The sequence below is a fragment of the Panthera onca genome, chromosome B4 (assembly GCF_046562875.1).
Source record: "Panthera onca isolate mPanOnc1 chromosome B4, mPanOnc1 haplotype 2, whole genome shotgun sequence".
NCBI classification, from domain to species: Eukaryota; Metazoa; Chordata; class Mammalia; order Carnivora; family Felidae; genus Panthera; species Panthera onca.
The window spans coordinates 90574544-90858317 of record NC_138345.1 but is presented as its reverse complement, the minus strand read 5'-3'; the positions used below and the strand labels follow the sequence as shown (position 1 = coordinate 90858317).

The window sequence follows — 283774 nt, the reverse complement described above, 5'->3', positions numbered from 1 at the left end:
TTATAAATAAAGTTTTATTGGAACATAACTACACACACACATTCATGATTGCCTGGGATTGTTTTGTACTATGAAGGCAGAGTTTAAGAGTTATGAATGAGACCCTCTCTTCTGGCCTGCAAAGCCTAAAATACTATCTGGCCTTTCAAGAAGTTTGCTGAATTTTGCTTTAAAATATTTCTGTATTAAGTGAAGGCTTAATTTATTCTTTATTTAGAAATTCAGGTGATTAGGATCAGTTTTAGGTCTCCCATGTCTAACTAATGAATTTAAGTCACCTTTTATATTTGCATGTTCCTGTAAATTTCTTACTTGAAGGCAATGTATCCAAAAGAAAAAGGAGAAGCTCATCCTGACTATAAAGCAAGGTGGGTCACACCAAAGGGTTGTTGTTTGTAGTGTGTTTGTGTTGAGATGTGTTTCCCGCCTTCCGCCTCTGACTGGACTCTTTATAGCCTTTGGACCAAAAAATAAATATTCCATTGAAAATATTTGAGAAATTTGACAACTAAGTTTTCTTTTATTTTTTTAATTAAACATTTTTTAAAAATGTTTATTCATTTTTGAGAGAGAGAGCATGAGCAGGGGAGGAGCAGAGAGAGAGGGAGACCCAGAATCTGAAGCAGGCTCCAGGCTACGAGCTGTCAGCACAGAGCCGGACATGGGGCTCAAATCCACGAACCGCGAGATTATGACCTGACCGAAGTTGGAGCCTTAACCGACTGAGCCTCTCAGGCGCCTCAAATAGCTAAGTTTTCTTTTAACTCTATGAATCGTTTTTGGAAATGTTAGATGCTAGCGAAAAGACTTTTAATTTAACAAAACACCTCGAATACTGACACAAAGAAAAGCACTCCAATTTAGTTTGCTGCGGTAGGTGGTCTAGTTGAGCATTTTTTTTTTTTTTCAACGTTTTTTTTTTTTTTTTTAATTTATTTTTGGGACAGAGAGAGACAGAGCATGAACGGGGGAGGGGCAGAGAGAGAGGGAGACACAGAATCGGAAGCAGGCTCCAGGCTCTGAGCCATCAGTCCAGAGCCCGACGCAGGGCTCGAACTCACGGACCGCGAGATCGTGACCTGGCTGAAGTCGGACGCTTAACCGACTACGCCACCCAGGCGCCCCTAGTTGAGCATTTTTAACACAAATACACTTACAGGTCGATTTCATTAACATGCAATTAATATGGATTAAAATAGCCATAAGGTTTAAGGCTGAAAAACATTTTAGAGATCACCTGTTTTCCGCCCTGTGCTTTTCAACAGATGAGGAAACTGAGCTCCTGATTTTCCCAAGATAGTAGGAGTTCATGACAGAGTCCAAGTCTCTTTATTCTCAGGCCAGGCTTTTTCTAAACCATAACACAGTGACAACTAGCTGCTCAAGTGTAACCTTCTGACTAATGTCAAGATTCATTCTATTCCTTTCCTTTCTCTAAAGAGAGGGGGGCTGCTAAATGAAGCTATGGTGTGTGACTGGCAGTCTTTTCTGCAGGTCCACTTCTGCAATGGTTGGTAATCAAACCTTTTCCATTGGTGGCTGGGCCTCTTTGCCTCACAGTTGGTGCAACATCTTTTAGATGAAACAGAACAAAATAATAACAAACCATCCTCTTCCCCTGTGCCTCCCCTGAAAGCCTGTATTTTGTGTGTGTGTGTGTGTCTACTCTTGTAATTCAACTTGTGTGGCTCTCAATTTTATTTTCTTTTTGTAACTTTTATTATTTTCATAACTTCTATTGTCTATTACAATTTTTATTGTTTTTTCATCTACCTGGAAGTAACATGTATATGTTGTAGAAAATTAGAAAACCCAGGAAAGTCTCAGTGAAATACAATCATTCACAGTCCAAGCACACAGAGAATATATGTCGGTGTGTATATTTTCATAATTGTCTTAACCCTACATAACTTTATATTCTGCTTTCTTAACTTCATATCATGAGGATTTTTCCCATGCCACCAAAAATTCTTGAAGTGTTGTTTGAAAAGTTCCCTCATATTCTATCTTGTGGGTAAACTGTACGTTTTCTTGTTTGCCTATGTTTAGACACTTAAATTGTTTCAGAAAATTTCTTTTGCACCCGAAATATCTCCCAGTAATATTAATGGTCTCACTAATCCTTATCTGATTATATTCTTATAGAAGAGTTCTAGAAGAGAATGAAACTTTCTTTTTCTTTTCTTTCCTTTTTTTTTTTTTTTTTAGGATGAATTTTTCTTAGTAAGACTCCCAATCCATATCACCAAACCGCTTTCCCAAAAGGCTGAAACAATTAAAAATTCTTCCAGAAGTAGTGCATCTGGCTACCTGTCTGAGGCACACTTGACGAACTCTTATTAAGCCTTTTAAAACATTCCTTTAAATATGTCACTCCCCAGTTAGGAAACTTCCCATGGCTGCAAGATCAGATCTAAACTTCTTGGTGAACACTCTTCCATTTCTTCACTTGCAACTGATTTCAACCACTGCAATCTGGCATCTGCCCCCCGCTGTCTGCCTGGAGACATCAAAGAAACAGCCCTGGACTGGACAAAGCGTCAGGAAATTAGGGTTCAAATCCCAGTGCTGCCACTTCGTAGGATGTGACCTTGGGCAAGTAACTTAATTTCTTTGAGCCCGTGTCCTCAGCTTCAAAATGGAAATAATAAAACAGACCTTGATTTGTGGGGCTCCTGTGAGATAATACAGGCAAGAAATGTTTTTAATCTGTAAATGTTAGGGGGTATATTGTTATTGAAACTACTCTTGGGGATAGTGTGGTAGTTATTAGTGCCGTTCACCAAATATTTCTGATTTCATGTAGGCTTATGGTAGAATTTCACTTCCCTGCCCTCCTTAATTTGGATGTGGCCACATGACTGACTTTTGCCAATGCAATATGAGTGGAAGTGATATATGCACTTACACTCAAAATCTTAGTGGCCCTTAGCCAGTCACTCTCCTATTCTCTCTCCCATGACAAAGGACACTTCTGGAGGTGGTTGCTCCATGAGCCTGGGTCCTCGACAGAGAACGTCAGTGTGGAGAGGAATCCCCGGCCAACCAGTGATGGACCTGTATCTTGAGCAAGAGTTAGACTTGGCTTTTCTAAAGCCTGGCATTGGGGGTTGTTTGCTATCGCGCTCTGATCTACTAGTATGAGCCCACTCTTGGTCCTTCTTCTGCTGTAGCATTTGCTATTGTTGAAGTTCTTGAAGCCCTCTTTTGTTTTACCTTGGTGCCATTAACACTCCTGGTGTTTTCCCCCATCTCTAACATTATCCTCCGTCTCCAATGTGTTCTTTTTCTTCATTTTCCACTTAAATATGGATGTTAAATGAACTTCCGACCTCATCATCTCCTTTCGGTACCTGTTTCCCCTGCCAACTTTGTTTTGCTTACAGTTTCAGTATATGTGTCTTTTAACCCTGTATGCTTGAAAAAGTTTTCCAGTTTGAGAATCACTGGCTCTACTCTTTTTTTTGGTTTGTTTGTTTATGCCTTAAGGGCTGGGATCCTAGACTGGAACCAGATGGCCAGCTGGCTCTTCTACTTATCTACCTGTGAAAGACTTAATCCCTCTGTGCCTCTGTTTCTGCATCTATCACATGGGAATAATTGTAGTTCCTACCTCATAGGTAATTTTGTGGATTAAATAAAATACATATAAAACACTTCCAGTGCTTACCTAGTATACAGGAAGCTTTTTATACATGCCGGTGGTTGTTTTATTGTTATAGATCTTACCTCCCTCCTTCACTCCTCAAGTTCTGCCTCCAGTTTCTGGCAAGACGTGCTTAGAAGTAGAAACCCTATAGCAAGTATTTGTTGTAGGTCCAACATCACATTAATGTCCAATATCCAGAGTGAAAATTTGGTACCCTTCCCCTAAAGGTATTTGCATTGCGTTTGCTTTGTGTTTTAGTTGAATTATTGCCTTTAGGCGGGTCGGGCACTTCTAGGTTCTTATAGTAATCCTTACTCCCTACTGTTTTATACACAGTTAATTGACTGACCCTGGGAGGAAATTTGCCTTCAGCAAACTTGCTTTACCAACACTCACTCATCTTTGCATGTTCCAGGCCTATCACTGCCAGGGCACGTTGGTTTCCACTGTCTTCTCTCATGACTATGTATTTAAAAAATATTTTTTATTATGGCAAATATACATAACATAAAATTTACCATTTTAACCAGTGTTAAGTATAGAATTCAGAGGCATTAAGTACATTCATAATAATGTGCAACCATCACCACTGTCGGTTTCCAGAACTTTTTCACCATCTCAAACAGAAATTTTGTCCCACTGAACTATAACTTCCCATTCCATCCTTCCTTTAGTGTCTGGTAACCATTGTTCTATTTTGGCTCCATGAATTTGCCTATTCTAAGTATACCTCATACAAGTGGAATTATACCATATTTCCCCTTCTGTGTCTGGATTCTTTCACTTAGCATAATGTTTTCAAGGTTCATACGTATTGTGACATGTGTCAGAATTTCATTCATTTTAATGGCTGAATAATATTCTCTTGTATGGATATACCACATGTTGTTTTTCCATTAAAACGTCAGTGGACACTTGAGTTATTCTACTGAGAGTATCTCGAGGCTTAATATGGTGCCAGCTCATCCAAGTTCTCCATTCTCAAACAACCTCCCCTCCTTGAAACTCCTTTGTCTGAACCCTTTGTATGCCTCATAGTCATATACTGAGTGATGAAAATATTGGGGAAGGAGATCAGGAGGGAACAGAGGGAGAGTTCAGAGGCTATCTAAATGTATTTTTTTAATGTTTATTTATTTATTTTGAGAGGGAGAGAGACAGAGAAAGAGAGAGAGAGAGAGTGAGTGAGTGAGCAGGGGAGGGTCACAGGTAGCGAAAGAATCCCAGGCAGGTTCTGAGCTGTCAGTGTGGAGCCCAACCGTGAAATCATGCCCTGAGCCGAAATCAAGAGTCGGACACTTAACTGACTGAACCACGCAGGTGCCCCAAACTATATCAATGTGATAGTGATAGATTTTTATTTCTTTTTTCAAAAAGGGTGTAATTTTAAAAACTACTGAGGTTAACACTCACAATCATGTTGTAGGTTTCATATTTTTGGTATATGATTTGATGTGTTTTTTTCCCCAATACTTTTTGGCTGCTATGAATAGCTTTTTTTTCTTGTTTGGAAAGTTGGTGGTGGGAGATACACAGAACCTCTCAATGTTGTACTTACGCTAACTTGTGACATTTATTATTTTGTTTGGTGATTTAACTTCTGAATTTGGGAGGTTGGATACCTCATGTCTTTGGCACTATGTTTCAAGTTTCTCCAGGGAGGAGACGATTCTGTAATTTGGTATATCCAGATAAAGAACATACATCTCTTAAACGACTTGATGCATATTTGGCTCTCCTTAAAACGTTTCCTTTTACTTTCTGTTTCTTCCAGAAACATCCAAAACAATAGTATGCATTTAGTAGGCATGCTATGGTATACTATTTAGCAAATTGGTTAGTCTATTGTTTCCAGCTTTTCAGAGTACCTGGTTTGTTTTTTGTTTTTTTGTTTTTTTTTTTTAATTTGACACTAGAATATTTGAAATATCCATTTTCCCTTATAAGCACTGACATTCTTATTAGGATACATTCCGTACTGATCTTGAGCTGTAATACAAAGTTATCGGTTTATATCAGCCCTACCAATAGAAAAAAAAAATTTTAGGGGCAAAGGATGAAGTTTTTCCTTGCTAAATTTTATCCTTCTCTGTGGGCCTGTGTTAGTTAGCATCCCTGGTTTATGTAGTAAAATATTTTAGTGCTTATTATAGTATCTTAACTCCCTGAGATTTACCAAGGACAAATGTGATCTTAGTATTATATTGTATTTCATTTCACAGGTTTGTTTCATAACCTCAGTAGTTATTTCTATTTGCAATTCTGTTTCCTTTCTAAATGTGCTAATAAAATGCTTGCATTAAGATTGGCTTGACTCCAGAATTTGATATGGTCATTCTTCAAGTAAGTGGTAAAACTCGTGACAATATAGCACTTGGAGATCTTTGGATGCATCCTAACTATACAAGTGGGGAAACTCTTAGTTCCTTATAGAGTTAAATTAAGGTCAGACCTGGTTTCCGACATGAAGTTCAGATGTATTGGCAGATCCCCATGCTTGCATTTATTATACTGTAATTTGGGGCTTAAAGAGTTATATCCAGTCCATCCCCAACATCTGGATAGTGTTTATAACGATCACATTTGATCCTAATGTAATTTTGTTGGGGAATTCACTAGAATTCCTCTGTTGGCTACGTTACAACTGAACATGAGATCTGCTAAAATATTACCAAAAACTAGTGAATATCCATAGAGAATACAAGAATAGATAGATTTCATCCCCCAACGCACCCCCCTGCATCATGTTCATCTATCTGGGCTTCCTTGTCTCCATTGATAAAAATAGGGGTGACACTTTAACAGCAGCCAACATTTGTCAAGGGTTTTGAACCCTGAGAAGCAGAGCAGGCACAAAAATCTTTCAAGGATGATTATTGTACACGTGCAACCACAATGGCAGCATCATAGACTCAACAGATATGGATGACATGAGCTTGATGGGGATTTTTCCTTTCATTTTCATTTTGATTTAGATGCTGTTCCTTAGGGTTAGGAAAACATCACTGGGAAAGTAGGGCCAAAAGATTGGTTTTAACCAACCCCCCCATCAATGGGAGCCCCAAAATGAATCAAGTTGGACCTTTTAAGGGCTGTAAAGGGAGCCTTTAATTATGTGAGGGAGACATGGGGGAGGGCACGTGGGAAGTTTGGCCATGCAGTTTCAAGACCTCCCAGCCCTGCCAGCAGGAAGATTATTAGCATATTTCATGTGATTTGTGCATAGCTCTGTACCCTCCCCATGAAATAATTTTAACATTAAAAAAGAGAGAGATGGGAAAAGAAAAAGACAGATAGGGAAGGACAGAAACTGTAACAGTCTTTAGAGAGGGAAAATTATTTCATTAAATCTAAGCAGCGTATGCTTTTCTGATGTATAGCATATGCAAGTCTATGCAAATTATTTAATAGCAGTGCGCTCAGAGTAATTTCCATTTCCTCCCTCGCTTGTGATGGGAATATTCCTTTTAATCAGATTAGATGACATCCTCTGCAAACTTTTGGGGGTTTCAACTTAATTTACCATGCTAAGTAGTTAGGGTAATTTGAAATAAAGCAATCAGCGGGCTGAAATGAAGCCAAACCTCATTTGTGTCTTTGAGATGAGGAGCTGACCGGCTGTGAGAGCCCCACAGGACTGCTTTCCCCTCTTCTCCTCTCCCACTCCCCAGTACGCGAGACCTCGGCAGAGTTTCCAATGGCCAGTTGCCTTGTTTTGATGGCACCTAGTCAGATCTGTTTTCCATCTGCCAAGCTTGCATGCCAATGCTGCATTCCCTTCCATGTCCCTTGGCTGTCACAACTGGCGGTGCTGCCTCAGGCAATGATGGAAGGATGAATTCACACGCCTTAAAAACTCCTTCACCTGGAGAGGTCGTGGGCTCCTGAAGGGTCTTTGAAATGGTCTGGAGGGGACCTACAGATATCCCATCCTAGAGGTTCTGGGGAAAGGGGGAAACATTGAGTCCAGTACTGTGGGTGAGCAAGGAGAGTCCTTGCAGGCACGAATTCCTGTGGGATGCACCCCTGAAGGTGACGGCTACTTATCAATGATGCCTGTGCTCCAGGAGTAGTGCCAGCCCTTGGCAAAACTGTGAAGCTTGTCTGGGGGCATTTGTTCAGATTGTGCGGGCTTTGTGTTGCGCAGTTCCAAAGAGTGCCATCCTCTGGCAGGCATGGGGGCATCTGTATAGCTGATACCTTCAGCTCTCCAGCAGATGGTGGTAAAGGGTCTTGAGGAGAAGGTTCCTTCTAAAATCTACCAAGCTGCAGTTTGGACTAGACTGGAGGCTGGTGGGCCCGGCCTTTCGTAGTCCTCTTTTACGGGTGGTGATGCATGGAGAAGGGCAAGATTTTAATTGCTTAAATGAATTCCCTGCAAAGTGTTAGTAGATGAGGTTTAAATATCGTCTATACTGAGGCCACTAGAGATTTACTGGCTACCAAGGTATAAAAGGGAGAAATTTAATGATGAAGTTTCATGTACCGAGACAAGTAGTAAAGTTTCTTTCCCTGTTTTTTCTTCAACGTCATCTTCCGCTCAAGGCAGTGGGATCTTGGTTTTGAGGCACCGAGAACTACTCCCTGTGGCAGAGCCAGGCGCTTCTTACTAAAGGTTTGTTCATGCCCTTTGGATATGACAGATGGAAAAGAACAGGCTGCAATCAATTAACTCTTTAAAAATCTTGAAGGACATCATGTAGCCAAAGCAGGCCCCTTCCAACAGGCAGAGAGGAAATCAGGGCTACTGTGTTTTTCCATTCATTGCTTTTGTTGATCCCCAAGGCCATCATTTACAGTAGTTATCATCTCCCCCATTTCATAGAGAAGAGGGCTTCAGGCAAGTTCAGAGACTGGCAGGAAGTCTCACAGTTAGCCTGTAGATTCAAATCTTTTTATTTTTTTTAATTTTAATGTTTATTTTTGAGAGAGACAGAGCACGAGACGGGGGGTGGGGGGTAGGAGGGGTGTGGGGGAGTGGGAGCAGAGAGAGAGGGAGACACAGAGTATGAAGCAGGCTTCAGGCACTGAGCTGTCAGCACAGAGCCCAACATGGGGCTCGAACTCACGGACTGCAAGATTATGACCTGAACTGAAGTCAGAGGCTTAACTGACTGAGCCACCCAGGTGCCCCACATGGATTCAAATCTTAACCTGGCTGACCCCAAAGCCCAACCTCATGCCAGTAGAACAATCTACCGCATGGCTCCTAAAAATGGGACCAAGGGGGACATTTTCTATGATTTTGCTTTTTTTGTTGAAGAGGTAAAATACTTGCATGATAAATTCAAGTACACAGTCACAAATAGGTTTCCGTCCTTCCTGCCTCCTCCCATAGCTGCACTCCCATTGGCTACCGTAGTTAAAGTTTCCTGTGTATTCTTTCAGATATATTTTGAGCTTTTATAAACATATACATATATATTCTTTCCTCCCCTTATATAAATGCTAGCACATTCTAGACACCGCTGCATCTTTTTTTCCACTTAATAATGTGTCTTGGAGGTAAGCTAAATAATTATTTTTAACAGCTACAGGGTGGCAAATACTTCCCATTGTATGTATGCACCGTAATTTTATGTAGCTGAATTGATTTATTTAACTGAATTTGATGAATCTAACAGAAATTTTACTGTCACATGACAATATTCCCATCGATGCAGCCAGCCTTTAAAAACTTCTTGATGAACAAATCAAGACATGGCTTCCCAGAGTCATTAAATAGTAAGTATGTTTTTGAAGAAAAGTTTTTTTGTGTGTTTTTTAAAAATATAGTGCTGCCTCTAGTAGGTGTGCCTACACACACACACACACACACACACACACACACACCCACTGGAAGTAGAATTAAAGATTCCCGAAGAAAGCCACTAAAGATGATCAAGAAAAGTGATCAGTGCTCTCAGGATCCTTATGCTTCTTTCAGAGTAGTTGAACAACAAAATGTAGTCTGTGGGTTGTCTAAATCTCAGCTCTTTCTCTGGGATGGGGTGAAATGGATCAGTAAGAAAACTGTAGGAATAGAGCATCCCTCCAGGAAAGAAAGAAGGAAATAACAAAAGAAGGAATTTTACAATCTCTAAAGATAAAGAGGGAAATTCCTTTCTAATCCAGTAAACCTTCAATCTCTTTGGATAGAAAAAATTCTTTTGGGGCTGATGTAAATACTGGTCTGCTTTCTATGTTGACACCTTATTAAGATGAATTACAACTTTAAAAGTCCTTGAGAGTTCCCCGAAAGGTGGAATTTATCTCTTATTAATTTTGTATGCTCTCTAGAAGTTACAGGGAACTTATTTAAAGAGAGAAACAGAGCTTAAGAGAGAGAGAGAGAGAGAGAGAGAGAAACCATACCAGTTATTTTCCTAATATCCACCTACATTTAAGGTCAGGCCCTGTCTAGGAATTTCCAGGATATAAGCGGAATATCTGTGATGATGGGACTTTCAAACATTCCATGTAGTTTCATTTTTCCTCTTAGGTTTTCTGTTCACATGGCAAATCTAGGACTCTATTAAGTGTTACTGTTGATCCAGTGTTTCTAGTATGGTCCTTTGATTTCCACATTTGTGCTCTTAAAGGAATTTTGCCCTGTTTCCAGGACCCCTTCCAGTCTATTGCAAGCAGCCATTTGATCTGAGAGTCCAGGAGTCTGGAAGCTGGTATCTATCTGGGAGATCAACTGTCTCCACGACTCCTCTCCACACCACACAGGAGCTACACCACCTGCTGCCCCATCTCTATATTCATCTCCTCCCCCATCTACAGGCTGTGATACACGACTCTGGAAGGTGGAGGCCTCTCGTATTTGCTAGTTGCAAGAGACCTCAGAAGTAATGATACTAAAGCACAGGGACGGAGAGTGACCTCCATTTGACTTAAAGCAGGAACTGCCAGAAGGAAGGAGCTACATGTGACACAGGCAAAACATAGAGTGGGTTGGATTATGTAGAATCATGATGTTTTAGATTTGGAAGAACCCTTTGGAGGTCATCTAGTCTACCGGTTTCTGAGCCCGGTCGTAAGCATCAGTGGAGAAATATTACACACACACACACACACACACACACACACACACACACACACTGGCAGGAGTGAACTTACACCACATCCTGCAGGTGCAAGAAGTGTCACATCATTTATCTAAATCAAATGAAGGTGGTTGTGACCAAGAAGGGGGAAGTCCCTTTCTCTTTGGGTTGTATAAATGTTCCTGGGGACTTTTGTGTGGTTATAATAGTCAGCGATCGCTGCAATCATGTTTGTATCACAAGCTCAGTGGCTTATAGGAATAAATTTATTTCTTATGCTCACAGGTATGCAGGTTAGATGGGGGCAGATCTGCTTAGGCTATAGGTTGGGTTCTGGTGTGTTCCATGAGTCTTTCCTTTTCCTTCAATCAGCAGCTACTTAGGACATATTCTTCTCATGGAAAATGCCAGGGATGCAAGAGATAAGACAAACCATGCAAGTCCACCTCAGGCCTCTGTTGTATTCACGCCTACCAAAGTTATTCATGTGTCCAAGCACACAGCAAGTGGGGGAACTATCCCCATCACCGTGGGAAGGCACTAGAAAGTTACATGGCAAATGGTTTGGATGCAGAGTCCCATTACAGGCAAGTGAAGAATTGGACCAGTGATTCCTGTCTTCATCTGGCATCCGAGACATTGTACTCATGTTTTTTTGTCTGCTTCACTGGTTATTCCTGCTAAATTGCTTTTGTGGATCCTTCTCTCCCCAAGCATTCAACACTGTAGATTCCCAGGGCTCATTTCTTTGCATTCTTTTCTATTTGCTTGTATTCCCTTGTTCATCACACTGTGGGTTCATGGCTATAAATACCGAGGACACATTTCCATCTCCACCAGTTCTGAGGTCCAGATGCATATATCCTTTTGGATGCCTTACAGACATCTCAAACTCAGTATGTATGTCCCACTGCTCTCCCTACAACCTTCTCTCTTTCAGTGATTGGACAATCCATCTTCCAATCATCCAACTCAGCAACCTTGGATTTATCATTGAGTCTTACCTTTCTCTCACAATGTTATCCAATGTCTAGGCCTATCCAATTGGTTTTACCTTCGAAACAGAACCAGAACCTTATTTCTTAACCACCCTCTGAGCATCCTCTTTGTCTGGGCCAGTCACTTCTCATGTGGACCACCAAGATAGCCTCCTGACCCCTCTCCCCACTTCCACTTTTGCCACGTACAGTCTATTCAGAGTAATCCTTTCAAAATGTACTTCAGGGTGAGTTACTCCTCTGCTCAAAACCCCATTTCTCCCAAACTAAAAGTCCAGATCCTTAAGACGAATGCTCTGTAATACCATACATCATCTATTCCCCACCCTTACTGCTCTGACAGTCCTCTCCAACCATTCCCCTCCTCATTTACTCTGCTGCAGCCATTCTGGCCTTCCTATTGCTCCTTGGACACACCATACTCCTGCCTTAGTGACTTGGCTCTTGCTCAAATACTCTTCCCCCAGGTATCTGCTTTTCTCAGACATCTGCCCCAGATATTTCTTTACCTCCGTGTAGTCTTTGCTTAAATGTTACCTTTCAGTGGAACCAACTCTGGTCAATATATTTAATATTGAACCTGATGCCTCTCCCCAATCCTGACTTGGTACTCCTGATTACCCTTAACTTGCTCTACTTTCTCCCTTTCCATAACACTTATCACTTTCTCAGAGTATATCGTTTATTAATTTATCATGCTTATTATTTATAGTAGAATAATTTGTCTGACAGATGGAGGTAAGATGTCTTGAGGACAGAACATCTTTTTTGTATTAACATAAGGGTTCCATTTTTGCTGGCAATAACCTTCACTTGGCACAAATTCATAAATTACTTTTCGAATCCACTTCTTTTTCTCATTAGCTCATGATAATAAAAGTCGGACTATTTGGTTTCTAAGCACCATTGTAAATTTGGGCTCTGAAATTTTGAAAACAATTGCAAATACGGACACTGTAGTCGCTCAGTTAAATATGATCATGCTGGTGAGATTATATTAATTGTTATTTTAATTTAAATGAAAACACACAAAACTTGCTTCAGAAAACTGTCTGGACCTCCAAGAATAGATCTGTGGACCCCAATTTTGGAATCACTGCCCTGTGGAATGATAGTTTCTTGGCAGATTATAAAGTCACCCAAAGGAAAACATTGAGCTTGGAGCTTCAGGGATGTTTCTTACGATGTTACTTGTTCACCTTGTGAAGCAAAGCATAGATCATATTGTTCCTTCCAACCCCTTCTCCCCACCAGTAGATCACGTTCAAAGTATTAGGTTGATTTTGGCTCAGGTTGAAAAGGAAAAGGAAACTAGGCTTTACTGGATCTCTAATAAACACCAGTGTATGTACCATCTCATTTATTTTCCCATCAAAACTACCGAATTATTTCCCTACTTTTACAGAACAAAAAACAAACTTGGAAGTTCAATGACCTGCCCGAGATCACATAGAAAGTGAAAGTTGAATTCCTTAAACAATACTGTTTATTTGACACATTAGAGATTTAAAGAAAATTTGCAAGATTAGTACCAGGAAATCTACATTCTTCACCCAGACACCCCATTTAAAATTGGTCAATTCTCCCAATTATGTCCTTTACAGCAAAGAATCCAAATCAAGGACACATGTTGCACTCAATTGTGTTTTCAGTCTTTTTATTCTGGAGCAGATCCTCAGTCTTTTCATGATCTTGGCACTTTTGAAGATTATGCACCCATCATTTGTGGAATATCCCTTAGTTTGTGTTTCTTTTTCTTTTTTTTTTTTTTTTGAGAGAGAGAGAGAATGAATGGGAGAGAGGCAGAGGGAGCAGGAGAGAGAAAATCTCAAGCAGGCTTCACACCCAGCATGGAGCCTGAGGCAGGGCTCAGTCTCATGACTGTGAGATCATGACCTGAGCCAAAATCAAGAGTTGGACATTTAACCGACCGAGCCACCCAGGCACCCCTCATAATCTTTTTTGTGACATCTTACCGAAAACCATGTGGTGTCTTTCCTGTTGCTGGCAGTATTAACTTTGACCTCTTGACTAAGACTGTGGTGTCTGCGGCGTCTCTCTACTGAAAAGTTATTTTCTCCCCTGTTATTAACAAGTATTTTGTGGGTAGATCCTTTGAGACTATAAAATCTCACTCCCTACTCCATGTTCACCTAAGACTTTTGGCATCCATCGACGTTTCTTGCAAGAGTTAATTATTACTATAGTAATTGCCACCTGGGTGGTCTTCCAATTCCATCATTTTTCCTGTATTTCTTGTCTGGCTTTCTGCTTTAAGGAAGAGGTTTCTCTTCTTTTCACTCACTCATTCATTCATTCATACATACATACATTCATTGATATCAGTGTGGGTACATGAATTGCTACTTACAAGTGGATTAAAATCTGTTACTGTCATTATTTATTTTGATGCTCAAATTGTCCCAGATTTGGACAGGGGGAGCCCCTTCAAATTGGTTTCAAATCCGTGTTTTCTAGATCTGGAATTTCTTTCATTATAGCCTTTATGTTACATTAAACAGAGATAGAGGGAAAAAATAAATGTAAAACTGGAAAAGGAATCAATAGGAATGATCCATGGCACAGGTTAAATAGTCAGGCCTGAAGTCATCAAAATCTTGGTTAAAATCCTGGTCTGGTCTTGTCTTGGTTGAATGATATTGAGCAAGTTCTTTGCCTTACCATGCTCTCATTTGCTCATTTGTAAAGTGGAGAGGATAAGAATTATGTTACTAGGTTAGTAGGTTGTAAGAACTACAAAAGATCATGTATTGTATTACGAGATGTGACACCGTGCTTAGTACACAATTGGTATACAATAAAGGGTAGTGATTGTAAATAATTACGAGCCACATTCTTCTTACCTTTAAAAACTGGATATGGACAAAAAAAAATCTATCTCACAGAATCATTCAAAAGATATGAAGCAGCATATATAAAATCATTGAGCACATGTAAGATTTTAAAAATGTAACTATTATTATTGATACTATTATTTTCTGGGCTTCCACCTCCTCACCATTAAGAGGTCAACACTATCCACGTCACAGATTTGTTGTGCGTATCAAATTAAGTTACGTACGTAACACTCTCAGCCCAGTGCTGGGTACTTAGAACACACACTGTAAATAAGAAGTGTGGTTATTGCAAAGCAGATTTAAGAACATCTGGAGAAGTTTTAGGGAAGGAAAATGCCACTTCACCTGAGGAAAATCATGCAGGCTCTTGCGTGCGTGTGTGTGTGTGTGTGTGTGTGTGTGTGAGAAAGAGAGAGAGAGAGACAGACAGACAGAGACAGAGACAGAGAGACAGAAAGGCCGACGACTACTGCTTACACTCAGAGTTTGAGTCTCTCTTTTCCTGGATCACTGCTCACTCCTCTGGATTGAAGGAGAAAGCTGACTTAAACGTAATTGGTTTGGTCAAGTGCAGTGATTTAGAGATGCACTCACATTCCCTAATCTCATTTTTATCCACTTGCGTCTAGCACAGATTCTAATCAGCCTCCCCACTGGTTCACTTCACTTCCGGCAATGAAAGAGCTCTCAGCAGTGACATGAAAGACGCGGAGGCGGTCACTGAGGGATCAGCACCTTGGCTGAAATGGATATAAAGAAGGCTGTTTTAATAGGAAAAGCAACAGATCAGCATTAATGCTTGCAAGTTAATATAAGTCATGCCTTGGTTTAAATTTTCCGTTTTCATTCAAAACAAATAGCATTCAGTAGGTCTGCAGCCAAGCAAGTCAAATGCCAAATTAAGTTTATCTTTCATAACTAAGACTGGTGACATTGGAAATTTAGATCCCCTCAAATAGGTAAGGAGTGCTTGGAAAAATCTTGCCAGGTGGTTGCCTCGGAGAGACAGCCTCGTACTATCCCTCCTCATTCATTCATAGTAAATGCCCAAGGCATTTCATAATCAAGTACTTTACACAAATGAAATGCAGTCAGTTCAAGGCTTTAAGCACAGCTGGGTGGCGCTGAAGCTCAAACAGTTTGGCAAGGAATCCCCAAATCTTTTGCGTATGGTGCGCTGGGCGCAGCAGTCAACGCATGCCACGGATTATTTTATTTAATTCTCACAACAGTGTTGGACGGTAAATACTGTACTTGTTCAACTTACGGGCTAGGACATCGAGGTAAAGAGAAGGCTTTTCTAAGGTCACAGGGCAGTGTCGGTGAGGTCTCACACGGAGGCAGCCTGACCCTGGAGTTCAAGCTCGCGTCCTCCTCTCAATACCAGAGGGATTAGAGTTTTGTTAGTACTGCTCCTTCGTTTTTGATACTTCTCTTTGCGGAGCTGTCACTTGCCCTGGGAATTCACCTTGAGCTGAGTAATGACATCAGACGACACCAAATTCTCTCTGGATGAGCCTGGATGACCCGGGGCCCGGTCCCATTTCTCAGACGAGCCCTCCCGCCACCTGCCTAAGGTTTTGTTGCGGAAGGGCTAACTGCTCCCTCGTTGTGACTTTTATTCCGACGGTGATATCTAGCTACGCGACTTCTGTTTGATTATTTCACCTTCCCGGCCTCTATTTCTGAATCTGTACTCTGAAGGGTTGGAGGAGATGTTCCATAATATTCCTTCCAGCTCAGACCTGCTGAGTTTCTAAATGGCTGGGTAACTAGTTTATTACCTCCCTTCCTCAACTTCTTCAGGAATCCAACCCCACAGGGGAGCCCTTCCTTAGCTTTTAAATCCCTCCTTGTAATTTTGTCTCCCCTTCTCTCTTTTTCCATCCTTTCTCTTGCTTTTCCCCTCTCATCACCTTTCTTATGCCCTCCTGCCCTCCCTGTCATCTTATTTCCTTCCTCCCTTCTTTGATTTCCTTTCTCTGCCCCCTTCACTCTCTTGCTCTCTCCCTGCCCATCACCTCTTGTCTCTCCTCCCTCTCTCTATTTTGTATCTCCCTTTTCTGGGAATATTCTCTTCTCTCCCTCTCTTCCTCACACTTTTCTTTTTCTTTCATTGAATTAAACCCACCTTGTTTTTCCTTTGCTGCGCTGTTTAGATACCAGTAGATCCTTGGAAATTACCAGAAGGATTGATCAAAGGAAATCCGGAATGGGTGGTACATTTCTTTCAAAAAAGAGGAACGAACACTTAAGGAAGTTGGAAGTTTGGGCACTGAAAGTATAAGAGTTTCTCTGTGCTGAATGGATAATCTCATTGGTGTCATTGCAAATATGATTGAGGTTTTAATTCAATGGAATGTTTTTTTCTTGGAAGTTCTGTGTTGTTGGTGCCTTTCTAGAATAATCTGGGTTCTTTCCTACAATAAAAATAACACCTCCAAATTGAAAGTTTTCTTTAGAAAACTTGAAACAAAGGAGTGATCCTCAAAAGACCCAAACTGAAACTTAACACTTCTGTTAGCATATCAAGTTGCAAATTCACAGATTATATCAGCTGAATAGACTCAGTCCATGATGTCAATATTTTATCTTGTATCTTTCTCTGTGCTTCACTAATCTATTTTGTATCCCTTCATTTCTAGTTAAATTATTAAGGACTTACCCTTTTCTTTTCTTTTTTTAAACATTTTATTTATTTTTGAGACAGGGAGAGATAGAGCATGAACAGGGGAGGGTCAGAGAGAGGGAGACACAGAATCCGAAACAGGCTCCAGGCTCCGAGCTGTCAGCACAGAGCCCGACGCGGGGCTTGAACTCACGGACCGCGAGATCATGGCCTGAGCCGAAGTCGGCCGCCTAACCGACTGAGCCACCCAGGTGCCCCGGGACTTACCCTTTTCTAAAAGGCTTCTTATATAGAAAAACTTCTTCTATAGAACAAAACTTCTGTTTTGTTTCTTATAATGAATCTTCTGTTTACCTACGGACACACACACATCAGTTGGATTTTAGCAGTGTCTTTAGAGTTGCACGATCTTTCAGGAAACAAGTAATTTTTTTCTAGGCCTCTTTTCTGTGCCAACTGAAGTGAAACAGGCCTTTTTAAAAAATAAAACAATGTGGGGTGGTGGGGAGGCATCTGGGTGATTCAGTTGGTTAAGCGTCAGACCCTTGATTTAGGCTCAGGTTGTAATCTCCTGGTTCATGATACGGAGCCCCGTGTCAGGCTTTGTGCTGACAGCGTGGAACCTGCTTGGGATTTGCTCTCTCCCTCTCTCTCTCTCTCTGCCACTCCCCAGGTTGTGCACACATGTGTTCTCTCTCTCTCTCTCTCTCTCTCTCTCTCAAAATAAATAAATAAACATTCAGAAAAAGTAAAATAAAACAATGGTTAATTTGTTTTTAAAATTTGATTTTAAAAATCACTCATGCTTATAGAACTTGTTTAAAATATTTGTTGTGATCTGGGACTTTATACCGTTTGCTCCTGTAAACATGTAGATGTTTTTCAATTCTTTCTTTCTTTCTTTTAACATGTATTTATTTTTGAGAGACAGAACGAGACAGAGCACGAGTGGGGGAGGGGCAGAGGTCGGGGGGCTTGGGGGACACAGCCAAAGCAGGCTTCATGCTCTGAGCTGTCAGCACAGAGCCCAACGTGGGGCTCGAACTCACGGACCGCGAGATCATGACCTGAGCTGAGGTCGGACGCTTAACCAACTGAGCCACCCAGGCGCCCCAACCATAGCATTTGAAGAGGTTAGGTTGATATTTGGTTCAAGAAGGACTCTACCCTCTTGAGTCTTGGATTCTCGCCTTGAAATATACGTCAGGTTTGGAACTTAATTTAATTCTTGGAAAATAGTTTCTTCATAGATTTTTTTTAATAAAAAAGAGACTTCAGAAGGCTGATCAGGTGGTCTCCACACAGGGGCCTACAGACCACTTTCTGATTTGTGCGTGACCTCTTGCATAAGAGGACCCTGGCTGCTCGGTCAACCGGCTTAACCAACAGCTCGGGTGGCTCTGAAGCCTTTCTGCTGTGGCTGATGTGGGCTTATGTTCTAAAGTGTCCAGGCCCGTGAGAGCTCCAAACTCAGGGTAGCTCCACGGGAGTTCAGGCAGGATAATAAATGGGCTCATTAGTGATGCGTAGAATATCCATAGAGGCCTTTTGTACCCGAGACACAGAAAATATTATAGAGGAGAACAAGCTTAGCTTCTGAGAGACAAATGGAAGGAGAAAGATGCCACAGAAAGAGCCTGCATTCAGTGGGGAGGTAATGAAGGAAGAAGACATTGGGCTGGCTCTCCAGGAATGGACCTCAAGAGAGAACCTGCTCAGAAAGTTGCTGGTGAAGGTGAGCCCTCTCCTGGAGCCTGCCATGATCTTATGACTTGTGAGGGGATACTGAGGGGGGACAGGCCTGTCAACTCCTGCCTTTACAGAGGAATGATCCTTTTAGCAGCAACACCCGATACCTCCCCCATTTTTCCACAGCTTCACCCTACTGGGCACATTCTGTGCTCCTAAGATGGTGTTTCCATGAAGACTCAGCTGGCCAAGAGTGCTCTCCCCGCCTCGTTCTGATACATAGGCACAGCAGAACATCTCACTGCAGTTGAGCTGTGGGTTCCTAGTGCACAGTGTAGCTTAGGCTTTTTATTGTCGGAAACGTTGCCGCTCAGAAATGAGACGCCTTATAATTCCGATAACGCTCAACAATTTGGATATCCTTTTATGAAAAAAGAAAGTCAACACAGTTGACATTGTCTTAAAATTGGGCTACCTTTGGAGCCGTGGTTATACGGCAACATGGAGTTTGCTTTGTGCCGAAAACACAATTTTCCAAATCCAGGTCCCCCAATCGAGTCATGTAACAAACGGCCGGTAGATGGCACCATGAGCACCTTATATCAGATCCAAGGCTGAGAACGTTTATCTTCTCAAAGCTCTTCTCAAAATATTAAGCAAAACTTTGACTGAAACGCAACCGTATTTGGACAAGCAGGTTTATTTTACTTTAGTGCTTTGTTATTAGAAACATACATATGTGTGTGTATATATTTTACTATCAAACCCTAAAGTTATGGAAAGTATCCTTGATGGTTAGGATGGACTGTAAACTTTTACAGTATTATTTGCAGGCAGATTTTTCAATTTCTTATTTAAGCTAACTTTTTCCTAATATGAGGTTTAGTGGTTATGTGTCATACCATTGCCCAGTAAAACTCAGGAGAATATTTTTTATGATCTAAGTACCCCTGTAAAAGAAACTCATTCATATAGGAAGAAGCAGAAATGCAGTATAACATATTGTGTGCTTTTGAAAAGAACAACATGAATAAATGTCTTTATTCCAATGACTGCATCTGTACCGAGATATGTACACAAACACGTAACATAAACAATAGCTCTTTGGCCAAGACGAACAAATATTAGATACAATTTAGTGTAGTACGCCATCCCTATTTTAGACTCCACTCCACTTCCAGACCTGAAGATTTATTTCCGAGTAGGAAATGACTCTTAGAATTCAGTTGTAGATACAGCCTTTGGAAGAGAAGCTATTCTTTAACTAGACAAACCATTGCCTTGGGTGGAAGTCTGAACAAAACCTTCAGCTGCCTCTTTGCAGATATTCCCCTTGCTGGATAAGCAGTCAAATGAGACTTGGTGGAGAATAAGCAAAAGTATAAGACAGATCAGAGGGTGAAAAACTGAAGTCTAATGCCCACACTGCATTTGGAATAGAAGCAAAGTCAGAGACAGTTATCAGAAGGGTGTTAATGAGAGACACTAAAGGGCCGGAGGTATATAGAAAAGGAGAAACTGTGGGAACACTCAAGACTCCAGATGAAACATGCACGCACGTGATGACTAGCACTTGTGAGCAGGAGCACAAAGGTAGCTTCCTGGGATGAACATCGTCTGCTTATAATTTCATTCCATCTGAAGGAGCAAGATCTGCCTTCAAGGAAGCCTCTTTGCCCTTCTCGATGGCACTCACCACCTCCCCTTTTTTTTTTTTTTGGTACACAGTATTTGGCAGACTTACTGACCTCTTTTTAATCCCAAATATTGACTCTATCATTAATCCTGAGGTTTTTTTTTAAATTTCTAGCTTTAACGCGGAGTTGTATCTTGTAGCAAGTAACATAATTATTCTTTGAGGTAACCTGGCATCAAAGGGGAGGAGTCTTGGGAATGTCCAGAGAGGGTGAGCTGGTGTTGGGTTTCTATGGGAATTTCAGTCATCCGGGTTGCAAGTTGGTTTGAGGAAATCCTTCAGGAAGTTGAGTGGGAGAGGAGGGTGGCAGGGACTGCAGGAAGAGAGAATTCCTGGTCAGTGGGACCCATGCCCAAGGCCTGATGTTAGCGATCATGAGGTCGTAGGTGTCCCCAGGAGCACTGATCTATTGGGGGGAAATGCTTGTGCATGTGGCATTTGGAAGCAGATTCAAACGTTTTAGGGGTCTTTGTTTCACCCTTCCTCGAGACAGGTACGTTTATGAGCTCATTGACCTTGATGCACAAAGATGAAAACAGTAAAAGGGAGGCAAGAGCAAAGCCATGTTGACTTCAGTTGAATTTGAAACATGCGGAGAAAGAAATATTAGAGTTTCCCAAATGGAAACAGAGACTAGTCTGTGGGAAAAGCCGTTTTGTTTTCAGTCTTCCAAGTAGATATTTCAAATGGCAAACCATAAAAAGTAATATGAAGATTATTGCGGAATTGCCTGAAACACACAGAAAGGGACCAGGCCATTGTTCCAACAAACAGGTAATCATAGGAGCAATATTGCTTTAGTGTCCACAGGAATGTTTCAGACTTTTAAGGGGAGAGAGCACAGAGAGCAAATATACCTAATTGCTTCTAAATGGCTAAAATAAGCTAAGTCTGATGCTTTCTACTTCCCAGGGGAGCCAGCAATATTGGCAAGTGTGGGAATTTATTCGGTTCATTCAACAAAGCAGTATTATTGCACAGTTTGTATAGTTCTAGTCTTGGTATGAGGTCTGGTTTTGAGTTGATGCTCCAACACATGGTAATGTGTGATGGTCAGCAAGTTCCTTAACTTCTCAGAGTTAAGACAATCATACCCACTTTAAAGACTAAATAAAAACATGTTCTAATGAATATAGAAATATTATCATTCATACTGATACTTACTGAATGCCTACTATAGCCTCAACCCAGATGATCAATTACACTTTTTTTTTTTCATAATTATTTATGCCCTAGATGCTGGTTTAGGACTTTGTGTCATGGGGGAGAGTTTCCCCCAAAGACTGAAAAAGCTAATGTCCAGGAGCTAATTTTGCAAGGCCCTCTGAAGACAGAACATATTCTCCCTTAGTAAAAGCATGGGAAAGGAAAGGATTATTACTATCATTTTATTTTATTTAGTATTTTAAAGTTTATTTATTTATTTTGAAAGGTGGGGGGAGAGGGGCAGTGAGAGAGGGAGAGAGAATCCCAAGGAGGCTTTGCACTGTCAGCGTGGAGCCTGACGCAGGGTTTGAACCCATGAACCGTGAGATCATGACCTGAGCTGAAATCAAGCGTCGGATGTTTAACCGACTGAGCCACCTAGGAGCCCCAAGGATTATTACTATCATTTATTTTAAAGAGAAAGAAACAATGAGATGTATTATTGGATTTCCCCAGTGCATTTTCATTGTTATTATCTGAAACCAAGAGTCAGATGCCCAACCAACTGAGCCACCCAGGCTCCCCAATAATTCCGTCTTTAAATGAGTCAAAGAGAGAGAGAGAAATTCAAACTAAAGTAAGCTAACGTGCTCCTACTCACTCAACAAAGTACATTCTGTATTTGTACATAAGCAGTTCTCTCATGAACTTGGCTGTACACCACCTGTCAGTGATAGCTAGAAGTATTCAATGAATTCTCTTAACTGCAAGAATTATTCCTGCAGAAGTTTGTTAATCTGGAGGAAGAGTAGTACCAAAATCTGTCCTGCATCTGATACAGATAGTTCCTTTGGTTTGTCTAATATCTTGATTTTGTCTATTATTCCTACTGTATTCCTAATTTATAGAATTTTTATTTGGTTCATTTTCAAATCTGCTCTGTTACTTTTTATGGTGTCCAGTTCTCCAATGAAATTTTCAGGCTTCACTTTTCTTTGTAAAATGTAGCATAATTGTTTTGTAGTCTTCATCCGTTAATTTCAATCTCTCAAATGTTTATGTGTCTGCTATCTGTTATTTCTTACAGTTGTCATTTCAAGTGTCTTGCTTTTTGGTGTGCCTGATTATTTCTGTCTATGTGTTGGACACCGCACTTAGGGCTACTTTGAGGCCTAAAAACCTATCTTCTAAAGCATATTACCTTGCTTCAACGAGGAGCCTGGGAACACTACCAATCTGGGAATATCTTAGTCTCCTTTTAAGGCTTAAAGTTTCCTGAACAACCCAGATGAAGCTAGATGTAAATCCATGTGAAGACTGGGTTATTTTCAGTTCATCCTTCTACTTCTACTTCTCTCTTAAGGGAGAGTTTACCAGAGTCTTTGCCTTTGGCAAACCCTAGGCTTTTACCTTCATCCTTTTGATCCTTTGAAGTCCCCTCAAAGTACAGTTAAGGTTCAACATTGTTTCTCACACATCAGCAAATGCTCGCAAGAGCAAAGCAACTTTGAATCCTGGGTTTACCTCTCTGGGGTCTCGTTTTCATCTGGATTTTGGCCCGGTGATTCTTCACTATTTTGTTAGCTCTTGGATCCTTTTAAGAAGATACTTCTGCTCTTTTAGTTTTCTTCGGTGGAAAGCCATTTAGTCTCAGTTCTGCCATGTTTGGAGGATTGCTAATGCTGTGGTTTATAAATAATGGAATTCTGAAATGGGGTATGAAAATGTGCTCAATTCAGAAAATGATGACTGTAAAATGAAAACTAAATACAAATGAAAAGCGATAGAAGCATCATTACAGAAGGGAGTGTGAAGCCTGATTCTTCTCCTACATATAGATTCTCAACAGCGCGGAATTTTAGATTTTGGTTTTGTTTTGTTTGTTTGTTTGTTTTAAATAGAGTTTGAAAGCACCATATTTAAAAAACCAAGAAGTTTATGATTTTACTAGGCAGTAACCAGCCACAGTATATCAAGTGGCTTACAGCGATAAGCATGCAACGCTTGCATGGGTCTATGCGTTGTCTAGCGTAAAGGTGGAATTCACATCTTATTCTATCACCCAGACAGGAAGAATGGCAGCTCTCATGGCAGATGTCAGAAGGTTCCCGAGAGATGAGGGAATATAAGGGATGACTTTTAAGGCCTCTGCTAGGAATTGTTGCTCTGTCAGTTCAGCCCACATTCCACTGACCAAAGCAAATCATATTTCCAAGCCCAACGTTGGTGAGATGAAGAGGGCATCTGAAAAACAATCTAATGTTGCATAAGTATGTGTCCCAGTGAACTTCCAGATGCTAGGAAGTATTGGTGTTTACAAATTAGCAAGTATTTGGTACAGATTTGGTGATGTGAAGTCATACTTTCAAGTACTAAAATTCGATGACCTTGTTTTTGTAAGTTTTCTTTTTTCTTTTTTTTTTAATGTTTATTTGTTTTTTAGAGAGAGTGCTAGAGTGTGAGCAGGGGAGGGACAGAGAGAGAGGGAGACACAGAACCCGAGGCAGGCTCCAGGCTCTGAGTTGTCAGCACAGAGCCTGATGCGGGGCTCGAACCCACGCACCGTGAGATCATGACCTGAGCCGAAGCTGTACACTTAACCGACTGAGCCACCCAGGTGCCCCTGTTTCTCTACGTTTTCTTAAGGCCCAATGGTAATTGGGCACTCAGAGCTTTTCCACATTTGTTCCTACTTAATAACAAGCATCTAAAAATGACTGAATAGCAATTAATAAATGTTTTCAAAGTATTTCATATCCTTTTTAAAAAATTTTATTTATTTTGAGAGAGGGAGAGAGAGAGCAGGGGAGGAGCAGAGAGAGCGGGAGAATCTCAAGTGGGCTCTTCGCTGTCAATGCAGAGCCTGACATCAGGCTTGAACTCACGAAACTGTGAGATCATGACCTGCACTGAAATCAAGAGTTGAACACTTAGCCGGCTCAGAGCCACCCAGGCACCCCAAAGTATTTTATATCCTAAAGACACAGCAAATAGTGAATATGATCTTAATAATGTTGAAACAATTTTTAAAATACAATTTGATTCTTTCCATTTTGTCTTTATTTCTGCTATTATATATTTTAATATACAAGATCTCCTTTTTAGTCTCTGAGTATTCTATATTCCTTTTTAAAAGAGTAAATTCCTATTCTTTTTTTTTTTTTTTGAGTAAATTCCTATTCTTATGTCATGAATGCTTGATCTTTCTTAGGATATCAGTGACTATCTGACATTGTTTTCTTATAGCACAGTCATTTACTCTACTATTTTTTCCTCTTCGTTGGATTGGACCCCTCTCTTTTACATAAGAAGATGTGCTCAAATGCCTGGTGATCCGTATTGTCTGCTCATATTTAATATTTGAGCTATAAAAAGATGGTTGGAACTTTGTGCATATGGGAGGGGCTTGGAGTATGTGGATTGTTAGCCGGCTGGGTGGTTTGTTTGAGGATTGTCCCCTTAGGCCAATCATATGACCTAGAGAAGACTCTTCTAAACTTCTGCCTAGATATCAGGATTCTGGAAGCACCATGGGGAAGAAGACTTAGTGGTTTCAACGTAAAGAATGTCACTTTCCACTTAATCGTTATTTTCAGCATGACACCTTTGCCTTCGACTTAGCCTGAGAGCCTCCAGTCTGAATGCCCTCCATGTCCCGCTCCGAAGAGAAGGAGTCTCCTGGCTTCTGCTGGGGTAGAAGAAGGGCAGTTGACCAACTGCATGGAGTGGGACAGAGGCATCTGGGGAGGAGTTCGCTATTTCTCAAGCAGACTTCCAACAGATCCTTCTGTTTTGAGTCCATCTTCACTCCTGCAACCAGAGATATTGTACCATAAATATTCGAACCTTTGTGAGTCCCCAGTGTAATTCAAGCTGCTTGTCAGTATTCTTAGTTGTTGGCTTCAGATGTAGCTCTTGAGTCTGCTAAATGCATTTCCATTCGCCCATTAGCCTGTTAGCTTTCAAAGTGTTGTTGTTTTCTCTCTCTTTCTCTTTATACCTGTGGGTATACACTTAAAATTTTTTTTAATGTTTATTTATTATTGACAGACAGAGAGAGACAGAGCATGAGCTTGGGAGGGGCGGAGAGGGAGGGAGACACAGAATCCGAAGCAGGCTCCAGGCTCTGAGCTGTCAGCACAGAGCCCGACGCGGGGCTCGAACTCACAAACCACAAGATCATGACCTGAGCCGAAGCTGGACACTTAACCAACTGAGCCACCCAGGCGCCCCTCCCCGCCCCTTTAAAATTTTTTCTTGGCTGTTGCTTTTATTGAGTTTGGGGAGAGAGCAGAGGCTATTGCCATCTTTAACCAGAAGCCTACTTTACTTTTCTAGATAAAGTTTATTCTGCTTCAACCCAATGGCCTGTTTAAATGGCCATGGACTTGTTCTCACTTAGGAGGGTTCTTTCATGCTATATGATCAGGACTCCTGGTTTTAGGTAAAAACCAAAGACAGGAGTTGGCAGGAGCCCGGGAGCCCTCCATCTTTACTGTCACCCACTGTGCCGCCCAGTGCCATTGTTTTGTGCTAGTCTCTGCCCTCTGTCTCTTCAGCCCAGTGCTCTGGCCAAGCTTAGAGATGCCTTTCCTAGTAATCCTCCCCGGAGCTCAGAATCAACATCTCACAGCTCTCTCTTTATATAAAGGGTTGCTCCTCCTGCTACTTTGTCCTCCATCTGTTACCCGGTCTCAGACTCCCCTAACAGTTCAACTCCGTCGCTTTCACCTCAAGGTCTACCCAGTTTTCACCTCAAGGACTATCCAGTTTAATCTTCAATGTGTGTAATCTACACAAGTTATTACTTACTCCACATCCTGAGTGAGGGCTGGTGGTAGTAATGATGGGGGGTAGATGTCGGGGTTCTAAGCCTTATTGATTAGCTCAGAAACTCAATATAAGTTTCTCTTTCTGGGCTGGTGATGGGCCAAGAAGATGCCAACGCTACGTACTTTTTCCCCCCAGTAACTCACGCTCTTGGCTTAGAAACCCTCTGCCTCCCTCTTCCCATGGGCTTCTCTTCTCCCACTTCTTGCTTATTCCACTGGGCTTTTAATTTACTGAATCCTCTCCTCTGTCTTATCTGGGCTTGCAACACTGACTCTATGTGAAGAGAGGCACTCTGAGACTGGGGCCGTCCGTGGTCCTGTGTGGTTGAAGTCCATTTCTATCACTGGGTGAGGGAAGAAATGGGAAAATCAATCAATCTGTCACCAAGTGTTAATGAGCTTTCAGTTTCCCACTGCACCACATCACCATCCTCTCCATCACTCTGGTACCTAATCACTTGCTGGTTTTCACTGCAGGTATGGGGGTAGGGAGTAGGATTAAGCCTCTGCACCGATGAGAATTAGAGCAAGTATGTTTTGAGGTTCCATTTGAGGGGAATCTGCTCTGCTCATACCCATACCTTATAGCTTGTTTCTTAGCCCTCCAGCCTTATAGATGGTGCAATCTCATCTTCACAGGTAGAAAAACAAGGCTGATGACAATTGTGGGTATTGGTATATTGAAACTTTAATGCGGTTAAATATATATATTTATTTACATTGCTGATTCTTAATTGAATGAGATAAATCACGTGAGAGATTTATTTATTTATTTATTTATTCAGACCATCTCTTTTCCAACTCTAATATAACTTCCAAGGGCTATGGTCTCCAGATGGAAAAATCTGCCATAAAAGGTCACTGTTATTGATGAAGTACATTATATCCCTCAGGTTTTTTAGGTTAGAAAAATCTTGAGAGCCACTAATTGTAAGTGACTCACTTACTGAGGTTTGAGATGATAGTGTCTTCTTAGTTGAGAACCACCCGGTTTTGAAAATACATGGAGAAAGTATACTCATTTAAGTTTTCAGAACTTCCAATTAAAATAGCCCTGTAGTACTAAATTGGTAAATTATAAAATTTACAAATATGTATTGCAAATACAATAAAGCTGAGTAAATTTCGGTGCAGATTAGTAAAATGTCTTAGGAAACTATGATACTGTATCATCAAGAAACTTAGGGCAATAATTCCGCCACTAACTATCATTTAAACAAAAATTTTTAAATGTTTATTCATTTTTTTGAGAGCCAGAGAGCCTGAGCATGAGTGGGGGAGGGGCAGAGAGAGAGGAAGACACAGAATCCGGAACAGGTTCTAGTATCTGAGCTGTCAGTACAGAGCCCCACGCGGGGCTTGAACTCACAAACCATCAGATCATGACCTGAGCCAAAGGGAGATGCTTAGTGGGCTGAGCCTCTAGGCACCCCTTAACTATCATGTTAGTGGCGTTTGCTGTGTGCCATATATTGTTTTTTTTTTTTAATTTTTTTTAACGTTTATTTATTTTTGAGACAGAGAAAGAGCATGAACGGGGGAGGGGCAGAGAGAGAGGGAGACATAGAATCGAAAGCAGGCTCCAGGCTCTGAGCTGTCAGCACAGCTCGAACCCACGGACTGTGAGATCGTGACCTGAGCCGAAGTTGTACACTTAACCGACTGAGCCACCCAGGCGCCCTATGTGCCATATATTGTGCTAAATATTTTATGTAAATTATTCCATATGATCCTCTCAACATCCTTAAAACACTAGGTATCTTCATGCCTATTTAACAGGTAAGAAAGGGAAATCCAGAAAGGCTGAGTCGCGTGTCTCAGATCACATACTAAGTGATCGAGCTGGGATTTGAACTCCGGGATCCCTGACTTCAAATCCCATGTTTTTAACCCTCTTTGCATATTTAATCTTTCTGTCACGGTAATGTTACTCTAGGAAGTATCACCTAAGGATGCAGTTCTTAAAAAAACAAAGAAAAAGTGGCACCTGGGTGGCTCAGTCGGTTAAGCGTCCGACTTTGGCTCAGGTCATGATCTCACGGTTTGTGGGTTCCAGCCCCGCATCGGACTCTGTGCTGACAGCTCGGAGCCTGGAGCCTGCTTCGGGTTCTGTGTCTCCCTCTCTCTTTGCCCCTCCCCTGCTCGTGTTCTGTCTCTCTCTCTCAAAAATAAACATTAGAACAAGAAACAAAAACAAGAAATTAAAAACAAGAAACAAAAAAAAAAAAACAACCAAAAAGCCCCACTACCTAGACACAGATAGATGTGTATTGCAGTGGATTGTATTTAGCAAAAATTGGAAACTACCTACATCTGTCATAATAAGAGAGTGGCTGAGGAAACCATAAGAGATTTGCTCCATGCAATATCATGCAATCACTGAACCAGATTATTAGGTTATTTTGAAAATACATAGGAAATACTTATAATTATATAACTTTAAAAAGACTGAATGCAAAATGTTTACCATCAAGATTTCGACCACGATAATATATGCATACAAGCAAAGACCTAAGGTTACAAAACAAGAAAACAGTTTTCAGGCATGGGATTAGGTTTATCCCCCCCCCCCCCCCAAATAAGACAATTTCTTGTTATTGAATTAGCTATGAACCAGTTTTAGTTTTTCTGCCTCAACCAGCAGAAATGCATAAAAATGGCAGTGACATAAAATAAATTCTTGTTCATAATTATTGCACAGATGTATTTCTTTGGGAAATATAAGAACTCCAAGATTTCACAAGTTTGGTATTTGTGTATTCATCTGTATAGCTCGCTCACAAGATTTTGGCTTTGGGAGCAAGGGGAGTCCGATCTCTGTAGCGGACTTCTGTTTCAGTTTCCCACACTCAACATGTATCCCCCCTTTTCTTCATAACAAGAACCTCCATTCTTATGCCAGGTAGGTGGTGGGGAACTGGTTTCAGGGACGGGCAAGTCGTCCAGACCCAACCAATCAGAACACGGCATCACTTCCGTCATTGTGAATACCGCAACTGGGGATGTGGAACCCAATCAGACCTGTAAGCCTCAATTTCAGAATTTTAACCAAAGCAGCTTTAAGAGAAAAATCTCCCGTTCTGCTGGGGTGGTAGAAAAGATGGAGATGTAAGCTTGGAGTGCCGGCAGCTGTCTTGCCACCAAGAGGGAATAATTTGCACAAGAATAGAGATAACTCTGAGGAAAACAGAGTCAAAAGATAGAACAAATCCTAATGATACCATCAGAGTTTCTGGACTCCTGTGTGTCTGATAATTGAAGGCTCTTCACTTGTATACGCCAGTTGAATGGCTTTTCTTTTTCTTAAACTGATTTGAGTTTCTGTCTTTTGCACCTCAGAGATTATACAATATCATTCATCACATTTCCTTTCAGGGAAAAAGGGGAGAGTGCAAGATGGGGAAATGTGGAGCAGAGGCTTGAGGCTAGGGTGTAATCATGACGTTGGAAAGGTGTATTGGGGCCACATTCTGGAATGGTTTGAAGGTCAAGCTATGGCTAGGGTATCTAGCATCAAAGGGCCAATGCGATGTCTCAGAGGCTTAGCCTTTCAATCAGGTTCACCGCAAAGAACCCCTGGGAAACCAGTGACCTGCGGCTATTAACCTAAGAGAGCTTTCTCAGAACCAAAGTTTACCAGGTTGCCAATAGTTTTGGTTCTTTTGGAACTTGCCCTACATTTGAATTAAATGGTAAATCAAGTAACCACTAATATGCTGAATTGAAGGTCATCCTTCTAAAGATCTTAGCTTAATAGGTCTTGGGCAGACAGTAAAAGAATGGCAGTCCATTACAACCCAACCTCAGCGGAAGCAAAGGAGGGGCATCCATGTGGCAAAAGCAGGAGTGGAAGACAATTCCTCAAGGCAGGGAAATCGGAAGTGAAAACTTTCCCACCTGGGGTACGCTGTGTTACACCATTTACTCAACATTTAGAGAAATTCAGTTTCTTTTTCTCGAAGGCAGATTAGTTTTGTCCTTCTACACTATGGCTTTTGTCTTTTTTGTTTTCCCTTTCAAATTTTTGTTTAAATTGTAGTTAGTTGACATACGGTGCCATACTGGCTTCGGGTAATTTTGTCTTTTTTGGATGCAGTGACTGGATACTACTGGCAAGAGGGGTACTTAATTAAAAATAGCTCAAATATCTTAGAAAGAATGTCAACGCATTCACCATTAAAATAATTTTTTTTAATGTTTATTTATTATTGAGAAAGAGAGACAGAGCATGAGCACGGGATGGGGAGAGAGAGAAGGGGAGACACAGAATCCGAAGCAGGCTCCAGGCTCTGAGCTGTCAGCACAGAGCCCCACATGGGGCTCAGACCCACGAACCACAAGGTCATGACCTGAGCTGAAGTTGGACGCTCAACCAACTGAGCCACCCAGGCGCCCCACACCATTTAAATTTAAACCCAAGAGGTATTCAATATTTGCTTCAACTCATCAGTAAGGCATTTTCTCCCTTTGCTCTAACCCCCCAAGTCGTATTTCCTCTGATTCCTCTGTGAGCGTATCTACAGAGTAAATACGCTGTAAGTAAATACGCTGGAAGTGAAATTGTTGTGTCTGAAAACAGTCATGGCAGTTCCAACAGTAATGTTTTATTTTTACTTTGTCCTTTAGAAACCATCTGTGTGATTGGGTGAGTTAATTAAATAATCTGAATTTGACTTTCTCTGTCAGAAACCCTCTGACTTTTTCTAAGAAAGATCCAAGGCAGTAATAATAATAGTGAGAGTACAAACTTTGAAATCCATTTTTTTTTCTAGAGGACAAATTAGAAACATTATGAAAGTATTTCTGATATTTAAAAAATATATATCACTTAAGGACAGTTGATTGGGATTTCAGTGAAATAAATCAGAAAGAATTCTGTAACCATATGTTAGCTGGGGAAGAAAGAGGTCATGAGGTGAGACCTTCCTGGTTTATGCCTCCTCTCTCCAATGCCAGGACCATGTGGGAGGATCGTGTTGATATTAATGGCCGGATATATGTTTGTGTGGGAAGAAAGAAATGCTTGGAGCATTATTATCAGTTTCAGAAGTTTTGTGTTGTTCTCCTTTGCAACTAGCATCGATACATGTAGATCCCATAATAAAATTTTCCTTTTTTTTTTTTTTTTTTTTTTTGATGCAAAGGCTAACTAATGATTTGCATTACTAGATGGAAACATAACCTTAATGCCAGGATCGTGTTTCTAGTTAGGGAGGCAGGGGCTCCTAAATCTTTGTTTATTTCAGATCTCAATTATGAGGTTAAATTGCAAGTTTGATAGTGTCTAATCCATAATTAGTACTCACGAAGTATTTGTTAAAAGAATGAATGGGTGTATTAATTACAGAGTGCATTGCAATGTATCTTTTCATTAAAAACAATTTGTATCACTTTGAAGAAAATATTCCTTGTCATTGCCTTTGTGTTCTCAATTAGAAAGATAACCTCCATGATCAAGTAGGAAAATTTATAGAATTTCTGGGTTCAACTTCTTTTTCAAAAATAGCAGAAGATACCTCAGCTGTTTTTTGAATGAAATATTATTATACCTCCATTTTCAAGGAGAACAAAGTATCTTTGGCATGGCCAAGTAAGGGAAGGAAGAGCCTTGATCTAGCAGGGGAAGGTGGAATTGGATGGAGTCCCCTCTGTCCACCTTTCCCTCATCCATGGATCTGATTTGTGGGTCACTTTGGAGAATGGTTTTGTGGTACCAAGATGGGAAGAGATGAGAAGAATTAGAATTAATAGCCACTTGATAAGGCATGTGAAGACCTTCACATGGTTCAAGATGTGAGCCTTTTTCTTTCTTTCTTTCTTTCTTTCTTTCTTTCTTTCTTTCTCTCTTTTTCTTTCTTTCTTTCCTTCTTTCTTTCTCTCTTTTTCTTTCTTTCTTTTCTTTCTTTCTTTTCTTTCTTTCTCTTTCTCTTTCTTTCTTTCTTTCTTTCCTTTCTTTCTCTCTCTTTTTCTTTCTTTCTTTCTCTTTCCTTTCTTTTTTTCTTTTTTTCTTTCTTTCTCTCTTTCTTCTTTTTTTCTTTCTCTTTCTTTCCTTCCTTCCTTTCTTTCTTTCTTTCGTTCCTTCTTTCTTTCTCTCTTTTTCTTTTCTTTCTTTCCTTCTTTCTTTCTTTCTCTCTTTTTCTTTCTTTCTTTTCTTTCTTTCTTTCTTTTCTTTCTTTCTCTCTCTCTTTCCCTTTCTTTCTTTCTTTCTTTTCTTTCTTTCTCTCTCTTTCTTTCTTTCTTTCTTTCTCTTTCTCTTTCTTTCCTTTCTTTTTCTTTCTTTCTTTCTCTCTCTCTTTTTCTTTCTTCTTTCTTTCCTTTTTCTTTCTTTCTTTCTTTCTTTCTTTCTTTCTTTCTTGCCATTTCTGAAGTAGAAGTACAAATGGAATTCTAACATGTAAATGCAGAAATCCACACAGGGGGGAAAAATGTGTTGTGACTGAATGACAGAACAACAACAGCAACAACCAGGCTTGGAAGTCACATATGTGTGAGCTTCACATTTTACAAGTTGTGTGACTTTAGGCAAACAGGTTTCCTCATCTTTGCAACAAGGCAATGCTAAGAGACTGAAGTAAGATAAGACAGCTTGCAAATCCTAATATCTTCTTTCCACTAGCATTGAATACTTTCCCGTGTTCAAGGATCCAGGAAAGGAATGGGTTTTTAAAAATTTTTTTTTAATGTTTATTTATTTTTGAGACAGAGAGAGACAGAGTATGAACGAGGGAGGGTCAGAGAGAGAGGGAGACACAGAATCTGAAACAGGCTCCAGGCTCTGAGCTGTCAGCACAGAGCCCGACACGGGGCTCAAACTCACGGACCATGAGATCATGACCTGAGCAGAAGTTGGACACTTAACTGACTGAGCCATCCAGGTGCCCCAGGAATGAATTTTTATGTAGTGGTGCCTCTTGTGTTAGAATTTGTAGTTTGTCGATCAACAAAATGTAGATTCAGGGAACCAATCCTTAGGACTATAGAGGTTGTCTATACATTTATTTATAGACTAATTTATTTCTTAAAATGGGACTTAAGAAAACTTCTCGCTTAGTTTTAATGTTTCTCACCTGTAAAGTGAAGGTGTTGGTATGATGGGAACTTCCAGCTTGCCTTTGACTCTCTAAGAGGAAGCTGACAGCTGGTCCCATTTGAATGCTGGTACAAGACAGATTACAACTTTGGGTTATTTTTTCTCCTGGTCTTGAGCCCTCTTTGAAGGACCCCTATTCTGTGTCCCCACTCTCTCTTCCCTCGGTAAGACATTTACTCCTAGTGTATCTTTGGACTATCTGCAAACTCCTGAAAACACGGGAGCTGCAGAAACATAGCTCTAGGATTTAGAAACAATAAGTTGCCACATCATTGGGGGAAGTCACAACTTAAGTCAAAAAAGTAGAAAAACTTGTTGATTTCATTAAATGTAAACAAATATTTTATTTTTATTTATTTATTTTTTTGCCTTGGTGTTGGAAATGAAATCTAAAGAAAGACTGCAAGGCTGGTAAAATGTTAGGATTTTTTTTTTTAATATTTTTTAACGTTTATTTATTTTTGAGACAGAGAGAGACACAGCATGAACGGGGGAGGGGCAGAGAGAGAGGGAGACACAGAATCGGAAGCAGGCTCCAGGCTCTGAGCCATCAGCCCAGAGCCCGACGCGGGGCTCGAACTCGCGGACCGCGAGATCGTGACCTGAGCTGAAGTCGGACGCTTAACCGACTGAGCCACCCAGGCGCCTCAGGATTTTTTTTTTAATGTTTATTTATTCTTGAGAGAGAGAGAGAGAGTGGGGGAGGGGCAGAGAGAGAGAGGGAGAAGGGGGGAGACACAGAATCCGAAGCAGGCTCCAGGCTCAGAGCTGTCAGCACAGAGCCCCACGCAGAGTCCGACGCAGGGCCCAACGCAGGGCTCGAACGCAGGGCTCGAACTCACAAACCGTGAGATCATGACCTGAGCGGAAGTCAGACACTTAACCAACTGAGCCACCTAGGCGTCCCTGTTGGGACTTATTTTTAAGGCAAAATATACTGTGGTCTCCTTAAAGTGCAGCAAAGAGCTACATTCCTACCCACCGGATGTAGAGACAGCACTGTTGGCAAAGGGAAAGTCAAGTCTCTGGGCCCAAGAGAACCACAAAATGCAGGGACTGGGATTCCCCACCCTGCACTGATTTCCTCCTTCTTCTCTATTCTTAGGCTGTAACTGTCTCTAACCGGCTGGCTACTTATGTTCTTTCTTCACCAAATTCCCTGAGGAAATGGTCCTGTGGAATGACTTGTAGCTAAGGTGTTCCACGGAGAAAAGAGTAATCTTGGAGGCAGGCCCAGCAGCTCAAGAGTGAATCCACTTCCCTCAGCACACACACCTCATCCCTCTTTGGATACGGTCCCTCAACTATTAATCTGAGCTTCTGCCGTGGGTTCTAGGGACAGAGAGATAAAGTGCTGGAAAATTCACCACGGCTTGGTAGGGTTGAGACTCATGACCCTTAACTGTCCCCCTGAGTGTAACCACACAGTTGTCCTGTGGAGGAGAAAGTAATCCGGGCAAGCCTCTCACAGAAGGTCAGGATGGTGACACCGTGGGAAAGGGATACACTAGAAAGCTGCAGATTGGCGTAGGTTAAAGCGAACATGGCAACGTGGGGAAATCCATTTATGGGGTGCTTACCTTGAGCCGAGGGCATGGATTATTTTATTTAATTCTCGTAACAACCCTGTGGGGTAGGTTGCCACTCCCATTTTACAGAATAGGAAACTGAGGCTTAGAGGTTGAGGATGACCTTGCTAGTAGGTGGTGGAGTCTGGGTCTGATCATCAGACCCTTACCTCATCATCAATGTGAATGTTTCCCATCTGCCCACTTTGAACAGTCCCTCAGAGATACACTCCCTCCGTTTCCATCCCCTTCACACCTCCCCATGGTGCTGGGCAGCTGTCTGTGTCCCTACCACTCCCTCCTTCTTATTTCTACTTAACCTGACCATGTGGCCAGGTTCACCACCAGCCTCATTAGATTCCATCTGAGGGACTCAATTTCCCGTTGCCCTTGCCATTGACCTGTACTCCCTGGCTCCACAACCATCAAATCCCCACCCAGATCAACCTTCACGTACTGTCTTCTCAGTGCACCTGTTAAGAAAAACCACAAGCCAGTGTTTGTACAGTATTTTTTGGTCACTCATGATTATTCAACATTACCAAACCCATCTATTGTCGATTCTGGTTTTTATCATATGCTTCACGGAAGCTTTTCTAAGTCGCCTGGAACTCAAATATTTATTGTATTCATTCCCATTCCTACTTTCCTCTGAGATGTACGGAATCCTTGAAGGTTACCAATGACCTTCTTCTAATAATCAAGTCATGTGCCATTTTCTCATGTCTGGCCTCTACAGCCGACGGTCTGGCAGACCACCTCTCCTTTTTGAGAATTTTAGTTTTGTAAACACTCTATACCTTGTCAATGGAGGCAATACATCTACCGCTGTGTATTTTTTCCTGGGAAGCAGTATTCCGTTTCCAACTGCATGCTAGAAGTCTTCACCTGGATTCAGCACAAGCCCCTGAACTTAACATATAAAAAGCAAAACTAATCATTTCCCCACTGAAAACAAAGATAAAATCTTTCAGGGGCACCTGGGTGGCTAGGTCGGTTAAGTGTCTGACGTTTGGTTCGGCTCAGGTCCTTATCTTACGGTTCGTGCGTTTGAGTCCCATATCGGGCTCTACGCTGCCAGTGTGGAGCCTTCTTGGGATTCTGTCTGGCTCCCCCTCCACTCCTGCTCTCTCTCTTTCTCTCTCAAAATAAGTAAATAAACTTAAAACGTTTAAGAAAAGGTTTGAAAAAATCTTTCACTGCCAGCTGTTAATTGCTGGAGTAAGGACTATTATCTCAGGGTCCTCCAAAATAGATTTCCAAGTGGCCTTTTCTTGCATTTCCTGCTCTTCCCTTATTCCTCTACTTCAAGAAACGTCTTTACATAGCTCCAGGAAATTACTTTATGTTTTCCCACTTGTGAGGCTTTGCTTTTAAGGTTCCTTCCCTGTAAAATGTCTCCCATTGACACTCTGACCTATGGAAAGGCATTCTTTCTTTAAGGACGACCACAGGTACCATTTCTTCACGAAAATCTTTCCGGAACCTTCCAATTGGATGGGGTTCTTTTTTCCTCTTACGTATTTATTTTAAAAATAATTTATGGCATATAGTGGGAGGTCACCCTTGAGGGTAAGTTTGTCCTTTTTCATTTTTGTTTTTTTGAGGGTAAGTTTGTCTTTGTACATCTTTGTACAAAGTTCATCTTTGTACACTTAGCACATATGTGATGGTCTGCTAATGAATAGCTCTCGTGAAGAACTGAGTTCAATGTGCTTTGCTTACCGCTACCGCAGATACGGGGAGATATGATGCATGGCTCCTCCTCTGATGAAGCTTAGAGACATATCGATGAGAACAGATATGCAGAATTAATGAGTTATCTGTGGAGAGCTTTTGATTAGCGCTACCGACAGTAAGTACCGAGTGAGTTGGACATGAGATAAGTTCTTGGTGGAATGCGCTTTGTCTGGCAATAGACTCGAATTTAGTCTTCAAGAAAGGCTAAAAGTCGAATTGATGCCCCGGGGGTGGTGGGTAAAGATATTCTAGTCTGGGCCTGGGAGGGAGAGCTTTATTCTGCCGCTCTGTCATCTCAACCCACTGGTCCTGGTTCTGTTCTGTGAGGCTCCTAAGTCTGCTCTTCAAATTTCAGTTCTTCCTTTCTCTCCTTCCCTCCCTCCCTCCCTCCCTTCCTGCAACCCCACACCTACCTCCTGTTCTTCTCCTCTTCCCTCCCTCCCTCCCTCCCTTCCCACAACCCCACACCTACCTCCTGTTCTTCTTCTCTTCCCTCCCTCCCTTCCTTTCTTTCCTTTTGGTTAAACATCCCCAGTTCCTTTAGGCCTGTCCCTCATATGACAGCATTTCTAGACCCTTCATCCTTTCTGGTGGTCTCTTCAGACCTACTGCACTTAGATGAGGCTCCTCGTTTAAATGCAGCTCCAGAACTGGATACACTACATCACAGACGGCATTTCCAGGTCAGAGAGCGGTGGGATTCTAATTCTACCTCTCTGTCCTGAGTTTGTACTTCCATTAGAGCAGTCTAATAGCACATCGACCGCTGGCTCTTAGGGACAAATGAACACGTGAACATTCCTGCCCCTTCGCATACCTCGAACACTTTTAAACGGAGGTTCTCCACATGCTTTTACGAGCACTAATTAATTAAGCATCGCCACACCTCGGTGAGGACTAGGGACTCACTGCTTTCAGTGCGGAACTGTGGGCTCCGTCTACGTGGAATGCTAACCGCTATGCCCAGCAATGCTGTGAGATGGAGGGCCGAGACCATTGCAGTCAATGGAAACTGCAGGGGGAATTTTAGGGAGGCAGAATGTAATTACTTTAGTTGGACTCGGGCCAGGATTCTGGAGTTAACACAACTGCTCTTAGAAAGTCTGCCATAAGATCTCTGGTGACCACAAATGGCTAGGTCTGTGGTTTTAGGTTTCATCCAAAAGGTAAACAGCTCAGTGCACAGTGCCCCCAACACCACGCAGGGCATCGATTCACACGGACCCGGAGAGGAGAGGCCACCTACTGAAAGAGAAACACCATTTCCTGAAGTACCTACTTGTTCCTGGGAGGTCTCTGATCCTCGCCCCAAAGCAGACCAGCCCTTACTCAGCTAGTAAGAACTGACAGGCTCACCAGCACAAAGTGGTGGGGCTGCCGGACTAAATGATGTGCTTGTCATTTTCCCCCGTGTTGTCCAAGATTCCAGCAACAAAACAGTAGGGAACTCCCCATACACATTTTTGCTCAAAACACATTCGTTTCTCCTCTCTGTAAAGTGCCTGGATCCCACAGTCCAAGTTAAACACAACTGGAATTTCCCTATAAGTCAAAAACAATATTAATTCTGAGCCCACATATTTTTCTTCTTGTAGGGTATGTACACATTTACACACAGCACATGTTGCAATCTGCAAATGGTAGAAAGCTCTGGAGGAAAAAACAAAAAGGGAGAAATGCAAGGGAACATATTTTTAACAAGAGAGCAGAGGAGATTTGGTGGGGTGTCTGACCCGGCAATGAGAATTTTCCTCTGTGGTCTGTCGCAGGAAGAGCAGAGTCTGGCATCCTGCCGTGGGCAGACGGTTGGAGGTTTCTCTACCGCACAAATCTTCAATGAGGGTTGCTTCTCGGTGGGAAGCAAAGAGATTCTTGTAGAATATGAGCGCGGCACACAGCTGAACTCATGTGTCCCTGACTCAGGCTGTACAGGAGACACCGAAGTCTCAAGTCTCAAGATTACCATAGTCATCTTTTTCAAATTAAAATGGCAATGTAAAGTTTTGTAAATGTTAGTTCTTCTAATTGACAGTGGCTTGTGTCATGAAAATAAAGGCACTAATATTTTCTCTTGGTTTCTTTTCTATCACTGAAAGTTCATTTTTCACTAACTCAGACGAGGTCTTCATTTTTATGAAGACCCATGCTGACCCCTAAAAATCTGATTTTTTTTTTCAGTTAATGTTTGTGCCCATCTGGTTTGAATTTAGCATTCTTATGAGTCATTTCACTGTGATAGGAACACTCTGCTATAGAAAACTTCTGTTAATATTTTAACATTTTAAATCAAACACCACAGAGAACATTACCTAAGCCTCCATGCAATTATGGAAAACCGTGCCCTCTATTTGTTCATGGTTCCTGCCTTCACGTTTATTTTCTTTAAATTGAACATCGTACATGGTAAATAAGTGCCTACCCCATATGTGCGTTCAAATACTTCACCAGCTTGGGCCAACATATCCCCTTGCAGCTCAAGAGCCTTTCGGAGGCAGCGTTTGCCCGAGGAAGGATGAATAATTCTCTAGGAAGTCCAATGGTCTTCTCAGGGCTGACGCTTAACCTGTTTAAAAGAGCTTGGTTTATTTTCCGATCAACATTGACTTTATAACTTACATTTTTACTACCCAAATTTCCTGATTTTGAAGCTTGAACTCATTTTCCTTTTACCGCTGGGCAACATTTCTCAAGGTAGTCTTTAAGGCGAAGCGAAGGAGGAAAAAAAATGCCAGGAATCTCTTTAAGAAAATACAGCAGTGTCTCCTCTACCTTCTCCGGCAAATGGATGGTTCCCAGGGAAGCTAGATTTGGTTGTGTACTTAGTCAGAAAATTGAATCTGCACATGGGGTGGACATAATTTAACTTAAAAAAATAAAAAGAGGATTTTGAAGTATTATTTGTCTATATTAAAAGTGAAGTGAGCACGCCTTAACAAGCCAACCCATTTTGTCCTTTATTTGTTGTATTTAAAATATTTCATCTTGATTTGGGAAGAAAAAAAAAACAGCAGTGGTTTAAATCAAGTGTTTCAGTAAGGAGCAGGCCGTTTTTAAGGTATGTATGAGTTCCACACTTCAACAAAGATACAAATGAACTCCAGCCCTGAATGAATAATAGGGTTTCACTCCCCTGTTCCCCCATTAACGTTTCTTGAGTTTATTTCCTAATCTGCAGGACTAAAGCTTAACAAAACAAAGCGCCTTACCTGGGCTCTGGGCACCAATTTCTTAAGATAACTTCATCCTAATTCTCATTACATTTTAGTTCACTGATGGCGCTTGGAGAGGCTTAAATCAAAATGGGAAAAATAATAACCGTTGACTCACAGAGGTGGGGCCCAGTTACTTAGTCTTTGTTCAGGCAAAACATGTGTTGGAGGCTACGAAAGCTTTGCAAAATCCAAAAATGGGGATTTTAGCTGCCACATGCCCTAACTGCAGATCCCAGGCTAGGCATGACGAATACGTTTGTACTTCCCATTAGCCATATTGTTGTGACTGAATAAAAAATGTAGTCTTTTTCACACAATTTAATTAGAAGTACCAGATGTGGTGTTGTATGACTGATGTCAAAATACGACACTTTTATGTAAACACTTTAACTTAATCAATCAAGTAAATAGCGCTCACTATTTTAAGGCATTTCAAATCTGCTTGGTACAAATACATTATTTTTGTGTTATGCTAAAGAGATCACGGCCAGCTGCAGCATCATTAAGAGATTAGGGGAATAAAGTTAGATTTTACTATATTATTTTTCAAGGGCCGGCCTTTACAATTTCCTCCTCTGGGAAAGACGGGAAGAAGACAGGGTTAGAAAATCCTTTAATTTCGTGGTGCCAAACAAAGTTCTCCTTGAAGAAAAGCGCGTGTTCCACCCCCAACAAATATTATTAAATGTATCTTCGCATTTCCAACGCTTCCGGCGGGGGTGGGGGGATGGGGGTGGGAGGTGGAGCGTTTCTCTGGGGTTCTGCATGGGAGCACAGCCATTAGTTCCCGAGCACCTTTCCCTGGCCTGCCTGGGTTGAATCCTTGGTGAAGTTCAGGTTGCCCTGGATCACAAAGGTCAATGGAACTTCATCAGTAAACGTCGTGCCTCTGCCCAGAGATGTTCCCCTTTGAAGAGCAAAAGCTTCGGGGAAATCTCAAACTAAGTGATGCGAGAAGCTCAGGGTCTCAACTTCGAAGTGAGCTACGGTCGGCCGGTGGAAAAGACTGCGTTTTTTTTTTTTTAATTTTTTTATCGTTTATTTATTTTTGAGACAGAGAGAGAGCATGAACGGCGGAGGGTCAGAGAGAGGGGGACAGAATCCGAAACAGGCTCCAGGCTCTGAGCTGTCAGCACAGAGCCCGACGCGGGGCTCGAACTCACAAACCCCGAGATCATGACCCGAGCCGAAGTTGGCCGCCCAACCGACTGAGCCACCCAGGCGCCCCAAAGACTGCATTTTTAAGAAGATACAGAGAAGGAATGGATTTTAGGCTTCCTTGGGGCAAGAGCGGCTCAGCAGGGTGACTGAATGCGCATTTCTCATAAACTGGGTTCTCCCTCAGCCCTGCTTCCCCAGTCCTCTTTTTCTTCCCTTCCAACAGGACGTTTGTGACAAAAAGAGGCATCATTCTGGAGAGAGAGTGGTTGGGAGAAGCAGTGTGTAAAGGGAGAAGCCGATGGACATCTCGCTAATGTTCTAGAATATTCTGGGAATGGAATATTCTGCGGAACAGTTCTTCCACGTTGGGCCACTCACACTACGGTTTACGAAAATTGGGTGCTTCCTGAAGTGGGGCGACTTGGTAGCTTGGCTTCATGTCTCGTGGAAACTGAGGGAGGCTGAATGAAAGAAAATGAGACAGTCACCCAGCAGCCTCTAACTTTTCCCGCTTTGTGAACTATGGACGGAGAAGAATTCTGCCAAAGGGAGAACTTGATCTGTCTTTGTAATTTATATATATTTATATATTTAAAATGTGTCATTTATACGTATGATATCTTTTTTTTTTTTTTTTTTTCTTTCAGGTAACATTTATTTAGTTTGCTCGCATCAAAACGTGTGTTGTTTGGTTCGGACAAGGAGATGGCTTTAAAACTCAAAACGGAACGAAAGATGAGCTTTACCAGCACCTAGGTTGTCAGAATTCACTTTTAAAAGCGAGTCAAGAACCGTGAATGGTTCTGCGCAGAGAGGTGGGCAAGATTAAATTCCTGTCTGGCCTCTTGAAAAAGGTTTGAGATTGTTGAAAAGCTTGTGTGTGCCGGGAGGCACTTACACCGTTTCCGTGCCAAATCGGAACTGGTTTAGTCGGAGTGGTCTCCAGGGATTCAAAATTGGGAAAATGCTGAGGAACCGGTGACTGAGTTTTCTATGAACTTCTAAGAATGCCCTTAGCAACTCTTAGCTCTCTGCTGCGCCACCCGTATCATGAGAGCACATGGATGCGTCTGCTCAGACTTTTCCTTGGGTCCCAGGATAGTGGAGGCTCTCCTGCCCCCCCTTGGCCCTCCTGCTACCCTCCCCCTCCCATCCAGGTTTCCTGTACTTTATCAAGGGCGACTTACTTTACTGATCTTACTTAGGTTGCAGGCATTACCTGGGAGAAAACAATAAGTGAGGAAACCGAATGAACTTGCAAAGAAGAGGTGTGGGCTTTGTCCTCCTACTGGATTGATTTTCTGGACCACACAGCATGAATGCAATCAGTTGGTGGGTCTGCTTTTTATGCCACTTAAGCTGGGTGAGCGGGTTGTTGTGTACTTTGAAAAGCTACAGGAGTCCGGCCGGCACACGGATAGTTTTGCTGTACGAATCCCAAAGTGCCAGAAGCCCTGAAGGGATTTATTTTCTTCGTTCTCTCCATTTCCCTCTTCATATTCTTTTTTCTTTCTTTCTTTCTTTCTAAGGCATCTCTGTTTACTTTGGCAGATGTTTAAGTCTAAGTTAAAGGTGGGTGGAGGCATTCAGGGAAGGAAGTGTGTGGGGGGAAGAAAATGGAAATGCGGTGGGGCCGGCTGCCACCCTGTTTTGCTTTGCTGGAAGACCTGAATAAGCATCAGACCAGTGTTTTGGAAGAAGTTCTTCTGCAGGAATCTCGTTCTGTCTCTCTCGTGCTGATTGTGCATGGTGGGAGAGGGGGCAGACGGGCCTGAGATCTTCTGGTTCACTCATGAACACTTCAGAGGTTGCTCCCAGAGCAAACGGTTCCAAAGAATCTCCTACACCAAGGCCAGTGGGCCGGCTGTTTAGGGTTGGAATACTTTCCTTGGTCTGTCTTGTAGTGTCCTATTTTCTAGTGCTCAGCTTACATGGCAGTTTCTAGAAACTACTGCTCTGTTGCCAACCAATGAAGTGTTAATTATTGAATAATTAAAATCAATATCCATACTGCATCCAGCTCCTTCCTGCCTCAGGGTCTTTACACATGCTGTCCTAGGCTGTCCCAGGATGTTCTCCCTGCTTGGGACATTCTTACCTGTTACTCACCCCCAGCAAACTTCCATTCATTTTACACGTTTTCTATTCGGGTCTCAGCTTAAAAACGTCATTAGTGACATCTTCGTTGTCCCCTTGCGGGCTGGGCAAGTACCACGGCTCCATCCCTCACAGATGATGCATCTGTCCCTCATAGCGTGTATCTTGATGGTGATGGTAATTTGCTAGCTATTTGGGCAATTATTTGTTTCACATTAGGCTTCGATGCTGGACTATGAGATCCTGGGAGCAAGACTGTGTCTGGCTCACCACCGTATCCCCAGAGCCCGCCCTGTGATAGATGCTCCATGCTTATTTGTAGAATGAATGAACCAGCAGGTGAAGGTTGCTGCTCACTGCTGCTGCTGGAGGAGGGAGGCAGTTGCTACCATTTATCGGAGACCAGTAAACTATTAGCTCCAAACAAAACAGCAGCAATAATGATCGTAGTTATTCAGAACAGTTAAAAGCCAGTTTCAGCATATTCACGGGAAATCTGATTTCAAACAAAGATAACGAGGAGGAGGGTGTGTGGTGATCGCTGTGTTTCTCTGCAGTATGCAGTAATGCTTCTTCCCAATTGCGTTTGGCAATCTTCGTAATTTTCCAAGTTTCTCACCCATTGTCTTGGTGTCCTTTCCCTTCAGTCCTGGTAATATGTGCACGTTTAGTGAATTTGCATGCTGGGAAAGTAGACTCCTACTTTGAAATGCTTTCACTTCACTTTTTTCCTTCAAGTACGTATTGGGTCTTGATTACAGAAGTCACAGTTGCCAGCAGGCGACATCGGGTAAAATGCTTCACCTCTGTGCCTCAGGTCGCTTAAATGTAGCAGAGGGTTCTTGGGATTAAATGAGATGATACTTGTAGGAAAGCGTTGAGCACAGTGCCTGGCTGTGAGTTTTTGATTGATGTTAGCGATTATCACTAACAATGTTAGTGATTGTCATTATTTTTCTATGTCAGGAACCGTGCGACACAGGTCGTCCGAGCTTAAAAAGAGGTGATTTTCTCTCTCGTGAGTTCATGGCTTGTGAATAACTGGCACAGACATGCTTGAGAGTACATTTCCCTTTCTACAACCAGCCAAGTTGACAAAATGGCCGTCAATGAGAGTTTCTCCCTGCACTCACTGGGCGTGATGGCCCACAGCTCTTCAAGTGTTCTGGCAAAGCTGAAGGATGTTAATGGTGCCCCACTTCCGGGGGCATTCCCACACCCTTCACCCTCCAGGCCACCCCCCCCCCCCCCGCCCCCAGTCCCCCGCCACGCAATGGGCTAGTGTCCCGTGGAGTCCACAGAGTCCTCTACTCCATACCCCCAGGGCATTTGAAGGGCAGGGCATGGTGGTAGTGTGTTGGCCATCGGCTGTCGTGCTTGGATTATATTGAGCCTGGGTGCTGCTTGATACGTGGTTGAGGGTTCAGAGAAAATTGTTCACAATCTGTGAAGCATGTGAATTATATTCCTGTGACATTTAAAAATTCTTGGCAGAGGGAGAAGTGTTGAGTGAAAGGTAATAATCCACTGTTACCTTCCCCTTTATTTGACTGCTGTAATAGCTGTTGGAAAGGCCTTTGAGAAATCTGTTGAATGAGACTCGTCATTGTGCTTCCCATTCGTTAGATAAGCCTCCTTATTCTTCGTACCGTTTCCCGCTGGTGGTGTGCAATTAAAAATACCTTTTACATCGACATGCGATTGATGTTCAGTCCCCAAGAGATTCACTTCTTAACACAATGGGTTCTAAGTGAAATTGAGGACAAGCTTTGGCCATTACTTTTGTAGGTGAAAATGTTTCACAAGTGACTGCTGTTTCTTTAAAAATGCTATCTCAGCCTTGTGGGAAACTGGCGTTTGTTTTTGGCAAAGTTTGGATGATAATATAGAAGCCTCCAGTCCTATTTCCTGGAGATTTTCGCCCGGATGTAAGAGAAAAGAAAATTCCAAAACTGCGTAACTTAGCACCATGAGTGCATTTGCATATAATTTCTAATTTTTCTGAAACAATGTTGACAATACAGTTTGGCAGTTCTTGTGTTTTCTCTTAAGATTTTATTTTTAAGTTATCTCTATACCTAATGTGGGGCTAGAACTCACAATCCTGAGATCAACAGCCACATACTCCACCTACTGAGCCAACCGGGCACCCTAATTTTTCTTCCTGGTTGATTTCTCTCTCATTCGTAGCTTCGCACTGACTGTATTTGTGAATATAGTTAATACAGACAATTTACTCTGTACTGAGTATTGCTCTAAGAACTTTACATGGATTAGCTTTATCTATGCCTTACAACAATCTTAGGATGGAGTAGCAGTATTGTGCTCCTCTAGAGGGAAGGAAACAGAAGCAGAAAAGAACTAAAAGGAGTCAGCTAAGGTACGCTAGTAAGTAGGGGAGCTGGGATTTGAACCCAAGCAGTCTGGCCACGGTGATGCTCCATTGCCATTTAAGTCTTAGTCTGTGCAAAGTGAACCACGGGGAGGGCCTATATAGCTCAAACCCGATGACTGTGGAAGTTATGGAAGAAACTTGCAAGGCAACCAGTAGCCTCTGGGTCTCGATGCTGGAGAACAATGTGCACGTGGGCCCTTCACTGGAGGACATTCATTACTTTCCTTCTTAAAGTATGGAACCCCTAAGGATCAATTCAGTCTTTATGATCAAAAGGTTGTTTACAGAATAAAATAATAAGAAAACTTTCTTTTCAGTGATGATTCCATTGAAGAAAATTATCCCTTGGTTGTATTTAAAACATATAGTCTCTTTTTGGGCTTACAGATACGGACCCTATAAATAATACCAGACAGTTGCATGCTTCTTTCTCCTTTGTTCTGCTTGGCATGATTTTAAAATATGATGTGTCTGAAACTTTGTTTTCAGTATGAAATACTGCCTCTAAGAGGACACATAAGAATAAAGGCGATTTCTGTGATGAGTCCACTCAGGCTGAGCCTGGAATTAGCCCGTTCTATCATTCGTCTTTCCCTGTTTGTTTGCCTTCTCATGTTTGTTTTAATGAATTCAATTTCGTATACTCCTCTTTGGTCCAGTGGGATCAAGTGTTAGACATAGACTGAGTTTATTGACTTCAACATCTGTTTTCAGAAATCTCAGCACTTCTCACCTTAAGTTGGAAGCTGCTGAGTTCTACCCCAAGAACGAGGTACACTTTGAGCAGTTAGGGTGAAGAGTTTACCAGGCCCTCTTAAACGTTCATACCTTTTATGCCTTCCTGAACAGAGCTCTAGGGATGGAGCAATGTGGTCTCGGCTATTAAAGATAGTGGCCAGGAACACCTGGTCACAATAAATATAGGCTCCTTCTTTCAGCCTTCTCTGTGGTCTTAAAATGAATCTACAAATTTTAAAATTTGTCATTTCCAGGATTATGATAATCCTAGGTAATGAGACATTTTCACAAGTCCCACATTGTAAATCCGATGCTTGCCTATTTAAAAGGCCATCTCCAAAGGAGATGGAATTTTGTTAATTGCGGTTTCCTGGATTCGGCTTGTACCAACACCAGATAGACTTAAAAATCAAGAATATTCACAAGGTATCTAATTATAAAATCATTAAAGCAAATGAATTCCTGGAGTGCTATTTTAAGAAATTGTCCACCACACTGAAAGTAGTTGAGCAAATTCCTGTAGTGTAGAAATAAATTTGGGCAAAGCCTAAATATTTGCGGGCTTCAGTGAGTCTAAAATCTTTTTTCAAATAATAACATTTATTGGTATGTTTCTAATTATGAAAGTTATTCATGCTTATTTTAGAAAACTTGAAGGGAAAAAAGAAGAAAACAAAACCATCTTCGATCTCACTCATGCCTGAAATCTTGACATCCAAGAAAAAAACAATTGTATATTCCACTGAGGATCCTCTTTCAAAGCAACTATATTTTGATTTTAATATGCACTTGAATTTAAAATACAAACAAGAAGATATCTGGTAACAGCACCAATTACAATGACTCTGTACCCTGTTTTCTAATGGTAGGGCACCCCAATTTAAGATACACTTTTCCTCACTCTTTTTCTTAGTTACCTCATTCAATGATGAAAGTAACATTTAATTACGGGAAATTTGGAGGACATAAAAAAAAATCACTCTCAATTAGCCCTACTTCTCCTGTAGATATGCACCGATATTGATATATTTTCACTCAGTCCTAAAGCTTTTCTTTCTCAGCTCAGCAGGTGCTTTCTTAGGGATGGATTGGCATAGGTTTGCTTAGAAAGGCAGGCAAATTTGACAATGTCAGGCCATGAACCAGGGTCAAGAACTGTGTAAGGGAGGAGTTTCCGATAACTGTGCTCTCCGGGTAGAAATCTGTGGGTCGGGTGTCTAGGAAGGGAAATGAAAATGATCTGTTCCATAAAAGCAAATTCAAATGTATTGGGTGCCGAATGATCTGTCAATCCACAGCTCAGATTTGCTAACAGCGATTCTTTGATAGGGAAAAGTGGCGCTAGGTCCTTATTCCAACGTGTGCTCCACCACGATGTGGTTTTTATTTCCCTATCAACTTGGGAGAATAACCAACCCAGCAAATAGAATTGAGCACGTAGTAGGTCCTGGATAAATGCTTATTGAGCACAACTGAAGAGATAAAACTTACCATCTGGAATGCAACCTCACTTAAGAATACCAAATTGTTTTTGTGAACGACCTATACCTGAACTTCGTAAAAGGATATATCTAGTAAGTGAATGTGGACATAACTTAATATGCACTGAATGGGGTGGCGATAACAGTTGAAAAAGAGGAAATATGAAGACCGGGAAGAATTATTCATTCAACAAACCATTATTCTTACCTCAGTAAATATCTGTAAGTATATATCTCTAAGTGCATAGGTACAAATAAAATTTTCTACCAAAATGTCATGGGCTGTGGTGCCGATGGTCCTATTTTTAGAAAAAAATAAGAGGAGCTGAAAATGTGAAAAAATAGACAATGTCAGAGACCAAGAAATAGGCACAAGAAATAGAAAAACAGCGGCGCCTGCGTGGTTCGGTGGGTTAAGCATCTGACTTCGGCTCAGGTCACGATCTCATGGTTTGTGGACTCAAGCCCTGTGTCAGGCTCTGTGCTGACAGCTCAGAGCCTGGAGCTTGCTTAAGATTCTTTGTCTTCCTTCTCTCTCTGCCCCTCCCTTGCTTGTGCTCTGTCTCTCTCTGTCCCTCAAGAGTAAATAAATGTTAAAAACAAAAAAGAAATCGAAAACCATAATGAGAAAAATGTTACATTTGTACATTAGCAGGAATCTTATTTTTGCTTTCACGACTTTTACAGTTGCATTGATTTGACTCAACCAATTTCATTAGCGTCTCATTTTGGCTTAGGACTGTAAACGATATGCAAATAACCTATCTAAAATAAGGGCCAGTAACCCACATGTTTGGAGAATTTTTTTTTTTTTATTCCTTGGAAAATTCCTTTAATGTTTGGAAAGTGTCAGTTGTGGATACTGTCTACTCAGCAGAGAAAATAGAATCAGTGAACGTTCCTCTGCTTTCACAGATGCTCATCACAATCTCTGAGGTTCTGAGACTCAGAGGGTCCGTATTTCTGGAAGGGTGGCCCATACACCACCTCTGGCAGAATCACCTAGGGGATGATTAACATGCGGATTCCTGGGTCCCAATCCCGATCTCGTGGAAGAGAATATTTACGTATGGGGCCCCAGAAATCCAGGTGACATTTATGTACACCAGCGTTTGGAAACCTGGGGTAGGGTAAATGGTTGGAGGTTTTTGTTTCAAGATGTAGGTCAGCCCAGAAGAGAAGGGACGAACTTCATCGGTTCTCTCACCAATAGGGGTCACTCACTCTTTAGTCTTAAACTTGGTTCTAACTGGCTAAGAGACAGATAACAAAATCCACATGAGTAGGGTGAACTGGTATTCGACAGAGGAGAAAACTAGAGGTCTCTTCTCCAATGGAGAAATCAATTTTGGGGGCATCATAGTAATGATAGTAATGATAAATGCCATCTTTTGATTACTTCTTTCTGGTTCAGCACTTTTCACGTGCAGCTGTTAAGGGCTCCCATTCGATCGTCCCAGTAACTTCATGAGATTGACACATCTTTGCTTTGTTGATGAGGTCTCTGAGGCTCAGAGGTTACATTTCCTGGACCGGGCCTTCTTTCTAGTAAGTTATGGAGATTTCTGATTCAGAAACTGGGGCTTAGCCTCCCAAACCACAGTATTTCCACAACTTTCATAAGCCTCAGCTTTGAGGGCAACTCCCACAGAAAGCTTTAATGGAAGCAGTTTCCCCCTCTCTTATGCCTTCCTTGGATCCAGCTTGAGCAGTTGGGGTCACACATGCCATGTTGGGACCCAGGAGCCCTGTCAAAAGCTACAAGCAGAGAGAACTCAACACAATTATCATTCCCTATTGCTTTCCAGATTCGGAGGTTTGCTATTCTTGCTCAAATCATGACATGGAGTGAGATCTAAATGCCCACCGTTGGTGAAGATACATTGCTAAGTTAAAAATTTGTAGGGGCGCCTGGGTGGTTCAGTCAGTTAAGCGTCCGACTTCGGCTCTGGTCATGATCTTGATGCTTGTGGGTTTGAGCCCCACGTCGGGCTCTGTGCCGACAGTTCAGAGCCTGGAGTCGGCTTCGGATTCTGTGTCTCCCTCTCTCTCTGCCCCACCCCTGCTCATGCTCTGTCTCTGGCTCTCTCTGAATAAATAAATAAATATTTTTTAAAAAAGAAAAAATTTTGTTAAGAGTGCTAAGAATTTTCTGCTTCTTGATCTGGGCACTTGTTCAATGATTAAATCCAACCGGTGAAAATTCAGCAAACTGTACACTCATGAACTACGCCCTTTCCTATTTGTACATTACACATCGTTAACAAAAAATAAAGCTGTAGTCTTACTTTGAATTATGTAACTTACCTGCTGAAACTCACCTCCTCTCTGCCATCTTCCCTTGGTCCCTACTCCCCCTTTCACTTCCAAGTCAACACGCAGTTTCTGGTGAGAAAATGGTAAGGCAATTGCTCCGACAACTGCATGTAGAATTATTTGTCAGACCAAAGATTCAGAGCAGGAGTTAACCCTGGTGGAGGAAATGGTCTGTTTCCTTGTTGAATCCTTTTCATCTCTCGGTTGCAGTAATCTTAAAAGTTTAGCCCATTTTCCTATTATGTTAACACATTGTGTACTGATCAGGCAGACCCAAAGCATCTTGAATGTGCTTTAAAATTTTTGCTTAAGTAACCTCGCAAGACTCCCACATTCTTCACTTCTGCCTGTATTGAGAATCAGCGGTTACTTTTAAGTTTTAATAAGTTTCATATGTCTTGTAGTGAAACTGTGTTTGGTTAATTCCAGCCTTTAATTAGTAGCCTCTGGATTGGTGTATACCAGACACGGGGATGTTATTAGCATGAACTGAAAGCTATGTGTGTTACTCTATAACAGATCAAAACAAACCTTGTGTGCTCTGACAGCATTAAACCCCACTGAGGCCTGACCAGGATATGGTTTTCAGTTGTAAAAGAAAATTGTAATTCACAAGTCCTTGCCAGATGTCGTACCCCAATACCTTAGCTTCATTACATCTACCCAGAGTAGGTGGTCATAGGAGGTTCAGCCAAAGGGACTTGGTTTTTTAATCACTTAAAAGTTAGATTTAGTCAAAATAGTTAAATAGGCATATTGGTGCATCTTGGGGTTTTTATTTTTGAGCTTTTTAGTTTTTAAAAAAAACATTTGGGATGTAAATAATACTTTCCAATTTAGGGGGCAGCTCCTAAACCCTCACATGTAACAGAAGGCCTGGCTCTTGACAATGTTAAATCAAGAAGAAAACCTTCCTCTGTGAAATGTAAATGAAGCAAAACAAGACAAACAAACAAGCAAAAAAACGCTATTTTAAGATAAAATAACTGGAAATGAGCACACCCGGATGAAAACACAGATTTAGCAGCTGGTGTCTGTTTTAACGAGGAAACAAATGAGTTCTAAGATATTCCTTATCACAAAGCCTTCCAGCACTGTGGATGTCACCAAGGGCAAAACCACAAAAAAAACTTTCAGTAGGTTGACCGAGAAAAAGAAAAAAAGAGCCAGTGTATTTTTGAAAACTAGTTTGATTGGCAGTGGCCTCTGAAGTGTTGAAAGGTATTAGATAAAGTTCCAACGCTAATGCAAGGGTGTATTTACAAGTGACTCACGTGGTGATGCCAGGACAGAGATTTTTCTCATGTCACAGTCCAACACAGGACTCTGAACTCCTGGACTTCTGGGCAATTTGCACACTCTTTTCCTAACCATTGTGTTATATGACTTTAGCAAAATACACATTTTGTAACTTACATTTCTCATATCCTTTTTTAAACTGTTAGATTTGTGAGTGTTTTCTTTGGGTAGATAATTGGTCTTATTCTAACTTGTTTCAATATAACTTCAATATAATTTCACAGTAATATCTAATGCAGATGGTAGGGTATAGTAGTAGCTTTCACCTTACAAGCAAATCATATTTTATCTGGCTATAACTATAAAAAATTATTCTCGAGGGAATGTTGCAGCAAGATTTTTTTTCCAAATGAGATTTTACTGTAGTAAAGGTCACTGCTAAGTTCCAATGGTTTAAAAAGTAAATTATTTTATATATATATATATATATACACACACATATACATATGTGTGTGTATATATATACACACACATATACATATGTGTGTGTATATATATACACACACATATACATATGTGTGTGTATATATATATATATATATATACATATAAATAAATTTTTTTTCCTATAAAGGAATAACTATAGAAAGCAACTCCAAGGTATTCTGGTTATATACATAATTTGACACTAAGTTCCCTGTTGACTAATTTGAAAGATACCATTATGTTTCTTTGCTTTTAGAAGCCCCCGATTGCCTATCATTGACGAAGGAGCAACATTTTAAAACGTGGTAGAAGGAAGTTCTTTTAAAGAGATCCCCCTCTCTCTTTTCACACATCTTGAACTTGTGAGGAACCAAATAATCACATTTTTGAGAAAGAGTGTTTTCTTTCATCAACACCAGGAGCAAAAGATTTTTTTTTTTTTTAAGCTGGCTTTTAGGATCTCCAGTGCTAATTTGTGTGTGTGAACTAAGCAATAAAACCACACAGGCAAACCTGAACTAGGCTCTGAGGTTGGAGAATAAATTTGAACCTTCTTTGGAATTTTTCTTTTTTGGCTTGTTTTCCTCTCCAGATACAAACCACAGAAGCGGAATCTGTTGCTCTTCATGCTGTGTATAAATTGTTGTTGGCACCGGCTTTTTGAATGATATTATCCTCTAAGCATCCTTCGGAGGGCTAAAGTTTTACTCTTTTCTCTCCATTTTCAATGTAAAAATTTCAAGAACCAACAAGAGCCAAAGGTATTTTAAATCATCATCTTTTCCGAATTTTCATTAACAATTCATTTTGGAAAAATTTTCCCTTTTTTTGCGTTAAAACAGGTAGATAGGGAGTTAGTTCTCTCTCTCTCTTTCTCTCTTTTGCCTACAGTGAGAAGGACTTAAAATCATTGTCTATGATTAAACATTTTTTTAATTGTTTATTTTTTTAAATGTTTATTTATTTTTGAGAGAGAGAGAGCGTGTGAGAGAGCGCGCACGAAGGGGCAGAGAGAGAGGGGAGAGAGAGAATCCAAAGCAGGCTCCATGTGCAAAGCGCTATGTGGGGCTTGAACCCACGAACTGAGATCATGACCTGATCCAAAGTCGGCCGCTCAACCAACTGAGCCACCCAGGGGCCCTTTTATTGTTTATTTTTTGATATATATAGAGAGAGAGACAAAATGTAAACAGGGGAGGGGCAGAGAGAGAGGGAGACGCAGAATCCAAAGCAGGCTCCAGGCTCTGAGCTGTCAGCATAGAGTCCGACGTGGGGCTTGAACTCACAAACTGAGAGATCATGACCTGAGCTGAAGTCAGATGTTCAACCGCCTGAGTCATCCAGGCGCCTCTTATTGTCTATAATTGTAATAGGTCTCCATCTTTGAAAGGTTATTAATTAAACAATCTAAGAAAAAGTAAAATATTTTATAATTAGTAAAATCTTATTTCATAAGGATTGAAAAATACCTGATTCTCGACCTTTATTGTTAGGATTGTTAGAAGTTTTAATTGCCACTAAGTTTTTGTAAAAAAATAAAAATTGATGTGTTGTATTTTGAATTATCATTTTATTCATACAAAAAGATATAGGAATGCCTCCTAATTTGTTGAGTGTGTGTGTATACATGGGTAGAACAAACTTTCTATTACTTCACTTTCTACCTATTTGGAATAAAAATGGCAATAATAATTATAGCAGAGGGTTTAAAGTGGAAAGACCTGTTTTCAGTCTTCATTCTGCCTCATGACTTTAGGTAAGTTCTTTAATTTCTTTGAGCCTCATGTACTCAGCTCTAAAAAGGAGGAATTAATAATACCAACCTCAAAGATTATTGTTAGAGAATATTACCATAGATAAGTATCTTTATAAGTTGCTCTCCTAAGACATTGGTGGTAAGTAAATTGCCTAAAACGATGAAAAGATAGTGGTTAAGAGACAAATTTTTGGAATTAGTTTCAGAGTTCAAAACTTAGCTCTGTGTGTTATTATTAGCTTTGACAAACTTTGACCAGTTTCTTTATTTTTCTGATTCAGATTCCTCATCTATAAAAAAGGGGATAACAAACTTACCTCAAGGGGTCACCAACAGGATTAAACGAGGTAATATATACATTGAGTGCTTAGCATAGTCCCTTGTACTTAGTAATCACTCAATTGCAGAGTAATGCAATATTATTAGGTTTTTGTCTTTGCCAGTGGTAATCACTGTCGGTTCTTCTTGGATAATCATAATCATGACTTCTTTTAAAGATGGCATGTCAAGCATTTATATCTGAAAGCATCTACACAAATGAAGTAACTCAGTTGAGTGGATATACATAACCTTCGCCAATACAGAATTTTAAAAGCGTACTTTGTATTACTAGCAAATGCTCGGTCTTTCAAAAATATTTTCATAGGACAGTTATCAATCAAGGCCTATCTACATAAGCTTCCAATTATTATGTCACCGTGAAACTTCAAACAAAGATACCTGTAACTGTTCTTTGTTCAAGGACTTGAGCTTAAGATGCTTTGGCCACAACATAATTATCTTTCTACAGTGTTTTCCCTTGCTATTGATGTCAAAACCCAATGCTTGCTGTAGGGACTTCTTTTAGGACTCAAGAAATTCAGCAGGAGTCCAGCTGTCCGCCAACTTCAGAGACCAGCTAAAAATGCTGTTCGCTGAAAAACACTGTGAAAGAACATTTTGACAGTCATGTTAATTTTCCACACACATGCGCACGCACGCGGCACACCCACACACAATCTCGATGTTCTGGGGAATAGATCGAACTGGAAAACAGTCCACGAAACATTCCCCGAATCTAATCGCCCTCGTCTGTTTTCTTTTGTCGCCACAAGAAGTAACAGTAGCTGAGAATAGACTTCACTGCAACCAATTGTGTGCATAAGTGCCAACAGTGAGATCGCCCAAGGGTAAACAACAGAAGAGGTCTTGGAGACGCGGCTCATGCTATGCCTCGGAATTTTCACTATAGGATACAGTTGGAGGGAGCTCTTGCATGAGCCTGACAAAGACGAGGACAGCACCACCCAAGGCCTATTGCAGCTTCTCCGGGATGCTCACTGGCGGAGCTCGAGGTCTTTTTTCACGTGCTTGAGAAGTCAGATTTGGACCCTACCTTTGTGCGACAAAAGAAGGGGAGCTGGGAGAGCAGTTAGGGGTGCCTCGGAGACGGTGGGTACGGGGGTGGGGGAGCAGACGCTGGCGGCAGATTTCATCAGCAGAAGCGGTCTGGTGTCTGACTCAGCTCGCCGTGCAAAGCCCCCTGCCGACGCCGCCCCACCTCTCAACCTTCCCAGGAGGTGTTCTTTTGATCGGGAGACCCCCAGGGACTCCCAAATCATGCCATTTTGCCTTTGCACATGCTTCTCCTTTGGCCTGGAAAAGTCCTCATCCTCCTCTTGGGGGACCTGCTGTTTCAGAATTGCTCGAACATCGCTTCCTCCATAAAGCAAGCCTGCCTCCGCTCGCCCCCCGCCCCCCGCCCCCCTGCACCGCACGTGGTATGGGCCGCTCTCTGCTCGCTGCTCCTCGTACATCGCAGCTAAGTCAACCCGCCCTCACCTTACTGGACTGCAGTCACCGCTTTATGTCTCTCTCCCATTGTACCCTTGAGTCAGGCTCCTGTTGGATTCCTTTCTGCTCAGCGCACAGCGCAGCACCTGGCAGGAGGGAGTCCTCCTCCTCCGTTTAACCTGAAATAAGGGAATGTAAACGTGACTGAAGCAACCTTTGTTTGCATTTTAATTCCGTGATTGCTTTTACAAGGGAGCTTAAATGCGATGACCTCTTAGGAAGTTTTTCATCCTGAATATTGATTGGGAGGTGAATAAATTAATTTTCAGGTGTGAAGAACTGATTATAGTGGTATCACTGGGTGCTTTTTGGAAGAAAAAAAGTTTTTCAGGATTCAACAAGTTAAAGAAATGGGGGATTCAGCCAAATTTAGAATAACATACGTAAAATTCCAGGTTTCATCAGAACCTAGCGTATTGTGTTTTGTTGCCTTGCCTACATTTTAAATTCCTTAGGGGAGGAGGGAATGTTTTGATTCTGTTTCCCAACAAGTAAGCACAATGCTTGCTAGGTAGTTAATGCTCAGTAAATGCCTAGTTGACACGACCCACACGCGCAGTCCACATCGTGAAAACCGGTGGAAAGCCCGGTACGGTGTTTGGTTAAGACACATGTAAAAAAGACATCAGCTTTTCACTGAATGCCCTAAAATACATAGTTAATTCATGAATACTAGAATAGGTGGTGTAATCCGTGCATGACTTGGGGTCCTCCCAAATCCCTGGTCGCCCAGTGACTACAACGAAAGAAACGCAGCCTCAAGGGCATTTTTCCAATGTGGAGCTTACTTACATTTATGTGTATTGTGTATTTTAGAAATTCTGTATCCGCTACTGTACCCAAAAGCTGGCGTGATGTGAATGTGCCTCTAGTTGCACGAAAGATTCCAGCCGTGAGAACTTCCCCGGACAACCTGTTTTCTCTATTTGCGTGAGGGAGAGAGAGCAAATACAAGAATTTCTCCCGTGCGGTACTGACTTCCTTTGAGGCCCCAGAGAAGCCATTTGAACACTCTTCCTTAGTTCCTCCAGCTGTAAAATGGAACTAATAGTGACTAATAATGTATTTCACAAGGTAACTGTGCACATGAAGTAGTCATTGTCTCGCAGTGGTACACCCTGAGTATGAAATTCTGGTGACCCTGTTTTTTTCCTGCCTGAACATTAATGTTTTCGATCGCCTTGGTTTTGCAAATCCCCAAAGTTCATTTAAATACCCAAATCCAGTAACTTGCCAGAGTGAGGGTTTAGTTCTATATTAAGAACTCCATTTCCGGGCAGAGGCCTTTCTAGAGAACAACGGCACTTACCATTGAGGTAAACAATGTGAATTCCTCGCCCAGCTATATTGCAAGCGTGGGCAGGTCCCTAAATGTCTTGGCTCCTCTGCTTTTTTTCAGGTCCTAAAGCAAAGCATCTGGGCCCCCACTTACAGGATTGCGAGAGGAAAGGGGTGACACACGGGCGAGGTGTTTCCAGCTCTGTGGTACAGGTCCCAGAGAGCGCTATTTCACAGATGCAAACGCTGAGTCTCCAGAGAAGCAAACAGGCTTGCCTTAAATCATGTGACAAGTGTCGTCAGGAATAATACTCCATGCATGCCCTGGATCGCAACCGGGCATTTTGGCCTTATCGCTCTCTGAGGAATCAAGTGCCTACAGAGGGAGAGTTTTCTCTCAGAGAAACCATCCTTCCCACTTTGATGGGAGTCGACTTTCTTTCACCTGTTAAGCTAGTTTTAGCCTCCTGCTAAAAACGAAGCACATTTCTTTTGCCGGTCGTTTCTCTTCCGCCGCAGGAGAGGAGAGGAGGCGAGGCTGCTAGAGCTTGAGGCTGAGCAAAAGAGCCTCATTAGAACATCCCATTGAAGACTTACTGACTGCAGACAACACTGTTACGTGGCTTGTAGAAATCAAATAAAGTCTTGAGAAGAGGCCAGAAAGTCAAAAAAATGCTGTTAAGTCTCTAGTCCTGTAACGATGCAGAATAAGTAAAGGGAAAATATAGGGTGTAAATTGAGTTGTAATTCCAACTAAGTCAATGCAGTCAGTTGTGATGGCCAAACAACAGAGGCATAAGGGCTTAAGGACCCCAAATGTTACAGACTCTGGCTGCTACCCAAACACCCTTGCAGCTGAAATAAAAGAGTCCTGTATTCTTGCAGAGACAAAGCTTTAAAGACAAAGCAGCAGACCCTCTTGACTAAAAAGGGTTTGCAATGGATATATTGCTAGGAATCTTACGCCCGCTCGGCAGAGACTGGGCAGGCTGGGGAAGCAAACAGGTTTTGTAGAACGGGTTTTGTGTGATGCCTACCGTGTTCTTGGCACCCAGTGGCCTCATTGTTATTCCTGTTTGTATTGGTTTGTAGAACAACGGTATACGGACACAGGACTCCCTGGGTGGGGAAGAAAGGGACCTAGCACGATTTCTTCAAGGCATCTCTGCGAGTTCTGTTTCTTTGGGTCTGGGCTGAAAAGCGAAGGAGAGAAAGACAAAAAAGAATAGCTGGCATTTCCAATTGCCTTTAATCCCCCAGGCCCCGTGCCAAGTATACATACCGTATCTCATTTAACTAACACGCTAAATCCATGAGGTTTGTAACCTACGTCTGGTAAGTAAAGAGGACCAGAGCTGGTCTAGGTGAGCGATGGTGTAGTCATTAGAAGCTGGGGCTCTGGAGCCAGACCAGCTGGATTTGAACCCCAGGTCCTCCACTTCCGAGCTGCATGACTTTGGACAAGTGAGTTCCCCGCTGTCTCGTTTACAAAGTGGTGTGAGAATGGTGCCCCCCACCACTGTGATGATACACCAAGGCTTTAAGAAGAGTACCTGACATGTAATAAGTACTCTACCAATGTTATTCGTTCTTATTACTGCCCAAGCTCATAACCACCCCCCCCCCCCCCCATAACCGGGGTCGTGGCAGAGCCACACCCAGAACTCAGGGCTTTCTGAAGCTTGAGGTGACTTTTCCCCTCACCCTATCACTCCACCGCCTACGTAAGAAGAGAGGATGTGGCCAGAGAAGGCAGAAACAATGTCCTGAAGCAGTTTCTAGCTGCTTCTACACTCTGCCCCCAGCCACTCTCACCACCACCAACTGTATTTATTTTATTTTTATTATTTCCGATTGCTGCCACTGACGGCCAACAATCAGAGGAGTACGGCAGCTCGTGTTTACTTTTGTGGTGTCTCACTGATGTTGTCTTCTAGTAGTGTGTCCCCTGTGCTGACTCCTGCCTGTCCTTGGCATGCAATGCTTCTTGCAAACAAGAGAAAAGAGAGACGGTTTTCCTGGTGTTCCTTGTGAACTTAGAACAAATAGCTTCAGAGGGGGGGAAAATCATCAATTCTATTCCGTGTTTAAAAGGCACGGGTGTTTAGATGTTGAAAGGGCACTGTCTGATGTGATTTCCTTGACATAACCCTTTGGACTTGGCTTCAGTTTTGACAAAACACACAGGAAAGCTCTCATCATCGGCTTGGACACTTACCGCTCCCCTCAGAGCCCCGCAAAGCTTCTGCACAGGGAGGGGAGGACGGATTGCATTCTCTTATGCTAGCAGCTGGCGGTCCTGCTCTAGTGGCCGCAAAGTCCAAGGCTTTCTCTGCAGTGTCTAGTTAGATCTCAAGTAGGATCTGGAGGTCTTGACTGTGACCAAATGAGGTGTACAACTCGTGCTACCAGTTTAGAAGAAGACAGCAGGGGTTAGGTGTTTTTTTTTTTTTAATGTTTATTTATTTTTGAGACAGAGAGGGACAGAGTGCAAATGGGGGAGGGGCAGAGAGAGAGGGAGACACAGAATCTGAAACAGGCTCCAGGCTCTGAGCGGTCAGCACAGAGCCCGACGCGGGGCTTGAACCCACGGACCGCGAGATCATGACCTGAGCCGAAGTCGGACGCTTAACCGACCGAGCCACCCAGGCGCCCCAAGGTTTTTTTTATTTTAATCATGATTTTAATTTTTCAAAACTTAGAACTAGACGAAGATGTCCACGTGACTGTATTCAGAGGGTTTGCACGTCATAATCTGGAAAATTTGAATCAGTTTGGTCCTGCTGGCAGGCCTTTCTGATTCTCCAATAGGTGAGAAACAGCACGGGCAGACCGGCTGTTAAAATGGTGCAGGACGGCAGGGACTTGTCAGCAGCCGATGGGGACATCTTCCCCGGGGTCTACGGCGTCACTGTGTTTTACTGTAGGTGGCCATTGCTTTGCCACGGACTCCATACATTAGAGTCCCAGCAAAGATCTACCCCCTCGTTGGGTGGGACACCAGGATTCAAAGATTTGAGTTATGTATTGAAGGCATTGCTGCCCCAGTGGAGCCCAGGAACTTGGCCTTTGCCAGCAGACCCAGCACTAAGAGACGCTGCAGCAGTCTCTGGGGGTATTTAGACCCCTTTGCCCACCTGCCCCCCTGGCTGCGAGTATTTACTGGAACGCACCAAGGGCTGCGCGCTGTTTTCACTTCGGAAGGAACGAGCCCACCCCCGGCTGTCCCGGGGAACCCTTGTTGAAGAATTGCAGCGGCTCTAGCTCAGGGTAGGCTCGCCTCGGTTCTTGGATGGATGCATTCATCTGCAGATTGAGCATGTGCTAGCCAACACCCAGAATCCTTTAGTCTGAACTCAGCTCAATGGAGAAATATCCCTTCTACAATACTGACACTGAATATGCCCTCGGGTAGAGCACTCACCACTTTCAGGGTTCGATACAACAGATAGTGTTCACACTGGGTCAGAAAGTCTTCAGCAAAAGATGATAGAGTTGTCAGGTTGATCCGCTCTTAATTCTGGGCGAATAGCTCCCTTGCTGTGGTGTTGGGTCTGGCTTCTCTTTCTGCTGGTCCTGTTATCTCCTCCACCTTGGAGCTGGGAGTATGTGTGGAATGATAGGTTAATTTTCGTGTTTTGTAGGAACGGCGATCAAAGAGTTTTGCTTGATTGTTTGAGAGAAATCGCAACTCAGCTTTAAGGGAAACAATGGAGACACCTCTGCTTTTTTCTTATGCACACTGGCCTCACTGCCAATCTTGCTGGGGAAGGGGTGGATATCTATGGTTGGAGGTGACTAGGAAAGCAACTTCTCCTCTCATCTCTTTTTTCCGAGAAGGGTGAAGAGTCACTTCATATGGGGGGCAAAATGCCTATCTGTCCCCTGGACAAGTTCACCAAAGCCCGTTCCCTGCTGGAGAATCGGGACTTGTCCCAGGTAAAACTGTCTGTAAAACATGTTGCTTCCTATCAGAGACCTCCATAAAGGGACACACTTGAGCTCAGGGACTTCTTACCTCCCCAGACCTTTGAAGAACTCATCTCTGAGTTAGATGTTGCTGATTCCCGTACCGAAAGGAAATGTTTTGAACTTGTTTTGCTTATCAAGGGGTGATACATCACGCAGCCCCTTTAGCCGTGGAAACAATGCGGTTAGTCACAGTTTCGCTTCGTTCCAGGTTTTTCACGTTAACGTGGTCTGCGTAGTAAAAGCCTTGCCAGTGAAGGGAGAGCCAGATTTGTGGCACGGCCCATAACACACGTACATTACTGAGACCACACACAGATTAAAAAGATAAAGGAATGCATTGCTTTTGAGCAATGACCCGCGTGCCAAAAATGAAGTTTCACCCACAATAGACCAGAAGAATGCAAGAGTTTGGTCTCAGGATAGCAAGAGTTTCCTTTTCTGTTGTAGTCTACCTTTTAAAAGGATGGCAGGGACAACATTTTACAATTCTTTTGATTATGCTAGTTTCACAGTTTATGGCTGAAAAGGCAGTCAAGACTACCTCCCTTCCACCGGCAACCATTGCAAGGAAGCAGCCAGACAAGTCAGGGTTCAGACCTTTGGCTCTGGAACTAGACTGCCTGGCCCCCTTTCTGGATGACCCACTGTGTAACTTTGGGCCTCAGTTTCCTGTAAAACGGAAATAATCACTGTACTGTTGTGTGAATTAACTGAGGTAATACAGGCAGGGTGCTCAGCTAGACCCCAGTAAGGTTTCAGTTGTCTGCTGTGAGTACAGTAAAATCTTGCCCTAAGTCCAACGATGTGCTCCCAAAATCAAGTTGCATAAAATATGGATCAATTTACTCCAACATTATTAATATATCTTTGGTCGATCTGTACTGTTGCAAAAAGCACAGAGGAGACAAGGTAGTACAACTGACCATTCACCAAACCAAGAAGGTTGTTGAAGAGGACCCTTCTTGAATGCATCCTCTTCCAGAAAATGAAAGTTTTCTTCTATCCTTCTATCTCTCAGTCCTTTATAGAGCTGGGCTACAGTATAGTATAATCACAATATGTCTGAATTTGTGTAACAGGGCAGGGGAAACATAGAAAGTGTTGCTTATTATTAGCTAGGTGTCTCAGACCTGCTTTTAGCCTTTTTAACCGACGGCTGTTGGTTCTGGAAGCACATTGGAATCACCCAAGGACCTTTAAGGACTTATTGATTCCTGGTCCCAGGACAGAAGGAGCAAAACGTAGTCACCAAGACTTCAGATCCTGTCTCCATCATTTTTAGCCTATAGGACCTTTAACAAGCTATTAGCTTCTCTTTTTCCTCATCTGTGAGATGGGACTGTTGTAAGGATTCAAGATAATGCATTTAAAACTCTGAGCCTATATCTCAGCATGTAGTAAGTGATCAATAAATACTATTTGTTAATAACCCTTTTTCTCTAAAAAATCCCAGGCTGCAGTGTCCTCTACCTCTACTGAGCTCAATTATAGAAATTTTGCCTTCAAATATGGTCTTGGGTAAGAACTGGTGAAGGTGTCTTGTTTTACAAATGAGAAAACTAAAGCACAAAAAATTGCTCAAGGCTACACAGCCCGTTATTAGCGGTGTAAAACTCAAACCAAGTCTCCTCTTTGTTGCTTTTCTTCTTATTCTACAGTTCTGAATCACATGACCTCTGACGTCCCAAATTCTGGCATTGGACACCAACTCCCGATTCACATTTTCCTGGTCCCTTCTTGCCTTTACTTTATGGTGCAGCAACACCAAATTGTTACTTCCTGATACTCATGATCGCTGTTTCTCACCTAATTCCTTTGGCTCATGTGATCATTCTTGCTCAAAATGCTCTTACTGTCTTCATTTTCTACTGACTACACTAACTCCTGCTTCTGCTCATGAATGATTATTACAGCAATTGCCATCTCACTGTAAACAATAATCCAGTAAAGAAATGGGCATAAGACATGATAGACACTTTTCCAAAGAAGACATCCACATGGCTGACACGTGAAAAGATGCTCAACATCACTCATCATCAGAGAAATACAAATCAAAACCACAATGAGGTACCAGCTCACACCTGTCAGAATGGGTAAGCTTAACAACACAGGAAACAACAGATGTTGGTAAGGATGTGAAGAAAGGGGAACCCTTTTGCACTGTTGGTGGAATGCAAAATGGTGCAGCCACTATGGAGGTTCCTAAAGAAATTGAAAATAGAACTACCCTATGAACAGCAATTGTACTACCAAGTATTTATCCAGAGGATACAAAAATGCTGATTTGAAGGGGCACATGCACCCTAATGTTTATAGCAGCACTATCAACAATAGCCAAATCGTGGAAAAAACCCAAATGTTCATCTGTTGATGAATGGATAAAGAAGACATGGTATACATACAAAGGAATATTATTCAGCAATCAAAAAGAATGAAATCTTGCCATTTGCAACAGTGTGTATGAAACTAGAGTGTATTATGCTAAGCAAAATAAGTCCATCAGAGAAAGACAAATATCATGTGATTTCACTCACATGTGGAATTAAGAAACACGACAGGTGAACATAGGAGAAGGAAAGGAAAAATAAGATAAAAACAGAGAGGGAGGCAAACCATAGGAGACTTTTTTTTTAAAAATTTTTTAACATTTATTTATTTTTGAGACAGAGAGAGACAGAGCATGAACGGGGGAGGGGCAGAGAGAGAGGGAGACACAGAATCGGAAGCAGGCTCCAGGCTCTGGGCCATCAGCCCAGAGCCTGATGCGGGGCTCAAACTCATGGACCGCAAGATCGTGACCTGAGCTGAAGTTGGACACTCAACCGACTGAGCCACCCAGGCGCCCCAGGAGACTCCTAAATACAGAGAACAAACTGAGGGTGCTAGAGGGGTGGTGGGTGGGAGGAGTGGCTAAATGGATGATGGGCATTAAGGAGGGCACCGGTTGGGATGAGCAGTGGGTGTTATATGTAGGTGATGAATCACTGGGTTCTACTCCTGAAACCATTACTGCATTGTATGTTAACTAACTTGGATTTAAAATAAAAAAATAAAGGAAGACAATAAAATCCAGCACCCAATGAAATAAAATTCACAATATGTCAAATTCCAAAAGTAATTGCTAGAAATGCCAAGAAGTGTGAAAATGTGATGCATAACAAGAGAAATATTTATCAATAGAAACAGATTCAGAAATGATAGAGATAGTAGACAAGGACCTTACAAATACCATTATAAAGCTTATTCTTATGCATGAAGATATAAGCAAAAACACACATATGATGAAAGAAGAATAAAAGATACAAAAGAGACCTAAATGTAACTTGTAGGGATGAAAATTTATAGGCAAAAAAATAGAATGGTTAAGATTACCAGCATATTGTATCATGCAAAAGAAAAGATCATCATGCCTGAAGACACAGTAACAGAAACTATCCAAAATGAAGCATAGAAAAATAAAAAGACTAAAAATAAAACCAGAACAAATGCACACACACAAACAGAGCCTCAGTGAACTCTGGGATTATATTAAGCCATGTCATATATGTGTGATTGGAGTTCTAGAAATGTATTTCAGGGAAATGAAAACACTGTTTGAAGAAAGCAATGCCTGAAAATTATCCAAATTTTATGAAAAATATAAACCCACAGAGCCAAGAATCTCAACAAACTACAAATAGAAGTAACATAACGAAAACCACACCAAGACACATCATAATTAAATTTTAAAACCAAGGCCAATGGGGCGCCTGGGTGGCTCAGTCGGTTAAGCGTCCGACTTTGGCTCAGGTCACGATCTCGCCGTCCGCGGGTTCGGGCCCCGCGTCGGGCTCTGGGCTGATGGCTCAGAGCCTGGAGCCTGCTTCCGATTCTGTGTTTCCCTCTCTCTCTGCCCCTCCCCCATTCATGCTGTGTCTCTCTCTGTCTGAAAAATAAATAAACGTTAAAAAAAAATAAAAAAAAATAAAACCAAGGCCAAGCACAAAATTTAAATAGCAACTAGAGGAAAAAAAAAACATATTATGTACAGAGGAAGGAAGATAATCTCAGCAGACTTCTCATCATATACCATGCAGGTCTAAAGACAATAGAATGCTATCTTTTAAGTGCTGAAAGAAAAACCTGCAAACTTAGAATTCTATACCCAGCAAAGATACTTTTAAAAAATGTAGGCAATGTAGGGGCACCTGGCTGGCTCAGTTAAACACCAGACTGTTGATTTCAGCTCAGGTCATGATCTCATGGTTTGTGAGACTGATCCTGCATCGGGCTCTATGCTTACAGCATGGAGTCTGCTTGGGATTCTCTTTTTCCCTTTCTCTCTGCCCCTGTCCCGCTCACATGCTCTCTCTCTCTCTCTCTCTCAAAATAAATAAATAAACATTTTAAAAAATGTAGGCAATATAAAAACCTTTCAGGTCAATAAAAGGTAAGAGAACTTCACTGTAAGAAATGTTAAAATTTCTTTCAGCAGGAGGAAAATGATACCAGATGGGAATCTGGATCTATAGAAAGAGATAAAGAGCAATCCAAATGGTAAATATGTGGGCAAATAATATTTAAAAAAAGGGTTTTTTTTTGCGTAATTTTTTCATCTCTTTTACCTATATCCATTTCCCTAAGGAAGAAATTCTATACTTCTTTATCATCCTTCATTGAGCCAAACTCAACACCTTATATAGTTTAGGCTGATAAGGTAAATGAATGAAACCTGTTGATAATTAGGTCAATAGTGAAGACAGTGGTAAACTAGACCATGAATACCTCATCCAAAAGGAACATCCTTTACTAGCTTCAACTGATTGTTTCTGGAAAGAAATTGAGTACAACTCTTCCTTTGTTTTAATGTTGTCAACTAATTAAACTCAACCCAAACCAAAAGTCCCTATATATTTTATACCTATGGGCTATATTTGGCCTTTGGATCATCAGGATACAGCTACTGTTTTAGATATTCTTCACTTGTACTCTCATAATACTCAGTTGGTATCTCTGTTATATTTACTAAAATGTATTATATATATTTTTGTTGATATGTATGTCTCCCCAACTAGATTAATGCTGGTTATGGGAAAGAAAGAACAATGTCTTATTTATTTTTATATTCTAAGTGATTAGTATATAGCATGGCATGGGAAGTGCTTAACATATATTTGTTTTTTTTATGTTTAAAAAAATTTTGTTTATTTATTTTTTGAGAGATGGAGCATGAGCAGGGGAGGGGTAGAGAGAGAGGGAGTCACAGAATCTGAAGCAGGCTCCAGGCTCTGAGCTGGCAGCACAGAGCCTGATGTGGGGCTCGGACTCGTGAACTGCAAGATCATGACCTGAGCTGAAGTTGGACACTTAACTGACTGAGCCACCTAGGTGCCCCAACACATGCTTGTTAAATAGGAAGTCATTGTAATATATTATTTACACAAATGAGCTCATCCTATTTGCAGCTCAAACCACAGGGAAAAGGTTAAGGAGTTAAGTACTTGACTAAAATTTCAGTAAAGTACTCTGGGAATGCATCACAGTAATTTAGTTTACTTGTTTTATTCGGTTGATAAGTCCGTGCTATCCCTATGGTGGAAATGTTTGCGAGAATCACAAGTATGAGCAGTTGGTAGCTGCAGTCTGACTTCAATGCCTTTACTTTTTTGGGGGGTGGGGAAGAAACCACAAAGCTTGTCCTTTATCTTCTTCTAATACCTACTCATGCTTTTCCTAATGTAATGTCACAGAGATACATTTGTCACTGGGCTAGTGTCTATCTAAGCATGAATGGGAGTATAGGTGGGATCTCTCCTTTTATTCATCCCCAGGTTTTCTTTTTAGCCCACCTTCTGGACCCACCCAGCCCACCCTTTGACACACATACATTTCACCTTATTATGCACACTTTGGTCTCACTATTAAAAAACCAAGTTGACAATGGGCATCAGTTTTTGGAAGCTGCTCCAATACTCTGAGCAGTAAAAATAAACTGTTGATGGCAGTCAGCATATCGGGTTCTTATCATGTACCATGTAGATGAAAACACGCCGTTTAATGCTCACAGTAATCCTACATGATAGTACTTGATGTCTCTTTCACAGGTAAGAAGACTGAAGCCCAAGTTTTCACAGCTCATATATTCAGAAATTAGATTTCGTGTTCTTACTTTCTATATTTTGGTTCCTCCAAGCATCAGCACGTTAATGTCTGTTACAAAGGTCGCACTTCAGGTACCACTCTCGACCTACTAAGTCAGAATTTGTGTTTTAGCACTATCCCGGGTGATTCCTATGCCTATTAAGGTTTGAGAAACGCAGGTCTACACGATACCACTTTGTGTTGGGTACACACTTCCTGAGAGTGCCCATACTCTCTGTGGCTGGAAGGCCCAACACACTTCCCAATGTGTGCAACCTTCCTTCAGGAGTGACTTCAGCAGCAAAACTTTTGCTAGTAGAATTCCGTGCCATGCATACTCACCCCAATATCTCTCTCCTGTCTTCTCATCCATCGTGTTTCACTTTCCACTTTTGGACACAGCTCAAAGATGTGAACAAGGAGAGAGGGGAGGTTTGCAGAGAAATGTATGAAACATGGGGCTGGCTTGTGACACTGGTACCCTAAACAACGTTTGGTCCTAACTTCTGATTGACTCTGGGGGGCCACCTGAGTCATAATTTCTCCCGATGGCTGCTTCTGTCACTGTGCAGTCAATTGGGAAGTCCTACAGATGGGAGGGCAGAGGAGCCTTCACAGGAAACACCCATCAAGCAAGAGTCTTGGCAGAAGCGGAGGCATGGAAGTGGTTATGGGTACAGAGGTACATGGATGCTAATAACTTTATTAAAGCTTATTTTTACACTGATACCTTTCACAAACAAAAGTCTAACCACTGCATACACATTTGATGGGGCCCAAGAGACTGTAGAACTGATTTATTATAGAAGTGGGCTCTCAAAATATTTCATGAGGTCAAAGTTGCTGGGTTGCCAATGAAAAATAATTTTTCTAGTTAAAGTATCTCATACACATTTGCTTTGGTATGGTACTGATGACAAAGGATGCTTTTTATGACATTCTTCTAAGGTCCATTGTGATGTTAATAAATAAATTATTTATTTCCTTCTTTTCAAGAGCTAGGGTGTCTCAAGCTTTTTGTTTGCCAGTTCTGTCTTTGGAAATCTTTTGTCTTCATCACCACCCGTCTGTGGGGGTCTGGGTTGAGCAGAATGGGCTGCTGGGGAGTGATAGGAGGAATTCTTCCCCCCCACCCCTTAGACATGTGGTTGGGGCAGAATACTGGGACAGAGGCCAAGTTTTCTATCAACAGTGTATAGCTTGAAACTGTAGTATACTCATTCATGTTGTGGTAGCTTTGTTTTCCACACGAAACGAACAGAAACATCTCATAGAAATAAGGCTGTTTTACAGAGGTAGCATGGCATAGCAGACCAGAGCTCCATCTCTGGGCACTCATCTATCTGGGTAGCGAAGGGACATTGTTCACAGGGTTCCTGCATTCACAGGATTAGAAAGTTATGGGACTAACTCTATCATAGAATCAAAGTGCTAAAAGGGGGTGCTGTGAGATCATTTCATATATTTTCTTTTTCAAAGAAAGGCAGATAGCCAAATTTTTAGAGATAAGAGGCAGTGAGATATAATGAAAAGAACAAGGGTGTAGGTTGAGGCAAATGTTAGAAGTAATCTCAATTCTGTTATTTATTAACATGAGTTTGAGGGAATTGTTCAACTCTGATTTTTATTTTTCTCATATTAAAAAATGAGGAAATAGGCACTTTTGTACTTTTGATCCTGAAGACATGGCCCCAAGTTGATTGTAAGAGAGTGAAACAATGGAATCAGTGGGGAGAGATCCGGTTTTTGTGTAAGTTCTGCTTTTTAGACACAATATTTGAATGATCGAAACTTTAGAATCTCATCAGTGTTCTTTAATTTTATTTTTCTTTGCAATTGAACTTTCAGTCAAGTGAGACTCTGACTGAAGTTAAAAATTTATCCACAAATATTGAACTTCGTTTGGGTTGCTTTATCTATCGAAGTTATTTATTGGGGTAGCTACTGTTAGCTGTTGTTACAGAGACTCTCCAAAACTCAGGAGCTTGGTTTATTTCTTTGCTCACACAGAATCCAAAGGGGCTGATCTTGCCTGGGTAACTCTTTTCCAAGATGGGACTCAGGGGTTCTGGCATCTTCCCTGGCATCTTTGCCATCCACTAGGATGGCCCTTCCAAGGAGACCCCTGCTGAATCCACTAAATTCAACTAGCTGATGAGCAAAGACAAAGGATGAGGAGAATCTCATGGGTCTTTTTAAGGGCCAGGCCTGTAGGTATGTACATTACATCTGCTCACATTCCACTCGCCATAAATTGGTACAAGATCCCATCTAGATGCAAGAAAACTGAGAGATGTGGTTTTCCTGTTTGCCCAGGAGAGAAACCACATGGTTTTGTGAACCTATCACATTATCTTTGGCTGACAGCATTGCTCTCCACACTAAATTATAGCTGTCAGACAGCTACCAGGGGTCTCTCAGAAACTTTGCTCATCAACTGATGTACAGAAGGGTGGTTTGGGGGTATAGGAAGCAGTTTATAGCTGTCCACACATGATATATGAAAGTTAAATGTATGAAAGTTGAGGAATATCTGTTTGTCTATCTCTCAGAATTGCACGGACTTCAGAGTTGTTACAAAGAGTCAGTGAGATAGTTATGTGACAATGCCTAGCAGAGAGTTAGTATTGACCAGTGGTTCTCAGAGTGTGGCAACCGGACGAACATCAATGACTTCACCTTGGAACTTGTCAGAAATACAAATTCTAGTGTTTTACCCTAGACCTACTGAACCAGAAACTCTAGGGGTGGGGCCAACAATCTGTGTTTTAAAAACATGGGTAACAACATGATGCAACACATTGGGTTGTAATGGGGGTTGAGAGCTACCAGCATAGATCTTGATTTTCTTCTTTTCCTTCAAGGAAGGGGAATATTCTTTTCTTTCTTTAAAAAAATTATTATTAAAAAATTTTAAATATTTATTCAAAAAAAGTTGTTTTACATTTATTTATTTTTGAGAGACAGAGAGACAGAGCACAAGTGGGGAGGGGCAGAGAGAGAGAAGGAGACAGAATCCGAAGCAGTCTCCAGGCTCCAAGCTGTCAGCACAGAGCCCGATGCGGGGCTCGAACCCAGGAACCGTGAGATCATGACCTGAGCTGAAGTTGGATGCTTAACCGACTGAGCCACCCAAGCACCCCAAGGAAGGGGAATATTCTTTTCAGATAGAATAGATTCTTCCACCGTTTTCTTTAGTAAGCTTTTGCAGTGGTGAATGGGTTCCAGCTAGTCTGAAATTTCTTATATGTTGCCAAGTTTGATTCTTCTGCAGTTTAATCATATTAATTTTGTATTATCCTCATTGAAATAGTAAAACATCGGATCATCACTCGTCCCATGTTTCCCTATCAATGTCAAGACCATTCGGCCATCTGTAAGTCTTTTTTTCTTTTGGCTTACTTGGAAGTTTTTTTGATATGTCTACCGGTTTTTACACATGACTTAAAACATATCAACTGCTATTTTCCTGTGGCATTTTGTATGTGAAAAATGGAGCATTATAATCATTTCATATCTGAGAAAGTTTCCATTGACTTTTATTTCCCATCGAAAAATGGAGGTTCATTTATCCAATGCTTTTTGTAGGGTAAGCATTGTGTATTATGTGAGAATACCTCAAGAAAATAAGGATTTTTCTTACAAAATTCAGAATATTAATTGATTCCAATGACCTACTATATCTGAAAGTTATCAGCCATACCATCACAACCATTATTTTCTACAAAAACATATGAGAAACACTTGCTATTATGATCATTCTTTACATCAGTAAATTTTAAAAAGAAGTAAATTCCAATGAGTTTAATAACTTGAAAGGTATTGGACTTGAATGTAAAATAGTGAGTAATACAATGGGCTACAATTATTTAACCAGCTCAAAGATGAGTAGCTTTTCTTCTAGACTGATAGTGAGATCTTCTTTCCTTTCTGCATCTGGTGGAGAGAAAAGAGAGAATGCTTTCAAGAGTGCATTTATAGAAGGCACTTAAAAAAGAGTAGAATAGAAATATAACCACAAAAAAGATGGCTTGGAACACTGGTTTGGGTGTAGGGCAGACACTCTGGGAAAATCCTGCCAAGATGTGTCTCTTATCCTTTCCTTCAATTTCGTCTGCATCTCCTAAGCAGAACTTTCCAAAACCTACCATCTTCCGAGAACAAGTCAGAATTTGTCCTGGGCCTGCCTTCCTGATGTGTCTGTGGGATTCAGAACATCGTGAATGTTCAGCCACCACATAATGTGGGCACTCAAGAATGGAACAGGAACCGCGTTCTCCCTGGTCTGATTTGAATTTAGAAGTACTGACTTGCCCAGTGGTATAAGTGTGGTGACTTAGAGACCCCGGGGCCATGTTTCCCTGCTTCCTTACCAATCCACTTATTACTTTACTGCCAGACTGACTTCTTTTGCTTAGTAGATGACTGGTTATTTTCACTTATTAATGTTAAGAATGCCTTTCAGATGAATTACTCATTTACACATTCAAATTAGGGCCTTCATTTGTCAATTTTTGTCACAGCTGGCATAATGAAGGATGTCAAGTTTTTTAAACTATATTGTGACAACATTTAAACTTGTTCTGTTTTTGCCTGTGGATGTAATTAAGACAGTGTGTTTGGTATCAGTTTATTCTTAAAAAGCAAAGTAAAAGCAGATGAGGTGTATTTATAGACTCATCAGCCAATGAATGGATGAAAGAGAAAAAGAAATTAATGGGGAAACGTCAGCCAGAATGGAGGAGGGACCCACTGCGAAGTTCATTTCCAGACCAACTATTTAGAATTTATTCCAAAGACAGCTGTCTCTTGAATTACAGTAGGGGGGAAAAAAATGACGTTGTAAGACTATCAGGCCTCAAGTTACGAAGCAGGCAAAAAGAGTAACATACTTCAAATAAACCTCTGCAGTTGGGGTGGGGGCCCAGGCACAAAACTTACAGTCAGAGCCCCACCTTGAGTCATGCCCTCCTACAAAGACTGGGGCTTAGGAAAATCTGGGAAAGAAGGAAAATCTCTAGGAAACGTAGGAGCTTTGGAACTTGGTCTTGGCCACTTGAAAGCTGTTTTGATTTGGAGCCAAAGACCCCATGGGGGAGGGGTGGAGCAGAGAAAAGGGCAGAAGACAAAATTGTAGCATAAAACTCCAACCAGGGAGTTCAGTTTTCAGGACAGACAAAGAAGAAAAATGAATTGCAAAGCTTAAGGGATATAGATTAATTTCTCTGTTTTCTCCCGAGCCTGGGCAGTACATTTCCTTGATTGTGAAATGAAACACAAAAGTTGTCAGAGATTCTTGGGCATGTGTCTAACATTAGACACAGGTGAGGCAGAACAAATCCGCATTGTCTTGAGTACATATAAAGAGGTAGCATAGTGGGAAGAAATATGGCTATTTTGGCATCCTATTTTTAACCATCCATATTTCAGAGATAGAAGAAATGACTCGGACCCCGTCAAAGTCCTGTGGTCTGGTGATGTTGAGCTGGGGTTGAAGGAGCAAGCAGCAGGGGAAATGGCTTCACCAATTCTCTTCCCAAAAGAGTCTAAAGGAATGTTCATTAATGACTTAGAAGAAATTTCTTTGGATTTTCATGGGTAAACAACCAAGAAGAGTTCTTCTTCAGATTAAAAAATGACTTTTCTAGACAATTAAAACGTTACTAAAAAGTGACTTCATTTAGGAATCCCCTGGGGGATTCCCGAAGGAATGCTTCTTTTGTTTGTTGTGGATGCTTTTCTCTAGATCCTACTGCAACTGCAAACTTCCCATCCAGAGTTTTGTGTCTCCATATATCCCTATGTTCCTTTTTCTCCTTCCCCCACCTCAGTGAATTTTATTGATGTATTTTATTGACATGTGTGACAGGGCTTCACATATTTTTATTAAAAGTTTTTCATGTTTATTTATTTTTGAGAGAGAGAGAGAGAGCATGATCAGGGGAGGGGCAGAGAGAGAGGGAGACACAGAATCCAAAGCAGGCTCCAGACTCTGAGCTGTCAGGACAGAACCCAACACGGGGCTTGAACTCACGAACTGCAAGATTATGACCTGAGTGGGTTGCTCAACCAACTGAGCCACCCAAGCGCCCCTTGGTTTCATGTTTTAAAGAGAGGGAAGAAGATGATGCTATCATTACATAGAAAAGAAAGAAGGGAAGGAGGGAGGGAGGAAAGAAAGAAGAAAAAGGATCAAGGCATAACAAGTCCAATTGTTTCAATCACGTAATTAAAGCATTTCTATTTCTGAACAATCTCTTCAGCCGTGGCACATCTGGGGAGACTGAAGAAATGAATGCACCGACCTTCAACCTTTGTTTTTGCAGAGTTAACTGTTCTGTTTTGTAGATAAGGCCTGCATGTGTATTTCTAAAAATCATAAGTATATATGTACACACAGATATATATATATATGATGCTGTACATTTAATTCAAAAGACAGTTACCTGACTATCCAGATGACTTTGTAGTTTATACCAACGCTTCTCAAACTACTGGTGGCAAAGGCCCAGTTTTAAAAGATCCAATTGGACATGGCTGATATTTTTGTAAAATGTGACAAAAACGAATCACAAGAAAAATTAAATTAAAAGATACCCCAAGTCATGCAGAAGGCAAGCCTCAAATATTTAATATTAGATTTAACAGGCAAAAATTACCTGCCGAATTGCCATAAACAGTTTCTAAATGCGTATTGTCAATTTCTGGACTTAACTCGTCGCTGTGGGTGACTGTCGGTCCAGAGGCAAGCAGCACTGTTGTTCAAATACCGTTTGAGTAATGCTAGTTTAGATGGGTCTCTGTGCTGAGGAACGAAAGGAAAAGGATAACAGATTAAGTTCAGAGCCATTCAAGCACCATTGAAGTATAGAGAGAGAAATTCTGGCAGTTTTCAAATAATGTGATTTTATTATATAATTATGTATTATTTCCTTTTGAAAGAAAATATGTAATTGCCTGGGCACTGTTGATTTCTAGAAATCACTGAAGTGTTTGCTTAAGTAAAATAAACTATATACATGGAGTATCTCTGGTATCACATGGGCCCAGCTTGTACTCAAACACTGGAAGAATGAATCTATGTTTCGTACTGAAGTTGTCTTTAGAAAAATAAAACGATTTCTAAAATGTAAATAAGGGTACGGTGTTCTGAAATACATATACAGCTAACTGACATGATATACACATTCATGGACACCATGTTATTTTTTTCAATTGATCTTTCTTTACCCAAATATGATGAATGAATGTAGACCATCGCCCAATCCGCTGCTGACTGAAGTAGTATTACATTGGGCTGAGATGGCCAGGAAGATGGTGGAGGGCTAAAAAGATTCTAAAGTGAACTGTATGTTTTCCTTTTAAACTGGGAGGCATTTACCAATTCCCACTGGTCCCAGGTTGCCAGGTCACCCTCACAAACTTTCCACATGTAGGCTCATAGAATTTACGTCTAGAAAGGCAGTAAGTTAAAGAAGCGGAGGCTTGAGTCACAAAGACATTCTCTTGCTATAAATTTATTATTTGCGAGGAAGAATTTCCTATTTAACAAAAAATGCAGAGCAGAACTATTGCTTATCATCCCCACATGGAACAGGTGCTGAAAGAGCTTTGGTGTCGTAGAAGTCGTATTTATTGTTAGCGTATGTTTTCCTTAGCTGTGGCTATCAGAGAGAACCTTTCGGGGAGGGTATCACTTACAGTGCCCTATTGTTTAACGTCCAACTTTATGATTCTGTTTCAATAATAGTTTATTACCATCACATCTTTTTTTTTTTTTTTTTCTTCATCGATTTAACTGTAGCGAAATATCTCACCCGAGTAAGGGGATTTTAAGAATGACTCAGTATTCGAGGGGCACCTGGGTGGCTCAGCGGGTTGAGCGTCGGACTCCGGCTCAGGTCAGGATCTCACAGTTCGTGATTTCGAGCCCTGCCTCAGGCTGTGTGCTGACAGTTTGTTTGGAGCTTGGAGCCTGTTTCGGATTCTGTGTCTCCCTCTCTCTCTGCCTCTCCCCAACTCGCACTCTATCTCTCTCTCAAAAAAAAAAAAAAAAAAAAAAAAAAAAAAGGTAAAAAAAGAAAGAAAGAAATCGTCTCCCTGTTTTTTTCAGCAGAAGTTGAGCTCAGACTTAAAAAAAAAAAAAAAAAAAAAGAAAAGAATTACTCAGTATGAGAATCATGTGAATTCAATGGTTTATAAGCTTGGAATCCTAAAAAAATTGCTAAGTAAATTTTGGGTGATGGTCATGAGAAGAGTTCATATAAATATGTAACTTAAAAGTGGAACTAAGGGCGCCTGGGTGGCTCATTTGGTGAAGTGTCTCGCTTGGACTCAGATGATGATCTCGCAGTCCAGGAGTTCGAGCCCCGCATCGGGCTCTGTGCTGACAGCTCAGAGCCTGGAGCCTGCTTCAGATTCTGTCTCCCTCTCTCTTTGCCCCGAACCCCTGCTCACGCTCTGTCTCTCTCTCCTTCAAAAATAAATAAGCATAAAAATAAAAGAAAAAAATAAAAAATAAAAACAAAAGTGGAACTAAAATTCAGTAAGTGGCAGCAAACCTACATGAATTGACTTCGTTGTGGCTGAGAGGAAGGAGCTGGCTCTTTTAAGGTTGAATTAGAGGCAGGACAGAATGGCAGAGCTTGGGTGGGAGTTTTTGTGGGTCCAGGTGCACTAAGGTGTAGGTGTGACTTCTGATTGCACTTTGGTTGCCTCAGGCTGCTAAAACCTCTTTTTGGTTTTGGGTTTTTTTTCTCCCTATTTAAATTGTTTGCCTCCCGTATGGGGCCCTTCCAGTGTTCCTGGGTGGCAGGAACCATCCATAAATCTGAGGCATTCTGTGTTCTGAGAGGGGATGCTTCCTGGACAAGACCATCATTCTCTCTGTCCCTCGGTTGGATCCATTTTTGACCCCAGGGCATGATTTGTCATCCTTTTGCCTGTTCTGGGTCTCTGTCTTCTGTTTCTGTTCCCACCCCTGTACTTGTAAATATACAGCCCTAGCTGGTTGCTCTCTTAGTGTCATTCAGGAGCCCCATTTCCACAGGATGATGTTGGCTGATTTGGTTTTAGGAACTGTCAGAAATAGCCACTAACCAAGAGAAAGAGAGTTAGGACCAGTCCCGAGTAATTGGTAAACGATACTGGTTTTGTTGGCTTTGTTTTTCTTTGCCTCCTGGAAAACACAGATCTACAAAGTGAATCCTGTGAGCAGGTCGGCATAGCAGAATCTAGAAGGACGGTTGTGAATTTTGTTGCTTCACCTTCTCTCTCTTCAGGCCCAACATTAGCATTTAAAAAAAAAATTTTTTTTTTAACGTTTTATTTATTTTTGAGACAGAGAGAGACAGAGCATGAACGGGGGAGGGGCAGAGAGAGAGGGAGACACAGAATCGGAAGCAGGCTCCAGGCTCTGAGCCATCAGCCCAGAGCCCGACGCGGGGCTCGAACTCACGGACCGTGAGATCGTGACCCGAGCTGAAGTCGGACGCTTAACCGACTGAGCCACCCAGGCGCCCCAACATTAGCATTTTTTTAGGAGACTTGGGATCAGGTCATGTATGTACTCTGAGTCTGGTCTGTTCTACAAATGGAAAAACAAGGGGAGAAGGGGTCCCATTATATGTCTTCATACTTTCTTATAAGGTATTAAGGAACGTTGTTTTGGACCACTTTGAAGACGATGAAAAAAATCCATTTTTCAAGGCCAGCAGGGCTGGTTGCTTATGAGCAGGCCTACGTCAGCACATAAGACCTTGCTCTGCTTCTCCTGTGAAGCTTCCACATGAAACCTTTCCCATAATCAGAAGGTAGTTGCTGAGGAAAGAAGGGTCACTGGATGAAGGACATGATGGTTATGGCAACAATGACCCATCTGTTCATAAAGTACTTCTAGAACCTCTCCTTTGTGACAAGTCCTCCGCCTGGTGGTGGGGAGTAGAACCTCTTTGTTGCATTCTGAACTCTTGAAGCTATTTGTTGTTATTTTATTACATTTTATGACTATTTATAAGTCAAAATGTAAGGAACTTGTTTAAAGAACTCAATAAATCTCGATCTAACGATTCAACTTCCGGGGTGTGTCTGCCTGTCTTTGTCTTCTCTCTCTTTCACACCACCCACCCACTCCTCATCCTAAATATTTATTGAGGTCGCAGTGAGGGAGACGATATTATGGCTACCCTGTTCCTTGAATGAATTTTAAATTATTATTTGCAAGGCCTCTTCCAGTCGTGTCCAGACAACCGGAGGTGTTTCCATCCAGACTTGGTTGAAGAAATGTTTCAAGGTGGGAAATATTGGTTGTTCATTTCAGAGAGAGTAATAAGTAGCACACTGTGTTTTCTTGCTGAGGTGTGTAAGAGGTAAAATTAACGAAATCCAAAGAAGGAAATATCTTTACAGGAAGCTCTCCATGGAAACCTATCAAGCCACGAATTTGCAGAGTGCGAAGTGGCTTCTGGCAAAGCCACATCGTCGGAAAGGTTTATCAGTGAACAACGTTAGCACACAGAATGCTATAATTCTAGGGTAACTGCAGCCAGCAACTCCTAACTTTCCTGGACAACTACACAAATGTTTTCTTTTAGTGCGATCTTTAAGGTATTCTGTCTTAATTCTGAAGGTTTTCCTCATGCCTCCACATCTGAAGCAATTCAATGCTGTCTTGATTTGAAGTCCCTCCTGGTTAGTGAGCTGGCTGTTGGTGATGTATCACATACAGTGGTTTCTATGATGTGGTTTGCTGATCATGGCAAGATGAATGAAGATCACAGTCACATTAAGTTGAGGACTATGGTCAGACTTAAGCCATTATCCTCGAGGTGTATGGCTGTTGATGTATCAATGTCCTCATGTTTAAGAATGGAATCTTCTCAAGGTTGTCATACACTCTGTGGATGCATGTCAAACGAAGTAAAATATTGTATTCTCTCATAACTTCATAAATAAGAATGTCTTGCTTTGAGGATGGAATAAAATGACAAGCTCCATTTGGCATCTAAATAATAAAAAGGTCATGAAGAGATTGATGATTCTTGGCAGCTGGTCAAATTTCTTTGATGTCCACTATTTTTTTTTTTTTTTTTTTGCTAGAATACTGCATTTGTCACTCCCCGAACAAGTTGCCCACACATTTATGTACATAAATTATGGTGCCTTTATTACATCACTTCCAACCTATCTGGATAAAAGCATGGTGGAATTTTTTTCCCTGTGTGCAATTTCCATTTTGGTGGCCTTTCTGCTTCCTAATAAATTCCAGACAAAATATATACTCGAAGCCTGTTTTTTATGTATTTCAGCTTTCTGTGTTCAGCCACACTTTGTTTGGGAGATGTCCTGCAGGAATTCACTTAGATTTATGAATATTTGGAGAGTAATCTGCAGAAATGGGGGTCTGGAGATTCATATAATCCCATTGTATGTTGTATCTTTTCTTTTTTTTAACTCTATATTTCAATTTTTGGTAATTTGGATGTGATACTTAATGTATCGGCTTAATTTACTTATAGTTTCTCTCTCTAAAATATTATCCAAAAGATGTAAAAAAAATTCCAACCTCCTGGATTCATATGGTTTTCTGTCGCCAAAGACAGGCTAACTTTTTAACTTGCACCATTTCACTAGCATGAGATAGAAAGATGCCCAAATGCCCTCAAGTGGTCTCAACCTATACTCACTCCTGCTGCTCCTTTTCCTCACTTCTCTGCACTCTAGATGTAGACGTTGACTTTTCCTGTTACTTAAAAACAACATTTATTTAAAAAAAATTTTTTTTAATGTTTTTATTTATTTTTGAGACAGAGAGAGAGTATGAGCAGGGGAGGGGCAGACAGAGAGGGAGACACAGAACCCGAGGCAGGCTCCAGGCTCTGAGCTGTCAGCACAGAGCCTGATGCGGAGCTTGAACCCATGGACCATGAGATGGTGACCTGAGCCGAAGTCGGATGCTTAACCGACTGAGCCACCCAGGCGCCCCTTAAAACCAACATTTAAAGGACAAGTGTTTATATATATTTATTTTGGTTTTCTTTTCTTTCTTTCTTTCTTTCTTTCTTTCTTTCTTTCCTTCTTTTTTCTTTCTTTCTTTAAATGTTTTATTGATTTTTGAGGGACAGAGTGTGAGTGGGGGAGGGGCAGAAAGATGGAGACACAGAATTGGAAGCAGGGTCCCAGCTCGAGCTGTCAGCACAGAGCCCGCTGCTGGGCTTGAACTTGCAAACAATGAGACCATGATCTGAGCCCTAGTTGGACGCTTAACCGACTGAGCCACCCAGGTGCCCCTTATTTTGGTTTTCTAATGTTTTAATATTGGCACTACTGAATAAATGTTTACTGGTGGGGGGGGGGGGAATTCAAACACCAAATTGATAAAATCGGTTTACTGATTTTTTTCTTAAACAACACATAGAAAAAGAAACACCTTAAAGTCTAAACCTGCAATCTGTCAAGATAAAGACATAAACTTGTTATATTCTTCATGTGGAAGAATTAGTAATACAACTCTATTAGGTTTACTGAGAAATCAGTCTATCCTTTGCAAAGACGTATGTAAGCATATGGCTCAGTTATCCAGCTCAGTGGGTTAGGGCCCCAGGTTCATGGGAATCTACAGAAAAATATGAGAATATGGTATTTCTGATAGTAGTGTTGACTGCCAACTTCATGTACTCTTTGCTTGCCTGGAATTGGGTTGACTGGTTGCATTGCTTTATGGTGGAGATGCTTAGGAGTAGAGTCAGAGGCTAGCAGTGGATAGGGTTTAGAGATAGGATAAGGGTACAAAAAGCCCTTAAATGAACAGGCAATTATCTGGAAACTGACTATGAAGTATGCAACAAAGTCTATTCTAATATTTAACTTTGTACTTTAAGAAAAATCACTTGACATATCATCTCATACCTGTTAGAAAGGCTAGTATCAAAAAGAGAAGAGATTGCAAGTGTTGGTAAGGATGTGGAGAACAGGGATCCCTTATGCACTGTTGGTGGGAATATAAATTGGTACGACCACCGTAGAAAACAGTATGGAGGGTCCTCAAAAAAACTCAAAACAAAACTACCGTAGGAGCCCGTGATTCCACTCCTGGGTATTTATCTGAAGGAAATGAAATCACTAACTCAAAAAGACACCTTCACCCCCACATTCATTGCAGCATTGTTACAGAAAACAAGATGTGGAAATGGCGTAAGTGTCCATCAATGGATGAATGGGTAAACAAAATGTGGTATATATATTCAATGGTATGTTATTCAGCCATAAAATATAAGGAAATCCCGATATTTGTGACAACATGGATGGATCTTGAGGGCAGTGTGCTTAGTGAAATAAGTCAGACAGGAAAAGACAGACACTGTGTGGAATTTTTAAAAATGTGGAATCTAAAAAATCCCCCCAAACTCATAGATACAGAAAAACAGATTGGTGGTTGCCAGAGGTGGGGGAGGGAAGGTGGGCAAAATGGCTGAGGTGGCCAAAAGATACAATCTTCCAGTTATAAGATAAATAACTCCCGGGGATGTAATATGGAACAAGATGACTGTATTAACAATACTGTATTTTATATTTGAAAGTTGCTCAGAGAGTAGGTCTTTAAAGTTCTCATCACACACACAAATTTGTAACTCTAGTAGGGCGGTGGCTATTAACTAAGCTTATTGAAGTGACCATTTGGCAATAAATATATCAAATCATTATGTTGTACGCCTAAAACTAATACATCATATGCCAATTTTAACTCAATTAAAAGAAAGAGAAAATCACCTAAAATAGCAGCAACAACAAAATAAGCCAACAACAATAACAAAAAGGAAACATTTCCCCAATCCTCAGGATTAAGTAGGGGATGATTATTTGCATATAGGTTTTTTTCTTTTTTTTTACACAAACTCTTTCTCAATCTTCTTGTTGCCATTTAACTCAGTAATCTCGATTGCATTAGAAAATAGTTTCACTTTCCAAAATATATAAAGAACTTACACAACTCAATACCAAAAAGCCCCAAATACTCCAGTTAAAAAATGGACAGAAGACACGAACAGACATTTCTCCAAAGAAGACGTGCAGATGGCCAACAAACACATGAAAAGATGCTCAACATTACTCACCACCAGGAAAATGCAAATGAAAACTGTACTGAGATATCACCTTACGCTTGTCAGAAGGCTGAAATCAAAAACACAAGAAACAGCAAGTATTGGCGAAGATGTGGAAAAAAAAAGGAACCCTTGTGCACTGTTGGAAGGAATGCAAACTGATGGAGTCACTGTGGAAAACAGTATGGAGGTTCCTGAAAAAATTAAAAATAGAATTACCATATGATCCAGTAATTCCACTACTGAGTATTTACCCAAAGAATATGAAAACATTAAGTTGAAAAAAATATATGTACCATTCTGGTTACTGCAGATTGTTTACAATAGCTAAAGTATGGAAGCAGCCCAAATGTCCATCAAGGGATGAATGGATAAAGAAGATGTGGTATGTTTATACAATGGAAGACTACTTAGCCACAAAAAAGAATGAAATCTTGCCATTTGCAACAACATGGGATGTGGTATACATACCACATCTTCTTTATCCATTCATCCCTTGATGAACATTTGGGCCGCTGGAAGTCCAAGATCAAGGTGTCGTCACGGGATGGAGCTAGAGAGTATTGGGCTAAGTGAAATGAGTCAGTCAGAGAAAGATAAATGCCGTATGATTTCATTCCTATGTGGAATTTAAGAAACAAAACAAATGAACAAAGAAAAAGGGAGACAAACCAAAAACCGGACACTTAACTATAGAGAACTAATGGTTACCAGAGGGGAGGTGGGTGGGGGGTGGGCGAAATAGGTGAAGGGGATTGAGAATACACTTATCTTGATGAGCACTGAGCTACATATACAACTGCTGAATCACTATATTGTGAAACGAATATACCAGAAACGAATATACCACTGTATGTTGACTGTACTGGAATTAGAAATTTTAAGACTAGTTCACTACATAAAGCTGGGGGCAAAAAAGAAAATCCAAAAAATAAAATTAAATGAAAAATCTCAAAAAAAAAAGTTCACTTAAAAAGTTAAGTTTTAGGGGTGCCTGAGTGGCTCAGTCGGTTGAGCCTCCGACTTCAGCTCAGGTCACGATCTCGCGGTTCGTGAGTTCGAGCCCCGCGTCGGGCTCTGGGCTGATGGCTCAGAGCCTGGAGCCTGCTTCCGATTCTGTGTCTCCCTCTCTCTCTGCCCCTCCCCCGTTCATGCTCTGTCTCTCTCTGTCTCAAAAATAAATAAAACGTTAAAAAAAATTAAAAAAAAAAAAAAGAACTCAATAGAATTTCCCCAAGAGGCACAATCTTGATCCGACTGATGATCCTCTCTCTCTCTCTCTCTCTCTCTCTCTCTCTGCCCCTTTCTGTCTCTTTCTCTCTCCTCTCTCTCGTGCCCACACACTCCCCATTCTATCCCCATCTGGCAGCATACAAAACAGCTAGCCATCCCTACCCTCATGGAGCTTACCCAACAATGTGAAGAAAGAGGCAATATGCCATTATAAATATGTCCGTTATCTATCATATTGGCAAGTGATGAGTCTCTGAGGGTAAGTGAAGCAGGGAAATGCAATGAACTATGAGGGAAGGGTAATTTTATAAGTTTAAATGAAGGTGGTCAGAGAAGGTCTCGTTGTGAAGAGACATTTGAGCAAAACCCTAAAGGAGGAGGGGGAGAAAGCCATGTGGATGTTTGGGGCAGGGGAGGTTTCATGTACAAGGAACAAGGAGGATACCCACATGGCCGGGATGAAATGGGAGAAGGGAGGTCTACAGGAGATGAGGAGGGAAGTGAGGTGAGCAGATGGTGAATATCCATGCCGCAGTGAGCTTGGGCTGCCATAACACGATCGCAGAGGCCGGTGGCTGAAACAACAGACATTTTCTCACAGAAAATTTCTCACATTATCGCAAATGGCAAGATTTCATTCTTTTTTGTGGCTAAGTCGTCTTCCATTGTATATACATACCACATCTTCTTTATCCATTCATCCATTGATGGACATTTGGGCTGCTGGAAGTCCAAGATCAAGGTGTCGTCACGGTTGGTTTCTGGTGAGACCTCTCTTCCTGGGTGTTCAGGGATGGCCTCACTATAACTTCACATAGCTTTTCCTCTGTGAATGCTTAGGGTGTTGGGAGGGGAGAGAGAGAGGCGGAAGGGAGAGAGAGAGAGAGAGAGAGAGAGAGAGAGAGAGAGAGAGATCTGGTTTCTGTCTCTTCTTTTTTTTTTTAACTTTTTAAAAATGTTTTATTTATTATTTTAAGAGATAGGGAGTGAGCGGGAATGGGACAGAGGGAGAGGGAGATACAGAATCTGAAGCAGTCTCCAGGCTCCAAGCTGTCAGCACAGAGCCCGATGTGGGGCTCAAACTCGGGAACGGTGAGATCATGACATCAGCCAAAGTCAGATGCGTAACCGACTGAGCTGCCCAGGCCCCCCTGATTTCTGTCTCTTCTTCTAAGGACACTAGTCCTATTGGATCAGGGTCCCACCTTTCTGACCTCATTTAACTTTAATTATCTCCTTGAAGGCCCTATCTTCTAATACAGTCTCATTGGGAGTTAGAGCTTCAAAATGAGAGTTTGGGGGCAGCATGATTCAGTCCATGACCATCTACAGTTGCAGATAGTTGTAAGTCAGACGCAGGTAAGCCATGGAGAGACATGCTCAGACTTTGTTTCTGAAAAAAATCACCTTGGTTGCTGAGAAGCTGGGAGACCAGCTAGGAGGGTCCTACAATAAAATGGGAAGAGATGGTGACAACGGTAAACCATAGAGAGTAGGATCTGCTGTGCAAATGAATTTGAGGATAATCTGGATGTGACGTTTGTCATGCCATTGAGCTCTTCTATGAACCTTCCAATTTCTTTGTATATGAACCTCTCTGATATAAGACACTGCTGTGTCTTAATCTGTTGTGAAATGTGTAAGGAATTCCATATTGATGCAAATTAATGTTAATAATAGTCAAAGTATCAAAACTTACTAACAAAAGTTTGAAATTCAGAATATTTTGCCTTTTTCTTAGTTGGATGACACTTTCACTCCCTTGCAATTTGAAAAGTTATCTTGGGTGGAAAAAAGAAACCAGGTTAAAGAAAGCATTCTGGGGAAGTCTACAGGCGTGTGTTTGGGTTGAGAAATCTGCTTTCCTCCAATCTTCACTTGGCTGGCTTTTCTTGGCATACAGGCTTCACCTCAAAAGACTTCTCGCCTAAGGGACCTTCTCCGACTGCTCCATCAAAGGTGTTTCCTGCAGTCACTTTCCATGTTATCATGCTGCTTTATTTTCCATGGCACTTGGATGCTTTGATATTTTCCTATTTGGGTGTTCATTGTTCACGGTTGGTCTGCCCCTCCTAGAATCTGCACTCCAGGAGAACAAGGTCTTTGTCTTGTTCACCAAACATTCCCAGCGTCTAGAACAGTGCCTGGCGTGTAGTAAGCCCTCAATAAATATTTGTCAAGTGGATGCAGGGATAAAAAAAGAAAGCACGGAGACCCAGCTCACCAAGACTCGCAAAGTGCGTAAGGGGAAAGAAATCCCTTCTGTGTAGTGCAATGTTGAGGTTGACAGGGGACCACACAGTAGACAAAGGGCTGGGCACATTTCAGGGCTAGAAGCTTTGTATTTTTGAAGGTTTATGTGCAGATCTGGGAGTCAAGAGATTGGGGGTTCACATCTGCTCTATCTCCAACTCACTGTGTGACTACGGTACAAATCATTAACTTCCGCAAGCATTAGTTTCTCCATCTGGGTGGTGTTACGGGCTAGTTTAAACATTTAGAAACCTTCATTGGCATATATGACTCTATTTATGCTGTTTCTTTCAGGAGATTGAGTGCTTTGTGGAATCGAGCCCTGTTTTTCCCTTTGGTTTCTGAACTGCATTTCCTTGGCAGGCGAGGTGATTAATTGCCTTGAATTCCTCTTCTCCTGCTCCATTTCCCAGCTTTTCCCAGAGAGTGTCCTCATTCGGACTGCATGACTTTGATGGGAAGGACAAGGCCTTGATCATCTGAAGATATGCCTTGGGTTGTCATTCCCCACCTTTATTCCTCTTTCTTTGCTTACTCTAGCTAGGTGAATCCCCCAGCTTTCCACCACCCAGATATGCAGGCCTGGCCCAGCACGAGAGGGACACATATAGCTGTTAGTCATCTCCCAGTAGACAGAGTACAGAAATTAAGACTTGGGCTCAGATCCAGAAGGCCGTCCATGCCTCTCTCCTTCATTCTCCCTTGCCAGCCAGACATTCTCTGCTAGGAGGAGGCCTCGGTCCTGTAAACAGCTGTTGGGTGACTTCCTTCTTCACTTCACTGCATTCTCACCTCCAAAGAATCCAGCTTCTCTTTAGATCTGCCTCAGGCTTCTATCCTCTGGCCCTACCTAATCGTGAAGCAAGGGAGATACTGGCATGGCAGTGAATGGCATAAGCTTGGGATTCGGCCAGACTTGGGTTAAAATCTAGCAATACGACTAACTCCGTGAGCTTGGGCAAGTTACTAAATCTCTCTGGGTCTCAATTTCTCCGGTAAAATGAAGACGAGGAGGGATGGTAAGAATGAAACGAAATGACGTGAGTCAAGAATTCAGTGTAGCGCCTGGAATGCATGCAAATGTGGTAGTTCCTGGTGCCCTCTTCACCAAGCCGAGGGAACTCACCTGGTGACATTATGCTCACTCTTTTTCCTTAGTTTCAAGGGTTGTTGCTGAAGGTTTCAAACTTTTGGTTTGAAAAGTTAATCTCCACCTTTCTGAGACCTCTAATTTGTACAAGGAGGTGATCAAATGATCTTCGCCATGGGTATTATCTACTCATCAGCTTGGCTCTGATGATTAGGGTTTCTGGTGCTCAGAAACATCTCATTTCATCCTTTAAATAATTATCCTGTAAAACAAGAAAGTCGCTATGTCAACACAATGCTACGTCGACACAGACAAAATCAGACAGAAGTTCACAGAGTTTCCCAGAGAAGAGGAACCTAGATATAGCCCATCTAGGTGATTCCAACTGGATAAGAACATGTTGATATCTTATGGACTACTTAACTCTTCTTCAAATGTTTGATGTTAGCAATATTTTTTTTTTTAAATAGTTGTATTCTGAAGCCAACCTAATCTTTTCCATGCAGTGGATGGTGCATTGGCTTCCTAGATAGCCTGGACTGATGAAGTATTTGCTTAGTGCCATGGATGGAATTTGTTTTCTCTAAAAAAGGAAATAACAGGGCATTTAGTATACATGTGCCAACTTCTCAAGTGGCACAGTAGGCTTTCTTGAGGGGCATGTAATGTTTTCTGGTTTTAAGTTCTAACTTATCCTATAGGTTACAGCAATGAAGTGGAGCAGAATCTGTTGGTGTTAAGAAGTCTTAGTGCTAGAAGAAAGAAAAAGAAAGAAAAAGAAAGAGAGAGAGAGAGAGAGAGAGAGAGAGAAACAACAAACAATGGAAGCATTGTAAGAAATATTTATAAGTCAAATGTTACAGAGAAAAACTCCAAACCAAAACCTATTTCAAAAAATGTTGGAGGAAATGGTATATCTTTTATGTGCTTAAGAAAACAGTTAAAAAGAACTTCACAGCATTGGGTCTATTAAGTACATTTATTCCAGTGATTTCCCAGATATTTCCAAGTTCCATTTAAAACAGAAGTCTCCTATCAAGAAATCCTTTGAAATTATTTACTCTTTTATGGTTGTAAAGTATGGAAACATAATACTTTTAATGGAAACTCTAATAAACGGCACATGCTATGAAGTGTCTACTGATGTGCTTTATAGGTTAGGGCTCTTACGTCACACGAACTTGCCAGTCTACGCTCTGATCCCCGTAAATGCCCCAGTGATGTGGAAGAGGACAACTGGAAGGGCAAGGCCGTGCAAGAATGGCCTGGATCATTCATCCTCAGCAGAAAGATACGGCAGCCGCAGTCCTTCTGACAGGAAGCAAATTTGGCCAGCAGGCGGAAACAGAATTATGTGGATTAAGGACTTTGTTGTGCTTGAGGGATGGTGAGTTGGTGGTCACCATAACTTGAAAAAAGGTTTTTCTTATATTCAATATAAAGGAATGTTTTGTATAAGCCTGGTTGTGAATCCCCAGAATAAAATAGTATGTAACATTTTTAGCACGTATTTAATTGGCAACAGAAAAATGAAAACCACTTGACTTATAATGTTGAAATGGTATTCTGGTTAAAATCAACTCCCATACAAGACAATTTAATGTGCTTCACCAAATGCATATTTTCATGCAAAATAAATGTATTTTAAAGTTATATATCCTTAATTTTATGCTGAAATGGTACTTGCAGTCCACAGATGCATTCCCCTCCCCCACCCCAGCAAATTAATTTTCAGTGAAATGTTTTCAAAGCATTTTTACTTGTATATGCTTCAAATTAACAATTTGAAGCAAATAGTAATTGATTTATTGACATCTGATGGATTCATGCTTGTGTTCCTTGGTTTGAAAATCTTGTTAAAATGTTGTTAATAATCTATGGATATACATTTTAAACAACTGTCACTAAATTTAGAATAACTGTCATTAAATAAGGAGAAGTAAATTTAATAGTGTAGTTGCCATATATTTAAATACCAGTGGATGATTGGAAGCAGATTTATTGAGGGTATAATCAAGGCTGGATAGATTCATGCCTTTTCAGCAACTATATTCATTTTATATTCTTTTGTTTCATTTTTCTATTTTAAAATGAATGGTTTGTAGGTATGTGAACTAGTCTCATATCAAAAGCTGAAGCATCAATTAATTAGTACCAAAATATGTAGGATGTGCTATATTGCTCAAGATAATTCAAGACTGTATATTAATCCTTAGTGAACCTGGTAGAGTCTTTCCCGAAAGACCCAGAGAAGCCCAGAGAGGAATGGCCGTTAGGAAGAGAGAAGAAATTCACCTGATTTTGTTCATATTTGCCAGTTGGTAAAACAGTTGTCTAACCTCTTTTAAAATGCCTTTAATTCTATGGCTAAAATATCAAAGACTGATACTTTTAACAACATGGTTCAGAAATGTCAGTTTGATACACTTGGACTATCCTGTTTTAGTTTCATTTTATTTTGAAAGAACAAGACATATCTTCCAAACTATCTGGAGAGGTTGGTTTCTTTTCGCCAGGCTTCAGCCCACCCTATCCCGAGTTTGAAGCATTTTGTTAGATGCCTTTGATCTTCTGTTTGACTTCTGCTTCATGGAAAAATGCTCATAAACCTTCAGAGAATGGCTTTCTTTACTTTTAGCTTTATTCAAGTATTATAAACAGTGGACAGATCTATAGCAAAACGATTTTAAGAGCACTTAGGACCCACATGCTAATTTATTTGCTCACCACCAAAAAGGCTTGCTTGGTAAAAAGAAGTTTAAAAAGTTCAACTTGGCTTCGTGAAAAAAAAAAAAAAAACTCCACTTTTAAGTGGCTAAAAGGATTGCGTTTCGGGTTTTTTTTTTTTCTTTTTTGAAATATTAAGATCTCTAAAGCAACAATCTTTTTAAAGATGTTATGCACAAGGATTGGCATGACGTTTGAAATGGCTTCAAGAGTTCCTGTTACTCTTGACATGCTGGCAAACACTTCACAGATGTGCTTTCTCACTGCAGCCCCGTCAAGAGAGAATACAAAATCCGCGACTACAAACAAGTCCCCGCATGTCTTAATGCTAGGGCAAGAGTAGGCTGGAAGATGTCAGGGTGAGATGTCCTCTAATCCATCATTACTCCAGCCTAATTGTTGCCTCTCCACAAATGATGGGATCTACCAATTGAGCTCCACGTTCTTGGATGTTGGATAACAATTGTGGTTTCAGATAAAACAAACAAACAAACAAACAAACAAAATTAGAAATCTTTGCCATTTGGCATTTTGCAATTCTGAAGACGTCTTTCAGTATAAAATGTGGGAAAGGTTTAGAGATCGTTTGTGCTATAGCTTTTTATTTTTTTTATTTTTTAAATTATTTTAAATTTTTTTCTAACATTTATTCATCTTTGAGAGACAGAGTGTGAGTGGGGGAGGGACAGAGAGAGAGAGAGAGGGAGACAGAGTCTGAAGCCGGCTCCAGGCTGTCAGCACAGAGCCCGACGCGGGGCTCGAACTCACGGACCGCGAGATCATGACCTGAGCTGAAGTCAGACGCTTCACCGACTGAGCCACCCAGGTGCCCCTATGCTATAACTTTTTAAAAATGGAGTCTTCTAGAGCTCTACAGGAGTTGCAAACTGATGTGTCCTATGCTGAATCAGTACTGATGAGGGACTTTATTTGGACAACCGCTTAATTTCATGTTAAGATTCAGATTTCAGCTTCAGCTCTAGCAACACTGGCATTTTCTCCAGCAACACCAACTGGAAATAGTAGCAGCTGCACATTTCATAGGGACTGTTTAATTTTTTAAAGAATTTTCTCCACTTTTAACCATGACACTGGGCTTCTTGGCTTATTTACCCATGGTCTTCAGGTGGCATTTGGGTCTGTGACTCCTGTAGTGTAATATCACTCTGAAATACTAATGATGTTACTGCTGTGTCTGTATGAGGGAGTCTGAAAAATTTAAGTTCTGTTCTCAGGAGATACCTATTATACAAAACTGATCCTTGTTCTTTAGCAGGACATTATGTTGATGCAGAAGTTGCTTGGGAAATCTACAAACCATTCTCTCAATGGATCTGAATCAGTGGCCTTAGTCATTGATGGTGGAGTTTCAGGGTGGTAAGGAGTTCTACTCTGGGCTCAGTGGGAGAACCATCTCTCGCCATGTGGGTGGCATATAATATGCAAACCCCCCAAAGAATGCCAGTTCCGGGAGGACGACTCCTTGTCAAATTCTGTGTACCTGGAAAAGTGTTTGGCATGCCCGCGAATATTCTGGAATGAACTAGATGGATTATTTATGGAACGTTCAAACTTAACTTGAACAGGAAATAGTTTAAGAATGGCCATTATTATTATTACTGATCACTGAATGCCTTCTATGTGTTAGGTAGCTTACAAGCACCATTTGATTTATTTCTCACCGCAATTCCACAGGAGAGGTGTTGTTTACCTGTTACATATGGGAACACTGAGAATCAGATTTTTAATGTCTGGTCATATGCCTAGAAACACCAGTGGTAAAGGCAGAAGCGCGGGCAGCTGCAGGTGGCGCTCTGGCTCCTTAGAGCCAAGCCCGCTGGACGTCCGCCTGGTACCTCGGTGAGGCCAGGGCCCCCAGATCTTGCCTCTCCTCCGGTGTGTTGGGGACAGGTTAGGCGACAGCACCCGCTCCTCTGAGGAGACACAAAGGTGGTTCCCCAGTGCTCAAATTTCTGGACCACCTTTGCTTTCTCCTCTCCGACGTTGGGCAGTCCTGTCCCCATTCTCTTTAGCCCCCCTAGAACTTCTCGCCCTAAATCTCCCCCACACGGGTGCTCCACCTTCATGAACCACCTCTTCCCCCACTCCCCTCATTTTCTTCATCCTCTTCGCGCTCCTGGGATCACACTTTGAGGGCAGCCTTTGAAAAACAGAATAGTGGACCAGAGCGGGGTGGGGGTGGGGTGGGGTGGGGTGGGGGGTTAATAGTCCGGGGGCATGCCAGGGAGGGAGATACGATGGCTTCCTCATCTGGCAACGAGGATGCTCTCACGATACCTAGAGCTGCTATCAATAAGATGATCAAAGAGACTCTCCCCAATCTGGTGGCCAACGATGCCCGGGAGCTGGTGGTGAACTACTGCACTGAATTCATTCACCTCGTATCTTCTGAAGCCAATGAGATTTGCAACAAATCTGAAAAGAAGACCATCTCACCTGAGCATGTCATACAAGCACCAGAAAGTTTGGGCTCTGGCTCTTATATCAGTCAAGTAAAAGAAGTCTTACAAGAATGCAAGACTGTAGCATTGAAAAGAAGAAAGACCAGCTCTTGTTTGGAAAACCTTGGCACTCCTGAAGAAGAGTTATTGAGACAGCAGGCAAGAATTATTTGCAAAAGCCAGACAGCAACAAGCAGCACTGCACCAGCAGGAATGGCTTCAAGTCTGCTTGACTCCAAAATATATGTTCTTTCTTGGGGTGCCAGGGTGGCTCAGTTGGGTGAGCATCCGACCCTTGATTGCAGCTCAGGTCATGGGATCGAGCCCCGGGTCAGGCTGAATATGGAGCCTGCTCAAGATTCTCTCTCTCTTTCCCTCTGCCTCTCCCCTGCTCACTTTCTCTCTCAAAACAAAACAGAATATGTGTTCTTTCTGCTATTCTTTGTTTCCTTTTACGTAGAAGATCATATTTGGAAACATTAAGTGAAGTGATGATGGAAAGGTTCTATCTAAAAGACACCAAAACATCTGACAAATTGCTGACATCATGAATTTAGTCAATTGGCTTGGCTATTTATCCCACAAAATCAGCAGTTTGTGAGTTTACTGATCAGTTGTGGACCTTGTAGGGGAGCTGGGAGAATGGAGCACGCAAGAGTTAATCTGTGAAGTGGGATCAGAAAGGTTACAAGACTGCCCACATTGAATTGGTTATTCAGCCTCAGACCCTCTCCTCTCACCTGGCAAGTGGCCTTCCTGACCCCATCCTTTTTCATCCAGAGCCTGAAGGGTTGAATTTTCTCAGGGTGTCCCCTTCACCTCTGATTTGTCCCACTATGGCTTAAAAAGGTGGCCAAACTCCCGAAGCTTTTGGCCTTCCTTGCTTCATGTTGACCTGTCTGCTTTATCTCAGATCTCCATCTTGGTACATCTACCTCTGGCCTGGTAATCCTGCTCCAACCTCTGATTTTTCCCCTAGCCTGGAAGTTTGGTGTTATGTATTTTTGACCTTGAACAGTAGCCAGATCCAGTTAATCCAACGATAGGAACGTAGCACACAAGACTCAAGGCAACTGACTTTAGTTGGACTGATCTGAACGGGTCAATGTAGCATGAGTCTTGGAAAGTTGTTTAACTTCTGTGGCTCATGATTACATTTTCCTCTCTTCTTCATAGAGTTGTGGGAACAGCTTTAATGGTGCTTATAAAGTTGTTAATTGAAAACGCTCATGGGGGCACCTGGGTGGCTCAGTCAGTTAAATGTCCAACTTCAGCTCAGGTCATGATCTCATGGTTTGTGGGTTTGAGCCTCAAATCAGGCTCTGTGCTGACAGAGTGGAGCCTGCTTGGGATTTTTTCTCTCTCTGCCACTTGCACTTTCTCTTTCTCTCAAAATAAACTTTTTACAAAATTAAAAATTAAAAAAAAAAAAGAAAATGTTCATGAATTCAAGGTAGTATATTAGTAACATTTTAAATCAAGTTTCTATTAATTTATATCTAAAAATAATTACATAGGTATAATACAAAAATAGTTTTCACATACAAAAATCAAATAATTATGAAATCCAAAACAGAGAATCAAAACTGAAGCAATGTATAAAATGATAACCATTAAGGGAAAATAATGAACAACTTATTTGACTTTTTTAGATAAAATTTTCTTAGATAACATTTTTATCTGTATCTCTCACCATGATTTTTTCATCAAAAAATAGTATAGTTTAGGTATAGTAAAATTCACCCTCTTTAGTAGAAAGTTCTATGAGTTATGTCAAATGCATGGTCACATAACTACCACCATATTAAAAATATACAATAGTTCCATCACACCAAAATATTTTCTGTGCCTCTTGGTAGTCAGATTCTACCCTCAACCCCAGTCCCTTATAATCAGGGACAGCCAATATAAAATATTTGGATTCCCTAACCATTTGCAGATATCATCTGGCTCTTTTCACACTGCCCTGTGGGAATTGGGGTTAGAGTTATCAGCACAAGAAAATACTGATATTCTGGTGATTGCTATCACTATAAGTAATGAAATACTTTTCTATGATGCAAGAATCTTGTGCCTTCTGCCAGCATCCATGAAAACAGGGCAGGTTAACTTCTTTATTTGCAAGTATGGTAAAATTTGAGGCCATTTATATGATTCTCGACTAGCTTATTTATTCCTTTCCAATATATATGTCTTATTTTTTTTTCTTGCCTTGTTGCATTGGCTAAAAATTCTAGTATGATGTTGAAAAGGAACTGTAGGAGGGACACCTTTGGATTGTTCCCAATCTTGAGGAAGGTGGGACATCCAGTTTCTCACTGTTAAGTATGACACAAGGTGTTGGTTTTGGTAGATGACTTGTGTCAGTTTTAGATGTTCCCTTTTATTCCTTGTTTGCTCAGTTTTTGCTGAGGATTTTTTTCATCTTTGTTCAAGATGGATATTGGTTTGTACTTTTATTATAGCATCTTTGTTTTGATTTTGGCATCAGAATAATGCTGGCATAATTAAATAAATTGAGAATTGTTCCCACCTTTTCTATATACAAACTCTGGAAGAGTTTGTACAAAGTGGTGATTATTTCTTTCTTAAACATTTGGTAGAACTTACAATGAAGTCATCTGGGCCTGGAATTTTCTTTTCTGAAAGGCTTTAAATTAGAAATTCAATACCTTTAAAAGATATAGGACTAGTCAAGCTATTTATGTCTTCTTGAAGGATCTTTTTTTAAGATGCTTAAGATCACCGGTTGATAGTTCCAACATCTCTGTCATGTTTAAGCGTGATTCTGTTGATTGCTTTGTCTCTTAGGAGTGTGTTATTTTTATTTGCTGCTTTGTATGTCTTGCAATTGTTGATTGAAAGCTGTACATCTTATGTAGAACAGTACAGACTGAGGTTGATAATGGGCATGCCTTTTATTTTGCTAGGCCTTTAATGTGTGGGAAATCGTTCAAGACAGTAGGGGTGGGTTTGGGTTATTTTCCTGCTATGTTTACAGTCACTACCACAAGCTTCAACTTCTAGCATTACCTTGTGTTTAGGGTAAGGAGTGGTTTGCCGGAAGGTTTTTCTTAATATCTTCTTCACTCTCAGATTTAAGTCTTCCCATTAGGCCTGTGCCTCACAAAGGGCTCTCTCCATACTTTTGAGGACTGGATACCTGTTTCTTGAGTTTGCTAGCCTGGTGTTGGGAATGGACTGGAGGTGTGTTTTATTGTTCTGTTTCAGTCCCAGTCTTAGATAGATGCTCCATTCTGTGTCTTAGAGGTGGGGCCTTGGCAGCGATTCTTCTCACCCAGAGGTTGGCAATCTCTAATGATCTGAGCCTAGATGTATTCCTCCCTGTCCTCAGAGGGTTTTGTCTGCTCCTTTTCTCACCTGAAATGTGTCTTCATCTGTACCTTGAGGGTAACAGGGTTTAATGCCCTTCCTCCAATGGGATAAGGCTTTTATTCTGTAGGAGACATATGAGAGGATATGGGAAGATCTTCATGCCTTCATCTCAGTGGATGCTCTTTCTTTCTCGATGTACCCTAAGAGATGCTTCTTCAGATTTTCATTCTATGTCCAGTTTTTCATGCACACTCAGTGAGGTCTGTGAGAGGGCCCTATAGGGGAGTGTGAATTTCTCTATCTCTGTGGCTCTCGGCAGTTCTGTGCTTTCACTCTAAACTTTATACCATATACTCTCACACTTGACCTTTAAATGTTCGTTAACAATTTCAGCAAAATTTTTAATTTTCCCAAACTGGCAGAGCAGGAGGTGTCAGTATGGAAGTTGACATTTGCCACAACAAAGACTGTAAGGTTTGGTGCAAAGAGCCCAAGGACCAGGGCATCTACCTGAGACCGTTGGTCACGTTGTATGGGTTTCTGGCCAGATGAACCGACTCTACCATTAGCCAAGTTGTGTTGAAGAAGTTGTTCAAGAATTGCACCAACCGGCCACCTCTGTCCCTCTCCTGGATGATCTGTAAGATGAAGCTGCCTGGCAAGGAAGACAAAACAGCTGTGGCTGTAGGGACTAGAACTGATGATGTGTGTGTCAGGAGGTGCCCAAACTGAAGGTGGACGTGCTGCAAGTGAGCAGCCATGCCCAGAGCTGCACCCTCAAAGCTGGGGGTGAGATCCTTACCTTTGACCTGTTGGCCCCAGACTTCCCCAAGGACTGTGGCACCATCTTGCTCTCTAGTCCATGCAAGAGCTGAGAGGTATACAGGTATTTCAGCAAGGTCCCAGGAACCCTGCACAGCCACACCAAATCCTACATGTAATTCAAGGGCCAGAAGTTGGAGTGGCCCAGAGGCTTCAGAGCGAGCCTTGGCTACTAAAAATCAACCTCACATCCTGCCTTGTTATTGAAAAGATTTTGGATGCTAAAAAAAACCCCCAACTTTAGCCAAATTTTTCTTACCAGCTTGTATAGCCTCTGGTGTTTGCTGCAGCTAAGTAGGTGCTCTTCCTGGAGGCATCTTTGTTTGCATTTCTTAAATTAACTATTTGCCCTGAGACCACAGCTCTGTGATAGATTCAATAAAAGTTGGATTTTTGTAAATTATCTAGTCTTTTTTTTTTTTATCACAAGTATGGTGTGATGTTCTTTCCTGTTTCCTACATCCCATAGTGAAGCCAGAAACCCTATTTCTTGACCTATAAGAAAATTTGTTTCTAGGTTTTCAAACCATCTATGAGTAAATTGTATTTTACAGACCAAATGTCAGTTAGGTCATTTTGGACCTCAAGTAAAGAAAATCCAATCCAAAATACATAAACCAAAAGTTTGTATTATCTCAATGGGAGAGGTTTAGTTAAATCAAGTCAACAATTTTGTTAGGGTTCTAGGTTCTTTCTCTTTTCCACTGTGCTAGTCTCAGGACATTGTTGTGTCCTTTAGAGTAACTTCCTCCAGTGTCCCAAGTGGGCTACCAAAGTTCTGGACATCACATCACAGAGGTAAAAACAAACAAGCCACATATAAAAATATAAATAAAATCAATGGCCAATTGATATCTTTTTTTTAAAAGTAGTCTTCATGCCCAGCATGGAGCCCAATGCAAAGCTTGAACACACGACCCTGAGATGAAGACCTAAGCTGAGATCAAGAGTCAGACACTCAACTGACTGAGCCATCCAGTGCCCCCACATCATTATTTTTTAAGGGAAAGGAAAATATCGCAAGAGGCTTCCTATCAAATTTGCCAAATGTCTTATTGAACACATGCCCATTGCTCAATTGTTGCTAGAATAGGAATGGAGCTACCCTATTTGATTTAACATCAAGATTTGCCTCTGGGCTAGAAAGCGAACAAATTCCACTGAAGCGCATGGCCACCTGATAGCCGAGAAAAATCAAGATTCTATGAGCAAAGAAGAATATGGGAGAATGGCTGTGACTAGTGGTTCATGACTGTTAGAGTTCATAAGGCATAAAGAGGACAAGCTTTGCAGTCAGGTGTATCTAGGTTCAAATCCTAGATTTGTACTTTGGAAAGTACAAAGGGGATAATATTTTGTAAATACTAAGTAGTTAACTATTTCTCTCTTTCTTTCATGAAATCATGTTCCTTGGCATTCATTTTGATCTTATAGCTCAGGAAGGGGCCATGGATAATGCCACCTCATGAAAGTAGAGGAGATGATTTTAAATATGGTAAATTCAGAATATAGTAGCTATTGTTATCCCACAACAATATTATAAATTGTTATAATATATTTAGCTGATAGCTTTTTCTACTTAAAGGCTCTTTATTACGACTGCATGTTCTACTTTGAGAGAAGATAGAGAAGTATTTTCTAGCTCAAATGCAGAGTGAGAGGCCTTTGGTTGATCTCCCCTTCTGTGATAACAAGGGACAGGGTCATATGGCCAAAATGGCAATTTAAGGCTTTTCCATTATAGAGGAGGGGCCTGTATTCCTTTTGTTTTTTATTAAAAAAAATTTTTTTAATGTTTTTAATTTATTTTTGAGAGAGAGACAGAGTATGAGCTGGTCAGGGGCAGAGAGAGAGGGAGGCAGAATCCACAAAGCAGACTCCAGGCTCTGAGCTGTCAGCACAGAGCCTGACACGGGGCTCGAACCCATGAACCACGGGATCATGACCTGAGCCGAAGTTGGACGCCCAACCATAGCTGTGAAGTATACAGGGCCAAAGAGGTACAATGGAAGAAAGAGAGAGCTTGAGGAAACAGTGTTTGTCTTTTTGTTCACAGCTATGGGACTCTGCAATGAAAGAGAAAAGAGCTCTGGACAGGTAAAAAATAGTTTTGACAAGTTTAGAAAGACTGTTATTTACCTTTTGCCATAACATAAAGATAAGACACTGTTCAGGTTAAAGTGCAGCGCATCTAGAAGAGAATCAAAAAAGCAAATGAGCCTTTTTTTGTATATCCCTCATCAAAGAAGTTATTTTGCTTTGGTTTTTTAAACAAATTTATGCCTAGCCTTCTTAATCTCTCAGCATATTTATTTCCCTAAGGCCCTTGATCATATTAGTTCCTGGAGTAGTCTTTCCAAATTGAAAGTGTTATATCCATGCTGTAAGAATAGGATGGGCCTCCACCCATAATTTGATTTCAGTGTAAGAGACATCCCAAGAGCATATGAAAATACAGGGTTAGTTTCCCGAGAGCCTCTGGTCACAACATTTTTATCAACCTATCAACACATAATTTTGTTTTATGTGTGGGTCTGTTTAAAAACATCTTATTTAATATATATTGTTGATTCACTAACAATGAACTCACAGAAACATCACTATAACTCATGCTCTAACACATGCTCTGTCAGACTTCTTAAGTGTTGCCAAAAAACTTCACACAGATCGCTGTCTCACTTTTGTTTCATTTTTATTTTCTTAATTACCAGGGAAGGGGGAAATCTTTGTGTGTGGCTATTTGCCATTTGGTTTCCCTTTGCTGTGAGTTGCCTGTTCAGATCATTTACCCGCTCTTCTTTTTGATGGCCCCTTTCCCATTAATTTATAGATTTTTAAAATGTACATTTTGTATGCTAATATTTTCTTGAATGTATGTATGTTCTACATTGTCTTCTAATAGTGTGTCTTTACATTTTGTGTAGATGGCCTTTGTCATACAGAAAATTTTAATTGCTTTCATGAGGTAAATTTTGTGTTTTCTTTAAGAAATTCTTCTTTTTTTTTTTAAATTTTTTTTTTTAACGTTTATTTATTTTTGAGACAGAGAGAGACAGAGCATGAACAGGGGAGGGGCAGAGAGAGAGGGAGACACAGAATCTGAAACAGGCTCCAGGCTCTGAGCTGTCAGCACAGAGCCCGACGCGGGGCTCGGACTCACGGACCGTGAGATCATGACCTGAGCCGAAGTTGGACACTTAACCGACCAAGCCACCCAGGCGCCCCTAAGAAATTCTTCTATACCATAAGGTCATAAAGATATTTCCTCTATATTGACACTCTCCACACTGTCTTCTCATAACTTTAAAGTTTTGCATTTCGCAGACCTTTAATCAACACAGAATTCATTTTTATATATAAGGTCTGTAGGGATTTGTTTTTAAACTATAAGGATATAGTCAGTTTTCTCTACCTCACTTACTAGATAGATCTTTCTTTCTCCACTATTTATTCTGTCACTGTCATGCACCGCCCCTCCCTCCCCACCCCCCCTACCCCCCCGTCCCAGCCCTCCCTCCCAAGCACCAGAAGTACGTATACCAAGTTCTCTGTATGTGTATGTCTGGCTGGGGTCTTCTATCTTGTTCCATTAGTTCATCTAGTTATCCTCAAACTAATATCACATTGTTTATTTTATTAAAAAAATTTTTTTTAACGTCTATTTATTATCGACAGACAGAGAGACACAGAGAGTGAGCAGGAGAGGGGCAGAGAGAGGAGGAGACACAGAATCCGAAACAGGCTCCAGGCTCTGAGCCATCAGTACAGAGCCCGACGCGGGGCTCGAACTCACAAACTGCAAGATCATGACCTGAACCAAAGTCTGTCACCCAACCGAGCCACCCAGGTGCCCCTATATCACATTGGTTAAAGACCAAAGCTTCATAATCAATCTTGATATTTGGAAGGGCAAGATGCTCCCCTCTTTATTCTTATTTTTTGAAATTATCTTGATTGCTCTTGATCCTTTACTCTTCCATATGCATATTAGGATCAGTTTGTCAAATTCAGTCAAAAGCCCTGTTAAACTTTGAATTAGAGTGGCAATAAATTCATAGACTACTTTGAGAAAAATTGTCATTCTTACAACACTGAGTGTTTTCATCTGTTAACATTCTGTACATTTTCATGTCCTAAAACACTTTTTTTTTTTTTTTAAGTAGACTCCATGCCCAGCATGGAGTCCAACACGGGGCTTGAACTCACAACCCTTAAATCAAGGTCTGAGCTGAGATCAAGTGTTGAGCGCTCAATTTTCAATTTTATATGTAGAAAATCACATTATTGGTTAATACTGACCATACCGTTTTGCTCATTCTTTGAGTTCTTCTCTCTGTCTTTGTTTCTGTTTCTGGACTTCTATCCTGAATCTAAGCAGGAAAAGTGAGCATTTTTGCCTTCTCCCTGATTTTGAACATAAAACTAATATAATGCTATGTGTCAATTATATCTCAACTAAAAAATAATGCTTCTAATGTTTCATGTTTAGAATGACATTTGCTTTAGGTTGTTGGTGGTACCTACATCAGGTTAAGAAAATTTCTTTTTGTTCCAAATTTACTACATCTTTCTATCTTTCTTTTTTCTTCCTCCCTTCCTCTCTTTTCTCTTTCTCTTCCTCACTTCCTTTTGTAAAAGATTAATAAATATTAAATTTTACTAAAAGTTTGTGCATCTATGTTTATAACTATGTTTAACATATAATTTTTCTCCTAGTATATTGTCCTTGTGGAAGTTTATTTTTATTTATTTGTGTGTACTTTGTGGAATTTTCTTTTACATAAATCTTTTTTCTAAAGGTTTATTCGTTTTTGAGAGAGGGAGAGAGAGACAGAGTGCTAGCAGGGGAGGAGCAGAGAGAGGGGGACACAGAATCTGAAGCAGGCTCCAGGCTCTGAGCTGTCAGCAGAGAGCCTGATGCGGGGATTGAACCCATGAATCATGAGATCATGACCTAAGCCAAAGTCGGGTGCTTAACCGACTGAGTCACCCAGGCAACCCGCCTTGTGGAATTTTAATAGCAATGTTTCGCTAGCTTCATAAAAGAAACTGGGGGGCTACTCCTGTTTTTTAGTCTCAAGAACTCTTGTGTAATGTAGGAATTATATGTTCCTTGAAGGCTGGGTGGTATCCGATCCAATCCTTTTTTTATATATTAGGTCGAATGTGCATCTAATAACTCTAATGTTAATAATCATTAAATTACTATTTGTAATTATATTAATAAGTTATGTTAACATAAAATAATATTTAATTCAATTATTAAATTAATATACTAATAATATAACTTAATATATAAATTAAGTTAATACATTTCATATGTTACATGAATATAATTTAATATGTAATATTTTCTTCTTACCTCACAGTTGAGGCAGCAGCTGTATTCCAGCTACTCCAATAATGCCCTGGTTTTCTTTTTTGGAACCTTTTGAGCGTATCCTCTTTCTCTGGGAATTGAAAAAACTCCCGGGTGATCTGAGTGTGTTGAGAAACACAGGCCTAGCCTTCTGACGGATTCTCAGAGGAACTTTCTCCTTGGCTTCTCCTGTCTCTCCAATGCTCACTGAGGTGACCTGCAAATTGCCTGACTGTGGTGTTAGGATCTTATTTCAAACACTGAGAGGAACGAGGCTGTGTGTGAAAACAAGCTTTTATACCTTTCCAGTTGACTCCAACCCATTCCTAGAGTGGTCTCTTAAAAAACCTTATGCATATCTCAAATTCAAGGGAAGTTAGTTCTGGTTTTAATAAAGCACTGTCAAGCAATATTATGAGGCATTAATCCATTCTAAAATAAGAAAGTGGAGGAGATATGGCAAGATCAGTCATGTACCATTTGAGGGCTCCTTGCAGATGTTTAGGCCACCATAGGCTTTCAAGAGAACAGGCCGCATGGTCAAGGCCAGTTCTTCCCTTCCTTTGGTGAGATCTGGAACGAACCATGACATCTCTGACCCTCTTAGCTGCCCTTTCTTCCAGCTGGGTACCTGAGAACTCCTTTTATGTTCTAGATATGAAGCCAACCTGGACAGCACAATCTCAAAATCCCAACACTGGATCTTCTTTCTATCGATTTGGGGATAATGGGCTTAATCAGGCCATTGAAAAGGAAAGGCACTTGATCCTTCGTTTTCATTTCTGAGCTTTATTTTCCCTTCACTTTCACCTTTATTCCCTGAAATCAGTATTGCCTAGAAATTCTTCCTACCACAATTATGTTGCTTTCCCAGAAACTCTGGAGCCTTCCCAGCCCACACCCAGGCCCCTGCATGCCACCATTCTTACTCACAGCTCCTGCGGGTTTTTCCAAGACAGAGAAGATTCAAAACACACTCTTTGAGGCAAAATGGCCCCAGGAGGAGATTCACGCTAACATAACAGAGTCTGACAAGGAGTGTAGCTTATTCCGACCCCTCTCCCATATCAGGATACATATTTGAGAAGAATTGCCAAGTATTAAATAAAAAAAGCACACAACTTCATTCTTGTGGTTTTTGTACCCCATTTCAGACAGGCTTGGACAAATTCTACTAATTCTATTGTAAGTGATGGCTCTGAAAACATTTCCAACAACTTGAAGGAGAAAAGAGACAAGCAGGGAGGAAGGGTGGGTAAGATAAGCCTGATCGGCTCCAGAGGGGCCACCCAATCTGCTGTGGGAAGCTGCTGCCACTCACCTTTCAAACTTTTTGAAAATTTGCTCCTATGGAGGAATAGATTGGTGGAGGTGAGGGGACACACAAGTGAAGAAGAAAGAAGGTGTAACCTCCCTGAAAAGGGAGGTTAGCTTGGTTCTGCAGTCCTGTGTGGAACGGCTGTTGTGTATAGAAACGAGCAATGACCACCTGCTGGCTGAACCAAAAGATAGGACCTGGCATGGGTGGTTGTCCAGGTACCGGGATTGATCAAAACAGACCTAAGATTGTAAGTGTGTGGTGTTCAAAGCAACGCCTGGGGCTGGAAACATGAATGGATTTAAAACATTAAGCCCAAAGCAGATCACAAGGAGTAAAACCAAGAGCTGGAGGAAGAGTGAGCAACTGGGCCCAGAACAGGTGTAGGAGGTGAGGCCTAGAAAAATCCTTTAGAGAATGCCTTTGAAGGAGGCATCACAATAACCTTATAGTGCAGAGAAAGCTGTACTGGGCCCAGACCGATCAGAGAAGTGAATCACAAAGTTTCATCCTCAAGAATGGACATACCGGAAGAGGAGACGGCCACAAAAACAGGTAAATGTACACTGTATCATAGCTGTAATCATGTCTGTAATCTCTGTAATGCTAAAGTAAAAAATAGAGGAGCCTCAGTGGGTCTGTTGTGGGGTCAGTGCTATGGGAAGTTTTGCAGAAGAGGCCATGATGAAGCAGGAGCGATGCGGGCAGATAAAGAGAACAGCATACGCGCGAAGATACAGAGCCATAACACAACATGGTGTGGAAGGAGCCATAGCAGCGAGATCATTCTGGAGGGGACGGAGGAGGGGTAAGGGTGAGCGTCAAGACTGGGAAAGAGGATCTATGAGCTGGCATAATGACGGAGGGCCTCAAATTCCATGCTAAGGAGTTGGGTCTGTTTAGTTTTCATTCGGGAGTATGGAGCCACTGATGTGTTATCACCTGGGCTGTGTGACTTCATCAGTTTTGAGTTTCTGAAGGATGCATTCCTGGAGGGAGTGGCTATAGCACAGAATACTCCTCTGGGCTACAAAAACAAAAGGACTTGACCAGTTAGAAATCTATTGCCATGATTCACGTCAAGGCTAAAAAGAGGAACCAAAGCAGTGGCAGGGGGGCTGGGCTGGGGCTTGGGAAACAGATTCCAGATATAATTAAGACTTGATCACGAATTAGAGATAAGAGGTGAGGTAAAGGTAAGAGTCAAAGATGACCAGCTCAAATGCCACCCAGCCTTCTATCTCTAACTTTACATTGTACTTGATCTTTACATATAATACATGCCGATCACAAAAGCCCTCCTCCTCTTGCAATCCCCCACTAACCTTTCCAAATTTACTTCTTACCACTCTCCTCTTGCTCATTGTGCTTCAGCCCCATTGGCCACATCAAACACTCCAAATATGCTCCTTTTCCAGGACCTTTGCACTTGCCTGTTCCATCTGCCTGTGAGGCTCTTTGCCCAGATGCCTTCATGGGCGCCATTCTGATTTCTTTCAGGTCTCTGACCAAATATCAATTTATCAGAGAGGACGTCAAAACCCACTCTGTCTGAAATAGAATCTGCTTCCTCCCGTATCATTTTTTTTATACGCTTAGTCATGCTCGACTTACCCCCAGGACACTTAGCCACCCCTTCTTTTCAGAGAAGTTTTGGCTATTCTGTCGTAACTGATAGTCTCCAAATGTTAGCGGCTAAACACTGCAAAATGTGTCTTGCTCGTGCAACGTGTCCACTGCAGGCCAGCAGGAGGCTGTACTTGTGGTCATCACTTAGGGTCTCAAAGGGACAAGGCCTCATTTAACATGTTGCTTCCACAGTTACTGCAGCGATGGTAAGGGAGGATGGAAGCTTGCACATTGGCTCTTAAAGTTTCTGCGGGCAGGGGACACAAGTAATTTCTGCTTCTGTGTCATTGGCCACAACAAGTCACATGACCGCGCCGAGCTTTCAAAGGGTCAGAGCGAAGTGATGTTACATATGCACAGCAGACAGCCAGCCAGCAGTATTTGTGGAACAGCACTAAATAGGTACTGTGATGGAAGACACATTATATAGTTTTTTGTTGTCAATCTCCGTTCTCCACAATATAAGCCCAATAGCAATGCCTTTGCTTCCTCCCTATTGTTTAGAATGTGGTTCGCATACAATAAGCACTTAACGAATATTTGTTGAATGACTGAACACATATCTAAGGTCTTCCTCTAGACAGAAATTCCTTCAGGGCACACGTTTATCTTCGTATCTCCTTTGTTTATGGACAACTAAACGTTTATTAAACATATTCCCAGTGGGAAAAAAACAACAACCATGCCTATTTTTTCAGAACTCAACAATAATTTTTTTTTTTTTTTTTTTTTTTAGCTAAGAGAATCCTGGAAACCAAATGGGATAATGAAGGGAGAGAGAGAGAAAGAAGAGCGGGGCAAAAGCTTTCAGGGTAGGTATAGTCTGCTACGCCCTGTGTTAGGCAATTCCAGAACTCCCAGAGATCATGGGGATTAACCGAGTAGATTAGTTAAAATAAATGATACTTGTTACCTGCTTTTATTCTGACCCACTTTTTTCCCCCGCAAAAGACTTCAGCACAGAGTTTAACTCTTCTTTCTAATTTTTAGCTGGAAAATTATAAAACTTAGAAAGTTGCATGATTCTCTGAGACTAGATCTGATCAGCAGACAGTGACCCATTTTTTAAATTGCTGTTTTCTTTGTCACTTGGATTGAAGTTTATCAATTAGTTGAAGATTTCTTTATAGTGGAAAATTATAGCTGTGGCATTCCAGGCACAAGCCTTAGTGGGAAAGTGAACCAAATGAATCACCACGAGGCATGTGAGGTTGTGGTTGAGAGACAAATGCTATTTGTGATACAGGCAATTGACTCAGGTTATGACTTGTTGGTCCCTGGATATCTGGTGTCAACCCCTCTGAAACGCGGAATAAGTAGACGAAGCCTTGCTCAGAAGAGGAGCATTTAGATGAGCACATTTGTCCTAGATTTCTAATTTATGAATACAAACATTGTAAACATACCCACAAAGAGACATGTCTGGACCAAGACATAAAGATCTTTGAGGCCTTTTCAAAAATGAAAACTATGAACATTCCCTCCTACTTTTACCTGTCCAAGAAAAAGCTGGATACAGACATAGCAGTGAGTATTGTGGTTGCAGAATAGCTGGGTTTGTTTGTTTGGTGTCAGTCCCCCGAAAGAGGAAAAGAACAGTATGTTTGTGGTACAAGAACAGTGCTGATGGAAACACATAGCCTAGCAGGGAGCCCCAAAGGGGCTGAAGAGACGAGATGTGCATCTTGGCCCTGAGGACCTTGTCATCTGGGTGCCTCTGCTCCAGCGTGGCACGGGGAGGTGGCACCAGCCACGCGAGAACGGTTCCTTAGTGCTAGCAGGCTTCTTGGAAACAAAAGCAGGATTTCTGCAAAGTGAAAATGATGCTCAAAGCCAAGGTCCTTTGCAAGGTCTCTTTCCCTGGCTAGAGGCTACAGCTTGATCCTGGCATGAAGCTTCAGCTTGTGCCTTGGAAGCTGAGAATACCCACCTGCTTCAGAAATGCTTAATCGTCAGAATAACACCGTGAGGTCGCAAACATTTATTATTGTTGTTGTTGTTGTTATTGTTAGTATTATTTTATTTTAGAGAGACAAAGAGGACAAGTGAGCAGCAGAGAGGGGTCGAGGGAGAGCGAGACACAGGCCTGACACAGGTCTCGACCCCACGACTCTGGGATCATGACCTGAATCGAAATCAAGAGTCAGACGCTCAACAGACTGAGCCACCCATACGTCCTTTGTTATTATTATTATTATTATTTTATATTTGAGTATAGTGGAAACACGGTGTTACCTTAGTTTCAGGTGTCCAACATAGTGATTCACTAAGTTTATACATTATGCTATGTTCACAAATGTAGCTACCACCGCCTGTCCCCCTATATTGCCATTCAGTGCCCTTGACCGTGTTTCCCGTGCTGCATTTTTTATTCCAGTGACTTACTCATTCCGTAATTGGAAGCCTGTGTCTCCCACTCTTCTTCACCCTTTTTGCCCATTCCCCCACACCCTCCCCTCTGCCAACCATCAGTTTGTTTTCTGTATTTGTAAGTCTGACTCTGCTTTTTGTTTGATAAATTCACTTTTATATGAAAGAAGTGATGACAGAACTTGCCCAAGGAAGCAGAACTAGTACGTGGAGGGGAGGGTATTTAAATCTTTTCTGACTCCCTCTACAACAGCTCTGTCCAAGGTAAGTATCATGCAGGCCACATATGTTATTTTATTACTTTATTTTATTTTTGGAGTAAAATTGGTATATAACATTATATTAGTTCCAGGTGTACATTATAATTTGATATTTGCATACACCTCAAAGTGATCACCGTAGTAAGTCTAGTTACCATACTCACCATAAAATTGACCCTTTTCGGGCGCCTGGGTGGCTCAGTCGGTTGAGTGTCCGACTTCGGCTCAGGTCACAATCTCACGGTTCGTGAGTTTGAGCCCCGAGTCGGGCTCTGGGCTGATGGCTCAGAGCCTGGAGCCTGCTTCCGATTCTGTGTCTCCCTCTCTCTCTGCCCCTCCCCCATTCATGCTCCGTCTCTCTCTGTCTCAAAAATAAATAAACATTAAAAAAAAAATTAAAAAAAAAATTGACCTTTTTCACCCTTTTGGCTCATCCCCGAAACCTCTTCCCCTCTGATAACCACGAATCTTCTCCCATTATCTATTAGTTTTGTTTTATTTGGTTTGGCTTGTTCATTTGTTTTGTTTTTTAGATTTTACATAGAAGTGAAATCATACGGTATTTGGCTTTCTCTGTTTGGCTGATTTCCGTTAGCACAATACCCTCTATCTGGTTCAGTCCGTGTTGTCACAAATGGCAAGATTTCCTTCTTTTTTATGGCTAAGTAGTATTCCATTTGTTGTATATGTATATACACATCTACAGATGTATATATATATCACATCTTTATCCATTCAGCCATTGATAGACACTTAGATTGTTTCCACATCTTAGCTATTGTCAATAAGGCTACAATGAACACAAAGGTGCAGATATCTCTCATAATTAGTGTTTTTGTATTCTTCAGATAAAATATCCAGTAGTGGAATTGCTGGATCACGTGGTAGTTCCTGTAGTGGCCACCCCAATTTACGCTCCCGGCGACAGTGTACGAGGGTTCTCTTTTCCCCACAGCATTTCTAACACTTGTTATTTCTTATCTTTTTGATTGTATCCATTCTAATGGGCATAAGGTGATATCTCATTGTGGTTTTGATTTGCACTTCCCTGATGATTCGTGATGTTGAGCATTTTTTCATGTGCCTATTGGCCATTTGTATATTGTCTTTAAAAAAAGGTCTATTCAGATGTTCTTCCCATTTTTAAACGAATTGTTCGATTTTTTTCATTATATATTTTGATATTAGCCCTTCATCAGATATATCATTTGCAAAAATTTTCTCCCATTTAGAAGGTTGCCTTTTTATTTTGTTAATAGTTTCCTTCAGTGTGAGGTAACCTTTTAGCTTGATGTAGTGGTGATGAACTCCTTTAGCTTTTGCTTATCTGGAAAACTTTTTCTCTTTCCTTCAATTCTGAATTTTAGCCTTTCTGGGTAGAGTATTCTTGGTTGGAAGTTCTTTCCTTTCAGCACTTTGACTATATTACTCCATTCCCTTCTGATCTACAGAGTTCCTGCTGAAAAGTCATCTGAAAGCCCTATGGGTGTTTTGTCATACATAACAAGTTGTTTTTCTTACGTGCAGCTTTTAAGATGCTTTGTTTTTAACTTTTGACATTTTAATTATAGTGTGTTTTGGTGTGAATCTCTTTGGGTTCATTTGCTTTGCTTCTTGGACCTGGGCGTCTGTTTCCCAGGTTAGGGAAGTTTTCAGCCATTATCCCTTTAAATAATTTTTCCGTTCTTTCTCTCTTCTCCTTCAGGGACCCTTATAATGTGAATTTTATTCTCCTTGATGTTGTCCCATAAGCCTCTTAAGCTATCTTCACTTTTAAAAATTCATTTTTCCTTTCACTGTTCTGAGTGGGTGAGTTCTACTGTCCTCTCTTCAAGTCACTGATCCATTTTTCTACTTCGTTTAAGTTTGCTAGTGGCCCCCTTCTAGTTTTGAGTGCAGGTAGTGTATTTTTCAGCCCTGAGACTTTCTTGTATTTTCTATCTCTTTCAAAAATTCGTATTGTGTTCATTTATTCTTCTCTCAAGTTTGGTGAACATTTTTATGACCATTACTTTGAACTCTTTATTAGGTAGATCATTTATCTCTGTTTCATTAAGGTCTTTTTCTGAGGTTTTTCTTGTTCTTGCATTTGGAACATATTCCTCTGTTTTCTCATTTTGCTTGACTCTCTGTGTTTGTCTGACTCTCTATGCATTTGGTGAAACACCTATTTTTCCCAGTCTTGAAACAGTAGCCTTGTGTAGGTGATGATCCTTCTTGTTCAACCTTGCCTTAGCTCTTGGTTGTCTCTCAAACCTTTGCATGGCTCTATATAGCCTGATTTATTCTTTTTTTTTTTTCTTTTTTTCTTTTTAATCTGGTATAGTTAACATACAGTGTTAAATTAGTTTCAGGTGTACAATATAGTGATTCAACAATTCTGTGCATTCCTCAGTACTCAAGATAAGTGTACTCCTCTTCACTTGTTTCACCCATCCCCTTACTCACCTCCAGTCTGATAATCATAAGTTTGTTCTCTATAGTTAGGAATCTGTTTTTTGTTTTGCCTCTCTCTTTGTTTCCTTTTTCTTTTTGTTTTGTTTGGTTTCTTAAATTCCATACATATGGTATTTGTTTTTCTCTGACTGACATAGTTTGCTCAGCATTATACTTTCTAGATCCAACCATGTTGTTGCGAATGGCAAGATTTCATTCTCTTTTATGGCTGAGTAATATTTCATTGTGTATACATATATACCTATATTCTTCTTCTTCTTCTTCTTCTTCTTCTTCTTCTTCTTCTAGAGGAAGAGAGAAAGTATGAGTGGGGGAGGAGGGCAGAGAGAGAGAGAGAGAGAGAGAGAGAGAACCTCAAGCAGGCTCTATGCTCAGTGCAGAGCTCAACACAGGGTTTGATCCCATAATGCTGGGGCCATGACCTGAGCCGAAGTTAAGAGTTGGACACTCAACTGACTGAGCCACCCGGGTGCCCCAGTATACCACATCTTCTTTATCCATTCATTTATTGACGGACATTTGGGCTTCTTCCATATTTTTAGCTTGATTGATTCTTTTTAAAAAGTGTTGATGTATTTTGAGAAAGAGAGAGAGAAAGAGTGCGTGCATGAGCACGGGAGGGGCAGAGAGAGAGGGAGAGAGAGAATCCCAAGCAGGCTCTGCACCATCCGTGCAGAGCCCACTAAGGCTCAATCCCACAAACCGCAAGATCATGACCTGAGACAAAAATCAAGAGTCGGCTGCTTAACTGACTGAGCCATGTGGGTGCCCCAGCTTGATTTATTCTTGATAGGTCCCAGTGGTTGAGGGGGTGCCAGGACCTGTCAGTGACCCAAAGGGAGAGATGTCAGTCGGCACCTAGATTCAGGCTGATTGCCTGATCCTCAGGCAGCAGCTTTTTAAGGTCTCCAAATATACACAGTCCTGTGGGGCTGCAGTTTTAGACCATGCTGACCTTCAGACTAAGAGATCTGAAGGTGTCCCTTGGGTGGCCATCGCAAGAATTGAGGCTTCAGATGAGTGTATGAGATCCTTTCTGGGAAGTAGGAGCAAGCCGTGGCAAGGAGAGCACATAGATGGTGTCTCTCAGCCTATGTTTCCCAAGAGCCCCTCTGTAGCCTTTATACGTGCGGCAAACTCAAAGCTTGTCCCTCAGGTTGAGGCTCCAGGACCATTAAATGCACCTTTTTCACATGCAGACTGGGGGTGTATGTCAGTCTGCCGTCTGTGCAGTGCCCTGGGTGCGGTGTTCTGCCCAGAACTGTCCTTATTGTTCCAGTCCCATGGGGCCCAGGAACCCAAGACCCTCTGGCCCGCAGAGATGGGCAATCAAGAAGCATTCCCTGTGTGGACTGCAGTTGTCCACCAGCTTAACTGCTGGAGAGTGGTAGGGGGGACTGTGGTTTTGACAAGGCCAGGAGCAAGCACCAGGAGCTGGGCAGGCCCATGGTTTTGTGAGGCTGGAGAAGTGCATTGGGAGTGGGGCAGGCCTTCAGGCTGAGCTAGTTGTGTCCATATGCACCTGCCTGTTCTAGCAGGGTTGTGAGAGAGTGCAAACATTGGCACTCTTCAGCACCTCCATTCCTGGGGAAAATCCCAACTAATTCCTGCCCCTCCAGCAGACACTTTAAGATTAGCAAATGAATCACCTTCACGTATAATCCTGTTCCTTCTGAAACTGCTGCCTTTGTGCTCTTCCCAGGATGAGCTTCCCAGGATGTGCTCTTCCCACATGCAAGCCTCTCCCACAGTCCCCTGGATCCTCTGGATGTAAAGATCCTCTGTTGGTTTCCAAAGACAGACGTTTGGGGGGCCTTGTCTCTTTGGCACAGGCCCTAAGGGTTGGGGTGACCGGTGTTTTGAAGAAACCCTTCAAAACTCAGGGAAAGGCTCTGGGCCTGTGAGATCCCTCCCTTTTGTGGGTTGCTGTGCCAGGGGTGGGGTTTTGGGTAAGGTCACATTTTTGCCTCTCCTGTCCATCTCAGCGTGGCCCTTTTGTCCCTCGTGGAGGAAGCTGTCCAGCTTAGCTCTCTCTTCTTTTCCAGTGGGAATTATTCCACATGTAGTTACAGACTTGATGTGTCCACGGGAGGAGGTGAGGTGGGGTCTTCCTATGTCACTGTCTAGGACCACTCGCCCACCCCAAATATGGAATTAAAATTGTTTTTAAGTTTATTTCTTTTGAAAGAGAAAGACTGTGTGTGTATGAGCAGGAGAAGTGCAGAGAGAGAGAGAGAGAGAGAGAGAGAGAGAGAATCCTAAGTAGGCTCTGTGCTGTCAGCACAGAGCCCGATGTGGGGCTTGACCCCGGAACTGAGCTGGGAGTTGGAGTGATAGCAATCCAGAGCTACTCCATATAGTCTCCCCAAATGCTCCAAAGTGTGTGAGGGATTTGGAAGAGTGGGGGCCGAATACCTGGTGTCACCACTAACACCCTTAAAATGGAAGGAAGCTATAGACGCAAATTCGAACCCAGTTCTCCTTCGGGGCGGTTACGGCCTGCACCACTGTGCTTGATTTGGCCAGCAGAGTGTTGGCTGAATTTGAGTCTCACTCGCCTCCCCCGACAGGAGCCCTTGTGCGGTGAGCAACGGTCCACAGCCACACGAGATGGCCCAGCTCCTTGTCTTTCTTCGGGAAGCTCTCCCCTCATCTTCTGGCCCTTAGTGACTAAGATTCAGCTGTGGAGACATCTCTTCATCAAGCTCTTGTATGCTGAGAAGTAATTCTTCCCCTTCTCTTAATATTTACATTCTTCTAAACATTTTTGATGGAAGCAAATGCTTCTAATTAAACAACAACAACAACAACAACAACTGTGTCTCTCAATTGATTCCTTGATGAGGCAGTAGATTCTCACTAACAGGACTTGGAATCCTGCAAAAGAAACCCTTGTCTCTCAGCTCCATCGGTTGAGTAACTGTGTTTCCATATTGGCTGGAGAACCCTTTCACTCACCACAGAAACCCCAGGACCAATCCACTGAGATGAGCATGTTTTAGAGATGCGCCAGATGGAAAGAGTCCACACTCCATCTGTTTATCATATAGATGTGGCCATTGTCCAAATCTTATAAAATCGCCAGGAGAGAAAAAAACCACAAGGCGGTGCATTTTGAGGGTGATCACAGCTCTTTGGACTATTTTAAAAGCACTGTCTGTTCCATATATATGCGTGTGTGTGTGAGTGTGTATGTGTGTGTGTGTGTGTGTGTGTGTGTGTGTTAAGGGACACTGCAGATACAGTCAGATTGGGGTTTGAACTTCTGGTCTGTCGCTTGCTGGTTGTATCAGGGCAGGTTAATTCATTTTGCTGCCCCCCAGTATCTTCATCTGTGTTGTAGAGTTGGTCTAAGAATGAAAAGGACATAGAGATCATTCATAGAGAGCACTTAACACAAAGATCAGAGAATAGTAAGTGACTGATAAATGGCAGCTCTTATTATTGGTCATAATGATTTGTTATTATTTTAACATTTACAATATTTTGTTGTTTGTAAGTCTTCAACTCTCTCACAGCATTTCTCATTAGCTAGTGGATTCCAGACATCCCTCAAATCTGAGACCTTGGGAAATAATTCACAAATGTGTTTCCTGCAACGTAGCATAAAGAATAAATTCAAATATAAATATTAAATATTTTTTAAAAAGAATACATCCAAATATTCCAGCACTGATCTCTTTTTTTCACTTCAATTCAGCAAATATTTCACGGAGAGTAAGTCATTGGGTTTCAGATCCTAGGCTGGGTAGAACTGCAAAGATCCTACACCAGGATCCCTCACTCAAGGTGCTTCCTGAGACGCAAAGCTTTCTGCATGCACAGTGACTTTCATAACACATTCCCCCACTGGACTCCCTCTACCTAACTCCTGGAGAGCAAAAACAGTGCCTGGGTGGTAGTTGTGGTGCATAATAAGTTCTCAAAAAGATATTTGTGCACGAATAAAAGCCATAGATGGTGAGTAACAACAAGAGGTATGTGCATCAGTTCTGGATGTCTTTCTCGGAGTCCCGTCTCTACCTCTGTGTCCATCCATTCCCTTGTCCTCACACAGCTTTATGTCCGGCCACGTCAGGTTGACTGCATTTCACAGTGCTTGACTACTCAGCTCTGCACATGCTGTTCCCACTCTCTGGATGCCCTTCTTCCTTTGCCCGTTGAGCTCCTAACTATCCGTCATGTACATGTCCTCAGCAGAACCTTCCCTGACCCCCCAGAATTAATCACACTCTTCGGGTGTTCTGTTGGTATTTTGAACAAGGCTGCCCCTGACATTTAGAGGGCCCAGGCAAGCGCGTGAATGGAGGCCTGCATACCACATGGCAAAATGTTTAAGGAATTTTAAATCAAGCTAATCAATAAAATAAAATATATTCTATCCTCCTCCCTTGTCAAATATACCATAATCTATATATAAAAATATAAGAAAATATTATTTTTGTACGGCTGAAAGTTGGCAAAATACTGAAGATGGCTGAATTTAATTTAACAATGATTATTAAGCATTCTTTAATTTATAGGCTGGAAACATTTGGATGAGTAATAGAAAAGATATACATAATGTGCACATTATTATATATTACTATGTGTATTTTTACATAGTTTTTCTGCAAAGTAGATTTTTCTTGACTTCAGGAAAATCATTTATTATGTTATAATAAATATTTTTATTTCATTTGTGCTGTGTTGGCAGTTATGATCTACTGGATTAAAACAACAAAACATAGTATTCAGTGGATTCAAACTTGACTCTCTTAAGTTTATATATCACAATTAAACATAAAAATTATTTTTATTTTCAAGAAAGTTATTTCTTTCAAGTGTTTTAAATTGCTTACAAAATTAAAAGGTAAAAGATATAAGATAATTAATGCATATCAAAAATTTTAAGTCAAAATTATTCAAATAAAACTGGTCCATATCCAAAAAATGTTCATACCAATGCATTGGTGCTGAGATACCCATCATGGGTTGACCATGGAAAAGGCAATAAGGCCGATCACTTTATAGAGCAAAGTTCAAGTCTTGCCCTTGCAGGGCTCTGCTCTGCCTTCATCTTCTAACGTTCATCTATTTAAATTTATTAGTTTGAGGGGCGCCTGGGTGGCTCGGTCGGTTGAGCATCCGACTTCGGCTCAGGTCATGATCTCACAGTCCGTGAGTTCGAGCCCCGCGTCGGGCTCTGTGCTGACAGCTCAGAGCCTGGAGCCTGTTTCAGATTCTGTGTCTCCCTCTCTCTCTGCCCCTCCCCCGTTCATGCTCTGTCTCTCTCTGTCTCAAAAATAAATAAACGTTAAAAAAAAAAATAAATTTATTAGTTTGAAAAGTTCATTAGATCTTCTTAAATGCTTTTATAAAAGTATTTGCAAATCTAGACTTTGATATGCGTCTAATTACCCTTGTAAATAGTCAGCATGACATTTCTTGCATTAGTTACATCTAGGTCTTCGTGTATAAATAGAAGAGTATTTTGAATTTTTTCAATGTTGCAAATTGTTTTCTTCAGAAGCCATGCACCACAGCTTTGAATAATGAGCAATTAAAGAATATCTCCCAGGCCACAGATTGGAATATCAAGAGAAGCAGGAAAATTGATACTCGGTACTGCTGGGAAATGATGCTATTTATGCAAGAGGAAAGATGTGGCAACTTCATTTCTCTTTCTTTCTTACCTCAGTCCTTGCACTGCTCAAGTCCCCTTCTCGGTGTTTCACAGATGAAAGCAGTGTGTCATCTCCAGCACTGGCAAAGGCACAATCTGGATACCTTCAGGGCAGCCATATGCTTACAGTTCAAGGATCTGAGGCGAGAGAGCGAGAGAGCGAGAGAGCGAGAGAGCGAGAGAGCGAGAGAGAAAGTGTTTCCCCGGGGGCCTGAATGATGTTAGTCTTGAGGGCGATGTTTAGGATTACCAGACATATGCAGGCACTGAGTGCCAGATCCTAAGTAACAGAGTCCATGGGCTCTTTAATAAAATGTGTGTGTACGTGTGAATGTGTGTTGTGACATGCAGCCATTATTTTTTACATACTGTATCTAAATGGGACCCTTAGTTTCTCTAGCATGAAGCCTTGAAACCATCCTGGACTGGTCTCTTTCGCTCTCATCCTCTCTCCAATCCGTCTTCTACCCTATCGGCATTAACTTTGCAGATGATTCTTGAATCTGACCACGAATCCAACTTCCGCCACCACCGTTGCAGGCCAGCTGCCGTTACCTTTCATCTCTTGTCGGTGCCCCATGCCTCGTAACTCTTCTGTTTCCTCTCTCTGCCTCCCCTGATGCCTCCTAACGTCTGTAACAGTAGGCAGCCTTCTTCCTAGAACATAAGTAACCTCATGTCAATCTTGTGCTCAAATTACGTCATTACCTTCCTGTCGTGTTTAGAATAAAATCTACCTTTGCTGTGGTCTACAAGGCTGTTCCTAATTTACATCCTGTGTCCCTCTTTCTTCATCTCCTACCAACTCTTGCTTTCTGTACTCCAGCCACGTGGGCCTGACGCTGGCTGTCAGATTCTCTCAGCACAAGCCACCCTCAGAGTCTTTGCATTTGTCATTCCCCATATCCAAACACTCTCCACCAGCTCCTAACACTCGTTCCCTGTTGACATTTTCTAAAAACAAACAAACAAACAAACAAACACCAAACCAAAACAAGCCCCCCCCCGCCAAAAAAAAACATAAAACAAAAAACCACCACCTGTCCTCCCCTCCCTTTACTTGGTTATATTTTTATTCAGATTTGTCAATACTTGATATAATATTACACATCTATTGTTTTAATGCTATGTGCCTGTCATCCAGATTTGTCATTTCAGATTTGGTCTATGTGTTTCAAGGAATTGACTTAGTCTCCTGGATCTGGAGAGAGGGACGTTTTACCCAGGTTTGGACTTGCCTGGCCATGGTGATTGCTCTGGGGTTAGACACGCAAAGCAAGTAAGTATCTGCCTAGTACTGTCACCGAAACATTTTGGAAACAAGTTCTGATTTTGTTGGGGTTGCTAAATTAGAGCCTCGCGTGGCCATTCCACCAGTGTATGGGAGAGCCTGCTTAAAAATAAAGACAACATGGAGAAAAATAGCAGTAGAAGAAAAAAGAGAGTTCCTTGAATATATAGTTTGAGCACTTGAATTTTCAGTTCAATGATCCAATGAATTCATCTTTTCACTCAAGCCAATGCAATTGTTAGCAATTGAGAGATTCTGATGAAAGTTTTTATTCTGTATTACTTCTTTAGTTGCCTCAACATTCCCATACATGGATGTATACCGATAAGTCAGATTTTACTAAAGGTCTGGTGCATCTAAAGAGAATTACCGCATGGAGGGTTGTAGTAGTAACATGATATGATATACTGACAATATTATTTTTTAACTTTTTTGGGTGTTTATTTTTGAGAGACAGAGACGCAAAGTGTGAGCAGGGGAAGACAGAGAGAGAGGGAGACACAGAATCGGAAGCAGGCTCCAGGCTCTGAGCTGGCAGCACACAGCCCCACGAGGGGCTCGAACTCACAAACCGCGAGACCGTGACCTGAGCCGAAGTTGGATGCTTAACCGACTGAGCCACCCAGGCGCCCCAGACATGTGCCTCTCTTAAAAAGTGCCTCTTCTTTCTAAATTCTCCTGGGAGAAATTCTACCTGCCCCCCTTTTGGGAAATGCTACTGAGGGTGAAATTGAAGTGAGGGAGAGTGGTGTGGAGAGGCAGCCCCAACGGGTCCATCTGAGGTGACCTCTGGCATTGCAAGTGCCTCAGTAAGCAACCCAAGGTGAACATGCATATTCAAAATCCAGGCTGGTTTTTTTTTTTTAAGGTCTTCCCTCTAGTGTGAGTTACAGACACACCGTCCAACAAGTGTTTCCCCTTGTCCAGCAGTCAGTTGTAGGATCACGCACATATAAGCACTAACGATTTTCAAAGACCATGGCAGGTAAGCTCATATGATAGAAATGTTTCCTAAACGTACTCCCGGAGTCTTGCAGAGTATTATTAGTCCTTTTCCTTGACCCTAACCTTAACTTTTGTCATGAAATATTTTCTCTTAGACATGATGTAAATATGAGAAGATCTTCATAGTGCGTCATAATGTAGTTGCTGATTAAATTTATAGCCCAGGGATCATTCTCCTTCCCAGTGACTTGGACGAGGGGAGTTGAGATGGGGAGTTGTCTATAGAGGAGAGAATTTCATTCTTTTAGTTACAATATCTTTCTCTGGGTCGGGGCTTCTTGAAAAATCTTAGGTCTCTCAACCAAAGTTGTCGATAAATAGGTGTTGAATTAACAAGTGAAGCTCGTCATGGTTATATTTATGGATTCATCACTCATGAGTTGGGTAATTGACTTGATTGATATGCATTACTAAATAGAAATGGATTGGGAGACTTTATTTGGGGCCAAACTCTTTGTTTTCCAGAAGTTGTTGATTAAGATAAAGATTGGAGAAAGAAAATAAATTAGTCCTTAAGGACCCATTAAAATAGAACTGGTTCTCATATTGGCCAGAAGAGGGCAGGATCCCTGTGGGAATGTGACAGGATAGTATTTCGATGTTGCAGAAAGGTTTCAGAGCATGTGGCCCCGCCTAGGGAAGGTAGGAGTAAATGGTAAAGATAGTCCGAAGGGAGTAGGATAAGAGATCTTTAAAATTTTTACTTTATCCAAACTCATCATTAATTTATTAATTTATTCCTTCATCAAACACTACTACGTGCTGGGCACTGTGCATGAGACTAATGTAGAGATGAACACAGCAGACATGATCTCAGGCGCAGGCTGCTTACAGACTAGTAAAGATTACAGAAATTAACAGATAAGTACTTGGATAATTACAGATTTGGATAAGAATGTTGTAAGAAAATAACAGGACGTTATGAGAACTACTTTAAGTTGAGGAGATCTCTGATAAGATGGACCTTGAAAGATGAAAAGTCACATAGAAACTTAGGAGAAATATGCTCCAGGCAGAAGGAATAGGATGTCTGAAGACCCTGAGGTCGGAAGGAGGTTGGAATGTTCAAGGAAGTATACGAAGGTCAACGTAGCCACAGTTTTCCAGAAAACAGTGAAGGAACAGTTTCATGAGATAGATTTGAAAAAATGCAGGAGGATCATGCAGGGCTTTTTAAGTCATCTCAAGGGTCTTGATTTTCTTGTGTGACCAAAGGGAACCATTAAAGGGTTTTAAGCAGAGGAGCGAGATTATCTCATTCATGTTTAAGAAGATCCCTTTGGCTGCTATGTGGAGAATGAGCTGGAGGGGCCCTGAGGGGAGCGACACAGGAGGAGGTTGTCAATGTAGTCTAGGGAAGAGATGATGTCATCTTGGACCAGGTGGAGCCGAGAGGTGGAGAGAATTGGGTTCGAGTTGTCTTTGAAAGAGAGACTTGGCGAGACTTGGTAATTGGAGGTTGAGGAAAGTTGTCACGTTTTCTGTCTAGTTTCTGCCATGAGCGATCGGGGAAGTCTGCAGAAAGGCAGGCTGGCGATGTGAGCATGGAAAGTAGGGAGTAGAAAAATCAAGAGTTCAGTGTTGGACACTTCATGTTTGAGACATCCAAATGGAGATATTCCGGAGTGGAGCCCTGAAGGAAGGGTACGTGAGAGATGCAAACTCGTGAATCATCCACATATGCAAATAGCATCCAAAGCCATGAGTGCGAATGATGATACAGAGGCAGGGAGGAGAGAAGAGTGAGAAGATGTCCCAGGACTAAATCCTAAGAAGCTGTGACAAAGGCAGGAATCACAATCATTTAATACTGAGGCTTTCATGGGTTGATGGAAAGACTTTCAGAAATTAATCTAGTTGATGGCCATGCAGTTTTTCCTCTTGTAGGTTCGTTTTATGTATCCGTTTCCAATGGCACTGTAACAAATTGCCACAAACTCAGTGCCTTAAAGCAACAGAAATTTATTTTCTTCAGTTTCTGAAGGTCAGAAGTCCAAATGGGTCCCACTGGGCTAACATCAAGGCCGCATTCCTTCTGAGGCTTAAGGGAGAACCTGTTTTCTTGCACTTTTCTGGCTTCTAGAGGCTGCCCACATTCCTTGACTTGTGCTCTCTTTCCATCTTCAAAGCCAGCAAATGACAGGTCAAGTACTTCTCATGCTGCCTCACTCTGACACTGACTCTCCTCTCTCTCTCTTTTATTTTTAAAGACCCCTCATGATTCCACTGGGCGCACCTGCGTAATTGAGAATCCTCTCCCTATCTCAAGGTCGACTGAGTGGCAACCTTAATTCCAACTGCAACACTAATTCTGCCTTAGTGGGGAATATAACATAGTCACAGATTTAGTAGATTAGGATATCTCCATATCTTTGGGAGTCATTATTCTGCCTACTAAGCCTTATAAATCTTGCTTATTCCCCTTTGGAAAAGTATAAAAGAGTACACACCACACCTCCAGCCCTAGAAAGAAGTCCTCTCTGAGGGCCCCAAAGGGTGGCACTTGACAAAAGTGATGAGATTTATTTATGTGTCTGTTCATGCACTCATCCCTGTATTTGAGCAATACACCTTGTTGGACAAGGGAGAAAAACAACCGGCAAAGTCATTGGTTAGAGACTTGTTTACACTTCCCTTGTCGACTAGAATAGCTGTTTATTTGAACGGGGATCCTCAGGTTGTTATCATAGCTAATGTGTCTGTCTTGGTCCGTTTGTCCTGCTGTAGCACAATACTATAGACCGGGTAGCTTATAAACAACAGACATGTATTTCTTACCATTGCGAAGGTGGGGAAGTTTGCAAGATCAAGGTGCTGGTAGATTCGGGGTGTGTGATGAGAACCCACTTCCCGGTTTATGGATGCCTGTCTTCTTGCCACGAACTCACACGGTGCAGGAGGTGAAGGATCTCTTTGAGGTCTCTTTTATAAGAGCACTCATCCATTCATGAGGACACCACCTGCATGACCTAATTATCTCCAGAGACCTCAACTCCAGATATCATCACATTGGGGGGTTGGTATTTCAACATATGAACCGGGGGCGGGGGGAACACAAACATTCAATCTATAGCAGTCTCTAAGAAATAGAATATCACTCAACGCCTATTATAGTGATGCACACATCTGAAATCACACCAAATAACCCCCTACCCCAACAACGCCAAGTGCTTGCAAGATTTAGAGCAACTGGAACTCTCATGCCTTGCTGGTGGGAAGGCAGATGGTGCAGCCACTGTGGAAAGGGGTCTGACAGCAACTCAGAAGGTTAACCATAGTGCAATCCTACTTCAACATATTTGAGAAATGAAGACCTATGTTCACAAAGAAATCTGCATGTGAATGTTAAATTGGTTTTATTTGTTATCATCAAAATTTGTAACCAATCCAAATATCCCTTCCCTGGGGAATGGATAAACAAATGGTACTTTCATACAGTGGAATTCTACTCAGGAATTAAATTCAGGAATTAAACTCAGGAATTAAAAAGGAATGGAGTACTAGGGGCATCTGGGTGGCTCAGTTGGTTAAGCATCCGACTCTTGGTTTCAACGGCTCAGGCCATGATCTCATGGTTCATGAGTTCAAGCCTCACATCAGCCTCCGTGCTGTCAGAGCCTGCTTGGGATTCTCTCTCTTTCTCTGGCCTTCTCCTGCTTGTATTCTCCCTCTCTCTCAAAATAAATAAATAAACTTAAAAAAAAAACGGGTGTCTTTAAAAACAAACAAACAGGGGCGCCTGGGTGGCTCAGTCGGTTAAGCGGCTGACTTCGGCTCGGGTCAGGATCTCGCGGTCCATGAGTTTGAGCCCCGCGTCAGGCTCTGTGCTGACAGCTCAGAGCCTGGAGCTTGTTTCAGATTCTGTGTCTCCCTCTCTCTGACCCTCCCCCATTCATGCTCTGTCTCTCTCTGTCTCAAAAATAAAAAAATGTTAAAAAAAATTAAAACAAACAAACAAACAAACAAAGGAGTACTGAAAATGCAACAACATGGATGAAACTCTAATCCACTATGCCACGAGGAGGAAGCCAAACTCAAAGATTACATACTATAGGCTATTTTGTGATATTCTGAAAAAGATGCAATTATAGGGAGAGAAAGTAGACCAGCAGTTACCAAGGACTGGGAGTGGGGGAAGGAGTTAACTGCAAAGTGACCCAGGAGCATTTTCTGAGCAGCGGGACTGTTCTAGATCTTGATTGCTGTGATGGTTACATGACGGCAAGTGTTTGTCAAGATTCACAAAACTACACTAGCAAGAGTAGAATTTTTACTCTCTGTACATTATATATTCATTTTTAACAAAGGATGTGCACAAATTCTACAGGTCTTTTTGTTCCCCACAAAAAGGCCCCATCCGAAGTCTGTATTGTTATAGAGTGTTAATTCTTCTACTGTCTTAAGAGACAGTTAAGCAAACCTGTGTCCCACGTAAGCTAATAAAATAAAGGCGTTTTAGGAGAGATCTCCAAGTGGCATCTCTGCTGAAACACGTCTCTGGAAAAACAGCAAACAAGGAAGTCAGGAAATCAAGGTTCCAAGACCACATAGTCACTAGCTAGTCTTGTGATTTTAGACAAAGCACTTGAGCTTTCTAGGACTCCGCTGCCCTATCTGTAAAATGGGAATAAGGTCTGATCAAAACTCCCTAAGGGAGGGTTATGAATATCAAATGCCAAATGACCTTCATTTTATTAGCGTAAGGAGGACACAGGCTCACTTTATGTACACTGAGGTGCTTATCAAGATGAAACATTCTCTTCCACTGTGAAGTATTACTATTCTCTTTTCTAATTTTTTAAATTACACTTTACTTTTTTAACGTAATCTCTACACCCAACGTGGGGCTCAAACTCACAGCCCCAAGATCAAGAGTTGCATGCTCTACTGACTGAGCCAATCATGTGCCCCTCTTTTCTAATGCTCACAATTTACTATTTGTGAAGAGTTTTATTGCTGGGCAACAAAGGATGCACTAGGTATGTAGTAACTTGTAATCATCACAACAATTTTTTGCGGCTGGGACCCGCGTTGCAGCAACTGTCACTTACAGAGAAGGGGACTGAAGTGCTCAGTGGTTGCACACGGGTGCTGAAGTCACCCAGCCAACGTAAGATGAAGTGGAAACGGAATTCAGTGCCGTCTGACCAGAGGCCATGGTCTTTTTCATCCCTTCATCTTGCTTCTCTCAGAGCTGGTTTCTATTTAGAGGCAAAACGTCCAAGTTAGACTCTGATATATGCACACAGAGAATCATGTTGCATATACGTGAAGATATTGCACATACATAATTTATACGAGAAGGTCAGACTATGAACTCACTGAAATTTCTGATCAATACAGACATAAAAAAGACAAAGAGTGTGTAGTGAAGAAAATCATCACTTAAAAAAAATTTTTTTAAATGTGTATTTTATTTTTGAGAGAAAGAGAGCACGAGTAGGGTAGGGGCAGAGACACAGGGAGACACAGAATCTGAAGCAGGCTCCAGGCTCTGAGCTGCCAGCACAGAATCCGATGTGGGGTTCGAACTCACAAGCCGTGAGATGATGACCTGAGCTGAAGTCAGAGGCTTAACTGACTGAGCCACCCAGGCGCCCCGAAAAATCTCCATTTTTATTAGTTGGCTAATAAAAACTTTACTTGGAACTAATAGGTGTTTGTTTATTTACCTAATGATCCCATTTTTTTATTGTGGTGAAACATGCCCAAATGATTTTTATATAGAAAAAGGATGAGGCCTTACTTTGATGTCTAACTTTCTTTGAATTATTTAAAACTTTCTTGAAGTAAATGCTTATTCACTTCAATACTCTTTTAAAGAAGTATTTGAGGTAGTAAATTTATATCTAAGAATCATTTTAACTGTACCCCATAATTCTGATACGTAGTACTTTTACGCTTCCTCAGGTTTAAATATTTTGTAATTTTCATTGTCATTTCCTCTTTAGTTCATGAACTCTTTGGAGATACATTTCATCAAAATGTGCTGTTCCTCTCTTTCTATGGTGTTGTTGATATCTTCCTTAGTGATCATGTGGTTGAAGTAATGCAATCCTTGTGACGTCCAATTTTGGAAAAATTTTGACTCGTCCTTGGCGACCTAGTACGTGGTCAATTGTGATAAGCGTTTTATGTGCTCTTGAATAGAACGTGTACCTTCGATTTGGGGAGTACAGAGTTTCATGTATCTGTAATCCGTGCACTGAATCCATGATGCGTGGACTGCAACAAAAATGCAATTTTAAATTTACTCGGCAGGCATCAGCTTCCTCTGCCTCTGGATGTAAACGCTGGGAAAGGCGAGGTCTTTTCTGTGAACCCTCAAATGATCATCCCGTTCTCACTTTGGTCCCGAATCCCCACATCTGGTTAGGGGTCCTGCAGCGGAAGTCAAACAGTGCTTCCCTCTGTGTTCAGATGAGATCGCCTCTCCCTCCATGCTAAGATCTGCAGTTGGCTGTGTCTTACTTTGGTGGGTGTCACCGGCTTCTGGATCCTTGTTTCTTCTCTTTCCATTCAGCAGTTCCTTCTTCACCTGCTTCTCCTTCTTGGCACTAGCCTGCCAAGTTCTGTCCCAGAACCGGGAATTATCCCGGACTCCTCTTCCTATGTCCACCCCGATTTCTAATAAACATCAGACTCATCAGTTCTACTTCCCAAATATCTCTCACATTGGTCCACTCGCCAATCTCGGCTGCCGCTGTCTCTGTTCAGGCCACCGTTATCTTTTGCTTGCATTGCTGTGATAGCCTCGGATTGATCCTTATGTATTTTACCCCCTACTGACTTCTTTCCGCTCTAGTCGGTGATTTTTCTAAAATAGAAGTCTGATTACATCATTCTCTGTTCAACTCATTCAGTGCTTCTCCGTAGATCATAAAACAAACTTCAGTCTTCCTAACCTTACTTGCATGACCCTTCAGGATCTAAACTCATTTTTTAAGGTTTCTCTGCAGTGTCTTCTGTGATTATTTCTCTCTTCCCAAAATGAAGCTATCTATTCTTCCAGTTTCTAAAATAGGCTAAGCCCCCTCATCTTGAGACATAATGTGAAGAACTTTATGTCTTTGAGATTGATGATATTTCTTGAGTTTACATATCTTAACTCCAAAAGAGTGGGATGATGGAAAAAAGATTATACACTCTCTCTCTCTCTCACACACACACACACACACTCATATATTTACACAAATATATATACTCACACATATACACTCACATATACACTCATATATAATCACACACATACATACACTACATATATATATACATACTCACATATACGCATGTGTAATAAATGAGATAAATATATGGAAAATGTATATATATAAATACATATATATACGATGGAAAGTATAACAATCAATAAATGCTTTTAAAAATTGTGCATGGATGTTCAGGTATAGATGGTAGATTAACCAACATACTAATTTCCTTGTCTTCTCTAGGTTCCATTAGAATCTTAGTAAAATCATATAAAAGGTAGAGATCCATGAGGACAAAAGAATGGAATTGGAGTCAGTAGCAGATAAGAGATTTCTGGAATACAGATTTAGCAAACTTAGCAGAGCAAGGAAAGCTACCTTTTCGACTCTACACAGAGAGAAACAGAAACAAAAGAAATCAGATTTCCGCAGAGGAATCCTAGAAGGACTAAGCATTCTGGAATGCCAGGCAGGGTAGAGAGTGGTATTAGGCTTGGGGTTGAAACAGAGAGATATTTTCGGTCAGCTGACTGCCATCCATTTCTTTGGACTTAAATATCAATAGCCTTGGTTCTGTACTGAGCCAAAAAGTCAGAGGTAGCTTCCCAGGAGACCTTAAGAATCTCAGAAAAGAATAACTTTCACATACCTGATGTATAAAGCATTAAAAAGGTAAAAATCAAGAAAATTTCCTATAAAACAGAACAAAATGGTAAAGACAGAAAAAATATATAAAAGAAAACCCTACCAGGGGCGCCTGGGTGGCTCAGTCGGTTCAGCGTCCGACTTCGGCCCAGGTCATGATCTCACAGTTCGTGAGTTCGAGCCCCGTGTCGGCTCTATGCTGACAGCTCGGAGCCTGGAGCCTGCTTCGGATTCTGTGTCTCCCTCTCTCTCTGCCCCTCCCCAGCTCATGCTCGCACTCTGTGTCTGTCAAAAATAAATAAACTTAAAAAAAAATTAAAAAAAAAAAAGAAAAAAAGAAAACCCTACCAGTGTAAAGGATTAAACCAGCAGGATCAACGTCTGACCAGTGGGTACTCCAAAAGATAGAAGAGAGAAAATGAAGGTGAAGAAGAGTATCAAGGAAAAGATAAGAAAATCTCCCAAGGTCAGAGTCTGTTCAAATAATGAACTTCTCAGCGAGGCCTTCCCTGGTCCACCTGTTGGAACCGCAGCCCCTCCATCCAACGCTCTGGATTCTCCCTCCCTATTCAATTCTTCTCCATCGAACTTGTAACCACCTGACATACTATATCTTGCACTTGTTTATCTAACTTCTCTCTTCCCCACCAGAATGCCAAATCCCCAAGGCAAGGAGCTCTGTCGGTTTTATCCACAGTGGCATCCTCAGCCCCTCGCTAATGCTCGGCACAAGAGGTGTTCAGTAATTATTTGTTGCATGAAGACAGAAGTCAATGATGCATGAGATCTAGACCCTCACCTGCCATGGAAAGAAGTCAATGGATCATGCCTCACATTGGTTCATCAATAAGAGATACAAAGCCTATAATTGAGAAATATGAGGCAACCACCTGCAGACACAACCAATGGGGTTCATGGCACTGAGCCGCATCTGAGGGATGGATGGCCGAACAGGAGTGGGAGCAGGCAAAGTCGCTGTTGTTTCCCATACGTTTTTGCGAACTATTTGCTTTTTTCCACCGTGTGCTTGAACTGTTTACCTTTTTTTAAAGTGTATATGTCTTAGAAAGCATTTTGTGTTTATTTACTATAAATATGTCATATCAACAATAATAATAGCTAAAATTTATTGAGCACTTATTACATGCCAGGCGTGGTGCTAAGATTCAAGATGGATTATTGGAGAATGTATTACATATCTGTTGTCATTTTGTACGGATTGAAAACATCTGGAGTTAACCTCGAAATAGAACAAAACCCTCAGTCCAAAAATATAAATACTTAGTAACCTAAACTCAGTTGAATAAATTCTGCTTATCAATCCTCATAACGAAGATATAAATTTGATATGCCTCCTCACGTCCTTAAAATGCAAGAAAAAAAAAGCGTCACACAAATAGTTTTCAAATAAAGTTTTTATTTCCTAGGAAATCCTTGTAGAACCACACACACGCCTGCCAACGGGATCTGTTGCAACAGGAACTGTAGAAAGCGAAGGGAAAATCGTGTGTAAGCTCTTCTGGAAACATCTGTCAGTGTCATCTGCTTCTTTTCCCGCCACTCTTCTCTCCACTCCACATTTCTCTTTCAGTCTGTTCATCTGGAGTGTAAGTGACCTTTGTTTCGGGAAATTTATGAGATTTTCACAACATGAAATGACTTCTGACAGAGTCATTTTTGGGCCTCAGCTCTGATCTGCTTCCTCCTGTCTGGGCCTGGAATTTCTGCTGTGCCGCCATCCATCAGTCGTTCAGGAACACACTGAGCCAGTCACCGCTGCAAATCATTCTTCAGTCATTCATTCGTTCAGTCAGAGCTGAAACTTAACACTGATAGTCGTTTAAAAAAACAAAACAAAACATTTTAGCACCGTTTTTGTTTGTTTGTTTGTTTAGATGCTTCTGGTGTTTCGACTGTGCTATGGATGTGTTGGGAGCTCCCCTCTCCTTCCCTTTTCCCTTGTTGCTTGGACAAACTCCTTCCCAGCTCTCCGTCTTCAACTTAGACGTGCCCTCCCTGCAGGAGCCTTTCTCGAGCACGACACAACCTGAATGGGAATACCCTTCACCTCCGGAAGCTTCTGGAACGTCCCTCTGACATTGCACTTCGTATACAGCATTGTCACTGCCGTTTGCTTTTCAACTCCTCTGCTGGCCCTGTCGCTCCCTGGGTGCAGAAGCTGCGCTGTTTGCCTTGCTGGCTCTAGGACATGGCGTGGAACCCTGGTACAGAGTAGGGGTTCAGCAAACACTCGTGGCATGAATGAATAGTCGAACGAATGAATGCACAAATGAATAAATGAAAGCAAGTATATAGTCACTGTATACAGTTTCACTGTAGTCTGCATATTCTGAGTACATGTCAAAAATAACAACCAAAACAACTGCACAGCTGTGCTTAGCAATTGCTAAGCCAAAGGCTAATGAGTTAAAAATATTGGCTTAGATCCCAAAGTCAAAGGAAAAAGAGATAAAGAGAAGGCTGTGCCTATTTCCTGTGCTTGGTAGGAAAAGAATATTTCCCAAACTCTTTTTCTCCGGCAATTTCTTAAGTAAATTGAGGATGCATCACGGCATTTATAGTCCTGTGAAAGAAGGAAGTAAAATACTTTCAAAATGGTTTGCTCCTCATGCTATCTAGCCTCTTCTTTCTGGCTTGACAAACAGGTGAGGAAAAGTTCTATTTTTCTGTTTCTTCAGAGCCTTTGAATAATAGCAAAGACCACTTTGAAAACTGAACTTGCCTCATCACTCGTGAGGTCAGGTTCTGGATTACGTGAAGGGAAATGTTTTCAAGGCAGCCCCCTCCCCCCACCCATTCCCCACCCACTCAGCTGGGTCATGAGGTACCCTAGAAGCATCGTCGTGACTTCATGCTTTTTCTATTGCTCTTCATCAGACCAGAGCTAATGTGCACTGAATGCCCTCACAAATGATACGAAAAAGTTAAAAGAGAACTTTGAGGGTGGTTTAAAAAACTTGAAGCTAAGACTAGTTGAAAGATGATTGTTGAAGGAGGTGTGGTTCATTCTGTGATTAGTGCCAAGTCGGGCAAGATTTCACTTTTTAGTGCAAGTTATGGGGTAGGCTAAGGAATAACAAATGAAAGGGTAAAATTTTTTGGAAGCACCTTCTGAACATGCAAACGAACAGCAGGAAGAAAGAAAATTATTCGACTTGGCTTATGTGCTTTATGTGTGATGGTAGATTTTCAATATATGTGACTCTAAAAGCAAATGGACAAGTCAGGATGCTATTAACAATAATTGTGGGAAATTTTTCATTGAGATGTAAGAGTAGACTCTGCCTTAATGTCTGTTTGTATTTTATTTTATTATTTTTTTATTCTGATTTTTTTATTTTTGATTTTTTTAAATTTTTTTGATTTTTATTTTTTTTTATTTTTTTTTATTTTTTAATATATGAAATTTACTGTCAAATTGGTTTCCATACAACACCCAGTGCTCATCCCAAAAGGTGCCCTCCTCAATACCCATCACCCACCCTGCCCTCCCTCCCACCCCCCATCAACCCTCAGTTTGTTCTCAGTTTTTAACAGTCTCTTATGCTTTGGCTCTCTCCCACTCTAACCTCTTTTTTTTTTTTTTTTTTTTTTTTCCTTCCCCTCCCCCATGGGTTTCTGTTATGTTTCTCAGGATCCACATAAGAGTGAAACCATATGATTTTTTTTTATTTTTTAAAATTTACATCCAAATTAGTTAGTATATAGTGAAGCAATGATTTCAGTAGATTCCTTAATGCCCCTTACCCATTTAGCCCATCCCCCCCCTCCCACAACCCCTCCAGCAACCCTCAGTTTGTTCTCCATCTTTTTTTTTTTTTAATTTTTTTTTAATGTTTGATTTTATTTTTGAGACAGAGAGAGACAGAGCATGAGCGGGGGAGGGTTTGAGAGAGAGGGAGACACAGAATCCGAAGCAGGCTCCAGGCTCCGAGCTGTCAGCACAGAGCCCAATGCGGGGCTCGAACTCACAGATGGTGAGATCGTGACCTGAGCCGAAGTCAGAAGCTCTACTGACTGAGCCACCCAGGTGCCCCTGTTCTCCATCTTAATGTCTGTTTTTAAATGGCGGTTGTTTCTTCTGTAAGAAACGTACTTCTCTTAGACAGAATGTATCTTTGATTAGAATGGTGGTGCAGAGACACATAGAGTTAGAAGTTGAGACAGGGTTGGCCACAGACCTTTATCATGTTATCCATCATGACCAGAACAACAGCCACCTTATCTTTCATTTAACCAAGTGTGAAAATACATTATATTTCATTCACTTAATTTTTTTTAGTGTTTATTTATTTTTAAGAGAGAGAGAGAGAGACAGAGAATATGAGGGGGGAGGGGCAGAGAGAGAGGGAGAGAGAGAATCCCAAGCAGCTTCTGCACTATCAGCACAGAGCCTGACTCGGGGCTTGATCTCACAAACTGTGAAATCATGACCTGAGCTGAAATCAGGGCCACCCAGGCATCCCTTCATTTGCTTTCTTTACTAACTCTTCTCTGCATACTAGTCTTTGGCTAGAATTATAATCGTTATTATAATAATGATTATTATTTGTGCTTAATTCTGACTGATTGCATTTTTATATTATCTGAAATTTAAGAAAAATCATGGCTCCCAGGTATATTCAATTTAAAGTAATATATATATATATACATATATATATGTATATATATATATATATATATATATATATATATATGCATGTATATATCATCTCCAGCAACTGTGAAGCAGTCACTCTCATGAAACTCTACGGACTCGGGGATTGTGATTGTTTTACGTTTATTTATTTTGAGGGAGAGAGAGAGTGAGAGAGACAGCGTGCACAAGCGGGGGAAGGGCAGAGAGAGAGAGAGTGAGAGAGAGAGAGAAAGAGAGAGTCTCAAGCAGGCTCTGCGCTGTCAGGGCAGAGCCCGATGCAGGGCTCAAACTCATGAACTGTGAGATCATGACCTGAGCCAAAACCAAGAGTCAGACACTCAACCGATTGAGCCACCCAGGATCCCCTGGGATTGCTATTTTGCTGTTTGTTGGCTTCAATCTCCAGTAGGTTCTTTTATCAGTCCAGAAAGTTCCTTGTTTCTCTCACCTGGAAAAATAACAGGAAGTGGTGCACACCTGAGATGTGGGAGAGCCAGGAAGGGTTCCCCCAATCCAGTACTATTTCCCGTGTGGGTTCTTATTCCACATTCTGTTCACTTGGAACTAATTCCTTTGTGTTATTCTTTGTGGACATCTTGGTATCGCAGAACCTTAGAATTTTAAACCTAGAAGGAATATTAAAGATTGATCCAACCACTCCACTCAGTCTGTGCGTTAGGAAACTGAAACTCAGAGCTTCGCCCAAGGTCTCTCTCTGGGACCTTAGAGAACCAAGACTGGAATAAGGCCTTCAGAGGTCAGTTCTGCCTTCGCTATGTTCATTCATCTCTTCATACTCTATGGCGTGGTCACGATTTTTCCGGGTGCAAGTGAGAAAAACCCAACTCTGACACACTTCAAGAGAAGAAGAAACTTTATGAGCCTTCAGGCACGATTCAGTGGGGCAAGTACTGTCTTCAACACTTGGTCTGTCTCCAGATCTTGTCTCCACTTTCCTCCATGCTGGCTTCGTGGATGGATGGTAATGCCTTCCTCCTTACTACTCTTCCCTCAGAAGTTACAGGCGTGCATCCTACGGGCTTTAGTCCTGCCAGAGTGGGAAAGGTCCACTTTCCTAGTTGGTCCCAGAAAAGTGCTAACATCAAATCTCACGGATGTACGTTGGGCCATGTGCCTGTACCTAAACCAAATGGAAGGTCTGGCGCACTGCTGGCAAAGGAAAGGAAAATTGATGTTGAGCAATTTTTTTTTAAGTTTTTTTTTTTTAATGTTTATTTATTTTTGAGACAGAGAGAGACAGAGCATGAATGGGGGAGGGGCAGAGAGAGAGGGAGACACAGAATCGGAAGCAGGCTCCAGGCTCTGAGCCATCAGCCCAAAGCCCAACGGGGGGCTCGAACTCACGGACCGTGAGATCGTGACCTGAGCTGAAGTCGGACGCTTAACCGACTGAGCCACCCAGGCGCCCCGATGTTGAGCAATTTGAAGCAACCGCTGTTTGCTTCAGGTGCCTCCTGTATCTGCGACACTGCACTGGATGTTTGTGTAGCATCTGTGGTTAATTTGTTTTTGTTTTTGTTTTTTTTATCAGTTGGTTCTTCAAAACGGGCATGCGCGTAGAAAGTTGAATCTACGGAAATGGAGCAGAGGAAAGGTTCTATTGGGTGTGTTGAGGGAGTGATGGCGAGGCAGCAGGGAAAGGTTTGGGGTGCAGCGCCCTGGGTCGGGGGGACAAGGGAGGCCTGAGTGAAGGTCAGTGGGGTGCCAGAGGACTGGAGAGGTCTGGGGAAAAAAGGCCATGTGAAGAGCTGTCAGGGAGAATCGATCTGCTCAGCCCAGTGGTTCCTGAGCATGGCTTATTCATTCAAGCACTTTTGGGGGGGCTACTGCGGTCAGCTACTGCGCCAGATGCGGGGGACACAAAGGTGGCAAGGCAGTCCTCACGTCGAACCAGCTGTGTATTACACAAAGATCAACGCAGTCATTGCTGGAAGGGAGAAGCCTGGAGTGTTCCAAGAGAATATACACCGGAGGCCCCTGGCTGTGTGGAGGTGAGAATACAGGCAGTGAGACAGGGAGAGAAGGTATCCTAGAAAAACATTTCAAACTGAGACTGGAAGAACGAGGAGGAGCTTTGCTAGGGTGTGTGTGTGGGGGGGAGGGGGGGGCAGGACAAGGGAAAGCATTCTAGGCAGAGGGTGCTAGAGCCTGTGAGAAAGTGCCAGCAAGGAGTGAGGAAGGTTGGTAAGAGCTCAGGTTGGAGAAGCAGGAGCCAGACCAAGCTCCCCTATTCCAGCCTTCGAAGAGATTTTGAATTTTCTCTGATAGCACTACATTTGTGTTTTCAGAAAGACCTCACTTGCTGTGGATAGAGAAAGAATTCAATGGGGTGAGATTACCTGGTCGGAGCACCCGAGGGTGGTGGTGGCTTGGCTTGCAGCAGTGACGATGGAAACGGAGAGAGAACAGCCACATTCAAGAGGCATTTGGAAATCTTGGTTTTGCAAAGATGACGTCCGTCATCATTGCACAGGCAGTACAATATAACTGCGGATTTGTGAAAGTTTCACATTTTCATTAGCTGGTTGAATCGTAGGTTTTATTTTCCATGACAGTACTAAATTGGCTGGGGATTAGGCTGAACATAATTGTTTTATGGCTAAATGTATCCCATTGTAATAAATAATGGCCATATATCAGCCTGCCACGTGCCTGATTTAAGAGCACAAGGCCACAGGGAACTTGGTTGAGCCTACAGACTTGGTGACTAAAGATAAGGGAATGGGACTTTAGACTCTGGAGGCCCCGAAGAATGTTCTGGATCCTACAGGCAGCTTGCTTGCTGCAATTTGAATAATCCCTTAAATCTGTTCGCGCTCATATTCTCCCGAAGCAGATTCTTGGATTGATAAACGGGGACAAGTAGCGGGGTTCAGATGCTCTGCAATGGAACGGAAGGACCCTGGTTGATGGGGATGGAGACTTGGAGACTGAGCGCGCTGTAATGACGGTGATCCCCTGGAAAGCCAACTTTGCTAAATCACATGGGAGTCTGGGAAGCTAGAATTAAGTAGGTTCGGGATGTGCCCCCAAGAGAAGGTTTATACTGAGCAGCGATAGGACACTACAGGGATATGCTAATACCTGGTATATCACCCAGCATGGTGATGAAAAAAAAAAAGAAATTTGTAAAAGTGTTTTGTTAAGTGAAAAATGAGGCTCTGCAAAGAGAATTGTCGTCCTTGTTTCAGTCACGATGGGCTAAATTGTGCGCTGGTGAAAACCAACAACAGCTCGGTGCCTTAAAACAGGGTTGCTTTCTTGTCCCATGAAGTCCCCCGCCAGGTCGGCACCTCTCAGGGGACTGGGCTTCCATTCACGTGGATGATCAAGTATGAGACTCCGTGGGGCTTTGTTCACACTGATCTCACCTCCCTTTCGCGCTTATTCAGTGCGCCCTGCTGCGTGGACCTTCGTAGCAGGCTGCTATTGTGTCCTTCCTTCCCATTTTCCCGTCTGGAAGTGCACTTGGATTTTTCTTTGGGGCATAGCTCATTTCGTGTCTCCCGCAGGGTGGGCTCCCCTCCCCCTGCCATCCACCTGACAGAGGTTCCCCTTCTGGACCGGCTACGGGGGCAGATATGTGACCCACATCTGGCCGACGGGCGTTTTCTTTCCCCTGACAACACTGATCGGCCTATGATCCAAGTCACCCCCAAAGTATTCAGCCCCGAGGTTTTTCTGGAAATACTGGGAAACAAAACCAAACGCTATTGTCTTTCTGTAGAGGTTGTTGGGCCAACGGGATGTGGGTCTGCCACTTCCAGCAGCTATTTTGCCAGTGCTAGAGGAGAGCCTACCTGACAAGGTACGAACGAAAGAAAAGCCGAACTGAGGACCACACAAAATCAGACTCCTGGCCGCATTCTTCGGGTCCCTAGATCAAATGACACCAAAGATCCAGTATCCTGGACTTCTTGGTTATATCGGCTATTATTTTGTTTTTGGCTTAAGCCGTTTTGAACTTGGGTTATATTCCTTCCAGCTGAAGGAGTCCCGGCTAACACAGCCATTCATCTCCAATGCAGGAGCTTCCAGGAGATGGCGGGTGCAGGTGGATATGGGCATGAGCCCCCTCCGCCCATCCCAGTTCTGATTGGTCATCAGAGGAAATCTACAACAGGAGCACTCTGCCTCCTTGTTTACTCTCCTTTTCTCTTCCAGTACTCCAGAAAGTAACGTTATTCCCGGGCCAAAGAGGCCAGCCAGTCTCTTTAGATTTAGCTTAGGGAGATCTGAGGAGCTGCACAGTTCAGGGGAAGAGGACAGGGCAGAAGAAGCCAATGAGGCAGCTTAAAGAACGCTAGCAGGAACGCGAGGTGCAAAGGCTGGCTGCAGAGGTGCATCTAGGTCAGCTCTTTGAGGTGGGCACAGCTAGCGGCTGGAATTTGAAGGAGTAACAGGAGCTGGATGCTATGCACCAGGAGGAGGGAGACCACCGAGAAGATCAGTACCCCAACACTGTGATATTTTCAACCAAGACCAAAGACAAGAACCTGGAGCACCCAGGGCTGAAAGCTTGGCTGAAATGGATGCAGAAAGTGAGCATCCCCTTAGACAACTGAAGCTGTGGGGCCTCAGGGTCCCCTAAGACCATCACTGTAATGGACGCAACTTGCATTTTGCTGATTTGGCGGGGGGGATGGCTCTTTGGTTAGCAATTCCACTGACATCAAGCAGAGTGCAAACCGCAATGGGAAAAAGGAGGCTGCATATAATGATTTCCCAACAACCAAAATGGGGTTTGAAAACCCTGATATGTTTTTGCCCACGATCTGTAGGATACCCTTGTGTGCCAAAGATCAAATAAGGGGAAAAAATGATAGCTTTAAGCCCACCCTGCCAAAATAATAGCCAAAATGAGAGCCAACACTGTGTAGCATCTCCTATATGCCGAGTGCTTTTAATCATTTCATATGCACTGACTTATTTAATCCTCTTAACAACGCTTTTAGATAGAGGTTATTTTTTTTACTTAAAAATGAAAATGCGTTGCCTGGGCAGCTCAGTTGGTTAAGCGTCCGACTTTTGATTTCAGTTCAGGTCACAGTTTGTAGGATCGAGCCCTGCATCAGGCTCTGTGCTGACAGCACGGAGCCTGCTTCGGATTTTCTCTCTGTCTCTCTGTCTCTCTCTCTCTGCCCACCCCCCCACCCCTCTCTCTCTCGAAGTAAATAATACAATTAAAATAAAAACTTAAAAAAATGAAAAAACGGATCCCAGCATGGTTACATGATTTGTGCAAGGTCCCCCAGCTAGTTAGTGGCAGAGCCAGGATTCAAACCTAGGCGGTCTAGTTCCAGAGCTCACACCTTTTGTGTCTACAGTGCAGTGGGATACCTTGTCCAGTGTCCCTGGACATCAGTCATCAGACACTTTTGAAAGGCGACTGAATGACCTGAGTCTCAATATTAACTGAAATTAACTGCCTGTCTTGGAGTGTCACGGCTTAAATGGCAACTCCTCTTCCTAAGATTCCTCTAAGACGTGCCTGACATGCCCAGCAAAAGCAAGAACCAATTGGTAACATGGCTTGAGAGGACACTGAAGCTTCTGAGATCTCGAGTATTCAGGGGAAAGTTGTGGCCGCGCTTTCCAGTGCTTCTCTTTCCTGCTGTTTCTCTGGGGCAGCAGATGACGGGGTGAGACCTGCATCCACCATTCCTCCGCACCCCCACCCCACCCCAGCAAGTCTCTCCCAAAGCAGGCACCCACCATCTAGGTTCTGGCAAAGGAGCATTTTCAAATGTTATCCTACATTTCTGAGAATGTATGCTTAAACTAGGATCAGGGCAGCCACAAACCAGGTGAAGTCCAAAAGCGAGAAAGCACGTAATCAGATGAGAGGAGAGGAGGGCATGGGACGAGCAGGTCACAAGAGGTCAGCCCCAGGGTTGAGCGATGTACAGACAAAGGATGAGGGCCTTGGGAGGGCTGCGGGGAGGAAGGCAAGGGCCTAGCCCTGCATGAATGGGGTGGGGGTGTGTTCTTAAGGTTGTGAATCAGGCTCAGAGGCAGAAGAGAAGAACCCAACTATTGTAAACTGGGTACACCGGGGGGGCTACTGACCTGAAGCATTTTCCCATTGGCTGTACCCGGGGCCTTGGTATAAGAGTAGGGCAGACCCCTCCCATGGCTGGCTTGGCAGGGGTGGCCTCCTGAATGAAAAGTCTGAGGATAGAGGAGCAGAGAGCCAGGCAGAGGGTCACATCCACAGCCATTTCCCACCTACTTCAGGCCGAGCACAGACTGCCAAGTTTCACAGATGGCTAAACTCAGACTACGGGTATAGACCTCTGTTGCTACCTTTTGACTCTCTGGATGTTACCCAGCTGCATTCCATATTTCACAAGTGATTTTGGTTCTTTTCAACTTCTCTTCCCCCTGTAGGCCAGATTTCTTAGATCTGAGGAGTAACTGCTCAAGGAGGACCCTACCTGACTCTAAGAACTAGTCTTGTTCAATAAAAAGTCATCTTATGGAAATAAAGCTTGATGAGAAGCAAGCCCATTTTGCCCTCTTCTCCACTCTTGAGCTTCCTATTGTTTCACTTTTCTGAAGTCTCATTCACTAATCTGTAGTATGGGTCTGCATTCTGCCACACTGATGGCACTGTCATTCATTCTTCAGTTGTTATTTTTTTAAGTTTATTTTTTTTTGAGAGAGCGAGAGAGTGCGCGCACACGCACGCAAGTGGGGGAGGGGCAGAGAGAGAGAGGGTGAGAGAGAATCCCATACTTGAGGCTTGAACTCACACACCATGAGATTGTGACCTGAGCCAAAATCGAGTCAGACACTTGACTGACTGGGCCACTCAGGCGCCCCTTATTTGTTTTTATTACTTCCCATACTTCTAAACCACTTACCATTCCTGAATTCATCCAAGAGTCGAGTACCTAACCCTGCTGAACAACACTTCCCCTCCCCGCACACATATGGAATGCTACGCTGGCTGAGACTCATTGTCGGTATCGCACAGGATCCCTCTCTGTTGGTGATGCAACAGCCCTCTTGTGAGACGGCCAGCAATTCATCCCTGTTATTAGCAGGGGGTTCAGGATGCCTCCAACCACCTGCAGGGTAACTCGGGAACGTTCTATTTACACAGCTCCCCGTTGGGTCCAAGTCCCTCATGAAAAGTTGTGGCTCTTGACGGGCAGGGATGAAATGTCCTCTACCTTTATTATCCCAAACAATATCTAGCACATACTAGGGACTCCACTGTTATTTGAATGCATTGGCTGATTTTTTTTGGACACACTCCTTGAACTTAGGTTTAAACCTAAAATGTTTCTTCACATAATAATTTTCATAAGTGTAATGCTTATTGCGTGTAAGCAATAGTTTAATTTTTCTAAAATGAAAAGGGAAACCTGATTCAGAGATCGTTTAGTGAGTATTGACTCTACAATATGGTAAAAAGTTTATGCTATTCATCTCCTTATTCTATTCTGGACATAACATGCCTCGTCTTATTCTTTCTTTTCCAAGCCAAAGATTCTCTGTTGGTTTCTTTGTTTTCATTTTCCAGAAGTAATTTCTTCTTATGTGCTTTTGTATGTTAATAAAAATGAAGAGACTAAATATGGGTTATATTAAATACATTTGGTCTATTAATAGGCTGAACTAATGATCCACTCTAGCAGGGAAATGGCTTTGCCTCCTCCAAATTCTGGCCATTTGTTGCCTAAGCAATGTGTTTGGTTCTTTTCATATGCTGCCTGTATTTCTCTACCTGCATAGTTTTCTCTAAGGAAGATGATCTTTTGAAGGTCTCTTGGTCTGGGGCTTAGCACAAAGTAGGCACTCAGAGAATATTGGCTGCGAAAATAAACGAAAGAAGGAGTCAAGTCATAAATTTGACAATAAATTCCCCAACAGGAGATGTTTAAGGGTAAGTCCTTCCAAAGAATCTAAAGGAAGGGTTTTAGTGACAGTGGTGACAGCATAAACCAGAAGATTTTAGCCTTGGAACACTCCTGGATGTATTCATAATCAGCAATTGAGATGTAAAGGGGATCTTGAACTTGGTGGAATAATTCTGACCCTGCTTCTGGTTCTTATAAAGTAAGAGACTCCTATCCAGAGACACTCGGTGTCTTTTCACGTCTTACTCTCTTCACCCAACAACTTTTGGCACGCTCTGCAACCGTTACTTGAAAGATACCGAGGATATCATCACCCACTTCCCTTACCAACCTCGTAGACGCCAGCCTTCAGGAGAGATTCTCCAGTTTTAACCTACAGCCTAATCTTCCTTTACATTAATTCTAAGGTCATCTTTGTAGGATTAAATGCCAGACCGTGAAAGGCGAATCTAGGGCAGTTGATTTAAGCAGCACAGTACTTTAAACCGTTAGGTCAGGGTACGTAGAGGTGTGGGCCCACAATATGCAGGGGGTGCGACAAAATGACTTGTGAATGGCTCTCTCCATGACCTGTTTTGACCAAACTTTATTACTCATTTAATGGAGTTATGACAAAGCGTAGGAATCAAAACACATGGGGATCACAGAGGCTGTTATGTTTATTGTGTAGAACAGACAGTGATAATCCACTAGAGAAATATTTTCAACAAGCAAGCGATTCAAAGTACAATCATAGACAGCAACTCTACATGAAGAACAAAGAATCAAGTTAGAAGACGCTCAGAGGAACAGGGAGAAAGTCAACTGCAGTTAAACGTCTTGATACTTTTCTCCTGCAAACATACCTAACTTGCAGAAATGGTAGAAAAGTTAAGTGTCCAGTCTTACTTAGCCGAGACCAACAACAGCAAAGAACAGTCCTATAAAATTTATCTCCCACAAAAATAAACTATATATATAAAAATTTTATGATGTTCTTACTGTTCCATTGGCCACAAGCTTTTTTTTTTTTTTTCAGTATGAAAAATGAGGTATACTGGGGCTTAAGAGGTAGTCGTGTGTTTTGATTGTACAACGTATAGGAAATAAAAGAGTAACTTCATCAGAGATGGAAATCGCTCGGTGCTCCGAGTTTGGCCAACATGAGCAACTTGCTTTAGTTTTACGAGCTGGCCAATGAGGTTTCGAAAGGCCCAACCAAAGATACGGGATGGGACTTTTATTTTTAGGAGCCACTGCTTATTTGCTTATTTAATGCACAGTTAACAGTAAGGTTGAGTTTTAATTCTCTCCGTAGCTCCTTTGGTGATTCACAACAGTGAGCCATCTGCCAGTCTCCGAGAGGTGTGTGGCCTCTGAAATGACCTCCCCGAAGTGGCTGTAAGAGAGATGGTTTTGAGTTTCATTTGGCTTCAGTACTAAAAGCCAGACTGACACAAGCCATCATGAGAAACTACCTCCTGGCCCAGTTGATAATACCATGTTAAAAAGTCAGCACACTCACTAGGAGAGAAAGCAATAAAAAACTCTACATAAGAAGCGTTTAAAATAAATCTGGTGGAGACATATTACAAAAATCACATTTGTGTAAAATACATGAAAATATCTGTCAAGCATTTTCTCATATTCAAACCAATCTGAAAAAAAACATAGATTTTTGATTGCATCATGCAAAAGCTGGGCTTGTCGCATCACACCTACAAAGCTTCAAGTTTCTTTGAAGGTTGGCTTTATTTTCTTTCTTTCTTTGCCAAAAGTATGTAAAAATGTGTTCCTTTCTATCAAACGTCTTTTACAAAAATAGTTTGGACTCGGGATCGCTGCGGTTTGAACAACATCAAACCCTGACACACATGGATGCTGCAAGTCACAAGTTCCTTCCTTTTGAAGTCTGGAGGTAGGTCTTTGCAAGTCAATTAGTCCATTTCCTTAAACAATTCATTTGAGGTACAAACGTGGAGGGTAAGATTCAAATGTTACAGTCAAATTTTGTGTGGCGTGTAGTGTGATTGAGGAAAATGATCCTTAAGAACCTAGGAGCGACTTGGTTAAAAAAAAAAAAAAATTCAAGTTCATGTAGAAATCTAGCAGAGAAGCTGAAACAAGTATTTGTAAAATTTTAATTAAAAAAAAATAGAAAAATACATAGCCATGCTGAAAACACAGTAAGGAGACTGCTTCTTTAACTGTAATGAAGTGTACAAAAAGAACCACAGATGATTAGCGTCACCTACCCATTAGGTTATTTTTTCTTCTTGCATTGCTTGTGTATAGCAGCATGTAATAAGTACTAGACTGTAAATTAATTGTAACATTCAGAGGTAGTATTGAGTAGTGGGGATATATTATTGCATCTCTGGCTAAAAGTGCAGTTTGAATGAAGAGACGGTGGGCTGAAGCCGAAGTAAAGCACCTCAGTCAACCATCCTATGTCAAAACGTATTACTTGAAGTAATACGTACGCTTAATTTGAGGTAAGTGGTATTTAGGTCTTTCACGGAAACGGATACATAATGGAGAGAGACAGAGAGACAGAGAGACAGAGAGGGACTGCTTGTTTTGTCTTTTCAACTGTCCTATAACTACAGCAAAAGAAATTTATATCTCGCTCCTCCCACCCCATCGTCATTCGGGCGGGTTCATCGTATGTTACTCTGTTGTACCTTTGCAGTAAATGACAAAGAGGATAATTTGACTTGTCTAGGTTCCTTAAATGCTTTGAAGCTAACAAGTGTGATTTATTGCTCAGTGGCATTTGGCTCTGTAGGAAGTAGGTTCTATACGGATGGGCGTTTTCCTGAAAGCGAGCGCCGTGGGTAAATGTATCACTCCCGCTGATATGTGTGAGATCCATAAATAGAGGCGTTGGCAATATCTGTTTGCTGACTTCCCTTTTTGAGACAGGAACATAACCTTTTTTTTCTGGTTTGTTAGCTGGATGAAAGGATACATCAGCATTTCGTCTCGTTTGGAACTACAAGTTAAAATACCATCAAGTAAGTGTCTACAAGATTATACGAAAAAGAGAGAAGTAGTATCTAGTCCTATCTTTGGTGTTCTAAACAGAAGCTTCACTACGGTGAGCGGGTCGGGCGGTGGCCGAGCGGTACACAGTGTTGAACACTGCGCCTTTCCCGGGGTGGGGAGCGCCCCACGTCAGGAGCGTGACGCTCTCTGGTCTATGTGCAGTGCATGCTCGACTAAACCCGATTCGGAGTTTTTCTCACCCACCCGCTCCTGCTTATCAGTTCAACAAACTATTAGTAGGTTAAGAAAAAAAGAAAACAGTAATTAAAAGTTGCATTGTTAAACTGTGTCCCCTGTGTTTACAGCAGTTTTTCACTAAACCTGGGACTGTGAAGGTGATTAATATAGTCCTTTTGAAGGTTATGTGATTTCTCCCCGCCCGCCCCCCACCCTGCTCCCACCCCACCCCCTTCCCCCCACCCCCCCACCCCCCCAGATGAAAGTGGAAAGACCATGGGAATAGAGAAAGTGGTCACTGCAGTGTCTTCTCCCTTCAAAAGATCCAACTGCTGCTGAGGTAGAAATCGAATGTTGGCGCCCCCTAATCCTCTTCTGCAGACTCTTGTGAGGATGTCTCTTCAGTCTCCTCCTGGAACACACAAAGGGCACAACCATTAGTGTGGGCTCTTCTTTGCCAACGGTTCAGAGACGACCTGTCTCCACAGCACGTTCTGCTGGCTGCAAAAGAGGATGCGGACGCTTGGCAAGCCCTCATTCCCAGGGCTTCTTAAACTGTAATTGAGGAATCAAGGTGTTGTTTTTTCCCAGAGCAGAGTCATTTAGCCCCTGTTGACTTAAGGCTTGACATCATGGTGGCTGGTCAGCAAATTCAATTGTGTGCAGTCCAGAGAATGTCAGGCCAATGTAAGCTCACTCACCAATCAGAGTAAAAAAGAAATGGATAAATTTTTCCCGACAGCGTGCCGGTCATCAGTTTTACAAACCCGGTGCACAAGTAAGAAAAAAACCCAAGTCAAGGGAAACCCTTTCTTAAGACTCAAATGAACCTGTCCTTCAGATACTGGCAGTAATAGCTGATACGTCCATGAGGCTTACTAGAGGCTCTCGGGGATTGTTTGTTATTGTCCCCGTTTTATAGACAAAAAAGTCAAGGCATGGAAAGCGATGTACCCAAAGCTACGGAGGGAGTAGGGCCGGGAATTGGGCGGGGCAGACGGGCGCCAGAACCTGTGTGTGACCAGGACGCCACCGCCGCCACGGGGCAGAGGCAGTGTGAGCACACAAACGAGCTTGGAGAAGGGTTGCAAGAGCTGACTACTAACTTCCTCTCCAAATCGAGTTCCTCATTCTTGTATTTATTAAAGCACATTTTAAGACAATGACCAAAGTTTGGCATGACTGCTGAATGTCAATACTAAGTCCACATCAACCGAACACTTAATGGTGGGCCGGCCAAGCAGAGAAAATCTAATATGTGTGTTTTTGCAGGACCTCCTCTCCATATAAATCTAATTCTTCCTCCTCCTTTCTTTTTTTCTGATTCCCTATGGCTCTGGAATTTGTTGGGAGTTTCTGCAAGCTGGCTTAAGCCGCACACGGTTCTCTTTCCCTTTGCTTATTTAACAAACGTGCAAGTACCTTTCGGGACATGGGTGGTAAAGCGGAGACAATAAACATTTCTGATAAAAGCGTTGTTAGTGAGAGGATGATTTTTTATCAAATACTGCACATTGTCTCCTAAGACGGCATGTGAAAAAGATCTGGGAGAAGAGATAAACATTTACTCCGGCAGCAAACAGAGCCCCTTTAAGAATGGCCAGCTTAGAACAGCTTATAACAGTCTTCATACTTTAATAGATTTGATTTTCCACATGGCTTCATTTTGTCTGGGTGGCTAACTGACACAATTTATACCCCTCTTCCTTTCCCAGGTCACTACAGTGCACCATTCAGTAAAGCGTGCCTTAAAGCTTGTCTGCGTTATATGACCAAACTTCCATTCATTAGTGTTTGAAACACTTCAGCTGTGAAGGAGCTCCTAAATGCTACCACGTGTGACGCTTTTGCGTAAGAGCAGCAAACGGGAGGAAAAAAAGCCCACACCAACGGGCACTCACACACTCACATGAATGCATGTGTGCGTGCACGTGTTCTCTCTCTCTCTCTCTCTCTCTCTCTCTCTCTCTGTCTCTCCATCCTGGGCTTTAATCATAGATCACTGCTCACTGCAAACCCTTTGCGAAAGGTTTCAAACATTCTCTTCCCCCAAAGACCGAGAAAGCTGTAAATCCTGGGAATAAACACACCTACAAATGAATGGATTACAGCTTAAAAAATATAACCGCAGCAGCATCAAGTCATGAGATTTCACACCGGTTTTGTTTAGTCTGCTTCGGGTTATGTGGGAAATGTGGAGCGTATGAAGCTACCTCCCCTGCTCCCAACCCCCAGACTGAGGGCTTCACATATTTAAGCGGCAGGTTTATACCTCTTGATAGGCAACAGGCCATGACCCTGAGATTCTCTACGGAGCCCTGGCCACAAAGGAGGATGTAGCGTGATCAAAGCCATGGACAGCCGAAAGAGAGACAAGCCAAGGTTCGGCTGCCCTATGACCTTGTCTTTTCACTTAATATTTAAATTCCAGAAAGTCACTAAGTTGTTAGGCAGATACACTCCTCATCCGTCCCCAAATGACTCACTTCTCATGATGACATGAGGTGTGAACTTAAGAGTACCACTCTGAAACAGACCACAGCATACAAGCTGGCAGGTAGATTTTATTCCCTCTTCTTCTGGTTAACAAATTACTAGAACTCCGTCAAGCTGGAAAACCTCCTGGATTTAGCTGTAATTATTCCATTTCTAACTGCTCGATTTTTCTATATCATCTGGAACCCACAGTACTGTCAGATCCGGAAGGAAATAGACTTTTCAGGCCATGAACTTACAAAGACCTTGTAGTAGATGGAATGTGATCAGCTTTTCAAAACATTCCCAGAAACTTTGCTTGATTTGAGCTCTTGAAGCTCCCGATATGTGAGTGGTTTATTTAAATCCCTGAGACACAACTCAGCTGAAAATGATGGTCCCTCATATTGTTTCCTTTACTTAACCGTTCTTAACACAACACGGAGAGTCGTTTTATTAATGTGTCTTTCCGCTGACCTTGAAATTCTTCTACTGGTGGCTGTCAGTTAGTACTGGGTATATAACTAGAGGGTCAGAGAGTGGGAGACTCACTCCGCGAACTTCTGGAAGTGATGTGGCTCTCACATGCTCCGCATGATGGTTTTTTCACATGTCTAGTAGGTGGAGAGTTCTCTCTTCTTGGCATGGCCCTGACTGGCCACCCTCCAAAGGACAGCAGGGCTACCAAGAGGATGATGGTGTGCGGCACTCCTCACCTCCGCAGACCTCAGTTCTCACCTTTGCAGTGATTTGACTTTTCGCTACATGTGTGGTTTGCCATGGCAAAAGTACGGGTGTAATTAGAAGAAAAATCTTCCCTGTCAGGAAAAAAAAGATGAACTTGGAACACCCACCCTCTGCCGCCCCAAGTGTCGCAGCTGACTAGACTTCACACGGGCCCTTCTGTGGTGCCAAGTGCGGACGGAAACGGGTGATGGGGGGAAGCAGCAACTGGCTCTGACGTCCCCAAAGACTCTTATTTCCATAGCAGAGTAGTTGGTGGGGACCCCTGAGATTCAACCTTCTCGGGTGGCTTAGAAGACACCGCCACTTAGGACAGACAATAGCTTGCACCTCGAGATACTTATTTAAATTACTTCATGCTTGCAACACATGGCCAAAGGACCTTTGAGCTGGTGTAGGCCCCCCCAAGAGCAGCTTTGAGGCAATAGGGAGACTGAAATCCGAGAGCCAAGAGTTCCGCACGTCTCGTTAGGCCAGTCCACAAGGTGGGAAGGCAAACCAGCAGCCGTCTGGTCAAGGAGGCTAACTGTCGGGAGGGGGCTGGGGGAAGGCAGGATAAGAGGACTTTTCAAAGTGGAAGTGCACGGTGACATTTTTACGAGCACCGGCCACTAAGACCTCTGAACACTGAACAGCTCCCAGCCACTCACGCGGCTGCTTTACAGAGACAACGGAGGCGGCACCACATCGGGGCGAAACACGCGAGTCTTTTGGGCAGAAAACTGAAGAGAGGGAAAGGAAAGTGGGCAGAGTTGGAGGACTGTATTTTTATTATGACTCCTGGAAAATTGCACTCATTTTGCCTTAGTTTTTCTTTCGTTCAGGGGGGGAAAAAAGAGGAATTTAATAAATGTAACTCTTTCATTGCTTTCGTTAAGCTTGCAAAAACACCCCCCTAAAACCCAGAAATAGAGTTTGCACTTATCTCCATTCCGCATGTGGCATTTACCTTTGGGTTTACTTCCGCTAATTGATTCAAAAGGAGGAAGAAGACAGCCCAATATCCAGCCTTATCCTGTAATGCTTGATGGAATTTTAAACGTCTTAAGAGTCTAATCATAGATCTTAGCACACAGACGCGGGTGAGGGCGTGTGCTGGAGGAACGTTTAGTATTTAATGTGAGAGCCGAAGCTCTGGGTTTAATTTTCAGATGCAGACTAAACAGCAGGTCTGCAGTGGAAGAGGGGCCGGTGAATTCTAAATGGAATCGGGAAACGGAAATGCTCTCCTTACAAATTTTAGGAGTTGGGTCCCCATGATCCCCCTCTTTGTGTGCAGTAAGGAGTGCAAAATCCCAGAAGTCCATGTCGGCTTTAATAAATCCTTATTTCTTCTCCTTGATTGCAAAGAATTCTGCAACTCTGTTATTATAAAAATGCTGCAGGCTAAAAATACATCTGCAATTTAAGCTATCTTGCCAATAAACCTACAAATACCTGGTTGTCTAGAAAGAGTCGTTATGGCTAAGTGACAAATTCTTATTGTCATCTTAACATGTCCAACTCGTTAAGGACTCAGAATGACAGACACATTTGAGAGTTTTTCACGTTGCTGAGTATCTCCAGCCAGTCCCACCCGAAAAGAAATAACGGGCTCTCTGCCTCAGCAGCAATGACCAGAAACCAATTTTTCAAGTTCTAGCTGTAGCTGTGACCTGCAAGACCACAAAATGGAGTTTTTCTATTTCTCTGCCAGATATTTTAACTTAAAATGGATTTAATAAACATTAAAAAAAAAGAGGGGGGTGCCTGGGTGGCTCAGGCGGTTGAGCGTCTGACTTCGGCTCAGGTCATGATCTCGAGGTTTATGGGTTCAAGCTCCGCGTCGGGCTCTGTGCTGACAGCTCAGAGCCTGGAGCCTGCTTCGGATTCTGTGTCTGCCTCTCTTTCTCTGCCCCTCCCCTGCTGGTGCTCTGTCTCTGTCTCTCAAAACTAAATAAACATTAAAAAAATTAAAAAAAAAAATGGATTGAGGCTGTTTAACTTAATGGAAAGTGATTATTTCCTCCAACTAGGAAAACTTTACATCAGATTTTTAAAAATACGTTAAATGGAACATATAGAAACCGGATAATCTGGCAAGTGGAAGGTATTCTGGTGGAAACGTTAGGAGGGGAATATACTTTTTGAAAAAGGAGACTTAAGAAGTTGGGATATTCATGGCATTTGTACCTAGTGCTTTCTTTATTTTAGCTTTATGTCTACAGAAATATACAAGTGTCAGGACTATCCTGCATGTGTGACCATCAACTTGATAAAGTCAGTGTTAAGGTCTTTATTGAGGGATGTTTAAAGTAAAGAAGACTGGTTGATCCTAGAGGTCGTTGACCACAGACATCAGCCCTGGCATTGATGGGCTGTGTAACTCACGTCTATTCTCACTGTGTCAGACCAGTAATGACCATACCCACCTAACTGCCCAGCAGGGTGTGAGGGGAAAATGTGACAACCAAATGGGAACATTTTTGAAAAAAAAAAGAGAAAAAAAATCCTCTAAGATACAGTGTGGAATAATGATTAATTGCAGTTACTCATTCTCTGTGTGTTTCTTTACCTGTGATTCAATGATAGATTGGTGAGAAAGAAACACACGATTTTTAAATAAAGCCTTGAAAAAGAAAACCAAACAAGAGGTTTTTGGTTTCTTAAATGCACTCCTGTTTCTCTCGTCTGTGTCCTTGATCAGGGTTCTGTCACTGAAAGTATCGTAAACAGAGGTCACTGTTCATCCCCAGGATATGCAGATTTGTTTCCTGGGGTGAAGGGATATTTACCACTGATTTCAGAAGGGAGTCACACTTTGCAGATAGGGAAATCATTTCACGGATAAACTGACTGCAAGTTTCAAGATCCTGTAAGTCGCCCTTTCTGAGGATGGTGAGCTGTATGGATTTGCCATGCCCGTTCTAATGCTTACTAAAGGAGCCTCAGGTTTGAAAAATACTAAAGATGTAGCGAAAGGATTTTTGCACGAAGGAAGCATTCAGAAGAAGGAAGTTTATTTCAACATCTCCAAAAATGGTTGAGGAATGTTCTTGTTTTCATGCAAAGCAGTTTTTGAAAATGGCTAGGTTAAAGGGTATTTAATGGTTCCATTCCAGATGTGTTTATCGGTGGCACAGACCAGGAGAAACCTTTTCTCTTTGTTTTCTATGTGTATAAATTTTGCATATTGTTGTATGTGTCGCCAGGGAAGAGAACATTGCTGGATTTTAGTCAAACATTTTTCACCGAATGTTTTTCATTGTCCTGGGTTAGGACTTTTGAATAAAATTGTGAAAATATCAGTAACAGCAGTAAGTCAACAAATAATTACTCAATATACATTTGAGTGTTCAGCAAACACTTCCTGAACGTAAAGGAAGTATCTTGGACAAAGCAATAGATTTCTATTCAAACATTACAGATTTTCTTAGAAAGACCAGGTTTTAAAACCAGTTACTATTTATCCATATTAATTTGGGTCAGCATGTTTGGATAATGAGAAGAAAGTTTACCTATTGAATAAACAATTGGTGTTTATTCAACTCACATCACCACGCAGAGGAAAAGCAGGCAGACATTGCCATTTTCATTTTTAGCCTGATCCATGGGCTTCACATAGTTAAAAACAATCATACTTAAAAAAAAAAAAAAAACTCATATAGGAAATCTGGCAAACCCAGAAACACTAAATTTTTGCCTTTTGGAGGTTTTTACATTGAGTGATGTGTTTTCACTTCTGTTAGAAGTTTATGTCATCTCTATGAGACATTCTCTGCCAAAACACAGCTGACTTCACCTCGCTCATATTCCCTTATTACAAGTGTTGGCTAAGCTAATTACTTCATATGTTTATGGTTAATAATAATTTTGATATGTCTCTTTGCCCCACCTGTGCTGTTACGTCCTTGAGGGATTTTACTGTAAGGGTTAAACGTTGATTTCTGCTGTGCTCTCTCCTTTTCCCTTGACCTTTGCAATGTCAGAGGTCAGAGGTTAAATCAAAAAGTATTTCCTCTACAACAAAACAGTGCCGCTCAGGCTGGGCTTTGATAGAATTCTCGTGTTTTGCCGGTTGGTACCAAACAATTACTGGCCCACAAAATGTTTTGCCAGCTTGAAAGAGCCTAAGTAGGAAAATAAATAAATCAGTGCTCTTTATGACTTGGGCAGCATAAATCACGGTGCAATGGGAGAGTGACCATTTGCAAATTGGATTTATTAGGAATTATTTACTGCATTGGCCAAGGTACCATTTAAAAGACGAGTGTTGGACTGAGAATACCCTCCCTCTCTCCCCCTCCTCCTTTCTCCTTTGTGTGTCTAGACCGAGAGCCCCCAGTCAAAATGCCTTCTTTAAGAACAAGATGCTGACTGCAATTCATCAACGTGCTTGTCCCAAAACGAAATCTCTCCTTTTGCTCCAAACAATGTTTAGGTTGTCTGAAATATAAACATCCTTAAAACAGCTCTTGAAGTCCCTGTAAAAACATTCAACCTTTTTTTTTTTTTTTTTAAGAGGGGAAAAGTCCCATGATAACCAGGCTTACTGAGAGTTCTTTGCCCTGGTACACACCCCCCCACAGAAGATGTTACTCGCAGGTAAAGATTCTACCTCAAAACACAAAGCTCTGTTTCTGCTCTTTTAGAAATGGGGAACTTTCCAAGCCTCTTGTTGGGAAATTGAAAAGGAGCAGGTTTATACCTGTCTTCGTTGCTAGAGGTGGCGCTTGCCAGGGCAGAACAACCATGAGGAAAACTGGGTTGAAAGTCAGGAGAACCGTTAGGATTTTTAAAGCCGATTTTCCCATTTGGGTAGACTCAGGTGAGAAAAGACTATCTGAATTATCTAGCAGGAGTCACTTTGGATCTCTGTTCAAAGCCTTCAGAGAAGGAACCCAAGAAACAAGGAGATATCTGACGGACCAGCAAAACCTTTTTAGAGGTCTGAGAGGGCGTGAGATTTATTCTCATCAAAGTGACAAGCCGAGGAACAGCATTCCCTCTATCGATAATAATAATCGGATACTTGTATGGGGTTAACTTTTATAAAAGCAACACTGACAACAAATCCCACCACTGTTTCCTACCAAAGAATGTGTTCCATGTGGCTGAGAAGTCAACTGCATCACACTGCTAAAACACGAAGACATGAGCTCATTTCCATTTATTGCTTAATTTGCCATTTTAAATAAAAATAGAGTGCCCTAGTAATCTTTGTCCTCACCGTTTCTGTAATTAAACAGATTAATGTGAATATTGCAGATTTTTCTCTTTAGATTTTTAAGAGACCATTAACTTTCCCCTTAGGATGTGGGACACACTTAACGTCTGTAGCTGATGGCACCTGGTGGACTTTATAAACACAAACCCTGGCAGCAGGGTTTCCCTTAAATTTTTATTCTTCTCTGGACACATGTATTTACATACATAAACACATATCTCAATTTGGGGACTTACTGTAATTCTACACTTGTCTCCTCAGAATGAATTTTGCTGCTTTGTATACCAGTTTCCAGAAGTGGCACTCTTGAAGCTCTGGAATTCTCAAATTTCAGAATTTGATGGCATTGGGATATTTCACAATAGAGTCTTTGTAATTGCGACATACCGCCAAGAAAAGTGGTTCTGACTGCTTCAATCCTAATGAGAGAATGTGGCAATCACTGTAACATTTCCCCCTTAAAGATTAAACAATCTTTATTTTTGAAACGTGCAGGGAAAACGCCTGAGGTCAAAAAGACAGTTTTGGAGGAATTAGAATTCTAGACTTTTTGAGAGTATAAATCTCCGGAAATTAGAAATCCAGCCTCCCCAAATAAGTCAGAACATAGTAATGCTCCCTGGAATTTATAGAATTATGGATCTCTCAAAGTTTTCTTGGGAGTAAGGGAGATGTGTTGTTATGATCCCAGTCCACAGATGGATAAATGAGGCACAGAGAGATTAATTCGTCCAGTGATGGGGCCAGAAAGCAAAACCTAGGTCTCCTTACACGCTGCCGAGCTCTTTTCTTTAGATGTGAAATACTTCATTGTATTAAAATTTTCACCACCTCAAAACAGGATCTGAATATAGTACTGTTGATGAACAAAGGATATGAGCCTGAGTTAATCCAGACTGCCACATGGAAAAGCCATCTGGGAGGGTATTTTGAAATAAACAGATGGAAAAGGAAGAGATCCTTTTGAATGTAGTGTTAAATTTACATTATCCTCCATGAACTTCCTTGTAGCCCCCATGTTTATATAATTCATCACTATGTCCTTAGACAATATAGATTAGGAAGCCCAATGAGCTCACATTCTTTTTTTATTTTTTATTTTTTTAACTCTGAACTCTCCTTTCAAGGGCAACTTCTGGAGCAGGGTCTGTAACACAACCACACAGATCAGCGAAGACCAGCCCAGTCCTTCTGTGCCTTCTTTGCCATTCCTGAGTTTCTTGGGAAAACATTTATTATTTCTTGGTGTATTACTGACCAATCCGCAATCAGTTTCAGACACACTGATAATCTCCACCTGTAATTTATTTGTTTCTGCCCCTCTACTTTTGAATCTGCCACTCATCTCATTCATAGCATCTCTGTTTCCCTAATTTATATCTCCATTTTCCCCTCTGCAACTAGACGGCAACACAAAATAAAAAGTCTTCCAGGAATTATCCCCTTAAGTAACACACGGTATTCCACTCATCCGACTGTATCCCCTATGTGCCTCATATCCACTGGCACTCTGTGGTCATTTGTTCAACAAATGTTCACATGTCTTCTCGTGCGTGTTCACCAAGTATCTTCACCTCTGGCTGCACATTAGAATAGCTTGGGGAGTTCATAAAAAATACCTATGCTTGGGTCTTCAGACCCCAAAAAATCAGAATCAGTGAAGGGTAGGGCCGGTGGGCGCAGGCAAACTTGCTCTTCAGGAAAAAAAGGTCCTGATCGGTAGCAGCCGTCAAATTCCACGGTGTAAATACTTACATCATAGTCGATTTCAAGCTACCTACTGGACGTCACCTAACACAGAATTTGAAAGAGGTGCTCACGATTGGCTCACAAGGGCTGGCTCTGCAGATACTACTGGGCAGGGTTCAGGCATATACACAGTTCAGGTACATGGTGATATATGTATGTCCTATATGATCTCTAGGTGATTCTACCACGCAGCTAAGGCTAAGAAACTCTGAACCAGATTACACATTTCTTGGATGCAATAACTATTTCATGTGCCTCATCTTCCCTACAACACCAAGAATAGATACTGAGTCAATGTTGTTAACAGACCACAGAAGGTTATTAATCTAATGTTCATAGCCAGTGATGCAGCAGTGAACACGGTAGTATCCTTTGGCTCAAGTGAACTGACTTTTAAATTTACTTTCTCTTGATTTTCTTACTGATGAAAGATGAGAGGCTAAATATATTCGCAATCTCCTACTTAAAATGTCAAGTTTTTGTTTATATTTTGTTTTGTTTAATATTGTTTACAAACACTCAAACACTGGTATTTATTTTTAGTTCCCCCTACCACTGTTGGCTTTTAGGAATGGGGGCAGCCCTGAGAGATTTTTTTCATGTTAACTCTCTTTTATTCTACTTAACACATACATGTAAATACGCTGACCCATTTTCCCTGCATGCTTACATGTGTTTAGAAGCTTCAGCTCTCTTTCAAGCAGCATTTGTAAAGAATAGTAGACACATAAGATTGCTCGGATGGTCTTTCCCAGTCAAAGCAACATTGTCCCAAGAGAACAGAGTGCAAAGTACCTTTTTAGAGACCTCCAGAGAAAAGATCACATGGATATTTTCAATTATGTGAAAGAGATCTACAAAGAACTTGATAACCCACAACACCGGGTAACAACTGACTTCAGCAGTTTCTGTGTGATAAAGCCAGATCTCCTGGGTATCTCTTTAAACTTGGAAGGGGAGAATTGTGGGACATATTTATACTTTAAGAATGGTTAAATTGACTCTTGGTTAAATTTACTCGTGGTTAATTTAATCTTCAGGTTTTTTCTTCCTTCAAGATCTACTTCCTCAATAGATACAATTCTTATGTTTCCATGTATAGATTATATTTAGGACAAAAACACCAAGCATAAAGAGTAAGAAAAGTAAACCTGGCTCCTCATTTTGATGTTGCCAACACCTCAGAAACTGTGATGCAGCCAAGAAGGCAGGACCTGAGGGTTCATCAATCTGCAAAATTGATATGACTTAATTTCCCAGTTTCTCAGCCCTCTTTGAGGATGTTTTGGCTTATCCAAGGTTATGGAATAATTCAATGAACAGATATGTTTCCTGTCATGAATCATGATATATCTTTCAGCTAATAAGTCCTGTATCAAGTCAATGGAATATGGGTAGATAGAAGGAAAGGACAAAATTTGATGTTTAAGATTGGCAAAACACATGGTAAGATCATTAAATATTTCGTATGAGGCACTGAAATAAAGATTTTACTTTTTAAAGTATTTCTATTTGCTTTGTACACTTCAGGCCTTGATCTTCTATGGTTTTCTTTTCTTTTTTCTTTTAAGATTTTATTTGTAAGTAATTTCTACACCCAACTTGAGGCTCAGCCTTAAAACACCTTAAGATCAAAAGTCCCAAAAGCTCCATCAACTGAGCTCACCAGGCGCCCCCTACGGTTTTCGGTGACACAACTCAGACTGTGTATTCCTGGCTTTGTCTGAAGGACACAACGAATTTTCATGAATACTGGGATGCTGACATAATCAAAACTAGAAAAGGACACATTTAAGGTTTAATTTTGGGTTATATCTTTTCACTTTACTCTTTATATTAATTGGAAGGAAAAGAAAATCATAATGCCCATCTCTTACCTGAGCAGGCTTCTTCTGAACGACTTGTTGTGGCTAAGGAAGAAACAAACAAACAAAAAACCTGTTACGTCTTAGAAGGAAACATACTTCATGACAATAATTAAGTATACGTGTTTCAAATATACACATTTGTCTGCAAAAATTTGGTTCTAAAATTAGATTCACGGGAGGTGTGAAAGGGCCTAATTTGCTAACATTTTGTTTTAAAAACACTCCGCTCTCTTGGGATACAGTTTACATACGATACAACTCACCAATAATGTGTACGGTTCAGTTTCTTTAGTACATCCGGAGAGTTGTAGTGTCATCATCATCACAACCTAATTTCAGAACATTTCACCTCCTCTAGAAGAAACCCCATACCCGTTATTATTGACTACCCCCCACTCCCTGCCGCCTGCCTAGTCACCCTACCCTCCCTAACCAACCACTCATCTCTCCGTCCCTGTAAATCTGCCTACTCCAGACATTCCAGGTAAATGGAATCATACAATATATGGTCTTTTGTGCCTGGCTTCTCTTCCTTAGCATAACGTGTCCCAGGGTCATCTGGGTCATACCATGCATCGGTGGTACTTCATTCCTCTTTATGACTCCATAACATCCCATTGTATGGCCACACCACATTTTGTTGATCCATCCGTCAGCCGATGGACATTTGGGTTGTTTCTGCCATTTGGCTATCATGAATAATGCCATGAGCATTCGTATGCAAGTTTTAGTGGAGACATGTTTTCATTTCTCTTGGGTAGTTTGGAGTGGAATTTCTGGGTCATACAGGTGACTCTAGGATAAACTTTTTGAGGAGCTGTCAGTATTTCAAAGCAGCTGCACCATTTTACATTTCCACCAGCAATGCATGAGGGTCCCAATTTCTCCACATACGTGTCAACACTTGCTGTTGCCTGTCTTTTTCGTTATAAATATCCCACTGGGTGTGAAGTTCGTCACTGGGGTTTTGATCTGATTTTTCCCTAATGACAATTGAGGCTGAAAATCTTTTCATGGGCTTATGGGCAATTTATTTATCTTCTTTTTTTTTTTTAATGTTTATTTATTTTTGAGAGACAGAGAGAGAGAGAGAGAGAGGGAGTGGAGGAGGGGCAGATAGAGAGGGAGACACAGAATCCGAAGCAGGCTCCAGGCTCTGAGCTATTAGCACAGAGCCCGATGCGGGTCTCGAACTCACGAACTGCGACATCATGACCTGAGCCGAAGTCGGACACTTAACTTACTGACCCACCCAGGTGCCCCAATTTATGTATCTTCTTTAGAGAAATATCTTCCAGATCTCTTGCCCATTTTCAAATGTGTCTTTTCATTATTGAGTTAAGAGTTCTTTATATGTTCTGGATATGAGTACCATCAGAATATGATTTGCAAATGTTTTCTACCATCCTGTGGGTTTGTTTGCTTTCTTGATGGTTTCATTTGCAGAATATTGTATTCTATCTATATCTGTATCTAATTACGTATATAGAACAGAATTCTCTTTTTTTTTTAATTTTTTTTTAACGTTTATTTATTTTTGAGATAGAGACAGAGCATGAACAGGGGAGGGTCAGAGAGAGAGGGAGACACAGAATCTGAAATAGGCTCCAGGCTCTGAGCGGTCAGCACAGAGCCCGACGTGGGGCTCGAACCCACGGACCGCGAGATCATGACCTGAGCCGAAGTCGGACGCTTAACTGACTGAGCCACCCAGGCGCCCCCAGAATTCTCTTTTTTGAGTGAAACACCTAAGGGAAGTTTTTTCTACCCAGCTTAAATGAATTTTCCAATAATTAGAATATTAGAAAGATATTTAAATCTTTCTTTGGTATTGTAAAGTTGGGATTTGAAGCACGAGCTTTTTGATGGATGACTTCCAGTACTCACTTTCACACCTGAATATGAGCCTTACTTCTTCTATGTACCTATCACTACGGTTTGCAAGTCCAACCGAGCCACTCTGATGTGGCCAGTGACGCACTTTCGTGGCACAGATGAAAAAAATAAAATTTCTACAGTTCTCCCAAATGACAGAAGTTAGGGTAAATTCACTATATCGTGGGGGCATACAGCTCCTATTCATTTTCCTTCCTCTCGGAATTTCTGTGACGATGCGATTGTCCTATGGCTGACGTATTAAACATGTTACATAAAGATCATCAGAGCTTTTTTTTTTTTTTTTTTTGGATGGACGAGATAAACAGTTTTAAAAATGGCAAGATACTTTTGTTTACTGAAAAGAAAAAAAATTCTGCCCTTTGACTTGAAAATCACAGGAGAGATGACATCATGAAAAGCCAGGTATGGAGACGATGTCTTCTCCAAGTGGAACTGAACCAAACGTGATTAGGACTTCTTGCCTCTGAGGGTCCAAAAGTGTGTGCTAAGAGAGTATTCATTTCAGAAGAGCCATGTGTCAGGACAGACCCTTTCTTCCTTCTCTTTCTTCCCGCCGATTACACCTGTACACATGTTTACTCCCAAACCGCTTCAAATCCCCACGCATTCTTGCAGGCTGACTGGTTTCTACTGCCCAGAAGTTCCCCTCCTCTTTTGGCTGAAGAACCCGCATTCATGTGGCTTCTGCGCACTGCGGGGCTCAATGAAATCCTCTGAAAGGGCTGCCAACTCACCCAATTTTCCATGAATTAGGTCCTGACACTTCAATGAGGGGAAAGACAATGTCTGAAACTCTGCCAGCGCTGGCTCCCGGCCTAGCCCGTGTCACAGAACCTCTCCCAGCTGCCCTTGCACACAGCACTTCATACTTTTCCGACCACCAAACAAACAGACCCTTGAATGCGCTCAGTGCCAGTTGGGGTTACGGCTGCCAGCATGTTTTCCCAGCCTCTGGCACCCAATGGCTCCAGACCGTGCCGAGAAAGTTTTTTGTTGTTGTTATTTTGTTTGGTTGTTATTTTTTTTATGAATGGCTTGGATAGAAAATGCAGACGGAAGCATAATACTACAGCCATTCATAAAAAGGGAAAGGAAACAAACCGTAGTCTGGCAATCTTCGGAGACACCAAACAAACTGCAAGTCTCTTATCTTCCTTGAAGTATCTCCTAGCTTAGGACTAAGTGTTGATACCTAGGAAACAGTTGCCCCTTAGGATTCCTGTCATCAGAAACATGGTCGGCCGTATATCTCTTTAAGAATTGAATAATGTCAACTACGCATATCAATCTTTAGTGTGACCGGCAGGATACTTTCCTGCACCTCAATACATGAGTAATATTTTGCACATGCTTTTCCCACATAAAAACCAAAATCCTTTCTATTTTTCACAGCTGCCCCTTTGTGACCAGGAGGTCCCAAGCCTTATTATTTCCATTTTCCGCCCCCCGCAGGGAAACTAAGGTAACTAAAGTAACTGAGGTAAATAGGGAATTTAAGTAACCTCCCGGAGATCATTTTCTCAAGCTAAAACAACCTGGGTCTTCTAGTTTTTTTAATACCCTGTAAAACGCTCCGAGGAAACCCATTTTCTTCCTTAACCAAAAATAAATAAGTAAATAAATAAATAAATTCAAATCCAGGTCCAATCCAGGAGGAGAATGGCCTTGATTTCCAACTCCAGATTCACCTTCTTCTTTGGGATCTCTCAGGATTCCCCACTGCCACCAGGGCCAGAGGAAGGCCATGGCTTCCCCAGCAGGGCCCAGCTCTGGTTCCACAGGCGACTCCAGGCGACTCCAGTCCTGAAGACTCCAGGCGACTACCAGAGGACAAGAGTTAGGTCCCAAAGCTCCAGCTGATTCTCTCTCCCCCACTGGAAAGTCTGCCTTTATTATCAAGTGTGGAGGGTCTAAGAAGTCCCTTTTAAAGGCATGGATTTCTTTTTTTTTTTTTTTAATTTTTTTTTAACGTTTATTTATTTTTGGGACAGAGAGAGACAGAGCATGAACGGGGGAGGGGCAGAGAGAGAGGGAGACACAGAATCAGAAGCAGGCTCCAGGCTCTGAGCCATCAGCCCAGAGCCTGACGCTGGGCTCGAACTCACGAACCGCGAGATCGTGACCTGAGCCGAAGTCGGACGCTCAACCGACTGAGCCACCCAGGCGCCCCAAAGGCATGGATTTCATAATGACTGTTCTAGCGAACAAATTAGCAAAGTCCTCTATAGTGGCTCATTTGGATGATTCTGCTGATTGTTTTTAATAAGTCCGTGCCCATGAGTTCCTACAGCTTGGGCACCTTGTCGACTTGGTGTGCAAACCCCTTCGTGCCCTGAAATCTGGGCTACTTTATGTTATTAAGAGATAGTTACACCTTTCAAAAAGTTTGTAATGCAAATCTCTCGTTCGGCCGTTGTATTTAAACATCTAAAATACAGTAGGTAAAAGACAGCTTTCCAGCCAGAATGAAATGACATCATCAGCGACTACAAAGGACTTCGAAGGAATGCTGTGGGTTAATACAACGTTAAAAGCAAACCGTGAGAACTAAAAAGACCCCATCCATAGAACAGATCACGTAAAGATGAAGAAAGGCCCTCTTCTCACCACATGGGCTCCAAAGTATGGTTCTCTGCAGGCTCATCCTTCCATCGCACTAGTTCAGCCAAATTCAAAGTACCGTCTTTACACAAACAAATATTATTGTTAAAGTTTGTACGTAGCGTAGGATACAGCATGCTAAGAAATCACAAAGGATACTAAATGAAAAGCACATACTTTTAGATTTCGGAGATCATAGGGCAAACCAGTATTTCTCCAAATGAAAGGAAAACAGTTATTGATTTTTTAATGTCCACAGAGTAGTTTGGTTTTTGAGATTTTACAGAAAGACACTTGTAAAGGACATGGCCTGCCACACCATCTATTTCAGAATAATTAAGGGGTTCCCTAGCCCTTCTGAGAATCCAGCCTATGGTTCCAGGGAGTCTAGGTATTTAAAGCTGATACTTAGACAGCTAAGCCACCTTTCTAGTAGGCATTGAAAGAAAATCCTTCATAACAAAGGACCTAGACATTAGTAGCTCATTTTTAGTACTAATCTAAACAGTAAATGAAATGAGGCTGGAATTGGGCTTACCAACTTAACTTTTTAAAAAATCAGGTTCAGTGTGCAGTAAAGTGAGGATATCCTTATGAAAAAAGTCTTAAGTTAACCTCTGAAAGAAAATAGCCCTTCGTTTGGATCTTTGTACAGATGGGTCTTTTGGTTTCATGTAAGCAGCAGATTTTTAATCTAATTATATCTTTCGTTTTTGCCAGCCAGTGGGAGGAGGTTTTGTCCACTTTGCTTGAAAATCATAAGACCGTTGTTCAATCAAGAGGTACTTCTGTTCCCTAGCACAATCTTCTCTTCATGTAAATTGTTTTTCATTCTCACGGCAGTTTAGAGTAAGACAGATCCCCTAGCTGTTTACTAAAAGAGAATTTTAAAACCCTCATTTCTTCTGTGAGACATTTAAGGGGACTTTAACTTCTCCCCAAATAACATCTCACAGGTAAGTTTAGCTTTAAAAATTTTTAAATTAAATATGGGATACTAAAACGTTTGCTAAATAGATATTTGTTTTTAGACCTCCAGAGAGTCCTTTAAAAAAAAAAAGTTACTTATTTTTGAGAAAGAGAGAGCGAGGGAGAGAGAGAGAGACAGAGTGCGAGCAGGGGAGGGGCAGAGAGAGATGGAGACACAGAATCTGAAGCAGGCTCCAGGCTCCAAGCTGTCAGCACAGAGCCTGATGCAGGGCTCGAACTCATTAACCGTGAGATCATGACCTGAGCCAAAGTAGGACACTCAACTGACTGAGCCACCCAGGCACCCCTAGACTTCCAGAGAGTCCTTTATGCCTAAGTCAGCACGTTGAAAGGGTGGGGCTTATGACTGCAATTGTAACCACACAAGTACAACTGCCTTCATATTTTGCCCAAACTGATGAATGCATCCCTACGGTTTGGAGAAAATTTCATTAAGTAAGATTGAATTCATTCATTAAATTGGCCTACTGCTCAATGACCTCATCTGCTTTCTGGACTAAATTAATTGGTTATGTGTAGTAAAAAGTATCAAACAAATTCAATAAGTAGACACAGCCCAGATTCTACACAGGCAATTGTCCAGTTTCTCCATAAACACCCCAAATATGACCATGAGCCATGAGGGCCAGCAGGAGCTGCAAGTCATGTGGTGTACATGCCTATGGGAGTGCTTTTTGACTTGTATTTTGAACAATACCCTTTTTCACCCTTGTCCCCAATAGTTTAAAGGCAAAAATATGACCATTCTTTCTGTCTCTACCCAAGATTCATTTCCATTTCTGTGCTGAGAAATATGCTTTTCACCCTCTGAAATTTTACAATGCCATTTTGGATGTATTTTCTTTGAACATGGTATTAACCCAACTGGAGGGAGATTACTATCATCAAGAATGAAAATTCTTTCCTTCTTTTCATGAAATGATGTATCAATACATTTGCTTACGATCTTCTGGATTCATAGTTTTGAAACTTCAGTACTCTAGAATGTCAAGATTTGTATTTGGGTTCCTTTAACAAAATGAACATGCTCTACAGGTTTTGAACCCCTTTTTTTTTTTAGGACATGAAAACCTCTCCCTCTCGTTTTACAAATCAGATCGTAAGTGGAATCCCCCAACAGAAAGCAGACAAAGTGAAAATGGTCCTTCTGACAGGAGTATCAGTGCCTCATTCACATGACTTCCACTCCAACCCATTCCTGGCCCTCTAAGATGCCCCTGGAGCCCCTCAATGGAACACCAGAGCTCCAGGGAAGGTCAAATAAAGGTCCCCGATCTTCAGATGCAAATCCTCCATCAGACCTGTATCACCAAGATAGGCAGAGGCAGAGCAATCCCGTTCACTCAGCATGATTTAGACTGTTGTTAGGTTGAACCGTATGAACTTGCATTTGTGTTTGTCGAAAACAGTGAAACGGCAACAATTTCATATAGTTTGGCCCAATAGACTCAAGGTGAGGTGACCATTCTCCTTGTAATTTTTGTGATTTGTCATTAGGCTCTGGTAGCCTGTAAGTACTGTGGATTTTTACATTTTCTGTGCACCTAGATCCTGCACTCAGTTTCCCATGCTGCTCCACCCTGGCTCCTGATCCTGATGCTTATTTTGCCAAAGTTCTGCCAGACTCTGTGGTCTGGTGAAAGGGGGGATTTGCCTATCCTAAGGGTGGTGCTCCAGTTTTCTCGTTTATTCTGCAGCTGTTCTCCCAGTCTACCATGGCGGCCTTTGTGACCATCTAGCTAACCTCTTCTCATACCCACACAAGCCCTTCTGAATTCTACTTCTTCACTGAAACTGAACGGCTGGAATACTCTGTATATAACAATTCCGGGTGGCTATCCAGGAAAGCTCTAAAAGGAAACAACATGTAACTTCTAATTTAATTTAGAATGGCCAACTTCAGCTGTTGCCACCAGTATAAAGAAGTTGAGTTCAGAGTATTCTCTAACGCCAAGCGATCCCGTATCATTTACCTAAGATTTTTTTTTTTTTTTTTTTTTTTTGGTAATTAGATAGGAACCTGGGGTGTCTAAAGTTTGAAGAATTTATTTCAGATCAAATGTTGGTGTGACAGTGTGAGGATGCGACTCGGCTACAGCTATACAAATCCCATCTCTGTTGCACATACCACTTTTCTTGGGCAGGAAGTCTTGTTTTCATGGCTTCCTCAGTTGAGATTGATTGTGCCCCCTTGTGGTGGGAGGCCTTAGTACACAGAAACCACCGACCACGACTAGCTGGTGACAATCTCCTGCCAGCTTAGAAAAAGCTTGAGTTAGGTCATAACTTCTATTTCTTGTGCCTCCTGTGTGCAGTTAGAGATGACTATGCAACGTGTGTACACATGTAGCCCCGGATGGTTACAATTTGACAGCAACATCTGGCTCTTATAGTGCAAAGGAGATTTTGTAGTTCTCTGTACAAAGTCTCCTAAGAAGTGATAAATCTATGGGGAGTTTTGGCAAAATCTCTGGAATTTCTGCTTGGTATTGGGGGGAAGGGGAGGTGTTCTTTATTTTATACTCTACTTGGCTTCACTCTTAGACTTTAATGCAAAAGACAAAAGTAAGCATCATTTTAAAAGTATTTATTGGATTACTGTAGCGAAGCGTCCTCACTGCGGCTGGGCTCATTTCATCTATTCAAGAATGAGAATAGGCACAATCGGCTCTAGCTAGTGTTTATTAACATCAGCCTGGGTGTGTATGGCAACGCCACAGCAGTTCTCATGAAAAAAGATTTGGGGGCCAATGCTTCGGAGTCTTAGCCAACCTTCTGGTGCCTTTCAGACACCTCCAGAACGGAGGGCAAAAAATCAACAGGGGACCCTTTAAAAATTTCAGTGTCCTGATTAGCTTCAAAAGCCAACCATCTATAATCTGATGAAGGTATTTACTGGCTTGTCAAATCCTAATTGATATTTGAGAAACTATACATCAGATGGGGACTGGGTGCACAAAAGGAATAATAAACGTTTCCTGGCCTCAAGAAGCCTAGAGTCTAATGGGGGAGACAAAGACATAGATATTAGAATACAATATGCAATTTTAGATTATTTTTAGATTATTTTTCTATGTTCAATGCAATCTCTTATGTTCAATGGAATTTTAAGTGTAGAGGGGCATAGTCATGATTACTTTCCTTCTAATAGGGAAAATGAGAGAGTAGAGATAGAAGGGAAAAAAGGATGTAGGAAGCAATTTGACGATTTGATGTAGGAGAAGAGTATCACTTCTTTCCTAAGCTTAAAAATCAAATCAAAACAAAAAAAGATGTAGTATGGGGGTAGTGTCAAAATTACGGTTAGTCTTAAAATGATACTGTGATGTGCTCCTGAGTTATAGCATTTCATAGGCATTTTTACTTTATAGAAGATGGCCATGCTTTGGGGATATAAGGCATTCTAAAGTGAACAGCCACACACAGGTGGGGCAAAGGAATACACGGTCTCGTGAGTTGACTTTTCATTGCCATGCTTGCCAATTCTCCAAGATTTGGGGAGGAAACTCACCCGTAGGCGAAAATTTCACCTGAGTGAAAATGGTGAGATTAACATTACGTCACAGAAAAAGAATCCATCTGTTTCAGTCCTATTTCCTTATTCTATAAGTTTTTAAGCACAAACACTACTTATTGTTTAAAGGCTCAAATTCTTTCTTTCTTTCTTTAGATATTCTTTTTCCCTGCATATGACCATTCATATAGCTAGTGCACTTTACATATGCACACATGGTTAATAGCACCAAAGTAAAATGAATAATTGTTTGAAACCCCATGATGCCGGTTTCAGCAAATCGAACACATATGCACAGACGCTGAGGGGTGAGTTCGAACTTGAGCTAATGTCAACTTTAGCCAGGTATAAAGACTAATTAATGTTCAATGCTGGATGAAAATAGACACCTACGACATAATGGAAATTAAATGATTTATTATTGAAGATGAACAATAATTAATACTCCAGGTTGGTTGGTGGCATACCTGAAAGTCCATTTAAGACATAATGTCTTCTTAACATTTGACTGATTATTCAGATAGTCATCGTATGAAACTGGATTGGGACTTTTTTTACATAACCAATTTTATATAATATTTATGCCTTTGCTTCTGATAGACACAATGTGATTTTTAAAGTAGTTCTAATTACTTTTATTTGGATGAAAGAGATTTAGAATCATTACCTAGAACATTTCTTTGGGACATCAGCATCATGGTGGGGTGAGTCATTCCTTTTTTCTGTCCTCTCTGATTTACAACTACTCAGACATCCAAAACAGAAAAAAAAAAAAAAAAAAAAAGTTGCCCTTGCACAGCACATCAGGACACCTGAGAGATCCACTGGACTGCAGAGGAGGTGGCAGAGTGAGGGAAATGGCAGTGGAGCCCGCAGCAGCCAATGTAGTGATGGCAGAGAGAGGGTGGCAGCTGACCAGCAGTAAGCCAGCAGAACTTTTCCAGCAAAGGAGGTGGAAGGTAAAGGTGGCGAGTGAAGGTCTGCTTGGTCATGTCCTACAGCTGGAGGGACCCCTTGCTCTCTCTGAGAAGAGATGGCAGTGACTGGGGTGGGGAAGGAAAGGAAAAGGAAGTAGGCAGACAAAGAACTGAAGGAAATCTCTTCTGCTATCTGCCCCAGGAGTCGAGAGGATTGCCCATGGACCACTGGGATCCTTCCACCTTGAGAATATCCCTACCGGGCAGTGGGCATACCTAATGCCCAAGTGCTCAGTACACGTATCTCCTCCTTTGCTGCCACCTTTTCCTTCCCCGCCCCCCTCCTTTTAATATTTGCTGTCAACATTAGTGGGGAGTCAGCTCTGGGTAAAAGAAACCAAAAACATGTGCTATAGCGCCACCTTCTGGAAAACAAAAGGAAGGTTCTAAACTACCGCCTATTGAACTGCTAGAATCAAAGTAAACAAAACCATGCCTAAAAAAGAAAGGTATTCCCTATTTCTGATGTAGAAGCAGAGGCACATCTCGTCAAACACCATGAAAAACCATGGTAAAACAGTATCACAAAAAGTGACAATTTTCCACCAACTGAACCTAAAGACATGGAATACTGCAACCTAACTGATAAAGAACTGAGAAGAGCTGTTATAAAGAAATTCCCCAAGCTACAAGAAAATTCAAAAGTTAACACAACGATCTTAGGGATAAACAGGAGTATTTTACCAAAGAGATTAATATTAAAAAAGTATCAAACAGAAATTCTAAAGCTGAACACCTCAATAAATGTGATGAAGAATGCATTAGAATGCATTGGATATAAAGCAATCATATGAAAAAGAGAACTAGTGAGCTTGAGGATAGAAATATAGAAATTATTCAAGTGGAAGAGGGGACAGAACAAAATTTTAAAAAGTAAAGAAACCCTCTGAGAACTATTTGACTCCACTGGAGCAGCCAAAATAAGAATAATGTGTATCCCAGAAGAAGTGAGGGAGAAGGGAGCAGAGAGCATATTTAAAGAATTAATAGCTGAGAAGTTCCCAAACCTGGGGAAGGAACTGGACATACAAGTCCATGAAGCTAATAAAATACCTTGCTATCTCAATGCAAAAAAAAAATCCCATCTTCAAGACACATTATATTAGAAGTATAAAAATTCAATGATAAAGAAATAGTTTTAAAGGCAGCCAGGAGAAAAAAGGTAGTAACTTACAAAGGTATTCCCATTAGGCCACTGCAGATTTCTCAGCAGAAACTCTCTGGGCCAGAAAAGAATGGAATGACATATTCAAAATACCAAAAGATAAAAACTTTCAGTCAAGAATACTCTACCTGGCAAAATTATCTTTCAGATATAAAGCAGAAATAAAGGCTTTCCCGGACAAACACAAGCTGAAGCAGTTCACTACCACTAGACCTGTCTTATAAGAAATGTTGCAAGGAGTTGTTCAAGCTGAAAAGGCAAAGGTATACAAAACTCTGATAAGGTGAAAAACAGACAGAATTAGAACTGTAACTCTTTTTTTGAATGTTATGTTAAACTCAACTATAGCATAAAGGTTATTAAAAAAAAGGATTAAAAATAACCATCGCTACCACAATTTGGTAACATACTCACAGCATAAAAAGATAATTTGTGACATCGAAAATATAAAAGGGGAAGAGTAAAAGGATGGAAACTTTATAGGCAAAAGAAGATAAATTTCTATCAGCAGAAAAAGGACTATTTTATTAATGAGATGTTTTATGTAAACCTCTTGGTAATCACAAAACAAAAATCCAGAGTAGAGACATGAAACATAAAAAATAGGGAGAAAGAGCAAATCAACATGGAAAACCACAAATTTACAAAGGTAAACAGAAACAGAAGGAAAAAGAAACAATGGAGAAACAAAATAACCAGAAGACAAAAGATAAAATGGCAGTAGTAAATCCTTACATATCAATAATTACCTTAAGTGTAAATGGATTGATCTCACCTATCAAAAGGCACAGAGTGGCTGGATGCACAAAGAAACCAAGACCCAATTATATGCTGCCTATAGGAGACTGATTTTAGCTCTAAAGAAACACACATGCTCAAAATAAAAGGATGGAAGGTGATATTCCAAACAAATGGAAATCTTTAAAAAGAAGGTGAGTGTGGCCATAGTTATATCTGGCAAAATAGACTTCAAACCAAAATGTGTAACAACAGACAAAAAAGGCAATATATAATGATAAAGAGGTCAATGTCAAGAAAATACAGCAATCTGGGGCACCTGGGTGGCTCAGTCAGTTAAGTAAGTGTCTGACTCTTGAATTTGGTCATGATCTCATGGTTTGTGGGTTTAAGCCCTGCGTTGGGCTCTGTGCTAAGCGACGCTTAACCAACTGAGCTGTCCAGGTGACCCTATGAAATATATTAAGGAATTAATAACATAGGTCTTAAGGGAGAAATAGACAACAATACAATGATTGTAGGGGACTTCAATACCCTACCATCAGCAATGGATAGATTGTCCAGATAGAAAACAAGGAAATGTTGGAACTGAATCACACTTTAGAACAAATGAACTTAATAGACATATACAGAACATACTACCCAAGAGCAGCAAAATACACATTCTTCTCAAGTGCACATGAACTTTCTCCAGGACCTATCATATGATAGGCCACAAAACAAATCTTAGCAAATTTAAGAAGACTGAAATCATACCAACTATCTTCCCTGACCACAATAGTATGAAACTAGAAATCAACAAGAAGAAAGTGAGATGATCTACAAATATGTGGAAACCAAACAACAAACTTCTGAACAACCTTTGGGTCAAAAAAGAAATAAAAAACAATTTGAAACAAATAAAAATGAAAACACAACACATTGAATATTACAGGAAGCAGCAAAAGTGGTTTTCAGAGGAAAGTTTATAGCAATAAATGTGTATATTAAGAAATTAGAAGGCTCTCAAATAAACAACCTAACTTTATACCTTAAAGAACTAGAAAAAGAAGAACTAATTAAGCCCAAAGTCAGAAGAAGGAAGGAAATAATGAAGCTCAGAATGGAAATAAATGAAGTAGAAATGAGAAAAGCAATAGAAAAAAAAATCAGTAAACCTAAGAGCTGGCTCTCTGAAAAAATAAACAAAATTGACAAAACTTTGGCTAGACTAAGAGAAAAAGAAAACTCAAATAAAAAATTAGGAATGAAATAGGAGACATTACAACTGATACTACAGATATACATAGAGTCATAAGAGACTATTAAGAACAATTACGTGCCAACAAATTACATAACCTAGAAGAAATGGATGTGTTTCTAGAAACACATTACCTACCAAAACTGAATTGGGAATAAAGAGAAAATCCGAACAGACCAATAACTAGTAGTGACTGACTCAATAATCAAAAAGCTCTCACCAAAGAAAACTCTAGGACCAGATGGCTTCCAGAGAATTCTACCAAACATTTAGAAAAGAATTAACACCAATCCTCCTCAAACTCTTCCAAAATATTGAGAAGGAACACTTCCAAACTCATTCTACAAGGCCAGCATTACTTTGATACCAAAGCCAGATGAAGAAACCACAAGAAAATAAAATCATAGACCAATATCCCTGATGAATATAGATGCAAAAATTCTCAACAAAATATGAAAAAACCAATTTGAAGAATATATTAAAAGGATTATACATCATGACCAAATGGGATTTATCCTTGGGATACAAGGATGATTTGACATACAAATCAATAAATGTAATACCTCACATGATCATTTCAACAGACATAGGAAAGCATCTGACAAACTACAACCTCCTTTCATGATAAAGACCCTTAACAGAATGGGCAGAGAAGGAACATACTTCAAAGGCCATATATGACAAACCCACAGCTAACATTATACTCGATGGAGAGAAATGGAACATTGCACTTACGATCAGAAACAAAGCATGGATAGCCACTCTCACCACTCCTATTTAACATAGTACTGGAAGTCCTAGCTAGAGCAAGTAGGCAAGACAAAGAGGCAAAAAGCATTCAAATTGGAAAGGAAGAAGTAAAACTTGTTATTCGCTGATTATACAATCCTATATATAGAAGATCACAAAGAATCAGTCAAAAACCTGTTAGAATTAGTCAACAGTTTCAATAAAGTGGCAAGACATAAAATTGACATACAGAAATCAGTTGTAGTCCTTTAGACTAATGATGAAGCATCTGAAAAAGAGGTAAAGAAACCATCCTATTCATAATTAAAAAAAAAAAAAAACAATCAAATACCTAGGAATAAATTTAACCAAGGCAATGAAAGATCTATAAAATGAAAACTACAAAACTTTGCTGAAATAAATTGAAAAAGACAAACAAATGGAAACGCATCCCATATTCATGGATCAGAAGAATTAATATTGTTAAAATGGCCATACTACCCAGAGCCATTTATAGATTCAATGCAATCCGTGTCAAAATACCAAAAGCATTCTTTATAAAAATAGAAGAAACAATCCTAAAATTTGCATGGAACCACAAAAGACTCCAAATAACCAGAATTGTCCTGAGAACAAAGCTGGAGGTACTATGATTCTGAATTTCAAACTACACTACAAAGCCATAGTAATAAATATAGTATGGTACTGGCACAAAAAATAGACACATAAACCAATGCAACAGAATAGAGAGTCCATAATTAAACCCCAGTATATAGGGTCAGTTAACATTTAGCAAGAGAGCCAAAAATACCCAATGGGGAAAAGATAGTCTCTTCAACAAATGGTGCTGAGAAAATTGGAGAAACATTCAGAACAATGAAATGAATGAAACTGGATCCCTATCTGACACCACTCAAAAATTAACTCAAAGTGGATCAAAGACTTAAACATAAGACCTGATGCCATAAAACTCCTGGAAGAAAATATAAGGAAGAACCTCATTGATATTGGTCTTGACAATAATTTGGGGGGTCTGACGCCAAAAGCACAAACAACAAAAGAAGCAAATCAATTAGTGGGACTACATCAGACTCAAAAGCTTCTGCACAGCAGAAGGAAGAGGTAACAAAGTGAAAAGACAACCTACAGAATGGGAGAAAATTTTTGCAAGCCATGTATTAGATAAGATCTGAATATATAAAGAACTCAGTCTACTCAATAGCAACAATAACAAAACAATCTGATTAAAAAATGGGCAGAAGAACTAAATAGACATTTCTCCAGAAAGGACATCAACATGGCCAACAGACACATGAAAAGATGCCCAATATCACTCACCATCAAGGAAATGCAAATGAAAACCGCAGTAAGCTATCACCTCATACCTGCTAGAATGGCTGTCATCAGGCTTTCAAGAGACAAGAGGTGCTGGCAACAAGGTGGTGAAAAGGCAACCCTTACCCACTGTTGGTGGGAATGTAAATTGGTCCAATCACTATGGAAAGCAATATGCAATAGGAAGGTTTCTCAAAATATTAAAAATAGATCTACCAAATGATCCGCTTCTGGGTATATACCTAAAGGAAATGAAACCAGGATTCTGAGAAGATATATGCACTCTTAGAGCATTATCGATAATAGTCAAAACATGGAAACAATCCAAATGCCCATCAACAAATGAATAAAAAAATGTGGTACCTATACACAATGGAATATCATTCAGCCATGAGAAAGGAAGCTCTCCTTCCATTTATGACAACATGGATGGACCTTGAGCACAGTATGCTAAGTGAGATAAGTCAGAGAAAGACAAGTACTGTATAATATCACTTGTACATCAATCAACCGACTGAGCCACCCAGGCGCCCCTCACTTGTACATGAACCTAAGAAAGTGAAACCTGTAACAAAAACAAAACAGTAAAATGGTGCCTACCAGGGATGGGGTGATGGAGGAATAAGAGACAGGGGGGCTTAAGGGTACAAACTTGTAATGAGCAGTAAATAAGCCATAGAGATTAATGCGCAGGACAATGAATAGAGACAGTAATACTGTACTATGCTTAGGTAATAACTACGTAACGCTAAATGTTGCTACGTCAGCAATCATCTTATAATATATACATATATCAAAGTCACACACTACACCTTAAACTTATAAGATGTTACCTGTTAAATTTATTCAATTAAAAAGTATTTGGTTCTAAGAACATCCATCTAGTTCTTAGACTAAAGCACTTAAAAATAGTTTTACAAAATGATGTTTGAGTATTGAGTATTTCCCAGCAGCCATAATAGTTACACATGGAAATTGAATTTAAAAAGCTGAATCATGATTTTAGGCATTTCCTTTCCTTAAGGAAGGAGTCAGTAAATTTATTTGTAATCTCTTACGTTCTCAAGGACTACAAAGGGATAGTTTATGGGTTGTGAGCTCTACAATACTTAACTGAGTCATATCTCTCCTAGAACCCTAATTTAGCAGTATTTTCTTGGCACTGTGTAGGGCCGACTTTAGCAGTTGAGTTGTTTTCCTTGGAGGAAGTTTAATATTCAATCCGAGAAATGTTAACTATTCCCGAACATTAGCTTATACCCTTTAATTTTTTAAACAGTTGTAGAAGGGAGTTCTCTTTCTTCCACATTCTCACACTTCCAGAGTGCACCCAGCACCCCGGTCTTTCCAGAAAATACCTTCTCCCTGGACCCACCCTCAAGGTTTTCTCTGGATTAATGTCCCTTTCTTCAGACTCCGTAAGTTAAAATGCCTCCTTCCTTCTTCAGAAAACCAAACATTTCATTCAGCTTGTCTCCAAAATCGCTACTTCAAACTCAAGTGGAACTTCAGGCAACCCCTGGACTACCTAACTCAGGTCAACTGCTCTAAAATTGATAACTCTGGAATCGATACACTGTCAGTTTGAAAATGACGTATCTTTGCTTATACTATTCCAGAAACATCTCTCTGAGCTGCACTTTCTGATCACCTCCATCGAATCAAACATTTTTAAATTACAACGCAGGATGAGATCACATGACTTCATTGTAGGTCAATCGCATGACAATAACACAGCAATGTAGAGTTTACAATGTGACTTAGCGTGTACCTCACAAACGACCATCTGAAAGAAGTGATGCTGTTCAGATTTAGACCCAAAGAAGTGGGATTCTAAAGCAGCGAATGACTTACAAATGGTGACAAGGCCGTATATAACGAAGCTGTCGTATATAACGAAGCTGCCGTATATAATGAAGCTGCTGTATATAACGAAGCTGCCACTTCGTTGTAGAGCTTCACGTCTCTCGTTCTTCCCACCATACCACACTGCTCCAGCAAGGAGCTTATTGTACGCTTGTGTTTTTTTAATGAAAATCCAGTGCTATATGAAAACATCTTCTCTCATCCATAAAAGTAGCCTGGTTTTTTTGAAAGAATACAAATCTAGCTTTCCAGGACTACAATTTCACTAAGAAGAAAAATTACCAACTAATAAGAAAAACTGCATTTGAATGAAACAATTTTAAAGATCTTAGTTCAAAAGAATGTTTCTAATATACGTGGAGGACCAATCAGTATTAGAACACTATTTTCATAATAGCAGCTTTGCTCTCAAAAAAGTGTTTTCTCATCAAAAAGTTCAAGATGGGATGGGGCGCCTGGGTGGCTCAGTTGGATAGGCGTCCGACTTCGGCTCAGGTCATGATCTCCTGGTTCTTGGGTTCAAGCCCCGCATCGGGCTCTGTGCTGACAGCTCGGAGCCTGGATCCTGCTTCCTATTCTGTGTCTCCCTCTCTCTCTGCCCCTTCCCCACTTGCACTCTGTCTCTGTCTCTCTCAAAAACGAATAAATGTTAAAAAAATTTTTAAAGAATAGTTCACGATGCCTCAGAAATATAAATAGCATCTTGTTTCTCACTAGATTTCTATAAAAGCGTCCCATCCTGGGATATATATAAAGACATATGTATCTATCTATCTATCTATATATATATATATATATGTATCTATATATATATGTATATGTATATACTCATACATACGTACTTTCCTTCATCCTTTTCTTTTATTCCCTTCGAAATGTCTGTGGGGGAAAAATGCAGGCAAGACTGTGGAGGCTAAAATTTCTGAGATAATTGCTAATGAACTTTTTTGGTGTGTTTCTTTCCCTCCTGTTTATCACCTGTTCTAACACGTGATCATATTTACAATTTTAGCTGTAAATTCCACGGTGTCTATGACATAGGAAATACATGATCACAGTTCCTGTATCTATGGTGTTTATAATCTTATGTATTATATATTATTGTCTGTGACCAACACCGAGGAAGAATAAAGATGCCTGCTTCCCACACAGATGCCATACAGGTTCTTCCTCCTTAGGCCCTTCACCTACATCATCGGACATCTCCCCTCCTCCTTTCCTGTGGCTTTCAACTCAAGAAATCTGTGAGTCTCCTGCCTTTAATCCCTTGTTCTGTATGGTCGCTCCATTCACTGGCTGGTGCTTTTGTACATGCGTTCATTTCTTTGGAATGTGACCACCCATGACACTTATTTTTTACCCATGATATATATAAATACACACTGCCATACAGAGGGAGTCATTTAAAACACTCCATTTAAAGCCAGCATATATGTGTATAATATTTATATATATTTACATTAAGGCACAATTACGAGTCAAAGCTATGGACGCTGACCACTTCATGCTCCAACCTCAGAGAAGCTGTGCAGACCGCAACAACAATGGAAAATTCCCAGAGATTCTTCACAAACAGGGTAATTGCCCACCCACCTGGCTCAGCGGCTAACACACTTCGTCTCTTCTGCATGGAGTAAAAATTAAAAAAAAAAAAAAAAAAAAAAAAAAAAAGGTTTCTGGGTTCTAAACCCAAACTTGCCTGGAGGAAGTCCTTCTCTTCTAAAGTGGTAGTGATACCTTTCATAGACTTCATAAAAGGTGCTGGGTAGAAATGAGGATTCCTGACTACACCCCCAGATTCAGGAGGAACCCCAGAATCTGCTTTTAAAATAAGCAACTGGGGCACCTGGGTGGCTCAGTCGGTTGAGCGTCCAACTTCGCCTCAGGTCATGATCTTCTGCTTTGTAGGTTGGAGCCCCGCATCGGGTTCTCTGCTGTCAGTGCGGAGTCCACTTTGGATCCTCTGTAACCCCTCCCCCTCTGCCCCTCCCCCACTCACGCTGTCTCTCTTAAAACTAAATAGACATTTAAAAATAAAGAAGTAAAATAAGCAACTGTTCCTAGGGGTGGTGCTCTGAGAAACACGGTCATGGGAAAACGACACTGACACAGCTACAATTCCTCCTTCCGATGAGGCTGTCATTGACAGGAAAGAGCTACCTTAATGCAGAACCAAAAGTGGGAGAGGAAGATGGGTATGTTTTTAAAACATGGGAAGACATGTTAAATATGACTCTCTCTCCCTATATTTCTTGCACATCAGTATGTCTTGGGGAAGAGTGAACTTGGGGGAATTAAACTAATACTTAAAACTGCAGACAATAAATTCCGATGAATCTCAAGTATCCCACCAAAGGAAATTTCTCTTGTGTGCTTTTGGGTGCAACAGGGAACCCAAACTCAAACTGATTTGATAAGGCGATTATTTATCTAATGTGGCAAAGAGCTTGGGGATACTGCACCTCCAGAACTGGTTAGGGCAGCAGCTTAAATTCACTTGGTTAAGTCTCCGTGGCTTCAGATTCTTTCTATCCTTCTGCTGTGCCATCTTAGATCTGTTCCTGGTCTACCTCCCCCTCAGGGTCACAAAATGGGTCTGGCCGTTCCTGGTGGCGCTTCTAGGAATCTCAGCGTCCAGTAGAAGAGACTGTCTCTTCTTATGGTCCCAAGCAGACTGCCCCACAAGGGGCAATGGGACCACATGAGTGGCTCTGACAAACCAGTGTTACCCCTGGACTAGAGAAAGGGTCCCGCTCGGTGAACAAAGGAAGATGGGGCAACCAGTTTGGCTCTGTGCACCGTACTATTCCCTGTCTTCGAGGGCTGGTAAGAAGTGCCCTCTTGATCCTGAAGTCAGCTTTGCAAGGGTTTTCTTTGCATCGTTTGTCCTGTGCTGGGGCACAAAACCTTTTGTCTCTGTCAAGCGTTTCAGAAGAGGTAGAGGCACAGGCCTCTTTGCAGAAGGCACACATTTCAGTTTTACAGTTGTTATGGAGATGGTGTCTGTGGTTTTTGCTTTCCTAGTCTGTTTGGAATTTTCCTCTGGTAAATCCAGATTTGAGTTCATTTCGTTGTGGACCGGAGGGTGTAGCTGTTCCTGACAGCTAGTTAATGACTGTGCCACGCTGCCTAAAACCCAGCTGTAACTCATCGGTCATGTCCGAAAGGAATGCCAGAGATGGGTAGTAAATAACTAACAGGAGCTCCTGTCCACATTCTGGATGTCGACTAAACGTCTACTGACTTTTAGTGGGAGGCGACTGCAGTTGTGCTTGGTTAAACTGAAGCAAAGTAGAACCTAAGCGTGAGCTGGGGGCCCTTGGCCAGCGGCTAATAACTACTTTCTTTGTTTTATGCTGCTCTTCTGACTCCCTGTCACTTCCAGGGGAGTGTCCTTACTCTGTGAATGAGTTGTCTATTGAAATGAGATGCTTGTCTCTCCGTAGACACGGTGGGAGTCAAGTCCTGGCTCTAGATAATACATGTTTTGGTATGTCTGGGCTTATTGCCAGATATGTGTAGGTATCTCCAATCTTAGGAGGGACTGTTGGTGGTGGAAGGTTTTTTGTTTTGCCTTTCTTTCTTTCTTTCCTTCTTTCTTTCTTTCTTTCTTTCTTTCTTTCTTTCTCCCTCTTTCTTTCTTTCTTTCTTTCTTTCTTTCTCCCTCTTTCTTTTTCTTTCTTTCTCTTTCTTTGTTTTCTTTCTTTCTTTCTTTCTTTCTCCCTCTTTCTTTCTTTCTTTCTTTCTTTCTCCCTCTTTCTTTCTTTCTTTCTTTCTTTCTTTCTTTCTTTCTTTCTTTCTTTCTTTCTTTCAATAAAGGAAGGATGTGTGTAAGGTGCTATCTTTGATTGTAGTTGCTGTTTCCAGGATATGGAAGCTGCTTTGGAGTAACTTTATATAAAAGCAGCTTTTTGGCCTTGGGAAGATGCTCCCTTAAGGAACTCCATTTACTTTCCAAGGGCTTGGAGGGGACAGCTTGGTACCTGCAGAGTTCCAGACAGGGAAAGGACCCTTCAGATGGTGGTAAAGAACACACCTTTGGAGCCAAAAAGGCCACAGAAATCCGGTCTGGGACCAACTATGCATAAGCTCTGTGACTTGGTAGCAATGCCACCTTTGATTTACTGATGTGTATAATGTGGATGACTCATTGGTTGTTGGGGTGATTCAAAATGGTTAACGTCTTGAGGCCCTCAGGTGGCTCAGTCAGTTAAGCCGTCTGACTTTGGCTCAGGTCATGATCTTGCGGTTTGTTGAGTTCGAGCCCCGCGTCGGATTCTGGGCTGACCACTCAGAGCCTGAACCCTGCTTGGGATTCTGTGTTTTCCTCTCTCTCTCGCTGCCCCTCCCCAGCTTGCTCTTTGCCTCTTTCTCTCAAAAATAAACACACATTTAAAAAAAATGATTAATGTCTTTTAAATACATGGCATAACCGCTGGCTGTAAGAATTTAATAAACATTATTTAACAGCACCAGGGACGGTGGTGGTGCTGGTATAGTAGCAATAGTAGTCGTAGTAATAGTAATTCTAGTAGTCGTGGTCATAGCAAAAGTAATACCAGGAGTAATAGAAGCCGCGGCAGGCATTCCTCATTGTTTATGACTGCTTGATATCAAAGAACTTAGTATCCCTCCGGTGAACGATTACTAGACTCCCTGCCTCATAAATTTCAAATCCACACTCCCTCATTTGCCAATATGTCACGTAAGCCTTGCCATTTCTGTGGCCTTCAAGATTCCGGTTTTGGTTGCACGGGAACATGCATGGCAACCTGCACGGGGTTTTTTTGTGTGCTTTGTTCACCTAACTTGCACAGGATGATGGCAATTTCCTTTGTATTGTGTGATGCACCGTTCATAGGCATGCATTTTACAAAGATGCTATCTAGCCCGATTTCCTTCATTCAGCTCTAGGGTGGCTATTTAAAGCCCTTGATTTGTGGAGAGGGATGTCCTCTCCCACATTCTTGTAAGGCCAGAAAGAAAGAAAAAAAAAAAAAGAACGGAACAAAAGATTTACAGAGAGAGCAAAGAACACACGCATTCATAATATTAACAAGGAACCATTACTTAATGGTAAAAGTAAAACAACTTAATAATGGTGGCTTGCAAAATGCATCTGACCCACAGATCCCATTTGTTGAATGGATCCAGCCATATGAACATTAAAGCTCTGTATGTGTTAGGCATGTTTGAGAATTCCCCGTGGCTTTGTTTTTTCATAATATTACTGTAATATGATGCTTCATCAAGAATGCAGTGCCCAAAGCACTTAACTGCAGCCCTGCAAGACTTTACAGCTTAAAGTACTTCCCTTGTTCTCCCATCTTCAAAACACCCTGGGCTGCTGGGAAAGAGAGCCTGGCTTTAAAATCTACTATTGTCAGGGATTTCTTTCGAAAGGAGCCCATATTTTATTAAATATAAGAAAGGATCGCCAATTCGATTGCAAGATTAAAACAAAACCAAAACTAAAACTCTTTATTTTCTTCAAAAACGACCTCTCCCCCCAACTAACTTTCAGCAAGTTCCAGAATTAGAATTTCAATAAAAGCAAACTTAATTTTCCTTTGTCAAAGTTACGTGTTGCTGGCAAACTAGCTCTAGAATGCTTGGGCTGTTAAAAGAATCAAGAGATACACTTTTTACAAGGATCACAGCAGTAAATATTCACACAGTGTCTGCAAGTGTGTTACACAGACAGGAAAAAAGAAAAAGCCCCAACTCCAACAGATGCCTTTAGGCTATAACGAGCATGTATAACACACTGCAATTATGCAGATATTTCTGTCAAAAACATTTCATGTATTCAACAAATTTTCGAGTAGCTCCTTTGTGCTAAAATGACTACCAGACTATTCTCAAACAACTGTTAAGCAGCCTCTAATAGATGACATTTCGCTGTAAGTTTGCTTACTTAGCCACACTTCTAATGCTTCTAAAAATTGATAACAGTCCCTGTATAAATACAACCCTAAACTTAAGCTACATTTCCAACCTATGGTTGGATACCGAACGGAATGCAGAGCCAATGTGAGAGAGCTCGGCTATGCCAACAACCTGATTTTCCTGATGCTTACCTCCAAAGACTCAAGCAAATATAGTTATTGTCAGGATGCTAAGCCACACACGCTTTCAAAGTTCCCTTCTACTTGGGAGGCATTAAAGCCACTACACTTCCGGCCGTGGTGACAGGGGTAGAAGAACCAAGGAAAGAAGAGACTGTGTGGCTGCCCTTCAGTTCAGAAGCCATCTTTCCGTCACTGCTGGAACCTGTGACTTGCCCCTCTGCTTTCTCTGCTCTGGCCACCGGCATGAAAATCCACTCCTTCCTTCTCTTGCTCTCAAGATCCCTTCAGGTTCACAGGGGAACACCTGCTTGGCTGCCAAAAAAGTGGCTAGGTCAGAGTCTCCTAGCGCTTCCATGGATGCTATGCCACTCATTCAAGGTCTTCAGGGCGAAGACAAGGAAACCAAGGGACAACAGTTTGAAGAACGCCGGCATTGGAGCCGAGGGCTTACATTTCCAGTTCCCCAGCCTACTTGTAGACCGCGCTCAACTTGTGAGCCTCCACTCATGCCAACAAACGTAAGCATCAGACCAAAAGGCTCATCAGTTCTGCTCGTCACTAAGAGATGGCTTTTGTGGGTGCTCCGAAAACTTGTGGGACTGACAGAGAAAATGGAGGCCTGCTGAACCTGACTTGGTGTAGAGGGCAAGTCTCTTATGAAGGCAAACACTGCATCCTTCATTTATAGCCATGACACGTTAGGTAGCAAAATCACGGGTGTGTAAACGCACGAGGGGCCGACGGTTTACGAGGAACCCCATCATGAATTCCGGCATTCTTTTCGCGTAATGCAAAAAGACTGAAGCATAAAAAGATGCGCCTCTTATTCAACAATATGGCCGTTGCTTCCAAGTGGAAAAAGTGAGCACCGGTAAATGCCACTGGATCCAGGCAATACTGATTTACCTGCCTGTATTTTACCAAGGTCAGGAAGTGCCACTTTCTATCCAGTGAAAATCTGTGTAAATTCTCAGTTACCCAAACTGTGTGGAGTAATATTTCACAATGTGCCCTTTAAATGTGAATTCGAGCTGCGACACCACATTTCTCTTCAGGTGGCTCTTCTGAAGCGGATGGAAGAACTCCCTTATCTCTGAGGGCTACTGTCATGTGGCTACACAAACAAATGTAAACGTTTTCTCACGAATTCAGACAGCTGACAGAGACTGACGTATCTTCCAAAACAGAGACAATGCTGTGGCAAAGCGAGGCGGAAAAGGAGATAAGGTAGGGCTGATGCAGGTATTTACAAAAGATTTCTGTAGCTGCTTCTGAGAACTCATTTCCGCACGGGGTCTAGTCCCAGAACGGTCTTACGATGCTGACAGAGTGGGTCCGTGCTGGCGTTACTTTCCACACTCTACGCTGATGTTAGTGAACCCTGTCCCCATGGGTTTATGCAAATGAAGCACAGGCTGCCTCTTCTTAGAGATGGTAAGTAAAAATTTGGTGATCAGAAAATAGCTTTGGGGCGCCTGGGTGGCTAAGTCGGTTGAGTGTCCAACTCAGGCTCAGGTCATGACCTTGGGGGTTCATGAGTTCAAGTCCTGTTTCGGGCTCTGTGCTGACAGCTCAGAGCCTGGAGCCTGCTTTGGATTCTGTGTCTCTCTCTCTCTCACTGCCCCTCCCCTGCTCGCACTGTCTCTGTCCCTCAAAAAAAAAAAAAAAAAAAAAAAGAAAAGAAAAGAAAATAGCTTCACTTGTGCTTAATGCTTACAGAAAGCAAGTTAATGTTAAAAAAGGTAGATATTTTTGGTGGACAGTCCCCACCATGTAGATTTATTCTTTCAGTGAAGACCCAATTTGGAACAATAGACTTACCTATGGAAGACTGCTTGAGGAAGCAGGGTATGATTTTGTGAATATTTTTTTGTGTGTGATCTTTTCATCTCTTAGCATTAATTACCTCTGATTCATGGATCCTTTCATTACCTCTGTATGGATCCTTCAATATATGAAATGTTAATAACAAAACGGATTTCGTGAGAAATTCAATCTACTTTTTCAGACTCTACAGCGATCGTTTAGATGGGATAAGTGAAAAAAAGGGCATCTTGCAGTCTTGTTTTTGCATAGAGGGCAATTATTAAGGGAAGTTAAAAAAAAACTTCGAGCTTGCTCCTATGTCTGGTCTGATAAAGGTAGCAGTAATAAAAAAGTAACCAGCTTTCATGGAGCTCTGCAAAGGTCTTTCCTATATATATCTCCATGTTTATGAAGACAGATGAGTGAACTGAAACTCCCAAGGCTCCCCAAGCAGCTGATAAGCAGCTCATGATGGATGAAGTAGACATTCAAACCTATATTTGTCCATCTCCAAAGGCCACACTTTCCCTCCGCATTATGCCGAATAGGAGTGTAATGATGATAAGGTCTTTGTATGAATGTGATCCATCCCCCAGAGTATCATGGCCCCAAATCTCAAAGTGGTGAGTAACGCTGCTCTGTTCAGCCCAAGAACAAACTTAGTGTAGATGGGGCAGGGGCATAAAACCTGCAAGTTGGTGTCTGTGATGTGTGTCAAGGAAAGTTCCGTCGACTGATGTTACGATACGTATGTTTTAGGAAGTATGGAGACCCTTTGAAGAGCTGGTTGCTTTCAGTTTTGACTTGAACATACATTTGGCAGATGGCAGCCTTGTGGCAACGCCCAGAGAGTCCTGCAGCTAGCTGCCTAGGTTTCTTCTAATTTCATGAGAAAGTGGTCAATGATAAGGCACTCTCATGTTTGGAGTACTTTTCAAGGAGGGGCAAGGTACCACTGGCCTGGGGGTGAATACATTTATTCCTGCAGTCCACATAATTTGTGACCCTACTGTTCAGTCTACAGTCTCAGCTAATATTGAGCCTGGTAATACACCCAAAACAAAGTTTGTTGAACTGAATCTACCCTTATAACTACCCACTGAACTTATTTATTCCTTAATTCCTTCATTTCTTCAACATACACTCACACTGAGTGCCTTCTACTTGTTAAGGACCAGGGCGGACATCAGAGTTCCTTTCGTATGGTGAGCATTCAAGAAATGAGAAAGAAAGAAAGAATGAAAGAATACGGTCTTTGCCACTTGGCAAGTCTAGCGATGTGGATGCTAATGACAAAGCATCATCAAGAAACTTACAAAATTATATTCAGTGCATTAGTAAATGTAGTCAGAGACACACGTACCATATACATTAGCCAGATTTTCATATACAACAACATTACCAAAATTTAACGTTAAAAATGAGAGATGTTAACATTCAATTATCTGGGAAATTAGTATTTTCGGGGAGTCCAAAATTAGCTGAACCTTTACAGTATCTGGTTTTGACCCCAGCTCTTACTTCTCCTTCCTTTTGGGACGGAGGGGGGCAATGACAATGAAGGCAAACTTTAAGTGAAATGTAAGTATCTGATTTATACTTCTCAGGATGAAACTGTAGATTTCTTGCACTTGACAACTGGGATCTTGAAGCCACAGAACAATTAAAGAATGAAGATAACTATTTAAATTAGCCACATTTAATAGTTTAAACTTGATTATAGCTAATTTTCTTGCTGTTGGTACATATTTTAGCCCTCCATTGGTTGTGGTAATTTGGTCCCTGGCAACTAACAGGTCCACACACTCAGAACTTTTGGAGAAAAAAGAATAGATATTTAATCAGCAATCTGTATGCTAAAAACACTGTGTATATCTGGACACATCAAACTTTGGATATATATCAATACGCACACGCGAGCACACACGCATACATCCATAAACTTTGTTAGCTCCTGGGCTCCATTCTTATTGCCCTCGATAAACAGAGGAGTTATAATCATATAAAGGATATTTATAGTTGTGAGAATCTCTTAAGTCTTTCAACATTGGATTGCTTTACGTGGTTGTGAGATGATGGTTTTGGGAGGAGTAAAGAAGGAAATTCCAAAATGTGAATGGTATTTAAACCTCTTAAATTTTTTCTTCAAAGGAAAAGAAAAAGAATAAAATTATGTTTTCCTTATTCAACAAGATGGCACGCAGAAGGGCTGTTGGGCAGTAAAGTAACTCAAACGAATATAATGATCCAGTGACTTGAGTCCCTTTCAAGAAATATGCGAGTTTAAAAAATCCAATAACCATAAAACAACTTTTTCTTTGATGCCGAACAAAAAACAAGCTTGAAATTTAGTGCTGCTGAGCAAATGAATGAAAAATACAGATGTTTTTACCTCCAGCTCAACTCAGATTTGCCATGTGAACAGTCCCATGCTTAACTCTTTGTGCGACTGACTAAATGCATGTAAGCATTAGTTAACAGCAAAGGTTTAATGTGAAACTGAAAAATACATATTTTCTCTTCTTCTTCAAAAAAAAATCTCTTAGCCAACTGGGAAATTCAGTTGTGCCACATCCCTTTTCTTATCCTCCATGAATTATTAACTTTAAAATAGCACATAAAAACAAAATACGCGATATCTTTTCCTGGTACAGTACTCCAGTTTAACTTTTTCTAACTAACTAGGTTTTTGATTGTTTTATTGAAATTGTAGGACGTTGATGCTATTTTAATTTTCCAAAGTCAGCTCATAATACCGATTTTCCTAAAGGTTAAAAACAATATATTAAGGAAATACCACCTGCTACTTGGAGCTTCCACAGGAAATTCGCCTTTCCACTTTGTAATGTATTATTTGGGGGAGGAAATGACAACCTACTTCATTATCCAAAGCATAGTATCCCAATAGCTGCAAAGCAGCAGACAAAAGGAAAGAAGGCCAGCGTCCACTTTCCTACCGACGTTTCATGGAAATTAAAAATTCAGTAGGAGAAAGCAAAAAAACAAATGTTGAAAGATGCCAAGCTCGCCCAAACTCTCTCTTTTCCATTTCCATGAAAGCTAGGCCTGCCTGCCAGCCTGCTTGAGTCGCGCTAGTTCCACAGAGAGGCAGGTATGGGCCCTGGAAACATTTTTCAAGCCTTCGTAAACAATCGCTGAAGGACCAAGGTGGTGGTCATGGCCATGCCCTTTAACTGGCCTCCAAGAGTGAGAGATAACACATGGAGACTGGCTTTCCAAAGTTCAACAGACCTTTTCTACAGCGTTATCTACAAACTAAACAAGGTTGAAGATAGATTACTTCCTACTGTCCAGCTCTTGGAAAGAAGCATTTTGTTCAGGGAGAGTATACACATTAGGCAACACAGGAGTTGCTGAAGGCATCTCTTAAAAGCGTTCAGCTACATGGGGGTTTACAACGCATTTTATTCTGAAAACAGTTGCTGTTAATTTCCGCTTTCCTTGGGTGTATCATCTCCCTCTTTCTCCCTCTCATCTGTTTCTGTCTTTCCTGGTTTCCCTCTTTCCACAGTTCTTACCACCATGTAAAAATAACATTCCCTGCTGTGCCCTGCACTTACCATGTATAATAATTAGAGCAACCTATATTGTGACATGTTAGAAAAATCTGTTTAATAATCAATCAGTGATTTTATCCAGGTAAGGGCAAACAACTAGTTTAATCAACTATTTTTCCCCACTGAGTTGACCAACTGTCCTCTTTAAACTAGTGATTTCTGGGGTGCCTGGGCGGCTCAGTTGGTTAAGCATCTGACTTCGGCTGAGGTCATGATCTTGTGGTCCGTGAGATCGATGCTTGCATCAGGCTCTGTGCTGACGGCTCAGAGCCTGCTTCGGATTCTGTGTCTCCCTCCCTTTTTGCCCCTCCCCCACTCTCAAAAATAAATAAACATTAAAAAAAATTAAGTAGTGATTTTCAGTTGGATTTAGCTTAAAACTGAGTGGAAGTGGGTATTCATCGAAGTACTTAGTGTAAGGTGCTTGAAGAAATGATGTAAGGCTTATTCTCTGTGAACTAGCTGCTTAAATAAATATGCATGTCTTCAGGAAAGATCAAATTGGTAAGTTTTTTTTTAACTAAAAAAAGGGTGAGGGAGAACAGGTATTTAAACTTAGCAATAGCTTCCTTTCATCTTCAGAGATGAAAATTAATGTAAATTTGTGGTCATGATGCACTACAGCTAGCAAAACAAAACCCTGCTTAAAAAAATGAAATGTGTTTGGGGCGCCTGGGTGGCTCAGTCCATTAAGTTTTCTACTCTTCATCTCAGTTCAGGAGCTCAGGTCTTGATCTCAGAGTCGTGAGTTCAAGCCCCACACTGGGGTCTGTGCTGGATGTGAAGCCTACTTAAAAAATAAATCGAGGTGCCTGGGTAGCTCAGTCAAGAGTCAGTTAAGCCACCGACTCTTGATTCTGGCTCAGGTCATGATCTCATGGTTTGTGGGTTTGAGCCCACGAAGCTCTGTCAGCCCAGAGCCTGCTTGAGATTCTCTCTCTCCCTCTCCCTGCCCCTCCCCTGCTCGCTCTCTCTGTCTCTGTCTCAAAATAAATAACCATTAAAAAAAAAACCAAATGTGTTAAAGATATGACACTGAAATACAAGAACGGAAAACGTGAGGTAGGTAGTTTTGCTCTTGAGAGAAATGGTTCAACAAACTGGCCAAAGAACACGCAGTCTCTATCTGGGCAGCAGTTTTGAGAACAGGGAAATGTAGGACTTGTCTACACAGTATCCAAATACCTATACAAAAACTTGGTTAATTTCCTGAATATTTTGGTTCGGATTCTAAAAGGCTACTGTGCACAGACCACATCAAAATGGTGGACAAATTAGAAAATGGAAATCTCGAAGTTAATGGAAAAGAATTGGATCGTTTGGTTTGAAAAAGGTGAGAATGCCAGTGACTTCAAAGCTGTCTTAAGGATAAATACATAAAACAGAGACGGACAACAAGCCCTTACCTTCCGTGAGGGCAATGCAGGGAGCATTTGTATTAACTCAGTAAAGGCAGATGGGCGGCCAAAAGCACAGTGAACCAACCAGCTGCGAGATCTTGGGCAAGTCTCGTGAACTCTCTAGGTTTCCATATCTCCATCTCAGATGGAGGTCACGGTCAAATTTTGCCATTCTATAAAACATAATGAACTGTTTGTCCTTGCCTTCTCCACCACTGAAACAATTACCCATTTCGTCTAGAACCTGGCCACTTAAAAAGGGAAGGATTGTCTTTTCCAGTGTGGTTTAAACACTTGACGGCAAAAATGAACACCCAACGGAGGTAAAATAAGAAAGCAAAAGGCAAACAGTCTGTGGTAAAGTAGCAGTTCATCTCCAGAAAGCTGTGAGCCTTTCCTAGAACCTGGTGTGACGGACTGTGGTTCACGGAATTAAATTTCAGAAAACACTCTCGGTTTTCCTACCATGAAGGGAATAAATTCAGTTCCTACAAGTAAAGCAATTAATAGGCACCTGCGACTATCCTGGTCTGAGGAAGAAAGGGGCCATTTTGTGAAAACAATCCAGGGCTGCAACTCAGGCCGGTCTGAAAATAGTGTTAAGTTGTACTTTTAAAATGAGTGATAAAACTCCCATGTGTTGAAAGAAGGCCATAAAATGCTGCAACTCCTCCTCCCTTTACAAAAAAAAAAAAAAAAAAGGACGTTCCAGGCCTTTTGCCTAGGAGTTGGCCAGGATGTACCCTCCAACAGGTTACATTTCCGCAGTGGAAGGACCCCCCCCCCCCCCCCCCCCCCCCCCCCCCCCCCGGCTTACTTTGCAGATAACGTTGATGAGCTTGGCTACGCAGAAGATTAAATGCAAGAACGCTTTTCCCCCCCCCCACCCCTTTCCTTGAACGGACACAGGGCCCTGCTGGAATTAAAAGTTGCATTTTTCTCACCGCATACCTCCCTCAGAGCTGAGTGTGCATTTGCAAGACAGCTGAAGGAGCGTCTTGCTGAATGTTTCATGTGACAATGGGGGCGTTTCAGGGCTTCCTGCTGCTGCTGGTGATCCTGCTAACCTTTCCTTTGTGATCTTAGCAGTTAACGAGACTGTAAACCAGCATCCAAGCTGATTGAATGCAGGTTTAAAGGGCAAAAGAAAACGGTGGTTGTTTAACGATTAAACAACGTTTTTTTATTGCTAAACACTGAAGCTGTTTTATTTTAATGTGTAAATCAATGTACATGCAGGATGCAAACTGCATTCAGGTTGAAACAGAGTTCCGCTGCACTGTTGGGCTGAGGGGGGAAATTGCTGCTATTACTTTAAAAACTCAAATTTGTAAACCAGCCTTTGAAAGCCTGGCCTCCACCCCTCCCCTCTCCCCTCTCCCCTCCCAGGAATTAATTCTATAGAGACAAAGTTAAACACATAATTTGTAAAACTATTGAGAAGTAAACTTCTTGTTCCACAGTAACCAGGGTAGTTGCCAAAAGCAGATAAATCTTCACCCGGGGTAGGAAGCCCCACACTGTTTTGAAAGCAATTCGCAGGCTTTGCCACCGTGCAAAAGAATCGAATGCGCAGACCAGAGGCACCACTGTTCTTGCTCTCGCTTACTGCTTTTCGGGGCAAAGTTAACACTTTTCAAAAATCAGCAGCCTTCCTAAAAATCACAGTGCTTTACTGGAGATTTTGATTGTTTGGGGTTGGTGTCGCCGAGAATGGAGGCTTCATGTCTCTGGCTCTGTGCAGGTGTGTGATGAGCAGAGCTCTGTGTTGATAAGAGATCCCTGGGAGTTGGTAGCATATTGTCTTCTGTAAGTTCTTCCCCCAACAGACTTAACGGGAAGAGGATGCATAATACAGCCCTCTTCAAAGGAAGCATGCCGCAATACAACAGAAGCAGTCCTTCTAAAAACAGCTTTGTGGCTCTTTAGCCAAGAGCTCTATGTTCTCCCCTTTCCACTTCCTTCCTTCTACTATGGAAGCACGTATGTAGGGACACACACTGACATCTCAGTACACACGACTGAAAATGACCCCCACTATCTGCATCCTTGCCCTCACTCAAACTTTATAGCCATTACCTGATGCCATTTAACCTGAGTACTTTATGATACTTCTCATTTGATTGCCTTCGGACTCTACATCGGATGGTGAAGAACCATTCATTAGCCGTGGGTTAAATTCAGCTCGGGGAGCGATTACTAAGTGCGCTCCCGTGAAACCCCGTATCAGACACAGAGACGAATAGAAGCTGTGTTCGGGGGACAGGATGGGCCGCAAGCGGAACACTTCCCTAAAGACAAAGGTGGCTTCAGGACCAGAATCAGAATTCTCACATCCCGATGGCTGATTATCATTCCTCATCACACCCCTAAACTGCAAGTCAGATTCCTTTCCAAGGGTCTTTAGAAAGGAAATTTCCTTGCTATACCTATGATGTTTTCCTTTGCGATGTTTCATAAACTAGACCATTTCCTCCTGCTCAGGGTCCACCAAACCCTTGTTAGCAGAGAAGCAGTCCAAGAGTTGCGTTGGGTGTCATACGTTTTCAAAGCTGGAAGGTGTTTTCCCTTGAGTGGTCAAAGGTAAAAGGGTGGTTAGGGTCTCAGGTGGGGTGACAAAAGCCTACAACCTAAAATGTAGCACTTCCGCGATAGAAATTCTAGAAAAAAAAAACAACTTTTGAGCTACTTATAATTAATTAAGAAGGTTAAACAAAAGTTTGCAAGAAATATCTTTAAAATTCATCTTGGAATTTGACATTTGAGGAATACCAGGGTTTAATAAAAGACAGTGAATGGAAACTTTTAAGAAGGGTCTGAATGGGAGCTTCTGGGCATTTTCAAGGGCTGGAGATTAATGGCATTCTTTCTTTATTCTATTAAATTTTACCTCAAAACATATGGTTTCTCTCTTCTCTGATACGTGTATTGCCGGGGCCACTCTAGCAATGTGACAAAATGGTGGAAGACACATGGAAGAAAATGGGAAGACAGGTTCTAAAGAGCTCGAAAGAGTTGTTAGAGTGAAGGAAAGAGAGAGGAAATCGGATGTTTGTATGAATACGGGTGAGACCATTATCTTGAGAAAATATAAAGGCGGGAAGAATCCCCGGGTCTTATCACTTCATCTAGTCCATAGCACAGTAACTGCCATCTAGAGTGACTTCTGACATGTGGGGAGGGAAGGGGGGGCTGACGCAAGGTGGAGGGCAAGTGCGATTTGTGACCCCGAGGCATTTACAAAATTTGAGTGCCTGCCCTGTATCCAACTTACAGTCTAGAAATCAACATGCTGGAGAAGTTGGAGATTATCCTCAGATACAGCAAAAAGAACGATGGGATTAGAAGCAAGTCAGATAAAGATATATTCAAATAGCTTTATGCTTTAATTCGAAGTGCGTTCATTTAAAAACTAGCTTTCACAACACGAGGGAGAGTAGGCAGCAGGTAAAGCTTCCACTGCCCAGAGTAAACCAAAACAAAACAGACCTTAATTACAGCAAGAGGTATTTAAGTTGGCATTAAGTAATATCCTTCCCAAGGCAGGCTGGGGTAGGAGTTTGGGAAAGCTGTCTCAGGGATGTCAAAGTTTGGCACATCTCATCCGACAAACTCTAGAGCTCCCGTTTGAAGCCATAAAATGGCACTTACGCTGAACGCGCTATTCCAGGTCCTCACTGGGTTACAGGAACCTACAGGCACTAAAGGCGTTTGCTGAGCGAGTCAGGGAATTGTCTGATCCTCAGCACCACTAATACATTCTGTGTGACTGGGCCGCTGCCGAAGCTGGCAAGGGGAGCCCACTACCCTACCTGCTTCATCCTTAAAAACCTGCGAACTGACACTGACCTGTGTGTAATACAGCGAGAGCCTACAGTGGGGGAGGAATGTTCCTGCATCAAAGAATTCTCCTGCCCCCCCCTTCCTCCCACACACACGGTCTTTAGGACATCAACGTATAAACGATAAAAACAGAACTGTTCTGGTTTTAGGAGTGGGAAAGGACCCAGAACTCTTGGTCCTTCAGGAGCCTTCTTAGAAGTACAGCCATAGGGATCTTTTGCTGCCCTTTTACTTGACTGATTTACCAAATTCACAAGTTTAAATGAGAGGAGCTAGCTACTTTTCTTTGGGGCACGCCAGTTAGTGGGGAGGCACAGTTTCACCTCGTTTCCAAGTTTGGGACACCAAAGAAACGGTCAGACCTTTCCCAAGGCCAAGTGGTTAGCAGTAGGAGAACTGGATCTAAAATACACATTTTAAACAAATCATTTACATTTCCCTTGTCCTTTTTCCTTTCCCTATAATTTCCTATTGTGTTTTAGTAGGCCGTCGTTTTTTCAGGAATTGATAAATCTCCCACATTCACAGTCTGTAAATTTGGGAACCCAAGGCATATTTTGCCCAGGTTTGGAGATTTCTCTTGAAACTGTATTACGATCTCTAGGCAAGTATTTCCTGTGCATATCCTCATACCAAAGTTGGCTCCCTCTCCGACTTTTACCAAGGATTCATCTCTCACTTGGCTATTTTCACACACACACACACACACACACACACACACAATTTAGTCTCTTAAAGGAAGTTACTATGTCCACTCAAATTAGGAAAAAACCAGGTCTCTTCGGGATGTGACTGTTGGCTATGTGTTGGCTCACTTCATCCACACATTGAGTTATTTTCTCCCAAACCTCAGCTTCTAGGAGCCAGGATTCAACTTCGTGCCTGACTAAATGACATGGACGTCACAGTCCATCTTCGGTCACTGAAAATTCAGGTTGCTTGAGGTCCGCCGTGATCTTTTTCAGCAGCCTTGAATCCTTTACGGATTGAGGTAAAGTAGGATAATACTCAACGAGGCCACAAATAAACACAGAACAGATCTGAACACTACCTGGTGAGATTTTTTGCTGTATTTTGTCACCCATATTCATATTCTACCACCTATTTGATTCCATGACATGCCTTTCAGTGATGCTGACGGGCTCTCTGGCTTTTTAATTCTCATCAATTTAATGGCAAGTAATAGAACATGCCACACCTTTCCACATTGTTCTCTCTCTTTCCAGAGATGGGAAAATAGAAGATTTACGTAAATCTTTGATGACAGTAGCATTAGCCTTTGAAACAATGCTTAGCTTCTCTTTCTTAGATTCTATTTCATCCACAAAGATCTCCACTGGAAACACCCGCCCTTGCTAACTAAAGCATCACTGAGGTTGCCAGCTTATTCACTCTTGCCTCCAACATTTGGAAGTAACTGATGGGAGGTACCTGTCTTCGGCAATCATGCTTATGACTCCGTCACCCATTCTGATGAAAGTCAGGCAAAAGCGGAAGTAGAAAAGTACCTTTAGTTTTTTATTGGTATCACTACCATTTTTTTATTAGATATCTTGCCTAATTCACTTTAGCTTTCTTTTGAGGCAGGAATTCACGGGCTACTGCTGTATTTTCTTCAATGTGACTGTCTTACGTATTATTTAACAAACACACTCAAATGCCTAAAGTATGCGTCAGTGTAAATAATGAGGCCTTCCTATTGTCCCTCCTAGGGCACCAGTCTCTATATTTGTAGTGCTTTCTGTCTTCCACGTTTGGGATTTAGCAAGTCTATATTGCATAATGTTCCCAAAGAGATGTGGCCGTGAAATCTGTGAGGTGTGATACATGTTCTTTATCTGACGTTCGTCCATTTTCTGTGGGAAAGTTCTATCAGATGAAACAAGACTGTCTAGACCTCTGTTTTCCTTTTCATCCTACTGTTTATCAGATCAATGCCCCTTCCCTCCTGCAGAAACGTGTTTTTACATCTAGAAGGGCTTTGAAAGTCACTGGTATCTCTTGCTCTACTGTGTCACTGACATCGCTCCTAAAAATGGGGATTGTTACCGGGAATTGGATGCCACAACCCTTATCTGTTTAATAAAAATAAGTAACTTTGTTGCCTCTTCACTGCCCTTAGGGGGGGCATTTGTGGTAGAACATCATAAAGTTACATACACTTGTCATGGACTATTTTCAGTCTCCAGCCTCCTGATATTTGTCCACACATCTGTCTTGACCTTCCCCAAAAGGTGAATTTTCTCTTTTCTTAAAAGCTTGGGGAAAATGTGCGCAGGTGCTTTTAAATTAGAAAACGGTGAAAATTACACTTTTGATGGTTTCAAAGTCATTTTTCTTACTTGGATCATGACCACATACAAATGGGTTGAAAATGAAACAGCTGAAGTTTTCCAGGTGTCCGGAATTCTTCAAAGGAGATCCACATTTCCCAGGTTCAAAATTAATTAACTGTCTCCACCCAATTCTCTCACCAGACCTGCTTAGCTCTCCCATGTGTACCTTCCACATTACTACACAAGCCTGACCTTTCTTCAGAAGTCCTTCTATCACAAACTTAAAGGGACATCTGATTGCCCTCCAGAACGGTACTGCCTTTAATTCATCTGCAAATACTTACAGGTATTCTTATGAAAATGGAACAAAAATGGAGTAAGGGAAGGGAAAGAAGCATATTTCAAATCTTCTAGGCACATTTCTTCACGTTGCTCAAATTGGGAAGGATGTTTGCATAGCCGTCTCCGAGGGGCATTTCACAATCAACGTACCTAGACACTCTTTTAGAGGTAAGGTTTCGAGTAAATTATTTAGAAAATCAAAGTTAAAAGCCTCCTCTAAGTGGAGAAGGGATTATTTTAGTTTGATTGATCAAAACTGGATGTTTTCCACCACTAAATTTCTAGATAATTATATACTTCTAGAAATTACTGAAAACTTGCCTTTCTTTCTCTCGATCTGTCAGTAAGTGGAGAGTAAATGCTCCTATTAGGTACTAAACAGATACACAAAAGTAGTTCTTGTCTTTGCCAAGAAGCTTGAAGTTCTATCACAGAGGCAAGCTGAACGTTTGGGAAACAGCTAGAGACATATACAAATTAAAGTCCAAACTCATAAACCTGGGTTGTTTACCCCTGTGACTTCACACTCCAGGAAACTCTTGGACTTCTGCACTCACTACCCCCTTTCCTCCCATCTACCCCATCTATGACTTCTTTTCTCAACTCCATTCCTCCCCTCTGCCTGTTTCATGTGTTAGGTCTAAAGCAACATTTATAGACCCTGCTTCCTACTATACTATTATCCTTGCTCATTTTTGGAAAAAAAACCCTGATGACCTAGAACTGCTTATCTGACTGATTCATTCACTCATTCACTCATGCGTTCGTTCATTAAACAAATGCTAGCTTACCAAGCTCTGTGCTGGACAACGTGGAGTGAGTAAGGTTCTGCCCCAGCTTTGCACCTGTCTCTGCAGTCCTAGTTTGTGTTTGTTGCTTCTGTGAGAGCCATCAAAAGCAGGCTCTTCACTGAACTTCTCAGCAGCTCCCCAGTTCCAGGGAGCTCCCCAGTTCCAGCCACCTTTCACACTGTGACGAGGTTCCCAACATCATGGCCTCATTGGCATGGGACTTAGGCTATGGAGCTTCTCAAATCTCCCTGCCTGCTTTCTCCTTGCCTTCCCCCACCTCCTCTTGGTGTTCCCTGGCCTCAGCTTAGGGGTCCTTGCTTTCCTTTTCCTTCTCTACTCACTCCCTTGGTGCACCCACTTGGACTCAATTAGCACCTACATTCAGGTGAGCCCCGATTCCCATCTCCAGACTGACCTTTATACCCTCTCTTCAGTCCCGTATTTCTCAAGGTCTACAAAATATGTCACGTAGATAGTTCGCCACCATCTAAAACAAACATGCCAAAACCAGATTGTATTATCTCTCCTCGCAAAGCCGCCTCTGCTGGCTGCCTCCCATACGCGGCAGAAGCACTGGTGTCCCCAATTTCCAGGTCCATCTTCCACCAGGCTCCTTTTCCCACCCACTGTCCCCTTTGCCTTGCACCCTCCCCTCCAGTCTTCCATAAACCCTACTCATTCTGTTTCTGTATTGTTTCCTCAGACCCAACCTTTCACCATGATCTCCCCAGCCAAAGAACTATTCCAGATATTAACTATTCCAAAGTAAAAACATACACACGTACGAATACACTCAAAGAAGTAATAAACAGGAAAACTTTCTTGGGGCATCCTGCACATGCTCAGACAGATCAGGAACGGTTCCTGTCACATGTTTTCTAGTGATTTATAGAGCATAAAAGAAATGCTTCAAGCTGGAGTTATATGAATATTTATTAGGTTTTTCTATTTACTTAACTCAATAGTTGTTTAATTGTTATGCTCCCAGGGAGGCAATGGCCTAACAGGCACATCAGAAATGGATGGAACAGAATGGAGATTTAATAATGGCATTCCAAGCATACACAACAGAAGACTTACCCGAAGCCAGTACATCATGCTGTCAGGAAATTCTGCCTCTCGTTTATCTTCAAGTTTCTCATTTCTTAATTTTCATCCCTTTTTACTTTTTTTTTTTTTTTTTTTGCATTAAGTTATTCTCCTACCCCCTTGAGAAGAATTTAAGAATAGCTCTCAGTTACTGGGCAGGAGAACAAGCTGACTGAGACTTGTCACTTCCCCGAGCTCCAGAACTGCCTTGGCTGAGCTTTGGAAAACTTCATTGTTCACGGCACTCCCTTATTGTTCTATGTGGGACTTGTCCATGGTTGTGGGCTTAGCATAAAAGGCCCTTCTTTCCTGTTAAGGAAGAGAGCATGACATTCCTCTCAGAACTGCGGGACTCTCACTTCCTGGGAAAGTTCTCAGTGTGTGGCTTATCTAAGTCTCTTGGCAACCACTCTCCCTTTCTCCCCCATTACCTCAGTTTAGGCCATTTAGACGCTCATTAAATCGTCTCTAGAGGAAGAGGAGAGAAGATGGAAAGCAACGCTGAAATAAATCAGCTATATGGATTTTGCCTATTTGCTTCTAATAAGAATCTGTTAATAGAATATTGAAGTTTTCAGGAAAATCTGTTTGGCTTCACTCCAAATTGTACAAAGTTTAAACATAAATAGTAACTACACACACACACACACACACACACGCACACGTAAGTCAAGGCAGACATTCCAAAGTGCATATAAAGAAACCGCTAGCACTGGTAAAAGTAACGAGAATACACGTGAAGCAGGGCGTGAATGTCATGTACAAACTGTAGAGGGGTAACAGACACAGACAAAGGAGAAGCCCAGTGGAAGGAGAAGGGAAGGTTCGTATTAGATGATACGGAAGAGGCAAAGGCGGTGAGTACTTTTTGAACTTCTGTTTTATGAAATTCAACCACATCAGAGCCAACGTCGCGGTTTCTACGAAAAGGTGAATCCTGTGTGAGGGGGGCCTGACGTTCAGCCCGCCCTCTCCTCCCCCATAGCATTGTGCCGGCTGAGGGTAGGGGACTTTTTCTACTTTCCATGGAGCAGCAGTGAGACTGCAGCCAGGGGTTCATCTAGATCCGAGGTGGACACCTACACGTGAGCAACTCGGGGTGCTGCAGTGATCTGAAGGACAGCTGGCCTGTCCCTATATCGGAGACAGCCGCAGACAAGCTGCATGGCAGTCACCGGAGAACCCCTTCAAGGTGAAAATGAGGTCAAGAGCTATCCTGGACTCCTCCAGTGCCTCCTTTCGATATTGTTTCCTCTCTTCTTAGAGCTGGCTCTTGGAAGTAGCTTGTCCCTGAGGACATAACATCAGAGTGCACTCTGATGTGCCACTGCCATGGCACGAACACCTCAAAAGGGACCTAGTGACAGGAAAGTGTAGTGGGGGGAGGAGAAAGCGTGTTTTTGAGGAATGGGTGAGCAGAATTACTTCAAATTCTTAACACTGCGTTCAATCCTATGCTCTATAACTAGAAGGCAACAGCGACCTCGTATAGAGAAGCACAAAGAGAAGGAGAGGGGAAGGGAACTTACATTTATCAGAGCACTGGTTGATTACATGCTAGGAATGTTCCATACATCATCAATTCTGGCAAGGACCCTGTGCGATGGGTCCCATTAACCCCACCTCCCAGATGAGGAAACCATAGTTCAGAGAAGTCAGGTGCTCTGGCTGGGGTCAAACAGCTAGTGAGTCACATGGCCCAGATTTAAACCCAGGTCTAACTACAAAGCCCATATTCTTTCAATTACACCACGCTGCTTATTAAAAGGCTGAACAGTACGCCCGAGGAGTAAAAGTTAAAGGAAGTTCTATAACTCACGCTTGACAAAAAAGACTGAAAAGTGATATAATGTTTTTGAAGTAATGTCTAGGAAGGACGAGCCTAGAAGGATGGTAACCAGCTGTTTTAAACCTTATTTTGAAGAAAGAAGGATAGGAAATGGGCTTCAACTGCAACATGAAGGAAAGCTTCCTTACCAGAAGGGTCGCATGTAGCGGAGTTAGAGGCTAAGGGACACCGAGGAAACTTCTTCCTGTGTAGAAGTCAAGACGACTAACCTCGCTGAGGAGATGAAAGGTGGACCGTGTGTAAAAAAGGGGAAGCCGCTGAAGGAGTTCACGAGGGAGAAAGAAGAGAAGGAAAACAGCACAAAATGGCAGAAGGAACGGAAAAACAGAAGACATGTTGGCTGGGGAAATGACGGAAAACAAGAAATGGCGGAAAACAAAAGAATCCCACGGTTATAAACAACGACAGCATTTTTGTTTTAGTAATGTCTAGTGTGATTCCGTTTGTGGAGCAGAGTCCTACGGCATTTCTTTCTCTGAAGGTATTTTTCAAGCAATATAGCCTGTAATCTGAAAGGAAGAATTTAAGTGTGGGCCTGCCTCAGAGCAGAACTACCTAAGTGCTAAACGACCACTTTAGGGGATTTTGTAATCCTCAAAGCAGCTTATTCTTTAACTTTATATTTCTATAGATTGAATCGTGATCTCATTTTTTAAAATCTCATGCCCCATTTGTTTCTCATATTTCCCTATATATTAGGCATTATCATCCTGTGACAATTTACATTTCCGACTTAGGAAAACTGTGGCCCAGAGAGGCTAAACGACTCACCTAGTTAATAACGGACAGAGCAAAGACTTGACGTTAAGTCCTTGAACGGACCCCCAAATCCAGGACTCTTTCCAGAAATGTAACCTGCGTTTTCAAACACATCCTGAGGGTTGGCTAACTGTCAACCATACCACCTCATGCTGTTTCCTTCACTTCATTCGTAAACGCTAGAGATTGCCTGCAAGGGCCGAAGAAGAACTGTGAAAGAAAACTGACATGCGGAGTAACAGGACTATAAAAAGGACCCATGTATATAGGACACCCATGGCCTTCACAGACATGTGGATGAGATCAGTTTCATAATGGCTGTAGACAGTGGGAAGCAATGTCTAAAAGCTTTTGGCCCGTATGTTGCTGAAGCCCGCTATGAAGGCCTCACCCACAGAACACGCTTTCCTTCGTTTGTTTATTCTTTCATTTATTCGAATTCAAAACAGATGAGAGGTCACAATTTTTTATCTCCTTTTGCGGTACTGAAAAATTTTAAAGCAGTGTATCCTACGGAGAAATAAATGACAAAATGTGAAACACACATCAAGCTCACCTTAACATTTTGAAAAGCTTTAATTGCCTTGCCTGCCAAAATAATACCCAGAAATTTAAAGAAATTTGAAAACACTTATCATTTACCTTAAGAATCATTCTGGGAAATGTGGTAAGGATTGCAACTGTGGAGTGTTTGGGGGTTGTAAAGAGAACATAAACAGAAAACTAATGGGAAGAAAGCATAGTTACAGATGATGAATTTTAAGGAACCTACAGTGTCTAAATTGGGGGAAATTCCATGTAATATATTATCTAGAAGCACAGATATGCCCAGATCCACAGACAGCAGAATTTAGTATAGAAATGCCATCATAATAATCTTATTCGTGTCGGGCCATGCTTGTAAAACCATTTCAAGCACGGGCTTTTGGGTGTATATACAGCTGAATGTAGTGAATCCTAAGTCTTGGATATTCAGCCACACGGAAACTTCACCATGGTATGATATTATTTCCATGCAGATGCCCTAATCTCTAAGGGATGGGGGGAGGCCACAGTGTAAGGTGTCTCATCACTACGAGTATGACAAAGAAAGAGAATTGAAATGGTTTGATATGGTGGAAATTCAAACACCCAAGTGCTCATTTGGAAGCTTGGCTTTAGGGATAAGCCATATTAGTGGAATCGACTATGCTAAGGGAATAGGAGAAGCAGACAACTTAGAGCATGTGACCCAGCCCCACCACCTGCGTCCTAATCTGTCATCACACAGCTTTCCCTGGAGCTCGGCCAAGCAGTGTGCCCGCAGAGAAGCTGCTCTATTGAGCAGAGGATGTGGACCCTAACTATCCTGTCACCTGCTTCCGGGCAAGGCTAAAAGCGTATTCAGGTTTTCAGAGGGTTGATCTTTCCAACAACCAGCTCAGCTCCATTTTTAAGCTATCCTTTTATCTAAAACTAACTGTAAAGTCAAGTGATATAATGTGTCTGCTCTGCCCAACTCGGAATATTTGTTTTTCTAACAACAGAACCCAATTCTTTCCCAGACCCAACACCTGAGCACAGTGGCATCTTCTAAACTTGCTTGTGCCTTGAGCTTGCTAATGTAAGTTATCCAAGTAGCCCAAGTGATCTGGATATGCAAAGTCCTGTTCTGAAGCAAAGAGTTGAGGTTTCTCAGATACGCATCATGTTCAGGATCAGAAAATGTCCATCATACTTCTGAAGCCTTAGCACTTAATGCTATTATTCACGAGGGTCTTGATCGTTGGGGCAGAGTCTGTGGGGGCTCCAATGCTGAAAAGAACAGACTTAATGGGGGATGGGGCCGGGGGAAGGTTAAAAACCTTCTACTGACATTCAGTGACAACTAATTGCTATGACTCAGTCTGTACAGTTTCAAAACCTGAGTTGAATCTGGGTCTTTGAACTCAGCCAACCCTTGGACAAAAGGTACTTAGCCTTTTGTGAGTTAAAGGAAGCGTGTAAGAAACCAAAAGAAAACCATGGAGGTGTGCATTTCAGTTCAAGTTGGACGGTGCTACAAGAACTAATAAGGAGCTATTTAAAAATGGAAAAAAAAAAAAAAAAGGAGGAAACTATAAGTCATGGCCAGGATCCAGCATCCAAAGCTCCTATCTGAAGATATCCATGATAACTCAGAGACCACAGAAGGGGGACAGACAGATGCAGGAGCGAAGGGAAAGCGGCAAGGTCCTGTGTGGAATTATCAATGGTATGTGTTTATATTCATGGCTAAAGCTATATAACATCTTCCTCAATGATCTCTAAATTTGAAATGGTAATATCAATTTTACAGAAGCGAGGATTGAGTAAGACGTCAAGACTTTTAAGGAAGAGATGGGAGATTTAACACGGTGCTTCCGTAAATGGTAACTACTGTTCGTCGTTGCACTGTCCGTCTTCCAGAGAATATGTGAATTACTGGACCCCTCCCCCCCCCAAAATAAATAAATAAATAAAAAGCCTTGGAGGAAGTACTCATTCCTGGTGAGGAGGACCTGTATGAGAATGGTAAGACTATGACTGGATTAAAAGATCACGTAGAGACCCCTTCCTCCGGCTGGGAACAGGAAAGAAGTCCTTTTATCAGCTGTGGTATCCCCTGGGTAAGTGTTCAAGGCCAGGCTGTAGCCTGTGAACGACTGAATGTAAGAATCATCTGAAGCACATAGAAGGAGTGGGTAGAAGGTTACTTATATTGCTTTGGTCTTAGCTCTTTAGTCCCCTTCCCTCCCTCTCTCTTTCTGTTTGTCTCCGTCTCTCTCTTCCCTCCCTAGCTTTTTACTATTAACTTTGTCTACCTCTTTTTTTTGTCCTACTGCAAACGTTTATTCTACACATGCAACACCTGAGATGATATGTAGACAGCCATCTCATAGCTGAGGATGACCACGTGCCAGAGGGGTTATCCATAGGGCATCAGGGCACCGGTGACCTGAGTCACAGGGGGCGCACCTGACTGTGGAAGACAGGGCCCTCCATCTAAATATCTGGGTTCGCATGTGTTTCTCCTTCACGAAAGTCTAATACCTTCCTCTTATAAGCAAGGTATAAAATTGTGCTCAGTGGATTTATGAACATGACATTTATGTCTCCATGTGCCTGCCCATGGATGCTCTACTCCCACATTCATGTCCATCTAGGCCAAATAGATGCATGACATCAGGCCTGAATCATAATGATTTGGCTAAATCAGGTTAAAGGCCCCTATTTTCTTCATCATTTTGCTTGTTGGTTTGTTTGTTGGTCTGTTTCTGAATAGACTTACTCAGTAATGGCATCTCTGTCCCTCCTTACCCTAGTTAGTTAATACCGCTAGCTTTAGATAGTTTTCATGGTCGTTAGCCTAAGAGAGTAACAGGACTTTTGAACTTGTCTTCCATATGAATGCAAAATTCAAAATATGCCTATAAAAAGATTAAACAGAAATTAGGGATGCTAAGTATCCCATATTACAGGAACAAACCAGAGTTAAAAGGAAAAAAAAAAAAAGCAATGCATAGTTTAAATTTCCTGCCTGCGGGGCATGCTACACCTTACATCCTCTTAAATTCCACAGGTAATATAATTTATATTAAATGGGACAGGTCCCAGCAGAAATTTGTACTGGCGCCAGGCAAAACAATTACTTTGATGTGCTCTTTTGAAAGTACTGTGGCTCCCAGATATGGGTTTACATGCAGACAAATGTCGAAGATTTAGATGCACTGTCTGCTATTAAAATTATTAAACTGCTAACGTGTAATCATTGAGTATAAGGCACAAACAAAGCTAATCTACTTACTTGGTTTTTTAAAAAATTAATCAACTGTTTAAAAGTAAGAAAAATTAAAGTCAGACAGCCTAATAGTTTGCTAAGCTACAGTTTCCTAGAAAAGAAAGCAAAACAAATCCTCTGCCAGCAGATGTGTTCAGAACGAAACCTTTTTAAGATGATGGCAGGATATATATTGTAAAGGCAATTACAGTGGAATTCAGGTGGGGCCAAAGTACATCAAGATTACAGTTCTGCAACAAAAAGCCTTTTGCTGTATTTTGACCACGTTTCAGGAAGTCTTCAACCTACACTGGAGTTGAGCGCCTAAAGTCTGTTTGTAAATTGACTACCTGGAAAGCAGAGTAAACTTTCGTAGTGAAATTATGACGGTTAGAAGCAAGAGCATTTATTAAATACTCATTAGATCTCAGGTAAGTTGCCCTTTCAAGGCAGGGACAAATGCATAATCAAATAATTACAACACACACAGTGACCCTGTGTCATGAGGCAGATGCTAAAGGTGAGCGGAGAGCGCATACAACTCTGTGTCCCAAAAACCACTGGAGCCAGGGTGAGCTCACACTGAGAGTGGAAAGAAGAAAGAGAAAGACAAAGGAAAGAAAAGAAGAAAATGATGTGGAGAAGGGAAAAGATGGTGAAGACAAGTGAATCAGATTTTACTGAGATGGGGAAGAGTCCATAGAAGACTCTGGAATGTGTGAGTAGGAAATTGCACCGAAGAGGAGAACAAACTGAAGAAGAGAACTACAATGTGCATGTAAGGTCTCCCCAGGTTGAGGGGAACAGCCCATGGCTCATGCCAACAGCTCCCTGAGGGGGAGGAGGAAGCCCAGGCCATATATAAGCTGCCATTTGTATGTAACAGAGGTTTCAAAGTCAGACGTGGGTAATACAGAGTATCTTTTATACCATACCCTATGAGAGATAAGGTAGGCTCCTACAAATTTATACCACATCTCAGGCAAATTCTTGGCCCACTTAATTGTCTAACTTGGCTTTTTTGGTCCTCCACAAGCAGAGAAATTAGTTCCCTTTAATGCTTAATTGTCAGACTCCATAGATATTGGCTTTGGTCTGAATGCATCTTGCCCAAAGTCGTATGTTGAAATCCTAGCCCCAAGAGTGATGGTATTAACAGATGGAACCTCTGGGGTGATTGGGTCATGAATGCGATTAGCGCCTTTATAAAAGAGTTTCCAGAGAGCTTGCTTTCCCCTTCTGCCACGCAAAGATACGAGAAATCTGCAACCCAGAAGAGGGACCTCACCAGACTGTGCCAGCACCCTGACCTTGGACCTTCCAGCCTCTAAAACCATTGAGGAACAAATTTCTGTTGCTTAGAAGCTTCCCCGTCTGTAATACTGTATTATAGCAAACTGCCAAAGACAGGTAGGGTATTCATTCTATTTAAAGGAGTAAACCTTGAGTAACTTAGTGTAAGGAGACAGTCAAGCTACATTTGTAAAGACTGGAAAGCAGCAGTAGAAGCTGTAATGGACTGCTGAGAGAGAACTTAGGTCACAGTAGTCCTAGTTGGTACCACCCAGAAGCAGTAGAAGGACTGGAAATTATGTTGGAAGTACCAATTACATCACTACTATCCAATGCAGCTGCTTAATCCCATGTCTACCACATCCCAGAGCCACTCAGCCACAACAGGATTGTTACCTAGAAACATCCTTACTGGAAAAATTAAGCGCTGGTCCAATAATTTCCCGTTAATGACCAATTTCCCTAAATGTTGGCTTGCGTGCCTCCTAAGTGTCCACTCCATCTTTCTGCTCCCTATCCCTAAATCACTGTCATTGACGAAGCGCTCCCCAAAGAATAGGCCTTCCAGATGCTTCCAAAGAGGGGCACAGGCTCGTTTTGAAATTTCTCCATCATTTCTTCCTCACTCTCATTTTATTTTTTTTAAGTTTATTTATTCGAGAGAGAGAGAGATGACAGCGTGAGTGGGGGAGGGGCAGAATGCGAGGGGGGGAGAGAGAGAGAGAAAGAGAAAGAGAGAGAATCCCAAGCAGGCTCCACACTCTCAGCGCAGAGCCAGACACGGGGCTCAAACTCATGAAACCGTGAGATCATGAGAAGAGCCAAAACCAAGAGTTGGATGCTTAACTGACTGAGCCACCCGGGTGTCCTCCCTCCCCACTGCCGACTCTCATTTTAATCGTGAGTGATCTCCTAACTTTCAGACAAATACTGTGAGGCCTAGGACTCTCAGCATGGGACTCCACCAAAGTCCTCGTCCCTTTTTATTGAAGCTGACAGTTCACGTGTTTGGTTCCCACTCATCTTCAGCTACAGAGATTGCCCCTTCACCTTTGGAACAAGGCCCCAACCTTACATCGGTCCTGGCCCGCTGTAGATGAGGAGTAATTGCGAATGAAACCCAGTTTAACAAGGCATCGATTTTTAATGTTTGCAGCAATTATGACCCTACCTTTGATGCTGAGCCATTGGAACGACTATTAAGACTCTTACCAGCCAGCTTCTAAACCTGTAATACTTTATCAGCATGGTTTTCTGCCCTCAAAGAACTTACAATCTAAACAAGGAATAAGAAAAGAAAACTCAAAATTCTTACTCTATAGAACTTCATGTTCAGCATGATTTGTTATTTTTAACCTCTTCCATTTTGATCCTCTTTTCCAACTTCTTTTTGTCTTCCACCCCTCTAAACAGGATTGCCAAAAAGCATTCTGTGAGCTGCACCAACTCACAACCCAGATTCTAAGTACTGGTCGTGGGGAAGACAGTGGAGTTGCCTTCTTGTTCAAGTATGGATGCGAAACCACACATCACCGAGACTTCCGCTTAGATTTTCCCTTCTTAAGCCGCAGAGCCCGCTAATAAACACAAAGATGTATATAAACGCTTATTAATGAACGTCGCTGGGCTACTGCGGACCCACTTCTGTAGGAATCAAGGCTTCAAGGGCTCATGTAAAATGGCAACAAATCTGCATGCCTGTAAGACGCTATCACCAGAGGCACTGACCCACCCCCCCCCACCCAAGCGACCCCCGCACAGTCCCGCTCACCTCTCTGACAAGACTTCCAGAAGAACTCCCCTCCGGCCATTGTTACAAGTGACCTCATGGCAACTTCCCGACATGAGTTGAGCTGCAGGCTGATGTCTAAAAGTTCAGGCACTATAAAAACTGGTTTATTGGATGCAAAAGAGAATTAGGACTTCAAAGACTCTTACTCTGTCAAATTAAATTAACATATGGAACAGCAACTAAGCTATGATTGGTATTCATAGCATCAGCTCTTTGGTAAGAGGCTCTGGCTGGTTTTTAATGCAGCTTGTTCACTGTTTTAAGTGAACTATTGCGATCTATTCTGGTCACTTAGAATATTTAACGATGTGGGAAACGCTCATAATATACTGTAAAGTGTAAAAAAGCCAAATACAAATTCTATGTAAAGTATGATCCAGACTTTCTAGATAAGTTAGGCTCTATTTTATACTTAGTTCTTTAAAAAAAAAAAATCTTTATATAAGAAAGAGTTATACCAAAATACATATGCAGGCTTTTCTTTGGATAGTAAGATTAAGGGACCAATTTTACTTTACTTCTTGTATTTTTTATGAACTACTCAAATTTTTTAAAGAAGAGCGTATTACTTTGAAAATCAGAAAAAAGAATATATGTTTTTAAAGAAAATACATTTTTAAAGAAAAATATGCCTTATGTAAGAAGAAATGTGCCAGCACATAGTATGTAAAACAGAGACAAGCATTTACGTGCACGTTCTCGGCCTCGTGCGGCTAGTTTCAGAACAAGTGTTCTCGAGTGCTTATGTGCCTGTGTGATACAGGCAAGTGTCCACCCACAGGACACGTTTTGCCATGAAGTATTTAATTTGCCTTTTTGTTTATTAGTCTTTCTATTCCTCAACCTAGAAAACTGTCCTAAGGAACAAAGGAACACGAGGGTGGTATGATTTCTCGATTTTTTATTTTTCTGTGGAAGGGCAATCCATTTTAAAATACAGTGGAATGCCACTGAAGAAGCTTGAAAAAGATTTAAAGAAAATCGGGGGGCTGAAGCCTAAGAAATAAACAGTATTCAATCGATTTGCCTTACGAAAACAGCAATTTCATTTGGTTTAACTGAATATAACATTATCACTAAGTATATACAATAAATATCCATTTTAGTATATATCCTTATTTCCCTATCATATACGTACACATGTATTTACGTGTAAAGTCATTTTACGATAACCTACACCCCCTAAAATCAGAAAGCCAAACTTATAAGAGAAAGACTTTAAGACATGTATTTCAAAGTCTGATATAAATGATTTTCTCTGTTATCTTCAAGTTTTTGATTTTTTTAAAAATGCTGTTTCACTCCACAATTCACCTAAACGAAAGCTAATTTGGCTGTAGAGTTATACATATACAAGATGTTTAAAAGTTTTAAAATAAACCGTCAAATTAGCAGGCAACTTTATCCCCAAAATAATCGTTTGAATCCATTTATAGCATCATTCAGAATCATCAGACCAACCAATCAGAGCTATGTGTACCTTGCTTTCTTTATTTATAAAATCGCCATATTTTACCTGTTACAACTGCAAAAAAAAAAAAAAACAAAAACAAAAAACAAAACGAAAAAAGAAGGTTAAAGAACAATTGCTAAGGAATTGGAGGATAGGGGTGGCCTGCACTGTTATCTTGATTCTGGATGCTTTCCACTGTAGAAAAACAGGATATGCCACAATCATATGTTGAAAGAGATTAACTGATAATTGTACAGTGCTTGATATTAGAAGTAATTTAAAATGAATTGCTGTGCAACTTGCGATTGTTACAGGAGTTTATAATCTAGAAGCAGATACACTGACTGCAATGCTTTGATCACTCAGCAGACTGCTTGAGCCAAAAGACAGCATTGGGCGGAAGCCGTAAATCCAGACTCTAGGCTCAGCCTCTCAACCCATGAGTTCTGTGACCTTGGAAAATTCTCCCGAACCTCCCCAGCTTGGGGTCCTCTGGACAACAAAGCTCATGATTTATCTGTCACATGAAATGGTGCTTTGCAAGTTACTCTACCAATTAAACGTACAATAATTACTACTCATGATAATCACTTTGTGATGCGCTCGGTTTTGTTATTTACTATTACTGGCAAACAGAGCTCCACCTCCCCCAAATGAAACATTTCCTTTTCGTTTCCACTAGGAAATCAAGCTGTTCTAGGCAGTTACCATGAATGTAAATTTGTCAGTGTTGAGCCTCGTTTTATTCCGGCAACAAAGATGAACGTTATCTGTTATCTGCTAATTATCCCCCGAAGCCCGTATCTCACCAATCAAGAAGTCAGAAGACGTGACGTAGATCCAGGGACAGATATTCTGTGATTTAGTCCATATTCATTTTCAAGATGAAGGAATACCGCCCTTGGAACACAAACAGCCCTCTAGGCCCACTGATGCAGTGTTTGACATGGCTGCCAGAAACATTTTGCTAACATTTGACCTAAATAAATATTCACGGTGACACCTAGAACCTTTTATATTCGATCCTTTTTACAGGGTCTCCCTTTAGCCAGGGACCCTTGGTCTGCCCCGACCGCCCCACAACGTCTCAGTCTGCCTGGCCTGCTCTTGTGACTAAGGTCTTTCCAGCTTTCCCCAGAAGGTATTTTTCCCTCTTCAGATCATTTTACTGTGCACTCCAGGATTTTTCCAAAACTTCCTTAATCAATTGCAACTTATATCGCTTCAAACTGTTGACTTAAAATAAACCAATTAATAAAAGAACAAAGAAAGAAAGAAAGAAAGAAAGAAAGAAAGAAAGAAAGAAAGAAAAAGAAAGAAAGAAAGAAAGGAAAAGAAAGAAAGAAAGGAAAAGAAAGAAAGAAAGAAAGAAAGAGAAAGAAAGAAAGAAAAAGAAAGAAAGAAAGACCATCTATGTTTCTCTTCATTTCTATTGTATATTGACCTGTATATATTTAACATCACAGCATGGTTTTTCAGGCACTACTTTAGTGAAGTGTCCCAAGTTTCATGGCTTGTTTAGCAGCAAAGCCACTAGTTCCAAACTGTGTGTTTTATGGAAGATATATAAATAAATAAGTCCTAAATCAATATACAACAAAATATAAAGCAATTAAATGGAGGTAGAATTTCCCATGACATCTCAGGTCCTGGCTCTAATTTTGTTGTTGTTTTTGTTCTTTGAAATAGACATATATCCTTGGACTAATATTTATAAACAATGTATTATCTCTTCTTTCATATCACACTTCAGATTGCTTTATTTTGTTTCTAATCACACTACCTGGTTTATACAACCGTCTCATTCTACCCGATTGAGATACAAAATCTTGAACTAGGGTGGTTAAGAAGCACATCGCCATTTTCCATGGGACAAAACAATAGTGAGGAAGTCAGAATTCCAACAGGCCATATTGTGAGTTTAATAATTAAATCCCGTGGTATGAATGGGCCAAAAATTTGATTATATCGGAGATGACCAACAAAATCAGAATTTGATTCTCTACTTTCCTCTGAATGGAAGACATATCAGACACTCAGTATTTGGTTCTGTCCCCTCATTTCTGGGTGGCTACTTTCTCACATTGTGCTACCTGCTACTGAAAACAGACCTGGTCATCCACAAGTCATTTAGTTTTGTTCTTACACTTGCTGAAAAGCATTTCTCCAGGCAGGTGATCAATAATGGTATAAAAAAGAAGGGGCTCCTGAGTGGCTCTGTCGGTCAAGCGTCCAACTTCGGCTCAGGTCATGATCTCACAGTTCATGAGTTCGAGCCCTGCGTCGGGCTCTGGGCTGACAGCTCAAAACCTGGAGCCCGCTTCAGATTCTGTGTCTCCCTCTGTCTGCCCCTCCGCTGCTTGCACTCTGTCTCTCGCGTTGACTCAAAAATAAATAAACGTTAAAAAATTTTTCTTTAAATGATATAAAAAAGAATATAAATTTGGTTTTTTTTAGGGGCTTTTGGGGTTAAAAATCTTTTCAGGAAAGACAGAATTTTTGAATCAGAAAGAGCTGATCTCAAATCCCATTTCTGTCATTTATTAATAATATCATCTTTAATGCTGTGTAAAATGTCTTGTTTTGTGTCAAATGAAGATATTAGAACTTAGTTCACAGGGTTCTTTAAAAGATTAGCTCTTTAAAAATGTTTATTTAGTTTTGAGAAAGAGAGAGACAGAGCATGAGCGGGGGAGGGGCAGAGAGAGAGAGGGAGACACAGAATCTGAAGCAGGCTCCAGGCTCTGAGCTGTCAGCACAGAGCCCGATGCGGGGCTCGAACTCACAAGATCATGACTTGAGCCAAAGTCGGACAGTTAACTGACTGAGCCACCCAGGTGCCCCTAAAAGATTAGTTTTGAGGAATGTGCCTCATATAGATTATAGCATATAACAGATGTTCAATATTGTTGGTTTCCATTCCATGGAAAACAGATTATCATCGGCCTTAGCAAATTTATACCAATTCTCCTTAAGAAACTGAGATTGGCCCTTTAATTTTATTATTTACTTGGAATGGACCAAACATCTTTAAAGTGGGATGATCCATATTGTGAACAAACGTTTGACCTGACTTCAAGAACAGAAACCAAATCTTATCTCTGTGTGAAGCCACAAATGTTTACACATGGCTGGTTCTCAAAAAATAAACTAAGATTTTTTTTCTTAAGTAAGTTAATCAATGCCATCAATTTTTACTATACTTAAAGCACAATTCTGTGGGCCTAACATAAAAGACTTAATTTGCTGATCTACTTCTGTGAATTTCAAATATTAAGTACTTTGATTAGATTTTCAAAGGCAAGGTCGGTTAGTAGTGGTGGCTTTTCTTTCTTAGGTGTGTTTCTTGTGTGTGTGTGTGTGTGTGTGTGTGTGTGCCTGCGTGTAACTTTTCACTCTGTTTGAAAAGTTCTGCTGGTGTCCTTGGAATAACAAGGGCCTAAAAATAGGACTCAACAGGAATTGGTGAAGAATTTATGAATTCAGGTCATAAGTTTTCCATTGTCTTCTGTTATATGGTAAATGATTAACACCTGGCTCTCCAGGAGGAAAGAAAAATATGTGCATATATACACTTACATAAGTTTATTATAAATTTTGTGATACAAAGAATGTATGTTGAGCAACCTCAAAGAATAATAAAATATACAATACTCTATTTGTACATTCCAAACACCTGTAACTTCAGTTTGAATTGCTACTTATTGCAAAATTCACTCTCAGTTTTTATAATTCTATCATCAAATATAGTGTCTTAGGATCAGAGTATAAATCAATATTTGATTACTATTCTGTTCAGCAAAGAAATATCCATGCCATTAACAAATAAGTGCATTGCCAATGTAAACATAGGTTGATATTTTTGTTTACATTAATAAGTAAAACCAAAGTGAAACAAGTCAGAACTTTACTCATTCACCATTAATGTGATTGACTTCTTTGTTGAACTGGATAATAGTTTCAGGATACTCCAGGAATGTTTCCTCAAAATATATATAAATATATATATATATATATATATATTTTTATTTTTTTTTTTTTTTTTTTTTTTTTGTGCTAGTCACAATGTAAAGGCTATGGGCACAACACTCTTTTTTCTCTTTTTTTGTTTTTTTTTATTATTTTTTTTAACGTTTATTTATTTTTGAGACAGAGAGAGACAGAGCATGAACGGGGGAGGGTCAGAGAGAGAGGGAGACACAGAATCTGAAACAGGCTCCAGGCTCTGAGCTGTCAGCACAGAGCCCGACGTGGGCCTCGAACTCACGGACCACAAGATCCTGACCTGAGCCGAAGTCGGCCACTTAACCGACTGAGCCACCCAGGCGCCCCAACACTCTTTTAAGTTTAACCTGCATTATTAAAATGTTCTCAATAACTTTTTTAAGTCTGGACAATCATCAAAACAATATGTCAAGCTTTATTTGTACCATTTGCCAATTTCTGTGACAAAAATAAATGCCCCCACCACGGTCGATTTCAGGCTACCAAAGTATCATCATTTGAACACAGACTTGGAAAAAGATGCATAGTGGCCCACATTATATATTACTATTTTCTCCATACAGATAAAAGAGGCATAAATAAACTTAAAAACATCAACAGTAGTAAAAGTTAATAAAATAATTGGAAATTATGAGTATTATTTGTGTATTACTTTTGTTTTAATGTAATTTATTTAAGTTTATATATTTGCCTTTTTAATAACTGCCAGGTTTAATAACCAGTTCACAAAATTCCAAGCTGGAATCCTGAACACCACAAAATCTCCCTTAATAACTTAGGCTAGTTTGGGTCTATCTAGCTTTATCGGTAAACAGGTGAATTTAGGGAATCTTCAGAAACGACCAGAACCTCTACGACACAAGTTGGGCTAATTTTGTTTAGTTGTCCTTTTGAGAACAGGAAACCATAAAATTGTTACTGTGGTCTCTGTACCCGGCTCTGTGCATTTATTACAGTTCACAGAGTTGGTCAGTTTTCTTGATACACTTGGTCCTTGACCAGCCACTAATGTGAGCCTGCTGTGGGTACTTAGAGGAAAAGTTAATGCCACTTGTCTGATTCCTACCTGATTCGTGCACGAGATTGCAGCCTGATAAGCTCTGATCTCTGGCACTCAGCTGTGCTCTGAACTAAGAACGGATTCTACCTAGCTTGATAACAGCCTGGAAAGGAATCCTGGGGAGAACAGCCTGACCATACCCTGGGGAGAGGGAGCAAAATGAGTTCTTGGAAGAGTAGTGTGGGAAATGCTAAGTTATTCAGTAACATAAGATCTAATACTTTTGTAACCAAGTCTCATCACACGCAAATTTAAAGTGCAGTAAGCCTTGACCAGAGAATGTAGAAACTGGTCATTACTGTCCTTTCTGAGGGGGGAGCAATGACTGAAATAATCCAAGAGGATCTCAATTCAAACGAATCGTTTTCACTGTCAATAGGGTAAATGTGACCTAATTTGCTACTAATAATTGGCAAAATAACTTAAACTGCATATACAAAACAGTTTAAAATAATGAAGCAATTATCCTGTAAGTCAGGGTTTCGGAAAACAAAATATTCAGATGACTGAGACAAAAGGTTTCCTTCCCTTTGTTGGAATTTATTATTTATTTATTATTTTATTAAAGTCCCCACACAGTTGCCTCAACGTCCGATTTTATGAGAAGTGGAAAAACCCTAGTTTCAAGAAACTAGTTACTTAGGTGGCAAACGTGTCGACAGGGATAATGTGATAGTTCATAATGGAACTAGAAATGTCCATGCTCCTAAGATGTAGCAGGATATTTGTAAATTAAAATGAAAACAATCCGGAGATTAAAAGTCTTTAAATCACATCATAAAAATAATGCAACCTGGAAAATAATCACTTTCTCCCTTAAATATAAAAATTAAAGGGTACAGAGCATGGTAAAAATGTCTAGAATGTAGAGAATATTCTAGACAGAGGTAGGCTTTTCTTCAATAAGCTTTCAGAAACTTGGCCAGAACATTTCCATTAAATTCCCCAGAACAGAATTCTTCTTACCCAGAGATAAACTTGACTCAAGCCCTCATCTTCCTCTACTCAAACCTTCTGCGTTTCAGAAAATATCTTGCGATTATCATAAGGCAGATCTGAAAGTGTGTGTGTCCTACGAAGATAAGGAAGAAAGCCTAATGGGAGTGAATCCTGAAGCAGGGGAATGTAGGATGTCAAGCCACTTGGGAGTGTGGGGGAGTTAAATGTGGGTACCATAGAGAATAAATGAACACTGAAAAGGACTTGCTTCTAAACCTGTCATAAACTACAAGCTATGAAATATAAGGATATTTGGAAACATTTGGATATTTGACTAAACCCGTAAGTTTTCATCTGTTTGGAACCATTAATTAAGCTTGGACAAGGGCAGGATAGGAAGAACACAGCCGCTGCAGTTTGCCAGATGAAAGTTGGAATCTGGCTCCCTTCCCCTCTAACACTATAATCTCCCTGGACCCCAGTTTTCTCACCTGTAAAATGGGAATGATCATAACATGACCCTCCTCGGGTTGCTAGAAGGATTAATGTGAATCAAATGCTTGATGTAGTTGGTGCTCAATATGCAGGTGCTATCGTCGGGATCATAGTAGATATAAATGAAATTTAAGCCCTTCAAGGAAGTCAAATATATTCAATAGCCATGTATGAAACAGCAGAATATTAAATGACATAGATATTTAAATACTCATGAGGCTTCCTTAATGGAAAAAAAAAAATGATGCCTTAGTTAGCACGTTTTCGGGACTGGTCCAACACCAGGAAACACCAGCCACTGCAGTTTTCCGCTGGGACCGGGAAGCTCCACTTTGCTAGAGTTTGCAAAAGTCACGGAAAAAGATCTGAACGCTGGCTCACGATTTACAGTAGAGTACACTGAACTGAGTCTAACAAATAGCATTAATCACAAAACAAAACCTGAGAGAAAAAGAATAAAACACTGCTCTACCAAAGAGAATGATTTTCTACCCCAGTTGTGTTAGCTGTCAAACTTTCTCCCCACCTGACCTGCGGCGTCTGTGTGTTAAAACACATACTGATGGAGGGATCCTTGGGGGCCATTCTGCACATCTTAGCCAGAAAGCAGCCTGGTATCATGTTTGTTACCCAGGGGGACTAAAGCTCATCCTTGAGCACCCACATTTTACCAGGTCACGCCAGAATTAAAATGAAGAATTCGCATCAATGGCTTGTGGAAATGAAACCATTGTGTTATCCTTCCCCCTGTGGATTAATCATTTATCTTTCTGGTTTCTCTGGGAGACATGGTTAACATCGTTCCTTACTGGCCATTGCTCCCCGCTAACGTTCTGTTGGAATTTAAAAACACTGATCTGCACTTTTCCTCATTTTGCGTTCTCCCTGACCAATCCATTTTTGCCCTTTCTCCTGGGCCCCTGTATTAAGACAGACCACACGAAAACACATTGAAGATAAGTAAAACATCTCTATTAGCGTGCTTAAAAGTCTACTTGTTCCCAAGTAAAGATTTCCATTTAAAATAAGAATTTGTTTTTTCTTTAATCTTCCCGGGTACATAAAATGAGATAGACAACATGACTGTGTGTTTTCTAATTCACAATGTCAGTTTCTTTTCATCAATAACTGGTGTTATGTCGCCTAAGAGAACGCTGAACCGTACTTTTTTTTTTTTTTTTTTTTTTTTACCTCTCTGCCATTGCAGGGGTCAAGTTTGGCCTAACCAATTCTATGTTCTTCTTAGAAGCAAGCAGGAAACAATAACAACAGTGGCTCAAAGCTGCCCTGTGAAGTCTGACACTGACAACACAGCTCAAGATGGACCAGGCAGGGCAGCTACACGAAGTCAGATTCTTCTGTTAAGTGTCTGTTCCCACGGACTCAGTCATCACAACTACCAGATATTTTCAATAATTAAATGCCAGCATGTAAGAAAGATCTCTAAATCAGATTCTTCATGCAGCGTTCCTCCAATGTTTAATGAATTAGAAAAACACAGACCTCCCCGAGCTACTGTAGATCCGTGTATAGAATCATCTTACGTCCAACAAAGGCCTGCAACTGGCCACTGACTTAGGAGCAGCAGCAAAGGTCAGAAGATCTGCTCCTAGAAATGGCCATGCTCCACGCACACAGAAATGTACATTCATAAAAAGAAAGGAGAGGAAAAGACCAAGAGGAAAGAGGAAAAAAAAAAAAGAAGAAGAAGAAGAAGAGAGAGAAAGAGAGAGTGCACCACACCTCCGACAACAGCAGCTTTGTGACCCCTCTGGTAACGTTACCCAGTTTTGTTTATCATGAAAAGATCCCATTAATGCCTCAGCCCATCCAACAGCAGACCCAGTCCATGAATGGCACCTATCAGAGCCCAGGGTAAATCCAATGATTAGAGGGAATTCGCCAAAGGGCCTTTGTAGCTGAGAAAAATGCCTACTCCAGAGAGGAATGCAGAAAATTCCTGGCAGCACAGGCCCTCCTTTGTTGGCAGTCTGGCGGTATTTTGGAGCAAATAAAGGGACAAAAATGGGATCTTAGATGCAATGAACATTTGAAGCAAATGTTTTTCAAAGACTTCCTTGAAACATTCCTTTTTAAAAAAACCAAAAACCTATTACTCTGATAAAGATGAACTACAGAATTTTGACCCAAACCACCATTTTATAGCACTGCGCAACCCTGGAGATTCTCAACAGGGATATAGTTTCAGTGTGCTCTCCTTTGTCCTGCTGAGTTTCCTGGTTAAACAGTAAGCCAAAGTTAAAACTTTCCAGATAAGAAAATAACACACATACACACACATTCACTCACTCCCCTCAAATTTACAGACAGAATAAGCTGAGATTTAGCAAAACACAAGGAAACAGGATAGCATATAGGACCGAATTGAATGTGCGACCCCAACTCAGACCAGAACAAAAGCATAAAGAAACTGCTGAGCTATCACCATTATCAAAACACGCATACGACCAACCAGAAAGAAAATCTGCCAGGCAGACTAAAATAGGAGGAAGAAGGGAAGTTAAGGCAGAAGGACCCTAGATATGGGTACGTTTCGCTCTCCTTTATTCCATACACGAGCGCAGCATTTGGTTGCTAAAATCCCCTAGCCCAAGTGTGGCAAAAAGAGCGTGCCTTACGTTGTTTTCACCATCCCGTGGCCTCCTCTACTACAGCAGGCCAAAGAAATGTCAGGCCAACTATACTCCTTTTAGTACAGTTTTCCCGGGCAAACAGAATCTCACAGTTTTGTCTGGTGAGAAGAAGCTGACACAACAGAAAAATGAATCCGAATTTTAAGGTACAGTGGGTGTGTTAAACCTTAAGCCTTAGGTAGTCGTCAGGAAGGCATTTGGGACATCTGAATTTCTCATTTTTCTAAAAAGGTACCACCCCCTTCCTAAGGCCCAAACAATTTTAATGACTTTTCTGCACAATGTGCCCCTAAGTGTAATACCTTTCCTCATAAATCTTGTTACAGACTTATTTTATGTTCCATTTTAATGTTTGCTGGGTTGAGGGAGGAGCAAGGTAGTAATCATGTAATTCTACTTGAAGGGTTTCCTCCCCTTTCTCCTGGACTGAAATCTAATAAAATATTATTTATTTGCATCTTCGGAGAGCTATTCACTAACATTTTCAAAACTGCAGTAAAGTGGTTGCAAAGGTGGTGTCTTTATTGCTTTGCAAATGTTGTTCATTTTATTATTTGTTTTAAATGCCATTTTACTGGTACCAGTAGATTTACATTATAAAGCTGTAGGAGGATGCCAGTTGGTCTATATACAACAAATGCAAACCTTTGGTTTGTGCTTCTCCATAGTCACTCCTGTTTGCCCATGTAACCAAATAAAACCATATAAGTCTCCCAGACTTCCCTTCCAAATAATTGAGCATACATACTTGTGGGGTTATTGCATCACTGTTTATGACCAACCTTGCCCTTTCTAAGAGTTACTCCAATAAGTCTGTACCTTGGGGTGTACTCCCATAAAGTTTATACATCTGTGCACCAAAAGGGAGAGGTCAATTTTACTTTTGCATCATTAAATATACAGTTTTGCAAGCACTAATGAATACAATACTTTCTCAACATACCCGATGGCTTGAAAAACAATTGGCATACTTTCCTGATGCATTTTGCAAATTTCCTCCTATGTCTGGACTGAAAAAGCTTTATTACTCGAGTTCTTATGAATAAAGTGCTTAGTTTTGCCAATGTAAAAAAAATATCCATTTGAAAGAAATTTCCAGAGCAGAAATAAATTTAAGCACAGAACAAAATAAATGCTCTCAATGACCCTGATGCAGGATTCCCTATAAATGGAGTGTACCTCTCCACCACTATAGAGTTCTCTGAAATCTGGCCAAATGCATAAATCCTGGAAATATCTTCTAGAAGATAAAAATGAGCTTGGAAAATAGATCATCAAGGAAATATGCAGTGTCTATAAAATAAACCACACACACACATACATACACACAATTTTCATTTACCAGATACTCTTTCACTAATCTAGCAGATGGTAAAAGTTTTAAAACTAAGTTTTTCTATACACACAATCCAGGGTCACATAACCATGCTCATGTTAGGTTGGCCATGGAAGAGAAGAAAAATTAAGGATTGTGAATTCAAAAACGGAACGCTAATTGCTAGGTATATACATTTTCACTCCTATCACTTCCTTATAGTAGTACAATCTTTATTTATTTACTTACTTATTGTTTTTTTAAAAAGCTAATTAAAAATACCATACAAGCATTCTAATTCAGCTAGTGACATTTTTGGGTCCTCTGAGCAAAAACAAGCACAATGATAAGCAAGAGCTATCCTGTGCAGACCGGAGTCCAAATAGAGCCAGAGAGTCAGATCTAAGTCTAGCTTTTTCTCCTCTTAGAAGACTCAAGCCATCCAAATACCTTCCCCTTTTAATTCCCATCCCTCAAAACTAGAATGATTAGACTTTTTGTCACTTTGTTGCTTAACTCTTGGAAGGACAGCTCTGACATAGCTAAACCATGGAGGTGAAGGTCAAATACAAGAAGCCATCGCTGGGGAACCTTACAATGTTCACTACAGAGGAACGTCTGGAATAAGGAGGTGGTTTCTGGAACAAGTTCTGTTCTGCATCCACTTACAGATACTAATAATATCTCTAAGTGGACTCCATGCTATCCCCCCACCCCCCAACACGCACACTTTTTTTTTCCCCCAACATTTTAAATTCTAGGTCTCTGGAAGAAAAAGACCTCACGTCGAAAATATAAAAACTGTAACAAAAGGGGTTATTTGTTCTTTTCAGATCTGTTTGGCCTGTACTCATACAACCTTGAATTCTGGAGTGCCTGCTCATGGCGGCTCTTGTTGTGAGGCTCAGTGCCTGGGATCTCAGCTATAACCTCACCGCCGTGGAGAGACGGTAGATGCTGCTATGAACAAAATAGGTCTTGCTGCGGCCCTTAAAGGTCCTCCTGTACTAACAGCAATTAGAGAGCCGAGCTGTAACTTCACCCCTCCTTCATGTAGGACCTTGCCTCCCCCTTCTACAGGAAATGGGGGCCGAGTCAGTGGGGCATGACTATAATAGGAATCTGTGACTGTGCCGTGGTGTAGCCATCAGTATAAATCTGTCATAGACACACTCGCAGAGGAAGAGGGACTTCCATACACTGCAGCCTTTACACTTTTTGATGCAGATACAGATTTATGGCACACGGGAAGCAGAGCGCCTTTGAGCCAAAGGGGCCCTGTGAATCAAGGCCATTTTGTAGGTTTCCGCCGCTCGAAAAGAGCTACACATTTATAATTGTGCTTGAAGTCAGCCCCCCTCCAGCCCCAGGAGGCAGCACCATTTGGTTGAAATAAAACTGAGGACTTTTCCCAACAGCTGGCCAGCTCTAGTTTAAGTTTTAACAACAGGATGAATGGATTGAGGGCTGCTGAAGGGATCAAAAAGCATTATGCCAGACTTGGAGAGACCCTTTCCCCAGCTACCCTGTTTCCATGTATCAGATTCATTCAGAGAAGATGAACTCGGCTTTGAAGAGTTCCCTTGCATTGTTCACCCAACACAGATGACTCTTTCACCAAGATACTTAAAAATGATCCAACTGAGACCTTGAGGAAACGTCTTAAAAAAAGTTTCAGATGAGAAAAGAGAAAAGGAGTCAGCTAGGAGTAAATTAAAAACCAGCCCAGAGTTGGTGTTAATTAATTAAAAACACAATTTCAAAGCATCCTTAATAGAAGACTTCCTCCATGCAGCCAGTATCTGATTCAGGGAGTGACTCAAGCAATAAAATCACAGTTGGGACGACTCTTGCGGTGCTGGCAGGCCAAGTTCAATATTTTCCCTATGAGGCATGCCTGTACTATAAAAAGAATGTGATGTTTGAAAATGAGTGTCTCTGCTCTCTGTGTGCTGGCATTAAAAGCCTTTCCTAGCCCTCCTGCCACATTTCGAGAGTACAGTATGAATCACAATCATGTGGCGAGCACCTCCTTGCCAAATTCTTTCACGCTGCTACCACGGTGCATTCCCTCTTAGGCTGCTGCCAGCAGCCTCTGTCCCCCGGCCAAGACCATCAGCGCGAGCATCGCTGGAGAGGCAGGCGCTCCGCTCCACGTTCACCAACGAGGAGACACAGAGGCACATGATCCTACAAACCGTAATCACTGAAGTGACTGAGGGGGCAGGAGGGGCAGAAGTCAGCTGACAGAGGAAGCAAAGAAGCTGGAGAGAGAGAACGAGACACACAAAAGAGTGACCGATCGTGCCAGAGCGTAGCCTCTGTGCCGGGCATGGGATCGGCTTCTCTAAATTCACGCTCTCACGTAACTACTCCTGAGAAGTGATCACTGATACTGTGGGTGAGGAACCCAAGACCCGCAGGCATTAGAGAAGTCACTTGCCGGGCTACGCAGCAAAGGGCAGCCAGGCTTAGGCTGGAACCCGAGCTAGTGTCCGGGTGCCTTCTTCTCTCTATCCTGCCACCTCTGATTCAGAAACTCAAACCCGGAAACGCCACAAACTGCTCTTCTGCCGTCTTGATCTTTTTTAACGTTTAAGCCACTCTCTTCACTACCACTGTCCCCTAAGTGCACATAATGCCACTGTCAACAATACATGTTTATTAAAATATTTGTCAGCCAGATTAACATCCACAGACACCAGCTTCCACAGCCATGACCACAGAACCCACCCCAAACCTAACAGTCATCCCCAAATGCCGCTCCAGGGTCATAAAGGGAGCTGGGAGGGTGTATGGAGGGAAATATTATTGTAGTTCAACATCATGAATCACTACTGATGGAAAGACTCAAAGTTTATCCCCTCCTTACATCTGCATTTCCTTTGTGTTCATTTATTGCTGTGGTTAACTACAGATTAATCGACTTGCCAGTTTTCTGGCTGGGTCTCCTCTTAAGCCGAGCGTTGTCTGGCCCTACGAGGCAGAAACGGATCATGAAACCAGGAAGCCCCCTGGAGTTCCAATGCTTGTGTATCCCAGTCTTCTAAGTGGCCTGTTAGGTATAAGGGTTTGGAATCAAAAACAGTGTTGGAGCGGCGAAGTTTCTATGCTTCACATTGAAAAGACAACTTGTTCCAATGGCTGGGAAGAGGAAGACACGGAAAGGGAGGTGAAGGAAGGGATGGAAGGGTTAATTCACATGCAAGAGTGTACAGAAGAAGCAGGAAAGTGGTCCTCTTAATCTCAGCCTAATCCAGGAAGAGTTAGCCCTTCATGGAGTTCTGGTCTACCTGAAAGGCAGGGTGGGGATGCGGTGGGGGGTGTTGGTTTTCATGGCACATGTAGCTAGCTTAAGTCAGTAGTATAATATGGCTGAGAAAGAAAGAAAGAAAGAAAGAAAGAAAGAAAGAAAGAAAGAAAGAAAGAAAGAAAGAAAAGGAAGGAAGGAAGAAAGAAAGAAAGAAAGAAAGAAAGAAAGAAAAAAAGATTTACATCTTGCGCAACATTACGAAAATATATTATTTAGAATAATACTAGGGGATGATCTTGTTCTTCTTTGCCTTGATCAAATCCCAAGAATCTGCTAATTAAAGATTAAGTAGTTTGAAAGGTCTCAAAACTAAGACCTATTACTATATTCAGTCCATCGTTCATTTAACGATTATAAACTGTGCAGTTATTATGCCTTGGACACTGTGCTAAGGGCTGGACATACAAAGATATATAACACATGGTCTCTGTCCTATTGGAGTTGAACACGGCAAGCTGATACAGTATTCCAAGTGCTATGCTCTCAGAGTGGCCTGTACTAGGGAACCACTGACTTTGCAGCACAGTAATTTTTGAGAGCTGGGCAACTCATCTTGCTTAGTGTGTTTGCGGAAAAAACTAGCCCAGAGGAATCTGTCAGATTCTCTGCCTGCTAAGTACTCCGTGAGTTGATGATGTTCTCGTTGTCCAGATCCAGATTTGTAGCAATCATGAAAAAAAAATAAAGCAGGTCAGGATCAGCGAGAAGACAATCTGGATATTCTCTCATGCAGAAGGCAGAAGAATTTTTCAAAATGGTTCACCACATGAATGGGGTCCGGGTGTAGAAAGAAATAGGTAGTCAAATACGACAGGTGGCTGGCTCTACTGCTGATTCATCAACTGCTGAATTCTCTCGCAAATTACTTCGCCCATCTGTGCCTTGGTTTCTTCATCAGTAAAATGGGGATGATATTGGTACTGCTTCATCGAGTATTGTGAGACAGAAATGAGATAATCTTTACAACGACCCTGACATGTGTACTTTCCTGTGGCCTAAACCACTGCAAAACCAAGACTTGTCAACAACTATCCACCTGCCTCTTTAAAGCCACACGATTCATTCGCCATTCTGCAAAACTAGAATATTCTGTCCTGTACCTTGTTGGCCTTGTATACGGAATTCACAGTTAGCATTCTTGGAATGGAAACCCTCTACAGTAGTCATCTGTTTTTATCTGTGTGTATATATAGTCATTTGTTATATATGTATTTATATGTTTACAATAACAGGTCTTCTGGACATCTACAGTGTATCTCTGAGCACCCTTGATCCAGTGCTAAGATCATTCTGCTGGGAAAGAGAAGGAACATCAATACCAGATAACACTGGCAATTCACAGTGCACTGAGGATTGTTTGAATTACAGAAAAAAAAGCCTTTTTCTGGGGTGCCTGGGTGGGCCAGTCAGTTAAGTGTCCGACTTTACCTCAGGTCATAATCTCGTGGTTCATGGGTTCAAGCCCTGTGTCAGCCTCTGTGCTGTCAGCTGGAGCCTGGAGCCTGCTTCGGATTCTGTGTCTCCCCCTCTCATTCTGTCCCCCCCACCCCACTCACGGTGTGTGTGTGTGTGTGTGTGTGTGTGTGTGTGTGTGTGTGTCTCAAAAATAAACATTAAAAATTTTTTAATAGTAATAAATTAAAAAATAAAAGATGTTTAACACTTTGGTTCTTTGGAATAGATTGGAGTAGGGTGAAGGTAAAAACAAAAGTATAATAAAACAAGATATCAAGCCTGTAGTCTTTTTTGCTAGTATACACATGGAGGACAGCTCACTGCTGGTAGAAAGAATACCGGATTGGAAGCCAAAGGAGCTGAACAGGAGCACATCTCTAAAATGTGATGCTGGTCCCTGGGCTCCTGACTCATCTGTGTTACAAGAGTTACATGAGCTAATCTGATCAAAATGCCTAGCACACTGTAGGCACACTATACATATGGATGAATGAATCAGTGAATCAAAGTATAAACCAAGTTTTACTCCAAGTTCTCTTTTTAAGAAAATCTGTGCCTCCCTAACTTGCAAACTACATCCTATGCCCCTAAAATACAGTAGAAAAGGGCATTAATAACCTCATAGAAACAAACCGCTGTTTCTGATAGTCTTTGTGAAGATGTGTGTATGCTTCTCTGTAAGTGAGACAGGTCAAGGCAGAAACTCTAAAACCTAATGGGTGATCCAACAGGCACATAATACCTTGGGATCAAAGGCAAGGAAGGCATGATTAGAATAATCCACCCATAAGTTGTTTTGTTATTTTTTAAAGCTTATCTATAACAGGCTATACTGACCTCTGCGTAGATCTTACTATCAAGGATATAGTGATCAAAATCCAGAGACTCTTTACTGTTTCATTATTTTTTTTTCCAATATATGAAGTTTATTGTCAAATTGGTTTCCATACAACACCCAGTGCTCATCCCAAAAGGTGCCCTCCTCAATACCCATCCCCCACCCTCCCCTCCCTCCCACCCCCCATCAACCCTCAGTTTGTTCTCAGTTTTTAAGAGTCTCTTATGCTTTCATTATTTTAAAAATAAAAGTTATGATCTATCATTCTCTAAGATTTTTAGAGGTTCACAGAATCTAAGTATAAAACACTTTTCATAATGTTCTTCCACGTGATGATTCACTGGAATGCTAACTTTAAAAAGAATAGTCAAGATAAGATTTTCATTGCTTTCACCGAATAAGCCTTAAGAACAAGTCATGAAACTTCCGTCTTTGAAATTCCCCACTAAAATAACATTGATTGTACAGGGGGCCAGTTGTGTAATGAGTTCTTTATAGAAAAGGCATCACTTAAATTGCCAAATAAATAGAGTGAGGTAATTGGCCTTCTACAATTCTGGCCATGGAGAACACATTGCTTTCTAAATGGGCTCAAAGTCATTAAAAATCCCAAGAATTTCAAAATCCAACCTATAGTTTGAGAGAGTCTTGCTTACTTATTAAGGGGCACTGGAGGAAGGTAATGAATAAAACAGGAAATGAGGAATTCAATAGACTGTGCCTTCAACTAGCAAGAGTGTGTTCAAGATAAGGCAGAGAGCAAAAGTGACCGCTGCCAGTTGGCTCTCGGCTGGGAAATCCAGGAGCTCTGTCTGGAAATTTCTCTTGAATTCAATGGTATGCCCTGGGTGGATTTCTCCCTCTCCCCACAAACACCACTGTGTTGTCTTTTCCTCAAAGTCCTTCTCAGTAATTCCCTGAAAGAATGATGGATCAAAAGAAGCCCCTCACCAGGAGGAGGAAACAGGACTACGGGTGCTAGAGAATCTTTAACCTTAAGTGAACTGTCAGCTTGAAGCAGTCTGAGAACAGTCCAGTTTAAATTCCACCCAGAAACCTAACCTCTTAAAACTGTGCACTCTTTATTTAGTCAATGAACATTTTTAAAGAATGATGACAACAGGGGAACACAGATATATATGTAAGCCAAGTTTCTAGTAGTCTGATCTTCTTACGTAGTAACTTCCCTTTTTTTTTTTTTTTTGAAGACATTTCCATGTCACAGATATTCGATATTACCAAATCAAATTTGAAAATAATTTTGAGGGGCGCCTGCGTGGCTCAGTCGGTTAAGCGTCTGACTCCTGAAATCGGCCGGCACCATGATCTCACGGGTCATGGGTTCCGGCCACGTGTCGGGCTCTGCACTGACAGCGTAGAGCCCGCTTGGGATTCTCTCTCTCTGCCCCTCCCTGCTCAGGCGCACACGCGTGCTCTCAGTCTTTCTCTCTCCCAACAAATAGACTTAAAAAAATAATTTTAAAAATGTGGCTCTCAAATGATACTTATAAAAATCTTTTTTATACCATTGCTGTGATTATTATCATGTGAACCAAGAAGTATGGGCAACGTGGTCTGCCTTGAATTTTTTTTTTTTTTTTTTGAAACGGAAACTGGTTTGAAAGAGTAGAGTGTGCTGTAAGGTGCATGAATGATACTGCTGCCTCAAAGCAAACTACTTTCCAGCATGTTATTTATTCCCAGGGATTGCACACATTCCAGATGACATCACCAGAGCTGCTTAGTGCACAAGAAAATAAGCAAATGAGACACACATTGGCTCATGTGGCAAATCGCTGGATTTGCCAAATGGAAAAGAACAAAAACGGGGAGGGAAAACATTTTGTTTTCAATCTACAAGTATATTAATAAAACTCAAACCCAGCATTCTGTGGCTACATTTCCCAGGAAGAGGAGTCTCTTCTGGCCAAAAGAACATAACAACAAACTTTTGTATCTAGAAATATGTATCTCGTGATGTCATTTAAAAACCCACTATTTATCATAACTGGGGCTGGAAACATGTTTCTCTGAAACTTGGACACCAAGAAAAAAGTTGAGGGTAAATTTTACCTAAAATAATCTGCAGTTCAGAGCAAATCAATGCATGGAAGGTCATTTGACCCATTATATGTCATAGCTTAAAATCAAAAGCTTCTCTACATGAAATTCCAAAGAAACAATAAATAGCAAGTCACTACTGGTTACAGTGCTAAAGACAGGATGAAGCAAGAGAATATAAAAATGTTTTTAAAAAGGGAAGACTTCCTGTGCAAATATAATTTACAGACACCAGAGAGAAATGAAAAAAGCAAACTGCATGTTGCCGAATGCCAAGTAAAAAGAGAATCAGGTGTAAGGCTTATTATGATTTAAAACTTGTTGGGTAAGAAAATTCCAGTTTGGAAATCATCAGTGATTGATAATATGAGTTAACACTTATATAGCACTTTTTTTAAATTTTACTTTTTAGAGAAAGAGAGAGAGAGAGAGAGAGAGAGAGAAAGAGAGAGAGTGAGCACAAGCAGAAGAGAGAACCTTAAGCAGGAGCCATGCCCAGCTCAGAGCCCAACGCAGGGTTTGATCTCACCACCAGGATATCGTGACCTGTGCAGAAATCAACAGTCAGATGCTTAACCGGCTGAGCCACCCAGGAGCCCCTGGAAACATTTAGAATTTTGAAAGAAGTAGCCTCAGCAATAATGTGGTCAAGCCTTTTATTTCCAGGGGAGAAAACTACTAGCCAAGGAGATGAAAGTCAGTTTAGGATTAACTTTAAGAGGGAAGCAGGAAGGACAGCCCGGTGGCTGAGAGCAGGGGAGCACTTAGCTGAGGGGCCTGGCAAGTGCGTTTAGTTTTCTAAACCTCGCTGTTCTCATCACAAAAGGGGGAAAGACTTTGTGGGGCTGTTGTGGAAATGAAGTGAGACAGCAAACATAGAGCACTTTGTACGACGCCTGACCGCCAGCAAGGGCTCAATAAATGGTCACTGTCGCCGTATCATTATCTTTCCTCAGTGATTCGTGACCCCTTAGTGTCAGAACAAGGTGGAAAGCACTTTGGGCATAAGTGTTTTTAGAAGCTGGTTCCTTATCCCTTCCATATAACCTGGGCCTGAAGAAGGGAAGATCCTATATCCATTAGTGTTTTCCCCAAACGTAGTAGTATTCGTCCGCCTCTTCTCTTCTTTTTCCCTACACAACCCTTCAGCCCTTCCGGAAGTGTTTCCCGCCGGAATGTAATCTCGAAGTTGAACATTTTAAACTCTGGGTCAGGAAGGCTCAGAATGCGCTTTCACAAAGGGGATAAACATAGATTCAGGAAGTCTGAACAGCAAAGATTCCATGGCTCCTATTACCCGCTTCCTCATTATTCCAGTCGGTCTCTTCCTGGAAGGGGGAGGTGAGTCTGCCATTGATTAAACATTCAATAACATCAGAACTCAACAAAATCATATCCTCAGCCTGATCTTCATTCGAGTGCGCTCGCCCCTTCTTGTGGAAAGCGGCCCCATGTTTTTAAAAACACTTGGACGCCATATCAGGTATTTACGAACAATCTTTCCTGCTCCACTTGCCCCTCAAATCCTCCTTCCAACAAGGCGAGCCAACCTTTACCCAGGGTTTCCTAAGTGGCAGGCACCGTGCCAAACGCTTTGTTTACATTTCTCACTGAGTTCTCACAAGACCTTTCGAGGGAGGGAGGGATTAGCGCATTCCCATTTTACAGGCGAGGTAACTGAGGCCAAGGAGAGTTAAGTACCTTGTCCAGGGTTGCATCATTAGCCTCAGAGCTGCTAGAGTCAAACAGCAGTGCGGGAGGGCCCTCAGGAGACCTGACTTGGCCACTGCCCAGATAGGTCACATCCTTTCTGGGCCTCAGTTTCCCGTCTTTGAGGGGATGCAGTCACTCCTGAAGTTCCCTTCCTGTCTGACATTCCCTGGCCTGCTGCTGCAGCTGCTGCTGCTGCTGCGGAGGGCGGGCTTCTTTGTTTCCACGCTCAGCTGCTCTGGCCGGGCTTCCCCGGGCTCTGCCCTGTTTTGTTTTTGCTGCTGGACCTACTACAGACGGGCTCCTGGCAGCGCAGCCCAGAGCACAGCCGAAGCTTCCTCTTTCGCTCAGTTCCTGGCCGCTTCAGTATGAAAAGAAAAGGTGGGCAGGGGCCAACTGGCAGAAGTCACAGAAATAGCAGCGCATGATTCTCATACGAGCGGCAGAAAGGTCGGCACGCAGGACCCCGCCGTCTGCCGAGCTCTTTCATTGACTAAGGTTGCTTTTGGCACGCACAGGCACCAGGGGTTTCCATGCTCATTTCCCTCCAGTCGGAGCCGACAGCTTTGGGAGGTAATGCTCCACAGTCCCATGCCAGCAACTGACCGTCCAGGGACAGGAGATGGAGACATTCAACTGAAAAAGCCACACGGGAACCCACAATCGGATTCTCTCACCGCGTTGCGCAGCCTGCAACCTCTTCCGGGACCTGCGGAGGGCTCGGGCCGCCTCCGAGCGCAGGGGAGAAGGTGTGCGGGTCCAGGACGTGTAAGCAGCGGTGGGTCGGCCGTCCCGACACGTGCGTGGAAGGCGCCCCCCCCTCCCCTTCCCCTCCCCCAACCAGCAGGCTTCCTTCCCAGGCAATGCTGCTCTGCAGAGCCTCCGCGGGAGGGAATGTGTGCGGCACTATCTGCAGGGAGCCCAGCCTGTCCTTCAGCCCAGTCCTCCTCCCCTCCCTGTGATTCTCTCTCTCTCCCTGGGTCTAGGACCTTACTCAGGCCAGGCCAGTTCCAGTCGTAACTGGATCTTTCCACTGCTTAGTAGCACACAGGAGGATTTGTTGGAGTGCTTTTCTGTTTTGTTTTGTTTTGCTACTATTAAGCAAGATTGCTTCCTAATCCTTTAAGTGTTTTTTAGCCAAGTTTTATTTACATATCCGGGCCAGCAAGCACGTGATTCACCCAAGGATGTCACGGAGGGAAGGCAGATGCTACAGCTGAAAAAAATTTTCAAAAAAAAAACCTGATGCTGTGTCACCGAGGACACACAAACAGCTGGGCTGTCACAAGGACAGTTGTCTCTCGGGCCAACACGACACAAAACGCTCAGACTCTGGACACCCTCCCAGACAAGAAGAAGGAGCTGCTGAGGTAGGGGACCCCGATGCAGATGGTCCTGCTTCTCTCTCTCTTTCCCTCTCCCCACTCCAGGGGCAAAGCTTTGAGAGAGCCAGATGCCCACGGGGTCTATACAGGTGGATGGTGGTAAACTGTCCATTCTCTGCACCACAACAATGCGCTTCCAAGGCTGGCCTTCCTACTTTAGACACCGTCGGGCAGGCAAGCAGGGACATTGGAAGCGTTTCTCTACAGGCACTCTCACCCTCAGTATTTACCGAGTGCTTCTTACGCGATAGAACCATGCTAGACATATCAAGGAGATGTTCATGGATTGCACCTCATGATAAGGATACATAGAGCCTGTTACAATTATTCCCGCTTCTTAAGAGTGTATCCGAAGACCCACCAGAAGGTTAAAGGGATCCTGACTTAACGGTGAATTTTTTTTAAAAAGTACAAGAAACCTATACCCCAAGACCTAGACTCCTGGTATCAGGATCTCCTCACCAATGAGAAAGCCTTAAACATGAAACTAAATATTTGCCAGGAGGTATCAATGAGGTTCTGACTCTGTACAGTCTGATTCTCAGGCAAAACAGACTGCAGCACAAACAGTGACCTATTTCCAGGTCTTATCCTGCCACCCTGCCTCGCTATGCAAGTCGAAGCACGTCATCTATCTCTAAGTATATATTTTATTCTCTTAATATGAAGGCACTGTGTTAAGGATTCCAAATTTCCCATCTAGTTCTAAAATGAAACATTTGTTTCATGAAAGAACCTCTTCTCGACGGCGGTTTTTTAGTTGAATCCTTAAATACAAAGGGCAATGCAGGCTGCCTAGCACAAAAATGTCTCATCGCCATAACCTCGGAAAGAATATTAAGAATTTCTTCTGCTCTTCTTGAAAAAAAAAAAAAAAAAAAAAGAAAGAAATACCGTGTCATCAGGCTCTATGAGTGAGGAGATGCCAGTGATACAGGATGGGGGTGAAGGGTTTATTTATTTGCTTTGAGCTGAAATGTTTTGAAAGTGCTAGGATTTTTTTCCCCCATGGAAAATGCTTTCGCCTCTAACATGATCTCCAGCGATCGAGAGTTAGTGTCAAAGGTTTGTGAATGGATTTCAGAATGTGCTAGTGGTACCTCCCATCGTTAGCTGTCTACATTTTTTTATAACCACTTGCATACTTTTGGTCAACCGCTGTAAAATAAACAGCCCTTCCCAAATGTTTTTGTTTTCTTTGACAGCATAGCAATAATTCACTTGGAATGCTGTAGAAGAGAATAGCACTTTAATGCTGTCGGAAGGCTAGCTTTTGATCATTTCTATACATCAAGTGGTTTTTAAGTTGGAAGATGCCACACTGAAAAGAACGTAAGATGATTTGGAAGATGCGTGATGCTTCGCTCTTCTTTTCCCATCCCTTCAAAATGCGTATTCATAAATGCTTAACTGCAGCTGGGCACAAGCATAAACCTATGTGTATATGCAACCTCTATGCGTAAATTAAAAACGATGCTCACCGGAAGTGTTTGCTGTATTTGTGCTTGTACTTGTGTTTCATACTTGAGAAGTATAGCATCTAAATTAAGACGCAGTTTAGTGCTCGTGCAAAAGATGATGCAAATTCATATTTATTCCTGCCTAGGAAGTTTGAGAAAAATAGGTCCTAATGCACTCTCTGCTTACTTAGTTAAAATACTCTTTCTTGATCCCTTTTCTCCAGTCATGCACACACTAAAGAAGAAGTTTAGAAAAAAACGTATAAAAGTTGGTCGAAAGAGCTTTCTTTTCTTTCCCACTGGGGGTGGGGGTTATCGTTTCAGATGCATATAACAGAATAAATCTATCCGGAAGGACAGAAGTTGACTTGGGGAACAGCACAGTCTCTGTGAATCACTACTCGGGTATCTTTCTAGAGGAAAACATTGGAAGTAAGAAACTGGAGTTTGGCCAGGGCTCCATTTTCATGTCAACCATTCTCCTCTCTGAGAAACCCGTCTCTAGTCTGCACAACATGGCCTTCAGCTGCGCTCTACAGCGATCAGGAATCCGTCCTGTTGACACGAGGGTTTCGTTTCAGAGGCCGGGGATCTATCAGCTGAGCCACCTCACCTGCATTCCTTGCAAGTGGTTGGAGCCCTAAAAGCCTGGCTTCACTTTGGGCTTCTCCAGCAGAGAGCAGTGAAACACTGTCAATAAACTTAATTCTGGAAACCAGAGTAGCTTCCAAGCTACGCAAAAGGCAAAGGCAGACCTGGCAGACTCATCAGTGTTGCAGACAAACTGGGGAAACTGGGCTTGTAGATTTTAAAAACTGGTAGGTGCTGCAAGCGTGATGCCCATATCGGCAGGGCGCCTATATCGAGATATTTAAACATTAGTCACAGCAGCAAGATGGATGACACGAAAGAAAACCCGTCTGGCTTTCCAACACTCGTTTCTCATTTTGACATAATTACTGTATTCTTAGATTTTTATTGCGTCACTTTCACTTGCATTCAGCATTATCACAATGTCAACTCTTGAATCGCAGTCTCGGGGCACCTACCTTGGCACTTCTTCAAGCATCCCTTATTTGCAGCATCGGAACTGCTTGGTCAATCAAGTGCAAGAGAGAGCCATTTGGAGAAACTTGACAACAGCCTTCTCTGGCTCCAGTTCAGCCTTCTATGGCTCCAGCCTTCTATGGTTTCTAGGGTTCCTAATGGGGAAGTGAATGGTGCTTCCAGGTAAGGTGACATTCCCCATGAACTTGTTAAGGGTACGACACAAAAATGCAGAACCTCCCTGAGGCCTGCCCTTGGCCGGGGTGCAAATGGGTTCTTCTCCTTCCAATCCACAAAAACTGATGACAGAGAATACCAGGATGGAATATGTTTGTGCCAAGCTGCTCTCAAAGAAAACGCGTATTTTCACAAAGGAAGTATGAGCATTTACAAATCATGGCGTGGTATATATGACCTGACCTGTTATTTTTCCTGCACGAAAAGGAGTATACCCCATTACTGTTTTTTTTTTTAAAGCAAAGATATCAGATTATTCTGAAGAGATCTAAACCAAAACCAACCCAAAACAGGCAGTGTTCACTGGCCTCGTCGCGGGGGAAGGGAATACGCCATGTATATACATCAAACAAACTTTTTACTGGCGCCTCGATGAGTTCCCATTTGGAAACTCTTTACTGTCTTCAAGTGCGGGGCTCGGATGCCAGCTTCTATGTGCAGGCTGCCAAAATACTAAGCGAGGCATGGGGCACTACACATCAAAGGGGAGAGGGCAGCGTGGCACTGTGCCCAAAAAGCACGCTGCACAAAGGATGAACTTCGAAGAGACTGGCTCACATCAAAAGCTACCGCGTGTTTTACATTCCCCCGGGTGACCAGGCTCATTTTACCTTCCACTGGAATCTCCTTTCAGCCACTCTATCTCCCCACACCACCACCCCCCCCACCGTCTTGAAGGAAAACCCTCCCCTCCTTCCCTCCTCAAAGCCCCTCCCCACAACGCCATCCCCGCAAAAGGAAGCACCTGGCAACCAGAAATCGACTTCCTTCCACTGGGCCAACGTAGCTCCTGCCACACACCTAATGGCAAGGCTTCCCTGCGACAGAGGAATGCGCTAGACACAGAGGCTGCATGGCTTGCGAAAGCGCAGTCCTGCTGTTCCACGTCAACATTCCACCCCCTCGGCCTTTCCCAAGGTCTCAGTGAGAAAACTTTTTTTTTTTTTGCCTTTCTTTTTTTCTTTCTTCTTTCTTTCTTCTTCTTTTTTTTTTTTCGTTCTTATCAGTTCAAACAAGAACAATGAATTCCTCAAGCCCACAAGAATGTGACAAGGTGTCAACAAAGCCAACCAGGAAGGTGATGTATGGCCCGTAGGCTGCAGCTCCCATAAATCACTTCACAAACCAGAGCTGCAAAGAATGAGCCCTGCAACCCAGGGCCCAGAGTGCCAGTTCCTTGCCCCCTCAAATGTGCACCCCTCACACACACACACACACACACACACACACACACAAGCACACACACATCCTCCTCCAGCACCCCTGCCAGAGAGTACCTGCCCAAGGGTTAAGTTCTTTTCTTTCCGTGGCAAACACTGCTTATACGTGGTGGAGCACTGTATAATTTAATGTGCTTTAGGGCCTGGTGTTGACATGGCTTTGTTGAAGGCTGCCTGGAAGCATCTACCTACAACTCTCATTTCAAAGGTTTATAAAATGGCAAAAGTATTTATTCTTTGATCAAAATTTGATCTAGGAGGTTTGGGTTTCAGTGGTGAAATGATGTTATAGTTTTCAAAAATCAGATGCCAGAAATTGCTTGCCTGCATTATAAATGTTACGAAGAGAAACTGAGAATGACTAATCTAGAATCCCTTTCTGGGTTCCTAGCATGCGGCTTTCTTCAAAGAAACATGTATCGTTGTGTGCATCCTAACATTGGGAGGGGGGCGGGGGTATTAAACACTGCCTTAAGCAAAGTGATTTACTGACGAGGACAGGATTACCAAATAAGATCTTCTCTATCACTGTTTTAATGTATCTGCTTTATACTTTACACCATGCTTTGGGGGTGAATATTCAGTGTCAGCTGCGAATGCACAATCTCCTGAAAACATTTAAACGCAAACGATTCACTAATTTTGCAGTAACTTAGAACACGTGCTGTGAGAAACATAATACAGAACTACTTTTATTGAAAAAGTGTCTTAAATACACATTTGACTAACAGACCTGATCAGCTAAGCAAATCATTTGTAAATACGTATTCGTATGACAGACTGATCTAGAACTTCTACAGTCTTACATACCAAGTTTAAGAGAAAAAGGACTTCCAAAGAAATGGGTTTTCTGACGCAACAACAGAGAAGAAACTCACCAGTGCCCATGCTAATGGAGACCAGGGTCAGCGTAGCTGAATGTAAGTTGATTTCTTCCCTCCCACCACTTTTTTTTAATCAGAGATTCTAAAAATAGTTGGAGCAGCAGGGACAAACTTATTCTCTACTGACTAACCTTGCTCTATAATGATCGTAAAATTAATTCAAAGAAAAAGCAAATTATTAAAAAGAAAGTGACATCCACCACATTGGTAGCTCAAACTTGTGGGAAGTTGACTTACAATTGACCTAAGCCTTGGTACTAAAGAACAACTAAATATACAAAAATCGGAACAAGGGATTCTCTGCAGTCCACTATAATCTTTGAAATAATATACTCAGGTTATTATAAATGACAAGTTCTTCTAGTGCATGTGAAAAGGACCATGTTGAATAATATCCTTTGCTTGAATAATAGCGTTTACTCATTCAAGAACACAGGTATTCAATTAAATGAAGTTCATTTGGAATTAACCACCAATAAGATGACCAAAGAAAAGTATGTACTGAGCCACTGTCGTTTTATCTTCTAAGATGAGAATGGAGAGGTGAACATTCAATTTGGGACTACTTTGGAAGAATCACCTGTTCTATTAGCTCTCTTTAAACATGAACATTTTATTTATTTATTTTTTTAATTTTTTTAACGTTGATTTATTTTTGAGACAGAGACAGAGCATGAACGGGGGAGGGGCAGAGAGAGAGGGAGACACAGAATCGGAAGCCGGCTCCGGGCTCCGAGCCGTCAGCCCAGAGCCTGACGCGGGGCTTGAACTCATGGACCGTGAGATCGTGACCTGAGCTGAAGTCGGACGCTCAACCGACTGAGCCACCCAGGCGCCCCTAAACATGAACATTTTATTTTTACACACGTACTATTTTGAAAAACAACAAAACAAAACTCACCATGGTCATAGTCTCAAGCTATATAGTAATTCTACAATAGTGTTACTAGAGGAACACAAACTTTCTGGTTGAATAAAGAAAGAAGAGAAGATAGGATAAGTATATGCAGACCTGTGAAATTCCAATTTTCTTGCACTGGAATAACTTGCAGAAAGTGCTATAGCTGCTTCAAAATGGGACTCTATTTTCATGACACGGACCTCCAAATTGGAAAAGGCAGAGAAGAGGACATTGGGGCTGACGATTTAAAATCTTACAACATTTTAAAGCATACTTGTGAAAATGTTAACCTTCATATAGAGACACGGAGAAACAGATGAATTAGGACCATGAACATCCACTCTTGTTAAAAAGAAAAACAGCTCTCCTCAACCTTTAGGTGTTTCCGTGGGTAAATTCGGGCAGCCCACTGCAAGTTATGAATTGGCCCAAAGAACAAGTGTGCCCAGGTCACCTGTGTTCCACTCCAACAAAGCCCGCAAGGCACCTGGAATCCACCAATGTCTCCTTCTGGAAAAATTTCTAAAGAAACTTCTAGAAGGAATCACATCTTCAGATGGCATCCTTCCTACTGAAAACATAGGCTTTGTTGTATGAGAGCTTGCTCCCATTGCAGAGAAGATGGTTAAAATTCCCTGAGTATTTGCCCACATCGTTAAAGACTTTTCCACACATTTGTACCCAATGTTTGTCTCAGCAAAACCGACAAAGCCTTCGATGAAGTAGCAGACCTTATATAGCTTCAACAAAATGGAATCTCTCTTATAATCTGTCATTAGCTGGCATACCTCCAACTGCCTTATGTTGTTACATATATTGCCTATCTTTGTGTGATTTTGAATTCCAGAAAGCAGGAATTATATATATGTTAAACCCCATGGGTGTACTGTTCAGCCCTCTGTGTCTACTATTGGATTTTTAATAATTTTCTGATGATAAATATAATAAAATATAACTCAGATTAATGTGATAACGGTTATATGTATGTGTATACATACAAAAATATATACTTCATATTACTTATATACACGGTCTTCATATGACTAATAAGACACTAACTTTCTACCAAGCTGTCTTAGTATTACGGGAAATTAAACTTTATCTCTAATATATGTGACTCACTGATAGTGACACCAGAAGTCTCTCCTCTTCCATCCTGTTCTGTTACAACGAATACTATTCCTCACTTTGTGACTGACTATATATAGCTACAAACACTCAGCCTTGATTCAATACAAATAAAATAGCAAGAGAAGGAAATAAACTTCTGCTGCAGGCTGCCCGTTGGGTTTTCCCAGCACCATTCATTTCTGACATGCCTGGTAACAGAATCTAGAGGGACCATGATGTAGGTAGACATACAGCTTGGACACACCCATTCCTTGGCTCTGTTTTATGAGACAGACACTGTGCTGTGCCCTGAAAAAACAAGGAGAAAGGAGACATAGTCTGCCGAGCGAGACCTGAAAGCAAACAAGCAGGCGGCACGGTAAACGCGCTCTCTTCAAGGTGCGTTCAAGCTCCCATGATGGCAAAGAGGAGAGGGTGATTAATTTCAGGAGGGAAACACGATATGTGAACTGGGGCTTGGGAAACGTGTTGAGATTCGCCCAGATGGAGAGCAAGATAAAGAATACGACAATCAGAGCAGAGGTGGGAGGTAACCAGTGTAGGTTTCAGAGAAAACGGTCCTTCTGTACTAATGAAGTGAAAGGTACAACCAGCCGATGGTGAGAGGCAGAATGAGAAACTAGACCTCATGCTATAATCACCATAAGAAATTTGGGCATTGTTCCTCGAGTGAATGGTAGCCACAGAAGACTTTTAGCACAGTCCTGAGCTTCCTGTCTTGAAGACAGCGCTTGCAGCAATATAAGTGGGTAGTCTGGAGGAGAAGACAAGAGACAGGAGGGAAGCTAGCAAGAGCCCAGTGCTAAGTGTTCAGGTGAGGGATGGTAAGGGCCCGTTCAGAGAAAATAGCAGTGGGAATGGAGGAAAAGAAAACTCAAAACGCATGGAGCCATAAATGGCAGGAGTTGGTGAGTGTTGAAAATGGAGGGAGAAGGGAGCTCAGGATAACCGGGTGAATGACAGTGCCCTCAAGGAAGCTGAGAATACAGTCAGTAAAAGGCAGGTCATAACTGAAACACAGATGTCACTGAGCGGACTCAGAATGGACCCAAGGAATGACAAATAAAGAGGGGATCAGTTACAACCCTGGAGATGAGCAACATGTACAGGGCAGGTAGAAAGGGAAGAGCCTACCAGATACAAGGAGTTTTCAGAAAAGAGAAGAAACATCGGGACAAAGTTTCATTCTGGGATCCAAAGAGGGAGAATCTGAAATAGAGAAACGTGGCCATTGTGTCAAATAGTTCAGAACAGCCATGGGGATGAGGACGGGGGAGTGTCCCGTTGATTTAGCAGTGAGGAGGTTATCGGCGACCTACTTAGAATACTTGCCATGGGATGAAGACGGTGGAAGCCAGACCACATCCCGTTGCTTCCCTGCCATTTCAGAATGTCTTCAGCCTACAAAAGACAGGTCGTAGCCCCTCCTTTTGCCATGTCCGAAGACCTTTAAACCCAAGAACGCTATAATGTGCAAAGCGCACGCAGAGCTGCAAGAGCACAGAAGGCAACTGTAGGTCAGGGTGACATTAACACATCGAATAGGGAAGTTAAATACATTGTTCACAGTCAAAGGTTATTCCACTATTCCTGAGCCTTTCTGAGGAAAACTACCTGGAGGAGACACGGGCAGAAACCAACCCGGAAGAGATTTTTAAGAGATCCTACGACACGCATTTGGCGTCATCCTGTGGACCTGACAGCCTGAGTGTGAACTAAAAATGGAGTGTGTCTACAAAAGGAATGTAGCTCCCCAGCCTAAAGGGAAAACCATACTTTCAGGATCCCTATAGTAAAGGGATATGGTAATGGATAAAACATATTCTACCTCATTATTCTTTAGCTCTGAGAATCTAGATATAGAACATTCAAGATCCTCAAGAGAAGGAAAAAATAACATCTGGAGGCAAAGCTAAAGCTTTCTTCCTTCTATTAATGAACTTAAATTCATTTTCCATTTGCACGCTAAAGGAAGAAACTCATATAACTGGATTAAGAGGGCCAGAAAAACACACTCAAGCAGTGGTCAGTGAACTTTTTCCGTAAAGAGCCAGGTAGGAAAAATTTTAGGCTCTGTGGGCCAGGTAGTCTCTGTGGCAACTACTCTACTCGGCCACTGTAGTGGGAAAGCAGCCAGACGTGAAACAAACAAGCGTGGCTGTGTCCCGGAAAAAAAATTTACTTATGGATGCTGAAATTTACATCTCACATAATTTTCACATGTCACAAAATATTACTATTCTTTCTGGGGTTGTTTCAACCATTCAAAAATATGTCAGCCATTCCTAGATTGTAGAGTCATACAAAAGCAGGTGATGGCTGGATGTGGCCTGTGGTCCGGTTCGCTGACTCCTATGCTAGAAGAACCTCATCCAGTTCAGCCTCCTCCATCAGCCCAGATTTGGCGAATTGGAACTGCTGTGTGTGGAACCCACTGATCTGCAGAGGCCCCGGAATCTATATACTTGGCAATGCAGAGACAACTGGTTCCTCAGAAGTGTCAAGGTCTTTCTCACTCTGTCTCTGAGCTAATCACTCACCCTGATGCTGAGAATGAAAATTATAATTGATCTAGGGGCTACCCATTCAATTCTTCCTTCATTCACCAAACATTCAATGAGTGACAATGGCTTCTCCAGTGCTACGGGAAATATTAAAGAAAGCAAAAGCGGGCTCCATATCTTCCAAAAGTCTACATCTATTTGAAATAATAGACTCATGCACTGAAATAGCGGTACAACAATTTCAGTGCAAGTTCATAAAATTCAAGGGAAAGCTCTCTGGCTGCTAATATTTAGACCAGATTGCTAGAAGGATGTAAATCTTTTCCCTTTCAAGTTCATCAAAGCATGTGTTGATTACCAGCTCCTGGCATTAGAAAAGTATAAAAATCCTCTCATAAAGTGTCAACCACCTGTATTATAAATACTTATTTTAAAACTGATGTTTTGCGGGGCGCTTGGGTGGCTCAGTCAGTTGAGCGTCCGACCCCAGCTCGGGTCATGATCTCGCGGTTCGTGAGTTTGAGCCCCGCATCAGGCTCTGGGCTGACAGTATGGAACCTGCAGCCTGCTTCAGATTCTGTCTCCATCTCTCTGCCCCCTCCCCCACTCACGCTCTGTCTCGCAAATGCAAAATAAAACGAACAGAAAAAAAACAATTAGAGAAAAAACTAATGTTTTGGGGTGCCTAGGGGGCCCAGGTGGTCAAGTGTCTGATTCTCGATTTTGGTTCAGATAATGATCCCAGGGTCAGAGCCCCAAAGTCAGGCTCCACACTGAACATGGAGCCTGCTTAAGATTTTCTCTCTCCCTCCCTCTGCCCTTCTCCTCTGCTCCCATGCTCTCTCTTTAAAATAAAAAATAAAGATAAAATCAATCAATCAATAAATAAATATCAAAACTGATGTTTTGAAGAAGAAAAATATTGTAACAAATGATTCTAATCATTGGTTGTGATAGAGGCTTCTGACTCAGTTTACCTTTTTGCTCAATCAAATCACATCTGATCAGTCATTCTCTTACTCATAAATGTTTAGTAGCTTCTCATTTTTTTAAAATGTTTTACTTAGTTTTGAGAGAGAGAGACAGAGTACAAGCAGGGGAGGGGCAAAGAGAGAGGGGGACACAGAATCTGAAGCGGGCTCCAGGCTCTGAGCAATCAGCACAGAGCCCGATGTGGGGCTCGAACTCGTGAACCACAAGATCATGACCTGAGCCGAGACTGAACGCTTAACCGACTGAGCCACCCAGGTGCCCCAGTAGCTTCTCATTTTTTAGGACACCTGATCTCCTCGGGTTATGACCCGTTATCACTAACTACGTAGATACAGCCACCTCTAACCCATGCTATGGCCCTAATCTGCACTATCCAAACCGAACTAGCTGCTCTTACCTGAACACACCCTATGCTTTCCTGCCTCCATTAATTTGTTCCTACTTTTCAAAGAGCTACCTGGCAGGGTCTCTCCAGAAACTTGTCTTCCACCTGTTCTATTAAAATCCTATTCATTCTTTCAGGCTCCACTAAAATGCCATTCATCTTTTTCTTCCTTATTTCACCTAGTGGGAATGAAGGCCTCATAGATCTTTGTTTATGGTTTACATTTGGCAAAAATATTTGTAAGACACCTACTTTATAAGGCTTTTTATAAGGATTAAATAATACGGCAAGATAAAGTTTATAATGCACCTAGCATAACTCCTAACCCATAACTGGAGTTCAAAATAAATAGAAGTTTCACATGTATGCATATCTACCCTTAGACTGTAAGTTCTTAAAGCTAAGGGCCATGTTTGATTTACTTACACCCAAACCTCTACCAGGCTAAGTGCCCAATATTTATTAAGTATAATTAGTATATGAAGCACAGTTTTACAAAGCATAACTAGGGCTTTTAATTCTAAAGCTAAGTGTGAGAGGGACTGAAAAACTGTATGCTTTCTGTAATCTTTCTAATTGGGTTGACCACATGTTGCAGAAAAATCATGGCGTTTGGAGTATGACAAACCTAGGTTTCAGACTCAGTTTTATTACTAACCGTGTATCTGTGTCAGTGACTTGAATTTTCTGAGACCTATAAAATTACGTTAATCACATGTGCTTTCAAGGTTTATTCTGAGGTCTCTAGAACAATGCCTGGTATTGGGTGGGCATTTAGTAAGTATTGATTATGAATGTTAAACAGGCCCGTGTGTGGATGCCCCATTTATATTACCCCCATTGTGAAATAAAGCTCAAAATAGCATATACCAGCATGAAATGTGAATTGTATTCTTTTACCATTGTTTCCTAAATATGTAAACAGAGGGGCAATCTCTAGTCCTTTTTGTATGGAAGAGCTGGTCCAATGGAAGGTAGTTTACTAGGAGTTTGCTCTCATCTCTGAGGAGTTACCCTATCGATAGCACCCTCTTCAACTTCTCCCCAGTGACCTTGGCAGACAGCAAGAGGGGAGTGTAGAACGTGCTGCCAGGTTAGACTTGAGGATCCATCAGCCTATCAGGTAGAACTCTGAGGGCTGTAATCTTACCATCTGCTGGGCAGGGTCCCTGAACTACAACCACTGGGTTTCATTTCCTAGTCATTGCTGCCATCTTTCTGAGTTGCTCTGTGGGCCACCATATCCCTTCTTCGGCATTGCTTTGAATTATGTATGTACATGACGATGGCGGTAGTGGAAGCCTATTTCAACTGATGTATATCCAAACTAAACTGGCCTAGGGAGCTTAGACGAGAATGAATCAAAGTCTCTTTGGTATTGGGCTGCGTGAGTACGATCCTTAGAAAACAGTTCCTAGACTCGGCCTAGCGAACCATTCCGCTGACTGAATGTTTGGCAAAGGTTTGCGCATCTTCGACCAAGGACGTAGGGCAACGTACTAATGCCAGTCTCTTAAAATACGATACAGGAAATCAGCGATGATCTGTTAGACTCACTTGTACGTGGTGTGTTGGTGATATCAGGCAGCGTTTAGTACTTTTAATAGGACAGTGTCTGTAATTCGGGTTTTCACACAAGTTCTTTTTTTTTTAAGTTTATGTTATTTATTTTGAGAGGGAGTGTGGGTGCAGGTGAGCAGGGGAGGGGGAGAGAGACTCCCAAGCAGGCTGTACCCTGTCAGCACAGAGCTGGATGCAGGGCTCCATCTCAGGAACTGTGAGATCATGACCTGAGCCAAAATCAAGGGTCAGATGTTTAACTGACTGAGCCACCCAGGCACCCCTTGGCGCAAATGGTTTTTTTTTTTTTTTTTAACTTTTTAAGTGTTTTGAGAGAGAGAGAGAGAGAACATGAGCAGGGGAGGGGCAGAGAGAGTGGGAGCCACAGAATATGAAGCAGGCTCCAGACTCCCAGATGTCAGCACAGAGCCCGACGCGGGGCTCCAACCCAGGAACAGTGAGATCATGACCTGAGCCAAAGTCAGACACTTAACTCACCAAGCCACCCAGGCGCCGCCCCTTGGCACAAATTCTTAATTTACTTTTCAATCTCAAAATGCCAGGATTGCATTGTTCTATCAAGAATTACCAGTACAAACCACTAATCATCTAGTTGATAACTTGTTAAAATTGACACTAGCAGGGGCTCCTGTGCGGCTCAGTCGGTTAAGCGTCTGACTTCGGCTCAGGTCATGATCTCGTAGCTCACAGGTTCGAGCCCCACATCGGGCTCTGTGCTGACAGCTCAGAGCCTGGAGCCCGCTTCGGATTCTGTGTCCCCCTCTCTCTCTGCCCCTCCCCAGCTCACGCTCTGTCTCTCTCTCAAAAATAAATAAACTTTAAAAAATAAAAATTGATACTAGGATTTCCATAGGTTCTAAGGATTTAGATTAAAAAGTTAAGTGAGAACAAGCAAGACTGGAACTAGCTGCGTTTTTCTTTCATATCTCACCATTCCATAAACCACCATTTAAGATGTACTGAATTGGACAAGACCCATGGAGAAAATAGCAAAGAAACTCTTGCTTCAATTTTTCTCCACATTCAAGGTAAATGGTGTCTTGGGCCCAAATGAAGTGACTCATTGCCTCAGTTCTCTCTTTCCTGTTTCATGTTCAAATGCAGCCAAGACTGGAAAGTAATCCGACTCCTCCCTGATCATAGTGGACTGCTTCCAGGATGACATTTAGTTTTCATTCTCCGTGTGCTCTGTAAAACCACCCACTGCTCAGAGAAGCTCTTTGACATATTCTAAACTCTAAGAACAAATGAAAATGGCTTCTTGGGGAAGAAAATGAAGCCAGAACAAAGACATCAGAAACAGGATACCGCAAGATCAGGCACTTATCTGCACGGTAAGTGAAAAAAGCTTCAGGCACAAAGAATTTAGCAATTTAACTACTAGTTTTCTCCTGAGATTTTACTGTCACAAGAGATCCTTACATCTGCAGTGGCATTCGACAGATTCTCCCTTTTCACTGAGGCCAGCTGCGGGAGGTCACTGAATATTTCTTCCCTCTCAGATGCCAGGATCCTTTTGTGAGCAACGTTTGAGGGAGAAGCAGCTCAAAAGGCAGAGGACATCACAAGACAAAGGGACAGGTCGACAGGTGCCTATGACATCTGTTTCCGTTCTGTACCCTGGCTGGTGGCAGAGTGGAAAGCCAACCTCTCCTCAGTCCAGCAACATGGCGCCCAAGGCCCGTCATTCAGGCTCTTGGTAAATACCGCTAGGGGTCACGGGGACTTCCGGGAATGTGTCAGAAAGAGAAGCTATGTCCTTGCCCTCCAGCTGCTTTCAGTCTTGTTCAGACGACAAGGTTTATGTTTACGAATTCAAATCCTTCCTCACTTCTTTGAAAACTCCACCCAAAACTCTTCTCCCACAGGCAGCCTTACAGTCCTGACTAATTACACACGCCTCAACTCTGTGTGCTCCACCGGACTCACATCCTCCACTTTTACACAATTAGAACTTGGCAGAAGTGCTCCTTAGTTGATTCCTGTGTGCTCGGTCCAGCCGATTTGTCAGGATCCTGAGGAGAAGGTTTTGGTTTTCTCTTTCCTTTGTGTCCTTTCACAGTAATTAGTTCCGTAGCCTAAACATAATAAACACTCACTGAGGGAGAACTGGGCAGCCAATTCCGACGCCTCTTGCTCAGATACCATTCCAAGTGTGCGGGTTCCTGGCTCTCCCCGTAACAGATTAAGTTCCTACAGGTTCCCCTCCCTGCGAAGGTCTTCAGATTTTCATGCTGCCTTTGTGTCCAAAAGCAAAGATGGGCTCGACAGAGCAAAAGTTAGAAAAGAATTCAGTGTCTCAGGGGGTTACACTTCTGCTCACTATAAAATCAGGACAAGTGGCTGCTCCCCATGGTTTGTGGTATTAAGTCCTTTCAGGAGCACCAGTTAACAAGAGCGTATCCTCAACTCACAACGTCACCATGTGTAGTTATTACACGAGACAGTAATTTCACCCACAGCTGAGGACTCTCATGCACCTACGTCTACCTCGTTCCTCAGAAATTCTCTGATTTATCCTCTACTATGTTCTGCAGTGTTTAGAAATCAGGAAACCAGAACTGATATCCCCTCCTCCATCCCTACCATTTCTGTGGAGAAAGCCACAACAGAACAAACAATCTGACTCAGATGGGACAGGGGGGCACAATGCCAAGCAGTGTCGATACACGTCGTTGGCCCCATCTCAGCTATGCGATTTTCCCCCTAAGTTAGCACTGCTAAAAAGAAGAACGACTAGTTTCATCAATGACATCTTTGATCGCTTCTTGAAATCTGTGCTGAAGATTAAAAGGTGGGCTAAGGTGGGAGAAGTAACATTCATTTCACTTTGAAGCTTACAAATAGTCACCCAGGTATCACAAGAATAGATATCATGAACCTTCTCGCCTTTAACTTGCCTCTCATGATACTAGCAATGTATCCTTGGGTGTTCTGCCTACTCACGTTTTTCATAACCCAGGGGATAAAAATAAAGTCGAATGCTCAGTGAGCCTCTCCTAACTCCCTCCTCCCATCTGCTGTTAATGCTGGCCAACAGATCGACCAGCTGCAAAGCTGGCTCCTTCTTGTCATTCCGGACTCTAACTTCACACAGCAGCTCCTCTGTGATGCCTATCCAGACTGTCCGATCTAACGCAGCCTCCCCTACTCCAATATTCTCCATTGCATTAACTTGGTTCACTTTTATTCAAAACTCTTACCACCGTTGGGAATTATCATCTTTATTTTTGAGTAACTAGAACGTTGTTCATAATACCTCTCTAGAATGCAAGATCCGTGGGAGCAGGGACTTTGAACTGCTCACCAGTGTATATCAGTATCTAGCACAGCACCCACCTAGCATTAGTACAGACATGATAAGCGTTAGCCAGTGAGTGAATCTACACGTCTCCTTAGTTTCCATCCTTTCTCCTACGTTTGTAAACTTTTTTTCTCTCCAATATAGGAGCCTATCTTCCTTGGACACAGAGGACTTATATATTTGGTGTGGTCCCTAGAGTTTTGATTCTCCATCATTTTAGTAACTATAGCTTAAATATTAGCAAAAAATAGACAAAGTCACAGAGGCTTAGAACAAACGTCTTCCCGTCTTGGCAACAGAGAAGTGGAAAAATGCCACTGTAGTGCACGCCATAATTAGACTTCATTCAAATGTGAAAACCCCCGGGGAACCTGGGTGGCTCAGTCAGTTGGGCATCTGACTTCGGCTCAGGTCATGATCTCATAGTTCACAAGTTTGAGCCTCACATCGGGCTCTGTGCTGACAGCTCAGAGCCTGGAGCCTGCTTTGGATGCTGTGTCTCCCTCTCTCTCTGGCCCTCCCCTGCTCATGCTCGCTTTCTCTCTCTCTCTCTCTCTCTCTCTCTCTCAGAAATAAACATTAAAAAAATGTGAAAACTCTAGAAGTCTGAAGATTAATTTAGGTTTAACTTTAATATACTAATTATTTTAAAACAACAAGTGTGATCTTTTTAAGGCATGTAGATTTAAATATTATAGAGTGTTTTCATATCTAGCCACAAACATGTAAGATAATAAGTTCACCCTTGTGAAATCAAACAAAAACATACTAACGTGCAAAAGAGCCAATGTGACTAAAACTGGATCACGATATTTCTAACTGCAGTTAAGTAAACCAAGAAATAGAAGCCACTGACAATTTTACGCTGGTGTTCAAGTGACCATTAGACATGGAAGCTAAAGGAAAATCCGCTAGGTTTGTTCAATGTAAACACTACAGAATCATTTGTAGTGTGTCCTAGGGAAAAAGAAGATATAATAATGTTACAATACTAACGTTACTGTCATTAGTTTAGGCCATTTTTCCAGTATGCTAAATATTTCCCTGTATTAAAAACTCATGAACGTTAATAGCAAATCTAGCCATCTCTGCTGAAGGCAAGGTGAACGTGTGCTACCTACAACGTAGCCAACAATGGAGCCAGTAACAGAATAGAAGGTTTCAAAGAGGTGCACGAAAATGCTATTACTTTCCTAATAATCATAATTCCATTTCTGACTGTGCAATTTTGTCTTTATAATACCGTTCAATTAAATTAACAGGTGAGCCAAACATTATCATCTCGGCTGCTGTGTGGCAGGCATGCTTCAAATCTCTTAAAATGCTTAAGTTTGCTTTTCTGAAAAGCACTTACCCACCTCTCCAGGGTGTTATATGAATTAGGATTCCTGGAGCCCACAGAGTCGAAGCATGGCCAGAAGGTTGGAAGCTAGTAAGCACAATGGAAATGAGTCCTACTTAGTTACTATGGAGACCGTAGACATAAAGGATTCCTCGTTGTGGTACTCATCAGCAACTACTAACACAAAATCCCACATGCCACTTGGACCTAAATATGGTCATAAATGTTTACTGCACACACGTACAATTCATACAACTCTTCTAAGGCTGCAGAGTCACAACACAGGAAACAACATGCTTCCTTCGGTGTTTTTGCATATTCCATTTTCCATCTGGAGAAGTTGAAGTTTTGTTTTGCGATTACCTTTAGAGAATAGAGCATTTTGTTGCTGTTGGATTATTAAAACTGCTTGGCCCAAATCGGGCGCAAGTGCAAATCCTGTGCGGAGTCACCGGCTTACCCAGAAATGCTTCACCCTTGAAAGGGTCTGAAAAGCTCCCACTGCTTGATGCGAGAGTTGCAATTACTGTAGCCTGAAGACAAAGTCCTCCAGCAGGTCAGAGAGACTGAACTGGGCACAGAGCCTGGTGCTCCTGACTCCTACCGTCCTATTCATGTGAAAACCTTCCAGATCTTTTCTTGCGAATGAATCCCAAATTACAACTCAATTTCTCATCATCTGACCCATGCAAAGGATATCGTCTTGCTTTTTTCCTTTTGGTCTTTGAAATACAATAGTTCTTGATGGCAAGGCCATGCGTTTAAACACAGTGGGGTCATCGCACTCTTCTTTACAAATGTGCACTTCCTGCCTCAGAAGGGAAGGTGCGGTCGATTGCTGGGACCAGGACTCGCACTTGCGCCCTATTTTGCTCAACAGTTTCGGGAAAGCAACAGAAATGCTCCCTTCTGCGAAGCGCATTGTACAATAAAATCTCAACTTTCCAGATGGAAAAAGGAGATGTCATAGATACGAGTTCCTGATTCGGCTGCCAAGGGCTTCTCCTCGGTTTCGTTCCCCTGTTTTCTTTAAGGTGTTGATAGCATCACCAGGATTTAGGGTTCACTGCTGTCCACAGTCTGCCTCCATGGTGAGCTTTTAGTCCAGTGAGCTAACGGGGAGCAACAAGCATGCTGGTTATCATGAGCTGAGCGTGGGTGAAGAGGGGCTAAGGAACCATATGAGGTTCTGTGTCTGCTGGGACGCCGGGGGAAGCGTGCCAGGATGCCCACTGGTCCACACGCCGTCACTCTTAGCTGAGGACCTGGGTTATCTCCTTTGCATGCAGTGGTCCCCAGATTCCCTTTCTTCTCCACTTGCTGCATCACTTTTCTTTTTCCACATTCTCTCGAGATCTTTATCCACAGCCACGGCTTCAATTACCACCACCAGGGGCCCCATATCGTTATCAGCAGCCGGGCTCCCTCTCCTAAGCCGCATACTTAGGCAACGAAGACCTGAGTCCTGCTTCTCCACTTGGGGCTCTCCACCCATTCTTCTTCTTGGGTTTTTCTCTCAGTGGGGGCATGCCTGCGTCCTTGACACTTCCCACTTGGTAAATGTTGGGAGGACAAGAGACTCTTAACAACTGGCTTCCGTTTTGTACAGCCGAGCAGATTAATTGTTCAAAAGCAGGATTTTAAATCTACTTTCAGAGATACTGAGTTTTTCCCCAATTCCTGTGTAATATAAAAATGTAAAAGTACTTAAAATATTTAAGCCTATTAGTAGTCGTGGTGGGAAGCAGGGAGAGAAGGAGGTAGGAAAGGGTCATTTTCTGTTGTTTGAGGTTGTGGTGTGTGTGTGTGTGTGTGTGTGTGCGTGTGTGTGTGTGTGTGTGTGTGTGTGTGATAGGTTTGTTACAAGATTCTGAGAAAAATAAACATATCCAATGCTTATTCTTTTGCTACCGGCCTTTAGATGCTAAAGTCATACTGTGAAATTAGTAACATGTCCATGCATAAATCGATTTTTTTCAAAAATATATAACATATAGTCTATTCAGAAAGTAGCTGCAATATTCCTTTACTGAATTTGCTCTTAAGAGTTTGTCATTTCGTTTACTATAGACATACACGGTGTTTAAATGAACATATGAAGCATCTAGGTTGTTACCAATTTAAGAAAAGTTGACATAACCTGAAAAGAGATGAAACCACCAATGCCAATATTTAGAAAAAGAAAACGAATTTATTTTCTGGACTCAGTCTTCCGCAATGACCAACATATATTAAAAGATGACTAAAAAATAAGAAAATAACATTCACATACAAGTTTTGCCACAAGGAACTCTGCTTTGTCCATCCCAATCAGCAAGGGCCGTTTCTCTAAATGATCTTTAAAAAAAAAAAATCAATCACTCTTGGTGGGGGCTTTGATCACGGGGGAGGCTATGCATGTGTGAGGAAGGAAATATACGGGAAATCTCTGCACCTTCTTCTTAATTTTGCTGTGAAGCTGAAACTGTTATTATAAAGTCTTTGTTTAAAACCTAAAAAAAAGAAATCAATCACTGATGCATTGTTTTTTTTGTTTTTATTTGGAGGAAAGTTCCCCAAAATAGACACCATTCTTTCCAATTGTGGAAAGAACGTGCCGCCATGTTATCAATACCAGCTTGGCAGCTTCCCCTTAGACTGTGTCCCGAAGTAATCCCCCCCCCACCCCGACTTTTCTAAAAGATTTTATTTTTATTTTTAGGTAATCTCTACACCCACCGTGCGGCTTGAATTTACAACCCCAAGATCAAGAGTCGCGTGCTGTACAGATTGAGCCAGCCAGGCACCCTGTCCCTGAAGTAATCCTAGCAAGACTTTCTACACTTGCTATCGTTGAAGTTATTTTTCCAGCATCTACTTCTAAGTGTACTTTGTATTTTGTAATCTCACTGAATGCAGTAGCAGAGCTCATGTCACTTATATTTATGTCTCCAAGTATTGGATCCAAGAGATTAGCAGCAACAGCATTTCTTCAGGGTACAGTAATTAATGACATAATACTGTGCAAATACTTTAAAAAAAAAAAGCTTGCAATTACTGCTTTAAGACATCATCTTGTGGGAATGATCTAAGTAACATAACTACACCTTTTTTTTCCCCTTCATTCAACAAATGTATATTAAGCAGCTACTGTCTACTACTGTCCTCAGCTTTGAAGAATATGCTCAAAGAGTTTACAAAACTGAGAAACAAAGATAAAAAAAAATGGCCAAAAACTATCAGTACAAGAGACAATGAATACTGCTATAAGCAAGGCGTTGATAACATGTGCTCACGTTCCAGGGGTGAGACAGCCTGCATCTGACTAAGGGAGTCGGGAGCTATTTCAAAACAAAACAAAACAAAACAAAACAAAAAACAAAACTGGTGTCGAAACTGGACTTTGAAGGTTAAAGAAGATTTTATGCATTGAACGTGGGAGAAAGAAATTCCAGGGAAAAGTCAAGGTGAGAAAATGTCCTATTGATGGAATAGGAAATTGACCTGCTTGGCTACATGTATGTGAAGAAAATGGTAAACAGAGAGCCTAACAGTCTTATCTATGGAACCTGGAAAATTTGTAATTCATTCAGTCACTAATGAGGAGCCCCTGACGGTTTATGAACAGAAGAATGATCTGATACAGAAATGAGCTGAAAGAATAATCTGGAAGTGGCCAAGGAACACAAATTTAACAAGATTGGGGTAAGTACAAGGTGTGCATGTGGGAACTTAAGGCCGAATGTAGGGAAGGTGATCATAGCATTTACCTTCCCCAAATGGGGCACTTTGGAAAGCAAAAGAGGATGCTATTGGTAATTACACTGAAACACAGGCATAAACTGGGACTGTCCTGAAAAAAACATGACATACGATCATCTTAATTATGGGGCACTAGTGTGGCATTTTAAGAGATAATAGTTTTATACTATATGAAGCACCTTATTTAGAAATGATTTGAAAGTTGGGGTGCCTGGATCTCAGTTGGTTAAGCTCCGACTCTCGATTTCGTATCAGGTCATGATCCCAGGGTCATGAGATCTAGCCCCGAGTTGGGCTCCACACTGAGGAGCTAGATCTCATCATCTCCACCCTCAGTGTGGAGCCCACTTGGGATTCTCTCTCTGCCCCACCTCTTCCGCGTGGATGTGCACGCACACGCTCACTCTCTTTCTCTCTCAGAAGTAAACTTAAAAACAACGGTTTGAAAGTCAACCCCTCGAGAAATAAAATCAGATATGTTTTTGCAATACCTCCCATCTCAAAGACATAAACTCAGGAAAGTCCCCATAGGACTCAGTCAGGGCTATTGCTGAACCATGAATCCTCTGCTCACTATCACCCAGAAAACCCCGGTTCTTTCTATTCTGTAAGCTCTTTGAGGACAACGAATAGGTTTTCTTTCTCTCTGAACTTCTTCCAGGTCCAAGCATAGTGGCTTGCGTGTCATAGCTATTTGATTTTTGTACTATTAGGCAAGAGACCAAAGGCAGAATGTGGCAAAATTTGAGTTGAAGGGCATTAAGGTCTCCTCCAGGGGCAAGTGGGAGTTAAAATGAAATCGATACATAGTACTATAAAGGTAAAAAGGATAGGCATGGAGGGAAGGCAGAGACATCATGGAACCAAAGGTGACTGCTATCCTATACAGTAGCCACTAGCCACAGTCAGCTATTCAAGTTCAAATTCATTCAGGTAAAATAAACCCAAATATTCAGTTCCTCACGCACCAGCCACACTTCAAGTGTTCAAATAGCCGCACGTGGCTAGTGGCTACCATACCGGATGCCATAAGTACAGAACATTTCCATCATCACAGGAAGTTCTACTGGACGGTTGCTCTAGAAGAACTGGGAGAAGCCCAGCACCTTCAACAACAGGGAAAGAAAGCAGAGGGGTGGGCCTGAGAGGCAAAGCGGCATCTCAGCTTTTCATGGATGTCAAAAGCCGAGGAGAGGGAACGGAGAAGCAGGCTGGGGACACTTGAAGACCTTTGCAAAGCAGGCTCAAGAAATCTGGCTGCAAATGAGTTCACCAATGTGAACACCTACCTGGAGGCTGTAGGTGAATATGATGAAGAAGGAAACAAGGGAGATTAAGAATTTGAGGGCCAGACAGGATGAGATTTCTTAGCTTGATTCCTTTAAGTACAGATCTGTGTCCTGTAACGTTTCAAATCCTCCACCAACCATGGCCTCTTCCTGCAGCTCGATAAACACGGAGTCACTAACTGGTATTATAGATACAAAAGGTCCACGGGCGCCATGCCTGGGTGACACAGTCCACATGTCTCTCCACAAAGTCAAGCGTGGCGATATTCCAGGATTGTCAAGATTTCCCTTTTATGACTTCTAAGAATGTTTCTAGATTAACTTCGTTAGTAATTTAGATAAAAAATAATGGAACAGGCCGGTTGATTAAGATGGGAAGCCGAAATGCAAAAGGACTTTCTTGTTACAAGAATCAGAAAGGAGCATAATGGGCAACACTCCGACACTCTGGCTTCATTCCTGGGGGTTCTGTGTGCATGTGTGTTTTGTGTCAAAGGGTCTCCCATTATTGCAGCATTTAATACACGTACTCCCCCGAAGTGTTGAATGATTAAGCTGCGTAGTGCTCAATTGCTAATTGATGAACTGAATCATGGATTCAGCGTGGAAAAGCATAAACGTAAGGCTGCCTGTCAAACAAGTGACAGAGAAAAACCAAAGAAGCACAGAAAAAAATTATTACAGGGTTACAGGGCTGCAGCACCTTATTCTACCAGAAAAAGTAGTACCACAAACATGGAAAATAAATTCCTTTTTTTCACTTCACAACACACATTAAACACGAATATTATTTGAAGTTGATAAAAGAAACTGGTGTTTCCAAATAGGTCACTGCATACAACACTTCCAAGCCTTGGACCAAGGTAAGAATTACTTGAGTCAGATGCTCTTTCTTTCTTTCATTTTTTCTGTGGTAAAGGTAGAGAGCTATAAAGCCAGTCACAAAACATATGGAATACTGAGGGATGATTCCAACAATCTGACTTGCTATTGCGTGGATACACATTTATTTTCTCGAATTAGTACATACCATTGGAAACGGCATCAACCCATAAAAACAACTCATACGCCTATTATGTTTTTCCATTTTAAGCTCGTAACAGCAATAACGACCTTAGCAAAAGACATTTCCTTGGAATTAATGGCTGGCTGGGAGGCAGAGCCAAGGGCCACCGGTTCCTCCCAGCTGGTCATTAATCCTCAGGAAATACCTGCACCTCCATCATTATTGCGAAAGCACCATTACAGAAAATTCTCACAGTTCCAATATATGGAAATTTGAGGCTATTTTGTAAGACTACGGTATTCATGTTAGTTAATAGGCCACCACTGAGCACAGAGGACGTAATTATCAAAACGGCAGAAGGGAAAATATTGTTCTCCTAGGTCTGTAAGATTATAGGAAATGGGGACCAGCCTTATGGGAAGAAGTATATTTGAAGCTAAAAGATATTACTTTAAAGGGATATTTGGAATCACATACATAAAAGTTAATAAAGGCTACGGCATCCATTCCCTGTACTTGGTTAAAAAATATTTTTAAGAAAGGTATAAATTAAAGTTATATGGGCATTTCCTCCCAGGCTGATCAAAGGAAATGAGGTCAAGAAGCTTGTTTATGAATGCAAATTATTACATCCAACTAGGAGATTTAGGGGAATGCATACAGTTGAGAATAGGATTTCTTTCCTTCTGAGTTTTACTTAAAAACTGGACACATACTATTAAATATCATATAGCAAACATTGGTTCTAGACTTCATTACTACAACAATATTATTAAGTTCAGGTTTTGTTTTTTTTCTCATCTTGGCGAGAGGCTTAGCACACAAACAAGCATCTAATAACTGAAGATCAAAATGATAAATATAGTGTTCGTGTTCTGTGATACAGTTTTCAATTCTCAAAAAAAAAAAAAATTACTGGTTTCCAAGCTAAGATGAAAATGAAAATTAGGTGTTTTCAGGTCTATTCATTCCCTCCTTTAAATAAACAGAGCCCAACAAATGGTTTCAAAGCAGAGAATTAGTCCAAAAATCACGCCCAAAGCAGTCTATAAATCTTTTCAATGTGTTATTGTAACAAACTACCAATGTTGGATATGATGCCTTACATGTAATGAAATTCTTTGCAGGTTCTCATAGTGTGTTACAAATACCTGCCTGGTTCTATAAATAGTTTTGGAGCTAAAGAGAGCTGCCATGGGGTAAATTGTGTCCCTTCCTCTCCCCCCACCCCAAAATGTTGAAGTCCTAACTCCCTGTGTGTCTATGGCCTTATTTGGAAATAGGGTCTTTGCAGACGTAATCAAGTTAAGATGAGGTCATTAGGATAGGCCCTAATCAAATAGGACAGGAGTCCTTTTTAAAGAAAAGGAGACATACAGACACACAGGAAGATATCATCTGACAACAGAGGTAGAGACTGGAATGATGCATTCAAAGCCAAGGAACGTCGAGAAGCATCAAGCAACACCAGAAGCCAAGGGAAAGGCATGGAACAGATTCTCCTCTGAGCCTCCAGAGACAGCGTGTCCCTGCTAACACCTTGATCTCAGGCCCTTCAGTTTCCAGAACTGTTAGAGAATACATTTCTGTTGTGTTAAGGCACCCAGGTTCACGGTACTTTTTTACAGCAGCCCCAGGAAGCTCTTACAGGATCCAAAGGAAAAGGTTCATCAGAAGAACGGCCAATGTTACAAATGGAAAACCGAGAAAGACTGGTGGGGTGACAGGAACCTGCTCCCTAAAGTGGAAAAGCAATGGACTAGGCATCAGGAAACCTGATTCTTGTCCTAGATGATGAGGCTGTGTGACCTTGAACTGGACATTTCATTGCTCTCAACCTTCATTTTGTTACCTGCAGAATATGAGAGAATTCAACCACATAATCTCTAAACTAAGTCTTGGGCAGATCAAGCACCACGCGGACCAACAGTTTCGTAGCGACAAAAAAGAAATCACTATTTTGGCATAGCTTAGACAAGGCCTCGGTGCCAGAAAACAGGACACAGGAAGCAGAACTGTAGGCTTCCATTTGCTACTTCCATGGCACGCCAGCAGTCTGACCACGTATATTTGGATCAAGTTAAGGCCCAGAGAAATATGTTATGGAAGTAAGAGCAACTTCTTCTGATACTCTTCCACATATTTTTCTTAACATACAGTTTTTTTCTAAACTTCCAAGATTCTCAAAATGTCTCCAGTTGATTTCAAAGCAAGCTTGGATTATTTAAATTATTTAAATAATTGTTACCAACAAAGAATGTCACTTGTAAATCATGAAGTTTTAAAGCATTGGTCCCAAGTAGCAGAAGTATTAGCCCAAAGAGGAAGAGAAGTGCTTTCTTTATATGCTACGGTATAATCGGGATTTAGGATTTGATAGAACAGTAGCAAATATACTAAACTTGTTCTCTACAAGGATCCATAGTGATTACACTTACAGCTTGTTGTTCACTGGTTGTTATGCCCAAACACCATCATCATCCTAAATGTGGTCATCTCATCAAACACTCGGATTCCAGGAGTGACTAGTCGAACGTGACGGATCTTTGTCGTTCTCAAATTGTAATAGTCACACGTTGAACTATTTGCAAATCTGGTTTTTTCTCAGACTGGAGCACAAGATTGAGATACTTCGCTGGTGGGGCAGCTGGGCCATGTGCCAGTGTTTGCACTTCAGCACAACTTTGTGGTGTGTGTGTGTGTGTGTGTGTGTGTGTGCGTGTGCGTGTATGACAGCCATTTGCAATTTTTTTTTAATTGGGCGATCTAATGGTATTGTGGCATTCTCAAATGTGGATATCCTTACAGGTCTCAAGATAACAGGATTCTACGGCCGTTCATCCTGGAGACCAGGCCAGATAGCCAAAGTACAATTAACAGCACATTTCCCCAATGAATATCTGTTCTCATAGACATTCAAAATCCGTGTGAAATGGATTTCTAGAGGGAGAAAAGTATGTATCCACAACTCGAGGACTCTGGAGACCTGTTTCAATATATCCCAGGAGGGCAAACACATACTCAAATCAGCCTGTTGTTGTACGTGGCCTTGGGAAAAGCAGGTGTGTTACACCGCTAGGCCAACTCTTTGCTTCCTGGCCTCTGAAATTGGCAGAACTCTTAACATAATACAAAAGTATAAGTTACTCCAGGCAAATAGTTAGCTGTGTGCCAAGCCCACCTATGATTTTGGCTGGGCCAGACGGCCTTTTCTAATGAGGGAATGTGAAAGAGTAACTGAAGAGCCACAGACAGGAACCATCGGCCAGATTTCCACTCCCCACCTTCCTACAGCCACACAGTTTTTGCGTACTTAGAAGAGAAGACACTTCATGTCTGTCATCACAGGATGTGCTGAAAACTCTCAAGCACCGTGCAATCTTAGAAGAGAATATCTCAGGCGGTCATGCATGAATCTCCACAGGTGGCAAAATTGTATAGAACTTAATACACACACATACACACACACACAAGTGAGGACACATAAAAAAGGGAATATGTGAACGCAACGGGTGGAATGTATTCATGCAAAATCCTCGCTGGGATTCTGTACTGTAGTGTTACAAAACATCACCATGGGGGTGAAGGCGGAAATGGGCGAAGTATACAAGGGATTGTTCAGTACAATTTCTACTACTGCAAACGAATCTATGATGATCTGAATTCAAAAGGTTCATTTTCTGGAATTTGGAGTAGAGGAGAAAGGGAGAAAGGAAGGGAGTCTAATTTTTTTCTCTCTCCCAGAGAAAGGGCAAGAAAGAACCTTTTTTATTAAAAAAAAAATACAAGTGTGTAAGGTTATCAAAAGGTCCCTTTCTAGTTTGATGTTTTTCCTATCTAGGAATTTGGAAACAACGTGGAGGGCCATCCTTCTGATCTCTCTTAGCAGGGAAGAAGAGAGGTCAATAAAATCCAAACAACGTTGGCGCAGAACACAAAGTATCTCTAAATATGTACCCCCATCGGCTATTTTTCATACTGAATACTTTCAAATGTCACAATATCACACATAGTTTATCAATTTTGCATTCGCTCCAAGTCATTAATCCCGTAAGAGATTTTATTATGATTCGTGAGCATGGGAAGCCTCGCTGTAAAACCCAGTGTAATCGTCTTTTGTAGATTGACTGGAGTCTGGAAGTGCATTCCCACACATCTGCCTCTGCTTTCACTATGGATTTTACTTGGGGAACCTAACACCATGGTGGTGTTCTCAAATTTGGATATTCCTCTCTGAGGTCCAGAGAGAGACAGGAAAAGCAACTAAATTTATTGAGCGCTCACTATGTGCCAAGCACTGTGTATTGAGCTGCCTAGACCAGGAAGGGTGGGGACCCATGTGCGGTGAGGGTACAGGCTCATGCCCCAGACATGACATCACACTACCACTCTGCCCACTCAGAATCATTGACTTAGGAGGCCAAAAACGATTACATGATTCAATGGCTAAGGTCACAGACAGCCATGGAGAAAAGGGCCCCAGGAAAGCAGCATCGACAAGTCCCAAATGGACAGCTGGGTCACTGCGGCTGGTTTTACCGGAATATAGAAATAAGTAACCTAATCAACAGGGATGTTTCACAAAAACCTACTCTCTACCACCCGAACTTGAGGACTTTCAGCACCATAATTAAACACAAAACGAAACCAAACTGAAATGAGGTCACAAAACGAAAAACTGGTATGATACAAATATGGGGGAAAGCTTCTTGCTTCCACAAAGGCTAACTGTATACTCAATAGATTTTTTTTAAAAAGGCAATACAGGGGCGCCTGGGTGGCTCAGTCGGCTAAGCGTCCGACCTCGGCTCAGGTCGTGATCTCACACTCCATGAGTTCGAGCCCCGCGTCGGGCTCTGGGCTGACAGCTCGGAGCCTGGAGCCTGCTTCAGATTCTGTGTCTCCCTCTCTCTCTGCCCCTCTCCCCCGCACACGCTCTGTCTCTCTCACTCTCAAAAATGAATAAATGTTAAAAAATTAAAAAAAAAAAAAGACAATACGGGTAAATAGCTATTTAAATATTACTGTGTCCATTCTACTTTCTTACCCTCCAATTTGAGCACTCGGAGACAGTCCTCATGGCTCGGGCCCTCACAGCTGAGGCACTTGGCTTTCCTGCTGGTTTCCTCCAACACCGCATCCTCGGCTCCCCACAGGTCAGTCTGCCAGACCACCCCTCCTCCTTAGATTGTATCTCTGCAGAAACGGGTTGTGCTCTACCGCTTGGGATCACTGCAACGTCCCAAGTCACTTCCACCGGAAGCGATCGCCAGTGTCCCGAAGTTCCCTTCTCATTCAGGTATTTTTTGAGCACGCCATTCTTCTGTTTGAAACTCGGCAGTGACTATCTTAGGAGACACGGGTCTATAACCCTCTCCTCTAATGCCCATCATCTTGGACATCTTTCCTGCTCATCCACTTCTCCTGTGTCACTTCAGCCCTTCATTCACACCTTTGATCACCTGGCCCCCTCTGAACCTCACCCGACACTCTTTATTGACTCACCCTCTCGACACACAAGCTCAATCGTTTCATGTTGGAACTCTTTTCATATGTGTCGTCATACATCTTAGAGTTATCTGGTTTAGCCTTCCAACTGTAAGAGCAGATGACAACAGAAATAGAACAAGAGCATAATTGCTATGTAGGACGAGGGTGAGGCTGAAGACGGTGACCTAAGTATGAGAAGTTTTATGAACAATAAGTAATTTCATTCAACCGATGGAAAGTGTTAAATTTTAATTGCCGATTATATTTACCGCTATCACCTTATGCCTGTTACGGTGCGTCGTGGCCCACAAATTACTTCCTTACGTTATCCTCGCGACAACCCAGAGAGGAAGCCGCGGAAGATATAATTGTCATCCCCGGATTACCTATGAGCAAACCAGCTCAAGGATGTTAAGTGGCTTACCTAAGGACATAGAGCCACAAATTTATTAAGTCAGAAAGCAAGTCAGATAAGACCTTCGTTGCAAACCTAGTGTTGCATCTCCAATACCAACTGAAGTCTCCTTTCGAACTAAGATTAGTAGGTTAGAAAAACAGGACCAAGTTAGAAATATCTGGGAATGTTACCACAGAAAAGAAAAAGCTGACTTAATAAATTCTCACAGGTTCTAACACATGATACAAGGCACTGTACTTTGAGCATTTACTAGGAACTAGACATTGGAGCTAAAATGCAAGGGAGGGATTATCAGCTGTGTTGTACATGAGAAGACGTTTAGACTCAGAGAGGCAACAGTGGCTGAAGGCTGGTCAGTGCTGAAGCTCAGACTCAAACCCGGATCTGCTAGGACCCAAAGTGTGTGTGCACTTCACACTGCCCCGAGTCGGAAGAATTATTTTGAAGAAGGACATGCCAGAGGTTCTCTGTCACTGCTAAGAACAACACAAGAGGAAATGGACTGAAAACCGTATAAGGAAAAATTTAGGTCGAATATAAGAACTTCTTGTCACAGGCAGGCATCGTGTCACCAAGAGGACTCATGAAATCTTTCTAGACAGCTTTTTCTCATGTATAAAGAGATTTTTCTACCAAAGGTAGCTTTGAGATTGTAAGTAAACCACTAGAAACGTCTTCTCGGTCTCAAACATTTTATAGAAAGAAAAAAGCCTCAACGTAAGACACCTAAATTGTCACACAAATTTTAAAAGTTGTATTTGCCTTAAGGATAGAAAATGTCAGCTTCTCAAATGGGGGGGTGGGGAACTAAATTTTTTGTGACAGAATTACTTAAAAGAATAGGAAACAGCAATGATGAATACATACCGCATTATAATAATCCTGGGCAGAAAACTCTTTTTTTACCAAAATAACAAAAACCAAATTCAGTCACAAGGGAATTCTTCACACTGAGATCAGGTGTGGCCAAGTGCCCTCAAACTATACAATCTAGGTACAATGAACATCCTGTTAATCCCATAATGTACGTAATGAACACAAAAGCCTCCCTTGCTTTACCATAGCAGGAAATGATGTGGTACTTAGTCCACATGGCACGAATTAGTTTCCCTGTGAAGACTGAGAAACACCTAAGAGGTTTCTGCAATGCAGGTTAGACAATAGAGCAGTTTTGTTCTCATAGTTGCTAACATCTGAACAGGATCCCAGTTGATGTCCACTGAGATTAGGGATTTAACGGCCCAGCGGATTAAGACTATGTGTTAGACGAAAGTTACCATTTTATTGTTTAGAAAATGTCAAAGTTTAAATGGTTTCTGTGTACCCCATCAATTGTCCAAACAGGATGTAAGGCAACACACAAAATCCTAAGCCTGACTGATTCATGGATAAATTTTAGTATCACAAAAAAGGAGACCACCCCTGGAAGAAGAAAATTACTAATAGAAAGCTAGGACCCACCATCGCCTTGGTTTGACAGCCTGGAAATGAGCACACCATACATGGCAAATCTACACAGAACATTGTTAAACTCTAGCCCATTGCTATGAAAGGAATTCCAAGAGGGTGAATTCGGGTTGGGAATGAGTTCATTTTTATCCAACACATATAGGAAATATATGGGTCAAAGATAGGAAAGGGGAATAAAGAATGTAAAGTCAAACTTGACTGACTCCGAAACAAGAAATTTACGATTTAATAAGAGCACAGGAGAATGAAAATGTTCCAGGATGGACAGTATTATCACACATTGTCTTTCCATTCTTTCCAATAAACTCCCAAGTCGCACACCCAGCGTCAAGAACAGTACTACCCGTGGAATGTCCGTGTCCAGAGAACAGGCAGGGGGTTGGGGTGTGTGTGTGAGGGATGTGTGGAGGGGTGAGGGTGGGGGTGTTGGAGGGAGCACAGAGATGGTCAAGTTCATACCTTCCAACTCCATGCCGGATCTATCAGCTGATAGCGATGCTTCGTCAATTGCCATTAGGGAATTTAAAGAACACTGAAGTTGGGCCGTTCAAGAGAATAATGGCAGGAAAGAAAATGTAGGGACAGATTCCGTAATAAGGAAACTATACTCTAGGGTCAGCTTCTGACACACACTGGTCTATGTCTTCTCTGACATCAGAATCCTTTGGAACAGTGAGTGATAAAAGACTGCAAAATAAACGGTACTTTATAGGATAGTATCAGCTATAATCTTACGATTCCCTGTTCCTCCACATAGGGTAATTCTCTCACCTCCCTGGGCTTTGGTGGTTCCCGTAATAGGGTGCTCCCTCAAGACCGAAAATATTTGGATCCTCTGGAAACTTGGCAGACCTGCACTTCCTTTATTGGTAATGTTAATGCTTAAACTTCTAAGTTATGTGACATTGCTACCTTTGTTATTCCGACTGTGAAGTCCTTACCCCTTTAGTGATGTAAAACCTAGGGTATTAGATTTCCACTCACCGCCCCCCCCCCAATGAACCCTTAATTGTAAACCCCACTGCTTTGTGTGTCCTTTTAAGTGCTTCAGAATGCCCCTGAAAGAAGTCAAAGAGACAAACAGTTATTAACCGATTTCCCCCTTTTGTTTATTTCCATGTTAACACTAAAAATTGGGAGCAAAGGAAATGGGAAACAGGCAATTAAAAGAAGTTTCTGTAGAAAAAATTAGAAACTACCTGAGAAAATTATTCTGTGAGGTTTTGCCAACAAAGCTTTCTTCTGTTTTTCTGATGATCCAAAGCTGTGACGAAAATTCTTTGAAGGTACAGCACTAGAGTCTATTTTGGAAAGCACAACGCTATTTCCAGGAGTGAGGGAATGGAAACATTAATATAGGGCAAGGCATCCGGAGTCTGTATCGAGCCTGGGTGATAGCAGCTCACAGCTTACTTCTTCAGGGGAAGGGCATAAGCTGGAATTTGAAATTATTACAAACACTGCTTTTGATGCCGATGGTTTTTATTTTTAACCCCTTGGTAGCCTCTTTGAAAATACAAATCATCAGATTAAAAGAAAAAAAAAAGCCACAGAATGCAATTCAAATCCACATTCCTACTGGAAATCAAAAATGCAAAGACTATGTTTTACGCACAGTAAGAAACACTGTCATTCTATTCAGCAAACATTTATGAAGTCCTGCCGCGGGCCTGCAACCGTACTAATGTCACAACAACTCGATGGGAACACCTGCCACAGACTGAATACAGTTTTTGGATGGCTTCTCACGTAATTCTTACAAAATCATCCTACGAAATGGAAACTATTATGACCCTTTATTTTACACACAAGAAGACTGAGCTGGTGACAATGAGCCACTTGCCTTGATAAGCTGATAACTGAGCGCAGGCACAGGCGGTCTGAGCTCTTAATTGCTTTGTGGAATTTCCTCCTAGGTCCTAGGTGCTAAGAGTAAAAGGATACATATAAGCTTTCTACTTTCAAGGGCTCATTTTTAAATACAAAGGGTAGCAGTACCCAGAAATCTTAGAGTATAAATTAATCGCTTTGACACCAAGTGACTTTAAAGTTATCTGGTAAACATAAATTACCAGCATGAACAAAGACAAAAAAATAGAGCAACGTATGCTGAAGCAGTGGCCCAACAGAACTATCTGATCCTTCTGCTCTTTCTTTCTGATTCCATTTCCCCTCCTTCCTGGAGCCTATATCTGACAATTTAATACCTATCTTCTTAAACCTATACTAATGAGATAAAATGACTCACTACTTTGATTAATCAAATAGGTATGCATACATTTGATGTAAGCCTGGATATCTGCCGTGGTGATAAAGAGAAAATGTAACCCCAGGCCCACTAGTACAATTAATTCATAGATTATATATATATAGCTATATTCAAAGAATGCTATGGAGTGCTCTTGGGATCGGAAAGCAACACAATCATTTCTGTGGAAGGACTGTTGAATTCTAAAGAGCTCACAACACTTGAAAACTGGAATTTAATTTAGCCTCTCAGCACCCAAAGCCCAGGGTAGTAATCTAATGGGCCAGCATCAGATTTTCCTGTTTGGTTCCCCAGACTGTAAGTGCCCCAAAGGCAGCCCCCATCTGTGCTGCTGGCCTCAGTAACCCCCCCAGGACCTACCTACCACAAGGCTTGATCCACAGGACTGTCAGAAGACTCTAGCAAAATGCTTCGACAAATGGAAAATTACAAAAGCAAAGGGTCTTGCCATTGGAACCCTAGGGTTTATGGTCCAGCCAAACAAGAGAGAAGCAAACAAACAAGTGAAGAAAACAGTGTCCGAGCAGTTTCTTGCACGTCTGAGCTGTCCACCTTACACGCTCAGCCTTCTTCGTGATACCGCGTTCAGAGAGACACTCAAAGTGTGTTTTCTGACTTAATGCGTTGAGACCATCACAAGGCTTCCCTTGGCCATACATCTAGGCTTAGCTACATGATCTATTCACACCCAAACAGGACTCCTTAAGCATCATAAAGCCATCTCCCGCTACCTGAACCTGAAGAACTATTATTCCACAACCCGAGTCTAACGTAAGAGTAGATTTAATGCGTTCTTTCTAGATTCGAATAGGGGGCAAAGGCCTGCCAACCCAAGCCTGCTTTGCAGCCACTCATCAAGACTGAGGAAACAGAAAAACAGAGACTTTTGCTTCCTACAGCATCCTTAAAAAGACATCTTATCTTACTTCTAAAGTCACATTTATTATAAAAATGAAAAAACACTGAGTGAAAAAACAAATTTCACTGTAACTGCTGCATTGGATTGCCCCTGAGGATAGAGTATGGGGTAGCCTGGATCCGTCAAATCAGAAAACCTTATGTCTGCCATGACTCCCCGCCTCTTTCCCACCAACTCTTTTACCAGAGTTGACCCCCTGTTCCTGGCCCTGCCCCCCATCTGGTGGAGGTGCTAATGAGTAGTGGAATGGCCAAAGGGCAGGCAGCAGGGGGAGCAGGGAAAACAAAGCAAAGAAGGGGACAGGAGGCTGGATCATCTACAAACTCAATAATCAGTCCCTGGGTAACTGAGCTGGCTGTCTCAATAAAGGTTCTTGTGTTTTACAACCCAAAATGCTTGAAAGCCATTAGTTACAGATAGAATGTTCCTGTGAGGTACTTAAACAAGAGAAAAAGCATGGGTAAATTAAGCAACCTGCCCAAAGGTATTCAGCTCCTTAAAACACAGAAGTCCTTATTTCCAATGTAGACAGAGTAGGCTTGATTAAGTCCCATCAGATTGAAATTTTGCCAAAAATGGTTAAATATTTGTGTCAGGTATTGAAGAGTTTAGAATAAGGAATTCCTGGATTAAAAAAAGAATCTTAAAGTAGAAACAGATTCCACCCTTAGAAACAGAACAAGGGCGTGTGGGTGGCTCAGTCCGTTAAGCGTCAGACTTCGGCTCAGGTCACGATCTCTCAGTTATGAGTTCAAGCCCCCTGTCAGGCTGTGTGCTGACAGCTCAGAGCCTGGAGCCTGCCTCAGATTCTGTGTCTCCCTCTCTCTCCGCCCCTCCCCCACTCATACTCTGTCTCTCTCGGTCTCTCAAAAATAAATAAAATGTTAAAAAAATTTTTTTAATAAAAAAAAGAACAGAAATATTATCTTGAAATATGGAGTAGTTTTACCTATGTTTCCTAGTAAAAAATGTGTGTGTGTGTGTGTGTGTGTGTGTGTGTGTGTATGGATAGATGGATGTGGCATTTATTTATATATATTTATATACATCATGAGAATGTACATAAACTTATTTATATACATCATGAGAACTTCTAATATTTTAGAAAAATTTACTCCCATCCATAAATACTCAATTTTCGGAAAGCACGGCTAACTATGTGCATGGCGGTAAGGATAAAGTCTTAAATACCTTTACCGTCATATAATTTCATATCATCTTGAATTCCATAATACCTGACATTTAATTAGAGTAGAATTGTCTTAGACAGGGCTTCTTGAGATGCTAATTTTGTGCAGGGAAATAGAACATTTATCTGAACTAGCTCCTGTCTATAATTTGCCACTCAATCACAAATGGGACAAAAATATGTCCTCCCTTGATGATAGTTTGATAAGGTCCCATGGTTATTGTGATATTGTGGCAGTAATACCTGGGTGGCAGACCCTGAGGTCAATGGTTGTGTAGTCCTGAACAGTCAGGATCTGGTAAGCAGTTGGCCATGCAGATGACAAAACAGGGCAGGTTATCAGCCTCGTTTTTAAGGACTCATTTAGCGGAACAATTAAGACCAGCATTTCAACATTCCAACAAGTAAGAAAGGAGTTTGATCTTGAATCAAGCTATGAATGAACAAATCTAATTCTTGCCTTCAGAGTATGATTTATTTCTTAGTATTTTCATATTTAACCTTGCAACTTTAAATAGTTATGTTAGTGAGTTTCGCAGTCAGCTATTAAAAAACCAAATAAAGTTTAAAAAATAATAATAAAGTTAAGCCACTTCTCGCGCCCCCCCCCCCCAAGAGTTCCATGAGAGTTTGCAAAGTATTCCATGTTTATCAGAAAACACTGCAAAGGAGATCATGTTATAATGCATGTTATAACAAAAAGTCTCTAAGGGAAAATGGTTTTGCCTTCACACACTCCATTAGCAGTTCTTGATGTTATATCAAAGTCATTTCTTTCCCTCTGACTCCCATAAAAAGTTACAATTATCTGCAATATGCATTATTGGATATTCCTTTCTAAACATCAAAGTTATACTTCAGTTTAAACAAAGCAAGTGTTAAATTACAAATGGCTAAAAGCTAAAAAAAAAAAAAAAAGTAACAAACATCTGGAGGGAAAAAGTAATGGAAATGAAAACCTAATGTTTGAACTTCAACATCAGATTTCCAGGTTCCTCAATGCATTAATGTTTGGGATCTTTAGAAGAAATCCGAAGAGTTTTAATCAGTCTAGTTTGTAATGGGCTTTATTCCGATTTAATTTCCTGTTCTGGATCTTCAAATAATCACTTAAGTTTCTAGATTTCTTCAGACTTGAAAGAACAAAAAACCCCGTTGCCTATCTAAAATCCCCACGTTTGACTGACAGCTGAAATGACATCACTTTCCTGGGCATCACAAGCTCTTTAACAAAAGACAACTGCCCCCTCAGAAGAGACAGAACAGAAATGCATATTTTTATTTTAGTTTATATATATATTTTTTGCTTTAGGAAGAGAGTGTGTGTGAGCAGGGAAAGGGGCAGAGAGAGAGGGAGAGAGAATCTTAAGCAGGTTACACGCTCAAGGCAGAGCCTTACGAGGGGCTCAATCTCACAACCATGGGAGCATGACCTGAGCCCAAATTAAGAAAGAGTCCCACACTTAACCGAATGAGCCACCCAGGCGTCCCGGAAATGCATAGGTTTCAAACGTACTGCACACACCCTGTTACCAAATAAAGAGAACGAGCAACCCCCAAAACAGCTGGGGTTTGTTATTAACTTCCTAGCGACCATTCAAAATTAAGCTTCAGCAGCTAGTCCTCGGTTCAATTTTTAGGTCAATCTCAGTATCTCCAGAGGATTTTTTTCTCTTTACAAACCATTAATTCATATGGGGGGTATACTTCCCTTCTGTTATTAATTTCCTTTCTCATAAAGATATTCTGAAAACAAAACACCTCCAAGCATCTTTGTTCCCAGTGCTTTATTCTTTATTATTTCATCCTTGCTTTTCTGTTCTTCTGGAAGTACTAGTTGCTTCTTTAAGCAACATCTGGATGGAGCCTTTCACCCACCAGGTTCACATCTTCTTGAGCTTTCAGTCCATTCTCTGAAATTTTTTCCAAGTATTTCCCATCACTAACTCTGTTATGTGATGAGCTCCCTTCATCGGCAAAAACTGAGAAAGGCAATTATTAAATGCCTAGTTTCAACTGGCATAAGGACTGACTAATGGAATTCTATGGAGGTTCCAAGAAACCAGCACATCTCTGCATGTGCGTATGGAGACAAACAGAAGGAATAATACTTTCAAACTGATGAACAACACATGACACCAAACCTCCACAATTGGAAGAAAGATTTATAAGCTGCTATATAAAATCTCCCCCTTAACTGGAAATAGATTTAAAATGTACTTTTATATGGGGGCGCCTGGGTGGCTCAGTTGGTTAAGCATCCGACCTCAGCTCAGGTCACAATCTTCCAGTTTGAGAGTTCAAGCCCCACCTCAGGCTCTCTGCTGTCCACATGGAACCTGCCTCAGATCCTCTGTACCCCTCTCTCTCTGCCCCTCCCGACACTTGCTCACTCTCTTTGTCTCTGTCTCGCCCTCAAAAAAAAATAAACATTTTTTTAAAAATTACTTTTGGGGCATCTGGGTGGCTTAGTCCATTAAGCTCAGGTCATGATCTCGTGGTTCATGAATTCAAGCCCCCTATTGGGCTCTGTGCTGACAGCTCAAAGCCTGGAGACTGCTTCAGATTCTACGTCTCCCTCTCTCTCTGCCCCTCCCCTGCTCACTCTCTGTCTCTCTCTCTTCAAAAATAAATACTAAAATAAATAAATAATTTTTAAAAAGTGCTCTAGTATTATTTGTAAGCAGTTCTTAAGCTTGATGATGTTCAGCACAGATACATTAAAGACAGGATGATACCATCAAGGGTCCTTGGTTGGCTGGATACATGACTGCCACCTCACTCTATGTGCGTAACTATCGGTAGCTGTTAAGTAGGGTCTAGGCTGTCAGCGGTATCTATATGAAAATACACAGTGGAATTAATCACAGTGCCTAATATTTATCAAGCACTTGCATGTGCTATGCCTTTTATTAAGCCCTTTGCATACATGATCGTATTCAATCCTTGCAACAACTCTACGTATGAGAAATATATGTATCTAACAACTCTGTGAGAGATGTGCCGCTCTCACCACCTTTCTAGAGATAAGGAAACTAGTTCTTTAAAAGGTCATGTAATTTGCTCAAGAATACACAGTTAAGCAAGTGATGGGCCGAAACTGGAATCCAAGCCACCCGAATCCAGATCCTGAGCTCCCAACTATTAAAGACCGGGAGAAAATTTTGGTCCCACTTCTCTCCCCTTCCTTAACCTCTCACCTCCTCCATGTCAAAAAAAAAAAAAAGAAAAAGAAAAAGAAAAAAAAAAGCGGAAGTCCAGATTAGCTCATCAAAATAGCAGACCCGAAATCTAATTCAAACTCCGGGGATGGAGGGAACAAAGGAGAATAAAGGAAATAATAGAAGGGCCCTTAATCAAAATTCAGCTAATATACTCACTGGATTAGCCAATGGTCCATCTCTCACCAAAACAAGACCGACACAAGTTTCTCCCCTCCATCTACTTTTGGTTAGTCGACTTTGGTTTAGTGTACTTTTCGTTAGTCAACTCTTGAGCAACCTACGAGCTGCTGATTCCAATCACATCAGATGAGAAAGTCACACCGTAGGTATTTTTTTTCCAGGTCTCTCACATGACACTGTCAGATTTATAAGATATCTTTTTAAAAGTGAAAGAACTTTAAAACAAAATTTAACAACTCAGAAGAATAAAAGGGTAGCAATTTGGCTTTTAGGCCACGTACCTAGTAAATCCAGTCAAAATTATGTCTCTAATACAAGGAAATTGGTAAACGACACTGTTGGAAAGAACTGAACTAACTATAAAGGACAAGCCCATTTCCTATGGAAAATGCAATAATTTATCTCTTCAGTACAAGCTTTCCAGCAAAGAATGGCACTGAAATGAATGCCTTGCTGTGACTGGCTGCATACGCCCCCCACTCCCCAACAGTATACAAGCAAAGAGGAAACACACTGTCTAGAAAAAATACACAATTTCCTTTTATTTCCTCTTCTAAGTAGAACAACTCTTCTCTGGGAACCAAATCAGGGACTAGTAACAATTCACCACATGACATTTTTCATTCTCACAGCCAATGAAAAATTAGAAATCATGACAGTCAATGAGGATGACCCAGAAAGCAGGGGTTTCTACGGTGGATGCCTCACATGGGGTTCTTACCCAACATAAAGATCAGATGGCTGGAATCCATATATCCCTCAAATACGGAAGAATCCACTGAGAAAAAAAAAAACCCACATAGGTCCTTGGCTGAACCACTGGCTGTGTAAAGATGAGTGGTGGGAAATAAAGCCATAAAAATAGGTGGGTGTAAACTGGGGAGGGGGTGGGGCCTTAAAGTGCTAGGGCATTTTGTGATTAACTCAGTGGTCATCTGTGCAACTTGAGAGAGCTTCCGAGAAGAGTGGTGACGTGACTATAACCTACAGATGTTATTGGTGAACACTACAGGACACCCCAAAGGCAGAACAAATAAAAGGTAGGAAGACCATTTAAGAGGCAAGATATGGAAACAACCTAAGTGTCCATCTACAGATGAATGTTTAAGGAGATGTCGCGAGTGTATACACACACACACACACACACACACACACACACACACACACAGAATATATGGGACAAAATATTGTTCAACCCTGAGAAAGAAGGAAATGTTGCCATTTGCATGGATGGACCTTGAGGGCATTAGGCTAAGTGAAGTAAGTCAGACAGAAACAGACAGATACTGAAAAAGACCTCTTACATGTGGAATCTAAAAACCTAAACTTACAGGAATGAGAGTGGAATGGTTGTTGCCGGGAGTGGAGGATGGGGAAAAGGAGGAAACATTAGTCAAAGGATACAAACTTTCAGTGGCCAATTCTGGGGATCTAGCAAGTGATTATAGTCAACAACACGGTGTTATATGCTTGAAAGTTGTTAAGAGGGTGGATCTTAATTGTTCTTACCACAAAAACAAACCAAAAAAAAAGGTAATTACGTGAGGGGGGTGGAGGACTTCACACATGTTACTACAGCAGTCATTCTATAATACGTAAGTAACAAATCATCACTTTGGTTCCCTGAAGTTAACATAATTTTATATGTCAATTATAGCTCAGGAAAGATGAGAGACCAAAAAGAAGTCACACTTGATGGAAGCTTTTGTGCTCATTAACTGTCATTGCAGTTGCTTACAACTTACTTCACTTTAGCGACCTTAATCTCCTAACTTTAAAGAACTTACGTTTTCTATTATGTTGCATTTTAGAAAGTTTGTATGGGTCTTTCTTATTGATTAGCTCAGGGGGATGCCGTCTCAAAGTTCTGATGCTTAGAAACTGGCAGACCTATATTCAATATGTATGCCAGTACCAACTTAGCCAACCGCGTGCTCACTGGCGTGTCAATGGAAGCAACACTTTTTGACTTCTGAGACTAAGCAGCTTTCTCCTCATTAGTCTAGGAGCCATGAGTGTATATCAGAAGGCTGAATATCTACCCTGAGGCCACCAAGCTGGAAAAGCCAGGTGTGTGGGTGCTCCTGATGCACCCAGACTTCAAGCCCATCTTGCAAAAGCAAGATGTGAGTAAAGAAGCCTCCAGAATCTAGACTCCAAGTGCCTGAGTCAACCCCAGCTGTTTGAGTCTTCCCAGTTGAGGCCCCAGACATCCTAAAGCAGAGACAAGACTTTTCTGCTGTGCCCTGCCCATATTCCTGACCCAAAGAATCCATGAGCATGATAAAATGGCTTTAAAAAAAAATTATTAAGTTGGGGGATGGTTGACTAATTAGTCAGTAACAGATAACTGGAACCACACGTACAGCAAGAAAGGTGATAAACCCACCGGTTGTGGAGCCCACACTTGGAACATGATACTTAGCTCTGGGTGACCTATTTCAAAAGGTTAATAAACAAACATACTAAGAAGAGAAAAACAAGAATATTCCTTTATGGGGAAAAAAACCGAAAGGACTGAAGATATTCAGACTAGAAAAGACAACAAAGAATATGCATTAATTGTCTTCAAATATGTGAAGGACTATCATGAATAAAAGTGAAAACAATTACTAGATATCTATCCTTGGAAGGAGGACCAAGGACAGTGAGCGGAAGCTAGAGGGAGTCAGATAGAAGAATTTTCTAATGTTCAGAGCTTTCCAAGAAGGAAGAGGCAGGCTTAAGAGGTAGTGAGTTCCCTAACACCGAAGATATCAAACAGCCCAGATGATTACCACCCGGTGGGTAGGTTTGGAGATCATTCATTTATTGACCAGAAGGTTGAATGCAATGCTTTACTTTAAGGTTATACTGCGACACTGAGATGTTTTTAATCTAACGATCATTCCCATTTCCTTGTGCTAAGAAATCTAATCCCAACACATGTTGAGCAGAGGAAAAAAAATACAAGACAAATAAATTAAATGAAAGGCAATACCACAGTATAAATAGAAAGTGATGTAGAACTCAAGAGGAGAAAGGAATGGCATACCACCAGGAAAATATACTCCAGCATAGAAGCGAAGACACTTTTTAAAACGATGAAGCATGAAGACTAAACCAGGGAAGGGAGAAAAAGAAAGCCAAAGATCCCATCACAGATGATTCCTCATATGGGGGACGCCTTTATCTTTCTTGAGAAATGGTTTTACTCATGTTTAAGACTTTTCTCCGCTGTCAATGGGAAGACAGACCAGAAGAACATGGGTAGCGCAGCAGCAAAGGGAACAAGGTTTAAGTGGTAAAATTAGCGAAGCTCTTCAGCTATCACTGAACTTCTGGTCTCAAAAAGATACAGGATCGGTGTTCCTGCAGGATCAAGAGCTTGCACAGAGGCCACTGTCACAAATGTTAGTATGTAAGAAGGACCACTAAGGGAAGCAAAAAAACAAAACAAAACAAAATCTAAACTTAAACCTGGTTTCCTAAAACACCAATGTGAAAAGGAAAACACAAACCACCTAGAAAATGAGATGTGCCCAGAGCAAAGCCATGGAGGAAATTTAAAAAAAGAAGAAAAAAAAAAAAAGAAAACGTTAAAAAGTTATCTCATACACATTTCATCTGAATTTTATCACCATTTGTAATCAACTTCCAAGGTTTCATAATACCCTTTAACCTTAGTTACTCAACCCACCAGAACAAGTCAACTCATTGTTTGTTACTCCCTTTGAAGGAAGAGTGGAGACTCTTTTCATGTTGATAAGAGATAGAAAGAGGAGTCACTCCCAGGAAAGAAAAGCGTTCTGAGTAAACTCCTGGAGCCTCATGGTAAAGAGCAGTGATAATTTGTCGCCTGCCTTAACCCTTTCAAAGATTCATCAAACCAGAAGTTAGAAATACATGTAATTGATAAAATAAAAGTAATTTTCATTTAAAAAAAATAAGTTTTCTTTACAAACACACACACACACACACACACACACACACACACACACACACACAGAAATTGTATCTTGTTACTCACCCATTTCCTGGGTCTGCCTCTTGGCCGTTTTTCTCCAGTGGCTTCTGCTTTCTGCAAAATGAAAAAGGAAGTCATATTGTTTCCTACCTGACATGATTTATAAGTGCTGCACCAAGGGATACATTCCAAGCGAGAATGTTCTGGTTTGTGATGAGGCATTGAGATTGCTTTAACAATCTCCCTCTGAATGAAGGCTCATCTTCTTGTCCATGTTTGAGTAGATTCTTCTTCTGGTTTTTCATTGCATGATGTAAAGAGATATCTATCTATGCAACTCTCACCCTAAAACATTCCCCTGGAGTGATGTCTTCTCTAATGCATGAAAATACTTCTAAAAAGCTATTTGGCTTTTATTTCCATCCACAACAACAACAAAAATACTCCCACATATCCACAATTATATAAAGGAGTATTTTAGAAAGCTAATGTTTCTTAAATGATTTTTTTCCGTGTCACAAGTAAAGTTACAAAAATTAATATTGATATGTTGCATAACACTTTACAAAGCATTTCTACCTACATCTAAGCAAAAGCATTTCTACTTTACCAATCAAAAGTAAGTCCAAAGTAAGAATACATAGGCTTCTAATTCAAAACACCAAATGTCTGCTTACTTTTACATAATTTCCTATTCCTTGCCAAAAACAATCACTTGTCCATCAGTTCATTTAAAGGAAAGAAAGAAAAAAAAAAAAACCTGGCAGAAATCATCAATGTTTGTCTCTAAGATAGAAACTGGGAGTGCCAGAAAGCTAAAAGGTTTTGTTTTTTGTTTTTTTTTATTTCTTTTCTTTATAGAAGATTTTTCTGGTATCAGTGGTTTTCACCTTTTGAATCAGATTTCATTGTAATCTATAAAGTAATTTCCCTCTGTTTTTGACCTCTACTCCAATCCCCAAATACACCAAAAGATACATACAAATGCACCTGTGCACCCACACCCATACGCAAATTACATCTTCTGTATAAACGTATATTTATACTTTTCAAGATAAAGAAAACGTAGTGCATCTTGTTCTATATATAAGAATCATCCCAAGGCTATACAAACACAAAAATACAGGTAACCTAAGCCAGGATAACTTGTTTTGTATTCTACTTTTGTTACCTGAGTTAGCAGCCAGTAGATACTTGGTACAATGATACTAAAATGCTCCGTTATAACTGTCTACACTGCCAAGTGAGATTCTCCTCTTTCTCTCTTCCATCTGCCTTGTAAAAATAGATGCAGATAGAGGGTGGAAGGATAGATAGACAGACAGACAGACAGGCAGACAGGCAGGCAAAATACTCCACAAGATTTCTCACAAATGGTATCCCCCTAACCTGGCATTACTATCCAACAGGTCCTAGGCATTAACCCAAATTCTGCATGATTAGCATAATGTTAGTTCACATTTATTGAGCATTTAAAATACCCTAGGCACTGGGCTAAGTCATTCACGTGTGTTATTTTAAGCTTTATAACAGTCTTATAAGGTAAGTATTATTTCCCTTATTTTACAGATGAGCAACCACATCTTAGATAGTTGTGAAAGGTAACCAACAAAACTGGTAAACTGCACACCTGGGATTTGAACCCAGTTCTGCTCATCTCTAAAGGCTGGGTTCTCCCCTCCTAAAACTATTACCTCTCCCCAGCATATAGGCATTCTATACCATACGGAGATATTTTCATCAACTAAAATTGTCACTGACTCAGCTAATTTCCCCGAACAGAAGGAAACTTAGTAGCTATAGGAGCTCAGTCTAACCATCAGGTTTGGGCACTGTGAATCGTTTCACTCCCTGTGAATGACTCCACAAAGGAATCATTTATTGTCAAAGGTTAGTGTCGCTGTCCTACCTTTGGTCATAAGGGCAATGAATTAACTTAAATGAAAGCCAGGAGTGCCCAGTGAACCACACCCTCTTTCTGAGTGTTGTCTTAGGGAGAGAGGGAGTTGTCTTAAGAGGAACACAGACGCTACTTGGGAAAGCTTAGATTCAAATCCCTGCTCTGCCATTTAGCTTTATGACTTTGGGCAGGTCCCTGAAAACCTTAATTCGGTTTCATGTGTGAAATGGAGATAATGCCTCCTGGGAGGAGTGAAGTGCCCACCATAAATGAGGTGCTCAATAAATGCTCTTTCACGCCTAACAAGATGGAACTCTTCAAGGGAAAGTTTTCCTTCAAGTTAGTCCAATCTCAAAGAAGGTTCAGTCAATGCAAATATTCCATTACACCCATCTGTCACCTTTAGAATGAAGCTTTTAAGAAACCCTTTGGCTAGTACATAGTGAGTTATACGAGTACAAAATTCCCTAATACAGAAGCAGTGTCTGATTTAATCTTTGGGATCAACTGTGAGACTGCACAGTTTACCCAGTAGTCAATTACACAAACATGGAAGATAGAAATCCTTTTTCATGGGCATGGGGATGGTAGGTGGGGTTAAGAGGAGGAGGCTATTGACCTTAAAGGCTAACAGGGCTACACCAGGCTTTCTCGGTGCAGTTGTTACGTTTCAGGGGCCACGATGTGATCCGGGCGTATCTAAAATCTGCTGAAGAGAAGGTTGTTTTCACAAAGGGTTTCACTGCATTTCCAAGTCACAGAAAGCAAATCTCTCAAAGAGAGAGAGAGAAAGCCCTGCAAGTAAGCGGACTTTAAAATGAGCATCTCATTTACAAAAAGCCTATTCAAAAATAAAATTCGCACCATTAGCTAAAGGGCAAAATATCACAATTATCACTTGGACTTGTTAAAAGCAGACTTGCTCCTTGGTCTTCAGGCCAGTGTTACATGTAAACCGAAACCCTCTTCTGAGTCTACATCTAGAAGAAACACATTAGCTGCGCTGTGTGGCGTCGATCTGGGAGGTTCCCATTGTTCTTTAAGACCCACACTATTTAATCATTCTGATCAACCTTCACAAAGGCTGCAAAACAAGTTAGGATTTTGGTCTGTAAACCAGCACAGATCCAGGATTTTTACATGTAGGAAAACACTGGCTTTAACTTTTCTCCTGTGTTGAATGCCCTTCGGAATATTATTTTTCAATAGAAGACCAACAAAACCTTCCAGGGGCTTGTTTTGTTTTTAACACATCAGCCTGTCCAATACTGTGGGAGTATATATTTAGTTTCCCTTCACCAGGGTGGAATTTGGTTCTATACTACAAACCCATGTATAATTGAGACAGTAACTTGTTCTAAGCATTTACAACTTGGGGGTGGGGGGGGGTGGGGGGGGTGGGGGTTGGGGAAAGAGGCTGGGAATCCTGCATGTGTAAGAACAGAGATTTCAGACTACACGATCATACTAACATTTGCAACTACCACATCATAACTTGCTAAAAGTGTTACTTATTCCTTGCTTGTTTTCATATTTTCGCTTAAAAAAAAAAAAGCTTGGAGGCAGAACTGTATACTTAACTTTACATAATATGCTTAGAAGCAAGTTCATGAAGGTTGGAAGAATGTTATGTGGGAAACACAATTTTTTCTTTTCCTAAGAAGCCTGGTACTCCAGGCCCTAACATGGACTCCGCATTAAAATCATCATCATCGTCATCAAAAAAGGAAATTCGCCTAACAAATAGAACTCTTAAACACGGAAAGAGTGCTTAGCATTAGTACCTGGTGCACAAGATGTGCTCACTACGTATTTACTGAATGAAGAAGAACAAGGAAAGAAAACCTGGTGTTCCAATCACATGTGTGTCTTATTTCCCTCCTGCCATCAGAATTCTACGGATTGGTCGGAACTTCAGAAGGCATTTCATCTAGCCCCTTCATTGAACAAAGAAGAAGAGTGGATGTGTTCTAATCTCCAAAGACACAGCCCTGTGGGTTTTGGGGGCCAGAAGTTTGGGGATATCAGCTGCGGTAGGCACACGTTTCGAATCCCTTTATAAGCTTGTCTTATAAAGACAAAAGCTTGTCTCCAAAGAGAAAGTTTGTCTCCAAAGGGTTTCTTGAAACCTAGCTTCTAACCTGCATTTCAAGCTGCTGGAGATAACAATGACCTACCCTATAGCAAATAGTTCCCAAGATATCTGACAGCACATAGTAGTGGAAAGATCATAAGCTTTCGAATGAGACTTGAATTCAGGCCCAGGTTCCACCGTTTTCTAGAATTGAACATTAGAACTAGAATAGAACATTACATCTTGGAATCCGAGCTTTCTCATTTGTGAAATGAAGGCCATAAGATCTACGCCAGAGGCTTAAGGAGCTAATATCTACGCAAAGTGCCTGACAACAGCTACAACATTTAGTAGGGACTCAAATGTAGTTTCTTCTCTCCCTCCATATTCTCAAGTGTTACCCTTAAAGAGAATTCCTCCCAAACTCTGTAAGTTTCCAGTGTGATTTTCTGAACACTACCTTACTCAAATAAGACAGCTATGACTTCCCCTGTTTCACAAAATGAAAGATTAAGCAAACCGCCCATGTTCAGAAGTAGTGGAACCGAGTGAGGCCCAATCTGATTTCAAGGCAATAAAAGGGCTGTTCTTCTGGGAGATACTTCATATAAAATAAAATCACCATGGGCAAATAAAAACAAAACAAAAAAAAAACTCCTAGGGTGAAAACCAAATGAGTAATTAAAAGTAAAACATTTCCAAGTTTCCTATAAATACATAGTAGTTAAAAGTAAAACATTTCCAAGTTTCCTATAAATACATAGACAAGAGCTGAGATGGGGAACCAAGAGAATTATCCAATTCTGACTTCTCAGTCAAATTTAGATAGCTATTAATTTTGGTTACTTTAAATACTCTCATCACATTTTATACTTCTGTGATAAGGCATGAAAGTCCCAACCCCCTCCCCCCAAATCAATCAGTGCCTCTGCACACAGATTTTTAAAAAAAGGCCAGAAAAATATTTGGGCGTAAAATAAAATTAGAAAGAAAACAAAGAAAATATTTGGGCAGAGTACCTTGTTTTGTTTTCACGGGTCTTTCTATATACACTTTTAAGACAAAGACCTGCAGATCAAGCACATATGGAACCAGCTATCCAATGTCTAGAAAGTCACATTACATTTCGTTCAGTTGTTCTTTGAAATATATAAACAGTGCAGATCAACGTGCACTGGCATGAAAATCAACTGGGCCAGTCAATCAGACTAAGCATTGAGTAGTTCTCATTTTACTTTTCTGATAATCCAATTCTATGGGTTTCCAATACGAGTTTGCCTTCACTACATTTTTTACAGCAGGAAATATAAGTAAGTTCTGTCACCCATTGTAGTTCATGCTTTCATGCTCATTTTACTCAAGGAAGCCCTTATTGTCAACTCTCATGTCATTATTTACACATGCCTGTCTTCACCTATACAAACACCAAATCAAAGCCAAGGCCAAAATGACAGGAAAAGCTATTTCCAAAGGTTGAGTCTCCTCCTTTAAACCATCGCTCTACTTCTTTTGTAAAGGGAAAAATCAATAGTAATGATACAAGAGTTCGCAGGGGTTACCTTCTGAGCAAACTGCCCCCTACATTAACTTGGGGAAAAGAAAATGATGCTGCTACTCCTCTCTAAGTCAATCAGAAGATGCCGATCAAAATTGTTCAGTGTCTTAAAACAAGAGAGGACAAAGCAACAGTCCAAAATAAAATCAGTTTTCAGCCTTTTTCTCCTGATTAGAAGAACAAAAACTCATAACTGAAACTTCCAGAGTCCACGATCGTGAAGTTCATTGTCCCACCCTGGGGCCAAGCTATGCGGTTCCAAGGTGAGCTCTGAAAACTGCAGGTGGTGAGCTAACGAGACAAGATGGGCTTGAATGATTTACCTGACAGGCTCCATCTATTCTCAAGAAAGAACTGAAAACACAACAGAATACCAATCTGGTATGCTCTATCTTCTTAGCAGAATGATTTGTTGACACTTTGAGATAAAAATGAGCCACGGTTGTGGGTCAGTCAAAGCAATGGAGAGCTCTTGATGAAAAAGTTCAGAAAGAATGATACCTTCCAGAAAATTAGAACCATGGGTCCCTTGAAACAAAGTTACTTCATAAGAGAATTCAAATGTATCTGAATCTCCCATATTTGGATCATAATCTATGACTCAAAGGCATTGCCAGATAGAATTTATTGATGCAAAGTGAAGTGGAAAAAAAAGTGAGTCGATTGTTTAGATAAATGAGCATATAATACCAAGAAAATGGAGACAACAATTAGGTTTTACTTGATTCCACCTGTCTGGATACATTTGTATACTCACAGAGGGCCCTGAATCTCCTGAATGGAAATTATCTGCCCATTCAAACACAGAGAAATCAAACTAAGGCATACTAGTAACACAGAAACCATAGGCTGGAATTGTATGACAACTTCTAGTACCCAACTTTCCCTGACTGACCTATAATGACGCCTTTGATTACTCTCTTCAGCTGGGCCTATTATATTGTGAAAAAAATCTTGTCCTCACTCAGCATCTATGCTCTGACAGTCATCTGAAATGGTGAATAAAACCTACCTTCTCTCATCACAAAACCTGGGCTTGGTGTTGGTAATCATTTATGAAAAATCAGCCACATTTCTAAGAATGCAATTTGAAAAAAGCACAGATCTTCCTTCACAGTATCCAATCCACTCCAGGCCTTTTTTGTACAAGCAAATGGAAGATACCAATTAAATGTTTACCTGAACACATTACTTGAAGTACACATACGTTACCTAGATGAATGATATTTTCATTCTGCGCCTCGTTCTTTAGCTCTGGTCATTATACCTAAAGTCAAAGGGAAGTTCAAGCTAATCTATGACACTATGCAGTGGGGCTGTCTCTCACCTGAGATCTTTTTATATGCAATTTCCTTCTATTACAGTTTAATTCAATCTCAGAAAAAGAAAGTGTTTTCTTGAAAGTACCCAAATGAGAATTGCCTTGAGGCTTACAGATGAACTTGACTTATGACCTTGAACACTGGAAAATGATTGACAGCCCCTCCAGTATTCTCTCATGATCACAAACCCACAACAAAAACCCTAAACATACAGGAGATTATACCTTTCTCTTCTCTAAACATGCAAAATGTGAAAATACACAGAAAGTATTTCCATCCAGCGCAAACATGAGAGGAAAACGAAGCAAAAATTAAGAGACAACTGGCCACAGTTATATCTCACACTAAAACATAAATAAAAGGGTCAAGATAGACATGCACACACACACACACACACACACACACACACAAATTATTTATTCAGGAAAACATTAACTTCTGATTTCTTTTATTAAGATAACACTATGAAACTGGTTCCGGGACACATTTTGAGCACTCAGATTGGAGTTCTCAGCAATGATTGCAATTGCTACATGATGGTCATCCATGGGAATTTGTCATAATGGAATAGAAGCAGAGTGAAGAATCATTATTGTCTCTTCCACAAGTTCCAAGCATAACAAATTGTATCTTTATAAATGTTTGTTTTACACATTATACAAATCAATTTTATATTGACTATGGCCTGAAATTAAAGTGATGGCTAATTTAGGAGTTGTCCACTTGGTCTTGCCACGTTCAGCGTGCATTGTCAAGTTTCACACTGCTAATTTCCCAACAAGCAGTTTTGTTTTCAAATGCCCCAAGGCCAGTCACTGAGTCCAAACACAAACTTTGTAAGTAAAGAAACCCAAGCAACAAGAAATTTTAAACACACAACATCATCAGGATTCCAGTGTCCACTGTGTCTTCTCTGATTTTAGAGCTCTGTCCTCTTATATGCTTACCAGTTTTGTTTCCTCTTTTTCATTTGGATGAGTCTCAGTTTGCACGAGAATACCCAATTTATTAATCCTAGGAGACTTCTTATATCTACTGTGGTCAGTCTAGCAGGCTATGTTTATCTTACATGTTACGAACAACAGAACTTTTTCGAAAAAAGATTGCTTTTCAAAATCCTGATAAACATGTCTTCTCAGAATACAATGTATGTCTGATAAACAAATATACTTTGAAAATCATGCTTACATAGGGTAGTAGCAAACTCAATAAATACTGATTTGAAAGTGAAAATACCTTAAGTTTACACATGCCATGAACAATTCATCAATGTCATTCATTATTTTGCCAAGTATTATCTTCTCCAAATGAAGCGTAATTTATAAAACTGAAGAAACAGAACAGTCATGTTATGGGCAAATATATTTACTCATTTTTACTAGAAGGGACTTTTACAACAGAACTGTGTGAAAAATAATTTTACCTGGATGAATGAAAGATTTCAGGGAAAGATTTCTCTGGGAAAAAGAAAACCTACTTCTGTTTTAGAAGTTGTAACAATGTACACATATAATGTACACATATACATGAAGAAGCATCAGAAAGATAAGCAGCCTAGCGGGATCATCTGTAAACGCCTATTATTAAAAGGACTGAAAATCAATCAAATCTTACTTGGGAGGAGACCAAGTTTTTCGTTATTTTGCTTTAGGTAGTAAATTAGACCCAAGTCTCAGCTTTCCTTTTATCAATAAAGATTTTGCTAGTCAGTGGTAAACTTTTCAAGATGAAGGGAAGGAGACAGAAGTATCTCTTTACTCATTCAGAAAAAAAAATGTAATAAGGTGAAATCGGAAAGATAAGGTTCATTTTCCCTTTTTTTGTCTTAAATTTCAAATAAATTATTTATGATGAGATATACAGATTTCTTCCTGGGAGATGCTGTAATGATGCATTTTTCAGAGCAATTACATCAGACTTTCAATGTCTGTTCGCTACCTACCAAGATACTCCTTCGCCATTTCATTACAGTAAAATTCAGTTAGGTAAACCCCACACTTTACACAGCATTTAAAAAACTCCTTTGTCAAATTAGCCCATGTTACCTAACTTAATAGACCAGGTAATAATGTAACAAATAGGAAATATTCCTGTTAGAAATATCAGATTAGGTGCTGTCAGTTCTAAATGACAAGGTAACTTAGAGCTACTTCAAAGTTTATTGACCAAATGCGAGTCACAATTAAGTTTTCCCTCTGTGAAGCAGTTATATTTAAATACATTAGATATCTGCTCCTTCACGTCAGCTCTGCTCAAGATTGTTAAAATGAAACAGACAAGAACTCATAGTTACTCCCTAAATAACTTTATATGTATCACTGGTTGCTATGGCAGTTTACAACACTGAAAACTATCACATATAATATGGTTAGTGCCCAGTCACAGAGAAAACCACACAAAACCTTAATCCCCAAAGATGATCATATAGTCGTTTTTAACAAATACTGTACATCATGCACTCAAATCTACTAAAAAGATGTATCAAAATTTCCTTCTGAATTTTGAACCTTTGTTTTCAACTAATATACAAACCTACAAATAAAATACAGAAACTTTTTTTGATTTATTTGTAAAGCTAAAAAAAAACAAAACAAAACAAAACAAAGTGAGTTTCAGATTACCTTCACTTCTCTGTACGTGCATTGACCCTGAGATATATCCTCTTTGCTAGCTCAAATACAACCAACACGAAGTTATGTTAAACTGCAATTTAAAATTTATAAATAAAAACACTGTAAGTTATACTTCACTGGTTTCTATCCTGCCCCCAAAATATACAATGAATGATTCAAATACTTGTATAAAAGAATTCTCATTGTCCCAGTTAGAGCATTTCTATATCACCTGATGGAAAGGCATTTTGAGAGATTATGATCTATGCAACAAGCAGCATACTTGACCATCACATTTAAATATGTAAAACTCATGAAAATTTTTTTTCCAGTATTCCACAATTGGATCTACTTCTAATTACCATTTGGCAAAGTACTTAACTTCATAGAAGGATTTGGTTTTGCAGTAATCATGTAAATGAGCACAAAGTAAATTCATCTTTATTATTTTTGAAGGAAATTGCAAACATCACCCCCAAGCAAATCCTATAGTTCTGATTTATTTTTAACTATTTCACAGCTGGTGCAAATCTTAACTGTCTTTCTCCACTCCCCCTCCGCACCCTCTCACCCCTGTTTTGAGCTTCGTATTCTTTGGTAATTGTTAAGAACAGCATCTTCATAAACTTTTTATGCTAAGCAATTGCTTAGAAATCGAACTCTGCTGAGAAATAGCACAGTTGGAAGATGAGTCTTGGGTTACCCAGTTGGGACAAATCCTTAGGCTTGCATCTAGAATGGGAAAATTACAGGGAAGCTCATGTGGTCATGGAGAAGGTGGAGAGACTTGACTTGAGAAATCTCACCTTTTGAGCTGCTTTGGAGGGACTCTTGTTTTTGCTGCCTTTGGGTCTTCCCCTGGGTCTCTTAGGAGAGGGCTCACCGGCTGGCTCCTAAGTGTGGGGGGGAAAAAATGCTGTTGTGGAAGAATGTCTGAAAGAAATTGACCCTGACTCTAGAGTTATATTTTCTGCACGTGCTGCTCAAAAGCACTGTTGGAACACATTCAGCAAGAGCATAAATGGAATGATGATGGTACTGAGTTTACAGAAAGAGGAAATAACTCTACTTTTAATCCAAGGGTTCAAAAAGGAAATTCTGTTTTGCCTGTGAAAAGTAGGGTCTGTTTCAACTCCAGAAGGTAACAAAGGCCGACAAGGTTGCAGGTTCTAGAGAGAAAGTTACACGTTTTTAAGGTGTAAAATTTGAGTGGTCATGCATTTGGCAACTTACAAATATTTTACACGTATGCTACTATCCGTTGTGCTAGGATTTCAAACAACAGAAGTATGAAGCTAACAGCGTAAGTATTTCAACGATCTTCCATATTGGAAAGATGGTTTTTAATCATCTCTGTATATCCGCATTGCAGATCAATTGTGACTCAATCAACACATTGAGTGAAGTACTGGAACAATTATCCAAGATCTTCAACTCAAAATAGCTCCGTTCCCCCTAAAATTTCCAAATAATTATGGTAAATCTGTTGTGGGAGGTTTTGCTTGAATTATCTAGATAATTGCTTCAATTCTCCACTTCCTTTTGGAGTTGGAGGCATGGTCTCCAGTCTACATTTAAATATCTTTCGACAAAAATAAACATTTTCTCCAAAAGTTGCTTTGCAGAAAACTCTTATGGAAGGGGTGGACTGGAGAAAAGTAAAAGAGGGGAAAAATGAGGAAGACTGGAAGTGTCTGGGAGGGAGAAATTGAAACTATCAATAGGTTTAGCAAAACTTTAAATGGCTTCTATGCCAAGTAGTAAATACTCAAGTGGTTAAGAGAATGCGGTGATTAATATTCCAGATCCTAAATATTTATCCAGTGAATCATCAATTTACATTTCATTCAGATTCGGTGATTAAATGGGACTAATTAACTTAAAACGCATGAAAGTCTTCAACGAAAATTCGCATCCTGTTTAGAGAATCTGGGGACGGTTCCCTGCAAGCTTCTGTGGGACCACTAACGCCAGTGGGCACATCCGGAGCAAACACACCGGAGACACATTTTTCTTTCTTTGTGAACTCTGCCTTAACTCAAAGGTAAAACCTCCAATCACCTCCGGAACCCACTGCAATTTCTTTTGGATTATTTTTTGGAGATGGGAGATAGAGTCAGAGGGAGCTGGGTGGCGGGTGGGAAACAAGAGTGGGGGGGGGGGGGAGGGCAGAGACTTCCTGGGAGGTGTAAAACAGGATCCTCACGCGGTTTAAAGTGTCGCTTGGGCAAAGCGGGAAAACTCAGGGCTTCTAGATTGGCTTGTTTCCTTTGATGATTTCAAAAAGGTACAACCCTTTCAGTTTTTCTAAAATGCTCAGGCAAGCATACATTGTTCAATTTCCCCCCACCTTGCTCTCGGGCAGCTTTGGGACTCCAGGATTATTTTCTAATAGGCCTATTTGCCGTGAAGGGAGCGCTTTAAGGCTAAGGAACGCAGGAGAAGTTTTAAAGCCCGCGGAAGCCGAGTTTAAATGTTCTCAATAGACATGTCCCGCTCCAGCCCTGCCCGCCGAGGCTTGGAAATTGCAGCGAACAAAACCCCCCGCGCTGGGCGCTGCGCGCAGCTCTGCAAGCGCCCGCTGCACGCTTAATTGGTTGCATCCGCAGACAAAACCCTCCACTCCGCGGGGTCCCGGGCGCCCCTCGATCGTCCCCTCCCAACCCCCAGGCAGTCGCCCTGGAGAAGTACATTTAATGTCTGCAGCTCGGAAGCGCGGGATCCAGGGGCCAAAGGGAGACTGGGCGCCTGGCGAGGAAGTGACCTAGCTACCGTACACACTTTCGGACACTACTTTCCACCGCGCCCTTGGCCAAATGAGTTAATCCCGTCCGGTGAGGACCCGGGCTCTCCCATAGCCCCTTCCCAGGGACACCTCCGCGGCGGCGGCCAGCAGAGCGGCCGCCGCGCCGCATTTAAAGAGCTCTAAGAGAACCGGGAGGGCCAAAGAGTTCTTTGTCGGGAGGGAGCGAGTCCCGGGCCACCGAGAACTTGGGGAGGGCGCTAAGGGGGCGGCTGCGGCGCGCCAGTCCCCGGCCCGCGAGCAAAGCCGGTTGGCGGGAGAACTAGCCTCCGGCCCCCGGGACTTCAGCCCCTCCGCCCCTGACCTTCCAGAGCACCCCTGCACCCCCACCCCCACCCCCCACCGCCCACCCGCCCCCACCCCGGCAACTGTAAAGCGGCTTGGAAAGTGCCCGGCGAGCCCTGGACTGTGGGACCCCGGCCGCTTCGTCACCAGGAGACATCGCGCCACTCGGGGCCGTGCACAATAGCGAAAGTCCGAGGACGCGCTTCGCCCGACCCCACCTCCCGCCGCCTGCCGCGGTTCCCCACCTCCCCGCCCCGAGGAGCGCGGGCGCCCCGGGGCTCAGCGGCGCACTCGCGCGGAGGACGCCGCAGCCCGCCCCCACGGCCGGCCGGCAGCGTGCGGCGGCCGCCGCCACTGGGCTCCCGCGCTCGGGTCGCCGCGCGTCGCGGGGCCCTCGCCCAGGGAGCGGAGGTGGGCTGGTGCCCCCACCCCGCCCGCGTACTGACTTGCTGCTGCTTCCTGGGTCGGCCGCGTCCTCTCTTCTGAGGCGCCGGGGCGGCAGGTTGTCCCTGGGCTGAAGTGGACGGCTGCCCGGCGCCTTCTCCGCGTGCGCTCATCCTGCCTCCCGCCGCCGCCGCCGCCGCCGCTACCGCTGCCGCCGCCGCCGCTACCGCCGCCGCAGCCGCTTCGCCTCCGCCGCCCCAAATGTGCCCAGCACCTTTCGGGAGATCGGGTGATGGGACCGGAGAATGTGGCAGGGTGGGCGAGAGCTGGCGTGCTGCTCAGGCTGCTGCTGCTCAGGCTGCCGCCGCTGCCACCATCAACACCGGACGTCCAGCGGCTGCCAAAAAGAGAGAAGAGGGGCGGAGGAGGAGGAGAAGGAGGCGCTGCTGGTGGCGGCGGCAGCGGTGGGTGGGTGCCGGAGGTGGAGGTGGAGGTGGAGGTAGCGAGAGGAGGAGGAGAGCGGAGAAGGAAAAGAGGGTTCGAAGTCGGGAGGCTCCCCTCTTGGTTTGGGATCAGGAGTTGCGGTCACCGGTAGCACTTCGGAAGCGGCTTGGAAATGGAAGAGACTTGGAGTGGATTGTGTCCCTTGAAATGTTAGGCGGGGAAAGAATTCCTCCTCCTCTTCCCCCCCGCTCCGCGCTCACAGAGCAAGAAAGAGAAAGAGAGAGAGAAAACAAATAGCGCCTTGGGCAGTCGGAAAGCAATAGGAGGATGGGGAGATTCTGCCGAGATCGGGTCGGGCACTGAGCGCGGGCAAAGGACGGAGCAGTGGGTGGCACCGCGCCTCCTCGGGTGGCGGGAGCTGGCGGCAGCGGCACCGGAGAGTCGGAGGGGGACGGGCTGCTCGCTCCTGCGTCCTGTACCAAGCGCGCGCTGCCCGGGCTGGAAGTTTTCTGAGTTCCTGCCCCAGGATTCTAGTGGGATGAGTGTGTGTGTGCTTGGGGAGGGGGCGGCGGGGTTCGGGGGGAGTGCCCACCTCTAATCGTGGGCGGATAAAGGGGAGGGGGCTGCGCAGGAGGAAAAGTATGAGGAGGAGGGAGGCCAGGCGGACCGCCGAGCCAAGGCGCCTGGCCGCGGGCCAGAGGCAGCGTTCGAAATACAACTGCTTCGGCGGCGGCGGCGCCCGGGTGCCACCCGAAGCCCCGCTCACGTGCTCCCGCCCGGCGGCGGGGTTAAAGGGACAGGCCGGGGATCCCGGGACGGCTCGCCGCCGGCTTCGTCCCGCCAGCCGCCCGAGGTCGCCCCTGGGCGGTTGTCCTAGTAAGGCACGGGAACGTGACCGCCCCGGAGCCGCGTTTAAGGGCTTGGCCTTTACCTGCACCTCCACGACGCGGAGCCAACACTCTGCAGGAAGCGTCTAGCTGCACGCGCGGCAGAGTTCTAGTTCCTGTGAGTGGGAAGAAACGGAGGAGGAGTAGGGACGGGCCCCCCCGCAGCCTTGCTCTGCCTGGGAATACCCTCATCATAGACTGCAGGACCCGAAGCGCGCGCACACACACGCACACACAGACATGCACACAGATCCACATATGCACACTCGAACGGGCACATCCATGCATGAGCACACACGTACACAAACACGCGCGGCGACATGCACGCAGATATGCGTGCGCATTCGCAGACGCATGCACACGTGCATACAATGTGCACACGGGCACAGGGAGCACGCCAGCCCCTACGCTGAGCTTTTTTTCTCCGGAAAAGTCTAGAGACCACGCGAAGTCTCCCCCGCCCTTGGGTCTGGCGCTACGCACCCGCGCTCCCATGCAGGGTAGAGGGGTTGCCCCATGCGGGAACCCCATAGCTTCCTAAACATCACAATCGAGCCAATTGTCCAACTCTCCCTTTAATTTACCTTGATTTAACCTTTTCCCTAGGAACTCCCTTTCTGCCAAGTCCTAATTTTATTGCTTGGGCTGTTTCTGAGTTATGTGAACACTGTAATGACCACAGTCCGTTTTAAAAAGGTGGAGTGCATTTAAAAATGTACCTCTTTTCATCCTTGAATAACAAAAAGCTCTGAAAAAAAATTAGGTTCAGATTCTCACACATCACGCCCAAAATTATTTTGGGCCAATTCCAAAATAAAAACTTTCACCCGAGGAAGAAGTTTTCTTCCTCCCAATACAGACCACCGTGAAATTTAAAAAAAAAAAAAAAAAAAAAAAAAAAAAGCCTACTTTCCAGCCTTAAGCCGGGAGTTAGACACAGCCAGGGTCCGCTGTGCCTGTGGAGGAGGCGCGTGTAAATGTCTGCTTCGGCGCGGCGGCGCTGATTGGTCAACGTTGCCATTTTAAATCCGTTTCCAGCTGCCCTTTGCAGAGCTGGGACACTTAGCCGCACGTTGAGTGCCCTGCAGAAACCCAGCGTTTCTCCTGGGTCTGGGAACGCTTAGCTGTGATGGAGAGGGAGAGCCTCCTTCCCTCCGGATGGAGCCCAGCAGTTGACTAGGGAGGGAGGGGTCTAACAGGAACCAAAGGTTTTCTGCCGGGGCTTCGCTGAAAGATGGTATCTTCATCAAAGGGATTGAAATTTCACGTACTAACGATTGCAGTGACATCTCCTAGCTGCCAAGTGGGCACATTTTTTAATGTGATCACACTTGCACTGTGGTGTGCGCATTTTACTTACACGTACAAAACGGGCTTCTAGGTTTCTGTTGGCTTGCTTTTGCAAGGACTGGAGATGGAATTCTGAGGATGAAGGTAAAAGATATCACTGAAGGTTTCAGCCAGCCAGTTTTATACTGGGTACGTTATATCTCCGGATTTTTCTTTCGTATGCACACAGCCGGCAAGAAGGAAATCCCAAAATTTTATTTTTGCATTAATCCTTGGCTCTAAGAAACGCACAAAAAAATAAAAAAGGGGGGGGGGGGTGAGAGAATGTCCGGCCACTTGTTTTCAGGCCACCATGACTTCACTATCAGACTATTTGACCCCTTTTGAATTTATAACAAGGCTACAAAACAAATGCTGCATCACATTTTATGTAACTCAGTTTTATATATTTTAATTCTTGGGAGCTATATTTAATTTTTTCAAGTTTTTGTCTATTTTCTGTAGAAGAGACATTACAATTTGTTTTTGAGACCTTAAAAAATTGTGTCATATTTTTCTGAAGTTAAATGGATATATTTTAAAGAATACATTTTTTTTTAACAATTACATTTGGGGGTCCCCACCCCACCCCAGTTTAAGTTGCTCAATTGTTTGCTTCCCTTTCTTTACCTCATCATATTTTACCCATCCATTCAAGGTTAAAACTCTTATTTCTAATTTGAAAACTTTCCAGGTGGTTTCTGTTCACCTGAAACTATTTCTTTTCTTCTGCACCTACTATCAAACTGAACAATTAGCACTTTGGTTGTATATGTTAACAAGGTTTCTAATTAACTGATACATGATTTAGTGTTTGGGTCAGGTCAGCTCCTCAGTGGGTGGTAAAATCAATCCAGTGGACCCAATAGATACACAATACAATAGATCATATCACATGTAAAAGTTCTGTTTAAATTACATAGTACATGCGTGTGAAAGTTGTATTCAGATGTTTTCCCCACCTCCTAATATTTTGGAAATTGGTATATATCTTAGAGTTCAGGGTCTCTTGGCCGTGTGTTATCACATACTAGCCAGGATCTTTTCTATTTTAGTTGTATATATGATACTGATGACACCACAAATCAGTGAAATATATGTAGTAAAGTCGATTTCTTACTATTTCTTACCAGCTGTGCAGTCTTCAGGAAATCATTTCTCCTCTGTGTAGCTCAGTGTCCCCGTGTCTAAAATGAAAGGTCAATATAATGTCTGAGGGTTCTTCCAGTTTTTAACAGACTTTAAGACATGTATGATATCTTGTTCTCTAGTTGTGTTTTGTTCATATGTAAATTATGTGTAGATGCCATGGGGACAAGTAGTATTTCTAACACTTCTTTTTAGCACCAGTCATGTGTAGGTAGTCTTCAGTTTATGATAGACTTTTGGTACTTACTAATGTATTGCTATGACAAAGTTACTCTTAATAAGCTCCAAGATGAGACAAGCATTACATATATAAAAGTATCTTAGTAATTCTTTTCAGTAAAAGAAGATGCACCTGCGATGAAGAGATTGCGTTTCTCACTTTTCCCTTTATCACATTATATTTATAGTTTAATATAGCCATAAATTAAGGAATAGTTTAAGGATTTTCTCAGATTACGACTGACTGAATTAATCATAGATGCATTTTATACGTAATTACACAGATTTATTATAACCAGATATTTTGAAAATCAATCTATTTGGGGTCACAGAAAAAATTATACCTAATATTTAGTGAACAGAATGCATACTATACACATGCACACATATACATACACATATACATGTACATGTAAATGTACATATACACGTATAGTATATAGGAGCTCAGTATAATGCAAGGTAAGCACATATTTCTGAAAAATACTTCCAACGTTTTGATGGGGACTCATTTGCACTGCTTAAACACATAGTTTTAGAGATTGTGTCTTTTAAAATATGCTCAGTGTTTAATGAAATGTAGGAAGAATAATCTCTAAGAGTTTCCTACATTATCACCAAGAAAAAATATATGCTGCCAAGCTAACATTTTGTTGGTTAACAATGTGGGAGTGGGGAGGTGGACAGGCTTTCTAGTCCCATAGACAGAGAATCATCCAACAAAATGAATTTGTCCACTCATTCATTCACTCACTCAACAAATATATGTTGAGTTGGTTTTGCGCTAATCTCACTTCTTATTCTCTCAGGACTTGGGAAAGCAATTCATCTGCAACTAGAGAAAATCTCTTTTGAAACAGCTACGTGCTCATTTAAAATCTATTTACCTATTATGTTAAGCCTTTCATTTACCCTTAACAAATGTTTATTCTCCTTTATCCAATCCATAGTTCATTCAATAAATACTTATTAAGTAACTAATATGTGCTAGGATTCACAGAACATCCTTTTTGGCAGAAATCACGGAAGTGGAACAGAAACAGAATAATTTTAGTTTTATTTCCATCTCTTATCTATTGACAATATACTGTCATCTCCAAACAATCTCGGTCTAGATATACTATCAGGTAACTTTGGGTAGCAAGAAGAATAGGGGCTTTTAAAGTAGTTTTCTTTTTTTTTTAAGTTTATTTGTTTTGAGAGAAAGGGAGGGAGAGAGAGAACGAGGGGGGAGGGGCAGAGAAAGAAGGGAGAGAGAGAATCCCAAGCAAGCTCCTCTACAGTGCAGAGCCCCACGTGGGGCTCGAACTCAAGAACTATGAGATCATGACCTGAGCCAAAATCAAGAGTCGGACGTTCAACCGACTGAGCCACACAGGTGCCCCCAGAATACGTTTTTTTAAATCAGACTTAGGAATAGAAGGTGTGGCCTGCAGAATGTTAAAAATGGCTCCTAAAACTTCTTGCCCCCTTGGCGTACATGCTCTGCATAATCCCTGGGGCTATCATATGATGGATTTTATTCCCATGATTAGGTGATGTTAGATGGTACAGTTTACCTTAAGATAAGGAAATTATCCAGGTGAGCCTGACCTAAGGATATGTGTGCTTTAAAAGCAGAGTGTTATTTCTACCTGATTTTAGGAGAGGAAGTTTAAGAATTGGAACTCAAGAAGGATTTGACTCGCCATTGTTGCTCTGACCATGGAGAGGACTCATGGCAAGGAATGTGGGTAGCCTCCAGGAGCTGAGAACAATCCCGGCTACCAGCCAGCAAGGAAACAGGGACCTCTTTTGTAGAACCCCAAGGAACTGAATTCCACCGAAGAGAATGAGTTTGGAAGCAGGGTCTTCCCCCAGAGCCTTCTGGTAAGGACTCTAGCCCAACACCTTGATTTCAGCCTGGTGATACCACCAAAGAGAATCCAGTCATGTTATGCCTGACTTCTGACCTACAAAACTATAACCTAATAAATGGGTATTTTAACGGTGTTTAAGTCATGAAGTCTGTGCAACAAAAGAAAATTGATATAAGAGGGATCTGGTCATATAAACTTTCCCTTCTTTTTCTATCCTATGGGCTGTTTCCAAAACACAAGTACGCATAGTTTGTCTAGAGCTGTCCCAAGTGGTTATATCACACCTACCACGCCACCTGCTGTGTCTCTTTCGCTTTTAAGGAAGCAATGGCCAGCATAGAAACACATCATCTTGCATTGTTTCCATCCTTCACTCTCTCTCTT

General features: G+C 41.7%; 1 protein-coding gene and 2 pseudogenes across 2 annotated transcripts; 2 read left to right on the top strand and 1 right to left on the bottom strand.

Moving 5' to 3' along the window:
- The first annotated feature begins 90670 nt into the window (after positions 1 to 90670).
- LOC132695312 (protein Dr1 pseudogene) lies at positions 90671 to 94469 on the top strand (annotated as a pseudogene).
- Positions 94470 to 94648: 179 nt separating this feature from the next.
- LOC132660295 (large ribosomal subunit protein eL18 pseudogene) lies at positions 94649 to 95208 on the top strand (annotated as a pseudogene).
- A 45043-nt stretch (positions 95209 to 140251) lies between these two features.
- On the bottom strand, positions 140252 to 279135 carry HMGA2 (high mobility group AT-hook 2). Of its 2 annotated transcripts, XM_060657049.3 has the most exons (6): positions 278879 to 279135; positions 277566 to 277900; positions 274838 to 274924; positions 264632 to 264682; positions 152044 to 152076; positions 140252 to 140404 (listed from the first exon to the last, which is right to left on the bottom strand). In XM_060657049.3, the coding sequence occupies exons 2-6, from the start codon at positions 277674 to 277676 to the stop codon at positions 140357 to 140359; spliced, it is 330 nt and encodes a 109-aa protein (XP_060513032.1). In that variant the 5' UTR covers positions 277677 to 277900; positions 278879 to 279135; the 3' UTR covers positions 140252 to 140356. The 2 variants fall into 2 exon arrangements, with proteins under 2 accessions (XP_060513032.1, XP_060513031.1); XM_060657048.3 differs by lacking the exon at positions 278879 to 279135 and having other exon boundaries at positions 277566 to 278865.
- Positions 279136 to 283774: the final 4639 nt, after the last annotated feature.

Excerpts from the sequence above, each read along its gene's own strand:
- HMGA2 (XM_060657049.3), bottom strand. The coding sequence starts at position 277,676 with ATGAGCGCACGCGGAGAAGGCGCCGGGCAGCCGTCCACTTCAGCCCAG. Across the intron at positions 274,925-277,565 it reads GACCCAGGAAGCAGCAGCAA|GAGCCAGCCGGTGAGCCCTC; the intron begins GTCAGTACGCGG and ends CCCCACACTTAG. Across the intron at positions 152,077-264,631 it reads GAGGCAGACCCAGGAAATGG|CCACAACAAGTCGTTCAGAA; the intron begins GTGAGTAACAAG and ends TTTCTTCCTTAG.